At 28.4% G+C, this 288358-nt stretch overlaps 20 protein-coding genes and 2 long non-coding RNA genes across 34 annotated transcripts; 10 read left to right on the forward strand and 12 right to left on the reverse strand.

Moving 5' to 3' along the window:
• The first annotated feature begins 8892 nt into the window (after positions 1–8892).
• LOC114123399 (acetylcholine receptor subunit beta-like 1) lies at positions 8893–83795 on the forward strand. Its single transcript, XM_027986351.2, has 9 exons — positions 8893–9968; positions 50789–50928; positions 53190–53234; positions 57889–57998; positions 58493–58583; positions 69097–69267; positions 71910–72261; positions 77222–77616; positions 81369–83795. Exons 1-9 carry the CDS (start codon positions 9908–9910, stop codon positions 81531–81533), a joined length of 1530 nt encoding a protein of 509 aa, XP_027842152.1. The 5' UTR covers positions 8893–9907; the 3' UTR covers positions 81534–83795.
• Positions 22439–23158, reverse strand: LOC114123401 (receptor expression-enhancing protein 5-like). Its single transcript, XM_027986353.2, has 2 exons — positions 22622–23158; positions 22439–22528 (listed from the first exon to the last, which is right to left on the reverse strand). Exon 1 carries the CDS (start codon positions 23156–23158, stop codon positions 22658–22660), a length of 501 nt encoding a protein of 166 aa, XP_027842154.2. The 3' UTR covers positions 22439–22528; positions 22622–22657.
• A 1653-nt stretch (positions 83796–85448) lies between the features above and the next one.
• LOC114123406 (TIMELESS-interacting protein) lies at positions 85449–88341 on the reverse strand. The gene is made up of 3 exons (XM_027986361.2): positions 87816–88341; positions 87543–87752; positions 85449–86201 (listed from the first exon to the last, which is right to left on the reverse strand). Exons 2-3 carry the CDS (start codon positions 87722–87724, stop codon positions 85700–85702), a joined length of 684 nt encoding a protein of 227 aa, XP_027842162.1. The 5' UTR covers positions 87725–87752; positions 87816–88341; the 3' UTR covers positions 85449–85699.
• Positions 88342–88659: 318 nt separating this feature from the next.
• LOC126550733 (uncharacterized) lies at positions 88660–89313 on the forward strand. The gene is made up of 2 exons (XM_050202815.1): positions 88660–88863; positions 89012–89313. The coding sequence occupies exons 1-2, from the start codon at positions 88660–88662 to the stop codon at positions 89204–89206; spliced, it is 399 nt and encodes a 132-aa protein (XP_050058772.1). The 3' UTR covers positions 89207–89313.
• On the forward strand, positions 89186–95123 carry LOC114123405 (U3 small nucleolar RNA-associated protein 18 homolog). 2 transcript variants are annotated; one of them, XR_007603463.1, is made up of 10 exons: positions 89186–89338; positions 89631–89708; positions 89774–89906; positions 89992–90180; positions 90237–90434; positions 90510–90678; positions 90891–91180; positions 91271–91410; positions 92044–92158; positions 95105–95123. XR_007603463.1 is itself a non-coding variant. In XM_027986360.2 (9 exons), the coding sequence occupies exons 1-9, from the start codon at positions 89319–89321 to the stop codon at positions 92066–92068; spliced, it is 1242 nt and encodes a 413-aa protein (XP_027842161.2). In that variant the 5' UTR covers positions 89186–89318; the 3' UTR covers positions 92069–92204. The 2 variants fall into 2 exon arrangements, 1 of the variants encoding a protein (XP_027842161.2); XM_027986360.2 differs by lacking the exon at positions 95105–95123 and having other exon boundaries at positions 92044–92204.
• LOC114123407 (exonuclease mut-7 homolog) lies at positions 93237–102386 on the reverse strand. Its single transcript, XM_027986362.2, has 15 exons — positions 102185–102386; positions 101623–102000; positions 100662–100802; positions 100376–100593; positions 100100–100296; positions 99852–100030; positions 99604–99793; positions 99187–99542; positions 98862–99005; positions 97416–97550; positions 95977–96131; positions 95657–95890; positions 95468–95596; positions 93939–94229; positions 93237–93860 (listed from the first exon to the last, which is right to left on the reverse strand). The coding sequence occupies exons 2-15, from the start codon at positions 101879–101881 to the stop codon at positions 93726–93728; spliced, it is 2763 nt and encodes a 920-aa protein (XP_027842163.1). The 5' UTR covers positions 101882–102000; positions 102185–102386; the 3' UTR covers positions 93237–93725.
• Positions 102387–105991: 3605 nt separating this feature from the next.
• LOC114123398 (transcriptional repressor CTCFL-like) lies at positions 105992–114142 on the reverse strand. Of its 4 annotated transcripts, none has more exons than XM_027986349.2 (15): positions 113875–114142; positions 112118–112170; positions 111439–111600; positions 111284–111379; positions 111103–111218; positions 110812–111045; positions 110628–110740; positions 110329–110498; positions 110096–110232; positions 109885–110035; positions 109669–109820; positions 109471–109611; positions 109189–109398; positions 107438–107633; positions 105992–107369 (listed from the first exon to the last, which is right to left on the reverse strand). In XM_027986349.2, the coding sequence occupies exons 2-15, from the start codon at positions 112143–112145 to the stop codon at positions 107233–107235; spliced, it is 2043 nt and encodes a 680-aa protein (XP_027842150.1). In that variant the 5' UTR covers positions 112146–112170; positions 113875–114142; the 3' UTR covers positions 105992–107232. The 4 variants fall into 4 exon arrangements, with proteins under 4 accessions (XP_027842150.1, XP_027842151.1, XP_050054094.1 ...); XM_027986350.2 differs by lacking the exon at positions 113875–114142 and adding an exon at positions 113331–113868; XM_050198137.1 differs by lacking the exon at positions 113875–114142 and adding an exon at positions 112243–113292.
• A 3780-nt stretch (positions 114143–117922) lies between these two features.
• Positions 117923–122353, reverse strand: LOC114123416 (motile sperm domain-containing protein 2-like). The gene is given in 12 exon segments (XM_027986375.2): positions 117923–118357; positions 119721–119858; positions 120271–120459; positions 120538–120557; positions 120560–120661; positions 120732–120804; positions 120921–121105; positions 121165–121328; positions 121385–121568; positions 121646–121792; positions 122008–122122; positions 122198–122353. Coding segments are annotated over 11 exon segments (1404 nt in total). The 5' UTR covers positions 122078–122122; positions 122198–122353; the 3' UTR covers positions 117923–118225.
• A 6399-nt stretch (positions 122354–128752) lies between these two features.
• LOC114123414 (transmembrane protein adipocyte-associated 1 homolog) lies at positions 128753–133149 on the reverse strand. Its single transcript, XM_027986373.2, has 9 exons — positions 132669–133149; positions 132387–132549; positions 131700–131832; positions 131434–131596; positions 130707–130903; positions 130584–130644; positions 129645–129828; positions 129432–129561; positions 128753–129231 (listed from the first exon to the last, which is right to left on the reverse strand). The coding sequence occupies exons 2-9, from the start codon at positions 132506–132508 to the stop codon at positions 129082–129084; spliced, it is 1140 nt and encodes a 379-aa protein (XP_027842174.1). The 5' UTR covers positions 132509–132549; positions 132669–133149; the 3' UTR covers positions 128753–129081.
• An 8942-nt stretch (positions 133150–142091) lies between these two features.
• LOC126549317 (uncharacterized) lies at positions 142092–143753 on the forward strand. Its single transcript, XM_050198140.1, has 4 exons — positions 142092–142231; positions 142448–142754; positions 142844–143046; positions 143164–143753. The coding sequence occupies exons 2-4, from the start codon at positions 142624–142626 to the stop codon at positions 143262–143264; spliced, it is 435 nt and encodes a 144-aa protein (XP_050054097.1). The 5' UTR covers positions 142092–142231; positions 142448–142623; the 3' UTR covers positions 143265–143753.
• Positions 143754–144647: 894 nt separating this feature from the next.
• On the forward strand, positions 144648–147203 carry LOC126549318 (uncharacterized). The gene is made up of 4 exons (XM_050198141.1): positions 144648–144934; positions 145116–145300; positions 145414–145690; positions 147112–147203. The coding sequence occupies exons 1-3, from the start codon at positions 144792–144794 to the stop codon at positions 145500–145502; spliced, it is 417 nt and encodes a 138-aa protein (XP_050054098.1). The 5' UTR covers positions 144648–144791; the 3' UTR covers positions 145503–145690; positions 147112–147203.
• A 5590-nt stretch (positions 147204–152793) lies between these two features.
• Positions 152794–156700, forward strand: LOC126549319 (uncharacterized). Of its 4 annotated transcripts, XR_007603466.1 has the most exons (6): positions 152796–153205; positions 154017–154104; positions 154184–154379; positions 154585–155002; positions 155082–155842; positions 156557–156700. It is a non-coding gene; the product is annotated as an uncharacterized LOC126549319 (long non-coding RNA). The 4 variants fall into 4 exon arrangements; XR_007603465.1 differs by having other exon boundaries at positions 152794–153205; positions 154585–155842; XR_007603467.1 differs by having other exon boundaries at positions 154713–155842.
• LOC114126727 (uncharacterized) lies at positions 155856–156956 on the reverse strand. Its single transcript, XM_027990731.2, has 3 exons — positions 156810–156956; positions 156493–156742; positions 155856–156400 (listed from the first exon to the last, which is right to left on the reverse strand). Exons 1-3 carry the CDS (start codon positions 156838–156840, stop codon positions 156136–156138), a joined length of 546 nt encoding a protein of 181 aa, XP_027846532.2. The 5' UTR covers positions 156841–156956; the 3' UTR covers positions 155856–156135.
• A 655-nt stretch (positions 156957–157611) lies between these two features.
• Positions 157612–159043, forward strand: LOC114126723 (uncharacterized). Of its 2 annotated transcripts, XM_027990727.2 has the most exons (5): positions 157612–158004; positions 158082–158207; positions 158303–158494; positions 158576–158740; positions 158841–159043. In XM_027990727.2, exons 2-5 carry the CDS (start codon positions 158109–158111, stop codon positions 158946–158948), a joined length of 564 nt encoding a protein of 187 aa, XP_027846528.1. In that variant the 5' UTR covers positions 157612–158004; positions 158082–158108; the 3' UTR covers positions 158949–159043. The 2 variants fall into 2 exon arrangements, with proteins under 2 accessions (XP_027846528.1, XP_050054096.1); XM_050198139.1 differs by lacking the exon at positions 157612–158004 and having other exon boundaries at positions 158094–158229.
• LOC114126724 (uncharacterized) lies at positions 159023–162599 on the reverse strand. Its single transcript, XM_027990728.2, has 3 exons — positions 162192–162599; positions 160058–160159; positions 159023–159258 (listed from the first exon to the last, which is right to left on the reverse strand). Exons 1-3 carry the CDS (start codon positions 162489–162491, stop codon positions 159118–159120), a joined length of 543 nt encoding a protein of 180 aa, XP_027846529.1. The 5' UTR covers positions 162492–162599; the 3' UTR covers positions 159023–159117.
• Positions 162600–164270: 1671 nt separating this feature from the next.
• On the reverse strand, positions 164271–169911 carry LOC114126720 (transducin beta-like protein 3). 2 transcript variants are annotated; one of them, XM_027990723.2, is made up of 15 exons: positions 169745–169911; positions 168956–169007; positions 168324–168564; positions 167919–168261; positions 167660–167856; positions 167395–167588; positions 167092–167340; positions 166825–167008; positions 166607–166728; positions 166375–166533; positions 166149–166314; positions 165020–165244; positions 164823–164953; positions 164574–164760; positions 164271–164480 (listed from the first exon to the last, which is right to left on the reverse strand). In XM_027990723.2, exons 1-14 carry the CDS (start codon positions 169765–169767, stop codon positions 164578–164580), a joined length of 2469 nt encoding a protein of 822 aa, XP_027846524.2. In that variant the 5' UTR covers positions 169768–169911; the 3' UTR covers positions 164271–164480; positions 164574–164577. The 2 variants fall into 2 exon arrangements, with proteins under 2 accessions (XP_027846524.2, XP_027846523.2); XM_027990722.2 differs by lacking the exon at positions 164271–164480 and having other exon boundaries at positions 164519–164760.
• Positions 169912–178153: 8242 nt separating this feature from the next.
• Positions 178154–184156, forward strand: LOC114126719 (splicing factor U2AF 50 kDa subunit-like). Its single transcript, XM_027990721.2, has 11 exons — positions 178154–178424; positions 178513–178758; positions 180751–180878; positions 181116–181232; positions 181301–181463; positions 181529–181570; positions 181638–181693; positions 183134–183256; positions 183343–183498; positions 183564–183728; positions 183794–184156. Exons 1-11 carry the CDS (start codon positions 178409–178411, stop codon positions 183923–183925), a joined length of 1344 nt encoding a protein of 447 aa, XP_027846522.1. The 5' UTR covers positions 178154–178408; the 3' UTR covers positions 183926–184156.
• A 7953-nt stretch (positions 184157–192109) lies between these two features.
• Positions 192110–201159, forward strand: LOC114126721 (coiled-coil domain-containing protein 170). Of its 3 annotated transcripts, none has more exons than XM_027990724.2 (15): positions 192110–192314; positions 194167–194265; positions 194330–194461; positions 194561–194854; positions 195328–195495; positions 195718–195862; positions 195921–196093; positions 196154–196354; positions 197086–197229; positions 197310–197384; positions 197993–198156; positions 199075–199183; positions 199266–199376; positions 199458–199583; positions 199661–201159. In XM_027990724.2, the coding sequence occupies exons 1-15, from the start codon at positions 192255–192257 to the stop codon at positions 199913–199915; spliced, it is 2256 nt and encodes a 751-aa protein (XP_027846525.1). In that variant the 5' UTR covers positions 192110–192254; the 3' UTR covers positions 199916–201159. The 3 variants fall into 3 exon arrangements, with proteins under 3 accessions (XP_027846525.1, XP_027846527.1, XP_027846526.1); XM_027990725.2 differs by lacking the exon at positions 192110–192314 and adding an exon at positions 193664–193862; XM_027990726.2 differs by lacking the exon at positions 197310–197384 and having other exon boundaries at positions 192112–192314.
• A 2243-nt stretch (positions 201160–203402) lies between these two features.
• Positions 203403–206288, reverse strand: LOC126555882 (uncharacterized). The gene is made up of 2 exons (XM_050210824.1): positions 205557–206288; positions 203403–203551 (listed from the first exon to the last, which is right to left on the reverse strand). Exons 1-2 carry the CDS (start codon positions 205774–205776, stop codon positions 203403–203405), a joined length of 369 nt encoding a protein of 122 aa, XP_050066781.1. The 5' UTR covers positions 205777–206288.
• Positions 206289–207354: 1066 nt separating this feature from the next.
• LOC126555881 (uncharacterized) lies at positions 207355–209817 on the reverse strand. Of its 2 annotated transcripts, none has more exons than XM_050210823.1 (3): positions 209703–209817; positions 208040–208225; positions 207355–207657 (listed from the first exon to the last, which is right to left on the reverse strand). In XM_050210823.1, the coding sequence occupies exons 1-3, from the start codon at positions 209752–209754 to the stop codon at positions 207578–207580; spliced, it is 318 nt and encodes a 105-aa protein (XP_050066780.1). In that variant the 5' UTR covers positions 209755–209817; the 3' UTR covers positions 207355–207577. The 2 variants fall into 2 exon arrangements, with proteins under 2 accessions (XP_050066780.1, XP_050066779.1); XM_050210822.1 differs by lacking the exon at positions 207355–207657 and adding an exon at positions 207716–207975.
• Positions 209818–250287: 40470 nt separating this feature from the next.
• On the forward strand, positions 250288–286180 carry LOC114126718 (uncharacterized). Its single transcript, XM_027990719.2, has 3 exons — positions 250288–250588; positions 281732–282016; positions 284429–286180. Exons 2-3 carry the CDS (start codon positions 281741–281743, stop codon positions 284987–284989), a joined length of 837 nt encoding a protein of 278 aa, XP_027846520.2. The 5' UTR covers positions 250288–250588; positions 281732–281740; the 3' UTR covers positions 284990–286180.
• On the reverse strand, positions 259013–260039 carry LOC126551780 (uncharacterized). Its single transcript, XR_007605666.1, has 3 exons — positions 259958–260039; positions 259604–259759; positions 259013–259209 (listed from the first exon to the last, which is right to left on the reverse strand). It is a non-coding gene; the product is annotated as an uncharacterized LOC126551780 (long non-coding RNA).
• Positions 286181–288358: the final 2178 nt, after the last annotated feature.

A 288358-nucleotide genomic window follows, 5' to 3' on the forward strand; every position in this document is an offset into this window, starting at 1 on the left:
GAAATCGTTCGTTCAAAAGAAAATTTATTGTTTAGACTGTTTAGAGGACAATAACAAAAAGCAATTATATCATCAAACAATAATTAATTACCTTAATCAATAGTATGAGTAGGTACCTAGTTACTTATTTGTAAAATATACTTGGGTATAATGCTTCGATGAAAGGATATACGTAAATAGGACTTCTAATTTAATAATATATTAATATACTGTTTACAATTTTATATACTGTTGGCTCAATATCATTTACTAAATATTTTCATTGAAAATTCAAAATAAAAGAACGTTTATTTATACTAGGAACAAAATGGTAATTTATATGAACTGTCCATATTGATATTTCTAAAGTATTTTATAATATTTTCCTAAGTTTATTTAAAATTAATAGATAATACAAAACTTGGATAATTTTATACTATACGTATAAATAATATTTTACAATATTATATTGTATAATTTGTGTTTATAGAGTTATTTTTCTTAAAGAATAATATTTTATATAGATACAAAAATGAAAAATTATTTTTGAAAATGTACAAGGTTTGTCTCATAATCTTATCAGTTGAAAAAAAAAAGGTAGGCAAGTGAGTATCGTAAAAAGAAAACGATAATAGATACATTTGGTGAACATTTAAATTTTTAAGTATTTACGGTTATTTGTTTTTGAGTTACAAAAAAAAAAATTTATTTTGTTGAAAATTGGATTTGTGTAAAAATTCCCATTTACCCTTAAATATTTTTTCATATTCCCCAATTTATTATAAAAATAAGTACTGGGAATTTTTTAAGTTCTTGAGATCTCTTCAAAGTACAAGCTATATTCAATTTTATATTTATATCCAAAAACTTTCCAAATGTTTGAAAATCGAATCATTTTATTGACAACTTTTCATGTAAACTCATCATAATACAAAAAACACATCATGATAAAATCAATACATTCATCGCTTCGCTCAGAATCTAAAATATAACAATGTTAAAAAAAAAAAATTATTAATATAAAACCATCTTCAGTACCTCACTGCCTCTGTAAATATTATGTATTGCAAAATATTTAAAGATACTATAATCGCTGATTTTTATAGTTTATAACAAAATAAGTATGGTATCCGGTAAATACTAAATAGTACATTTATTATAAATTGGTTTATTAATAGTTTTAGTCGTTTTAGATTTATTTAAAAAGTGATTAAAGATTTAAAGATGTTTAAAATATGCAAAAAGTACCGTTTTTATTAAGTAGGTATATGAAAAATAAATTTAATTGCTTAAAAATATAAAATGTATTAACTATCAAGAGAAATGTAAATGAATAATGCAATAGAGTTTATTTTCATCACTCATAATTTAAAATAAACTGAATAGTAAAACAGGAAAATAAAGAAAAGTACAAAGTATAAACAATATTTACCTCTTTAATTTGATACTCAGATAATACTTATCAAAATTAGAGCTTTTTTGTCATTTAAAATTTTTTTAAGATATTTATTTTATATTATTGAAGAACTTTATCATTCTGGATATATTAACTGGGGTTTTTTTTTAAATTGTTTCATTAAATAAAATATATCAAATGTTAATTGATTTATTTTATTTAAATAACTACATAATTTAATTTATAATGTCCCAAATTTTTAGAACAAGTAGATTTTAAGTTAACCCCAATCGATTCTACAAACAAATTCTTATTATGTATTACAAAATAAATGTTGTATTATCTTTCAAATGTACTTACTTACCCCGGAAATTCTATTAATAATAACTTGGATTTGCTGAATATAACCATTATATACAAGTTATTTAACTGTTTAATAGTGAATTAATGTGTATTATAATTATATTTTAATTTAATATCTTTGTCTTTTACTTTTGTATTATGCATTTGATATTAATATAACACATGTACCGTACCTACTCTTATTTGTAAATACAGCTTACATTTGTAATTAGAATGTAATTCTATTAAATAAACATTATTACTTATATAAATATATATAAATATACCATACAATCTAAATCATTTTTACTAGAAATATATATTTAATTTAAGTTTTTGCGAGGCAACTAAATTCAATATTTTCTTATTTACACGATAAATATAAAAATATATAATTTTTTTATTTTTAAAATATTTTTTTAAGCATACATTTGTATTGTGTATGCCTATTGCATTATGATCAATATTTTACGATGACACAAATTATACTCGCACAATATTAGTCACAATCATTTCAGATAGACATGTCTGTATTATTATTATTATTATTTATTTTAACGCTCTAAATGTGTAAACGTATGAAGTTTATACAAATTCTTAAAATTTGTATGAAACTTGTATGGTAAAATACTGAGGATCGACATTTACTCCTAGCCACCCTCCCACCAAATAACGTACCATAAAACCACTTAATCGTACTAATAATTTACGTAGTGACACGTGTCATAGGTAAACCCCATTTTCAGCGTTTCTGCTTATACGTTACGATAATAAATGAATAACATAATATATGATCTTATACGATTTAAATAAATATGCATATAAGCTTAAAACTTTGTAAGTATCATTTATGTATTTTATTTTTTCTTTGGCTATTAGATTTGTTTTAAAAATATATTTAAGATATTTACCAGTTACCAGAATTATTTTTATAAACGTATCTATTAATCAAACATTAAAACAGTAAAATACATTTTTTTAAGATAATTAAAATAAATTAATTTAAAGAATATTATAATATGATATTGTTTATTAACGATATAAGGTATTCATAAATATTATAAAAAATGGTGTTCAACAATATAATTTGTGATCCACTTTGTATCTATAGAAGTTTTCTAGGTTTTCTAGGTCACAGCACTTCTTTGTAAGGAATATATTATATATTAAGGAATATATTAGGAGCAATTAGTTTTTTAAAAAATGTAACTTTATAATGAACATATTTTTCTAGTAGTTATGTGATAGAAATAGTAAAAGATGTTTTACTAAAGATTAAATAATTTTTGTATTACATGCAACGTAAAGTACGATTGACGATTTGAAAATACCATTATCATTCTTGAAATAAAAATAGGAACTATAATGCAGTATAGAAATTTCGAAAATATTTCATAATATAGAATGTAGAATACATAAATAACATGGTACTATATGGAATAGATATACTTTATTGTACGTTAAAAAGTTAAAACAAATTAAAAAATATTTTACAGTAAATACCACAACATTCATCTTAAGTGTTTATTTCGAAAGAAATGTTAGCACTGCTTATATACTCATGGGCCATTGTACGCTTATGCTTGTTGTGTTTCCTTGTACAACCATTATGTGATTGAAAAATACTTTTGATATAACATGTATAATGTATATGTTTAATTGTGAATATCTATATAATATAAATAAATATCTATCAACAGACGCATAACATAATATTGGTTAACAAGATTATAGCCGTAGAAATAAAAATAAATCAATATATGTTTAATAAAGTATTTAAACAAATTTTTTATTAAATGTTTGTTTATATACTTCTTTATTTGTCTTAAAATACCCTTAAGAAATCCAAAAGACTGCAAATCTTTGTATTATAATTAATTTAGAGGACTACCTTTTAGTATATACATATATAATATATAGTATATATAAGTATAAGTGTATTTACTCATTTAAAATGGTTTAATTTTCTATATTATGTACATGATATACTCTTTATGTAATAATGTTATACATACCCATGTATTATACCAAAGGGAGTATATTCAGTGCTTTTAAAGTTCTAGACGTGTAGGCGGGCCAAAATTTGACCACCAAAAGTGGGTGGAGGAGGTTGCAACTACTTTAACTATAAATAATGACCAACAATAAGACGAAATTCTCCACTTGGCAAAACTTTCTACCGGACGTTAGTAAAAATAATGATCTTTATATTTATATACCTAAACACCCAACATACATGTACAAGTATAACATATAATATATAATATGTATATTCCATATGCGGACTACTTTTACGTTTGTGTAACATACACTATGATATATACTATATAGTAGGTACCTACTGCTGGGTTGATAAAGATTTACGGTCAAAAATAAACCGCAAGATTTTGAATACATAAGTATTATGCTCGGCATGAAACCTCTACATGAGTTGTAAACTCAAAAATGTTTTTAAGCTAGGTTCCCAGTTACTTTTTCATTGACACTCATACAATATAATCGTTAGGTATTTTTATTTGCAATACTTTATCAAACGTTATAAGATAAATAGGTACTATTTTTAAACAATAAACTAACAAATATATTTGTATATATTAATCACAGTTTTATGATAATTATAAATGTATAGTTAATAGGACCTGCATTATATAACTGTGTTAGAAATATAAATATACGATTTGTAAGATACTCAAGGATATTATTGAATGAATAAATTTTATATTATTAATGTCCTCATGCTTTTTTGTGTAATATTCAATAAAGTAATAACAAACTATTGGTCACATTTAAGTAATAGGTTACACGCGTTATATTTGTGCAGTGGTTATTTAAATTTTAAGCCCTAATATAAAATATATTTTTTAAAAGTGTTTGAATTAACATTCCAAAAAAAAGTATTCTATTATCTATTTCGGTAAATCATTACTTCAGTGGTACAAAAACCCATTTTTTTTTTTTTTTAGTGGAAGTGTGTATCGTATAATGTTGTAATAGCGTAGCTGCAATATGCTGCAAGTATATCCGATGCTATTATAGCATTTGGCTCGTTGCGCACCTATCCGATTTTTTCGAACATCAAAAGCATATTATTTGGGTATTATTGTTGCGCAAATAAATCCGTCGACGAGCACGCAACCCAAACAATACCACAATACACTGCTAGATGATGTAACAATAATTCGTAGTAGGTACACAGATATAATATGTATTTATTGAATTATATGTATTTTGGTAAGTATATATACATCGTACAATCAAAACACATATTTCTCCAACTACTAGAAAGTTTATATATAAGATTCATTTTTTCGATCAACCCTAATATACAGTTATCCTTCACCTTGGATTTCATTAAAATTTTTAAAATAATTTTGTTTTAGCCAAAATTTGTATAAAATATAAGTAAAATGCCTACTACGAATTATTATCAACGTTTTTTTCTTTTATTACTTTGATTTGTAACCAAATCACTTCAAGCGATAAGATGTTCTACATCGTTGTTTTGAAGTATGATAATTTATACGTGTAATATCATGTAATATTATTTGGTCTAAATGGATCCTCAAAATTGATTTTGTGGATTGCATTTTTTAAATTTTTTTATGTACAAAATTGATTTAGTTCAGCATTGAAGATATGCTTTTATACTGACCATAATATTATGTGTACCATTCAAGGGTGTACGCTTCATAATCGTTAAAAGTAACTATGGCAATTGGTATGATAAAAGTAATAACTATAATTGCATATTATTTATTTGTGTATAAAATCAATCCTTTTTTATTCAATTTATAACTCAACTTGTGTTGAGAAACAAGGTTTTTTAACTGCATGTTTATTTAATATTTCATATATTATTTAATTGTTAAAAGTGAAAATATCATTTGGAAAATTGTACTTTGCATACCTACATCCAAACAATTAAAATTAATAATATAATGTAATCAACATACAGCTACACTTCACAAAATAAACTGATTAGATCAAATGTAATGTTGATTTATTACTCAATTTTTTGTTTTTTTTTTTTTTTTTAAACAAATATTATAATGTTATGTTGTAGTTGAAAACTTGTAAATCTATTTTTGAAAAAGATAAAGACCGTTACTAAAATAAATTAATTTTTATAAAGTATTAAATAAAGTAAAACTTCACTTATTTTCCAAATTTAAAAAAATATGTATAGGTATATTTGATAAATCTCAAATGTTGGTATTTTTTAAGTTATAAATTATCATCATTGTAATTAACCAAATTTGATCTTTTAAATAAAAACTGCAACTGATAGTATAATAAAATTATCCATCGTCAAGTTAAAACTAAAAGAATTGCTTTAATAGATAAGTTATATTGTTATTGTATTATAAAATTTAATTACGTATTGATAATATTACCAACCTGTCTACTAATATTAGGTATGAATGTGTTAGTATGAATTTTATAATTAGAAAATATTCTTAATGAATCTGATTATTTCTATCAAAATAGATTAAACTTAATTGTCTAACTACTCTTACTGATTGCCTGTATATCTAATATACAAATATGCTTTTATAAATGATTTAATAGTTGAATCAATACTATAGCTAAATAAATAATTATTTGAAGCATACAAGTGTTTTATTAATATTCGCATTCAGTTTGTTGATTCCGTGTGTTCAATATTCAATTGACTGGGATTTCAAGTAGATACCTACCTATAATAGGTAATTAAAAGTTTAAATCATACTTCATACTCTTAGTTTTTTGTTTGCGTATATAAATAAATACATTTATGACGAATTAAATATAATTTGCAGTTAATATTATTATCGAAGAGTACTTATAATACATAATGTGTTGTATCTACTTGGTATAGCTTCGCTATAAATGTATTACGAATAAACGTGTGTTGTATTGAACTTGGTTTAATTTCAACAGAATAAAGGTTCGTGTTGTTATTTTTACGATTAGTATTTGTATTATTATTTTTTATATAGGTATAAGTATGTTTATAAATGCTGTAGATTCTTTTTAAAATGATTTTACTCCTATAACCACATTTCAGCAGTTCTTTTTAAAACGCCATTGTTCACAAGTCGCATAGACAGGGTAAGAGTGAATATTTTTTTTTGTCATTAAGATTGCTACCAAAAGGTCTATTGTTTTATTATTATTATTATTATTATTATTTTTTTTTTAATCAGTTGATTGTAGTACTTATATCATATCTCATTGTATTCTGCACGGTGCACTAGCACTATAACTATACACGTATACGCTACCTATATAATGTTATACAATTCGGTGGCAACAATGATTTTAACTTTTTTTCTTTCGATTTTTTCCGGCGAAACGCTCTGTATTCAAAGGCTATTTACGGTTTATCTATAGAAGGACATTGCGCGCGAGAGGAGCGAAACAAAAATCGTAACGGCGAGGAAAGAAAGCGGATAAAAGTGAGCCGCTTACCGCCACCCGATATAATATCACATATTGTATATGCCTCCTATTTCCTACCGTTGTCGCCGTCGTACAACACAATATAACGTAATCGCTTATGATATCGTATACCGCAGTGTATATTATACAGACGAAGATGGTGCCAACCGATACTATATTGAAATACGATATAAGAGGCCGTGAGAGGTAACGTTTCCGCACACGTCTCGACCGTATTACCTGTTATATTATATATATTAACACACGTTCGAGGATATAGTAAAATTTCTTTTGTAAGAAAAATTATACACATAATATTATACGCACACGGGAAATTCGCTTTAAAATTACTACGAAAAATCGAAAATCAAGAGTATAAACAACGCGGTGTCAGGTGTCGTCGAGTGTCAAAAAGACACGCGGTAAAAGATATTATTATATTTTCTTATAATATATATTATAAAACCGTCGAAAATACCTAACGTTTCTACGACTGACGAGGTGTGTTTTTTGACGATTTACACTCTCACAACTCTGTAACTGATCATATACCTACGAACGGAATTTTTAAATCGACGATTTTCAAATGACGAACGTGTCGACAAACGGACGTGCGGCTGGGCAAAACGCAAATCGCAATCGCACGCGCGTCACAGATCGCCAGCTGCAGGTGTCCTCCGACGACGTATCGCGCGAACTATATTCAATCGCTTTGCGGCCGACGACGGGCCCCGCGTAGGGCAGTCTCGCGCTTTATCGTATATACAATATACGCGATAATACGTTCGCACGCGCCCCCCACCCCGCTTACGGTCGCCTGGCCCGCCATCGACACCGCACAAGTCACGCGGCACGCGATGCGGGCCGGGCGCATCGCGGTATATATACGATGACGCTCTCGACGACGGGGGCTGGCGGGGGAGCGAGCGAGGAGAGTGCCCAAAGCGGACTGGTCTGGTTCGGACGTGCCGAGCGTGCGCTTGCGCGGGCGTGTGGGTATTCGGAGTGCGGGAGACGGCGGCGGCCAGGATACGCGAGCGTACACTCGTGATGTATATATGTATATAAGTGTATACGGGTGGGTTCGTCGATCCATTCATACGGCGGCGTTACATCAAAACGACCGCAAACACGGCGTGTTCATTCCCGGAGCGAAGGACAAAAATGTTGATTCGATTAACCGGCCCCGTTCCTCGCGGCGCGTCCGTCGCCCCGTATGTAGTCGGGGGTAAGCGGGGTATCCTGGGGTGGCGCGTACGAACGGTTCGCGGCGGTGCACCCGCGTTCGACGACGCCCCAAAAAGCCGTGTTGCGGCGGCGGAGGAGACGACGCGCACACTGCCGGGTTGCCCGGTGGCGGCGGCGGCGGCGGCGGTGGCGGTGAGGTGAGCTCCCGTGGCCGCGACGGGCATGGCGTATATAGTGCGCTGCTGCGTACGTCCGAAGAACGTAACGCGCGCGCGACGACGACGGCCGCGGCGGTGGTGGTGGCGGCGGCGTCAACGGTCGATACCGGGGCCGCCGCCCGTTTCGCATGCCCCGAGCGCCGCGCCCCACACACAGACACGTATATCGTACGTACACACATACGCGCGTACACCGGTAACCGGCGTGCAGCGCGCTATACTACGCACCCGCACCCACCCACCCACACGCTGCTGCGCTCGCGCACATCGCATAAGTGGCTGTAATACACACACCCAGCACACACACACGCGTATATACGCGCGCGCACACGTTTGAGGGCCCGCGTATAGTACACGCAGCAGCAGCAGCAGCGGCGGCGGCGGCGGCAGTATTGTGTGTGGTGTGCGCGAAGTTTGTTCCTCGCAAAAACACACAGTGCGAATTGCAAAAAATTTTTTTTTTTGTTTTTGATTGCTTTCGTTTTACCAGTTCGATTTTACTAGTTTTTTTTTTCTCTCTATTACTATCGTATCGTTGCCCCGTCGTCGCTGTCGTCTGTACAATATATTATAATATAATATATTATATTATATAATATAATCGACTGCGCTGCGGTTAGACCGAACGGCACCACCACCACCACCACCACCACCAACACCGTCGCGTCGTAATCGTCTCCTCCTGCTCAGGTAGTATCGTTGTACATCACCACCGGTTTTTCGCGGTGGGTGCAGGTGGCGTCCTCCGACCCGTCATGCCCGCGATCCGCGTTCCCGTCGTCGGAATCGGTGCACGACCACCGCCGCCGCCGTCGCCGGACCGCCGTCCGGAACACGGCCGCTTCTGATCCCCGCGCGTTTCGTAGTCGTCTCGAGATGACGGCAACGGCCACGGCTTCTGCTGCTGTTGCTGCCGGCGCTGCGGTGACCACCACCACCACCACCAACGACACCATCACCACCGTCATCACTACCTGCACCACCGACGTCGCCGACACGATCGCGTCGAGAGGACGTCGTGACGCGTCGCGGCGATAAGAAGAACGCGCGCGTGTTCGATTCTTTTCCGGTCGTCCGCTCCGGTCCCACCCCTCCCGAAATCACCTCCAGCCAAACCGGTGACCGCCGGGGAACCGCGTGTTCGCACCACGGTTTGACGGTGCTGCCGGCGGCGTGCGCGCGACGTATTGTTTTTTAGACGATATGAAGTGCTGCGTTACGCGTGACGCGTGAACGAGAAAATGCGACGTGACGAGGCCATCACAATAGTCTTTTACACTAATACAGCTATTAAAATTACTGCGAGAGCGGCGACGGAGACGATTGCGACCACCGTACGAGTGCCAAAGGCCGCAGTGAAAACATGAACACTCCCGTCGGACTGCTGATGGCCGTGTTCTTCGTCTGTTCACAGTTCATCCGAGGTACACGATTTTCATAAACCTATATACGTTAGACTCAGTTCATAGTATTAGGTATATATTATATTATAAAAGTAGTAGGTAGTAGCGTTGATGTGAAGGAGTGGTAATGACCACGAATACGATACGTATACAATACAGTACAATAATATTAGTATTAGGGTTCGGATTTTAAAGTATATAATATTATGCTTCTCTTATTTTTTATATGAAATTGAAATCTAATTTTTGTGCTTAAATTAATTTTTTCATCTCGTTTTAATTCTAAACAAACCAATTTATTTTTGGTTTTTTTTTTTTTATGAAAATGCTTTTTTTTTTTATCTTTTTTATTATAACGTCGATATCGACTATAAATTAAGATTAAGTGTTGTAATTTGAAATCACTGAATGGAGGAATCAAAAGTCACTTCAGTGCATGTGGAGAGTTTTTTATTATAACGTCGATATCGACTATAAATTAAGATTAAGTGTTGTAAATTGAAATCTCTGGATGAAGGAGGCAAAAGTCACTTCAGTGCATGTGGAGAGTTCGTTTACTGTGTATACAAATATAAAAGTAAATATAATATTATGTTTTTATTACAGGGCTTGAATTTGAAAAAAAAAAATTCGTTTTACGCTATTTTGAATAAAAACGTCATACAAATTTTGAATTTATCGTTATTCAGAATTTAATCGTTATTCAACTTTTGTGTTTATCGTTATTCAAAATTAAAACGCATTTACGTACTTGTTTCAAAGTAACAGGGTAACACTATTAGCTTTTGGCAAAAAATTATTCTATTAGTACCTACACATTAAATTTTAAAATGATATCTAATGCGGGAATTGTCCGGATAGGCCGGATACGGAATAAAATATTAATTCTTGGGTTTAATAAAAATAGATCGCCTAGACTAAATATTTCTCTGAAACCAGTGTCATAATATTTATAACTAAAAAATAATTAGAAATTAATTATTTTTTTTAATGATATCCCAGATAACAATTTCTCAACATAAATATTCTGAGAACTTTATAACTAAGTTTCATCGATAATGTTATTTTTTTTATGTTCTTATAATTTTTTAGAAATATTTAAAATAAAATATTTTAAATACAACTTTTTCAAAATGTTTCAAATGTATTATTTTGAATTTAATTTAGTGACAACATTTAAAAAAAATTTAATTGATAATGTTGAATAACATTATTTTTAATATATTCTTACAAGATGCACATCAAATTAAATTTGTAGGTTAAAAAATAATACATAAAAAATATTTTGAAAATGACATATCAATAAAGTTAAATAATGTTAAAATAAAATATATTCTTTAAATGTTCTCCCGATCCTTTTTTTTAAAGCAAAAAACATAAAATGTAATTTTAAATAAAAATGAATCATGATGTCCCCAGCCTGTCCAGCTAGGTACATGAAAACACGAGGTAAAACAGTTAATTGAATACAAAATATTGTAAAAAATTTACTTATAAATTATAATAGGTCTCGGATTCATATTTATATTTAAAAAATCTATAAATGTGTAAATAAAAAATTTTTGTATGTAAAAAAAAAAAAATGAAAATATGGAAGTTTATAAATAAAAAGTGGGCAAGTGGGTATCGCTCTGCTGTATAGTAAAGATTGAGATTAGGTTACTATAATGGATGTGTTAAATTTGAATGCAATGGTAGGTATCATTTTATACGAATACGAAAAACGATTCTAAATGGAGATGATTAATATTTAATTGTCAGTCTATATAGGATATTATTATATTACCTATATTTAAATTACATAATTTATGTTTTTTTGATAAAAGTAATTAATTTTTAAGTATGATTTCGGACGAGTTGCATATTTCTTTACGGCAAGGATAAAAATATGTCAAAATCACTAACATTTTATGGATTTCTCAATTTATTCATAATCCCAATGCAAATTTTCGCGATGCTTATTAACAAAAATTGTGATTAACGATTTTTGATTTTTTTTAGTACGATAAGTAAAACTCATAATAACCTTGTATTCAATTTTAAAGATTTTTTGGATAGCCAATTTTTTTTATAAGCATTAAAAAAAAAACTTTTATAATTTCTTTTGATAATTTAATCGTAAACAGGTAACGCTTATTATATAAACATTAGATGAAAATATCAAGTATTTCACAATAATTTGTTTTTGAGTTACAGCAAAATAAAAAAATTAATTTTGTCGATACCCTAACAGATAATGCGTAAAAATCCTGTTTTTTCGTTACTTTTTTAAGGTTTTTCCTCACGCTTTTGAAAAAAAAATTGAAATTTTTTACGTTTGACCCCTCCAGAGTACCAGCTAGATAAATTTTCTTTTTAAAGAGGGGCTGAAGTAAAGAATCAAAGCATTATTTCTACTTCAAAACGTAATGATGGCAGACTCAAATAAAAAACATACATTTTTGTAAAACCAATGCATTCCTCAGAATCTAAAATGCAAAAATAGTACGATTATTGCATAGAAGCTGATAAAATTAAATAATAATAAAATGCATACCTAGTACTTAAAAATCAAAGTTTTATTTATTCAGTTTACCTATTATATTTTGACAAGTTTCTTAACTATAAATATATATATATATCATACATTCATACCTAAACAAACATAAGCATAATAATATTATGTTCTACCTTTGCCATATTATTGTAGTGTAGGAGTAGGACCTTAATAAAATATCTTATATCAATATCTATCTATAATTAGGTAAAACATAATATTATAAGCCATATAATGTTTAACCTACCTACCTATTTGTTTAATATTTAGTATTTTATTTACTAAAAACATCACTAAATTATAAATTATATTTATTGAATTCAAGTAAATAATGAACGTATAATTTAAATACATATTTCTGGAGAACATGCATAAAATGTTTAATTTACAATATTCTCAGAAAGAAATATGTATAACATTTCAAAAATAGTTAATTTTATGGTGTTCTTAAAACATTTTAAGCATAATATTTCAAACATGTCATATTCATAACATTCTCAAAACATTAAAAAAGCGGACCATTAATGAAGTGAGAACATTTAAATAACATTTGAATAATCTTATAAAACCTGAGTCAAAATATTGATATTGCTATTAAAATGTTGTGTTAAGATTCTCAGAATATAAATTTGTTATCTGGGATACTATATATAAATAATGATTTACGTTATGTTTTGTTTAATATCGTATATTTTGTTAAACGTTACGTTACGTTTTATTTTATTTATTTATTTATGTTTATCGTTTTCCGTTATAATTACGTTTACAAATTTCAATCGTTTTTTGTCAAAAATTACGTTGTACTCATAACGTTATTATAACGTTTTCAAGCCCTGGTTTTTAATTAATATGAATAATGCAAATTCAGTTTCACTACTGCAAATTTAAATACACGATAATTAATTTAAATTAATTTTTCAAATTTTTATTACTAATTCATGTTCAGTTTTGGACATGCTTTTTTAAAAACAAATATGCTTTTTTAAAAATTAAATATGCTTTTTTTTGCAAACAATTGAGTGCTTTTTGATTTAGAAATTGCTTAGAATCTGAGCCCTAAATATTAATAGTGGAGGTAAGTAGGTTTATCGCATAAACGATAGAATAAGTAATTTTTAATAATGTTACTGCTCGATTGCAGTATTTATCAAAAGAATCATAGGTGAGGATATATAGAGACAAGGCACCTTTTCAGGCGTTTACGTCACGTCAACGGTATTTATAATATTTGTATGTAAAACCGTACATTTATAGCGATTAAACGCTCTCTATATTTTGTGAAATGCCATTTATTATAAATGTCAATTTGAACCGGCGACGACGACATCGAATCAGTTGAATTTAATTACTGAACAGGGTGTCAGGGTGTAACTCATACTCCTTACGACCGCGATACACCGGAAATCTTTACGTCTAGAGAATATTCCGGTGCGCAGTAGGTATGAGCATTAATTAAATTAAATTTCCGCCTTTAAATATTGAAAAGATAAACATAATAAAAAATATAACATCGATATCAAATCTCTCATTTTAATTCCTATGGTGTTATAACAAAATATCCTCATACTTTTAATTTAAATCAATATAAAATACCGTAACAATTATAAATATAAAGATGTTATATGATATCTATGCATAGTTGTATAATTTATGTAATACTAACTACTGATCGATACATTTATTTATACACACACACATAATTGTAAGGCTATTGCCAATACATACCATGTATTAAAAAAATTAGCTCACTGTGTATCTTAGACCTGAATACACTTATACTACTACAGAACTCTGTATGACGACGATATAGTCGTATTGTATAATATTATACAAGTTGTGAGTATAATTATTTGTAAGAGTTTAGTAAATAATGAAACTTAATAATAACTGAAACTGAGTCCTAGTTATTGAAATACATTTAAGATTCTAACATCTACACCTGGCTACGGTAATTTTATTATATCTAAAAGGTCCTATACGACTCTCTCTAGAAGATATATTATATTTAACTGGTCGTTTCTTCGACCATGTTACAATACATTTGGAACATTTATTTGTGTTATTTAAATAATGGTTTACTTTTTAGAGAGCTGTATATCATTATTTATTAGTGTTTTTAAGTATTATTTGTATTTTTCTACTTAAATAATTGTTATTAAACATGGTGAAATATAGGTATAAATATAGCCCATTGATCAAATGCATATAAATTTATGTAAATAAATCTGATAAATAAAAATCTAAAACCTAAAAGAAAAAATTTACACTTATTTAATAAAACTATGATGAATCATAAATGTTATTGAAAATCGAGTGAGCATTATTGTAGTAGTAAGTTATAATGTATTATAAATTATAATGTATATGTAAATGTTGTATAATGTGTTTTATTGTGAAAAGAACGTTTTTAAAAAAACAGTTCTGTATGAAAACCAATTCATAGATATAAATATAAATATTTGGTATATTTATAACCACACCATATCAACATTGAAAAACCGGTGTGGTAATTGTTAGGAAATTTGGTGATTAAATCAAATATACTTGTATATATTTAATAAGTTTAATAGGCTTTAAAAGTATATCAATACAAAATTTCACAATCTATTGTTATTTTTCAAATAAATAGGAATAATTATACAAAGTTTCTAATTGGGTTCAAATTTGTTTTTTGATTGAAATAGTAAGAACTATCAAAATTAATTATATTAATGGTACGCTCAATTCAGTTCTAGCCTATCAAACTTTGTTTATCTACTTAAATAGGCAATATAGTATCATATATTATATTATAATTGTTTAAAAAATAGTTATCGAGGAAAGAACTAACTATACTAGGTGGGTACATAATATTATATTATATAGTTTATTTTTATTTAATATCAAAATTCTACAGTTCAAACAATATAATATAATATGAATTGTACCATAGCCCGTAATCAAGGTTAAAATGTTATTTTATTAGAGATCAATTCTAGTTATTAATAGGCTAAAATAAACATTGTAACTGTTTTTAAGGTTATATATCAATTTTTTTTTCACAACAGTACACGTATACAATGGTGTGGTACATTTTTCAAAATATATGTGACACGCAGTACGCACAATTACAAATACCAGCTCCGCTCTTTGTATTAGAAGTTACTAGCAGATTAAATGCCAAAATGCGTGGAGTAATCATTGTACATCACAAAGTTCAGTCTATGTTACGGATCTTCGTTTTGTACTAATACGGAAACAGACCCTAATAAACTCTTCGTATTACGTTTTATGTAAAAATGGAACGCTACAACGGTTCTAAAAATAAAATTCTATTGAAAATTAAAACTAACTACGTTTTTTTTTCATTTTCATTTAAATAAATAAAAATTGTGTGCAGTATTAATTAACGTAATATTGGAGTATTAGGAGTGCAGTTTTTTATTTGTTCAAATTTAAGTTTGATTATGTTTTTTAAGTTATTCGACTTAACTGCAATATTGTTAGATTTCTTCATAAAGGACAAGTTAAAATTTGTTCAGTTTCAAATAAAACACAAAACATAATAAGATATAGTGTATTATCTGTGTACGTTGCCACGTTGTAATTATTAAATATTAGGGTTATATAACCTGCCAGTACAATAAATAACATGATAACAAATATAGCATTTTTCCATAATAATTAATACGTTTATATTTTTTAGATTATAAATAGAATGAGCGTATTTATTTTACAATGATTTTTAAACATTTTTTATCAATCTATTTTCTTTTTCGGAGTTGAAAAAAAATGTTTTAATTTTTAATATTTTCATTTTCTAACTTCGATATCTGTTTTGGTAGCAAAGTGAAACTAGTTGATGATTTGAAGGATTGATGTTACAAAATTCCCAATATTTTTTTCAATAATTATTAAAAACGGGAACTTTCATCTGTGAAAACTTATTTTTGACATACCTAATCGATTTCATTATAGTAGTATTTTCTATACAAGGTAGAATTTTAAATATATTTTAACACTTTTTGAATTAATTAGGTATGCACATTTGTAATTTAGGTTTTTTTAGTTTATTACTAGATATTTAAGTTTTATGTAATTCCAAATTTATTTAAAAGTATCTGAAGTTTAAATTTGTATAACTTTAAAAATGTTCGCATAAAATGATGAACTAAGGAAATTTATAGGTAATATTCTACTAGATAGTAGGTACTTAAATTATCATTTTTTATATTTAATTTTCAAAATATTTAAACTAATTTTAAATAATATAAATTATAATAAGCGTTCAAACTTAAAATGTTGACACAACACAAAAATGTATAAATTCAATTATTTTTTAGTTAGTATTGTATAAAACGTTCAGTTATTATAATTTAGTAAATTTAATACTAGGTTCCTTATAAGTAGTTTTTGCTATTGTCATCAGTTTTTAATCATATAGAAATTTGAGGTGCACATTTTTATAATAATTGACATCCAAAAAAAGAATAAAGATTTTAATTATTTTCAAAAATATTCGAGGGGACTTTAATTTTTTTCGTATAAATGTATAATGTGTATTATTTTGTTTAACTATACGTACGCAATTGCATTTTCAAAATATTTGGATTATTTTTGAGCTACTGCCTTTTTGTTTTCTATTACAATGGCGATATAAATATAAATATATCATAAAATAAACTTGGTTATACACAATATATGCTGACAGATCGTTTCCACTTAGAATGGTTTTTTCGTAAAAATGCAATGATCTATTTTTAATTCAGGTTTAACATATCCATTATTATAATTGTCTACTCAATAATGAGGTATTCTCGACTTAAAATGTACAGTGTACAATAGAATATTTTTCTACTTATTTGCCCATTTTTTAGTATTTGTTTCTCATATTATTTATATTATAGTTATACGTGTAAGAGTATATTATTTTAGAATGCTTAAATATAATTTTCACTATAAAATTAATGGCATTCTTCGAAGTTTCAAATGGTGTAGCATGGATTAAATTCCTTAAATGTTTGGAGAATCTCTTTCTACGCATTAACTACATGTCTAGTACTCAATTAAAATCAAAATTTAGTACAGTAACATATAGAAATAGAATATAATATAATGACCTGTTTATGTAATTCATGTTTTGTATTATATCAAGCATGTTAGATATTTGGTACGTACAATGTAAATACTATTTAAAATAGCTTTATAAGTTTTAAAATGATATTTAAAGCGCAAGTATATCTATTTTACACGATTTTTAATTTCAACACCTTGACTAAAAAATGAATAATTCTTTATACTAAATTATCTAGAAAAATTAAATTTTTTATTGAGAAATGTATAACTTTAAAATATCAATTGATATAATATATCAATCGTATTGTAATACTTATAAAAATACGTATGTAAAATATATTTGTCAACTATTAATTATTTTTTACACGGATTAATTTATTTATAAATAATTAACAACCTATATTATAAGATTAAATCATATCCATTTTGGAAAAATCGGATAAAAGCGGTCACACATCTTAAGTCTAAAATATATAAAATTATTATAATCAATTATGTATCAATGTTACATAAATTATAATTTTGATTCAAATTTTAACTTTATATTTTACATACGTATGTATAATGAACAACATTTGTGAGTATTTATGGAGCGCAAAAGACCAATGATGCATTTGAATCGTTGAAACAATAGTTTGTAGGTACCTGCGTACGCTTAAACAGCCCAGGTTGACAATCGATTGTGTTTATGAATAATAACGAACACGTAGTCTTTGTACTACCTATTTTGTTCGTGCACCCAACGTGATTGTCTAAAACTATCGTATATTAATGGTAGTTTGGTATTATAAATATTTCATTAAAACACTTCATCCCCAACTATAAATAAACCCATCAATGATTCGTCTCGAATGTTTGTAAGCCGTCATTATTATATCAGTACGTGTTCACTGCCAGTTCCGCAGTACACATAATTTCCAACAAATATCGTGTTCATGGCACGTTTTGGTACCCTATAAACATTGAGCATCTACAACACACGTTTGCATTTATAAAAAAAAAAACATTTTTCATGCCTACCTATTTAACTGGAATCTAATCACTGGCTTAAAACGAATCGATCTAGTGCGACCAACCGGTGTTATATCATAATTTGTCTGAAAACCTACAAGTGCTCGACGAATTATCACATGGCATACATTTCATCCGAAAGACGGAATGTAGTTAAACAAAATTTATTTTATCAGCACCTCCATGTTTGATACATTCGTTATTGTTATTTTTTAACGACACATTTTGTGCGGTAAATGTTTTTCTTGATTTCAATGAGATAATATTATGGAAGATGGTTTCTAAGATGAACATTGAAAATGCAGAACGTTTATGATTATGCTGAATTTTTACGTCTGCCATAAGTATTATAACTAAATGAAAGTTTGAGGAAAAGCGTTGAGTTTATAATGATAATAATTCAGTTAGTAGTTTAATAAACTATATACCCACTGAAATTGTACAGATTAGTATAATTTTGACCACCATTCTAATAATTATATTAGTGTTATGTATTACAGACACTGTACAATGTAAATTGTTTATACAAAAGTTGTTTGTTTCTCCAACACCACCAATGTATAAATACATTTGTTATTTTAACAAACAAAAATTTTCATATACGTATAAAATATTATACAATTTCACATATCCAACTAGTAACTGAATACAAAAAATATAATCATTTTTAATTAATTTTAATTATTACAAATACATATTTAAAATTAAATTTATCAATGTAAACAGTATTTTTTCAGATCGTAGTCCTATCAATAAATTAACGTAGGTAGGTATAACGTTTTTAAAATAATTGTTATAATTAATTTATTAAACCACAATGTAAAAATATTATTTGAAATATTATTCTAGAAATAAGATTTATTTGTTAGTATTAAATGTTAAGTACAACATAATATCTATTAATAAATATAATTGTTTTAGGCTTCAAAATGTATTGTATTTTATATTTGATGATTTAATTTAATTTAATTTATTATGTGTTATGTAAATATCAAATAACTACTGATTCGTAAGCATAAATCGTTATTAGAGATAAAATCAATTAATTGAAATACAATTTTCGTATTGTTCATTTAGAACATTAAAACATTTAGGATGTATTAGTGGACTACGTTCACGATGAAAAACACCACTGAGATCAATATGTAGAGCCAAAACTTTGCGGTGAAACTCTGTAACCACCTAAACTTCATCGCCAACAAACTATAAAGCGATATTAACGGTGTATAGCATGTACTCGACGTTTTAACACAGCGCCAAGTTTAACATTACTGTTATTTCCGTTGCCAACGTTATACGTAGGTACCTATATAAGGTTTTATATTTAACTTGTATTCACCTATAACAAACGTAATGTGTAAACTATCTAAGCATGTTGATGAAAAGATAAATATATTGATAAAAAAAAAAAAAATGAATAATTTATCTTTTATATTTATTAAAGTTTAAGTACAATTATACAGTATACACGTTTTCGTTATCATTTATACGTTTAACGAGCTATATATAAATAGTATTTTATGATACTAATTATAACTGGAGTAATATCTATGAGTTTAAAAAAAAAAAATTATAACTTACTTTTATGCAATAAATTTATTTAAAGTATAAAATATTGTAAATTTCATAAATTCCACTGGTGAACTGTGTCTATTCAAAGTTGTATGAAGTTGTTCTCAAAAGGTATGATATGACCTCGTGACGAGTTTTTTTTATAAATAAAAGCAATTATTAGTTATACATTTTAGTTAAGACTTATCATTTAAATAATATCATTACTTATTATATTTACACAATATAGTTTTCAAAATATTAAGAAAAAATGTTTAATTATTTATACTACTTATCTATTCAACTGTTCTGTGATTCACAGTGAAAACAAAATATCCTTAGAACTAAAGGCTGATACACCCTGTGGCATATTTAAAATGTTTTCTGTTTCAAATTGGGAGGGAGTTTCCCTATAAATATGTATCTATTTATTCAAAAATATTCAAAAAGGGGAGCTTTGCAATTTTGCTATTGGTTCTGTTATTTCAGGAAAATCAAAAATACATTGGTTGAACCATAGTGAATCTAAAACTAGCCCAGCTCATTACTCATTAAAATTATTTTTTAATTATAGTACTTAATTTTACGAGACAAATTACATTTAAAAGTTCGTAATGAATTATTATTGAAATATTTTAATGAACGCTTACAGTTTTAAAAATGATTTTAACACTACTTTACTTAAAAATCAATAGTTAGGTTATTATTGTTTTTTAAATATTTGTAAATAGTAATGTTATTTTAATAGATCTTTCTTTTACTCATTATTTTTTAACTATGATTACATCTTATTGATGTAACAATAATTATAAGTAAAATATAATTCTGGTATCGTTTTATATCGCATCAATATAATACAATACTCAGTACCTAATCGAGAAAAGAAATCTTCATTAGTAGTTTACATAACTTTAAACCATCATAAAATATTGTCCATAGTATACTTTTTGTGTAGACAAATATAGTAATAAGCCAGTTGTGGCAGTTTGTTTTTGGTGTATAGTGGGAGGGGTTAACTCCTGTTTAATTAACACTGCGTTACATTCCGACTTTAATCTTTTTCCAACTTTTCCATTATACGTCCGAAATTGTATTTCTGCGTGTGTGGCAAATTTCTCTGAAGTGCTTTTAGCCAACATAACCATTAATGCGGGTTTGGAAACATGAGCCCGCTAGTGTCTTGGAGTGAACGAGAGACAATGATAAAGATATGGTGGGAGAGAACGGGAGATAAATAGAGACAGAAAGAGAAATGGAGAAAGAGAGAGAAGCCTTTTGCGCGGACCTGGTAAAAGAAGCCCCTTTGTTGCCAGAATTTTATCCATCCCACCACCCACCACCCTATCTTTTGGCATCTCCTCCCGCATACCACCCACTCACTAGTCGGCCGGCTGCCTGAGTCAACCACGCACCAAAATCGATACTAGGATATTAACTATAGTGAAAATATAGTGAAACGCTCTTCCGTTGGCACTCCCCGCCAAAATTGCTTCAGGGTCTTCTTATAAACATTCACACACACAAACACTCAAATGCGTAGAAAATAGAAATGTTTGACTTAACTTAATATATATATATATATATATGCATATAAGTATATAATTCTATTTTAGAGGGCGCGTTTGACCATTATCAGGTTGTACGATTATAGTAGGAAACTACTAAAAACGGGTCTTGGACGGTATAGTGTAAGGTGGCGTAACAACGCTTCTGGCGAGACAATATGACGATAACACGCGAACCAGCCATTTTATCATACAAGAGAAATAGAGTGCGGCGACTGAAAGAGAGAAGAGCGGTAAAGGGTGAAATAAAAAAGCCATCAAAACCTACAATATACACTCGATGAATACGGAGAGAGACACTGATATCAAGTACTTCTACCCTAGGCTCTTCAGAGTTATAACTCGAGACAAAATCAAACGAAAAATATTTGAATGCGGCAAGTAAATTTTAAAATAAAAGATTAAAATAACCAAAGCGTTCGCGAACAGAAAGACAGAATAAACAGAATAAAAAAAAAACGTTTATATTTTTAAACTATAGTACAGCCTTTGATCGTTAAAAATAAAATCGACGCCGTTTTTTCAGCGACATAGTCGAACCGCGAACGCGGTCCTTACCGTACGTATAATGGCCGCGAACGTGTTGACCGTCTTGAACGACATCGACTCCGCGTTGCGCGCCACCTCCAAACCGTGGCACGGCCTGTTCTCCTGGCCGAGGACCGTACCGACGTCGGCCAGAAGCCGTTCTTCGGTTTGCGCCACGCGCGTGTTCTCCCGATACGCGGTGCTGGTCTGCAGCGATCTGCTGGGATTCGCGTATCCCGCTTATGCGCGACCGTCGCGCGCTGATGATGCGCACCGTCCAACAGTCGAGGACGCGGCGTCTTCCCGAAGCGATGATATTATTATCTTGTTATTGTCTTGGATTTGACGTTCGAGTAGAATAACATATTTTGATAGTGAAAACGATAAATGAAAACGATAGATGAAAATTTCGAAAAAAAAATACGTACGTAAAAATCGTTACGTTGAGACCCGGACTCGTGCGGTCAACGCTCGTCGGGGTTGAAATAACGGCGTACGACGACGGCGTACACGTAGGCGGCACCGTTGGCCTCCATCGGCGCGGCGCACCACGCGAAAAACGCGGTCTTGATCAGGCAATAGAACGGCACCGACCGGAGGAGGCCGCCGCACATCTGCTGCACCGTCAACGCGACGGCGAACAGCATCCAATAGGTGAACCATCTGTTGTCCGGCGACACGGACGCGCGGCGGTCGGCGGCCGGCAGCTGTTCGACGGTGCGCATCATCAGCGCGGCGGTCGCGTAAGCGGGATACGCGAATCCCAGCAGGTCGCTGGCCAGCGCCGAGTACAGGCTGCCCGGGATCAGGAACATGCACGTGGCGCAGACCACACCGAAGAACAGCTTCAGGCGGGTGATGCCGGTCCGGGCCTCGGCCCAGGAGAACAGGCCGTTCCACGGTTTGGAGGTGGCGCGCAACGCGGCGTCGATGTCGTTCAAGGCGGACAACACGTTCGCGGCCATTGCAGCGTGCGGTCTTATAGTATTTTGATGAATTTTAAAAAATTATCGTTAAAAACCAATATTATATTGTGTAGGTATGTAATCGATATAATCAATATATCGTTGCTGTTGAGAAATCGATTTTCACGAATGAGATTATTATAATATTATTGTGATCGTAAGCTGTTTTAGTTGTTTGAATAATATTATATTGCGCATAACAACGTTTAGTGATCGCTATAGTGACTGTAATATATATATATGTATACGATAATATAACGACGAGTAAGTGTATCTTACCGGAAATTGCCACGGGAAAAGTTTTGAATATTGCTCTGTGTTGAATGAATAGTTTAATATTAATGATATTTTACGATGAAATAATATATGGTAAATATTAATGCATTAATATTTATCTGCACGTTTCCACAGTACTGTAAATTCTAATAAACTCGTTGTTAATATAACGATAATTAATCGAAAGTAAAAAATGCATTAAAACTAAAAAAAACAACAATTAAACGTATTTTTGTTAATTAAATCAATTACCAACATAATGAATATTTCATTATTTTACCTTTGCCGAGTGATGTTATTTATAATGAAAAAAAATATATATATATATACTCGTATAAAGAGATAACTGTCTGTTTTACCAGTCGTCACGTTTTTTTCTCTTATTTAAATATATATTTAAAATAATCAATATCAGAGAAAATGTTTAATAGATTAAATGATATATTTTTTTTAATTTTAAAATTTTATGCTGACGACGCTATTTGTTTACACAATTCCTTTAAATCTTTTTATCTTTTTTTTTTTTTTTGTAAAATATTTGTGCCCGTCAATGTTGGCAAACATCTATTAATCATGCTTGACGAATGACGATTTTCACACGCACGGCTTAATATATTTATTGTGAATTCCATTCTTCCAATAACTACTAATTATGTGTGTGTACATGCATATTGCATACATCTCATGAATCACAAAACGAATTATTGGTTTTTATTCACAAGCATGATTTAAAATTAAAACATTAAAATAAGGTGTACTTACAACACATTTTTGAAAAAAATGTAATATACCAGACGATACATTTTAATTAGGTAGTAGGTACAATAGGTACATATTATAATTAGGTAGCTTAGTTGCATTTTCAAACTATAAGACAAATATTTCAATAATATATATATACGTAATAAAAATATTGACTGTAGATCTTAAAAACCATCTATGGACCACGATAAAGGTATAGATTTATCCAACGCTGCGTAGGTTATATAAGCCACTAAAAAATAATATGAGAGTATTTCTGTTACAATATTATTATCTTAGTGTTTCCACTAATTAAACTCTTGAGCTCTTGAAGTACATAAGCCCCTGTGCAATTTTCTTTTGAGTAACCTTTTTTTTATACAATTTTTCACATTAAATCCCGCATTATCAGGATAACACAATTTTTTTAAGGAGATATACAAATCATATATATTTCATTATTATTTTTAATGTATTAAATTTGACATAAAATGTAATATTTACATTTTTTGTTTCTTTTACATATTTAATTTGTATAACCTAAATGCAGAGGGCGATGTTACATTCCAACCATCATCTTTTGAATATTGTACTAAAAACTCGAAAGCTTTAAGCTTTAATAATAGAAGCTTGAAATTCTTGTTATCTATGCGGTTTCGGAATTTGTTTTCAATAAAAACAACAGTATATAGAAGGCTTTTTCGATTATCTAATTTGCAGAGAATGGAATTAACATTTTCAAAGCTTTACCCAATAATGCTGAGAACTCCCACATGATACATTCATGACTCCCAAGGGGCTGTGGACAACAGTTTTAGAACAGTTGTATTACTTGTATTACATAATATCGAATGAGGGACAAAATCGGTACTTACAAAAATAAATTCGTGTTAATTGTATTTACGGCGTTCGCTGTATTATTTTTTTAATGCTTAATATAGGTACTACGTAATACTTATACACCATAGTCTGTTGACGTTTGAAAATATTACAAATAAATTCTCAAAGGAAACTGGGGCCTCTCCGGTTCTGTGGGGCACGCACTCGAGAAGGCCGAACTACGTCGTAGTCGTCGTCGTTGTTGTTGTTTTTGTTGTTGCACGACGGGCTCGCGAGGATAAGTACTCATAATATGTCACAGTCATTAAGTATTAAAAAATAATTGTTGTGAGCGGAGTGCAGCGGGTTTGGATATGTGCAAAGGAAGGATGAGGACACGAGGTAATTTAGAAAAGATGATAACTGAAAGTAAAGGGCGTTCGCATGCATAAAATAATATCCTTGCGAAAACGCTGGCAACGGCAGTCACACCCGGGTCAAAGCAGTTCGATCGATCGTCCGCCGCCGTCGTAGTAGTTTTCGTCGACGGCGGCGGCGGCGGTGGTTCTCCGAACGTACTTTGCCAGGGAACCGCCCGCCGCCGCCACCGCCTCCACCACTACACTCAGACTATCCTTTTCCTCCTTCGTCTATTCCTTTACACACTATCAGTCCCTAACCGAGTGCGCTGCTCCACCCTCCAACCCTCTTACCTGTTTTCGAGTCGTGAACCGAAAAGTCGTCAGACCATCACGTATAGTATACCTATAGGTATTTATATACATGTATAGAGTGCTTGTTAGAAGTCTGCTGTATCCATTGACGCGGAGAGATAGACTGATATAGGCTGGCGGGAGGACAGTCGGACAGATTGAAGAAATTAAAGGACGTCGGTATTGTGAACGAGAACAAGGTTTTGCATAACTGCGTATTATGTTATTTTGTGTAAAGGTCATCTAGGAACAGATGCCTACCGATAATCAGAATCATTATTGAACAAAACTAACTTACTCCATATAGATAATACGACGTACAGTCATCGATAAGTGATAACGATGTGTCAAATTTTATAAAATGCATCGTAGTAATTAGATAATCGTTTCAATCCTATCTGCCGTTAAATTTGTTAATACAAATATAACATTTTTGTATTGGGTTTAAAATTGTATGTATACGTATAGGTATATAAATTTAATTGAATAAATGGTTAGGTAAGGTGAATTTATGGGGTCGGTTAAGACTTGAGAATAATAAATTACTCTTAAATTTATCATTATTGTATTAGGTTAATATTTTATTTTATTTGGCGTTCAGTCTTTTTAATTTTTTAGATGACAACATTTATTTACGAGTTTATATTTCATTAATAAAATGCCTAGAATACTTTTTTTTGTGTTATAATTGAATGGAAAGAATAATTATTTAATATTATAATAATTTTAACAAGGTTGACTATAAATAGTAATATATAAATAAAAATTGTTTTCAGCGGGTTTTTATGTAAAATATTATACTATATCATATTTAATTTCATTGATGGAACTTAAAATATTTTTCCATGTTAAAATATACAATAATATACATACGTATTATAATATTTATATTTATTGGTTTTTTAGTTGTAAACTAATAAGAATAATTTATATTTTATAGATTATAGAGTATGTACTTGGCTATTTATAATAACTTTTTAATCAATTTCAACAAACAATATAATAAGTATGGGTATTATATTATTTATAGTAGTAGTTTACCAAATATTTGTTACCTTATTTTAATCTTAATATAAATTTTAAAGAATTTTGATTTTAAGTGAAATCTCTATAGTGATTATCAATATTTATCATATAATTATATGTCGCTGTATAAAAGTTCTTATAATTAATACGTACATATATATATTATATTAAAACAAATATAATTAATCTGGTTCAATAACTTTATTAAATATCGACCATCGATGAATTTACTGGATATAAGCTTAACTTAAAAAAAATATATTTGATCAGCATTTTAAATATTTGAATAATTATAATTCTCTACCAATATCGACAATAATATATCGCAAAAATGATTTTCCTTCCTAGATGAGATAAAATCTTTTATTTATCCGTTAATCTCTCTTTTTAATAATAGTTATTAACAAGTTAATCCTTAAAAATGACTTATAAATATTTAAATCTTTCCCATCCACTTTGCATACATCTTTAGAATGCAAATTGAATTATAAAACATACAATTTAACTGAAAACAACATTATAGGTTAAAATATAAGCACTTTCATTATTCCTGATTATACAAAACACGTATCTAAGTATTAAAACATCCGGGTTGGACAGCTCATGCAGATTTAGCCATACTAATGAAAGCAAATATTATGCACTGTCTTCTCCTACAACATCAATCTGATAGTCTATATGCAAGAAACGTTTGTAATAAAATAAACCATAAATTATCCCCAATATAATATCTTTAGTATACTCATGAATCATGATTTAATAAGAAATTAACCTACCAGGAGTTTTCGTTATTAATTGATTCGTTTACTTATATATATTATATGTTTATTGCTAAATATGCTTAATTGTGAGAGCAAAATGATTTCAATAGTAAAAATCCTTTAGAGGTTCATTTAATACAAGAATCATTATGTTACATAAAATAATTATTGGTTATTGATAAAAAAAATAAAATGATTTTCCTAGATTAGGGATCTTCCAGTGATTGGTCATCTTCAGATAAATATTAACCTTATATAGAGTCTCCTAGAATAATGAAAACTCAATCTGGTAAGTAAAAAAAAAAAAAATGTTTAAAATTATCGTAAAACTATGCCTCCGTCGATAATTCTCTTATTAGTTATTATGTTCAAAAACGAAAAAGCTTATCTAGAAAAAGTTTCAAGCACATACTTAACCACTATAAACTAAAATAAATTTTCTCATACAATGGAATACTTAATAAACCAACTCTTTCCGATATCCTTCTTAACTAAGTATACTGCACATGAAATTCAATTCAAAAATTATCTAACATAAAAATAGTTGGTTATAACTTGATAATTTTATCTTAATAAATATACCAAAAAAAAAATCAATATTATTTTAAGTATATATTCACAACGTTACTTTAGGACAGTGATATTTTCTCTAATTCTAGAAAAAATCTAAACATAATGGCAATTTTAAAGCCAAATAAACTATCTACATTCCATATATTATATCGTATCATAAGCTACGAAACATTACACAAAAAATTTAAATAAATCATTCTAAAAATAATCTACCTTATTCTAATACAACATAATATTATTCCCAATACACAATGTGTTTTCAAATTTAACACTCAACAAAGATAAGGATTTATGAGTGTTATTGCATCAACCATGAAAAAAACACTAATGCTCAGTAGTTTTTAGACTTGGTTCAAACATTTTAAAGTGTTTAGACTACTGATTTACTATTCAAACTGAGATTTCCCCAAATAATATTACAATCGACTTTTTAAAGTTTCCTGTGGAGATATCTATTCTGAATACTATCCTATCTACGCTGAAGTTCCTCAAGAAAGAATTTTTACACACATTTTCTACAAAATATACACTTCATATGTCCCATAAAACGGTGCTATATTTAAATGCTTTTTTACTGATAATATTAGTACAAACACATATGATAAAAATCCTATAACAAACATTTTTAACTATAAAATCATCTAAACCAACTAAAATTTTGATTTATACAATATAGAACACAAACTAAGGAAACGAAATAGTCTTTAATAAAAAAGAACTTTTCAATTACTACGTTTTCGTGACTGTCACTAGTTTATATTTACGACAGACAAATTATTATACATCAACATCAGATAAATACTATCTGTACAATTCCATCCATAAAATATTCTAAGATCTTGTATATTATATTATATATATATAGATGGTGACTTACCTGAATGACTCACATTAAAATAAAAATAAAATCACCAAATCATAGATTTAATCAATATTAAGTTCCTTATTAAAATCCAAACTATCTCTAAAAATAAAGATATTAATGTATTATAAAACTAATACTTCATTTAGCTTCTTAAACAATCTAATTTTAAAAACTTAAATCTATAAAATGTATAGTCTTTTTAGTTTTTAGTTGTCTAATATATCCCCCAAAAGTCAGAACAATAATAAATGCTTTGTGGTACGTATCGAACCCTACATAATGACCATCCCTGACCAAGTATCTAAACTGTACAAACAATTCTATAAAAAAACCACTACATCATAATTCAAATCTTCTCAAATCAAATTAATCTTTTCTCGACCTAGCGCCAATACAATCCATTGGCAGGAAAGGAAATGGTCCGTAAACCTTTTAACTTAATCATAATATACATATAAAAATAAAAAAACAATACTTTCACTTAAATATCTAGATAACTCACTATATATTATTATTATTATTTATTATACTTATGTATAATGTGTATATATATTTAGGGTAATATTTATGAATGATACAGTAAACCCCGTGTGATTATTATTTTAATTAAATTTACTGGTTTTACGACGTATTACTTAAAACAGATTGTAAATAAAAAACAAATAGTTATTATATTTTACTTGAATTACGGTTATTTAAAATAAAAGTGTATTAAACTAAAAACTTTTAAACCGCAAAGTTAAATGATCATAAAAATTATTCAAATTAATAATAAATTATTTTTAAGTTGTTTTAAAATGTATATTTGTATTTGTTTGAATTTTTAATAATCTTAATATTAATAAATTGAATCCATAATAATTATCAATATTTACATAACTATATTTGAAAAAGTTTGACTTTTGGTCATTAAACCACACATTTGAACATCTTTTATAGAAAAAAAATAAATGATTTACTCATTTAGGTGCATCATTTCAGACAAAATTATCAAAATACAAGAAAATCTGCAGTAAATAATAATTCTGCAGTTTTGTTTAGTTTATTGTGTATATTGAGAATATTACACTGTGTAAAATAAATAAATAAAAGTTCAAACGAATAAAAATAAATAACTTATGGTTAATTTTTAATGTTTAGTTTGAATTTATAAATTTATAACAATTGGTATTTAAAACGATAATTTCTTCAGTACCTACGTATATAGTTTTATTAACTGTGGGCAATCCTACATAAAAAAAACCGTTCTAGTGGTTATAAGTATATCACAATGTAATAAAAATTTTTACTTAATAACCCTTATTTTTATTAAAGCATACATTTTTAATTATGTCAATCATTCTGACAATGCTTAATAAATAGGAATTATAACTTTAATAAGTATATGGTTTAAGATAATACATTGAGAAGTTATGAAATAATATAAAAATAAATTAAGATGTTTGTCCAATTGTTCCACAAGATGCTAGTATAATTAAATTATTTTATTATAAAACTTGGATTTATATATTTATGAATAACTATTATTTTGTAATTTAACGCAATAAGACTCAGCTTCTTTATATAAAAAAATAAATAATAGAATTTTTATTCAAGCCATAAACCAAAATAGCTATTATATAGATGATACATATTACAAGGTTGTTTGTTTGGTCCATGCTCACTTTGCCAAACGATTTAAAAATATTACTATCGACAAGAGAAAAGAGAGTTGTAAAACACTCCATGAAAATTGTTAGTTATTATTTTCTTATGTTACACTTGAAACTATTATGGCCATAAAAATGGCGTGTGTATCGTACTAGGCTTACATAATATATATAATAATAATAATGTATGATAATAATATACGATATGGATCTTTACTTGAAATTTCACAAAGCTTATAATATAAACGTTGGATCGACATCAAAGACCGAATGAAAAAAAAAATGACCTATAATAAAATAAAATAAATACCAAAATCAACTACCAATATATATATATATTATATATATATTTGTATACGTGCAATACTCGTGTGTAATATTATATCGCTGCACTTGAGTGGGTATGCTTCTCGGTAAAACATATAATTCGATCGAGTTTGACCGAAATTAAAAAAAAAAAAGAGAGAGAAAATGCATTATAGAATAATACTGCCAATAATATTATTGTTGATGTGATCTCGGGATGCATAATATTACGTGTGCGTACATGCACGTACATTGTGTACGATAATAAACGATAATAAAATAATAGTGCGTCGTATATAATATACAGTACCGGCGGCAAGTGCGCGTGGTCTCGTGACTCGCGACAATCGCATGTGAGAGAAGAGAGCGCGTCTCCCACCCGGGGCTGCTGCTACTGCTGCTGTTCGGCCACACGCGCGTAGCCGTTTTGAAATCAATACCGCCGCCGAGTCCGCCGCATAGTTGTCCGCCCCGTGTGTCCCCGGATCCGTCCATATATTATATTCTCCACTCCTAGTGTTATTCCGGAATTACTCTGGTCCCAAAATGTTAAGCAAGTCGTGCGCGCGCGTGTGTATGTGTGTGTCTGTGCAAACGGTTTGAGATCATATTATGACCCTTTGCATACGCATCTACGTTGCCGCGTGGTATTCATAGCTCGTAAAGGGCGCGGAGCCGAGGACACATTTTTCGAATTTTTTTTTCATTAATACCTCGGGTATAAATGATTTAGATGCGATTTACAGGGAAATTAAATACACTCGAACCGAACTACTGCTGCTCCGTCCATCGCTGTGCTTCCTCGACATCCGTTATTATTATAATCGCTTAACTATACGTACTTTAGCCGGTAAATTAGATTATACTTAAATACCAGTAGGTATACGGCCTTGCAAAACCACGTTAAGGACAGGGTTAACAAATCAAAAACGATAATTACTGCGGTAGAAACACACACGTTTTTTTTTTTTTTTTTTAAATGATACGTTTAAAATTCGTACGATTATCGTATTAATTTATAACGACATTAATTATAAGTTATAGACAATAGGAACGCGATCGAAAATAAATTGTTACGTGCATATGTACCAAATATTATAATAATACAACGTAAATTACGTATATAATATTTATACTGCAGGTTAATAATTTGGGTGAAATCTTAACGCCCTTTATAAATTATATCAAATAACCCCATGTGTCAACGAAAGGCACCGTATATGGGGTACCATATGGCGTCAATAATGGATAGTACTGATACCACTGTAATAATAATTATACCTATAAATTTTAGCGTAGTATTAATTAGTTTATATACTTTATGGTTATTGTTTCTATTGAAATAGTCAGGTGCAGGTTCCTTACAACATGTATCGTACAAAACCTATTAATTTACATGGTTTTTTACAAAAGAAATTAACATATAAACTACATAATATAATGAAACGGTCACACTTTCATTATGTGTTGACACGTCAAAATGAAGAACACAATATTTTATTGTATAGAGTTCTTTTATTGTAATCTACATAAGCTATATATTATTTACCTGCGTCGGTAAGTCTTCGACAGACGTTGAACGTGTAGACAGCCGTCAATAAATAGTTTTAAGCGCCACTTATGGCACAATTTAACTGCTATTGGAACCCTTTACGGTCCGTGGTGAATATTCGGCCGGATTGGTGCATCAATCTTCAGCAGTAATTGTTGTTAGATAGTCTCCGGAACTCTTCGATTTACTGTTGATATGACGGTTGTAAAAGTTAAGACGGAATGATCGCTCGGATGAAATTTACCGGTATATTTATGCAAAATATCTGTTCTTGTATATTTGTTGTGATTGGCGTATTTTATCCGTGTTTGCTACTTGAGAACTACATCAACTATATATGTTTTCCTCTTTATGGATGTGGGTCTCGCTCGTTATAAAATGTTCCACTATATCGGAATATTGCTGAGTTTTTAGATGTTTGTTTTACTGTAATTCGTTACAACTCCCCCTCCCTCCAGATTCATCACTGGGTGAGTGGAATGATCTAGTGGTGAATTTCTTGAATTACAGAGGACAGCAGGACACACCGTTGAATTGATACTTTATACCAGTGGTCTTCAACTTGTTTGGACTCGAGACATAAGCCTACATTTTTCGCGACCCACGTAAGCTTTGTAATTATTTTTTTACCTTCTATAAATTTATAAATTTTATTTTTATTTTAAAAAGAAAACTTATCGTGACCCAATTTTAAAGCTAACGTGACCCAAAAATGGGTAGCGACCCACCGGTTGAAGACCACTGCTTTATATAATGCATGTCTAACTGAGTTTCATGACATATACTAGATCGGATTGTCACTATTTGCTCCCTTGACTATTTTAGACGGTGGATCATATCGTTCTATGTTGTCACAATGTCAGTGAAATGCTGATGTTATTTTTCAAACAGAATGTACCTAACTTAACCTAACCTTGTCTAATGTGTTAACTTTGCTGTATGTTTTAGATCATGGGTGTTTGTGGTTAATCTATCTCAGCAGTCCCCTGTTCTCAGTTTCTTGTCTCCCTGTTGTCTTCATCGCTTACATCTCTATCGTTGTTTGTACTGTCGTCGTTGTAATATAGCTGATCTGTCTAATATTAGATATTTGGTTTTTGAGTATATCATTTTTGCGCGTCTAGTCTTGATGGTTTATCGTAGGTGGTGTTCTATTATAAGACGTTCTATTTTGTCAATAATTTGTCTGTTTTGGTATACTTTGTGTATTTATTCTTTTTGATTTTTGTTATTTTATAATTCACCTAATTTTTCCCATGTCGGTAAGAATTTTTTTCACTTGACATTTGTATGTATGGTTGAATGATAATTTTAAAATGTTTTGTGATTAAGTTTGTCGTCTGTTTTTTAATCATTTTTTAAATGAATCAAGATGTTAACGATTTCGTCACATGCTATAACTAACAATTAGGCCGTATAAAGACTCAAAGTTATTATAATAAAATAGTTAAACTTATATTTATTGATATTTATAATCCGTTACTATTATGGTTATTAAATGTAACCTATACTAAACTTTATAATTTTAATCCATATAATAATATTTTTATTATACTAATTCAATTTTTAATGTATAAAAAAACTAATAAATTAACTCCCATATAATTGAATGATATACAACACTAGAAACTAACAGATTTACCACATAGTATTATATATTGTAAATTTGTAAGATAATACATTTTTCTTAAGACACATAAATTATACAAAGGATGTTACTGTACATTTATATAATATAATTTTATGAATAAAACGGGTATGAGCTGTATACTAAAACTTGATTACTAAAAGATTATAAGATGTCTTTCAAATGCTCAGATAAATTTATTCATATGAGATTATTGACATTTTTTAGAGTTATCGTCTTCCACAAGATTTATTCCAGATGTTTGTATATATAATTTACATATGTAGTATACCACATACTAATTATTTTATAAAAAAAAATATGATGTGTATTTTAACAAATGAACGATATTTTATGACAACTATAGATTACATCGATTAAATACGTATAATATACTGAACATATTATACACATATCATTATACTATTCAATAATATGCAATATATTATAGGCTATGGGATTTGTGAAATAGGATGGTTCAACCCTAATGTCTTTTTCATATCGTCAGGCTAATGCATTTTTAAGTCACTCAGAATCTGAAGGCGATAATGCTTAAGAAATGTGTATCCGCCAGACTTATCAGTTTGGTAGAAGAGCGACGAACTTGAGTGGAGTTATGTATATGTAATGATGTTATACACTGCAGTGTAATTTACACACAAATGTTCGGAAGGTGATCATTATAAAAACTCTTAAATAACACCCAAAAGTTTTAAAAGCATATTTTGAATTGTTCAATATATTATATAAATATGTACATATACTGTAACAATTATTTAACATGACACTACATAACTAACTGCTGACCGATAAAATAACATATACTATATTCACATACAATTAACTGTAAGAAATTTTTGTTAATATACAATATTTAAGAACGATAATTCATTGAACACATTATAGTCATCAAAAATACTACCGGCTACCGAATTCCGTAGTACTACGATACAGCTATTTAGTATAAATTGTAAAATGTTGAAGTTATATTATTTGTAAGTATTAATAAATTATTATAAGTATCTAGTAGGCATTATAATAATAACAATGACTGTCATTGACTCCTGGCTTATTTAAATATATTTTTAGGTCCTTTATTTTGATCTACCCCTAGCTAAGGTAAGTATATCCACGAGGTCTAACGATTCTCCTGTATATCCTTTATTTAACAGGTTGTTCCACCGAAAACGTTACATATTGGCGGAAGCGCCGAAATTTGTTATATAACTTAACCTGTTATTGAGTTATAACTTATAAACAAGATAATTTTTTTTTAAAAATTTATCTAAAAATTAAATTTTAAGAAGAAATTTAAGTTGTAGGTAATTAAAATATTTTCAAACAAGTTAAAAATGTAAAATTTAGTTATGAGCGAAATAAAATTTAAAAAACCAGAATTGTAATTGATTTATAAAGAAAATATGTTTTAAGATAAATTATTAAGTTGTAAACAAGAAAACGATTTTTTCTCTTTAAAAAAAAAAAACAATAATATAAAGTTACAAAAAAAGGTGGAAAAGTTATAATTTATTCGAACTGAGTTTTTATTATTAATATTAGTAGTTAAATAAAGGAAAATGATATTTAAAAAAAAAAAATAATAATAATGTAATTAAAAATTTAAATACAAAAAATAATAAATTGGTGTCTCAAATTTTTAACTTGTTGAAAGCTCATAGAGTAGAATTTCTGAACAATTTGACGTCAGAACAGGTACCTATTTTATTTAATACTAGTAACATAATTTAATTAGACAATTTTAAACTTAACATAGTTAAAAGACAAAAATTGAATATTTTAGAATCTTTTATATCACAAGAAGAATTAGATACTTTTTTCAACAGTAAATTAGGACGATTACTATACATAAAGAGTTTTACATAGATAATTTGGCGTATTAAATGGTCATACTCAGGAACAATTAATAGATTTAGTACATAATGTCACATTGGAAAATATTAAAACTTAAATTAATAATAAATCGATAGAAAACTTAACTGAAAAAATAGAAATTTTATCAAATTTAGAAAACAAACATGATCAAAACATCTTAAAACTCGATGATATAAAATTTATCATAGACGGAACATTAAATAATAACAATTTTGACATGAAACTTAAAAATCATAGAGAACCGACAAACAAAGAAAGCTCAACAAAATCGAAAATAGAATTTAAACCAATGATTTATCAACCACGATTTTTTTTGGGGAAAAAATGGAAGAAGGCATTGATGATTTAGTAGAAAATTATGACTGAATTGCAATAATAAATAACTGGGGTGGACTAAAATAAAATATTGCCAATCTATATGAAAGACACAGGATCATTTTTTTTTAAGTTAATAAAAACTAAACCACTAAATATGGAGTAGGAAGAAGCCAAAAAACAGATCAAAGGATTTACTAATATTATACTTAATTGAAAATAATAAATTACTTAAAAATTAGAATACAGTTATATCAAAAAGTTAAAATACAATGAAACTTTAAACAAATTTATAATAAATATAATGGAACTATGTAATAAAATAAATGCAAATGCAAATCAATTAAACGAAGAAATAAATATTCTTAAGAAATATATTTAAAAGTTAACCATATAGAAATAAAAGAAAAAGCAGTACAAAATTATACACCAAATTAAAATAATGGAGCTAATAATAATGGCGAATGTTTAACTAGCCATTCTCAAGTAAATATTTTAAAATATATCCATCGTATTATAATCTAAACCAGCATAACCCTTAATTTACATACAATCACACTAGCCAAAATATACCAAATCAATTAACACAACAACAAAATTAAAACATTATGAATGCAGAAAGGTTGATTACATTAAGAAAAATTGTCACTACTAAAAAATTGGCTATTTGTGAAGATAAAAATTGAAAAAAACAGTTATAGAAAATAAAAATAAATAAGCTGATAAAATAAACCATGTATAAGATATACGACCAGATATTACAAAATAAACGAACAGATAAAACATAAAACCGAAATATTAGGAAAAATTAATGACAAATCGACATTATTACTATAAAATATTGGTGACAGCTATAGAAAAAAACAACATTATTCGATAATAATATTAAGCCAATTAACGATATATACTTAAAAACAGCTAATAATTCAAAATTAAACATCTTAGGTTCAAAAAAATAATAAAAATAAAAATAGCATCGTTCATAATACACCATTAGACAATGATAGAAGATAACTTGTGCTTCCTGAACCTATTGAGTTTAGATTTTATGATAAAAACACAAACTGTCATGAATTGAATAGATAATATAATATTATTCAGATATGAAAATCAAGAAATAAAATTACCACCTAAAATTCAAAAAATAAAAAAAAAACGATGTATCAGAAACTAAAATAAAATACATAGGTATGTATCACACGAAATATTAAACGAGTTTCGACAATTTTTATTACTTAATGACAATTTGCAACGTTTCAACTGTATACGAAAAAGTCATGGGTGATTTTTTCAGCGATGAACCAAGTTACGTTACTACTCATTGTGTCAGTGAATATTTAACTATGAACAGTGGTATACTGGTATCACATTGCAGTTTCGTGACAAATTTAATAAGATTGATAATTTAATTTTACAAAAAAAAAAAAAAACGTAAAAGAAATTGAAATTCTAAAAAAGGAAAACAATGACTATTATATTTAATAACAAAAAACAACATGATGAAAAACCTACAAAAACATATTAGCAACATTAAAAACCTTATTAGGACATTTTGCTTAGAACAATTAATTAAAAGAATAGCGTTATTTAAAATATGCACTAAACAAGACTAAAAAGAATGGCCTATATTTCTTGTATGCTGAAGTTCTTATTTTAATACATAATATGTATAAAAATATCTATTTATGAAATAAATATAGGTACCAACACTTGATAATAATGAGACAATCAACGAGACCAATACTGATAAAATGGGACAATTTTTACTGACAATATTAAATACACATCGAGAGAAAATATTTTATTAGATACATCATACTTAAAAGAAATCAAAGAACTACCTTGAAATGCAGATGCATTACAAGTTTGCTTAAAAGAAAAGGTGCTGGATATATTCACAAAAGAAATATCAAGAAAAATTAATATACCAAATATAAAATCGGAATATTTTATGACAGAAAAATAATAAAAATGTAACAATTATCAAAAATGACATACTCAGTTGATAATATTGTAACATGAAAAATTCCATAGAACTAAAAAAATAATAACGTAAACAAAACACCGACTACTTTGTACACTCAGTTTTGCTAATATTGTTAACATCTGTCCACATCCAAATCAACATTACTGTCTTAGAAGTATTTAATTCATGGGTTGAGGGCGGAGACGTAATATTTTACGATACGAAGTGTGTGGAACTTATATTATACCATTGTAATAGACTAATGAAAGTGAAGAAAAACTATTGGATAACATAAAAAAACAAAATTTAATCAAATTAATATTCTAAAACTAACTAATCCAAAAATGATAATGAAACATTAAATTAAAATAATGCGCAGTATACACAAACTATTGACAAACAAAGAAAAGGCGAATAAAGTTCGATATAAATCCAAAACTAACACAAACATAACAGACGTAATTAAAACTAATAATTTTAAATATTTATACAGATACATATTGCTTTATTAAACATTCAATGAACTTGTTATGTAATGTGACGACATCGAGAGGTAAGTACCTCTTCGTGTATAGAAAACTCTTGAAACGTTATCGTTTTCCACAAAATTTATTCCAGATGATTTGTCAACAATAAAAATAAGATTTAATCTTATTCTTTTAATAAAAATTATTTTTATGCTTCTTTTGACCATTTTTCTCTCAGATTTTTCCACTAAACACATTAATATAAGAAAATTAACTTCAAGTTCACACACATTTTGTTCAAGTATATTATGTAATTTCTAAGTCAAAGATTATTATCATACATTTAAGAATAAGTACTAATAAGTAAAAAGTACTAAAAGTAATAACTTATACATGTTATTTATATGAAAATATAGCATTTGTTTTTGGGAGTAGTGTGAATTTAAATTTAAAAACAAGATGAATCAATAAAACGTAATAAAAGAGACTTCTGATTGCGCCAACGGGTTGTGTTACTGTAGAAATAATGAGGCTAATGTAATTTGAACAATCAGAACTATAGATAGAAAACAAAGATATACGAACATCATTGCCAATATTCAAACACTAATTATAACCATTAAAGCGTATAGAAGTAGGTATGTTGACTTATAAGTTACAATAAAAACATTAAATGATACAAAATATTTTAATAATTAGGTTATAATAAAACATGTACGATGATTCTTCAAATTTAGTTGAAGTTCAATCTTTAATAACACACTAATAGAAAAATAAACTTCGTATAATTACTCGAAATCTACATTGTACGTTTCGCATAATACCTATAATATTTTTTTAGTAAGCCTCGTATTAATCGTATTATTATAAAACAAAATAATATACATGTAATAATACATAATTATATAGAGTCTATATATGTATTATGCATGTTAGATGAATATCTACATAAATTATGTGCGCATCATAACTATCTGATTTCACAGCATTATGCTTAAGTTATAATAGTAATTGTTTGTATGATAATATTATACTGTCTGAAATTTAAATCCGATTAAAGGCTATGGGATTAAAAATATTTAAAAAAAAATCGAAACAATAATCCGTAATACAAAGGCCGGTGTATAAACGTCCACGATAGTGGACCTGTGAAGCATATTATATTATATTATTATAATATACTCGCGTATACGATATGTCTAACGATTAATAATATATAGTACAAAACGAGTGTGACAAGTCTGACTACCGTCGTTACAATAGGGTGGAAAGTGGTCGCATCGAGTGCGAAGATAGATATAATATTATAACGTGTGTACACTGCAAGGCTTTTAGACTATCAAACATTTCTATGTACACGCACTTTATACATTGTACGTCTGTGTACGTGTTGGTATATTATACACCGCTCGACTGACCTGCCGAGTAGTCAATTTACATTTATTTATAATGTATACAATAATACAATACGGTACCTATACTACGATTTACGGTACATTCGCGTCTCTCCATTTTTTATTCGCCCCCGCGATAATGATCCGTTTTTTGATGCATAAACAGTATACGTGTACCTATACGTATTATAACATAGGTACGATGTCACGTAGGAAGGATGGTCACGACGATAGCTTCGTCAGCACCTGCAGCCACTGTCCTCGCTGTCAAAATAAAATATAACGATTTTGTAAACATCTTGTTTATACTTCACTACGCTATGTTTACGATCCCTACACAATTTAATATTATATAGCCGTATGAGAATAGTTAATATTATGATATAACCCGAGTCCCGTGTATGTGCAGTGGACCGACGGTCGCTTTGGTACTTTTTCCCTCCGTCTACCGGTATCATAATATTATTATAGTTAAGAGACGGTGGATATTATTAGACGTCGGACGATGGTGATTTGTCGACATTTTTGAAACGTTTAACCATTGCGAGTATTTTGCGTGTTCGATTATAAGATTTTTAGACAGGTATATAATGAAAATCGCATAATTTTTCAAAAAAAAAAAGAGTTAAACAGCGTCGTATTATAACATAATTTTAAACTTTGAATGTAGTAAATAAGGTATATATTTTTAGAATATAGCAACGTAATAGTAGTGGCCAGTAGTTATATAGAAGTATCAAGGAGTTTAATAATATGACGGCGGTGTAGCTGGCGTATACGAATAAACGATACATTATAAGTAGTATCTGCAGTTATTCGGTAGAATAGCATTATAATGGCGTTTGTAGTGGTTTCACTCTTTGTACAATCGATTGCTGTACCAATCGAAATAAAATGGCTGCCTCGAGTGGAACTGTTAATAGCGCATGAAGTTTAATTTCCCCTTGCGCTCATTAAAACCACCCCATAACGCGCACACATACACAGATTAGTATATTGTGCCCCAACGACGTTTTGACTGTATAAACATAATGCACATCACACATTTAAAGAAATAATGTATATATTATATTATATGTGTTATAAAATGAATAAACTTACTGTATTATTTTAATGCACATTTTTTTCTATCATTGAAATATTGGGCTAGTACCGGTAAATACTTTGCACTTGTGACAGTAATTAATACGTTATTTCAAAAGAAATACTGTATAAACAATAGTTGATTACAAGTTAAATTATTACAAATCTTGAGTTTATGAAAAGGAAAAATTATTTAAGCTGAAGTATACGGTTTGTAGTATAGAACGAAAAAGTAAGAAGAATTTATTTTTAATGTAGAGAAGGAGTTTAAAAATGATTGACGTTTTAGTGAGAAAAAATGGCAGTCAAGAAGACTATGACATGTGTCAGAACTCAAAAATAGAAGTTAATTAGGTTTGATGCACAACGGGATATTATATAATTACTCGTGACAGAAATCAATGCAATTGGAGTGTCGTTTTGAAAATTCTACGATTTACTGCTCCGTTATAATTGAGTACGCGTGGAATATGGTAGTAAAATAATAATACTATGTGCGTAACGTATTGTTTAAGAAAGTTTTCGTTGGATGATTCCCATTTTCTTATTGTCTAGTTGAATTTATATTTTAAGTTATAGAATTTATCTATTAATTCGTTAACTTGTTGCATTGATTTACTATTATAGAGACACATACTTCGATTATATAGATGATTATAGCCTATAGTTTTAGAAATTTTGCGTAAATACCTATAATATTACAGGTTTAAATTATAATTATAACTATATGTTTAAAACAGTTGAATTCTATTCTCAGGATTTTGTTGGTTTAAAGCTTCTCCGATGACGTTAGATTGTTGTAAAGAGGGCTGTTGAGTATTTTTGATAGTTGGTAATTGTATGTTTAAGTTTAAGGATAGTTTTTTTGGATAACAAATGGTCTGGACACCTTTCTAATCGGGTATAAGTGTGTAAAATTCAAGTATTTTATTCTGGTTCTGTATTTATAACTATTAGCTCTCTCCTATTTGAGTTATCTGGTTATGCCAGTTTGAAAACTGTTTTTTAATGCCTCTCAGCTTGATGACAGGTATTGAGCTCTAGTGGTTCTGCCGTGTATTTATGATTAAAATACTTAAGATTTTTTTTATTGTGTCTTAAGTTGATATTATATTTACAGTAGTATTTCTTGCAAATGTGACACCGCATTGTTATACATGCTTTTTCGATTACTGGAATGACTACGTGAATTATAACCCACGTGCAATTCCTTTTTTTTTTTTATAAAATTAACACTCATTCTTGGTCATGCTGTATCAGTTTGTTCATTATTTTAAAATATTGATCTTTAAGTGAAGTCAAAGCACTTAGCAAGTTTCACATTATTAATATAGTCATCTGTTAAATCTGCTATTTGCACTACCATAATGTATATTGCATAAGTTTTAGCTGTGTAGATTACTGTTGTAGTGATGTACAGATGCTGGAAGGTGGTAAATTTTGAACATGGGGTCTTACGGCACTAATTTATGAATATACGTCCTATATGCAGAGTGATTAACCAAGTATACGAGTAATTACCCTCATTTTTTTTCCTTTAACAACGAATTTATTTAAATTCTAATTTTTTGAATCATTAAATATATTTTTAAATTATTGCAATTTTTGTACTACAATATTCATAATTTATAAAAATGGTCAACTATAAAAAATACTAAATCCAATATTACATCTAGATATTTTATTACATTTGTATTTTTGAGGACTATTGTCCTAGCTTATTATAGACATTTCAATAAATTAAATAAATCTCACACTAGACAGTTTACAGTAAAATTAACCTTATTGACAAGTTTCATTTTAAATACAGAAGTTTATCGTGTCTCCATATACTCGTAGACTATTTTTTAAGTAGGTAGTACAATCAATCTCGACATTTTTGAAATTTCACCTTTGAATATATTCTAAGATTCCAAAAATCAGATTATAAATAAATTCATTGTTAAATAAAAAAAAGAAAAGAAAAAAGAGTTTGAGTACTCTTGGAGAGTTTCCCTGTATATTTATTAGGTATTATATCCGACGTGAATAGACGTTGTCGTCGGGGCAAAATATACGTCTTGAACGATTGCTCTGCCTCGCGCACGCTGTTGTAGGTTATGGTGTGTATATATTATTATTAAACATACACACGTAGACACGCCGCACACACGCAAGCTGCTATTCTAAATTCTAATAATTAATCCGCTTCAGCTGTCCTACCGCCATTCATCACTCTGGGAGCGAAAAAGTTCTCGCGCGTCGGCAAGAGCCGCGCAAACGGCTGTTGTGTGTGTGTGTGTGTGTGTGTGTGTGTGTGTATACGCTTAAGTATTTATTACAATATATTGTATACGGCGCTCGTATACACTGCACTCCTTCTGCTGCTTTTGCTGCTGGTTTGTACACGACGACGGAATAGGAGCAATTTAAAACTCGCTTAATTTATCAAAATGCGATGAACGCACCGTATAATATATATTATTATACACCACTCGCCAATGTAAACGCGGTAAAGTGTTGTATATCGTTATACCGTTTCGCTCGGCCCCCTCATCGTTGTATACATTATATATATATTATTATTATATGAACGCCAGCCGATTATTATATATACGATGGGTTTTTTTATCCGTCATTATTATTATGTTCTTTTTCATCGGCCTCCCTTTCCCGTTTTATACTAGCGCGATTCTCGCGAATGAATCTACTCTCTTTTGAACAACGCACGTTCAATGTTGTGCGGTGGAGCCGACGAGTGTACGGAGAAAATAATATAATTACAATTATAATAATTGACCGCAAACCTCGAGTTTTCTATCCGTCCTATACCAAATTGTGCACATTTAATCGAATCAAAAGAGGACGATTAATAAATAGTTATTACGTGCGGTTAATTGTATGACCGCGGCGGGTGATTGGTAGGGGGAGGGGTCGCCCTTTTTTAAACCCATAAACCAACGAACATAATATCACGCGAAAATTAATTATATAATATTCTATAAAACGGGCTATTTAAATTGTATAGAAGTGGGCCTATTCGTACTACTGCCTGAAAAGTTACACTCTCGTATCTCTATAATATATAATGCGGTGTTAAGTAAAATTTAAACGTATAAATGAAATGCAATTACTACAGCATTACACAGATTTAATGAAATTAACCTGTTTAAGGTTTAACGAAGGTACTTACGGTGGATTCACTTTTTGAGATCATTTTATAAATCATTCGTGAAATCGAGTAGGTATTATCCGTGAATAATATATAGTTGGTACTCTTCGATTTGATATTTACCTATTGTGCTTTATGGTCTTATGGATAACCAGTAACCATCATTGATTTAATTACGCAAAGCAAGATTTTGATCGAAACGTATGACCTACTGGTTTTACAAAGATGTATTTATTCATTTATTTATTTATTAACTTTATCTAGCGTAGTGAAATGTGGTATTTGAAATTTGAACAAAAAATAAATCTTGTTATTATATAATAACTAATATAATTTATTTTATAATTTTCCAATTACGCTAATAATATTGGTGTTTTAAGAAAATATTAAGAAAAGTAGAGTGGCTTTCTTTCTGTTTGTACTCCCTTATTATAATTTCAAAGAACATATTTAACGTAAAGAACGTAATTGTTGCAAAATGTTTATAGATTCGATTATCATCGATAATGAACAATTGAAAATTTAGCATTGTCATCATAATTATGATAAGTACATAAACAATAATATTAGACGACATGAATATAATGAATATCGTTTAATTGTAAGAATAAGTCAAAATAATTAAATTGGAAAGTTATAACTCTTAGATTGACTGCCTTAGAATACTTATTGATTTATCTATTACTTTAAAGTTTATAAATATTGTAGAATATATCGAAATTTTACTTTAAATTTTTATCATGTAATAATATAATATACTACATGTTTTTGTCTGTAATATATATTTTTTTTTATTTGACGTAATTAATTATTTTTAATTGTTATAAAAACAATAGAAATTAAATAAAAGTTATTCCAATTATACATACAAAATTTTACTGAAAAAATACCATGCAGTATGCTATATACAGGATGATACTTAAAACTCATTGTGACAGTCAATGTTTATGTAAACAACATTTTTATAAAAGTACTAGCTAATAAATTTATGATAACTTTGTAAAAAATTGAATATTATCTGACATCTTGTAGAAGATCTTAAAATTAACCATGATATCTTTTATATTAAAAAGAATGTTTTTTTTTTTAATATTGACGTATAAAATATATCATGTACCTAATAAACCAATTTATTTTTATTTATAATCATTAAAAATTTAAATAAGATTTATGAGATTACATGAAATAATCCACAAATTTACTCTGTGTTAAAAAATCTTTAATTGTAATTCATTCATAAAATATAACCAATGGTTCTGTTGTTTAAATTTTCTACAGACAATATAAAAAATGCATTTCATTATAGATCGTTATAAACTTTTTAACTATGAAAATAATGTTGATGTATACTATCAGCATACTGAATATTATACGTTTTATACTATTTATATTGACTGATAAGTGATACGTCTTCTATGAATACCTCTATCGATATCCATTTTAATATATTGTAGTCAATAAAGTAATATCCGTTAAAATTTTAAAATTTAAACCAGTTTACTGTATCTAACTTAAAATATAGATAAGAGCATAAGATTTAATCCATGTATTATAACCAATTACAATTTACCACGGTTATTGTGGATAACGAATTTAATCTTGAGTTTTTAAGCTATCTTGAAAATATACATTGTAGGTATCTCGATGCGGCTACACCTATAGGATAAAATGGTTTAAACTAGAAAGTATGATACGCTAGTTATTATGATACTGCTATGTTTTGTGTTATCTCTATTGAAAAACACTTTGAATAAAAATTACGAAGCTATTATGTACAATATATTATATCACCAAATAATGTCATCACAGAAAACGGATGAATCCGGTTCAACGATACCATGTCTGTAATGATAAAAATGTTTACGAAATTTAAGTATGGTAGCCGGCCATATTAGTGTTTGGAAATATTACGACAGTCGATAATTGTACCCACAAAGTAAGTCGCAACTTCGCACTGCAGAATACTCATAGATCAATACTCCCACGCTATAATATATTATAATATATTATGGTGCTCGCTGCGTATTGGATATTGGCTACCCACATACGATATGTTTACAGGTTAGGTAGGTATTCGCGTGCGGTGCGTTATTGCGCTACGTTATTACAATAAATAGACATAGACGTTTCAAAAGTCTTGTAGTTGGCCGAGCCCCGGGCAAACGACTGCAGCAGGTTGTACGTGAATTTGGAGTGGGATGTCGAGATAATTCGGGAATGACGATAACTGAAAGTAAAGGGCGTTCGCATGCATAAAATAATATCCTCGCGAAAATGCCGGCAACAGCAGTCACACCCGGGTCAAAGCGGTTCGATCGATCGTTCCCACCCATCCGCCGAGGCTGCCGCGCCGTAGTCGTCAGCGGTGCTCCGAACGTACTTTGCCAGGGAACCGCCCGCCGCCGCCGCCGTCGCCGTTGCCACCGCGGACGTCGCGAGCCGCCGTCGTCACCACTCAGCCTAACCTCATCCTTTGTCGTCGACTATTCTTCTACACGCTATCAGCCCCTTACCGCGTAATCTCCCCCCACAACCTTCCCCGATATTATTCGCCGAGTACAGCGAACCCACCCGCCCGTGCAGGACTTTCCCACCCACGCGGAACTTCCCCACACCGTCTTTGGAGTCATCAACCGAAAAGCCGCTAGACCAGCGTGGAAAGTCCTTTTAGCTACACCCGTTTTCGGGAGAGAGTGTGTTAAGAATAGAAAAAGATAGTGCGATAACAATGAGAGGTATGGGAAGCCAGTTTGGAGTGAGTGAAAGTACAATTTAACATGACTTGTTCGTTCAAAGTGATGTACTTAATATAAATGTAAAAAAAAAAAAATCTATTATAAATGACTTCGTTTGTAGATGACAAACCATCGATAACAATGTCAAAATTAAACAGAACGTCGTAGTTGTTGAAAAATATTTTCAATTAATTTCAAGGATAAAAAAAAAATTTTAATTGGATTCGAAATGTAATGAATATACAAATTTAATTGAATATACGTTAAATTAGAAGTGTTTGAAATTCATATATCAATAATTATTATTTATATTAAAGTAGCTATAGGTTAATTTATACGTAATATACATTATTATTATATACTTACATATTTATAATCATTAAAAATTGTTTTTAACTGAAATTTTAGAGTAAATAGAGATAAATATTATTTTTGAGTATTATAAAAAAAAAAAAAAAATAGAATTTTCTAATTGCAGATATTGTGATCCATTGTCAAATTACTTCTAAAATAAAAAATATGAACACGTACAAATTTAAATAATTAATATACAATAAAGATAAACTATTAAAATAAAGCGCATAAAAATATAAATAATATAAAATATATTTAAATATCAGCTGTATATTTCATCACAAAAAATAATGTATACTATATCATTAAATACAGTACTCATTGTATTCAACCTAAACTTTAAAAAAATATAACGTTCTTTTTTTAACTCTTTAAAAATTACTAATTTTTTTCAAAACACCAAGTTGTTTTTTTTTTTATATCAAACATTCAAAAATATATTTTCTAAGTCATTCGTGTGTTATAGGCTCCATAATAATATATATTAATATTTACAAAACTTTTTTCGAAAATATTAAGACGTACAGCCAATATATTGACGTTAATATATTATAATTTACAAAATATATAACTTACAAAACATTACGTGCAAAAACAGTATTATTGTATTGGGCGTGTATCTGTCCTCGTAAAAATCGACCCAGCCACTGCAGCTGCTGCCGACAGGTCAACTCTATATTTATTCATCCAAAAAAAATTCGATAGTCTTCGTAGTACTAGTAACTACAACGTTGACGGTCATGTTCACTGCAGAATTCGTAAAGAATTGAATTGTCTGAAACAGGTGTCAGTGGATTTATGATTTAGTCATAGACTATGAATGTAAAAGTATTCTTTGAAACAAACTCCATTCAATTTTTAATGATTTATGAAAACCTATAAAATTTAGCTTATAACTAAAAACGATATGCCCACACAGTTACATTGTATGATATCTCTAGAACACTTCTTACCAAAACCTAAAGAAATATATTTTAACTAACAATCATTTTTGAATCACAGTAAAATATAGATATTAAATCAAAATATTGTGATTTTATTTTTTATTTAAAAAGTGCACTTCAAAATTAACTAAGACGCAGTAAAATACTAAAATGTATTTATTTGGAGACTTAGGTATATTTTTGATTTTGTGCAATGAGCTTAAAAATGTGTACTTTTTAAAAGATATCTATATTTCGAAATCTATCCTAACCCGGTTTTTATCCAAAAATGATTTTTTTCAGTAAAAATTAGATTTCAACAATAGGTTAATTTTATAAGTACTATCAAAACCATATAATTATTAAATTATATTGAATAAATAATAATTATAGGTACTTGAATTAGATTATTATAATATTTTAAAATTTTTAAAAAAAAATAAAAATTTGAAAACAATATTTTGAAATATAAGCACTTAAAAAAAAAATTAAAAAATATAAAAACATCTTAAAATTTTGTTATTTAAAATACATATACAATTATTCAATAAATACAGTATATAAAAGTATACAGTATACAGTTTCTCTTTACAGTCTCTTTTTCTTGGAACATTTCATGTTTTTCGATAAAATGTATGTTCAAAAAGTTCAACATAGTACCTTTTTAGGTTGAAATGCAACCTATAAATAATAATTTGAGAAGAATTTTTTTTTTACCAATAGTTTCTTGAAACGTATGGAAAATTTACCAACAACCGTTAAGAAAATGTTAAAGAAATATCGGCATATATTTAAAAAAATTTAACATGATGTTAATCAAGAATTTTAAAAAAAAAAATTTTAATTTAATACCATATTAAACCAATATTCCGAGAAACCCCATACCGAAGGTATCGCGATTTAAGAATATTGATTCACCTATATTTTTGTCCTGTTCGGTTCTTTTTTCAAACCATAAACTTGAGGTTTCCATCCACTACTTTTTAGAGTACCGATCGGTCTGAGATAGAAACATATGTGAAACGAAATTGGACATCCATGATAAAACCGTAAAGAATATACCTACTTATTATAGTTTGATTCCGGTGCGTGGGATTTGGTCCAACCAAACAATGTGGCTTTAGATGGATCACGTATAGAGCGTTATTTCGATATGGCCCCATCAATTTTATTCACATCCGTTTTCGATTTAAAATCATTCGAATAATGGAAAAAACACTTTATATTGGATTGCCAATAGAAAAGTCGTGTTTGATTCATTCCTGTCTTATTCATCGATATATTTAACCAGGTTTTAACCCAATATAAGCTACATAAACTACATTAGGACTCAAGTATAAATATGTCTTTAAACAAGACTGATTATGTTGTATACGTCATGAGTAATATAGATACATTAATGTCAGCTATTACTATCAATAATCAATAAAAATCATGATTAATTTGAAAAAATAAAAATCTCTAAATTATAACCATACCACATATTTATATAATATTAAAAAGCGAATCTCCAATATGACGATTACGACTAAAAAAATCATTAAAGTATTAAAATAGAATCAGAGATCATTGGATCATATATTCATATTATAAGAACCTCTTATTTTCTTATTCTTTTAGAAAGTATAAAAACCTATTTTATTTTTCGAAATAGTTAGTTTATTCCTGTCAGTATTATTTTTTTTTCGTGATCTGTTTAAAACCGAATCATACATTCATACCGTGTTAACGGGAAAAATATAAGTCACAATTATTTTTTCGTGATAAATATATTTTTAAACTTATACCTTTAATTATTTTTTTAACAAATAACCTGTATAGTTGATGACATAAATATACCTAACCTAACAAAAAAGTTTAATCACCGGATTATTTTTAATTTAGTGAATTTTAACGGTATATAATAAAATATTGTGTCTATATATATATATAATAATGCCAGTGGTAGGTAAAAAGAACACTGAAAGGGAGAATGACTTTCCAAGCCAATTACTCGTTCTCCATATAAACAAGATTTTTTTTTTTTGTATAATATGTAAGTATTTCCATCATGTACCAAGTTTTTTTTCTTGTGGTTTTTGTTTTCCTATACTTACCAGTAGACAAAGTTCAACAGACCGAATGGATTTTCAACGGTGTTATTATTATTATCTGTTTTTTTTCCGGCCGGTGCATTCGTATCTTTAGACATCCAGGTCGTTCGTTATCCACTTGGCAAGACGTGCTCGCCGGATTAGTTCTTATATTTAAATTTATTTTTTTTTCTACCATTTACTTTTGATAATAATAATAATAATAAACTTAAGTCAAAATAGGAAAAGATTAACATCTCTTGAAAAAACCTAAGTCTCTTTTACTACAGTTAGAGATTATTTGTGTGTGTATACGTCTTAAAAAAACAACATCGTATAACATCTGTGTTTTTTGTTTGTGTTCCCAAGGTTGTTGGTGTTCAGAAGACGAGGAGCGTCTGGTTAGAGATCTTTTCAGGGGCTACAACAAACTAATCAGACCTGTCCAGAACATGACCGAAAAAGTCAATGTACAATTTGGTTTAGCATTCGTTCAACTCATCAACGTGGTATGTAACAATATACGAGTATAATACATTAAAAATATATTTTATACTTCATAAGTTATATACGTTCAATATGTGACTAATTTTAATATTATTGATAAATAGTGTTGAGTTCCTTACCATAATTTGCTATTTGAATTAATATTAAATAATGCATTTATTTTGATTAAAATATATTACAATTCGTAGTACAAAAATTCTAATAAATAAAATTTAATAATGTTAAAATACTAAAATATACAATAATAATAACTTCCAATAATATTTTATTAATTTTAAGTAAGTTACACAATTTGTATATTTTTTTAATTATAATACAGTGGCAATATTACAATATTACTCTAAAAACACTAAAATGTATAATAAATATTAATAAAATTGCATCCATAATTTTTATTTAATAACGAGTAAGACTTAGTAATAAAATTTACAAAATGTAAGAAACAACAATATTATCTTTATAAAGTCATAGAATTATAAAACCTTAACTACTTTCAATTATAATACGCCACACGTTTTTACATCAATCACTTAAATTTATAAATTGTATTATACTATAATATGTACTGATTTAAACATAAAAATTTCAACCGTTTAGGTTATGTCATAGTTTTTATCAAACTTTCAAAACTTCCTTTTAATATATTGTGCATTGCAAGAATTCGTAATGTTTCCCTAATAATTAAAATTCAAAAAAAAAAAAATGCTATTAAAATCAAACAACATTCAAAAATATGAAAACTTAATTACACTATTTAGTTTTATATTATGTAAATTGTTAACCTTATAAACTAAAACTATTGTAAAAACGTGCATTGATGCTATACTTCTATACCCTATCGATAAATAAATAAATAAAATAATCATATATCACTACTAAAGAAGTTATAATCAAAATAAATACTTAAAAATCTGTAAATTAAAATATTTTTTTTTATTAAGACTAAGTATAATATTAAAATATTTATAATTAATTATAGTTTTTTTTTTTTTTTAAACGCTAATTTAATTAATCGTAAGTTCTTCATTCCATAATGAATATTTTTATTGTTCATATGTATTAATTACTGTATACTAAAAATACTGTACTTGAACCACCTCCCCTTAACTTAATAAATAAATATTATGTACACGATGTATAACAATTTATAAGTCATTTATTTAACTGTATATTATAATTTAATAAAAACAGCAGGAGTAAATTACGCATTTTATTTTAGGACATTATAAATATCTTAAAACGACTACAATAAATTTGTGTACCTAAGTTGCATTTTTATTCCACTGATCCAACATCTTGTACGTATAAAAGTTATGTAAAGGTACGCCACTTTGTGACAAATATATACACAAATTTGAAAGTAGGTAACTAATACCAAACAATTACACTTTATAAATTATATACAGTGACACTTCCCTATAACGAACTTACATTTAACGAATTATTTTTGAGAACCGTGATCTTCATCGTTAATTATGCGTTAATTCTATTTAACAAATTCCTCTATAATACGAATTTTTTTCGTTTCCCATGAGACTTCGTTAAATAGAAGTTTCACTGTAATATGATAGTAAATTACTAATTTACCCAACTACTAGCGTAATTTACGCTTGCAACCATTCTATAAAAATGTTCCATGGATGTCTTGTATTACTCAGAGAAAATAGAAAAAATAATAAATAAAATTTGATTATCTAAAGTTTACGTTTTCATATTACCATTTAGATATATGTATAATCTATAAATGAGTTACATTTTATATAGTTATACCTATAAAAAAAAATATCAATCATAAAATACAAACATTCCTCTGCTATGGTGTATATGTTATATGCATTCATGTAATAGAAGTGTCTATAAATAGAAATTATTTTGTCGTTCTATATAGTTACATATAATAATATTAAATATCGAATGAATATATTAATTTTTGGTATAAGAATAAATATATTTAATGTTCATTAATTTAACATTATTTGCATACGTGGTACGTACATAATATTATACATTCTTATTTCATAGGTTTTTTTTAAATATTATTACATAATTTCTTTATACACTGATTAAAAACATACAAATTACACTAGTAAAGAATTAAATTATTCATATAATTGTATGTTTTATTTATATTAAATTTAAGTTAAATAAGTTTAATAATACGATTTGTTGAAAAATAAATAGAATAACAAACTATTAATTATTTATAAATTATTGCTAATTATTAAAATATCTAAATAAAAAATATGTGTTTTACTTGTTACAGAACGAAAAGAGTCAAATAATGAAATCGAACGTTTGGTTGAGACTTGTGAGTACCAACTTAATATATTTATTTTCAGTTTGTAAATCAGAAAATTAAAAAATAAACAGTTTCTTATCAGGCGTATTAGACGTCTTATCCGACTACCGTATTATAAACAACTAATATCGCTTAAAAGGGAGGAAACTTACTTAGCAATTTTTCTCTTTAATATTTGCTTGACTGCAAACCGTTCATTTATTATTTTCTTCAATTAATCAACGTAATTGCCGTCGCTCTATTTCAATATCCGTTATTATTATTTAATATTTTTAAATTATTATTCACTGAATCATTTTGAAAATGTTTACGTAGTTTTAATTTATAAATTGGTCGAGTATCCATTTTAAAGGGTTCTCTTTTCACAAAATGCCACATTTCATTTAAGTGAGTAAAACAAATTAAAAGTGATAGTAATGATAATTATATAAGTATATTTTGTTTCACAGTATTTATTTAACCTGTTTAATGATTTATCTCATTTTAATAACCGTAAATGTGATTTTTAGAATAGCCAAGACAAATATTAGAGCTAATTAAGTACTTATTACGTTCTAAAATTAATTTTAATTTGTAAACTAAACATAATTTGAATGTATTTAATACCCTTACTATTAAACGAAATTACTTAATCTATTTTGAATAGATTAAGATAAATAAAAATGTACTTCGATTAAAAATATTAATTAGGTAGTTTTAATTTAAAAAATTCAATAGAAACTACTGAAGAAATAAAATTGAGTTAAATATCATATACTCATAGTAGGTACTAGGTATTATAAATGGTTCAATTATAATATATAAAATATAACTATTTTAATTAAATTTATTTTTATTACTTGTTAGTTTTTGTATAAAATATTCATTATTCACTACCATTAAACTGAAATTTTTAAATAATTCTACTATAAAAAAGAAAAGAAAATACTGCAAAATCATGCAATTTAATTATTATTAATTATTATGATTATGCAGGTTAATTTAACACTTTTTAATAATTCATAATTCAAAAATTTAAATATATAAAAGTTAAAATATTATCTGTTAATGGTATAAAATAGAATTAAGTATCTAAATTTTGTTTAATATAATGTTTATGAAACCAATAAAAAAACCTCGTCTATTACAATTGCATATTGTATAATGTACATTGTACATACATATATATTTTAAATGAAATTATTAAAAGCATATTATTTTAAATAACTACACTAATTTTATACAAAAATTAATGATAAACATAATTTTAGACTATACATATTATTCATAATTCTATGAACCTATCTATAAAATATATGCTAAAGTAAGCATACATTTTTCTTGAGAGCTTTCTGACCAACAATATGTCACGTTATGTCACGGTTTGCTACTTGATTATTAAAAATATGTTTTTTTAAAAATTATCTACATTTAAAAATAAATCAGGAACCATTATATTTTTAAAAATTGGCAATTATTATTAAAAATCCTTATGATTGCATATTTTTACGAGTGTAAGTTTTAATCTAATTGACTTATTATAAAATGTACAAACATAAATTAATACAATTTTCAATATTACCTCTTAAAATCTTTGAAATTCTTCTTCGGAATTGGTAGTAATTGTAATTCTTTTGATAACGAAATCTATTTTACAAAAAACTTTCGTTACATATTTTATATATAGGTACGACATTGCATATTATTACACATTAATTAGGTACATTAATATCTTAAAAAAAAGTTATCCATACATATTCTAGTTTCTATTCTCATAACTCGTGTTATAATTTTAGACAAAGTGACACTATAAATATTATTCAAGTTCTTACCTTTCAATAGTCTTCTTGTCAAGACTTCGAAAGAGGTAAAACATGGGTTGATGTTTTTAGTTATGATTACTATGATTAATGATGAACGGAAGACCGTTTTGTATTGTCACTACAACCATCATAAATATTCAGATTTTAGACAATACCATGAACATTTGTCATTAGCGTAAGCTAATAGAATTAACTTAAAAAGTAAAGGAAGCACTCTGATTGGCTGCTTTTGTTATAGTGAGACCACAAAATATCACACATAGAGTACCTAGTACCTACAACTATTTGTTTATTTTTAAATAATTTAAAAAAAATTAAAAAAATAATAAGTATTATTATTATTTAAATTTTATTAGAAGTTTATTTAGCATGCCCTAATACTCCAAGATGTTTCGAATTAATTTGTGAAACAAAAATTGTATAATACATTTTTATTAAAGAAATAATGATTTAATTTCTTATTTTTTTGGATTCTCAAATTATAAATTATAATTTTTCCTCTTAATACTAATCACAAGAGTTGTAAAAACCACTTATAATGTAATTTTATTTCTGACATGTGAACTAAAAGAACAGGTTTATTTATTTTAAATAATTTATTCAATTAAATAAAACTATTGTCTCCAAGATATTTTTTATGAGAGAGTTTTCAAAACTCTATTAAGTAATCTGATACAAGCTTAAATGTATAAAAATCGTTAAATAAGTTCAATACATTTATGTGGTTGGTTAATTAAAAATAATATAGGATATATGACTTATGCATTATCTTAAAGTACAATCTTTGACCCTAAGAAATAAAGTGTGTAAAATTTCTTCTCATAATTTTTAATACATATTGAGTTAAATACACTATAAAAATATATTTATATCTTTTTCATATTAGCTTATATCACTAATACTAGATACATATTAAACGTAGGTATATACAAGTACCTATGCAAAGTTGATGTAATTTAACTCAATAATCATCTTAACTCATTAAAAAAACGTATAGAATTTTTTTTAGTACCATAAAATAACCAACGTTTATTGCGTAACTATACAATATTTAAAAAAATATATACTTGTATTATTTAGAAATAAATAAATAAATGTTTGAAAGAAAAATATTTAACACATGATATGGATAAACACATGATCCGTTTTTTTAAATTAAAGAACAATGATAAATATACTCGAAAAATGGCTCTTATTGAAAGTAAATGTACTTTAATTTGTTTATTAAAAAAAAAAAAAAAGATTTGCTTTCAAGTCTTCTAAAGTTCTAACCTTTTCAGTATAATTTTTCATGGTTTTTTCAAAAAAAAAAAAAATTTGATTTTAAAAAACGATTAATTTAACATTAAATCTGTGTTAAATTTTCAATAACTATTAATATAAAAAAATTATTTATCATTATGAAATATTTAATGTGATAAAGTATAATATATTACAACAATATTCGTATACAGCGAAAAATCGAGACATCACGATAATTTTGGAAACCTATTGTACATAATTAACTCTCGTGAGAATACAAGGTTATATAGAGTATGCACCACTGAACACCCAAACAACAATCTCGTGAAATTGAGTAATTCCCATAAGATTACCTACAAGCTACAAACGTTCAAATAAATTACAGACTAAAGGACATAACCATTTTAGCTTTATACTGTCTGATAAGGTGAAATATTGATATCGCATCATACATAACATTTTTCTATCTCTATCGATTTTTTCCAATACTGGTGAAAACTACAATCTATAAATCACATATTTTAATTCTAAGCCCATACATTTAATTAACAAATACTTTTGAAATTTACCAATGCAATAAATGCCGATTTAAATTAAATTTATTTTATCCGCGTAATTTTAATCATACTGCTATGGAGTGATTTGTTTAACTTAGAAAAATTTATGAAGAAATCTAATGAAAATTTTACTTATTAATATAATTATAATATGACAATAACTTAATACATAATGTTTCAAATATATGTAGCATATGTAATATTTATAGTCATATAAATATTTCAATATTTTAAAATAAATGCGAATAGTAAATGAATAATAATATTATGTCAATAAAAATGTTAATTTTTTTTTCAATTCTATTTAACATTAAAAAAAAAAAAAAGATGTATTGCAAATCTATGATGAATTAAAGCTTGTTAAAGGTGTACAAAAAATAAGTTTTCTCAACAACGTTACTACGAACTACGAGTATATCACTATAGTATGTGGAATTCTCTAGGGTACTGAATATTTATTTGCTAATAAAACTAACTTCTGACTCGATCAAATAAGTTTCTAACCTATAATTTTCTAAATCTGTTTTCACAAGAATTTAAAATTAAATTTAAATTTTGAGAGTTTTAAACTAGAATGATTACGAATGATACATTACTCGATCAGTCTCTTGTCGACATAACTTCAAAAGTTCTGTAATAATAGTACAAACAATTATTGTTGACATTAAACCGCATAAACATTGAATCATATATAATAAATTGTATTTTACGTAGAAAATAGTTAGTAAAAAGGTTATTACAAAAAATCACGCGCTTTTGTATGGTCAACGTTTGCTTTACTAATCTCAAAAGTCTGAAATGAAGATTAATAATAAATACAATTTTTACATGTACCACATAATATTTTCTTATTTATTACAATTATGCAGTACACACAAAAATCAACATTTGTAATTGAAATATATACTGTAATAGTGTAATACTATAATTTAATAACTACTAGAATAACTTAAATACACAAAGTTCTCGTTAATATTACACTATTTTTCATTTTATTTATTGTTCGATATGATGGTTAACTATTACTTTATCTAACAGTTTTCTATGTTTCTTTTATTATAGGTATGGAGGGACTATCAATTACAATGGGACGAGGCAGACTACGGTGGTATACAGGTGCTCAGGTTACCACCGGACAAAGTGTGGAAGCCGGATATAGTGTTGTTCAACAAGTGAGTAAAAGTTATTTCGACGTAAGCGGTACGCAGCGAGTATGAACGGATTACAATGGCAATTAAACGGATTAATTTGTATCTAAAAGTTTCAAAACAAATGGCGTGTACTAGCCCAAGAGAACCGACAAGTTTTGTGTTTTGACTACTAGTAACTCCAGTTTAAAACCAATTATGATTAAAATCTAGAAGACTTGAAAAAAACGGTTAAACAACTAGAATTTCTCGAATTTCTCAAATAGAATAAGAAAATTTATTTTCTTAGATTACAACTAAGGTTTCTATAAGGTTATACTTATAACTTTCTTATATTTTTACTCTATTTAGTACCTACTGGCTACTATTTCATTTATACCATCATTTAATTAATACCCAAGTTATTTTTACGATCTATTCTGTTATCAGTATTGTTTTCTCTATGCAGGCGTAATCATCGTTAATGATGAAAATAAATATAAAAATAATAATTAATATTTAATTTAATTTTTTCGTAGTGCTGATGGAAATTATGAAGTTCGTTACAAATCGAACGTGCTCATTCGACCAAATGGAGAACTTCTATGGATACCACCGGCAATTTACCAGGTATGTTATAACTAGATAATAGCTATTAATAATTTTTATAAAGCACGGTTTTTTAAAACAATATGATATTAAATTAAATTAAATCAAATGAAATACATGCAAACATCTGTTAAATACAAATACTTTTAAATATGTAATCCCTGAAGCAATCTGTATTAAACAGTTAAATTTTAAATTTTAAATTATTTTAATTTAAATCTGGTATCATATAATATATATATTATATATATAAGTATGATCATTTTTTAAAAATTACAAAGTTTTAAATACTTTAAATTAATAGAAGAATTTTAAAATTTTACAAAATATTTTTAATGATCTTAACAAACATACCAAAACTATTATTTATAACAACTTGACATAAGTAAATCATTGATATATTGTAAATTATAGAAATAACTTGAAATATTTTTAAGAATTGTTAACTTACAGAATGTATTAAAATAAATGCGATTGTTTTTATTATTCTATTGTATAAAACCTATAAAATCTATACAATATGTCTCGATTCTTCATTGCATTTTGAATACGAGGAAAAATAAATATTTATTTTTAATAATCAATTATGTGTACATTTGAAATTTTCTTGGTTAAATATTGATTATTAATAATTATGTTATATTAAATTAATTACAAGTTAAAAACAATATTATTCGACATTTTTTTTTTTTTAAGGACAACTAATAATACAAATTTTAAATAAAACTAGGATGAAATGATTAAATACAGAATATTCCCTTTTATTTGCTCCCAAATTATAATTAAAAACGTACATAATGTAAATTATACTTTAAATTAATTTTGAAATGTATGAAATGCTCTCTTATTCATTAATGAACACTTCCCAACCCTTTAATGAACACTTAATGTCATGAGTATAACGTAAATGTGTTAGAACAAAACACATAAACAAACATAAAAGGTTTATAATGGCTGTTTGTTAATACATACTCGGCTAACACAAACGATTTCAATACGCTTCCTTTTTTATGTTATTTGATCTTTTTTATTATTATTGTATAAATTGAGTTGTTTAATAATTCTAAAATGTATAGGCATATACATTTAAAATATCTATTTAATAAAAATATTTTAGTATAATCTATATTGGATCTTAACACTATATATATTTTTAAATCAATAAAATCAATACATTTTAATAGTATTAAAAGTATAATACAATTTATTACGTTTTATTATTAAAAGTAACATTATTTTGATAAAAACTCATTTATTATTATTTGTAAAAATTTAAATTGTTTCATTTCTGGTTTTAAAACTAAAAATGTATTGCTAAAATTCTTGCATACATATTTAATATTTAAGTCTGTATATTAATAATTTAAAGTCACTTATACAATAAGTACTTTATAACTATACAGTTTAATATACAAATATTTTTTTTTATTCAACAATAATACTAGAATAATAATACTTTTAAATATTAATTAGACAGAGATTTAATTTCTAGTATGTTAATAGTATAAAATATTTTGTTATACAATAATTAAAAAAATCGCACTTAAAATTAATAACCTTATATACCTACACGATTCGTATAAACGAGATTAAAATTTAAATATTTTAATAAGTAATAAGTAATTCACTCTCTACTCAACTATATTGACATAACGTTTGATCGCTATTGTATATTAATTAAATGTAAAAATCAACCGAGTAGTTGACTAGGTAATTTATTTCTTAAACCTTCTACGGGTCTCACAAATTTTAATAATCAAGCGTTTGACAGTATATTAAAATATGAAATAGGAACTGATAAAACAAAACTTTAGAATTTCACAAATATGACACGAATCAAAGGAAAAGCTATACCAAACTAAAATTCATATAGTCTGATTTCATGATATTTAATATAACGAAATGTTAAAATAAACATGAAAAACTTTTTCAATAAACATGTCATAATTTAATTTAATAATATAATAATACTCGTAAAATTAGTATTTTTTGTTATTTATTAATTTTTGTTTTTATTAAATCTGAATAAATATTATTTTTTGTTACTTATTATAAGTATAAAAATTTGATATTTTATCTGTGTTTTCCAATATACGAGTATTTGATTAAAATTTAAATAAAAACTATGTTAGATACAACCTAAACAATAAACATATCAAATTATTCTGTTATCATATAATATAATGCTTAATATATAAAATTATTAAAGATTTATCACATTTATAACTACAGTAAATCTAATGAATCTTTTTTTCAATTTCTGTATACTCTGTTTATACATAGATAACACAATGTTAACTTTCTATAAATTAATCTATTTCATACGTATTTTCCCAAGTTTACGATATAAGTGTTTCCACCACTACTCAAAGTTCAATTAATCAAACCATCTGGTACCATAAAGGAGTATAATATTCAATACAAAATACCGAATAGGAAATGTTCTGTGCGCATGAATCAAACGAGATATTTCCCCCGGATATGATTATCGACACCTCCGTATCTTATACTAGTATACGATAGGAAATAGGAGAATAAAGGAAGTGGAATCGGATTTCTCCTTACCACACCTTAAAATCTACAACAGGAAATCGAATTTTAACCTACTTATTAACATCTTTCGATCGAGTTTACCATTGCATCCCTTAAAATTTAATAGTTACTCAATTGATTGAATCTACAATACTTATGTTTAATGCCACAAACGATATTTTTTAAAAACAAATTGATATCTAAATAATTTTTTTTTTTAAATATTGTTTCATCTCACATACTGCATGATGAATTATATACAATTTTTATATAAATTAATAGTATATAGTACGTCATCTACAGAACATAAATTAAATAACCTAATCATATTATTTTATCTATGTATATTTTTTAATAGCATAAATAAAACCACAAACGCTTATAACTAAATTACAAAATTACAAATTAATCCTTTACTTAATCTATTAAATACTAATATAAGTCAAAAATTATACATAATATTTTTATTTTTAGTATAGAAAAAATTTAAAATATATAATATACCTAATTTTTATTATTATTATATTGCAATTTCTATTTCAAAATTTATTTTACTGTAAATAATAAATATACATGCATGAAATATAATATCATAAATAAGACGTATAATAAAAAAAAAAAAATGTTATTTAAATTTTCATAAAATCTGTAACAATAATGTAACACACAAATACAAGACCAACTAGATCGTAATGTAAATGGCAAAAAAATTACTAATTAACAGATGATAAAATTATTCTTTCATAAAATATATTTGTATACATTAATAATCTAACTCACAATAATGTAAGATTCACCTGATCTGTTATTATTAATAAGTAATAAATCACGCTATTAAAAGTCGAGGATAATACTGATATTCTTAATAATTTAACTTAGAATGATAAAGTAAACTGAATGAATTTAGGTTTCTGTAAAAGTAATTATGAAATGTGGAGATAATAAAAGTATGAAAATTTAAATGATAAAAATTTAAACATTAAAAAAAAAGAAACTAGACGTCATTTAATGAACTTTTAACATAAAGTGATGGAACCTAACTTTTGGCAGGCTATTTCATCAGTGAAAAGAGAAATATATACATTTTTAAATAATAATGATATTATTGATAACTGTATAGCATAAAAAAAAGTTTTAATTAAAGATTTCAAAAATTAAGTTGATTAAAATCAAATTCTTGTGTTAAATAATTTAAACTTAATTACTGTGAAGATATGACAGTTTTGTATGATTCACTTTAAAATAATAAATAATCTTCTTATTGCCAAACTTTACAGTTATTATTATAAAATTTTAAGTAATTAAATTTGGTTCATAAGATAATGTTTTAATAAAAAATAAATAAACGAATGGTATTTTGATAATTATTTTGAAACAAAAACTTCGTAACTGAATCTCGATTTTAAATTAAATTGTTGATATCTAATATTTTATGCCTAAAAAATTAACATAACATTTTTCATCAGAATATTAAAGTTAAAAACATACTGCAATACTACATAAATATAAGCTAAATGTATCACTAAAAAAATTCAATTAAAAAACAATAAAAATTAAGTTATATAATTATTTTAAAATTAAATACATGTACCTATTATACCTACATAGTTTTACCAAACTAACAATTAATTAAAGGCAAGGGGTTTTATTTTTAATAATATATTAAATTATTAATATTAAATAAGAATATGCAACTTAAAATTGTACCAAAATTTAATTCACATTTCAAATTCTGTATGACGATATTTTAACTTTAAAGCTTATTGAATAATTTATGTTTAAAACTAGAATAAACCATATTTTGAAAAAAAAATCGAAATCAAATAGGATTTAGTAAGCGCATAATATTTAACAAAAGTCAAACAATTTTGTTTTGCAGTATAATTAACAAATTATAAAATGTAATTATTTTCTAACCATATAGTGTAGGCTGTAGGGTATGTTTATTTGTAAAAGAATAATGAATAAAACACTTTCAAAAATCAAAATATAATCTATAACAATGTACTCGATTTCTAGTACTAATTTTTAAATGTGTTATTTGTGTTTGGAAATGGGATAATTTAAAATTAATAGATTACATTTTGTTGACATAGATACTAAAAAAACTTTATTTTTAGTTTATTATATGCTTGTTTATTCGGTGTATGTTAATATGTTATAAGATTATATAATATTATTCTATTAGTTAATAACATTTTCATCTTCATTTTTATCATTACCATCATATAATTCGTCAATAACTCGACGCGTTTGCAATGGGATTAACTCCAAAAGAGTTAAATTTTTATTTATGTTTTATAATATAATTTGTGTATCATTGGTTCTGAGTAATTTACTGTATCACTAAGTATTATTATCTATTTTTATCAATAGGTAAGCCAGGTTAGCTGTCGTATAGAGATTGTGATCAGTTTAATCGTTTATTATCAAATATTATTCATAATTAAACTAATCGATTAAAATGTACCCGAACTCCTAAAGTGAGAAAAAATAATTTACCTACAAGATGAGTGCCAATGTACCACGTCTCTTTAAATCGTGTTCCGATACCACAACGGTGTTATTAGTTTTTAAGTGCGTGCGTCGATTGCAAATAATAACTTTTCTATAGAAAATAAATATCACATAATATATTAAAATATTATTAGCTACATTTGCTTCGGTACTTTTTTCAATAATACGTACATAATATTGCAGGACAATCCAAATAAATTGTGTATTTTATTACTGGATTAAGGTTAAACTCGTCCTACTCTATTTACTTATATGATTTTATTTTTGAGGAGATAAAATAATCATTTCACATTTATATTAACGAACATTATTTGTTTGTTAACTTCAACACTTATTTAAGATATTTTTATATATTATGATTAACATTTTGATCTAATGTCTGTTACAAAACTGTTTAACTCTATAACGTATAATTTCATGTGACGAATGTTATCCCTAATAACACCTAAGGTGATATAATTGTATCACGACTCTGGAAATTCCAACAATTTAAATTATATTAGACATCAAGTTAAATTACAGTTGTACATTATTAAAATAATTATGCAACTAAAATAAAAACACATTTTACAATTTTGATTATTGTATAATATATCAACTGATTGCAGTATTTAATCTCAATCAATCTATTAAACATCCAGTTATACAGGCATAGTAGACATACCTATATTTTACAGTTACGCACTGATTTTGTTCAATTTAACTCACTTTAATACGCCTCATATAACTCTGACGTAGTCAGACAAAGTTAAATTTATTGAATAAAAGGAGAAAGAATAATCAATTTACGAGTATGAAAGAGCATTTTACTAGATTTAAAATATGTGGAAAACTGAAGTCTGTAACATAATAAAATTAATGATGCAATCACGGATAAATGGGTAAATAAGGAGTAAAACTAGGGAAAAGGTAAAAACTCCCGAAATTCGTACATATTGATCTGAAAAATTCTGCCCATTTCTAGAATAATTTTACAAACAGAAACTGTAATATGAAATAAACTGTAAAATCAGTATAAATATTTTCAAGACATCATGTGGTTGTTTAAAAAAATTTAAAAAAAATACACATCATTATTTAAAAACAAGCCGATTACAAGATTGAAATCGAAGTAAACAATTTTTTTTTTCAATTCGTATTGTTAGGTAGTTTTGATGTTAAGAAAAATATGAAAGACGGAGATAGGACTGGTATTTTTTTCTAAAAGTATCCACTACATTACTAGTGTTGAAGTATGGGTGGTATATTGGGAAGAGTAAAATATCGCTTAACCATTAATACAATATAAGTGTCTTAGATGCAGTCAACTGGATAGCTTTGTCTTGCAATTTCTTAAAACCAGAATGTGTGAAAATTCGATTCCGTAAAGCCGATATTTTTTACGATTTAAAGATAAATATCGTCTTCCAGGGGATGAATTTAATGAATTGAACGAATAATACTCCATAGCAAATTATAAACCAGAAGATTTTTTTTTAACTTTGTTAGCGACTTTAAAACATATAAACCTGCGATAGAACCCGAATAAAAGATTTTAATATGATAATATAATATTTGGAAAAACTATAAACAAGTTTTCAGACACTGTTTTAAATGCTAAATTCTTGGAATAAATAATAAAATCTTAAGTATGCATTGAACATGTCACATTAAATAATTAACTACACTGTATGATGTTGTGTGAACCGAATTTAACACTATTAATATTAGGCAGAGTATCATCATTTTATCCGTTTCTAAATTTCTAGCCAAGATGATATTCCGTTTTATTTTAGAACAACAACAATAGGAAAACGTTGAATAATTAATATTCTGGTAGTCATCATCGTTTATTTTAATTAAAAATACAATTTATAATTTATAAATCCTCCCAACCACATCAAAAGGTGAGCTCACAATGCTAACCTGCCATCCCAGAATATAGTGCTAACTTTTCTTATTATAGTCCTGATGTAGAACTATTGACTACTTGACTTTCCATTGAACCATTCTTTTATTATCTAAATTTTAAGAAGTAAGAACAGGTAATAACCTAAAAATTTTCCAGATACTCAAAAGTGAGAATCCAGAAATCGGCTGTCCCTTGTGATTCGCGATCCTTTAATTCCGTTGTTTGCAGCCGACAATGTCCTCCGCTATTTGACAAGGGAATGTCTGCTCGAGACCCAGTCGGTGGTGATTCTGAGAGACTCCTTATGATCAGAAAGGTCATGATGATCATATGGGTCCCTGACCTAACCTTACTAATACAATTACGCCATATACATGTATTATTGTTAATTTTTCGTTTTAAAAACAACAAAAAATGTGACGGCGGTGATGTCGATCAGGCGTGTCATAAATCGTAATAACGTGCGCTGGCGAACGAGAAACAATAACGTGGTTGCGTGATAAAAGAAATGGCACTGTTGGTTGGTCTAAATAGTGGTGGCAGTGTGAGGAAATTAATGTGGTGCTAGCGATTGGCGGGGGAGGGGCGGTGGTCAGAAACACGTCGCAATCAAAAGGGCAGCGGAAGAGTGTCATTAATAATACGCGCACGCAGCTGTCGGAAAGCGTCGGCAATTTTTCGGCGAATTTCTCTGAAACGTCTGTGGATTTTTCACAATTTAATAATAACTACGAAACAACAGCCACCGCTGGAGGAGTTAAACGGCTGCCGAGATAAATGCCGCCCGGAGACAAATGCCCGCGCGGGGCCACTGACGCTACAGCGTGGGCGGGTGGGCAGATGGACGGGAGTGGCGCGCGCGCGCTCATCGTCCCACGCCTTTCGATCATCGCGCTGTATACGCTCCGCAGTCCGAGCGCGCGCTGCCTCACCGTGGATTCTATACTATACCAGAGGTGGCATTATATATATAAACGATTTTTCAGCCTTTCAACTACCGTCCATCCGTCCCGTCAGTGTCTGTTTGACCTTTGATCAATAACACACTATACCTACCTCTCTTACACGCCACGCATACACACACACACACGTGTAGGTGTGTGTGTATGTGTGATGTATGTGTATATACACTTTATACTTACACACTAACACACTTGTTCACACTCCACCGGTACGTATTCGGTCAGTTGCAGGTGCGGTCATAATAATAATGGACGATAAAGACTAGAGAGAGAGGGTGAGTGAGAGAGTGAAGGAGAGAGAAGCGAATACACTGTACATCACTTTTCTCGTCGTCCCCTCTGAGTATTAGCACTCACACAATTTAAGACGCATTTTGAATCATAAGTATCGTCTCTGTATGAAAATAAAAGTAATACCGAGAAGCGACACCACTCACATACGCACAACACTAAAAAAATGTGTGACAATTGTATGGTTGTAAATATTTCGGAACAATGTAATATCGTTAGTCATTTTTTTTTTGCCATCGTCCAATAGTATTAAGTTAAGACGTGATTTTATACTTCTCATTTATTTATATATTTGTACTAATGCAAACAGACCGAACAAAAAACCACACAAAACATTAAAAGCATACAAAAAATAAAAATAAAACGTGTGTAGCTAATGTTAAAATAAGCATAAGTCAAAAGAAGAAGTGAAATAGGTGATAGACTAATGACTAAAATCTATGAATAGTATACAATATATTATAATATAGCTGTCGCAAATTCGTACTCACCTTTCTTGTCATCATTGTCCGTTACTTATGAATTTGATTAATTTCATCGTGAATTAAAAAGAAAAACAATATGAACTGAAATCATATACGTATATCTACACGTTATTTGTACAGATTTTATGATGTCTTTGATAAAATTGTATGTAAAAACAAATAGTAAATACGTATTACTCAAATATTTAATATTTTAATTTACAAACACGATATATTACGCTGAGGTTGAAAAAAAATAAAAATTATTATAGTATTATATGAATTTATGTTTTATTACAACATCAGGGAGACAATATTATTTATTAAACATAGATTACGAAAATTTGACACATGTCTCATATAACTTCGCGAAAATCAATGTATTGACACAAGTCGACAATCATAATACACGACCAACCTTTTCTTAACTTAACCCTTCTTTTTATTAATCTTGGGGTTAGATTTTAAAAGAATAATAGTAGTATTAGAAAATAGGAATGGCCATATCGACCGTTTTCTTGAGCATTTTTAACAAATAATAATACCAGTTTAAAATAAACTCACTTAAGCTTTAAATAAAAATACAATTTAAAATATTAGGCTACAGTATACATTTAAATTTTTTGTTTTTTAATTATTTCTATGATGTCTTTAGAACTACCAGGAAAATAAAATAGAATCAGTCAATAGAGAAGATAACTATTGTCTATACTCTATTTTAAAAAAAAATCTTACAATCATTGTATTATCAATATATTCTAGATTTATTCAAAATCTAATTCATAAATAATTATACTAATAATTTAATGATTCAAGACTTGAAGAATTAAGTACTAATTAAATTAATTAAAAACCTTGATTTAAAATAACTTAAGTTATTACTTGAGTATTTTTATGTATAATTAAATTGTATGAAAACATTGAATGAAAATTAATAGACGAAAACATTGTATTGAACAAAATATCAAGCTATATAATACGTACATGGTATATACTATACGATTAAAAATATTTCGATACTCAGAGATGTTATAAGTTTAATATATAGTTTTATGCGTTTATAAGGATTTTAGAATACATATAATATTATGTGATTACGTAAAATACCTTTATTCTGTCATTAGACATAATTCATAACTCTAAATCTAAATCTATATTAGATCATAAATCTAATATAGCGCTTATAATTGCACAAAACATCGTTATAAATAACATTACATAAATGAAATCTATGTAATTACAACTATAAATATATATTATATTATATTATATTATATGACATGATATATTATGTTTACGAAGATATTAAATCAGAATAATATCTGAATAAATATTAATATTTAGTGTGTAAAATATTACTTTAATATTCGATGAAGCTACAGAATAATACAAGATGTAATCGTATATTATACTCCTATACTAGCTTTATACGATATTATCGTGTTTAAAAACAAAAAAAAAATATTTTCTATACAACCTTATACAATTTATTTCAATTGAATTAATAAATAAAAAAATAAATGTAAAACATGTTTGAATAAAAGCTTAAAAAACTAAGAGGAGATTTAATATCATCACAAACATAAATAAATAACCGCATTAATATGTTCAATATTAAGTTTGTGAACGAATATAATAGAGTAGAAAATATTTTATATTACTACAAACATGTAATACATGGCTAATTTTGGATTAAGCTAGTAATTTTTACTGTGTTCGAGTTAGTGAAATTATCATTATATGTTACGTATAAAAAAAATAATTTATAAATTAAATACTTATTGTATTTTTGTATGCCCATATTATGCTTGTACATATTAAGAATATTTTTTAATTATCTTAAGCTAAATACCTTATGTTTTATTTATGATTTACAGAGCTCCTGCACCATAGACGTTACATATTTTCCTTTTGATCAACAAACTTGCATAATGAAATTCGGCTCTTGGACATTTAATGGCGATCAAGTATCGTTAGCGTTATACAATGACAAACAGTTCGTCGACCTTTCTGACTACTGGAAATCCGGAACTTGGGATATTATAGAGGTATGGACAAATATATTAATTAAAATTTTTATGAATGCAAATTTAGAGAAAACGTGTTTATAAATCTATATATTAAGGTAAATTATTTTTTGTACGACAGTTATTATTTAGAAACTATAAACGTTATTAAAAATATTTTTATACGTAATTTTAATTCGATACAAAATTAAGTTTTTGAAAATATATATAAATTTACTACTTGTTGTAAGGATTTTACTTCTTTGAATAAACCATTATGTATTTGTAATATAAGAAAAAATGTTCTATTACTAAATAAAACTACATAAGAAGTTATAGCTAAACGAAATATAAAATAATATTTTTGACAAAAATTTAGTCTTCAAAATATGTAAAAAAGGAAATATTTTCAAAAATGTTAAGTGGACGTCACATATGCATGTGTTACTTTGTCTTATAAATATATAACAAACAAAAATAAAGGTGAAAACTGAAAAGTTCTAATTTTGTGATGTTAGCTTTAATGTTAAAACAAATATTATTAAATTATTATCAAACTTTTAGATACCTAAAAAATCATTTACATTAACTCGTTGGTTTTTTCAATATTTTAGTATTTTTTAGATCAAACTACATTTTAAATAATATTAAGTATTAATACTATTACATATTATTATCATTATTTTAAATATTATAGCAAAAAATATATAAGTAATAAGTACATTTTTTTAATATTAAAATATACTATTTATTTCATAAGGGGTGAAGTGTAAAACTATTCATACTATATACATATATTGAATATTGGTATAATATTCGTAATACTTATTACGCTAATAGGTACAACTGGAAATAATTTAAAACAAATAAATCAATATCTAATTAAAATAATGACTGTACTTTTTTCCGGTATTTTATTATATAGTGAATGATTATGGAAGTATATGGAAGTAGGCACTTTAAAAATTAATGTTTACTAGTTACTCTGCAAAATAAATTATTTATATTTTTATTCTTGAGATATAATTATTACACTGCACTTTTAATATTACTGAAGTCTGAAATAAAGTAAAATTAAATTTAACCAGAAACGCGTAAAAATGATATGAATTTATGATGTGCCTAATATTACTACGCTTTTCGTGTTGGATCTAAGAATTCTCTTGGTATTTCTATTTGATCTCTCTGGGATAATATTAACTCGATTTACAATAAAACAGCACTGGTAAACCACTTTATTGTATTTTATTGTAGATAGTAAAATATGACTTCTTAAGAACACGTGATTTATGAAAGAATAAGTAGGAAATAGAAAATATCACAAATCCTTACATATAGGACATAGATAGGTACTAAAAACTGTTTTCATGAATTATCTTAAACATTATTCTCTTGCAAGTTGGTAAATATATTATGTACCTACTTAAAAAAAATTCTATCTAAATTCAATAAACAAGCCATTACAAACATTAGGTAGGTACCTATTCAAATTGAATCCATATTTTAACATATTTGCGTGAGTTAAAATAAATCCAGTAGTCAATATAAAATACATTTCAGCATTCAAGTCTAATTTTTACTATACAAAACAATTAAATATACATAATATAAGGTAATATTTATGTACCAGAGATTAAATTCTAAAATTAAAAAATGTAATAAGATTGATATTCATTTGAAATTTCAGTTTTAATATTTTACGTTTTCATATTATCTATGTATGCTCCATTCTAACCGTAATCACGAACCACTTATAAATTATCACCTTATTTCGGTCGATATTGAAACTAATAATGATGAACAAGAATTGAATATTTATTATAATTTAGAATATATAACTAAGAATATAAAAGTAGTATCAAGTAAATACTTTTACTATTTATTCGTAATAACTCAAATAACTTTTTTTTTTTTTTTTTAATGAATGACATCATAAATAACCAAATACATAAAAGATTACTCCCTAGTGCCTTAATTAATTTTTTTATAAATTCGGAAAAATAATGAAGAGAATTAAACTTCTGAATATTATTTAAATTAATAAAAAACAAACCTTTCCGAGAATTATTTCTCTTCGAATAATATTATATACTTTAATATTTCACATTTAGAGTTTTCGAATATTATTATATATTTTAATCATTAAATAAAATATATTACACAATTCCCCTTAAAAATAATTTTTGAAAAAATAACTGCCCAAAAAATATATATCAAGTTTATCTAAAGTTTATTTTTTAACGGAGCACACCGTTCATATTTATTTATATACTTAATGATTATTTTAACAAACAGTAAACATTCATTATTTTGAAAAGTATACATTTTTAAAAAAATATTTTTACATAAATTTAATAAAATTAACTACTCGTTGAAATTTGAGTTTTATGTAACAAGACTCGCGAAAAAAAAGTCTGTTTCAGAATATGGAATTAAAAGTGTACGAGTATGCTATCTTATGAAATATTACAAAGCTTATAATTTTATAACGATAAAATGTACCTAGTAAGAAAAGGTTTTTAAAAAACATTTATACTTTTCATGATAATAAGTGTTTAATGTTAAAATAATGACTCTGTTTAAACATCGACAATGGTACCCATTTGGTACAGTATGTTTTACGTATGAGAAAAATATATTTTTAATCCAATTGTTTTTTAATTTTATTCTATTGTTGCTCAAAGGTGCCTGCGTATCTGAACGTATACCAGGAGTCACCTACCCAGACGGACATTACGTTCTACATAGTGATTCGAAGGAAAACTCTATTCTACACGGTGAACTTGATACTGCCCACGGTCCTCATATCTTTCCTGTGCGTGCTAGTGTTCTACTTGCCAGCCGAAGCCGGTGAAAAGGTCACGCTGGGCATCAGCATTTTACTGTCACTAGTCGTCTTCCTACTGCTCGTTTCCAAAATACTGCCACCCACTTCTTTAGTACTGCCGCTCATCGCCAAATACTTGCTATTCACGTTCATCATGAACACAGTCAGCATATTGGTCACTGTTATCATCATCAACTGGAATTTCCGAGGTTAGTGTTCCAGCTTGAGCACATTTATGGTGTGACACTCAAGACAGTCGTACACCATCATCAGTGCCACGTTAAAAGGGAGGGTAGAACGCAACTACCGCGGATTGGAATTATTTTGAAAAACCATATTCTCTAACAGTATTTAATTAATAACTTTTTGATAAAACTATATTGATATCTATGGCATTATTCGAGTATCGTTGATACTGTGTAATGTATCCTTAATATATTATTTCTTAGCTATTATAATTTATAATATGATATTGTAAAATATCGACAAAAAAAATAAATAACATTAAACGTCGTCGTCGTTAAAACTTAAACGTGGCACTGAATTTCACATTTTCGTAGTATATATATATACACCACTTACATTTAAATAATACTTACCTGCAGCAGTAGATTTGGAGCGTATTAATATTACAGTGAAACCACTCTATAGCGGACACCATTGGGGAATTAAAATATGTTCGCTATTAAGGGGTGTCCGTAAACCGAGGTTTGGCTGTAACTACGTAATGCAGCTTAAATACTGTATGTGCTTTCGCGTGTGTGTTGTTGTTGTTGTTGTAGGTAGCGTTCTTGCAGGGCGCCGCCTATAGATGTATCATATTATTATAATAGTATAATATTTTGTTGTACAGTATAACAAAACAACAATTATTACTGTAGCCCGGGCCGCCGCCGACCGCGCACCGAAACGCCTAAATCGCGCGACGACGAAGACGGCGGCGTGGGGGACGAAAAACCCATTAAACCAATGTGAATGGAAATTGCGCACGTGTGTCTGTGTGTGTGTGTGTGTGTGTGTGTGTGTGTGTGTGTGTGTGTGTGTGTGTGTGTGTGTATCGTTTTAAAACAGTGCGCCGTGTACGGTAATGTTATCTGAACAGTGCCAAAACTATACCCTTTTCCAAAAACAATAGCCATAAAGCCATAATATAACCGACCGTATGACACACAAAACGTTATAATTTGCCAGTATCGTTGTGTGCGTATATATATATATATATAAATAGATAGATAAATAATAATAATAATATAAAAAAGACCATATTACGCTTTGTGAGCCTTAACCGAGGACTCGGGACGACCGGCGATCAAAGGGCTTTGCCACAAAAGTATGTGTGTGCTAGTGTGTGTGTGTACGTCAGGCCAATAATTCCGGGCATTTGGGGATGCCGTCGCCGCCGCTTTTCCGCCACCGAAACATGCGAGCTCACGCGAGTGTGTGTGCGTGCGGCAGATGCTGTGTGGACGCGCTTACCAACGCCCTTATACCGCCGTAACCGCCGCGGTCACCTTCTACCCCACTCGGCGATGCTGCGCCGAGCCACGACGACATACCGACCGAGGACTAGCGAGGCACCAGACTACGCGCTTGTTTTTACCGTATCTTCCGTTGGCCGTTTTTACGGAAATTCCGCGGATGTCACGGGGAATGTCTCGTCGTCGTTCTATAATAATAATAATGTATAAAGCGCTCTCGATTTCCCATTATAATACGCCTACGACGTATAAACGGGTGCAATAATATCATAACAATTGATATGGAAGGAGAGCGACGTACGCGTTTTCCGCGGCAGCACAGCCCCCGCCCGTCACCCGTCAGTTTTAAATCATGAATTATGGTTTTTTTTTTCCTTCACCGACGCCCACCCCGCCGCCCGGACCGTCATCATCCGCACTGCACGCGTGCTCGGCCGAAATGAAATTCATACCGCGAACCAGCAATCAATAATTGGTCAACGGTTCGTGTAATACACGTCAAACATTCGATATTATATGTATACAATATATGATATACACATTATATAATATATATATACATAAGTACTTGTACACACAGATATAATGGGGCTTTATTGTGAAAGTAATAGATAGGCAATAATAACAAGAGGAATACAAAACGTGGGTACTATATACCTTATATTTAAAATATATTGGTTTTTTTTTTTTTTTTTTTTAATAAATATCACATTTTATTTGACAGCTTTTAAAGATTTATAACGAGCATTTACAATGATTGTTGTTATTTCTATACTTATTGCGTATATTTCTAGTAGGTACAATATGTCGAAACGGTTTCGCGAATAATGAACATAATTTGCTTCCTAATCCTATAAACTAAAATTCCAATTTATTGGTACATATTTTACAATATAAATTATTCATTTATTACTTTAAAATAAAATGTTGATTACGTTGTGCTATAACGTTTTAACTTATTTATGATACTATTTGTATACTGCAATATGATGAATTTATGTAAAATCTGAATATAGTTTTGCCTTTTTGTTGCTCGTATTATTTATACTCGAGTAACTCAAATTGAGTTCAGCTAAATGTTACAAAATATAATTTTATTTTAAAAAACCTTTATTTTAAGTTACAGATTAAATGATAGTATTGTTTGTCTAATATAATAAACTTTTATTATGAATAATAAGCATGGTCGTAGTAACCCGTATTCACCCTCTGTTTTCAACATAAAAGTTCTGAAACCTAGAAGATAAACGTATTTTTTGATAAATAACCATTTTCTTTCCAATACAATTAATATCTAATACCTCATATTTTCTTATGCATTGAACCCCTACAGACAAAAGAAAGAAATAATAATATTTATCCAATTTAAATTCTCTCTTCCAAATGATAAAAAATGTAAATAAATTAAATTAAATTATTTTATACAACTCAAACTATTAAAACTTTGATTAAATTGTCACTAGTTAATAAACTTTGTCATATAATACAATTATATTAGATTTTATGAAGTATAAGATAATGAATAATAATATAGGAAATCAAAAGTTTAAGAAGTACTTTTTTAAGAAACATATATATAATATACCTTACATTTTAAGCTTATAAATGGAAAGTGTTTAAAAACGTTTTGATTTATTTTTAGTTATTTTTCTTCGATGTATTTTAAGTTTTAATAAAGCATAATAATTAAAAGTTACTGCAAAGAAAAGCTGACCATAGGACAGTAATGTATCCAAAATGCCTAACCATAACGCCGTGTGATATTAAAGAAAGTGCCATAATAGGTACTATTAAATATTAATATTATATAACAAATTATTTTACCATACGACAAATTTTTATCAAATAAAAATAATTTCAACTTTTCAACACAATTTAAAAAAATATATAATTCTTTTTTTCCTATTTTGTCCATTTAACAAAGCTTTTATAATCCATCAGATTTCCCGTTATTTTTCGTAATATTTTTTTTTTCGAATAACTATCCCACAAGCTTCACAACGTCGTATCCCTGAAATATTAATCTATTTGAAAAACATAGTACACTTTTTCATTCACACTGGCTTACAAACAGTACTCAGGTATGACTGTACGGCGGGAAATAATCTCCCCTGGAGAATATAATACATATTATTAAAATACAGTAATTCAAATTCCATTAACACATAAAAATAATACTCTCAAATATACTAATCCTATTTCTTTTGAAGTCTATCATCGAATATTAAAAATAAATACAAAACATAGCATGCGTAAGAAAATGGATTTTTCAAATTGAAAAATAACTAAAAACGATTGAACTTTTAGTTTCCATAGAAACAAGGAATAAAATAACAACGTATATGTATTTGAATATTTAATTTTAAAAATATCATTATAAAAAACAAAAAACAAATCATTTTAAGTATCGAAATCTTAAAAACAAGAACCAATTTATAAATTAAATACTTCTAGTGTATTCGAAGTACGATAAATTAAATAAAAAAATAATTAATTTCTTTTTAGTGCTTAACAAATATTTGGATACTACTTAAATATTTTCTTCAAACATAATACATTCTTTGTATAATAACTTTTATTTATGAAAAGACTTATAACCATTATTTGAAACAAATATTTTAAAAAATTGAGTTAAATTTTCATTATTACCAAATAAAAATGAAATTCTGATAAAACTTTTAACAATATTATTTTATAGAATATCTATTGTACAATTATTATAAATATTTAATAATCTATGATTTCAAACAAAGAAAAACGTTAAAATGATATTATTCTCGTATGCGAAATATTGCATAGATTCGATAACCATATTTATAAGTTTATAAATACTATTTACTATTTAGTGTATTAACTAAATTTTATGAACTTAATATAATATTTTAGTGTGTGTGTGTGTGTGTGTGTGTGTGTGTGTGTGTGTGTGTGTGTGTGTGTGTGTGTGTGTGTGTGTGTGTGTGTGTGTGTGTGTGTGTGTGTGTGTGTGTGTGTGTGTGTGTGTGTGTGTATGTGTTTGTTGAGGCGGCTCGAGGCGGTACGATAACGATGTAATCTATTTCTGTAGCGCTTAAATACGTAGTTGCATGTTAATCATTAAGTATTTAATTACTATACCTAACGTGTGTTGTAATTATAAGATATATTTTATGTATATTATATAAAAATACGATGTACTTTGTGAATATTAGATCATAAGTTATTTATAGTAGCCATAGTTATTAGTCGTAAGTTTAATTAAAACGAATCTATAATTAAGTTACAGCATGGAAATGTAATACGTTGTTTGAATATATTCCGAAGACGATGCCGGTTGAAATCAATACGCGATGTTACATGGCCATGACTGTAAAGCTACGAAAGTGGTGTCGTTTCACTCAATTTCCGTGGGACTAGGTCTATACTCTATAATAAATATAAGAAAAACCTTACAAATTTATTATAGATCAGTGTTTCTCAACTTATCGATAACGAGCATATGCAAAAAACAAAAATTAAGTTACAAATGTACTGCACGCACTTACGTCCCGCGAATGACACCACTGAAAGCATTGTTTATAAGTATCATAATATTATATTATACTACATGTGACTAATGATTTCATCTTTCGTGGTAACGCAACTATAATTATAGAATCGCACAGTGTTGGTTTTTTGAACCTCCTGTAAGCATTGCGTATCGCTCTGTCCTCAGGACCTCGTACCCATCGTATGCCACCTTGGATTAGGACCGTGTTCCTTTATTACCTACCGGCATGCATGTTCATGAAACGGCCGAAGAAAACGCGACTAAGGTGGATGATGGAAATGCCGGGCATGAGTGGTCCGCCGCATCCGCACCACACGTCGCCGTCGGACCTGCCCGCACCCGCGCCCCCGAGCTCCGCGACGCCGTCCAAACACAAGATGGAGGCAATGGAGCTGGCCGACCTGCATCATCCCAACTGCAAGATCAACCGAAAAGCAAGCGCGGAGCGGAGGGAAAGCGAGAGCTCCGACTCGCTAATCCTATCGCCGGAGGCGTCCAAGGCCACCGAAGCAGTGGAGTTCATCGCCGAACACTTGAGGAACGAGGATCAATACATACAGGTGATTTATTAACCGTATTTAATCGTCCGACGACCAGCGGCGATTCAATGTAGTCATATTATATTGTACTGAGCAGAATATTATAATATTAAACCATTAAGAGACCTCTCGCGACCTCGTTTGACCGTGTAAATCGAAATTATCGCATCATACTATTATATATAGGGTGTTTCAAAAGCCTTCATCCGATTACGAACTGGGATAGTTCGGCAACGGTTTATCGCAGGTTAATGGCCAATGCATTAATGGAAAGGTTAGACAACCAAGTTGATTTTAAGTTATCTAGTTGATAAATTGGGCATGAATTTTTGATTCTGATTTTAAGCTCTTTCAAATTTATAAGAAATTGTGGTACATACACTTTCTCTTTTACGTAACCCCCAAAAAAAAAATCACACACTGTAAGGTCAAAGGAACGTGGTGGCCAGGGATGAATCGCCAAATCGTCGTTTCTTTTACGCCCAATCCGCCGCCACTACAGTGCCAAATTTATCAGCCGTAGCCATTTTCCTTCAAAAACGAGATACTGTTTACCTCCAATGGACATTGGAACAGTGGAACACCAAAAAATAAATAAATAAAAAATATAATTTTTGACATTTTTTTGGAGGAAAATGGATGATAGTGGAGGAAAATGGTATCTTGTTTTTGGAGGAAAATAGCTACGGCCGATAAATTTGGCACCGTAATGGAGGTGGATTGGGCGTAAAGGAAACGACGATTTGGCAATTCATCCCTGGCCACCACGTTCCTTTGACCTCACAGTGTGTGATTTTTTTGGGGGGGTTACGTAAAAGAGAAAGTGTATGTACCACAATTTCTTATAAATTTGAAAGAGCTTAAAATCAGAATCAAAAATTCATGCCCAATTTATCAACTAAATAACTTAAAATCAACTTGGTTATCTAACCTTTCCATTAATGCATTGGCCATCAACCTGCAATGTTTATTTAAAAAAAAATAAAATAATAATAATAATAATAAATAATAATATTTTTTTTTTTTTTTTTTTATTTTTTTTTTTTTTCATTGTCGAACTATCTCAGTTCATAATCGAATGAAAACTTTTAAAACACCATGTACTATATGAACCGTCTGCATAGTTATGTTTACGGGTTGGGCCGGGTAGGCACTGGCCCCCCGGCAGACTGTGCCTCCATTCTCCAACAAAATCATGCAAAGTTAAAAAAAAAAGTCGTGTGGTGTGTACCTACCCTGCAGTACCTATGGATTTTGGTTAATTGTAAAAGTCTGAACACACCTATGACTGTCTGTCTCTTCAGAACTTATATTTTTGTGCAAGTAACACTATTCGATTGTTTTAAGGTGTTAGCGTGTCAAGCCTGATTCGATATTCAAATTCGTTCACGTCGTAATAGCCGAAAAAATAATACTTATCCCTCTCCGGAAAACCTAAAATTAAATGTATGTTAATATTATGTATATTGTTGATTGTAAATGTTTTCCTGTTATGATTTTCAAATTAAGTGAAAAAAATATTTCAAAAATACACATGCATTTTCAAGCTGGGAAAATGACTATCGTGATAAAAGAATCATACTATCCGCATGATTTATAGCGAACAGCAAGTGTTTGAAAATATTGCAATCACGCGCGCTCCATTTTTATTCCACTCTAAATGCGATGTCTGAAAACCATTGTAAAGGGTACATAATATACGTCTGTGGGATTCGATAGACGTATGTAGGCTTACCGCTTACAACGATTTATTTTCTGAAAACATTATCTCGTATTCGCCAAATATTATCAGCACTAAGGCTGATGAAGTTTTCGTTTTTATTGTACACGTAATGCTTTAAATTTAGACAGGTCGATGTGAGATGGAACTACTTTTAATTGTATACTATTTCATACGCTTTTTTAAAATATATATATATTATTAATTCAACTATGAAAAAATATTTAAATATCCCACAGGACTTTATTTATACTATCTACAAATATTTAGTGTACAATCAATAATGACAACTTTGATAAAGCTGATATATACTAACGATAAATATTAACGGATATAGATCTGTTCAAAAACACATACATTATATAATAGATAAATAGCTTTGATTATCTCAGTGTATATTGATGTTTTTTTTTACTTAATTTAAACAATAAGGTTTCTAAAAATATTTTATTTTTGAAACCCATGTTTATTTCCTTAACTTCTCAGCTAATTTTTGTTTACTATTTTTGCAATATTTACAAAAAAACTACTAAGAAACTCAAGAACTGAACTATTAAAGCACAATCTGTGCTCTATTGCCAATCTAAATTGAATTATTGCACTATTGTATGAAACTTTTGGTGCTTTTTACTGCACAAAAATGTTATCCAAAAAGAAAATATAATATATATATATATATAACATATATAACAATAATTCATTGTAAAACCAATATCTCCCTCACACCACTCGACATCAAAAAGGAAACATATGTTCTAGAGATTTTTCAACAATGATATATTTTTGTATTAATATTTATTTTTATTCTCAATTTTTCCTCTCTTAGATGCATTTTAGTTTGCGAATAGAAACGATTTATGATTTGCAAAGAACATTTTATCGTGACAGTTTACTTATTTTTTCTCCAACCCTTTTAAACTTTTTTCATTAAGGATTATTTTCTTTATTGAATCTCATACATTTTCATCGACCACTGACACAAAACTATTGTTAGTAAATACTTTACAAATATCATAAACAAATATACTACTTTACATTTTTTTTCCAAAGATTTAAAAGCATATTATACTATATTATATACTACTTATTACTTTTATACAAATATTATAATTTATTATAATTCAAAACATAAAAAACATCCCAATATAATAAGCATATTAAAATTGTTATGATAATATTACATTAAAGCCCTGGTTTCCTACAACCAGGGCTTAAAATTTCAATTCTATTACTCTTATCTACTTTAAAATACAATAAGTATAGTTTGTATATTTAGGTAGAATAATAAAATAATTTAAATATTAGTAGAGTGTTAATGTCTTTGGAATAAAGTATAAGGTATATATATTAACATCAAATTAAAATTAATCGATAGTCGTGTAGTTATGTGACATTGTGACACTGTTTCACCTATTTCATTAAACCCGGATATATTTGCATAGGTAGATACTATAGACAAACATAGTATTTATAAAGTTTGCGGTTGTTGGTATACAATAATTTGAAAATATTATATTTTATGAGTCAAAATATAACATGAATTATTTGTTATAATAGTTATATTATTTAATAACGGAAATCCAGAATCGTCATATACTCATAAAGTAAATATCTATTCGATTAAAAGTAAACAATTTAAAACAAATCTTTCAAATCAATCTTGAAACATATCATGTATACACTGGGATAGTGGAATACTATCAAAAATATTAGTAAAATATTAGTCACTCTACACTGAATATTATAGTCATGTCAATCAACTCGCTTGCTGGAACATAAAGTAACATATTTTTATTCACAGAAATAAATTATAAAATAATTTTTCATTATTCAATGTATTATAGTTTAAAAATTTTACTATTCGTCCAATAGATTTCTGTGCATAAAATCAACGCACTTATGAAGCAGGTGCTCATTATTTAACAACTCAGTATTGGGTACAATATCCAAATAGTTTAGTGATCATTATATCTATGATGACTGTAAAATACTCACCACGTGGTGGTGGGAGGGGGTCTCTCCATACCACTACCTCCACTTTTTTTGATTGCAGATAAGAGAAGACTGGAAGTACGTGGCGATGGTTATTGATCGACTGCAGTTGTATCTGTTCTTCTTTGTCACCACCGCCGGCACCCTTGGAATACTAATGGATGCCCCTCACATATTCGAGACTGTCGACCAGGACAAAATCATCGAAATCTACGGTGGAAAATAAACATAAAAGAAATAAAAAGATTTATAGATGAAAATGCTCAAGTTAGAACTAATTTGCTTCAGAGGAGTTATTTAAAATAATAATAATAATTAAAATAATAATTCTATTATTTAAAAATTAATGAACAAAAAAAAAACAGTACTGTATAACCATCGTGTTGTTATAATTATTAATATAAAAATACAACTTAGTTAGTTTAAGTGCCAAAAAAAAAAAAAAGAAATGTTATTTATTACTATTGTGTAAAATAATTAATGATGTTTAAGAATAAAACAAATAATATTACTAATATTTTTAGATTAGTGTTAAAGTTGGAATGAACAGCTCGCGAAAATGTCTCGAACGTCCGTACGTATACTGTTTGTATTGCAAAAATATCCTAAGGGGTTTTGAATGTGCTCAAATCGTTCTTTTTCCAAGCACAACACACAGGGGGATGATTCGTCACAGATCCGAACCAAATTTATTTTGTCCTTTAGAATTTCTTGAATTTCCGCTGCGTCCCTTCCAATAACGCACCGGTATGCTGTGAACCGCTCACCCTGTGTAACTCCAATGTGCCAAAAACGTTGACGTGACAGAAGATAAACTGAATTTTTTTTGCTCAAACTCGTCGCGTATAATATGTAAACAAAATAAATGACCCGAAGTTATTATTTTATAGGTTTTTCGAACGACAATAATTAAAAAGAAAAGCCGAAACATATTATTATTACTGCAATGTTTGTTTATAATATTATAATTATAATTTAATTTTTTTTTCATAAATATTTCCTCATCTAAATATATTAAAATCTTCGCTCAAATATATTTCGCTTATGCTGTACTATATAGACGATGACGTCCGGGACATATTCGTCAAATTTTGAACCAACGTTTGGTGTACATAACTATTATTGTTATATTTTTTTAGTTTTTTTTATTTCTCAATATCAGTAGAAGTCATTCCGTGCCCGGTTTGTCTAGAACACTCAATTTATAAACATTATATAAGAATAATTTTGCGCGGTCTACTATTATATTATTATAATGATAATAATATTATACGTGTATGAATGTGCCCAAACGATTGTCCTGAGTGGTGGAGCTAACCGGGCTAATATTACTGTCCATAGGTTAAATCCAACGCTGGTTTCAAAATGGTCGTATATACAAATTAATCGTTAGAAACCGTTTGCAACTTTCTAGCATAACCTATGTTATAATCAAATTTATATTAAATACTAATATCTAATCATTTATTGTTATTATTATTAATTATTATTATAGTGTGCACTAACGGCATACGGCTCACGTTAGTTGTATACTAGAATTTAGTTTATTTTATTGTTTTATTAAAAAAAAAAAAAAACAAATTTATTTGTTTTTGTTTTTGTTTTTTGTGTAGTGTGTGTTGCAAAATTTTGGTGTACGTACAATTTTGTTACTGCGTTTTAATATTATAATAATGTTACAACCCTTGAAAAGGGAATTTTTTTTAAGTATTGTATAAAAATAATAAATATAGTTAAGTCATGGAAGATATACAACACAGCTGTTACAATCATCCGTGTACACAATAATAATTTAATTACAAAAAAAAAAAAAAAATTAAGAAATTCAGACAATCTCATCCAATTGTAAAATGTTTATGTAATTTCTGTTTGTGTTGGCTAGTGTATAAAAAATAACAAATGTTAAGAATAAAAACAGTTTGTTATATGCCATTGCGCAATGTGTGAAACAAATCGAACAATTTAAGAAACAATATTGTTCTTATTATAGTATCTAAGATCTTTTAAGATGTTGGATAATGTTTTGGCTTATTTTTCGTTAATTTATTTTACATTTACTTTGTTCGTAAGTCAAATAATGCAACCAAACTGAAAATAACGAATTATAAAATATGATGTTTTTTTTTTTTTTTGTTTGTTTGTTTATTTCAATCTAGTCGTTTATTTGTTATTTATTATTATTATTATTATATAATTGTTAAAAAAAGAAGTCTGGTATTATTATGAATATTTAGTATCTGCGCAATAAAATTCATAATTAGCGACATTTATCAAATTGAAACTTGAAACAATTTTTTTTTTACATGTATAATTTAAATAGATAGGCTACATTATTCGCATTTTTACAAGTAAAAAAAAAAAAATGTCTGAACAAAATGTGTTGTGAAACAGAATAAAAAATTAAATAACTAAGATATATATAATATAAATTTGTAAACGTTTTAAAATAAATTATAGCCAAATAAATTAAACAAATTTATTGCTTGAAGCATTGTGTTTTTTTTTTTTTGTACGTTATACCTACAGTGATTTATATTAAAATTATTAAAATACATGATTATTTTACCTTCCATATTTTTACAACAATACCATAACAACTGTACAATACTATAACTATACATAACTATTACACCTAGTTTAACAATACTTAGGCAAACCATACACACGGGCCAAACTCGTAAAATGGGGCATCGATGAGGACAATTTAATATGTGACTGCGGAGAACAGCCAGGCGCGGATCCAGAGGGTGGGCTGAGTAGGCCCGGGCTCACCCAAAATTTTCAAAAACAATCATTTTAATTTTGAATATTGACATTTAAGTTGTTATTTTAGAATTTTTTTTTTATAGTTTTAAAATCTATTTTATCGAATTTATTATATTATATATTATATATTATTTAGTAATCGTGCATGGAGACTGGAGAGTAACAAAACAATATTATATTCTACATTCAATCATAATTTTTCTGTATTATCTTTTGTGGTTAAATTCAAGGACCCACCCAAAAAAAATTTACTAGATCCGCGCCTGAGAACAGCAAGACGATAGAGTAGGTATAGAAGTTCATTAAATTTCCCGAATACTCTACATAGCATACAATGCCAAACATCTACACGGTGTTGATATAACGAGAAATATTTAAAGGCGTATACTACTTAAATTATAAATATTTCCAATCAAAAATGCATTTGTATTATTTTTTCCCTTACGTATATTAATTTGTTCAGTACATAATTATGAGGCAAGACATTTTAAATTCAAGTAAATTGTATTCATTACCTACTATAAAACTTAAATAATATGTAAGTACTTGCAAATAATCTGATTCAACATATTAAATGTACAATTGCGTAGGTACTGGTTATATAAATATTGAAAAAAGCTCTTTAACATACTCCTTTTGCAGTAGGTATACCTAATATATATTTTTTTTTACTTTAATGAATAGGAACTTAGTAAAATGCATAAGTGAAAATTACAATAGAATCTATTATATTGTGTCTTGGGTATTGATTGATTTGATTTTAGTTTTCTTGTCCATATAAGTAAATCTTATTGGTTGATGAGAAATTATTATAAATAACAATAATAAGTCATGTAAATGAAGTTGGTTTATTTTACCAACTTTTTATTTTTGTAAAAATAAATAATTTCTACACTAAATAAATTTAGAAAATATTAATTATCACATATTATATTATACACAAAAAAAGTTACAATTAATTTAGCACACCTGATCAAAAATAAAATGCAATGGATATACTTGTGAAACAATGTAAAATTTCAAACACTGTTGTCTAACTAGGGATAATAATTTTGGTTCTAGAGTAAATATACCTATAATAAAATTGAATTGTGACAATATTTCTGAGGGCAAGATGCTGCATTTTTTCCATTATTCCCAATATAACCTTAATTATATCGTTTAAAAATAGCAGAAATGTCAACAATTTTAAATGACCTTTAGCTTTTCCAAATTTAAATTTTTTAAAAAAAAAAACGCAGCGTCATACTCAAGCCTCAAATTGAGCAAATTCTGCTCAGTCTGCTTATACGCGTTTTGTCTATGTCGTACGTGTGTAAGACAGAGTCAACGTGTGCAGGTATGAAGTCCTCTTAATACAAATATAACATTTCAATTAATATAATAATGTATTCCATTTAATAATATAAATTTTATCATTGATTTGAATCTTAATTAATAATTTTAAATATTAATGATTACAATTAAAGAATATATTTTCACAAGACTGAATATTTAAAATTACAATTTCTTAATAATTAATTTTATATGAAAATAAACTTTTCTTAGATTGATAGACATAAATGTGTTTATACAATTGTAAATTATTAATAACATCAATAGATAAAAAAATAGATAATAATAGATTTAACCAATAGATACAGAATCAGTATTTAAGGTGGCTTTTACATCTTGTTCTTGACGAGCTCTAATTTTGGCTTGTCGTCTTTCCTCAGCCAACATTCGGTTACGCATCATCCTTTGTCTTTGTTCTTCAGTTAATCCAGTGCTACTGACACTTGGAGTAGACGTCACAGGGAATATATCTACAGTGTTAGCAATCCTATCAAATGCATCAATCTGAGGGGGTGATGGTTCAACCTCTTCATCCTCAACTTGTGATACATAATCATTACTATCTAAATCCATCCTTATTCGTTTCAACAACACTTTAACTTCATTTTTTTTGCCTAAGTTCTCTAACTTATCAATAGAATCATCAAATGTATACCGAGGAAATAATCTATGAGTCCATTGTTCTAGACGGTTTATGACAGCATTGAGATCTTCTGATTCATGACCTTTGCCTTTCAACTCAATGGTATCGAACCATGTTGGAAGTACAGATAACCCACGAGGACCTCGTAACCTAGAATTAATAATGAACAAAATTATACTTCAACATTGCTTGAAATTAGTAAATACCTTACAAAACAAGACATTTTCCAAATAAATATATAGAAAAAAACTAGTATTAATTGTTTAAAAACGTTTTTTGTATCATGTTTCTTAGTCCTATAATAGTTTATAAAATATTTTAAAATTTATCCTATTTTATAACAATGTTTAATAATTACTCATTTGTTTTTAATTAAGTATAACAAAATATATTTAAACTATTTTTTAAGGATCCAACATGAATCTAATAATACTCTGTCCCATTAAACTCTAATGATTAGAGAATATGTTGAGTCAGGTATGTCAGTCTGAGTATGTAGAATGAAATCCATATTACTGTGTTTGGACCGACGAATTAGTAATTTGATGGGAACACTAAGTAGGTATATTGAGATGTTGCTGGATAAACTTAACAATACAGTTTTTGCATGGCCTGTCCTCTGATGAGACAGCATATAGCACAAAAAATAAATTCTACTAAATACCAAACTAAAATTTTAAAATAACTCAAAGTCTTATAGTATCTAATAATTTATTAATGATTTCAAACTTTTTATTTTAATAGCACAACAAGAGGTAAACTTTGAAATTATTTTATTTTATTTACACCAAACAGCAATTTAAAAAATATAATATGTAAAGTACATAAATTGGAAAGCGTCAACAGTACAATTATAACAGCTTAAAACTGGAATAATTACAAATAAACTGCAACATTAAAAGTATAGTTGTATATAGACAAATAAAAAAGAGCAAATAAATACAGAATGAACTATATGGAATTATTGACACAACGAAACATGCGGTGTAAAAGATGGTTATGAGTTTATGACCATAGGAGGTGGAGTGAGTAGGGATAAAGAAGGGTGTGTGATGTCTTGAAGGGTAGATTGGAAAACGGAAATTAATAGAGGAAAGGAGATCTTGGGCATCTATTAATTCATCGAGTAGACATTGAATAAAATGGAAATCAACATCGATATGTCAAGAAGAAAGTGTAGGGATGTTTAGCTTTAAAAGCACAGATAAATAGTCATACTGTGGATGCTCGATTTTGAGTAAGAAATTGATATATGATAGAAACCTATTCTGATTTCTTTCTAGTCTTACCTAACTGGTCTTAAATTGTAATATTACTATACCACTAAAGGATATTGGGCAACCATGAAAGAACATACATTAGTCACTGCCCACTGGTATGATAAAAATTGAATGTTGAAAAATTACTTGAGATTTTTCGTCCATATTTCCATAAGTACCGTAGACATCTAACCTACCAACATTACCTAGGTAAAGAAAAAAAAATCTTTACCTTTCGGCATTCAATTTGGGTTGTGGATTCCTCACACGTATCTTCACTGGAACAATCCTTTTTTCCTCATTTTGTTCTTGTTCGTCGTCGCGGTCCTGTGGCTCCAAATATTTATCGTCGACATCTTCGTCGAGACGGCCTTCGACCAAATTGTCGAAATCGTTGTCGTCAAAATCGTCCATCGCTGATCAGTAAAACGTCAATGGCGTCCTGCGTGAAACAATAAGGTTAGGTTAGATTAGGTGAAAATAGTCACTTCCATAATAAATTTACAGTCAAATCAGTCAATCAAAAAACGTTTCTTCGGTGTCAGCGTCGACCGAGTCGTCTTCGAGAGCAAATTGTTGACCTCCGCTGTGACTGTCCTCTTCGTTTAGACGGTTCAAATAGGCACACAATAGATATTTATTCAGGCGATCTGTCAGAGTGGGTTGTAGTGGTTGAACAGTATTATCGTTTTCGTGTTCGTCTGAATCTTCGGGTTTTCCGGGCATGACAAATGGAGCGATGAAAAATTCTAGTTTCTACGTACCCAGCGTTCCCGCTAAAATAGCGAAAGACAAGACCAGTATTTTATGACTTGTAGACACGACGTATCAGGTCTACGGTGATTACAGAAAACGTGATAAACATAAAAACTAAAAAGATATGAACAAAAACCACGATCACGATTAAAGATATACAGGTTGAACAACGACCCATACCATATAGTGCTTAATGATGACCGGTGAAACGACTAGACGAAACAGCTGATGCCGTGCATCACTAGCGCTCGTAGTTGTATAAATATGTGATTACAATCACAGTAGTAGGCATATCCATGATAATAGATTAATGATATCTAAATATTACATTTTACATACCCAGATCACGATTTAAGATTAATAGATATTATATTAATTTAATATTTATCTATTCTAATATATTAATATTATGTCTGTACATAGCTAAATACTATGAATTTATGCCTAAATTCATACTTCATAGAAAAGAGATAAGAAATAAGAATTATGGCGGGCATGTATAATTGTGGTGGGCACAAGAGTAAAACAAATGTATGCTCAAAATTCAAATTGACTGAGTTTTATTTATTGTTTTTATCTTTTACAATTTAAAAATGGCTAAATCATGTTGTGTCCCGTTTTGTAATGAACTATTTAAAAGCAAATTTGGTATCCCAAAAGACAATAATTTAAAAATTGTATGGGAAAAATCGTTAAACTTAAAATTAAATCCCAGTTCGAGGGTTTGCGAGAACCATTTTGACAAAAATGATGTTATAAGAACATGGGAATCTGGGAAAGGATTTAGCAAATATACGGTACTGTATTATTACAATATTTTTTAAAATTACAATTACATTTTAGAAAATGTACAGTACTTAACATCATTATTTAAAACAATGTTTTGATTCATCTTAAGCTAAACAACTGTTGATAAACTGACAATGTTTTAAATTTTGCTTAAAGATATGTTTGAAAATACCAAAATTGAAACCGGGTGCTATTCCTAAACTTACAGTGGTAAACGAAATTAAGGAGGTTGTCCCAAATTCAGAAGTCTTAAATACTTCTACGCCTATCTTTAATCGTGGTTTTTGTCGTTGGATATCTTATCTATTTCATGCCTTATCAAATGTAAACAATAGTCTAATCATGGTTTGAACGTCTATCGTCTACCATAAATTTGTATCACAGTGTATAATGCACATGGCATATTCAATATTGGCATTCGGCAACTGAACTTACTACAAAAAAAAAAATAAACTAAATAGCCATGAATAAATCTAAAACGATGTAAGTATTGTTTAATTTATATAATTCATATTATATTTATTATATTATTAAATTTATTTAATTCAATCACTATAATATTATATGCACTATTTTATATTTATATGCAAATAAAAAAGATATATGTATATTTTTACAAAAATTTTGATAGGTATTTAAGATAATTATTACGTTAATTCTTAACTCAACTTTATTACAATGTAAAATATTGTATGTGTTTTAGTTTTTAATAATTATGTTTATGCGTATCTATTTACTCTAATAACTCATGTTTTTATTAATTTTGATTTACCAGTGATTATCTAGAAGAAAACTCAAATAGTGAAAATAAATTGAAACGAGCATGGCGAGATGAGGATGACACAAATTCCAAGTAAGTTGAACTTTTTATTATTATGACAAATTTAAAATTATATTGTTTTATTTTTTCTTATTTAGCAAAGAACAGAGAAAACTGTTAAAACAAAAGTATGTTGGAATTGTTGGTAAACCAAAATGGGCCAAAATCACTAAAGATCAGTCAAAAAAAGTATCACTAGATGATGAAGATGAAGATTTGGATTTGCTCAAAGTAAATATTATTAAAACATAACATATATTTGTATATAACCAATAGGTATTTAATTATAAATGAGCATAATTTAAAACTATTTCAGTACAGTGGTAATTTAGCTCGTACAAAAAAAGGAGTAAATTTGGCTAAAGGTTTGATTGGTATAAAAAAATTACACAATTTAAATTTGTCCACATCATCTTGTGGAAAAATTGTTAAGTCAGTAGAATTCCATCCTACATCCAGTTTAGCATTAATTGCTGGTATATCAGGAAGAGCTTCAATTGTACAGGTATGATTTTAAAATTGATTCTTTTGATTATAAATATATAAGATTTTTGTTTACAGGTTGATGGATTTAAAAATGAAAAATTACAATCTATTAAATTTCAAAAATTTGCTATTGACTGTGCACATTTTACTGTTGATGGAAAACAATTTGTAGCTGGTTCTAGGACACAAAGAAATTTTTATTGCTATGATTTAATGGAAGGAAGGTCAATGTTTGTTCCTGTTCACCATAATATTGGACAAACAAGAATGGATGTGAGTAGTTGATAGTTTTTAGTTATTTTTTATTACCTATCGTTTGATTTCTTACACAAATTAAAATTTTGATAGAACTTTTGTATGTCACCTGATGGAAAATTAATAGCTTCTTGTGGCAAGTTTGGTGAAATTCACTTGTTTACTGCTAAAAGCAAAGAATGGATAACCACATTGAAGATGAATGGTGCAGCAAATGCCCTTACTTTTACCAATGATGGGAAGAGAATGTATTCCTTTGGAGGTAAATAAATTTTAATAATAGTATATTATCTAAGTATGGACAGGAATATTGGATATTAAAAGTGAATAAGTTCTCAGCTCATTAATTCAGACCAAAACATAAGATAGTATCTTTATACTATTGTTACAGGTAGTTATTTAAATTGTTTAGTATTAATAATATATAAATCTAGCTTCCTATCCAAAATAATATTAATATTAAATTATTTATAGAAAATGGTGAAATTTATGAATGGGATATGAATAGTCGAACGTGTATAAAGAAATTTATGGATGATGGCTGTCTCCAAGGAACTAGCTTAGCACTATCAGGAGACAATCAGTATTTGGCAGCTGGCTCATCATCGGGTGTTGTTAATTTATATAAATTACCATGTGATGTAAATCCAAAGCCAGATAAAACCATTTTAAACTTGGTGACGACTGTTTCAAAATTAAGCTTCAACAAAAATTCAGATATTTTAGCTATGGTTTCTAATCAAAAGAACGATGCTATTAAATTGGTAATATTAACAGTTTTTTACATTATTATTTCATGTTCTTTAGACACCTAGTTTCCTAATGTATGATCATGTATAATTACTTTGTTTCAGTTGCATGTTCCATCCAAAACAGTGTTTTCTAATTTCCCTACAACATCCGATAACGTTGGAAAAATTAATTGTGTAGATTTTTCACCCAACAGTGGATACCTTGGTTTAGCAAATAATAAATCAGAAGCTTTACTATATAGGTAATTACAACCATTAGTAATATTGTAAGAGTTTTTATATCATTGATCTGCCTCTATTATTCTATTTTTAAAATATTAACTTAATTAACAAAGGTTTTGCTTTGAAAAACTTACAATTTATAATGTATACACAATGCATTATGACTGTGTATACATTGTATTGAGAAAATATTCTTAAATTAATGAAAAAATCATAATAGCCAACATTAAATTATTATAACCTTAATAATAAATAACTGTTAACATAATAGATATTGTAAACTGCTTTAGATGTTTGGCAAAAAAGAGGTGATCTTTATTATATATGAGGTTGTCTTCCTATAGAATTTATAATCAATATATAATAATATGTGTAAGGGTTGGTTTGAACTCTTTGACTTGGTTAAGTTGACCATACAGTTTGCACTCTTAAATTAGAGTGAATCAACGTTTAGATTATAGTGAACACGTTCAATACAGTGCATGTTTTAAACCTCCTTATTTTGACACATTCCTATCGTCTATGTTGATTACATACAATTTATACTTCACTCAATTGTTTAAAAATGAATAAATTTCATAATTTTTATTTAAATATGTGTGTTTAATATAAATACGACCCATAAACAGATAATATTTATTTTTATGTTACAGATTGACACATTTCGAAAACTACTAGGACCACGTTAAGTAGCTCAGCTGTTACATAAATATACTGAAAGATCAATATTTACAAAATCACAGTTGTTGTTTCCAAGGATTTGATTTTGTATGTTAACATTTTTAAAAATAAATGAAGGAAATAATAATGAAAATGGTGGTTTTTCCTCAAGAATGTGATTATATTATAATATATAAGTGCCATAAGTAGAGTATTTTTGTTTTAAAAACAACCACTACCCATTCAATGTATAATATATGTATATATGTATATATGCACTTTTTCTCTCAGCCTCCAGGAATATAAGTAATGAAACTTAACATAAAAACTTGAAAATCGATACTATTGGTCAACTAATCAAAATCTACTACATCAATTGATTTCATGTAAATGCCCCAACACCATTCTAAAATCCTTTATTCCTCTCATCTATTGTCACATAATATTCCTGTTAACCCTCCAAGTCACCTTAAAAGACTCAAGCAATAACTCAATTAACCGGTATAATAATAAACAAATGCATGTCTGAAAAGTTTTATCAATGGATAGTTTTCCTCATTGTGCATTTTTTCTTTCTTTAAGTTATAGATTATTATAATTTACATGATATAAATTATTCAAAAGTTATTATGTTAAAGTAAAAATTAGAAAAGTTAAATATTTAAAAATGTTTTTCCATTAAAAATAAATAAAAATAAACAATGTTCTCTATATACTATGAAAATATATGTCGGTCTTACAATATTGTTTCAAGACACTGGTTTTTATTTGAGCAAATCTATTTTTCTTCTTTTCAATATAAAACCCTATCATGGGTTCCATATTTAATGCAACATGTTAGGTTGACCATTAAAGTTTTTTCAGTCTGATTAGCGTCCTTTTAATCTCTCAGAACATTTAACAGTTTAATGCCCATAATTATTTTAATGTATTGTTATATTTTATGTCCTATTTGAAAACTTTTTGATAAAAATAAATCATATTTTTCTTTTAGAAACATGCACACATTAATTACTTAATAACAATGTATTGAAAAATATCTAGATTATCGGACATCCTTAATCCTGAATATTATAATATAGAAAAATGAAAACATTTTATAATTAACTAGAAATTATTTTTACAACATTTAATGATTAATTTTAAATTTTTTATCACATAGAAAAATAAATATAAATACCAAATGTAAACACTGACAAAGTACGATAATTTATTATGTTACATAATATATAAGTTTATAGATTTTAAAACTACAAAAATCACATAAAAAGGCTCAATATAAATGAATATACGTATATATACATAAAAAAAACATCTATTATATCAAATGATCACAGTTAATTTTAAAATTTGATTATAAAAGAAAAGTTAGGAAAATTATACTCTGAACGACATAAATTATACTTGGCAGATAACTTATACGCAGGTGTGACTTAACAACTGCTGATGATAATTAGTCCTTATGCAAATACATTTTTATTTTGAAGATATTACTTATGTATTAAACAATTTAATATGTAAATGTAAAACTAAAATCTATTCAAGAAAAAAATGTATGGGACGGTTAAATTAAAAAGATAACAAGTTGAATTTGTTAAAATGTTTTAAAAATACTAAATCTATAATGAAAAAATCTATATTTCATACACATTATCCTTAAACTATGTCTTATTTATTAAAACTTCATTCCTAAGCTACTACCAAGTGCACTCTCCCATTGCAAGTTATCCCACCTAACTGAACCACAACTGTTACATATGTAAAATACACGATTTTGGTCATTAAACATATCGGCTGATAATGGTTTCACCTGAAATGTTACAATTAAAACAATTATTATCACTATTTTTTGTCATATATCTATGTAAATAGTTTATTTAGTATTTACATCAATCATTGAATTTCCATCAGTATAACCACTTATAAGTTTACTATGAGGATCATCAGGCTTAGATGAATTAAATGAATTATTGGTCAAACATTTTGCATTAATTGGAGCACTTGTTCCTTCATCTTCTGAGTCATCTTCGTCCTCATAATAATCATTGTCTTCAAAATCTTCATCAATAGAAGGAGGTCTGTATCTAACAGCTTTTTGATTTTGTATTAATTTAACAGCATCATAAATTTTTTTCATAACCAAGCTGCTAACAATTTCATAACTGTCACTATTACAAATCTAAAACAATACAAATATAAGAAAATAAAAGTTTTGGAAATGAGGGTATAAAGCACATTGTTATTAATTGCGTAATAATAATTTATGTAATTAGTATTAAAAGTTCAATATAAACATAACTACATACAGGTATACAAGTCATAGATAAATGAATTTTAATATATATTACTAAAATTAAAAGCTTAATTTATTTAGATTATTACAATACTGAATAAATATAATTATATCAGTATTAAAAATGATTTTACAATATTTAAATGTAATATTCTGTTATCAGCGGACATACATGGGCAGGAATCATCGACCTGCAGACTACAAACATAATTTTCATAACCATGAACATTTAATCAAGCATTTTAAATTTATAAAACATCCCATTATGTTTTAGTACAACAGTAATTATGAACGTATAACATACTCTGCCACAATTTTTGTTAAGGTTATTAATAATAGTTTTAAATTTGTACATCACTAAAGAATTATTCCAATGTTTTCAATGTACATGGCACCATTACAAAAATTAAAATCATTTTTAATACAATATTGTAGGTTATGCTGGTTATAAAGTGTTGACAACAATAAGCAAACATTTTTATTCATATGATGCTTATTAAAGAATATAATTGTAAATATTAGATATTTGTTAAGAGTTTGAAACTGTTATAAAAACAATGTCAAACAGTAAATTGTAATATTGCATCATGTTAACATGTCCATTAAATAGTAACACAAAGAATTTCAAAATATTATACAATTTTAATGTTACATTAATTTAATTTTTATAATGTTTTATTTGTATTTATTGTATTATATTTGTATCAATGTTAGTTAGATTTTAAACAAAACATTTAATACACTTTTCATGTGTTTTAAAGGGATGGAGTGGCCGAGCATTCTAAGGCGTTGCTTGCGATGCGCACTGTCGCCAGTTTGAACCTCGGTCACGGGCGGCACCACTTTTCGGGTAGTCACGGTATCTGGAGAGAGAGAGGCCACCATCCTACCACATGGCATGGCAGAAACCTACGGGTGCCCACTAGAAATTCTGCTAAATAGACATCTGAACTAGGCCTTAGTACCTACTCCGGAACATTCGCACGAAAAAAATAAAAATAAATGTTTAAAAAATTCTACATTTTTAATTATTATTCTTCTAAAATAAGATCTAACTTCTACCTAAAATGATTGAAAATTTCTATATTTGTTTAAATATTTATACTAATAATTAAAATATTTACTTGACAACGGCTATTCAGATCTTCTTTTTTAACAACAATTTTGAAAAAATTCAATACTTCTTGTACTTGGTCATCCAAATTATGATTTTGAACACAATAACATTGGCCAGCATGTAATTCTTCTGCTACCTAAGAAAAAAAATTAATTCTTAATTATACTCTTTTCATATAAGACATTATTAACTTCACCTTTGAAAATGCATATCCAAAAGCAATGAAATGTAAATTTTTTGTTTTGATTAAGTTAATTATGTAATGGCAATCGTTTATTTTTGATCTTTCAACAATGGACGTATCAATACCACATTTGCGTAAACGTTCAGCTAACTTTTCTAATGTGTACGGTACTAATAATTTGAAATGCTTAACACTAGAAACATGAGTATGAGGAGAGTTAGTTTTCATATTCGTTTTTGGCACTTTCTAAAATTAAAAATATATAAATACAATAGTTAATAAACACAATACATTTTTAATAGTAAAACGTATTTACTATTTTTATTACATACATATTTATGTTTTTTGTGCTTTGGTTTTGGTTTTGTCATATCCGGATGGTCATTATTTGATATTTTTTGACATATTTCGTTAAATGGTATGTTACAGGTTTTACACATTGTTTTGAATAAATTGTAAATTTCTAATAGACAATAAGCATCCAGAGCTGAAAATTAAATTAACTGAATTAAAATATTATACTTAATTTTTACTTATATGACAATTTTTAAATAATATGCTATCTTAATTCTACATTGATATAAAATTCTTGAAGGAGCACAAAAAAATATCTTTACATTTCTTTTAAATGTTAAATTAGTATAGCTATGGTTATACGAAATAATTTGGTGAAAATTCAATGTAAAACATATTATTACTTTAAGAAATATTAAGAAATTTAGAATAGCCGTGTGACGTCATTGTTATTGTCTAACTCATACATGTTAAAGTTCCTCGCTTCACATAACAATTTACGTACCTAAAAATTTTATTTTTGAAATTTATTTTACATATAAATGTGTGATTTTATGTGCTTAAAATGATAAAAGTATCAGAATTTCAATATAAAGTTTAGTTTTTTAAATATTAAAATTCTTAAAAAAGATATTTTACGACGCGTAATGAATTGCCATAAATTGCCATGATGTGTTGCTTGACAGAAATACCTCTTATAATATTTTTAATATTTAAAAAACTAAACATTACATTGACAACATACAATTTTAATCTTATATTCCAAGACAATTAGTTAAAAAAAAAAAATATGTTGTATTAAAGCAGTGCTTCTCAACCTGGGGACCTCGACTAAAGGACTGGGGGGCCTTGAAATATTTATTTCATTTAAAATATTTTTGATTATTTAGTTATTTTCTTTACATTTTAATAATTTATTTGTGTGAAATAGTGCATGTAAATTTAGTATGTTATTAAGAAAAAATAATTAATAATATTGATTGAGGAGGGGCCTTGACAGTTTTATATTAAATTTAGAGGGCTCTATAACAAAAAAGGTTGAGAAACACTGCTATAAAGAACTTCAAATGAGTAATTAGTAGTTAAAGTTTAGATGAGTAAAGTAGTGGCACAAGGATACTAGACTATTAAGTTTTGATTGACCACTTTCCTCACATATAATCTTTATATATTTAGAACTCAAAAGCTAATATCCAATTACATAAAAGATGCATTTGAATATGACAAAATATGCAATTATATGCATATACATTTCAAATTTGTTAAGTAACTGGTTTGTCTTATGAGTATAAATATTAAAAATTAAATATACCTTAAAATGTATTAATTTTTTGTAATAGATAAAATTACAAATAAGTATAATAAAAACATAAAAAAAAAGAAAAAAATTATTTTTATGACTTCAATTTATGTATCTAAATAAATAATAAAGAAATTATGAATATTTTAAGTTTAAAAATCCAATCAGTACACTTACCAGCATATTTAATTTGATTTGATCGTAATGGTATTTTTTCCCAATTTGAAAACTGTTCGGTTTTATTAAGCGGTCTTCCAAAACATAATTTCACTAAATCCGAAAGACTATTATAGGGTGTGTCTTCATTCGGATCTAAAAAATAAATAAAACAATGAAATAAACTAAGTTTTAGTATTTTTTAATCAAATTTAATATAAATGTGTTTACTAAAATGTTAATATACTATTTATTTTTTCTCTCTGATCCATGTGCAACATTTCAAAATTGTTTTCAGGAGAACCATAAACCAACCTTGAGTTTTTACCACCTTTAGTAAGAGTGAATCACCTACTGTCAAACTTAAAAGGACGTCATACCTGCATATGTTATCTTCGTCTTACAACATGTACGACATAATAAATTTTCATTCACCAGTTTCAATAGTATGATTTTAGTTTATGAGCTAATAACCCTAAAAAATCTACTAGGCATATTATGGACAAATATTATGTCTTTAGACCTAAAATATACAAAACCACGTACTATTAAAATGTACATAATTATTACTAGGACTCAGATTTTAAAGCATAATAAGCAATAAAATAAAGCACACAATTGTTTTAAAAAAGCAAGAGGTTTTAAATTATATCACTGAATCTTCAATTTTGAAATGGTCAGTATAGATGTTTGGGGCATAGACATACTGACCGTATAAGTACTGCAGGCTAATATGTAGATTGATAATATAGACGTTACAAATATTTAATAAATAACCCGATAACGAAAACAATAATAATCTAATATAACCATTTAATCTGCATTCTGGGTTTTTCCATTCCTTATTAATTATTTATTATTTATTTTATTACAATAGTATGATAATTAATAAACATTTAAAAAATCAACAGCTGGAATAATTGAAAAAAATGAAAATTCAATTAGTTTATTTAGAATCAGAATGACGTGAAACCAATTAATGTATAAAAATTAAATTTCTATTTCAGGAATAAAAAAAGAAGCATATGCTTAAAAATCCGAGTCCTAATTATTACTATTGTTATGAAATGAATTTTTATCTTAGTTAGCATAAATTTCAGTGAAGCAAAAATTACATGCATATGCATGAACTTATGAGTCTAAGTCATAAGTGTGTAAAACAGAAACAACACATGCATGTGCAACATTCTCTTAAAGTTAAAGTTATATGACCTTTCTAAGAGAAAAATAAAGAATGTTTTAAAATTGAGGTTTTTTTATATGTTCATAACTTACATAAAAATTGAAATAAAATGAAAAAAGCCAATACACATTCACAAATAGTTTTTTTAAGCTCCAATTTTTAGAATTGGAAATTTTCTGAACACAAGTTTCATATAGAGTGGGTGAAACAGAGAAAAAATAGTGAGCTGATATCCTCTTAAAAATATGTATAAAATTGTAGAACTTTAAAAAAGTTATAAATACTTTGAAAAGGAAGCTGAAAATTCCACTTAGTTTCTAGTTCTTTCCATAGCAACTTTATATCAATAAATCCAGGCCCATGAAGTTGTATATTATCAATTGGTAATGAAGATCTAATCATTGATGCATCTCCTTTCCATTCAAAACCTAATTAGTTTGAAACAATAATCAATAAATCAATAATTTATAACTAACAAACATTTAAACTCGTTGAATCTTTAGTCATGAAAATACAAAAATGAATTATATGTATTCATATTCCATCTTGACTTAACAATAATAATAAAAATAATATGAAAATATTTATAATTATTTAATGCATACTTGCCTAATTTTAATATATTTATATTACAGAATATGTTCATGGAAAATTCTTGCCAATGAAGCCTATAATTTTCAGCTGGCTGCAGTTGAGGTAAATGAAATATGTAAACTGAGTCAATAGTGGCTAGCTGAATGGAAGCTAAATCACTTTTATCACTTGTAAATTCTGGTTTCCATTCACAGTCCAAACCCAAAATATCCAAATGAGCATCAAATAACTCAATATTAATTTTATCTAAAAATTCATTAAATTTTGATGCACAATCAATTATATGTATTTGCTTATCAGGTAATGTTAAATCATGATATTCTGTAGTATTGTATTCTTCAGTTGGTATTGGTCTATCAATTCCAGCACTCCTATCAATTAAATATTAATAAATTATTAAAACACACATATTATTGTATAATGTAAACTTACGCGTTTTCACAGAAAAGTAATTCTTGTTGTATAGTTGGTGGCAATAATGAAGGGTCAATAGCGAATAACTGGGCAAAATAAATACATTCTTGAATATCTCCAAAATTTTCTAACATTTTGACAACTTCCAACATCATTGTCTCATCATCACCAATTGATTCTAATGCCATTTCTCTCCATGCATGGATACCTTTAAAATAAAAATTATGATAATTTTGTTTGGACATACACCCGTATTTAAGATTTACCAGTAGCACCAGATTGATAACGACGAAACAAATACACTAAAGCTCCTTTCTTTTTTTGTCTAGTTATATTAGGCGCCAATTCGTTGGAAATGTTATATTTTTTCATTATCCGTGTTAGATTTGTTTTGATTTGATTTTTATTAGAAAAATTATTATTTGATTGTGTAACATTTAAACGACTAAAATGATATTTTACAATTATTAATGATATTAAATATAAATAAACATTAAATAATTAATATTCCTACTTGGCTAAGTAATATAAACAATCGTCATTTTCTACTAATAAATCATCAAGATATTTCACTAAAGCTGTTTGTTGAAATTTTGAAGTGACTAAAAATTCTTCTGTCACACATACCAAATTCATGAAAAACAAGGGTAGTAAAAAATCTTCTACAGTAAATCTGTCTTGTATATTCAAACACATACTAGCATAACATGCCTGTAAATTAAATTTTAAATTTTAAATACTGTTAAAACAAATTAAGTAATATTTTAATTATTAAATATTAATAATTTGCCTCTTTAAATTTTTTTTGTTTAATCGATTCTCTGATTAATTCTTCCATATAATCCAAATGTGTATTACACTTGTAAATTTTAACAATGGTGTTCATTGTGTTAAGGCTTATTTTCTTCTCGAGTACCATTTTAAATGCTCGAATTTTCAATTCATCAGTTAAAAAATGTTCGTATTCACTTTCATTACATTTTATCCATTTATAAAATTCTTCTGTTACTGTAATCCATTAGATTGTTTTAATATAATACACTTGGTAATTTAAAATCAATAGTGAATTTACTTACTCGAAAGAGACATTGTATTAGCTTTACCCTTGAGTCTATCTTCTGATATGACATTTATCAATTGTAATAGGGAGGCGTACGGATTAGGACTGAATTTAAAAAAACTTCTCAACGTATCAGTTAAAACTTTACTTTGTTTCCCTGTAAACAATGGCAATTAAATTAAACATATAAAATTGTGTCAACTAAAGTGTAATTGTACAGAAACACTAGAATTCAGATTTTTATATAAAAACATATTTTTAATATGCATATGATGTTTGATAAGAGTAAAGAAGTGTTTGAGCTTTATAACCTGTAGAATCTATCAAAAAGAGTTTTTTTTGCACATTAGTGTATATTTTAATTTATTACAGAATATTTAAACATATTTCCACTATTTTGGACTATATTATACAAAATATTTTTGAGTTTTTAACATAATGCTACAACTTTGAAAAAAAAATAAAGAAGTTAAATTAATAGTACAAATTTTTAACATTATGTCGTCTGAAGGCAATAACGTAAAATTTCTTCAAGATTTATTTCCTAGTATGGCCACAAACCTGAGCAACGCTCCTATAACATCTATGAATATTAAGAGATCAGTTTAGCATACATAAAACAATAATCACGGACTGCCGTACTAACTTAACTCAAGAAAATTTGAAAATATATAATATATCGTACATTCTTTTAAGAATATTGTAAAATACTAATTTTTTTCTGATATTAATGTATTGCAAATAAGTAATCATAATTATATTGCATGTTTAAATAAAATAGGTAATAAATAATATATTATTAATAATATTACTTTTTTTTTTTTTTGCTTATGAAATTATAAATTATGGATAAATTAATTAATTACAATCAGTTTTTTTTTAGAAAATTTTGAGAAAATTTTATCAATTTTTGCTACATAGACTAGAGATATCAATGAGAAATAAGCCTCTTATAGTATTATGTTGAATGTACTTACAAGTGGCCCAAATACTTTGAATATGCTTAGCAACACGATCTACGTCCGGCTCAGCTTTCTGGACAGGTTCAAAACAGGTGACTGGAGGGACATTAATGTTTGGTGCAGTCGAAGTGCCACTGATGCCGTGATTACTGAAGCTCAATTGCGCGACACTGAGCACCTTTCGTGGAGATTGGTTTGCTGATGACCCAGAGACCCAAGAATTGGCACCGTCAGTCGGCGCATTGAAACCGTTGTCATTCCAGCGCCCGGCCATGATCAGTGCACGTTTTGATGTAAATATGCACCAGTGTCAAGACGAAAGTTTGCACATAACCATTTTTAACGACTTGACGAGTTGACGACGACGACGACGACGACGACTGCAGCTGACAACTGTAACCAAATAACCGTTGGTCATAAACGAAAGGTGTACCGCATTATCTCAACACTATCGGAAATTTTTTATAAAATTCAAACGGGAAGGTAACGTTTTTGCCATATTGGAACGTTCACGACGAACAGACTAATTTAGCAGCAGCTGTAACAGAAAAATCTAGTAACTGCAGCTGGTACATACCGGACAACCGACTCCACAGATCAGAGTGATGAGAAACGACCAAACTATAAAACTATTTAACTATACTGCTGAAGTGCTAACCATTGTTCTGTACGCTGTATGTATCACAGAATAGATTTTGATACAACAGATATTCCAATAAACGAACTCAGCTCTGAGATAATATCGCAAAATAATTATTATTGTTATTATTATTATTATTATGTAGTGATTGTTCGTACCTTATCTAATGTTCGTACATTTTTAGTCTGTGATAGGCACAGATATATTTTTATATATCTATTCTGTGGTGATAGGTATACTGATAATGATATTAATAAATCCATATCAGAAATAATAATTATTTTCGTTCAATTTTTCGGAAATATCAAATATTGTTGTATATTTTATTTTGCTTGTGCAAAATAACTATGTAGATTGTAGACTGCAACAATAATTTTTTTTTATGTTATCCAGGTACATAACGTGTGAATAATTTTTAATCCTAGAAAGGTACCTATTTAATTTAGTTGTTTGTTAATTATCTTCAACAAAATATGTAAAATGTATGTAACCTATGGGCTATATGCCAATATGTAGGTATCTATGTATATAAATTATAAATACCTATGTGATAAAAGACTGAATTTAAATCAAATATTAATTTGGACTTTTTTGTCCGGGGACTTTTTAAAAAAAAAGTTTAATTGAACTTTTACGACCACATATTATATAGTTTCAAAAAACTAGTAAAAATTGTAAATAATATTTTGGTATAATAACTAAAAATAATTCATTATAATAAAAAAAAGCGGGCAAGTGAGTACCGCTCTGCTGTACATTAGGTGCCGTATGGATCATTATTATATATTATAGGAGTGTTAAATTTGAATCCAATGATAGTTATCATTGTATACGAAAAACGATTCTGAACGAAGATGATTTGTCAGCCTAAGATATAATTTCTAGTGGTTGGTGAAAAAGGTGGTTTATGTTTTAATGGCCTGAATACAACAAAATTTAAGTTCTTTTATAATAATTGTAAGCTAAACTTATGAAAAACCTTGTATTAAATTTTCAACTCTTAGCTACTTATACAAAAATTTTTATGAAATATACCTACAAAATAATTTGCAAGTATTCATAGTTTTGACAAATTTTTGTCAATATTTGAACTTCAAATGCTAATAAAAAAAAATTGTGCCTATGTATTCTTATAATTTTTTAATCACTATAATAATAACTTATGAGGAACTTTGTATTAAATTTTCAAGTATTTTGATAGGGCCAAAAAAATTTTATTGACACTTCAAAAATATTTTTTTCAGAAAAATTGAAAATTTCAGTTGTCTATAAATAGCTCAAAAAAAGTCAAAATATTTTGAAATTTAAATCACGTAAAGAAAACGCGAATCTTAATAACTGGTAAAATTTTCATGCATCTACGACTTATACTTTTTGAATAATAACAAATATTTAAAATCGTTTGAGGATAAATCGTTATCGTTACGCAATTTCATAAAAATTTAAAATTCAAACACTCATAAAAATTTTTTGTCTGAATCCGGTAGAGTTTTTTTTACAGATATTTGAAGAAAAATTTATGGAGAACCTTGTACCAAATTTTCAAAACTTAGTTATAAAAGAAAAAAATTTTATGATTTTTCAACTTCAAAATTACTTGCAAATTTTCGCGTTTTCGACAGATTTCGTAAAAATTAGAACTATAAACGCTTATAAAAAAAGATTGTGATTAATGATTTTTAATTTTTTTTAGCTATATTAAAAACAACTCATAAGGAACCTTGTATTAAATTTTCAAAACTTTTTGGTCATCCAACAATTATTTATCGACACTTTAAAAAAAATTTCTCAAAAAAATCGAAAATTTCAGTGGTCTATAAATAACTCAAAAAAAGTCAAATTTTTTTGAAAATTTAACTATATAGGGATATCACTGACATTAACATTTGGTGAAAATTTCAAGTATTTTCAGTGATTAGTTTTTGAATTACAACCATAAAAAAAAATCGATTTGGTCGAAAACTGGTTTTGCGTAAAAATTCCCGTTTTTCCGTCATTTTTTTTTTGGTTTTTCCCGGCGCTTTTGAAAACTATTGGAAATTTTTTACTTTTGACCCCCCTAAGTACAAACTACATTCACTTTCCTATCCGAAACAGGGTCCACTTTTTAAAATCGGAGCACTTTTACTGCTCCAAAACGTGGTGACAGACACAAAAAAAAAAAATAAAAAAAAAAAAAAAAACACACACATCATTGTAAAATCAATACATTCTTCACTCCGTTCAGAATCTAAAAAGGTTACAGATATTTCTAATACAAAATAGTCAAAAGTAAAAATAGTTAAGTACGTGATTTCTTATTGATGTTTAAATAAAATTAATTTAGTGTACTTCGATCTTATTTTTAATTATTCATTATTTTTTTTTTTATTTCGTGAAATATTCTAATGTCAAAGTATTTATATATTATTAAATTTTTTAATTGATCTAATGTGAATTAGAACTATAAATAATATTATTACTATATTAACATTTTAACCTAAATTATTTTATAACTTTCTAACCTTTTTTTTATAAGCACTTCATATTGGAATTTTTATAAAATTCATAAAAATCGCAGAAAATTAATTATTTTGTAGTTAGACGTTTTTAAAAATGTTTTTGGTACTTATATTATTTAAATATATTTTGAATAAAATTTTAATGATAAAAACAATAATTTGGAAATAAAAAGTTTATTATAGTTCCACCAAAACGTCAAAATGTTTTTGGCTTAGTCAAAATACTTGAAAATGTAATACTAAGTTCTTCAGAACTTCATAAGTTAGTCCTAAAGTGATTCAAAAATAATAAAAATACATAGGCACAATTTTTTATTTTATTAGCATTTGAAGTTCAAATATTGACAAAATCCGTCAAAATAAGTAAGATAGGAACCTAATAAGTAAGAGTAGGTAACTAAGATTGGCCAAGTAAAACAATTTTATCTTAAGTTTTAATCTTTACGAAATCAAAAATTCTCGCATAAAATAAAAATTTACCATAAAATAATTTTAGATTTTTATTATACTTAAAAATTACTAGTCATAGAAACTTGAAACATACTCTAGTTATTTAAATTGGTATTTTCTGTACATGATTAAATTTTGGTGTATTTAGGTGTCAGGTCATTAAAAAATAAACCACCTTATATAACCAGTGGAAAATATTTCATGAGCTGACAATCATCACCGTTCAAAATCGTTTTTCGTAAATAATGATATCTATCATTGCATTCAAATTTATCACATCCATAGCAAATTTTTACCCACTTGACCACCCCTTTTTTATGAATTCATATTTTTAAACAAGAGAATTGTAAAATGTAAAAACTACTTCTATTACCAAATGTATAAAGTTTTACCTTGTGTATTAATTATAAATATATCATCAATGCATTAATTGTTTGTTATAAATACAATCTCGATATTTTCTTGTCAAGTGTTATAATTATAAATATTGATATTTAGCTATTATAAACATGCTATATTTCAATAGTTGTACATTTTATTGAACAATCAATGTTTTCAGCAAAATTAATTTAACTTACCGTACTAATAGAAAATTAAATTATTAAAATAACAATAAAAACATAATATCATACAATTTACTTATTAATAATAAAGGCTGACAAATTTAATGATTTACAGTTCATTGAATACAAATTTAACACATTAATTTTAACTAATTATATTCTGCAGGGTGCAAAAGAGAAATGGAAGTAATAATTATCATTTATCAGGTATAAAATAAAATCAACACATATTTCGTAATGCTATATTGTACTTTACTTTATTTATAATCAAAGCTAGGATGCCATTTCGAAACAACTATTACAATAACACTAAAATAGTTAAAACTTAGATTGTAATCTGTTAACATATCTAACAAGAGTATATTAATGTTAACAATATTTTATTTGTTAATTGTATAACAATCAACAACACTCAATATATTTTAGGAATAAAAAGTGCACATGCTTACAATATATATGGACAACTGGCACACAATAATAAAATTAAATAATAGTATATACTTCCACGGTCATACTATAAATGGGACTGGGAATGTAACTACTTAATTTAAAAATACATAATCAAATAGAAACAAAATATAATTACAAATTAAAATTATGTCAATAGTCCTATAAGTAAGAAATATATATTTACAAAATATAATTAGGAATCGTTTAGTGTTTATAAAGTAATACTATATCAATTTCTTTATTCAAGATAAATAAGTGCAGTCTTTAAAATATTTAATATTTTAATAAAGTTCTTTAGGTTATGTCAAAATACACTAAAAAAAAAGTACTACACTTTAAATAAATATTGTATAATTAAAATAAATCAGATTTTAAATATATGAATTTTACAATAAAAAAATCTGTAATCTTATTAATTGAAACGGTCATTTATAAACCCTAGGTAATAGATATCAATCTACTGTTTTCTGTTTCCACACAATAAAAAATGCATTAAAATAGGTCATGTATACAATAAAACACAAATCAGTGATGTTGAATTGACTATTAGTTTTGTTAACAGTTAGTTGGTACATTTGTTTGCAATTATTAAATTCATAAATAATTCGAATAAAAAACAATTTAATATCAATTATAAAATAACTTAAGCCATAATATATGAATATAAATATACTAATTTGTTAATTACTAATGACTTAGTTTAAGTACTTTACAATATTTTCTTGCAAAATACAAAATTAAAATAAAAATAGATTACATACAAACAAATCAATAGTAGCTATAGTAATATAATATGTATTGCAGTTTAAAATTGGACTTATTTCAAAGGGTCAAATCATTTTAATTTAATATAACATAAATCATCAATTATAGGCTTTAATAGAGCAGTTTGTTCAATATATTACACTATACATCAATTATATGACATAAATGCTAAAAACATAAAACTCGGTACACAATTAATAAAGAAGGAAATGTAAAAAGTTTGAGATGAAACTTTACACTTAAAATAAAATTACTTTTAACCACCTGAGTTTGTTGTTTCTTCATCATCTTCGTCATCAAAACCAAAACAATTTTCAACACCATCACCACATTCTTCTTTCACATCTGACAAAGATGCGGTTTTTAAAATTGTAAGGTCTTTTTGACTTGGTGCTGTATGATAAATAATTAAATTTAAAAATTTAATCAAAAGTCAAATTAAGTTTAAAATATCTACTTACAGGAAGATTGGTCAACTTGTTGTATCGATACATTTGAAGATGAGTAACTACCTATCTGATCTTGACCATCAAGTTGAATCACTTCAAGTACGACATATTGCTGTCCATCTTCACCTTCTACTGCAACAACTCCAGTTTCACTTGTTGGAATACTTGTGTCTTCTTCAGATTCATCCTCATTAGCTGAATCTGTATACTGCAATAATTTATCACCAAGAATTATTTTTAAAGTTTGTCCACTTCACTGAATTACTCATTAATGACTTAAACAATATGTTGAAATTTAAACTACAATATAAAATTCAGTTCTCAACCATTATAGTTAAACAGCATACACACATACAATTTATGTGTTCTTAACTTCTTTTTTTCGAGTTAACAATTTCTCTAGTCAGTTACTAATCAAAATATGTAATAATACAACACAACACACAACTAAACCAGTGTCATTATTTAATGTAAACTAAAGACACACCACAATTAATTTGGCAATTTAAAATATTTAAATGCAAATGTATAATTTAAATTTAAAATGTATTATTCAAGTTTATGAAAACAAAGCATTACTAGTGGTAATTTTATATAGCTATTGCAATAATGTCAACAATATATAATTATATAATATTAGAGAAATAGAATCCGCCAAAGTTCACATTAAAACAAAAATGTTGGGGTCAAAGTTAACACACTAAGATCATTTTTTCAGAGAAGTACTAAAATTTAAAATGTGTGATCTCTCAATGTTATTCTTGTAGAAGTTCAATTTCTTGCCCGTTTTTTTGTTTTCATAACTAAACAAACGTAGGCGAATTCATGTTCCAGTATATTTTTATCTATCCCAGAAGAATCAGCATAGTATCACAAAATATGCATAGGTACAGGTATTGATGAGTGATAACAATTTGGCATGATAGTTGCTCTTATCAAAAAACAATAATCAGTATATTAACAGAATTATTGTTGATTTAAAATTGTAATAATTAATAAATTCTAATTAATTTATTACTATTTGTTTTATTATTTTAAAATTTGTTATAGTATAATATTTTCTATTGTTTAATTTACTATTTAAAAATATAAACATGTGATTACTAATTTATGTAATAGTTTATAATTATTTTATTACCTATTATAATTTATAAATATTTATCAATTCTTACTATGAAATTATTTGTGTTAAGTTAAATTTGTGTTACATATATTATATTATAATATATTATATATTATTTCTTAATATCAGCCTATATTTTTTGCCAAAAATGTTATTTTCAATTAAATCGGTGATCATTTTTGTATCATAGTATCAATCCATCCCTAATTATTGTCTTAATGAAACATCATATTATTATTATTATTATTATTATATTATTATATGCACATTATTAACTGATTATAGTACTACATAGATCATTTTAAGTTTCACTAGACTAACTGTTTTTTAACAAACAATATTCCAAAATCAAGCAATAATTGACAAATTAGAATTCGTTGCACATAAAGAATATTATTGCAATATCACTAAAAGCAATTTCAAACATTAAAAAATCATTCTGGGAAAATTAAAAAAAAACCTATTTGAATTTTGCTACAAAATTTAAATTACACAGAATTCATATAATACCAATTTATTAAAAAAAAAAACATGCACTATTTTTAAATTAATTACTTATATATTATTTTATTTTGTATCAATTGGTATTTTTAAGCGCTTTTAAATTAGAAAGTTAAATAATAAATTTAAAAAATAATACCTCAAGTCTTTGTTTTATTGCTGTATTTCGATCATTCCCAGTTGATTCTTGCATATGGACTTCCATATGTCTTAATAAATTTCCTTTATGTCTAAATGATCGTTGACATGTATTACACTGATGAGTTTTGGCATGTGGTGGAGGTGGTATATATGCTGGATTATGATACAAATTATGATGGCGGCGTAATAATTGTTTTTGTCTGAACGACTATTCAAAAATAATAAGTATAGATTGTAGTGTTTTAAAAAACAATTAATTATACAAATTAAAAAAATTTACCTGATCACATTGTTTACAATGGAATGGTTTTTCATCTGTATGTATTAACATATGAGTTTCAAGATGACGCTGAGACATGGAAGCATAAGGGCACAGTTCACATTTATAACATTTTTCCCCTTCGTGTGATTTACAATGAACCTTAAGTAAAATACTTATTAGACAAATAAATTAATGGAGAAATGTATATTTCAATACCTTATACTGGTAACGATCAGGAAATGCATCACCACATCGTTTACACTTAATAGGTTTATCAGAAGTATGAAGCTTTTGTACATGTATACGTAAATCAGTTTTTCGTCCACAAGTCGCTGGACAATGATCACATTTAAATACAGGCTTTTCACCTAGAGTCATAATTTAATTATTTCCGTGCTATTAAATATTAATATTTAAAAATATAAAATTTACCACTATGTATTAATCTGTGTGTTTTTAAACTGTTGGATTGGGTAAATCTAGAAAAACAAATGTCACACTCATATGGTTTCTCACCAGTGTGTATGCGCAAATGGCGCTTTAATTTAAATGTATCTGGACTTGCATAAGTACAATGGGGACACTAAAAAAATTAATATTATTATTAAAATTTAGTTATAAAGGAATATTTAATAGTAAATACTTGGTATGGTCTTTCACCAGTATGACATCTCATATGATTTCTCATTTTGCTAAGTTCTACACTAGCATAATCACATATTGTACATTTATGTGGTTTTTCATGAGTATGCTTATACCGAACATGTCTAACAAGTTCTCCTGTAATATGAATAATTGTAATTATTTTGTAAGCAAAAAATCTGTTTTAAACATGATATAATAATAAATACTTTAAGAATTAATAAATTTGCATACCTGATGTAGTAAAAGCACTTGGACAACTTCGACATTGATATGGTTTTGTTCCAGTATGAGTATTCACATGATTTTGCAATGAAGTAAGAGTTTTGAAACCACGTTCACAAACAGTACACTTATGAGGACGTTCTTTAGAATGAGACTTCATATGACGAGACAACAAATATCTAAGTTATTTTATAATAGAAAAAATTAGTGATATGAGCAAAATAAATATTAATTAATAATTACATTAAAATAGTAATAATTAACTAAGACATTTTAAACCTTAACCAATAAAAGGAAATATAGATTACCTTTTTCCAGTGGTATAATTACAATAGTTACACATATGTGCTTGAGTTACAGTTTGTGACTTTTTAGGTACTAATTTAACTATTTTAGATTTGTCATCTTCTTCACCCGAATCCTAAACAAATATTACATTACTTTCTTTAATAATAATAGTTAAATAAAAATGTTTTATATGTCTTTATATACTTCTATTTCTTGTTTTTTTGGTAAAGTTGGGTCTTCCCCATCATTGAAATCATATACATTGCTAGCATCAGGATCATCTGGATCATGTTCTTGTTGTATGTCCATAACATTTGAAGTTTCATCATTTTTGTCATTTTGTTGTTTTACTACATAAAGTACATAATTGTTGGCTTCAGCATCAGATTGAACAAGAGTTACTGTTTGATATCCACTACCATCTCCTAAAGCAACAATCTAAAATTCCAAACATTATACTACTTGTCTCATTTAATATTTTTTATTTTAATTTACTTGAGGGATATCTTTTTTAATTTTATCTTGAACATTAGGCAGAACAATTTGAGTGACATTATCCATATTATTGTCATTTGTCTCAGCCATCATTTGTGCATCATGTTCTGAAAGTCCTAAAATTAAAATGCATTTTAAAATTATGATGTTTTAAATTTGAATAAATTTAACTATAACTTACCTCCGACCATAACCATCTGGCCATCGCCTGTAGTTGTTTGATAATAATATTGGACATTTTGATCAATAAAATATGCATGTTCTACTGAGTCCCCATCTAAATACATCATTTTTATTAAAATTAAAATTTACTTTATAAGTAAAAATAATACTTACCAGTTTGTACTTGTGTTACTTCATTTCCTTCAATTTCTTTATTAAATGAATCCAGGTAATTTTGTATATCAGTTATATTTTCATTGCCAGAGGTTGAAGCCTCCAACTTTATGTGAGTCCCATCAATAGTCATAGTATTTGCAGATGATCCACCATCTAATACTAATAAAAATGACCAAGTTAAAGGCGGTAAAGGGACCATCTATTTATAGGTTATGTTTGTTGTTTAAAAACAAAATTAATACCTATAATTAAAATTAGAGAATGGTGTGATATCTTATATAAAAAACTGGTTTTTCATGTATGCTAGTAAGTTTATAATTTGGATATTTACTGATATAATTGATTGATTGAAGTACAACAATGTTATAAAAAACCCACATACTCGTAGATACTAATGAAAATATATCGTAAAACAGAATCAGTTTATACAAGAACAGGGTTTTAAAAAAAAATTGTCTGGTATTTATATTTTTACCATATTATATTATATGAACAAATTAATATAAACTATTTTTATATAGTATATAGGATTTAAAGTTACCATGATTACTTTTTGATTTTTTGTTTATGGTGTAAATTAAAAGTTTTTTAACTAATGAGTAAGATTTTAAGAACCTTTTTAACCCATATAAGATTTATAATAGGTATCATACAAAGTAAATATAAATTAAATTACCAATAGTTGTTCCTTCGTTTTCAGACATGGTTGTAGTCTTGTCAATTAAATACCTATAATCAAACATTAAATTAATATTTTGAATCAAAATATTCAATTAATAGAATGTACATAATATACTTAACACTGCTAACACCAACTATATAAATAAATAGTAAATGTTTAGAATCAGAGAACACAAATCAATGTTGGTTACCAAGAATTGACTAAGACATTGTATTCAATGTTTACTTGATAAGAATAAGATATCAGTTCTGATCATAAACAACTGTTTAAATTTCAATAATAAAATGCAGATTTCGTTGGACAAAAACTTTATAAAATCGAGGTCACCATTAATCAGAGTCCTGAAGAAGCGTTAGTAATAATACAATATTGAAACTGTAAAAAAGCAGATAATAAAAAAAAAAAAAAAACCATCAAAATTACATAATTAATTGTCGCAAAGGAATACAAGTGAAAAAACGATTGGAGAAATGATGATAGTTCACACAAACGCGGTAATAAGCATAGTACCTACGGTGGAACAAAGAGAAAAATATGTAGGCATATGATATACCATATTACACTATGGTAATAATAATAATATATAATGCCGTGCTAAAACACAATATTATTATCGATTAAATCCAAAACGACGGTTTGCACCGAGCAGGAGGGCCGCACCGCCGTGATAAGGATTCACGACAACGACGACGCACGAAGCGTCGATTGGATTTGCGTCATACAAATTTTGGTCGTGGAGATCTATTGCGGCAACGGTTACACGGTACGATTAAACCCCCCCGTTAACGATTTTCGATCTACGTTTTAGGGCCCATCGCCGTCAAAAGCCGCGCATAGACACCCACAGCGCAAATCTCTAATCATAGGTCTGAGCAAAACTAAACCCCGTCAATCATTGCACACCACTATATCATGAATAACGCCAATTTTCACACGACACCGCATAAAAAAAATCTATTTCGGACGACGACCGCGTAACGGTGTCGTACGTACACGGCGGTCGGTGGTCACCAGTGGACTAGAGTAGATAGACACGACGATGATATTTTCGAATTGTATATTTGTATACATAATATTACGAATAGATAAGACGCGGAAGAAATCACACGCCAAACGTCAGCAAACGCTGCCTATCGGGAATTAAGAAAAGAGACATTGTCGCACAGTCGTGCACGTACAAACGTATTATTACTATTCTGCTACTTACACGTTTTGTACACGGGGGGCATCATTAACAGCCGTGGCGAGACATATATATTAATCCTATGAAAGCGCCGCCACACGGCAACCGTACACATATTATTTTACGACGCGCCGTTGGCCACCGCCGCGCTGCTCATGAACGACGACGGCACGACGCGCACAATTATTTGACGGCGACGACAACGACAACGATAGTGGACAGTGACGGCTGCTGCTGCGGCGACAAACGCTCACGACGCGAATCCGCGACCGAACAAAACTGCAAACATTACCATATTCGTATGGACTCGTTATCGAGTGGGTAATGTATGCGCGACGACGAAGAACGAGACGATATTCATTAATAACAATATTACAATACACTGGTTTATTACTGTTGTTGGTGTTGATATTATCGTTGTTATTAATTGTTGCTGATATTAATTTGCGAACGAGAAGACTACGACGACGGTGGTGTGGTGTCGTACGCCACGGCACTGGGTCACGGTCGAGATTTTCCGACCCTGTAACGTCGACGAGCGAAATACGGATGAGTGTTCTGTACTTACGCGGTGTTCGCGACGGCGGCTGCGGAGTGGTGTCCGACGTCCGCTGAGATGACGACGGCCTTATATGATTATATATGTTACGGCTCGTCCGTGGTTGTCGGCTTGTCGTCTATGCGATTGCAAAACGGTGTACCGGAATCGGACGGGCGTCGGAAAACGGCGATGGTCGGTGCGCGCAGCGGTTTCGGGGACGGCACGCATACGCCCGATGACGGGGACGGTGGCGGCACGGGTACGGGTGTCAAAAAACGGCCGCCATTTTTTTCCATTCCTGTGTTGTTATTAAACGGTATACTTTGTTTTGCAACACCCGGTGCGTTGACGAGAACCCGCCTTTTTCCGACATGCATGAACCAGTAACCGGTAACCGCCAAAGACGTTCGAAATACAAACGGTTTCCCGCCGTTTATTCAAAACGATAACGTAGAGTAAAAATTTCTTAAAATAATTGATCTCGACGGGAAATCTAGGTCTTATTATGACTATGGAACAAAACCGCTTTGATTTTCACTCGTACTTGTTAGAAAATTATTTCTAATTTCAGCCGAAAAATTTGTCTTAAATTGTAATAACAATGATTACGAATGATTGAGTCTGCGATGGTGGCGGTAGGAATAGTGAGATTGCTGCGGGGTGATGTGCAACTGTTGGGCTACGGGTTTTGAACTATACATTTTCATATTACTCATTTACTCGTGTCCGCATAAAATTCGACAAATATTAAGTTAATGAGTTAAGTTATAACTTATATTTAATTTTGAACAGGAAGTAGAAGTTAAAAAAAAACGTGATCTAAAAATGTACTCATTTTTTTTTTTTTTTGGCTTAATATGGGCCATCTAGGCCTATTACCGCAATGACCACTGCTAAACTTCTTCCCATCGATCTCTATTTTTTGCTATCTCTTCTGGATTCTCTACTATCAAATTTAGGTTATGATGTACACGAACACACAATCGTTGTCTCGATCAACCTATTAGTCTTTTTTTGTCCGATTTCCATGAAGTTATTTTATTTAATAGTTTTCCTTCGGTGAGCCAGACAGCCCAGATATGTCCTGGCCAACCGATTCTTTTGCTCTTCATTACTGCTATTGTGACCTGTAGATTGTATAGTTTAGTTAAGTCATCATAATATCATTAGTTCTGCGCTTATATTCGTTAGTTTCCTCGTTTTTTTGGGTCTTAGTAGGTATTCTCCTTTCAAATATTGCCACCTTTTTTTCATAATTTTTTGTTTAAGGCTATGCCTCACAAGCGTACAGTACAATTGGCCTAATATAAGTACCTTTTAAATTGTTTTTTTTTATTAGATTTTAGATTTAAAGAGTGATTTTAGCATTCCAAAATATACTAATTAATTACCTAATTAATTTTTATTTTATTTACAAATTATATAACTATTAGTTTTCGTTTTGGGGGTTCAACCCCCCTGTATACGAGCCTGTGTACCTATTTATGTATATACCTACCTATAAATATTTTAAACATTTCATTGTGTAATGTGTATAGACTATAGTTTTTTTTTTTGGTTTTTTTCCGTGGTCATTTTTTCCGCGATCAGGTATAATAATTTTAAAATAAATGTTTTGTTGTCAATCAATTAATATTTTGCAATACTCAACTTAATCAATTTTTAAGTTAAAAATTTAAAAATTAACCTTTTAACCTAAATTTTTTTAACCATTTAATGCTCACATATTTGCTTATGGGTGTGTTACACTTGATTATAATCATGATTTATTTATCTGGTGCTATTTGTTTCAAAGTACGAAGTATTCATCACGAAACATAAATTATTGTTTTGGAACAGTTATGTGTGTTACACGAAAGTATGAGACCTATATTGTGTAGATTAGGTAATGTGTTATGTAATATAAATTATAAACTCAAACTTTACATACCTACGTTTATAATTGTTAATATAATGATTAAAGACTATACATTTAATACAATTAACTGCTGATCAGCTGATCTATACAATATATTCACACACTATAAACTGTAAGGCATAATTATGGTTTACTACCACGCAACTACGCAAGTTTGTTTTTTGTAGACTTTATTAAGCCAACACTATTTACATACAGGGTTGATCCACCATGATACAATAATTTACTATTTTAAAACTTTATTTATTTAATTTGTAAGTATAAATAGTATAAGTTATTTATATCATGACTTATAACTATTCGATTTTGATAGATTGACTAATTATTTATTACTTACTAATAAATTACTTAATTGAAGAAGTGATAGGAATCGTATACTAGCATACTGCTATTACAATTACGTCCTAGATTTTATTTAATAGGTACCTATAAGTTGTGTCTACGATATGCACATGGTCGCTCTCCCCCTAGTAAATTTATTCTGGATCCGTGCTTGTGGCATCTCGAAAGTCGATACCTACTAAATTATAAATTATTTGAATGCATAAATATTAAATATAATATGTCTTTTTCCAAAGTATTGACTATGTTGCAGTTACTATGTATTGTAGTCATACAAATAAAAATATAACAAGTACAATCTATAATTTAAAAAAGCACTTTTAAGTTTAATTTGTAAATTAATTAATAGTTTTATGGGTATAGGTACATTGTACATTTGTACGATATATGTACACACATCACATAAGGTAGTAGGTATCTAATTAAATAATATTTTAGTCTAACTACTGTACCTATAGGTACATTTCAGCGATTATAGTACACTATAATGTACAGTAGTGCAGTTTACTGACTATCGATCAATTAAAGTAGGTAACGCGATAACATCCATAATAATGCAAGGTGGTCGTGGATATCCACCTTGTAATAATTGGATAGCCGATTTGCTTACACAAAACAGAACGCAATAGTTACCTGCAATTTTACAACCTGTAAAATAAACCTTTTTTTTATATACAACGATTCAAGTAATATGGGCATCATTATTTTGGGCGAATCACTCTCTGAATTTCTCCGAGTAGAGCATTATACTATTTTGGCTGGCCGGAAAATAAGTTTAAATAAAGCCGTCCAGACTGGTAAAAATGTTATCTAAATTACTTATTGTATTATGTTATACAGATTGTATATTTTTTTCTATTTCAATAAAAAAAAAAAAAAAAAAATAACCAATCGTTTGAGCGAGTTTACAAATTAATGAATAATATAATATTTATAATGAAAAAAATGCGTGTGCCACGAATATGAACTTATAAATACTAAATTATAATATATTATATGTAATCGAAGTTTACATTGCGATGAGGGAAGTAATAATATGCCTATCAAGTTTTTATATATTTACTATATATTTTCAACCATATAGATAATAGGTATATATTTATATTTAATTTAGAGTTCTAAAAATGGGATGGAAAACGTATAAATGTCGATAAAATATCAGTATAAATTTCACCCAAATTATGTATTGGATATATTATTAGAGGGCTACATAAATTTCAGCAACATGCAGCCGAAATGATATGTCCTATTTTTTGGGTAGATCTTGAGGATTAACCATAGGAAGTTGAAAATTGTAACTACACCAGCTCTGAAAGTCAAACACGCAAAAATAAACAATATTAGAATAACATGAATGGCCACTGATCGCTCTCTATATCGCAGGTTCCAGTCCATACCTAAATATGTATAGTTATTCAATGTTATACTCAACAATCAAAATTTGAATTAATGTATAATTTAAGCATGAAAATATGGCTAAAAGATATTTGAAATGTATATAATTTATAATTATAATTATTACAAATTAATAAATTAACAAATATGTTGTTTAAACTAAATCATACATCATGAAACATAATATTATAACATAATTACAGATTATGTAAATCTGTAAAAAGAACAAGTGTAAAACAATAATGAAATATTAATGTACTTTTGTGTCTAAATGAAAAAAATAAGTTGCCTATTGATAAAAAAAAATTTTGTAACTTGAATCTTAAATGTGTTATTTATTTGCATAATAATATGTGTATTGAATAGCGACCTGTGAGAGAATAAAAAGTAATTTTTTGTAAAAAAAAATAAAAATAAATATTCAAATAACATTTTTTTTATTATAATAATATTTAATATACATATTGATTTTTATTGTTTTGAATACATTATTTGTTATTTGTTTTCATTACATATGTATGTATACTAATACATTTATAACTTTATTAATAAAATAACAATTTTAATAGTTTTCTTAGCAAAATAATCAGTCTTTTATTTAAGAATATAAATTATTAAGAAACTAATCAAAATAAAAAACAAATTCAAATTCACAATAATGTATATTTCTAAAAAAAAATTATATAAATTAAACAAGTTTAACAATTAGTTAACTAGAATTCACTATTTATGATAAAATACAGCCCAAAAAAATCCAAATGCAAATAAACACATTAACAGTATAATATATAATGAAAACTTAACATAACGCATATGTTGAGATAGAACACGATTGGACATTTCTAAAGTAGTAACCTGAAATTTTTATTAGATTTAGCAAATTGATTTTTATTTTTCATATTAATAGTAATTATTAATACAATATAATTTTGTATAACACTTATAGTATTAACATGTAGGTGGGATTTTTTAAATTAAATGTATATCGTATATAAATAATATATACTAAGTGATTCTTTTATCAAACAACACTCATTATTTTAAAACACATTTAAGATTTAAAAAATATATTTTTCAAGGTAAAATAAAACATTTTAAAAAAGTATATTTTTAAGTTTGAATTAAGTTTTTTTTTTTGAATGAAAACATACATTTTTTATTTAGAAGCAAAATATTTCAATACATAAAAATCAAAATTTGGACAAGTATTTAATGGCATAGGTATTAAAAGCTTAAATCAGTGGATTAGTATTGATTTGGCTGGGTATCTTCATACCCTACCACTTTGTTTACAAAAACTTTAAATACTTTTTTTTTATTTAACTCATTAACTACTAGTCCAAATTTTTATTTTTATACATAGAAATATTCCAAAAATATTCTTCTTTGAAAAATGAAATGTATGTCATTGTTTAAAAAAGTAAAAACTTAGTCATAATGATGAAAAATACAAAAATTAAAAAAAAAAATGTTTATATTTCAACTGGAAATTATTAAATAAAATGCTTGCTCAAACCCATTATTTTATTTTGAAATAATAAATAATTTTATGAAAGAATCATTGTAAATATCATACTACAGATAAGGTGAATACCACCAGTCAATAAAAATAAAATAAGCAATTAAAATTGATTTTGTTATTACTTATTTTTGTTTCTTAAGTAGATAATGTTAACCTCTATAAGAGTTAATAATAGATGAATACTAATTTTACAAAATCAAATTTTTATAATTTCCAAGAATTTTGTCTATTTAAGCCTGTGAAATCTAGTACAACATTTTTAAGAATTTAGGACCAGCTTAACATTTTTTATTAAAATTTACAAGAAAAAAGTTCAAAATATAATGTATATCTTAACATTTTTTAAATTTTAATTTTAAAAAGGAAATAATAATTTATAATGGAATGCTTTAAATTTCTTTAATGAATATTTTGAAAATTAGATATAACAAAATAACTAAAATTGTTAAAATTTATACGACAGAACATCCAATGTCATGAAAATTTGAACTTCTAAAAAAAATGTTGACTATATATTTTAAAATTGTAAATAATACCTGGATTTACACTTACTAATGGTTACAGGTTAGTTAATATTTATATACAATATACATTATATAAATGTTTAACTATTTTTAATAGAAAAAAATTAATTTAAAGTAGTCCAATGTTAACTGTAATTAAAAAACCAATAAATACTGAAATAAAATACTTTACCACTTTCATTAATCTATCAACTTTTTGCTCAAGATCATTATTATGATTCTGATCATAAGAATTCCAAGTATTTACTGTTTCATTTTCATTAAAAATTTTACATTTCAAAATATGTTGTTCCTTGGTTTCCCATTGTACCTAAGAAACGAATTTAAAATAAATTACTTTTATAAATAATTTTATCCATCATATAATATGGAAAATGTACAAATGTAATATGTTTCAGTATTTGTTTTGACTGTTATACATATTGAGAGTACCAAACTTTTTAAAACTAAAAACATTGAAAAGTCTAAAAATTTTTTTTTGCTTTACTCTGAGCCACAGCACACTGTAATCCAATAGTAATCAAAACTTGGTTTCATATGGCACATCACCTAACATTGATTTCCAGGCAACAACCACAATATGGTAGAACGAATTCTATTAAATAGATGTTTGGACGAATTGCAATCTCTCGTAGTGTGTTTTAAAATTATAAAATTTGAAATATTTGAAATTTAAATTTTGAGTATTTATATTTTTATGAATAAATATAAATTAAAAATACCTTCCACATTTCTGCGATATCTTTGGGATCTCCAACAGGAATTACTAAGACTAAAAATTTATCTCTCATCACATCAGTCTGTTTTATCGACATTCCATTTAGTACAAAAGTGACTTTTATACTTTCTTGAGGCATAAGTGTACCTGTACTTGGACGAACTTTATACTTAACAAGACAAGTGGTTTTTATCTAAAAAAAAGGAATAAAATGTCAACATATATAATACCCAAATATTTTTAAATACCTAAAAACTAATATTTCACTTACTTTGAATGCAATTGGATCTTATAATCATTTATAAATGTAAGGCTTGCCATTAATTCATTATAGCCATTACTATTATCCTTATTGAATGTAAGTACTTCACTAGGATTAATTTTCAGTTTAAGCTCTAAACCATAATAAAAATTAATTATATAATAAATGGTTTTTATTAAAACAATAAAACAACAAATATTTACCTTTTGGCATGCATACTATATCTCGAATATCACCTGAGCAATTTTTTACTTCCATTGTTTCTGCAAAATGAACCTAAAAAGTAAAATATTGATTGTTTTGTAGAATACAGTTGAAATTGCTTTCTCATTGAATTGAAGCCCTAAAACTTAAATAGTTTTAGGATAATATTTAATCAATAAACATTAAACCTTTTTCTTGGTTTCTTCAACTTTTTTAGTTTCCGGCTCAAAATTAAACTTATAATTGTCTTCACCACCCCAACTGACCATTATTGATTCTTTTGATACAAATTCATTTAAATTATGTTTACTTAGGAATTTAATTTTTTTCACAGCTTTGGCTGGTAACCATGTTTTGATTATTTTAAAAGCCGCTAAATAAGATAAATTTCGTAAAATTAAATTATTTAAATGGAAAAAAACAAAAACTTACCATTTAAAACCCATGGCATTTCAAAAATTATAATGTAATTTAAAAAGGCTGGATAATACATTTTAAGTAAATTTATTAAGTAATTAGTAAATTCCATATCAAGATTACTTAAACCAGAACCCATCATATCAAAAAATATTGTTATTTGATCACCATTAGTTAATCTACAAAATATACAGGTATAATACATTATGATTAAAGTAATTTAATAATAAATTACCTTTCCATTCTTTCAAACCAGTATACAGCACACTTTTTACATTCCTCAGAATCTTTAGAAGCTTTAAAATGCAATTTGCATCGGATAATGAACATAAGTTTACCGTCTTTATCTACACCATGGGGAAACATAATTCCCTCCTCTAAGTAATCAATTCTTACTGTACCATTTGATTCACTAATTTCTAAAATTCGAATAAAGATTAAAATATAAAACATTAAAAATAAGATTAAAATCTTGTGATATATTTAATTATATTACCATTAACACCAAACGATTTTCTCCATTCACATACATTCCATAACATGGATAAAGCCTCTTCTTGATTACCTTCAGTATGAATTAAAAACCGTTTAAGCCATGAATCTGAATTATTTATTTTTGCCAGATCCATAGGATGAAACTCTTCTGTTAAGTAAAAAATAACAGAATGTTTGCCATTATGTTTACAATAAAAAAATGTTATGTCAACAATCATTACAATTAGTTGGCTTTAAAAATAAAATGCTCAATTTTGACCAAATTGAATTATGTGAATTATCATAGGAAATAGGAATTATGTAGGTGTCTACTGTCTAATACAGTATTGTTTAGGTATTTAAAATAATATTAAGTAAATTTACCATTTTGTTCGTTGAGTTTATCTTCAAATGATCGTCTTAATTCTGAAATGCTTTCAAGTGAAATATCCATAATGGTGTTACAATAAATTAATATAGAAACATTTATTGTAGTTGGCTAAAAACAAATAAGAAAGGTAATCGATTTAAATCACTTGTACAAAATTAATTCTAATTTCGTAGAAATAGGTACCTTTAATGGGTAATTAAATTAAACAATTAATGTGTACTTGACGAAAAATTGTGTAGAACTGTGTCAATGACCACTAGGTATGAATTATTAAGTGTACTGAATCTTTTTATCTTTTTGTATGCCGTATGGGACGTAGGTCTTGAATTGTTATCATTTATTAATTTATCAATTTATCTAATACCACCACATAGTCTGTGATACTACTACTACTACTACTAGTTACTACTGCTACTATTTTTTTTAGATCAAAATATCAACTACCCACCTACTTTACTATAATAATTATATTATTTATGTATTATGTTACTTAGTTATGGGCATATAAAATAATTTATTAATTATTTATTGGTCCAAATCAAAAACCTATAAAAACAATACCTAAACATATAGTTTACGCTTTAGGCAGAGCCGTTTTTAGGGAGGTGTTACTGGATATTGTTGTCTCAGGTGGCTAATCTTTTTATACTTAAATAACATAAAAATTGTAATCGGCGCAATGAGACTTTTCTTTTTACCCCAGGGTGGCAAATTCATAAATACGGCCCTGACTTTATGGTACTTAATAAAGTTAATAGACAGATGCTAAATAGGAAATTGTAAATATTACAAATGACCAAATTCAAGAGTTCGAGAGACCAGTGGCAATGGCACGGGATTCGAAATACATCTTGAGATTTATAAAAAAAAATTCTTTCAGATCGTTTAAGTGGATACTGAAAAGGTACTTAAATAAACAATACATTAGTACCCAGATATTAAAATTTAAGATAAATACCCATAATAGGTATACCTACCTAGTACCTATATAATATCTTAAATCGTGGTGCTACTGGTGTTAAAGTCAATTAATCGACTTACCTATTCTGTTATAGCGCCCGTATTAGCGAGTGCCGTACTGCTGCCGCCGTGTGATAACTGCAGGTGGTAGTTATGCGTATTATACCTAATATTGACTATTTGACTATTATTGTTATTGGCCGATACGAACGACAAGTATTTTTGTTCCAAAATTATACCGTTCTTAATAATTTGAATAATGTGCTAGATTCGTGTCACATTGCTATTAACCGTGATTTATTGATCATGGCAGTAACCGTCCGGTAATAAGTTCAACGCACCGCACCTTAAATACTTAAACAGTTTTTTTTTATAAAGTCTATACTTAATTCGCATACTGAACTTCCGTGTGTGCGTGTGCGCATTACAATATATAACTATACTACTATAGTAGCTCGGGAAAACGACGAACAGTATAGAATTTGGTTTTGAATGGTTTTGTTAATTTTAACATTTACACACACATACCCATTATGCACGACGTCCAGTGTATATTATTATGTGCCTATAGGTACGTTATAAGTATATTATAATAATTGACATTTACCTTTTACCTAACCCTTATAACGTTTGAACTCTTAACGATTAAATGTCAAACGACTCAACTTTGATGCTATTGTGTTTAAAATTATATAGACACCAGCGACGTGCGCCTATATATAAATTTCAAAACTTTTATAAAGACGACATAACGTCATATTTGATATTGTATAAAATAATAGTATGACTTACTATATATAACTAGGTGGGGGTGGTGGCATTAATTTTTCATTTTAATATACATTGAAGTTATATACCTAAGTCATAAACTCATAAATATTTATAAATATTAAAATTAATGTAGGCACGTCATGAGTTATATTGTATTTATATATCGTGCATTTTACTTTTAATTTCTTCGTAAACATATTCCTATCCATTGGCTATTAGTTCTATTATTGAATAATAATTAATTTAGTGGCAACTACTGCTTTTACCTACAGTCCATGTGTTGCCTAAGTACTTAATACATAATAATAAAATTTGGCAAGTGTATGGGAAGATTGGCCTTTGGTAGTTTAATCATTAATAATTATTTGTTTAAAAATGACTCATTAGTGTAAAATAATTTTTAAAAAAAATATTGACCACAGTCCACAATAAGTGATTTTTTTTATCTAATTAGTTTAATTTTGCATAGGTAGTGTTATTAAATTCCACAGATTTACCTTTTCCTAAATTCCGTTAAGTGTAAACACTGCTGTAAACTACACATATTTTCAACATTCGACACATTCATTTGAGTGGTTTTGATCAAATTTTAAACACAGGTTTAAAATTAGGTATTTTTAAGTATATAGGTAATAATTATATTTTATTTTCTGTAGTCTATGGCTAATTGCGGCAATCCTATACAAATAAAAAAACCATTCAACTCTAAAAATACTTCTGGCAGGGAGAACTGAGTAGGTATACATTAAACAAATGTATTAGCATTGATTATATATATAATCAATGGTATTAGGTATGTCGCAAAACAAACGGTGAAATCGAATTATTTAAAATCAAGAATATCCTTTATCAATTATGTTTACCGAGTTATGATATTCTTTAACAATTTAGATACTTCATCATGCACATTGATTTACTAATAGGTATTAAGTACAGTAATATTATTAAATTTTATAATAGGTATAGATGAAATATTATTTTTGTTTTAGTAGATAACTAGGGTCCGAAAGACTGGGTTATATGTGATAAACGAGCTTGAATATTATTTATATTAGAATTAGAATTTAACTATTAGATAATAGATTCTATTTTATATAATTCTCCTGGGCTTAGAAAAATCCAAATAATATTTGCGATAATGCGATCATTTAAATAGTAAATTGATGAAGACGCTATTTTTCAATTTTTTCCTATACTATTCCTATAGGTCATAGAAAGAGTGATATTACTAGTTAGGCTTAGGATGTAGATGACTTTTGCATTTTTTTTCCTTTGATTCTATACCTACCATAGATTACTGATTAGTATATTATAATGTTTTATACAATCCTATTTTAACTAAACATTTGATTCATGCTCCCTTGATGCAGAATATTTTAATTTTTATTCTATCATTTTTTTATTTTTTAACATCATATTTCAACATTTTTCTCAAAATTTAGATTTTAAAGAAAATTTGCATTGATAAAATAATTGCTCTTTCAGACATACTCCGATCATACACACTTTAATTTTTTTGATTCTGAACGAAATGATGACTGTATTGGTTTTACAATGATGTTTTTTGTCTGTGTACAGCATAACGCCATAACTTGTCAAAATAATGCTTCAATTTCAATCTTCGGGGGTGGTTTCCGATGGAAAAGTGAACATCCTTGATGCATTAGGTATAGATGTAAAATAAACATTTTCTAACAGTTTTCAAAAAAATCGAGAAAACCAAAAAAAAGTGACGGAAAAACGGAAATTTTTACACAAAACCAGTTTTCGACCAAATCGATTTTTTAATATGATAGTAACTCAAAAACTAATCACTGTAAATACTTGACATTTTCAACAAAAGTTTATATTAGTGTTATCTATATATACAGTTAAATTTTCAAAATATTTGACTTTTTTTTATAAACAACAGAAATTTTTGATTTTTCTGAAAATTTTTTTTTGAAGTGTTGATAAAAATATTTTAGATGACCAAAACAACTTGAAAATTTAATACTAGGTTCCTAATGAGTTGTTCTTAATGTAGTTTTATAGCAACCACTGGAAATTATATACTATAGGCTGACAAATCATCTCCGTTCAAATTCGTTTTTCGTATACAATGATACCTATCATTGGATTCAAATTTAATACATAAATTATAGTGACCTACTATACAGCAGAGCGTTACTCACTTGGCCACTCTTTTTTATTTATTTTTAATAATTTTAAATAATGCTTAAAATAATAAAATATAAATGTATACTATTATTTTATAATATTATAATCCATATTTTAAATTATTATTACACCCATATCTCTAAATTATAATAAAAATTGGACCTTTTCCGTTAGTTCACTACCACTACTTTACATTTTTTTCACTCATTTAATTAGATTTTTTAGATCATTTTTTGAAGTTTTTAGGGCATTTTTACATTCTATTTTAGGTCACAACATCCTAACTTAAGTTATTATCAATATAGGATTTAGGAATAAATAATTTTGTTGAGCTATAGAGAATATTATAAAATGTTTCAAGTGTTAAGGAGACATCCAGTTGTCATAAAGAAAAATTTTACTGTAGACCAGTCAATGAAAATTCATGTTCGTTCAATTTTCATAGCGTTATAATTATACCGCAAGAAAAATTAAATTTGTAATTTAACTGCTTTAAATAGACGGTAGAGTTAACACTTAATCCTAATATTTGAAATGGGAAACTGTAGAGAGCAAAATCAATTTTAACTATTGGAAATAAAGTTTTAAAGACAATTAAATTAATATTATTAGATAGAATATTCTTGTCCTAATATTAAAGCATTGGTTTTTACTATTATTATAGTAAATAATTATGTTAAAATAAATTCAAAAGCACAATTAACTCTTCAAGTATGGTTAGGTTAGGTTATCTAATTGTCTTTAAACCAACAAGGATTTGTGTCATTAGTAATAAACCAATAACTATGATAGATAAATTGCAACTTATATCAGAAGAAGGGAAAAGTAGAAGTGAGAACGAAAATGTTTATTGACAGCTTTCAAAACACCACTATATAGGATAAGTACCGCCTTTATTATGATGATTATTATTATTATTATTGATTATTACGATCAACCCTCCCTATAAATATTTTTATCAAATATATTAAGCTATATTATGAGTTGCCTAGCCAAGTTTCAACAACATTAAAATGATCAAAGTGAAGTAAACTGGGACCTGGGTATATTTAAGTAAACAGAAGATAATTTAATTCTTAACCCGCATGTACCTACCTACATTTTAATAAAACTTTATCAAATTTTATTGTTTTACCAGAGTACTTACAAAAATAATTTGATGGATTTTCAGAAATATATGCTTTTAACATTTTGAGTATAGTCTCCATCTTGGCTTGGATTAACAACCCTAGCTGATAGGCGTGTATCTGCAAACAAGGTGTTCCTATATCACCTCATATATGACTCTATATATTCAATATTGTCCTGTATTGTTAATTCAGTTAAATTTTAAAATCCCTACATTCCACCCGTTTTTCATTCCTCTTTGCACCACTTATTACTCTCATAATAAACCTATGTTTAGTATGATGCGTATTGCTAATGAAGACCCATTGTTTCAGTTTTCTTAATAATTTGTAACTTTATCTTTAAGTTAATGTAATTTATAAGTATTTTCTCCTTCTTATTATTATGTATAATATATTTTCTGTACCTATATTACTTATATTTTCTGTTTTGTAATAAAAATAAAAATAAAATAAAATAACTTCTGTATTTTTCGTTAAAATTGTAGGGTTAATAGATTTTTGAATAATGAATATTGTTTGATAACATAATCATTATTCTTGTGTATTTCAATGACTAATATAATTTAACAATTGTTGTTTTAGGTATGGCAATATTGATTTATTATATTTCTGCGATTGGTTACTACCAGTTATTACTATTATTGCAATGCAGTAAAGCAAATATAGTTTAAAAATGTGAAAGTATCACAATGCTAACTAATACATAATAGTTTTCAATTCAAACAATCACAAAAAGGACATTAATTTATATATTGAAGAGCCGGTTATTTAGTTTTATTTTCCATTGAAATAATTTAATAATAATTTGTTTAATATTGATTACAATTGATAAATTTACATCTGTAAAATGTATGATAATAATAAATAAAAAAAAAAATTATAAATGGTGCTATAATTTGTTATTGAATGACTAAATAATAACAACAAAATAAATAAATAAATTGCTGATATTTATAATTAAAGGGTTCTGAACACAACATTTAATCAAAACCATATTTTCATATTTTTTTTAGATTATGTTTATAATTTATTTGACATTTGATTAATTTTATGTAGTGTTATAAATTATAATGCAAATTATAGGAATCAACTAAGTGTAATTCACTTATTAAGTTATAATCATAGGTATGCGCAGGAATTTTGAATGGGGTGTGCCATGAAGAAAATTAGGCCGCTTTTCTTATATGGGCCCAAGTAAAACTAACCCTAACCCTCAACCTAAAAAAAGATAAATTTAAAGCAAAATATCAATTCAAAAAAATTCATATTGATTAAATGTTATGCTTCACAACATTTAGATATATTTTTACAATAAAGTATATACCTATATACCTAGTGGGTAGTAACCTACATTAGAATATTAAAAATAAAATAAAAATGTTTTAATAGACAGTGAATATAAAAATTTAAAATAATATACTTAGTGTTAATCTTCTTTGTGTAGAACTCAAAACTTTACACCTTTTCAATAATACTGTTCATAGTGTTCATACCATCATACATTAGCCTTAGCATATTGCCATTTTTGCTAGATCGCCTAATTTATTTTCTCTAACTTTTACTATTTGTAGCTTAAAATTTAAACAAGGTCCTTAAATGAATAAAAGTTTTAAAAAAAAGCCATGGGCGACAGGGTGTGTCACGGCATACCTGGCACACCCTGTGTGCACGTCTATGGTTATAATTATATATTGGATATTATAATTTAAGCATAAGGTAAACAAAAATAAATCACAAATTTATTGTACTATACAATTATATAATACTCTATAAAAACGTTATAAATCTAGAATTAAATAAAATTATAAAAAACGAAAAATAAAAAAATAAAGAACAGAATATTAAGTAATAAATAAATAATTGAATAGTTTAAAATTGTGATGGTTATTTCACCAATTAATTAAATTAACTACATTTTAATTTAAAAATATATTATACAATTATCTATTACACAACTTAATCATCTAGGTAGTAAAAATATTAAAATAATAAAACAAACACAGGAACACCAGAAAAATATTCTAAAACTATATAGTATATACATTATTACTTTTTTTGTTCTTCAATGTCAATAGTTTGCTCATCCATGCTATAACCAGTAATGCTATCAGGACTTTGCAATGAAGCATTGTACAATGGATTTGCTATTTGTCTATCACTAACAGAAAAACGAGTGTTGTTGTATATATTATCTGTCTGTAAATTAATAAATCAAAAACATTTAGTATGAAAATATTATAATATGATGATGTAAAAGATAATACATAACTACTAATAATAAATATATATATTATTGGTATGTATATAATATTATTTTTAAATAGACTTTAAATAATTATATTAATAATATTTATTTAGTGTTGAAGTTAATTAAGTTATAATTTTACTATATTTACCTGATAAATATAATCGGAATCGGTTTTTAAGGATGAAAATGATGGTTGATGAGGTAATGATACAGTATCTTCTTCAACACGATCATCGTTTTGTGCTTTATATGAAAACATAATACTTGATTGTGAAACACTACAATAAAATAAATAATGAATTATTAATAACATTTATTTTTATAGTGTATATACTTTTTATTTATTTGAAGTGATATTTACCTAAAGAATGAGCTCAAAAATGTAACATAGACTAGAGGTGTAAATAGTGTAAAATATAGAAATGTTGTGACATCGACAATACAAAGCCCTTCTTTAATTGTTAGTAATAAAAATGTACAACCAATAGAGCCAATACCATTTAAATTTGCTAAAAGTGATACATATACATAAAATGACCGGTTAACTGAAAAAAAAAACAAATTTTTATTCATTAATCATTACTTATTATTCATTTTTCTTTAGAAAAAAGTATAAAATAACAAAATACAGAAAATATTTTAACCATTTATTAAGTGTTTTTGTATGATACAAGTCATTAATGATATCCTCCTTTTTGAGAATATATTTCTTTTTTTACTATGTACATTAATGTATGTTATGTAATACCAATTTTTTAGAAAGTTACAGTTTCTAATAACTACAATTCTAAAATACTTAGCATATTTTTTAATACATTTAGGAAAGTAATAAATATTTAGTTTATAGAGCTAAAGTCAATAAATAAAGACAACAAAATTTAAACAGATATAAAAATTAAGTAATGAGAAGTTAGGGATTCTGAATGAAGTAAAGGCTATAAGTTATAAGTTATAACCTATAATCATAACTGAAATTTATTTTTTTGTGTCACTGGCTATTAAGACAAAATACATTTTGTGGCAGAATAAATCCTTCTCTGCTTGTTCAAAGTACACAACTGTCACCTAAGCGTCATCTGTGATTGGAAAGTTAAGTTTTTGTTTATTAATTAAATATAAGTCAATCTACCTTGGATAGATAAAGATTAATAAAGAAAAAATGAAACATAAAAGTATAATTCAAATTTAAAAAAATATATCAGTCAAAACAATAAGTTTTTTGACTACTTAAAGAAACTAAAATCACATAAACTTTAAACTTTTCAGTAATAATAATAATGAAAACAATAAAAGTATTTACCCGGTAATGCAAGTTTCTCCCGAAGTCTAGTCTGAGGCAATACCAGTATGAGCAAATACAGCTATAAGATAAAACAAATCATAAATATTTTATGGACATCAGTTAATTTATTCAATATATTACCATAGTAAAAATGACAGAACTTATTAACCAGAATACAATACCACCATGACCAAATAAATTTAAATCTTTAGAGTTGATTCTAAAAATGGAGTCTGGCATAAAAATTTCCAAGGCTCCTTGACTAGCCGAATAAGCTAATGAAATAAATGACGTGGTGATTAGTACATATCTTATGCTGCTTCTACTTTCCATATGACCTATAATAAACATACAATTATTAATTTATTCTTATTGATAATATTATGCTAATTTTAAAGCTGTTAAGTTGATTAGATGCATTTATAAAATATTTTTGTTTTCATTCGACACCACATTAATTGTATTTTAAATAATTGGATATTCTTGTTGTGTATGGTCTACTATACACTTTTCGTGTACTGTGCATATTATACTGAATCATTCCTATCAACTATCAAGCCCTATTAAACTTAAACTTAATTTTAATCAAAGTTTTTAATAATTATGTTTATTGTTTAAGTTTTTTTGAGAGACATCAAATCATATTGTAATAAATAATAAATATTTTCTATAGATATATATGAATTATTATATACAACCTATTCTATATATAATAATATTTTAATTAAATTTAAATAACACATGGTAGACCACATGAAAAATAGTAATGTGAAGTAGACCGTATACAACAAAAATACCAATAATTGTATTTTATTTAAATAGGAGAAAAATTCAAATTGACAATAATTTTTTTTATTGTTTTACTAACCAAAAGCTAGGGCAAATACTACTACACTCATTTCAGTAGCCAAAAAGAAACATTTGACTATAATCCAAAGCGTTATATTGATGGAATCAGCAGCCAAATTACTAAAATCGAGTGTCATTGAAATTAGGCATCTTAGTATACTTGTAAATACATTGAACAAAACCTAAACATATTGTTAAAAGAGCTTTTAGTAAGATTAAAACTTTTTAAAAGTTAAGATTATTTAAATAAACAAAGGTATTATGATAATAAAAAATATTATTTACCAAACAGTAAAATGTAAAAAAAATAGGACTGTTGGCAGCTCGAAGTTTTAATCTTGCACGACTAAACTTGGTCACTAAGTACATCATGAATATTAGGTTAGGAATAAGTATTGCTACATCCCATACACGAACGCTTTAAAATAACACAAATAAATACATGATATTAAATACTAATAATAATCATATAGTATCCTTAATAAAATTGTAATCATATAATTTAATTATCTTTCAAAATTAAATAAATAATTAAATAAAGTATAAAATAAAACGTTTAAAAATAACATTATAATATTTAAAATATTTAATTATAATTAGGTATCTAAGTTATAAAAATATATCAATGAATATTATTTAAATTAACATTAAAATTTTAAATTGGTTGTATTAGCAAAATGGAAGCTATTATTTGAAAATTAATTTAAGAGTTGTAAATAAGAAAAAAATTAACCCTACTCATCTATGTCACACTAGAGTAGTGTATTTTTTATGTTGTTGAGTCTATCTTATAAAGAAGACAAAAGATCATTCCAAAAAATGTCAATTAAACCTTTAAGGCTTATTTGAACAATTTATTACACGGTTATAACTCTATAAGCTAAATAAGTACAATCATATTATATATAGAATATAGATTATAGATACACATACAATTAGTAGGTAACTTATATTATAACAATGATGTCTTACTTGATACTTGGTATTTCTGTGTAAAGAACCAGTTTACATACATGTTCTTCGTCTACTGAAGTACTATTGTTCATTATATTTGATTGCAATCTATTTGTTTCTAAACTCTGAGGGTCTTCCATAACTAGTTTATTTTATTATCAAATTAAATATCAAATCAGAGCTGAAACAACCAGCTTTAATATTATAAATTGTTTTATAAACAAATATGGTATTACTATAAGACTATAGACTATATTACTATTATAGACACAAAAGCGTATAACAAAGAAAATGACTTACACAAAACAAAATAGGACACAACATGTACTTGATATTAAATAGTTAAATTTTGACGTATCAGCAATTAATAAACTATTGTTTTAAATTTGAATTGTAAATTAATTACAATCAAATGATAATATTTGCTTCATATTCTACCAAAATTAAATAATTTAAACTGCAATTGTTTTATTAAACACACACATTGCGTATCAATGTAGGATACTGGCATATTGTTCAGCGTTCACTTCATATCGTTCACATCATTCACATTCGTCATTCACATTTCACAATATTGAATTTTTATATTATGTTTATTTTACAGGAGAAAAAAATATTATCTTTAAGTGATAAGTAGACAAATTTTTTTTTATTGTTGTTTGAAAATTGATAAAAAAAAAAAAAAATATTGTTATCATAGACATATTATAAAACAACTAGATAGCACTGCGGACGGATGGGTACACGATTCATAGATATTCACTGAGATAGATAAGATATACTGGAGCGCGCACTCGCCATTCCCGCAATGATACAAAAAACGAGCCGTCTCGAATCCCGCTTCCCCCACCATCGAAGGGCAAAACATTTCATTTTTACATACGATATACGTGTATATCTTATCTATCTCAGTGTAGATATTAAAGATTTGAACTAAAATATTGAAAATTTCCGATCATTTAAATCTAAATAGTAATAACAATACTGACTGATACAAAAGAGTAGAATTCATTTATTAGTAGGTGGTCGTTGCTATGCACGTGCGATATTATAATAATAATAAAAACACTACAAACGCTCATTCAGCCAATAAATATTGCCAAACACAATTTTAACTATTAGGCCAGAACATTAAATTTATGTTATTATAAATATTTATAATAGGTCTGTTACTTATCTATTAGGTAGAAATTATAATTATTGTTCATAGACTTGTAAACAAATTTAATGTCCTAAGTTATTTTTCATAAAAAAATGTGAATAGGTACTACTCTATTAAATACATTATATACTCCAATCGCTGTAAGAATAACTTATGAGGAACCTTGTATAAAATTGGAAAACTCAAGCATCATCTGTTAGTTAGACCTATACCTAATAAATAACAATCATATAATTATAAAATCCATTTACAGTGTTTTACAACTATTAGTATCCTACTGGCTTCTAAATTAATACTACTATTATAATATAAATACATCAAAAATATCGTACAGTAAAATATCATGTGGATTATTGCATTTGTTGACAAATTTGTTAAAGGTATGTACTAATATAATATTAATTTAATGAAATATTTATCATTTATACTACATACAATAATATAATATGTAATATTATAATAGTTTAATATAGTATCTTCTTATAAGTTATACATACTATTGACAATACCTAGCTACTATAGCTAGCTTAACTGTTTTATATAGTATAACATTTAGTGGTAATACAATTATTGTATAATCCATTGTATTTTTCAATTTGCTTCAATTGCATTTATCTAACAGTACCTAATTATTCATTTATTTTTAATATTAATTAATAAATGTACCTACTAAAAATAATAATAATATCTAACTAAAATTAAGCTAATTATTGTAGCATTCGGGTGCGATATTCTAAAATGTTCCATTTCCAAAATATTAAAACAAAATTGTCATACTTCCTAGTGTCAAAGTTCAGGTGTTGTTTTTGATATGTAAGAAACTATAAAACATATCAGATTTCATAAAAATTGAAAACATAACAATTCAAAATGTATTCCCTAAACGCGTTATAGTACTACACTTTATAATATATATATATACTTATAATAATAGCGGCCGGTGTGCCTCGGTGTAAGTGTGCCTCGCTCTGCTGTGAAACTCGGTCTAAGTGAATACCCTAACCGGAGTCGGGACTGTAAAGAAAATATCGTAAAAAGTCTAGTAGTCACAATTTTAGTTAATCTAACCTCCGGTGGTTTGGAAGGAGCCGAGGGGGTCCTAACCTAACCTTCGAGGGGGTCGGTGTGCCTCGATTTCTGGGCTGGTGGAAGCCGCCTTCGGCGCCTTCGAGGAGGTCGTGTGAAAATCGTGTTATCAGGAATTCGGTCGGAAATTGTAATCGGGTGTCTAGAAAAGAAATCATACACTAAAAAAGTAAGAAAAGTACTGAAGTCGAGTAAATAAATACGAAAAATGGTAATTGAGCTATCAGTCCTAAACTGGTGTAATACCGTTTCCTATTGCATGCCCTGTTCTTTTTGTATATAAAAAAATGTATTTAGCGAAAATGATAGTCGAGTGTCTAGCTATCAATCATCACATCACGTGATGCCTGCGCCTCCGACGTCGAAAGTCTAATGTTGTATTGTAGAATTATAAGTATAAAGTCGAATAACATATTGTGAGCATTCAAGTAGAGTTGTCAGTTATCATTGGGAAAAATCGAATTAAACGCCATTAAACCCACCCACCACGTAGGCAATCCGACTGCGTCGGATCGCGGACAATGCGTGAATAGTAGGTTTATAATGCCAATATAGTATAATATGAACAATCTGATACCGTGTCCCGTCGCATGCCTGGTTCTTTTTTTCATATTATAAAATTTATTTAGTGAAAATGGTAGTTGAATGTCTAGCTATCAGTCTTCATAATATATGATGTAAATCGATGTCCGAAAGTTAAATCCATAATTTCCATACCTTCTAATGTCAAAGTTCAGAATATATCAGATGTTGTTTTTGATATGTAGGAAACTATATAAAACATATCAAATGTCATAAAAATTGAAAACATAAAAATTCAAAATGTACTCCATTAACGCGTTGTAGTACTACATTTTATATTATACTAATAATAATCGTAATAATATGGTATTAAAAAAAAATCGTAGACGTATGTATTTTATCGTATAAGAGAAAGCAATAGCTTTAATTTTCAAAATTCAAATTAAAAAATCAAAAAATAACTTGAAAAGAATGCAATAAATTTAGAGCGTTCGGGTGGCCGTGTATATCAAATCGCCGCAGTAGGATCGATTATAATATGTATTATGAAGTAAAATTAAAATTGACATTAGTAACAATGAATACAACAATAAGTATTTGAGTTGACTTTTCTACAATTTTAATTTATTTTTTTATTTTTTGTTGTAGGTTAGGAGGTTGATAAAATGTTCCATTTCCAAAATATTAAAACAAAAGTTATGAGTTTATGACGCATCTTAACAATGTGTAGAAATTAAAAGGGAATTTTTTAAAATTGTATTTGTACAAAAACATCCCAAAGTTGGTTTAAACTATTCTACGGAGAATTTCTGAAAATGACTTAGACCAGTGATACTTCCAAAAGTGGTGAGAATGCCACTGTGGCGACACTGTATAATAATAATATAATAATAAATAATAAGATTAAATGTAAATAAGTATATTATATCTAATAAATTTATAAATATATTTATTTTGTACAGTATCGATGCCTGTTATATTGGTAGACTATTTTCTTCTTACTCAGCTTACGGCCCATTAAGGGGCAACGCTGCCTGCCATGCGCCTCTTCATCGTTCTCTGTCTAGACCAGGGGTGGCGAACCTTTTTTGGGTCAAGTGCCAAAATTTAAAATCAAGTTTTTTGGAATATGCTCGCGTGCCAAAAAAAAAAAAAATGAATTTTACTAGGTAAGATGAAAAAAAAAAGCATGCAATAATTACACACATTTTATTAGGTATATAATTTAATAAATAAATAGTATATATGTAAAGTTTTATTACAAACTTATAAATTTGATTCTAAAAATTTCTCATAGGTACTAAACTTTTAAATATAATTTTTTTTTAAGATAAATAATATTTGCGTGCTACTGAAATTTGGTCAACGTGCCACTTCTGGCACGCGTGCCATAGGTTCGCCACCCCTGGTCTAGACTATACTAGACTTATAATAGATTTTTTTTTTTTGTTTAAGAGAATCTGGCGTATTAACAATAGCTTCCAAAAAAGTTTCTCCTGAAACATTACTAACGTTATCAACAGAAAGTTAAGAATATAGTAAATTGACTGAGTCTAGGTTTATTTAAAGTATATTTAACATATTATTTAATAGTTTGATACTATAATATATCAATAATATATTATATTATATATATATATATATATATATATGGCTGAAATAAAACTGTTATCAATCCTTGCTATTAATAATAAATAAACGACTATTTTTGTTATAACAAATCATTTTTTCGTGTTAATAACAATGTTATTAATATTTTAGGCAATCATATTAAAAAAATTATGGAAACTGATACAGGACGACCACTGGCTAAGGATATTGTTAAAATCATCGAGGCCGAGACCACAAAAGTATTAGTTGTATGTATAATAATTTAAAAATTTATAAATAATATATTATTTATAATAATAATTTATTTGTTATTAGGAAAAAGTTGCATCAAAATATGAAGGTAACAACAAGTGCGAACAAGAAATTATTAAATTTATCAAATGTGCTGAAAAACATGATAATAATCTGAACAAATGTATCGAAGAATTTAAAAAATTAAAACATTGTTTTAAAAAATAAGGTATAAGCTAATAACCGTAATGACTATTTATAATAGTTAACTGTGGGATTTACATTAATTGTTATTTTTATTTTCAGATTTATAGCATGAACATAATATATATATATATTGATGTTAAAAAAAAAATGTAGTTATAAGCTAAAATTGTTCATATAAATATTTCTTTCCCTTGTTTTTTATGCGTTTTATCTATTATATACATTTTAATTATAAAAAATTTTTATTATATTTATTATTTTTATATTATTGATATAATATAATAGTTACGCAGTTATGATAGGTAATTATATAGTACTAGTTGTCACCCGCATACTCCGCCTACGCGAGGATAGTTTTTTGCTACTCGAGTCTCAATATTAAGTTTGTCAGTCGTAGTTAGAATGCAGTGATTTAAACTTCAAACCCCGCAGGAGCATTTAAAGCACGGAAACGATGTCAAATCTCATAGACTTTATTTCTACTATATTTTTATTAAATCGCGTGTAATAAAAATTATTAATACTAACAATTTTTAGTTTTCATATTATTTTTTATAATTATGAACTTTCTGTATCATATTCTTATTTTATTTTATTATCTGCATTTTTATAATTGATTCTGAGATTTATTAAGTTATTATAAATAAGAGTGTTTCATTATACTAGAATCGAGTTTATAATTATCAATTTTATCGTTAAAATTTGATTTTGAAATATCAATAAAAATAATTTTTTATACATTTTTCATGATAAATATAACACACAGGTTTTTAATATTAAAAACAGTAAAAAATGAAATTAAAACACCAGTTTGAGCGTTTTTGAATATTTCATTTTCTTCTTGAATAACTTTTCCATCATCGGATATACAAATTCCACCACCTCTACCATCAGATTTTATTTCATTTAAGCGTTGTGTTCGAGTCTGTTTATATCCATACACCAGCCATTGCATTATCAGATATTTCATTTTGTTCCAATACTCCTAATCCACAATTTTCGACTAAGACTCTGCCATTTTTATCATCCTAGATTTTATTACTTTTGATTATTGGATTACTACTAGTTATTATTTGAACACCAGGATATGATAAATGACTAGTCCAGTCATTTAACGATTTTTACTGGAATTAAATCGGAAAGTTTTGAAATTTTGCAGAAAGGTTGGTTGTGGGTTCCTTATTAACCGAAAAAAATTCGCAATCTCTCTGAGGTCCGGAAGTGTCCGCCATCTTGGATTTTATGTGATTTTTTTCAGTTTTTATAAATTATCTTTAAAAAAAAATAATTTTATCACAAAAATACCTCTACATAAAAATGTTGCTGACAAAATTTACAATAAATATGTATATTTATATATCTTTGTAGCTTAAATAGGTAAACGGTGAAATCCACCCGCGCGTTGTAATATTTGATGTGGCGCGCTTTAATAGTCTTTTTTTTTTTTTTTGTATCGAGAGTCAGAGAAGGAACCGCGTTAGCATTACTTCTTCTCTGACTCCCATCGTTTATTGATAACAATTACAACAACAGTTATTAGCGGTGGGACAATCTCCCATTCACTAATATTACAACAAAATTAAACTAATTATAAGTACAATACTGGGAGGATCTGACTCCCTAGTTGCCTTCGACTATAATAAGTTGCTTAGTTAGTATGGTGGCCGGATTCTGCGTCCGGATTCATCGCCGCACTTTAATAGTCTATAATATATTATACAGGTTGCACGTCTCACTCGTATAAGCTAGAAAACGAAACTTTTACGTTTTTTGTATGTACTAACATAGTAACATTTCATAACTTATATTGTATACTATTGATAAATAGATATTACACGTCTTTATGTTTGAAGACAAAGGTACACTATTATAGTCTTTTTTTTTTTCCGTTTGAACCGACGACCGGGAGGGAACCGCTTTCGCATTACTTCCTCCCTAACACTATTATAGTCTATATTTTATTTAGAGTACTTGTATTTAATAATGTATGGTTAATTTTTCAAAATGTTTATTTAGTACACAATTAACAAATATTTTTTAACATAAATTATTTACATTTTTTTAACGATTTTTTTTTAAGTAATATATAATAATAATTATGCATATAATTTATTTACAAATATTACAATGCACTCTACGTTTGCATTTGGGTAAAGGACTGCTTTGACCATATAAAATGTCGTATTCATCTTGAGTATCATCTACAATTTAATTGGTCGCAATTGGATGAATGATATTTCATAGGTCCAAATAAACCAACGTAATATGTTCTCTCACAGTTCTAGAGTATGCAATATGCATGTATCATGTATGCATGACCGCACTGAACATTTTATCGGCAGATATCGGCGTATAAATTGTACTTAAATTTTTTTTGAACCACTTCCTTTCATTATATATCCAACACAACCCCGTGAAAGACATCCTATGTAATTCCTATCCCAACGATAAATTATATAATAATATAATATAATTATGTAAAGGTAATACAATTTGATCTTCTACACCAATATTATTTTTAAGACCATCTTCGTTAGCTGGTTCAAATATTTTGACATTTATTTTCCAAAATTTCTTAAATCTTGCGACGATGGCATTATTTTCAATCGATTTATTCTATTTACTAGACATCTATATGAATACCAATTTTTATTAAGTATCCGATTACCGACCAATTTAAAATAAACTGTTATATATTTTCCGTTATTACTAATGACAATTATATTACTGCCATGTTTGTTTGTTTATAAATTTCATTTGTATTGGCGTTGTTACGTTTATTAGTTTACAATTTAGTCAGACACGTAGCTATACTAGCTACGCCGCACAGTGCAGTACCTGTAATATAAACTATTAACGCGCGCAACATCAAATATCACAACGCGTGGATGGATTAAACATTTCACCTATTTAAGCTACAAAAATATATAAATATACATATTTGTTGTAAATTATGTCAGCAATATTTTTATGTAGAGGTATTTTTGTGATAAAATTAATATTTTTAAAAATAATTTAAAAACACTGAAAAGTTGCACATAAAATCCAAGATGGCGGACACTTCCACGTGGTGGCAGTTTTTCACGTAAGAACATATTAGAATTTAGAATATTACTGGACGTATTTTTTTCGTCTATGGATTTCCTCGTGTTCGATTATTCATTTCGTTTTCGTAGGTCGTAGTGTAATTACATACGATTTAAAACCCGAAGCTAAATTTATTAAAAGGTATGTACTAATATAATATTAATTTAATGAAATATTTATCATTTATACTATATACAATAATATAATATGTAATATTATAATAGTTTAATATAGTATCTTCTTATATATACCGACAACGACGGACACGGAAATCGACGGCGACCCGTATCTCGTACACACCTTGTAGGTTGACGGAACACTACGGGGTGGAGAGGGTACACATGCGGCGGCGTACGCGACTCCGGCGACGCACTAACGCGCTTTAACACGGACGGAACTTGTGAACAGGTCAATGACCACTTATGGGCTCCACTTGCATCACGTGCTGCACAGATAACACCGGGAAGGAGCTACTTGTCCCTAAACAAATCATGAATATACGGCCTTACAAGCTTCGGCGACATTACTGTAGGCCCAAACGCAAGAATCAACTTAGTCAATGGCAACCTAAGAAACAACGAATTACAACCCGACACATTAGATTCACGAATCAATGAATGTTTGACTGGTGTGCGGGATACGGTCGGGGTTGTACCGAACACTGACGTACTGGACGACAACACATTCGAAAAACGTCCACTCGGAACAATAGTACGTTGGCCGTGGACAGTCGTCGATGTACTCGGAATTGACTCACAAGTCGTCGGATGTACTTGAATAATGGTATTCGATGGGGTGGTGAACTTCGCACCCATAGGACGTATTTGTGTCAAAACGCTTTTTGACACGTCAACAAGCTCGCGCATAGAGCACCGTAAGGCAGGCGAATACTCGTCCGCGCGGTTAAGCTCAAACAAACAATTTAATACGATCATATCAAAAGACACAAATTCATGCCACAGAGAGTCTAAGTCAGCAATATGAAAGAGATACACGGAAGCTAGACTATGGTCGGTTCGGACACGTACCCCCATGTCGTATGTACTCTGAATTTGCGCTATCACGGTCGCACGCTTCACGATATTCAATTTTAACACCCTCGTAATACCGCGGAGACGCTCCTCGTCTTCGGCCATGGTGGCGGACGCAACCATACACGTCTTAGGAAGACTATACCTGAATAAAATAATAAATAAATGTCGTTACAAACCAGGGACTGAGACCGGATCGAAAAGAACCGGTTACGGAACCTAAAACCTAGCGTAAATTAAAGGACCGAAAATAACCGTTACCTGTATTTTATATTTTTAATAGACTCTAACCAATACCGAAACCTTTAAATAATACCAAAAGAATACCGGTCTTTTTAAGGTCTTTTACTGTTTTCAAGTTCCTATTAAAGTCGAAAGAAATTACTCTTTAAACTAAAAATATATTATGTAGAAACAATAATTATATTTTTTATTATATATAATATTTACGCAATGTTTTTTCCGGCCGCGACGCCCGTATGTTGGCGGCCGACAATGATGGTCCATCGACCAATGTATATAATAATATTGTCTATGGAATATAAATATACATCATGTATATGTTACACGATAACGGATAATTTCTACGGACACATAAGTTATTTTTACAATTATAAAAATTACACTGGGATTTTGAAGTATTTATTTTTATTACATATCTGATATCTACACGTCAAACACAGTATATTATATCGTGACTTATAAATTATTATCGAATATCGGTGCCCAGTGGATAGTGGTGTATTTGCTTTATTTGCTGTTTAGTCGCAAGAACACGCAGTCTTCTTTTATTTTATTAGTTGAAATTTGAAAAGTATTAAATTAAAATTATGGGACGTCATACCGTGTCATGCGTTTATAAATATTTTGTGTACGATAAGAAATCTAACGAGTCAGTATGTAAAAGTTGCAATGGAAAAATAAAAGTAAGTACTTACACTTACACTTAAACATTTTATGTTCATTTAATTTTAATTTAAGTTTAAAATCATTGACAAAATAATTAAAATAATATTAAAATGGTAGTTAACTATGTAATATTCAAGTTGTTTCTGCACTTGTACGTGTAGCTTTGTAGCAGATTACTTATGAAACGTTTAAATAATATATTTTGATTAATTTAGTTTGTATATTGTTTTAAGGGAAAGCATGGGACAAATTTGAAAAGACACCTGAGTTCCCACCAGGATGTATATGAAGAGATGTTTGTTAAAGATACAGATATAAAAAAATCTTCTACCAAATTAACACATCTGTTATCAAAGCACACGAAAAACTTTTTTATTTTTCTATACCTGAAGTTAAAGTTAACATTAATATGCATACATTAATCAGCGCCTGTGTAGATTTAGTCACTGTAAATGGGCGGCCATATAGTGTACTAAATGATAGTGGTTTCAAAAAAATTATAAATCCAATTTTAGATGGTTTAGATAAAAAAGTGGCTAGGTATAAATTTAAATACTATTAAGTAAGATAATGTTTTACATAAATTTTTGAAAATGTTTTATTTATTAAATATTATTTATAATTCATAGGCAGTATGTACATGAAGAATCATTAGCCATACAAAAAGAAATTCGTACTGAAGCTTTTACCAAAGCAAAACTAATATCATTAAAACTTGATGCTGTGACGAAACTAAATCGATCATTTTTGGGAATTAATATACAATACATTGTGGGTGATTATATCAAGCTCAGAACTCTTGCCTTAATTGAGCTTACTCAATCACATACAGGTATAAATTAAATATTAATATTAATTGTTATGCGTTTCACTTAAGCTTAATGTAAATAATTTTTAACTATACAAATAAATAAATAGATAACATTTATATTACCTATAGGTATTTTAGGTTTTTATTTAAAAGAAATTATTTTAAATGTCTTAAAAAAATACAATATTGAACATGATCAAATTTATACCATAACATCTGACAATGGGGCTAAGTTATAATATTTTTCGTAACCACGGACAATATTATTTATTTATTAATTTATTATTGAAAAAATTAACTATAAGAGTTATTAGTAATTAGTTTTCTTATATTATAAGAGTTATTATCAGTTCATTATAATTTATATACCGATGAGATTTCAAAATTTAAGCCGACGAAGCAATAAATAAAGTTTAATAAAATAAATTGAAGTTCAATTCGAATTAATCTTGAAAACACGTGGCCGTATTCTCTATATAAGATACGATCATAATACCTACCTACTTCGTTAAACTATTCATAACATTTCACCGTACAAGTGAAGACTACCAAATTGGATCGTCGGATCGACCCACCGCCGGAATCAGGTCGTCTTTTTTTTCTTTTTATATATATAAATTGTATACTTTCTGGTAAGTTAAAAAACTGTGTATATTAGATATTATAATTTTGTAGTATTATTATTTGTATTATTTATTTATTTATTTATACTTCATTATTATTATTATTCCGGGGCCCTGTGTTATTATATTATAATTATAACCTCGTGTGACAATGTGACAGTGTCATATTAATATATATATACAGGAACATAATTGATTATTGTAATTATTTTGGTAGCCAAATTTATCTTGTCCACGCGAGTCGCGGCAAACAACTGCCCTATATCGTAAGATTTGCCGCGGCGACAAAACAATAAGTAAAACAGTAAAATTCAATAAGTTAAGCAATAGTTAATTATTCACAGAAATAGGTTAAAATAACAATTGTGCAATTCGGTGCCAGTAAACTTTATATTACAGTTAGCATAGTAAGCAAGATATAATAATAAGAAATGTAAATAAATTTGTTTAATAATTTACTAATCGGGTTAAAATAACAATTACACAATAATCATAGTGTCTATAATTGTAAATTTAACGTAGTAATAGAAAAATGTAGAACAATCGATAGTAATTCGACTGTAAGTGTAATATATAAGTGAGATGGCTAAGACAGCAAAGGGGGTCAGTGGTGGTGATCGTGTGACTCGATCACCACCGGACATCGTGTTTAAATAAAGTTATTTTGCGTTATTTTGTGTTTAACTTTATTTTGGTATACGTCCGAGTAATCGGCGTATACGACAAAGTGGCGCCCAACTCGTGGCTCGTTAATCTACGGCTTTCTGTGTGTGTGTGTGTGGTGTGTGTGTGTGTGTGTTGTGTGTGTGTGTGTTTTGATTATACACGATTTTTCGAGTGATCAGTGTGTGTGTTAAGTACACGCGAAATTTTTTTTGGATTTCTACAGTTGTGTGCGTTGAGTACACGCGAATTTTTTTTCAGTTGTGTGTGTGTTGATTATACACGATTTTTTTCGAGGTACCACAGTAAGTGTGTATTTGTGTGTGTGTGGTGTGTTATACGCGATTTTTTGAGAGAACAGAGAATGTGTATGTGTGTGTTGAGTACACGCGAATTTTATTTTTGGATTTCTCCAGTTATGTGTGTGTGTGCAGATTACACGCAAATTATTGCTGGATTTCTCCAGTTGTGTCGGCTAATATGTTAAAAGCTGTGAGCTTGATTGAAAAAGATATTTCAGAATTACAACAGTTCACAAAAGAATCAGCTAGTACATCAGAAAATAATGGTGAACCAACTTTGTTGGATATTGTCGATATTGATGATAGCAGCTCTGTTTGCAGGTAAATATGTAATATGTATATGGCATATGTGCTATAAATTAAACCTTAAATTTTAATTGTTTACATAAATTAAATGAAGATTAATATTCTTTAATTCCTATTGAATGATTATATATATACATCTGTATATACACATACATGTATTTAAATATAAGTTTATAATTTGTGTTATAATTTAAAGCGTGAACAGTGAAACATGTACAGAAAATAATGTTGATCTTGATGAAGACCAAATCATCGAGTTGCTTGCTGAAAATACAGAAGAAAATACCTATTGTCTAGATTATGATTATGAACAAACTGAAAATATATTGAATGAAATTCAATCATTTCAAAACATTAGAGACAACAGTTCAATATTTACAGGTTGATTTTCTCAAAATACTCTTTTACAAAAAAAACATGAAATTTATATTTAGAAAAATTAAAAACCTTTGAAAAAAATAAATATGTATAAATATGTTAATTTTGATTTTTAGGTGTACGATGTGTGGCTCATACCTTACAGTTGGCTGTGTTGGACAGTTTGAAAGATCATGGAATTGAAAAACTATTAAATAAGTATTAAAAGTTCGGTCATTGGTTAAAAAACTTCGAAACCAAACATACTTATACATAATAAAAAAAGAAAAATTAAAGTCTCCCATACTTGACTGTCTAACTCGTTGGCATTCAACGTTGGATATGTTGGAAAGAGTCAAATATCTTAAATTCTTTATACAGAATATGGCAGCAAATGATTCATCATTTAAAAAAGTATGTTTAAATAATTCAGAATGGAATCAAACTGAAGTTATTTCAAAAGCTTTGTTACCATCAAAAATATGTACCAAAAAGTTCCAAAATGAGCAGTTTACATTATCCGATTTTTATGGAGGCTGGATTTTGTGTAAAATTCAAACTAAAAAATGTAATACTTCATTTTCTGAAAAATTGGTTGAATGTTTAACTAATAGGGAAAAACAAATTTATAATATATATATACAGGGCCGGATTTAGGACTAGGCTACCTAGGCTATAGCCTAGGGGCGCCACTACTTGGGGGGCGCTAAGCTGTGGATGGTGAAATTTTTTTTTTTTTTTGTAGATACTTCAAATGAAGTCATTTTAGAAGGAAAAGAAGCTATGAAAATAAATAAATTTTTCGTGATAATTGACAAACTGGTCCTAGAATTATCAGAAAGATCAAAAGCTTACACTGAACTTGGTAGTCTATTTAATTTTTTATCAGACTTGTTATTTATATGCCCGGAAATATTAAAAGAAAGAACTAAAAGATTAGTTGAAAAATATTCTAATGACCTAGACGATGAGTTGTATGAGGAATGTTTACATTTCAAGCAATTTTTAAATAAGATTGAAATAAAGGAGTCAGATAAAAAAATCTCCCGGCATGTTTTTGAAAATTTTAAGAGAAAAAAAAATTATTCCAACGTTTCCAAATTTAGACACTGCTTTAAAAATGTATCTAACCATCATTCCATCAAATGCAACTGGTGAAAGATCGTTTAGTATTTTAAAGAAAATTAAAAATTATCTAAGTAATTCCATTTCAGATACAAAGGTATCTAGTTTGGCGTCATTTAGTGCGAATTCAGAATTACTAGAATCTATGAACTTTGATGACTTAATAAATACGTTTGCAGCAACTAAGTCAAGAAAGCGTCAAATATAAATATTATTAATTAATAAGTATTATGGATGAAATAAAAATGCATTAATTATTTGTTTATTAATTATTTTGATCATTTTTTTATTTAATAAAATATATTAAGAATAATTTTTTTTCTGTCGTCATAATAAAATGTATTTTTTTTGCCCTTCTGGTCTAGTATCTTACTTAACAAAAATGTAAGACTTATTTTTTTAGGTTGACTTAAATAAAATTATAATTTAATTCATTACATATACATTTTTGTATAACCATAAAATTAGTAAATTAATTAGGAGGGGGCACTCAACTCTTATTGAATAAATCATGTTCCAAGGAGTAGGGGCGTTTGTGTTTTATTAGCCTAGAGGCGCCTTTTAAGTAAATCCGGCCCTGTATATATATATATATATATATGGCTGAAATAAAACTGTTATCAATCGTTGCTATTAATAATAAATAAACGACTATTTTTATTATAAAAAATTATTTTTTCGTGTTAGTAACAATGTTATTAATATTTTAGGCAATCATATTCAAAAAAGATGGACGCGGATTCCTTAAAACCCAAAGACGTAGTGAAAATTATTGTTGAGGAAACCGTCAAGATTTTAGCTGTATGTATAATAATTTAAAAATTTATAAATAATATATTATTTATAATAATAATTTACTTATTATTAGGAAAAAGTTGCATCAAAATATGAAGGTAACAACAAGTGCGAACAAGAAATTATTAAATTTATCAAATGTGCTGAAAAACACAATAATAATCTAAACAAATGTTTAAGAGAATTTAAAAAATTAAAACATTGTTATAAAGAATAATACCTTATTAAGCTAATAACCGTAATGACTATTTATAATAGTTAACTGTGGGATTTACATTAATTGTTATTTTTATTTTCAGATTTATACAGGGCCGGATTTTATTTAGAAAAATATTTACTCAATTTCAAAGTAATGGTATTCAAACTATTTTATTTAAAACGAACTATTGGTTATGTAAATATGTGAAATTATAACTTATGATGGCAAAGAAAAAAATACATTATTTACTGTAGGTAGCTCTTTAAGACTGAAATAGTTTAGACAAATAGACATTTTACTATCAGTTCCATCAACTCAAGTCAGTGTTGAACGTCTATAATTCTCAGGCCTTAAATTCATTTTGTCACCGTATAGAAGTAATATAAATTCCTAAAACCTAGAAGACCAATTGTTAGTACGTAGTACGTACAAACAGATTGTTCGATAAAGTTGAAAATGAATATAATATGAAAAAAAGGTAAAAATATTTGTAGTACCTATAATATGAATTTAATGTTATATTTTTATTTTTATTAATGTTTTAGTACTGAGAAACATGAATCTCCAAACATTAAAGAAGATATTATAGAAGATGACCATAATACAATTGATTCAATGTCAGGTTTAAAACGTAAAAGAAAGTAATTAAGTTCATGTAATATATATTATTAAATTAGTTTTATTTACTGTCAATAAAAATAATGGATTTAAATATTCAAAACCTAAACTATCTACTTTATTTTAAAATGTATATAAATCCTAACAACATTTGATCTTGAATAAATGAACAAGTATTTTACCAGTATTTGTTAATTGTGCCAATTGAATAATTTTGTTAAAATGCAACTATAAATTATTATCAACTGTAAGTGTAAAGTGTGTACTTATATTTAATAATGAAACAGGTTCTCATGGGGTTTCAATATAAACTTTCTCAGTAGTTTGTACCTAAATGAATGTAACATACTGTATACACTAAACAGTAGTATACCTATATTCATGTATTATTGTATTAACAATTTTAGTTTGAAAACATAATGTACCTATGTACCGGTTAAAAACCGGTTGGAACCGAAACCTTTAAAAAAATTCATAAAATTCCGAAATTTAACCTAAACCCCTAAAAAAATATTTTTAAGACCCGAACCCTTACCTAAACCATTAACACCATTAAGGTCTCAGTCCCTGTTACAAACTGATTCACGAGCCACGACAATACGACACAGTAATCAACTGGCGTGATCGGACAATATAAGTTTAATCAGTATACTATAATAATAACTATAATCAAAATGTCATAAAATATACTTATGGAAAAAATATAACAATATAAAACGACCGGCGTGAATAATAATAATAATAATTCGATATATCGGCGATATCAATTCAACGACCGGCACAATTTCGTTATTTGCACAACTGATGTAACTCAGCACCGCGACCGACTCGACTAATTAGTTATAATATAGATATATCGACGATATCAAGAATAGCAGCCGGCGCGTGTACGTACTATCTCACGACACTTGGGATATATCGAAGATATCCAGATAGCGACCAGCGTGATTACCTACATACAAATTATTAAAGTATATAATAAGAGCTGATTGCAACACTGACCGGTGCAGTTAACTAAAACATATAATAAATAATATCAGCTATCCAATTTATAGGCGCGCATTACACAGCAGTAAGTACCTACATACAAAAAAATTGGGCTCTAAATAGTATATTCACCAACGGGAAGACCGGTCAACAAATACACCTGAATACTAAATTGGCAACCTCTGGTGAACCTCCAAGCACCGTACTCGATACCCAAAATATCAGGGCACAACAAATATATAACTCCCAAAACACACCGCTACCGAACCCCCCCAGTGAGGTCGGATAACCACGCTCTGCTACCAAAATGTTTGCGCCGAAGCCGCTCCTACGAATAAAGCGGTTGGCGGCAACAACTCGCGGGGTGATGGGAAAAGGAAGGAGACCCAAGATATTACAATAATAATAATAATAAATGAAATATAATATTTCACTATAATAACAAATACATACAATAGTACAATCAGAGGCGCCCCAGTAAGATAATAATATACAAAAAAAAACAATACGTATATATATATATATATATATATATGCTTAATAAATAAATTACAGCATCACCGTAGTGAATATAATATTCAGTAGATAATATACAACATAAAAAAATAACGTTACTGGCCTGGGAGCTGCACACGTTGGTGGTGTTCCATCCACTCAGATTTTGCAGACGATGAATGGCGGCACACGGGACACGTATTGATGTCCACCACGAAACTTGACAATAACGGCGCCAAGGGATAACACACACTATCCACGTCCGGCGGAGATTGTGATGGGCGCAACAATGCCGCAAACATAGTGGATATAGCCAAAGGCTTAAAACGCGGCAATAAAAGGCCGAGCAAACCACGATGTTTTGTCACCTAGCGGGCGGCACGAGACGGACACCTATCCGGCTCGACCGTAGAACAAAAGACGTACAACACCCACAGTCACGGCAAACTCTACCGTAACGGGCGAACACAGCGCAAGGCGGTGAGCGGACGCGACGATGCGTCAAGCTCGATCGCCTGGAGAAGACACAGTTTTTTGGCCCGCGACAGATAGCCGACGGCCAGCAATCCAGTGATGGATGGCAGAAGGGGGAGGGGGGAAAGCAATTTTATCGCGGAGCTTCCCCGTCCGACACGGCGCTGCGATAAGATACGTCGCGTCCGTGCTCGAACACTAGGTTTATTTAAAGTATATATTTTAACATATTATTTAATAGTTTGATACTATAATATATCAATAATATATTATATATATATATATATGGCTGAAATAAAACTGTTATCAATCGTTGCTATTAATAATAAATAAACGACTATTTTTATTATAAAAAATTATTTTTTCGTGTTAATAACAATGTTATTAATATTTTAGGCAATCATATTAAAAAAATATGGAAACTACTGATACAGGACGACCACTGGCTAAGGATATTGTTAAAATCATCGTGGCCGAGACCACAAAAGTATTAGTTGTATGTATAATAATTTAAAAATTTATAAATAATATATTATTTATAATAATAATTTACTTATTATTAGGAAAAAGTTGCATCAAAATATGAAGGTAACAACAAGTGCGAACAAGAAATTATTAAATTTATCAAATGTGCTGAAAAACACAATAATAATCTAAACAAATGTTTAAGAGAATTTAAAAAATTAAAACATTGTTTTAAAGAATAAGGTATAAGCTAATAACCGTAATGACTATTTATAATAGTTAACTGTGGGATTTACATTAATTGTTATTTTTATTTTCAGATTTATAGCATGAAATTAGTAGTACCCATTAATGTCATATAAATACATCAAAAATGTTGTACAGTTATTTTAGTTTAATATTTAAAGTTAAAGAAGTAAATGTTTGTTTTATATTAAAATTCTGCAGATTAGGCACGCTCTCACTGCTTGCCCCCCCCCCCCTTCACCGGCGTTACTTGACTGGAGGATTTTTCCGTTTCGCAACAACCGCATTGAATCTGCGTTAGAATCCAAATTCACAATATTCATCATATAACTACAACGATACGAGTTGATTTCTTTTCGGAATAAAATTTAGATTTGATGATCACGCACAATACAATAAAATAAAAAGAATCTCACTTCTGAATTTGTAGGGCGATATAGGTTATAATAATTTACTTAATTAATCACAGTAAAATACAAATTATATTAATAGTCAATAAACAAATAATAACACTGCTCGCCGACGCGAAACATAAAATACAAAATATAATAATTATTAAAAGCACAAGTAATAATTTAACTCGACGATGCAACCGCAACGGACGCCGGAGAAAAACTGACTATTCGTCGTCCGTTGATCGTGAAACGACAATCGATGGACGACGAATATTATAACATAGATGATAGATTATAATATATTTATTACTACAAAGCTAATAACCATAATGACTATTTATAATAGTTAACTGTGGGATTTACATTAATTGGTTTTTTTATTTTCAGATTTATAGCATGAACATAATATATATATATATATTGATGTTAAGAAAAAAAATGTAGTTATAAGCTAAAATTGTTCATATAAATATTTCTTTCCTTTGTTTTTTATACTTTAATCTATTATATACATTTTAATTATAAAAATTTTTTATTATATTTATTATTTTTATATTATTGATATAATATAATAGTTACGCAGTTATGATAGGTAATTATATAGTACTAGTTGTCACCCGCATACTCCGCCTACGCGCGGATAGTTTTTTGCTACTCGAGTCTCAATATTAAGTTTGTCAGCCGTAGTTAGAATGCAGTGATTTAAACTTCAAACCCCGCAGGAGCATTTAAAGCACGGAAACGATGTCAAATCTCATAGACTTTATTTCTACTATATTTTTATTAAATCGCGTGTAATAAAAATTATTAATACTAACAATTTTTAGTTTTCATATTATTTTTTATAATTATGAACTTTCTGTATCATATTCTTATTTTATTTTATTATCTGCATTTTTATAATTGATTCTGAGATTTATTAAGTTATTATAAATAAGAGTGTTTCATTATACTAGAATCGAGTTTATAATTATCAATTTTATCGTTAAAATTTGATTTTGAAATATCAATAAAAATAATTTTTTATACATTTTTCATGATAAATATAACACATAGGTTTTTAATATTAAAAACAGTAAAAAATGAAATTAAAACACCAGTTTGAGAGTTTTTGAATATTTCATTTTCTTCTTGAATAACTTTTCCATCATCGGATATACAAATTCCACCACCTCTACCATCAGATTTTATTTCATTTAAGCGTTGTGTTCGAGTCTGTTTATATCCATACACCAGCCATTGCATTATCAGATATTTCATTTTGTTCCAATACTCCTAATCCACAATTTTCGACTAAAACTCTGCCATTTTTATCATCCTAGATTTTATTACTTTTGATTATTGGATTACTACTAGTTATTATTTGAACACCAGGATATGATAAGTGATTAAAAATATCATTGTCTATTCATTTCCATTATCATAGTAATATTATACACCCACTTGTTTACCAGAGTGTATTCAGTTGTGGTGCAAAACCGGAGTACTACAACTACTAGTGATCCACACACTGTTTGTACTTTTACAATGTACGGTTTGGTAAAAACATTAAGATTAATAAAAAAATGCAGTTTGAAAAATCACAAAATTTAAAAGTATTATAATTATGAGATATTTATAATAACTACTTTTAAAACATTAACAATATTAATTATTGTTGATTCAAGTTAATATTTTAACCTTCCACCCTTTCCTACAGATTATAACTTCATTTAATGTAAATGATACTACAAAATTGAATTCATTAATCGTTTGCTATTCTTCTAAAATACTTCTCAATTTGAAAATTCTAATTAATAATTATACAAGAGTTTAGTTCACTAATAATATTAACGCCTGAACACAGTGAAATAGAAAAAAATATTTACACCATAAAAGAAGCTACCTAACTTTTCATATTAGTAAAAACATGTTTGTAATTCATTTACTATGACGTGTTTGATTAGATTATAAAAATATATATATATACATAAACGTAATATTGCATGACTATAATAGTATAATATATTATCAGTACATAATTAGAATTATAAACTAAATGGTTGATAAATACAACTGGGATGAAGTATTTCAAATTATAGTTGAAATTGTAATTTGTTCAAAAACTAAATAGGAACATCACCGTGTCATGTAAGTATAATTTTAATGCATAGTACCTAAATTAAATTATAAGTTCTAAATGTTTCCTAACAAACAATTTATTCAACTCTAGGAGGTTAAATAATAACAAAAAATAATACTAATATTCATACATTAGTATATAATATGAGTTCCATATTGTTCAAAATAAATAATATATTATTGGTTGTATATTTTTGTTAAATTTTTTAATAATTATCCACATATTCTTTGTGAAAGGTTCATTCATGAATAAAAAAAATAATTTACAATTTTATAATATAAATAATATATGGTCAAGTGGGTCAGCTTGTATAAAAAATAGGTAATTCAAATGTTAAAAAATCAACACAACCTCTAAATTTTACAAAATAAATATTAATATATAAAAATACAATGTTGGTTATTGGTGTTGAAAAGTTATTAATTTTGTTAAGTGTGATCGGGGATTCTAGTTTTTGGTTTTATTAACTCATTATTGTAATGATGTAGTCGAATGGTTAAATAATGTTTTGATATTATTTTAATTAATTGCAATAAATGATTGTTGATTGGAGACTGAGTATAAATGTGGTCGGACAAACTTTTAAAATATTCATTTATATTGATATTCGACATCACTTTTACAACTAAAAAGTCAATTGGATTTTTGTGAGAATTCAATGTACTATGAATCCTTGACATGAATACTTTTTCTGCTATTTCACATAATTTTATAACATCTTCTGACGGCTTAGTTAGACCTCCTCTATTTTTTATATCTATTAATGTATAAGTTTTACTATCATTTTTATTAATTACTACTTCTTTGCATTCCATACAGTTAAAAAACTTCATAATTTTTTTTGATACAAATCCAGCGATATGTTCAATCACACTGTGTTTATAGTCTAACCCTGGGGAATAGTCAAGTATGTCATATTCAACTCCAATATTTTCTTCTTCCTCTACACACAGAACATCTAAAAAATTATCTGGTTTTTTTTTTAGGACACTTGATACATACAGAATATTAGTTGAATCTTGTGGTATACAATTTGCTTCCTTTGAAACAGATAAATTAGTGTGTATCAACAGTTTTTTGTATGCCGCTTCAAATTGTGCTGCTGAAGGGTTGTTATTAAAACCACCTTTGGGCCTAATTGCTGAGAATAACATTTCAATGTGGTCCTGTGACATCTTATAAGTAAGAATAAAATCAAGTTGTTTAGTCTGAATTATATCATAAAATAAATTTCTAGTGCTTTTTAAACAAACTATAAGACCTCTAAATCCAGTTTTTCTTCTTGAATCAATAACTGGAGTGTTATTGAAATCTTTTAAAGATTCTATGTATTTAATAGCATCATTAATAAATTCATTAATCTCATTTTCTTGTTCAATATATACAGGTCTTTTATATTTGACTTTCCCAAGAAAATTTCTGGTATTTAAAAAATCGAAAATATTATTCATATATTTACAAAATTCTATTGTTGGCCCACTATTTTCAAAACCAGGATACTTTTTTCCTTCACAGAATGTTAGTGCATCAGCTACACTTGCGCTAAAAGTATGTGCGGCCAAGCTCACCCTCATCTTCTCTTTGTGGTTCATCAGTGGCATATTTACGGGGGGGGGATATGGGGGATAGATCCCCCTCCCCCCCTTGGTATTTTTTTTACTAGTAAGTTTAATAACATTGGTAAGTGTACCCCCCACCACCGTCAAGGAAATTATGTTTTCCAACTTATATCCCCCCCCTGGACAAAATCCTAAATACGCCGCTGTGGTTCATAACATGTCTTCGTCTTATTTTGGTTGCCAAATGTAAGCCACCATTCTCTTGAAGATCAACTAAATTTATGAACAATTTCCAATTTATTAAACCATTGCTTTGATTTTTCAGAACACGCCAGTCTCCTAAAGTGTTCCGGACTAATTTAAGCATATGAGCAGCATCTAAATAAATATGAACATTTTCTAGCGTTGAAGGGTGTTGAAATGTTGGTTCTAAGTTACTACTTAAATCTACGCCTAAGTATTTTGCCATGGATATATTTGATGCTGCTCCATCAAATGTCAGGGTTTTTATAATGACTCCAACATCATTTAAATTTTGTAGGCATGTTGTTACTAAATTTGCTTTTTCTTGGGCAGTTAAACTATTTGTCAAAAAATATCCAACAGGAACTTTCCAATTAGAGTTTAGAGCTACTACTAAAAACACTAATGCCTCTTTAGCCATAGGTAAACTGTCAGAGTCTTCAGATCCTTGACCAAAATTTATATACCCTTGCAATCGAGAGCCATTAAAATGAACATCTTCTCTAATACACATTTCATCTATAATTAGTCCACAAATTAATTTTTAATTTTTTTCTTTCATTTTCTTAACTTTAATTTCAACCGCCTTCAAACATTCATGAGTAAAACCAGGAGTACCATCAACAGTAGTATACCACTTTCGTATGGTGCTGGGATGAGGCAAAGTTTTGTTGAATGAATCTCTAACATAATTATAGGCTGCAGGTGAATAAAAGTGAAGAGTCACTGCAAATGTACGCGATTCTGGTGTAATTTTACTATTGGATGTCATATTAAGCTGTTTCATAACAAGTTCACTCTCAACAACAGGCAAACTCTCCTATTACAATGAAATTAAGACAAGTAAGCTACATATAATTTAAAATAAATCATATATTTTAATTAATAAAATTCACAGGCAATAATAGAACAATTTAATAATTCACAGTCTTAATAAAAAATTAATTCAAATATAATTCACAACTGGTACACTACATTCTTCTAATGTTCAATATTTGTTATAATTGTAAACATACAATTTTGCCATTTTTCTATATTTGCTGAATAATTATTGAAATCCTAACATCCCAATCCATTACTCCGAAACATGAAACATAAACCACACCAACATTGGCAACATTAATATTTTACATAGATTAATTATCAATTAATATTTTACTAACCTTAATAACTGAAAAGCAATTGTCAGAAATAATTTTTTTATCATTTTTTAGATGATCAATTAAATTATTTAGAGTTTTCACCTGTTTCATCAAATTTTCATTTATTTGGCGCAATGATGTAATTGTTTTTTTTTGTTCTGTAATAACATTCTGTGATGCATGCCAGTACTTTAACCTACTATCAGGAGTTTCAATATCGTCCACAGTTTTAAAATCTCCCCAAAAAACTTTTCTTTTTCTGTGAGAAAGTAACACATACAGTTGTACTTATTGTTTCACTACCTGCCTGTTTAATGTATAAAACTGAGTATATTATGGTTATGTGTTTACCTTTTTGAACTTGTTGGTGTAGTTATAAATGAATCGTCATTGTCAATTAAATCATTATTTTTAGGTGATTTTGAAACATCATAATACGCAATACACTGATCTGATGGTTGAGCATGAGAAGTACTTGGTGTACTAAGTTTGTGATCATTTCCTTGTATATTTTCATTATATGAAAAATTATCATCAATGACTTCAACCATATTAAGGGTAGGTGTCGACGGATCAGTACAAGGCAATAATATCAAACTATCTATAATAATGCAATGAAAAATTGAGAATTGTTATTAAAATTAATACCTAGTTTTATTAATTATTACCATTTTTTATTAAAAATAGATGGTACTGCATCTTTTTTTAATTGTACTGTATTACTTATGCTAGTAAAAGGTATATGGTAATCTTCACTTCTAAAATGAAGCTCACAAACAGAAAATGATTTAAGTATCTTAAATCTTAAGTCATGATGACTAATTGCTGCAATCCATTTTGATCGAAGATCTTCATTTTTTGGTAATCTTGATTAAAAAATGTATAATTTTTTATAAAATACTAATATTTATTATTTATAATTCATTTTATTGATATTTAATGTTTTTACATTTAAATATTTAATAAAAAAAATTAAAAATACTTGTGCATCTTAATTCCTTGTCTTGATTTGTATTACAGCCTTTTACATTGCAATATTGCACCATGGTTTTTGTATAAAACAGTGCTTAAAATAACTGTTAAAATGTACAATTCAAAGTTAGAGGTGAACCCTTAAGAAATATTCAAAAGTCGGTTCAAGCTTCAAAGTTTAAAGATTTAAATTTTTAAAACGCCGGTTGTCAGTTATAGATAATAAAGATATGATAACATTGATAACAAAATTTATCATGGAGTAAAAAAATTTTTTTCCATGATTTCCAACGGCTAGCTCTGTCTCTTTTGCTTAATATGATTTCTCTCTCTATGCGCGGTCCATAGTAGTTAATAGGTCTATGGTCCTTTGTATACCGTTAATAATACCGTATTAATAATTATCAACAACCATATACAATATAACCATAGTTACCAAAGTAACCAGTTGAAACTTTTTGAAAACTGTTCGAAGTCAAAATTTTTTGTCATTAAAATATATTCAATATTGTCTTCTATAGTTCTATTATTTATGCACGTACGTGTAAACGTGTTAGTGGAACCCGCCATAATGGCGATATTAGATATGAAATTAAATTAGATTACATTCATGCAACTCTAACGTAAACGTTTCGAAATTTCGAATTTTGTTGATTTGTTTTCAGATTAACATTTAAAACTGTCGCACGGAGATTATAGATATCTCTAAAATTATAATATAGTATATTTAAATAAATAAATTATTTAATTCAATATTTTTAATAATTTATTGTTAAATACTTTGGAATATAATGATTATTTTATATTATGATATGATCAGTTAACTTTATTGATATAACTTAAATTCTTGAATCTATACAATTAATTGTTAGAGTACATCTGAACTCCCAAGTAAGTACAAAAGAAATACATTTATTACAATCTACCTACTACATTTATTTTTACCTTATGGTATTTTGGATTTTCAGTATTGGTTTATTTATAACGATATTATCATGGCAGCAAGTAGCTCATCTTCTTGGTCAGACAAAAACGAACAAAAAGTTTTTAAATGTAGTGCAAAAGCAGCGACTAAACACCCTTTTTCCATACTCGTAAGACTTAAATTTTAATTAAGTAATTTTATTATGATTGTATTTTGGAATATATACGAGTAAAATAAAAATGTAAAACAATTTTTATTGATTAGATGATTGGTAATACCAATTGGAGCACTCAAATAACAGATGCATTAATTGAGTATCATGAAAACAATCATGTTTCAAAGATTCAAGTGCACAAGGCACCAAGTGTAAAATCAGCACTGTCTACACTGTCCAGTGTATATGCTGATCTTGTAATTATTATGTTGGACATAAGTAAAAATGATTGTTTAGTAGATGTAAGTACATACTTATTTTAATGCCTAACAATTAATAATTATTACAATAATAGTATTACTAATGTATATTTATTACTATAGGTAGAAGTTAATTTATTAGCCCTAGAACCAGCATTATTATGTGGCAGAACTATTTTAGTAAACCCGAAAAATAGTATTAAACGTAAAGATATGGGAGTTTCTTATGAAAATATTGACAGTCTTAAAAGAAAATATAATTTACTTATTTTACATGGAAATATAGATGTAAGTAATTTTTTTTAAGTTTTAAAATATATGTGTGTGTACAAAATATTGTGTCATTAATAAAATTTATTGGTAAATGTAATGTACCTATTTGTTTCAGGATTACATTAGTAGAATGTTTTTAGCTAGAAGAATCATGGTTTATTCCTATAAAATAAATAAAAACGGTTTACCAAACATTTTAGAGTTTAATTCTGTTGATATGTAGACTAATAGATAATTTATTTATTTGTTTTTTTTTGTATAATTTATAATTACATTGTAAATAAAACAACATGTAAATACATGTAAATTATTTATTTATATATTTTCTACATTTATATCTCATTTATATAATTAATAAGCAACGAAATAATAAAAACAACTTTATTGTTTTATTATATTGGTGAACTGCTGAATCCTCTGTCGGCATAATGTTTGGGTAGAGTCCGATCTGAAACTTTTGGAAAACCTGGATCTCCTGGTACACATTGAGAACGAGACTCATGTATTCTCCATCCTGACTTCCTCTCCCAATTCTTCAAATAAAAATAAAATTTTAATGGCAATAGTCATTAGGGATATTCACAATTATTAATTATTTATGTATATTTTTTTAATAAAAATATTTTAGGTATTTATTATATTGTATAAGTTAAGGCTAAGCTGGTTTTACAGCTACATTGTCTATTGTGTCTAGAGTGTCCGTTTTACAATCAGTTTAAACTTCGGTTACTGATTTTACTGGCTGAATTAGTGGTTTAACTAATTGTAATATAGGCCCTTAGTGATTCTTATATCACATTCTGATTGGCTGCTGTAATTATCGTATTATTTACTAATCACCATCTACCTTCAAGTTTAGAAGAGTTACAGAGTTGGAATGAGCTCAACTTTAAGACATAACAACCAATCTAGCTGTGAAACTAACTTTATAAAATAATTATGTTAAAAAAAAACATTATATTCAATTGAGAATCAAAACACTTAAAAGAATATTTTCTATGTATAAAAATGGATCCGTGTCTCCCTTGGTCATTGGGAAAATTTGCTTTTCTAAGTGGTGCTTGCACACGTTTTTTGAGAATCAAAATGGTCCATGAAAATGTCTTTTGTTTTAAACACCATTAAACCGTTAAATAACAAACTTAATATTGGGTAAAATTTGAATCATATTAGAGAATTAGCATTTTTAACAAACAACGAAGTGCACGAGGTCGACTAAAGAATATATAAAAATAAAAAAACAATTTACTTGTATTGATATTGGTCAACAAATGTAGTACATGCTATAAAAATTTAAAAACAGAAATTTCTAAAACTTAAAATAAAACTTACATTTGTATTGTAAAGAACGTAGTATGCTCCAATATAAACAATACTGATTCCCATCAATAATTTGCTTGTTAAAAACCGAACATTGAAAGCAGCTCTTTCACCCTAAACAATAAAAATAATAAAATCGATTATTATTAATGTAGTATACATAAAAATTGAATTATTATTTGGCTATTATTATTATTATTATTTAAATTGAATGTTTATTATGCATTAACAAATTGCAACATGTAAATTATTTATCTAAATGTTGAGCTATCATAGTTTTATACTAATAGCTATTATAAAAAAAAAAATTATTTATCTTATATAATATACTTATTGTAACTTATAATAATAGTTTTGTTTAGTTAATTATTAATTATTAATTTTATTTTTTTGAAAATTTTGATTAGTATTGTGTATATTGTAGTCAGTCAGATTTAACTTGTAACTATTTATGATGTCTCTATCTTTTGTTAAAGGGTTAACAACTGTTCATTAAATAAATTAAATTTAGAACACAATTAGGGTCGCATTTAAGATTTTGGCACCCGGTAAAAATTAAATCGTTCACTGCCCCTTTCTCTAGGGCGTATTTTAGGAAGATATACTTGGGTATTTGTCCTCCTCTCCCCGTGAAAATAAAAAATATACACTTTAATATAATTACTTTTAAATTTTATAAAACAGGAATAATTTAATGAAACAAAAAAAAAGTTATGAATTTTAACATTTCATAATTAAACAATAATAATATTAAAACAACTTAAGTACTCCAATATAATATATATTATATTATATACCCTATATAAAGTATAATAACAAACTTATTTACACTTCACAGAAATGATGTAAATCATAACTTATATTATAATAAATTATTTTTTTTAAGAAATTAATATTATTATATCAATATTGATTTTCTTTCCATCATGATTATCAGAATTTATTCAACATTTTGTACTTCTTTACTACTGCTCCTAAAAACTATAGCCGTCCGGTGTAATTGTACGCCCCTAATTGGGGCCCTGGACACAATGTTACAAAAATGTTAAGTATTTAAAATTTAACCCTAGATTACACGCATTAAAAATATTCACAAGATTCTATGAACACGGTTTTTTTGACCGTATATTGAAACATATTAATTAAAACTCGATAAATTGAAATAATCATTATTTTATTGTTTTAAAATAAATAAAAATTTTCAAATGCTTTTATTGATACTTATATAAACAAATTAAACTTTCATAAGAATGTTATTACATAATATAAGGTTATATCATAGTATACGCACACAGTCTTTTAGACGGTTTTTTTGAATAGATAATGAACTTTGAACCCTTCTATAGTACAGACAACAAATTGTATTCAATTGGGAGTTGTATCTAATTTTAGTTTATCATCTTATTAGAAGGTCCCTAGGTTGGGTTAAATTAATATTTCATATTTTTGAAGCAATGAACAAAATTCTAAAAGCCCGGTCGTTTTGACCATAATGTGTGTGCTCTAAGGTTAATAATATTTTGGTAACATATATAGTAGTGCTGATCTGTCACAAATTGAATACCGAGACTATTAAGAATAAATGACCTATTGAAACCAAATTCTGATTGCATTATCATCTTCAGCATTACATATGCACGTATTTAAGATATAAAATTTGATTAATTATACTATGTTTTCTATCTTGCACTTGTATACAGATGTGTGTGTAAGAAATGGTATATTGGTGAAATTTAAATGACTATAAATTTAAAACTTAGGCCAAGCGAAGAATTTTGATTGCACTAATATTTTTGAATCGTCAAGTTCAAAATGGCAAGAAAAGACTAAAATACATTTATGCTAATTATCTTAATGCATATTATGATAAAAACATTGTATTAGTATGGTAATTAAAAAAATTATATAATATATTATTGAAGTGTACATAGTAAACTAATAAGTAATAAACATTTTACTGTCCCCACTAATTGTCTAATTTTAAAAATACTGTCAACTCAATAATAACTGAATTCATGTTGTACACAAATATATGCACATATATACACATATATACGTATATATACACATAAATAAAACATTATAAATAGGTTTTTACCTTTTAGTTTAATTTTTATAGTTAGTGAAAACAGTTTAGTATACTTACAATCCTTGGAGTCAATATATCTTGAAATATATTCATAGGGACTCTGAATGCACGTCTAATTGGATTGTTCAACTCATAGTAGATTTCAGGGACAACAACTGGTTCATCAGGAGACAGGTGTTGATCGTGTAAGAATTTTCTACGGAAAGCTCTTTCTTCATCGGTCATGTTAGTAAGTCGTTGTCTTACAAATCTATGTCTTCCTTCCAAATCTATAGGTAATACACCACCAGTTTCACTAGATTGACCACTGGGGGTATCCACCGATTTGCTACTATAAAATCTTCGAATAACATTCATTTTTTTAATTTTTCAAAAACACCTTATTTAAAAAGAAAAAGTTTTTGGAAAAAAATATTATAGAAATATAGTATTGACTATTGAGTAGGTAGTACTACAATACTAGGTAGGTAGTTGTTGATAAGAATATGCCAGAAAAATCAAAAATTTATATAAGGTTATCAGGAGAAAAATGATCATATGACACTAATGTGACCAACGTTCTTTGAAAATGCAATCAGACTAGGCAACAGAATAAATTTATCATATTATGTATACAAATTAGTGATGTGAGCATTGTAAAATGTAAATTTACCATGTAAAATTTTACCGGTAAAGTAAATTTACAAAAAAATTTACAATTTACATTTTTTTACCGCTCAAACAGTTGAGTGACCACATTATTTGTATGTTTTTGTATTTTTTATCAAGATATTAGGATTATAATAATAATATAATAGGATTAATTTAACAGAAGCTGCTGTTTTCTTTATTCTATAACATGTTTTTTTGAAACATCAAAATTATTTTTATTTTATATTTTAGTAGGTATTTTACTATAATTAATAATTATTATTTTTAATTAAGCGATTAAATACTAATACTTTATTTTATATTTATCTTGCCTTCTTTACATAATATTGTTAAAAAATAACTTGGGTGATAATATCAACATGTTATCCGATTTTACCACTATTTTTAGATGTGGCTACGTATTTTTTATTTATACGTCTGATTTTGCGAGTTTATTTTCAGATTTTACTAGAAAAGAACATGTAGCTTTTTTTGGTGATCAAATTTGGCACCCATAACTATAGGATCTACACGTTGTTCGATTGGAAAAAAAATTCAAGTTAGGTATGTAGACAAATTTGCTAGATATTTATGGATCATTTTAAGATTTTATTGTGCTGAAGGAGTGTGAGTGACATGTACCAAAATGTACTGGCAATGTGGTTAAATTTTCAACCTTATTCGAAAGACATAACTTTCTATCTTAACTCTTAGCTAAATCAGTGTGGTAGCAGAAATATTTGATGTTACAATATATTTTTTTCATAAGCCTATATATATTTTTGTATCTTTCATCATGTCTTGAAACAGATAATTCAACATTGGTTAGTACTTACTTCCTTTAGAAAATTTTAAGTTGAAAATTCACAATATTTTTCTAAATGATACAGTCATACAGAAGAACTGGAATAAGTAAAAAGTTTATAAAACAGAAATATTTTCATAATACTGGTTGAATATGAGATGGTTTTTCAACTCATTAGTTGGTTCCATCACTAATTTTTAAATTTTTTCTGTACTGCAGGACGTCATGAAGATTTTTTAAATACAATATTTATATAGATTTCTATGTATACCTAAATTTTTACTTTGCAATTAACTGAACTGCAAATCCAAGTAATGTTTTTTGGGCATACATTGATTATACTCCCTATTGTATTACTAATAGAAAAATACAAAATATTCTCAGAAATGTATGACAACAGATGGTCTTTGCGTAGAAATTTATCACATTCATTACAGTGACATTAAGAGAAAGTTATATCCATAGTTTTTTCCTGTCTTACAAGTGCATAACAGAAAATTATGTTTAGCAGTTTACATTTAGCTTCTATAATTTAAAAATTAAAAGCAATTGACTTATTATGGAAATCAATTGTAAAAACATTCTGACATTTCTGAGTTTATTTGATAATTCAATTTTTTAGTGAGTCTTACACATATAGCACAATTTAATAAAGCTCACAAAGTTGAACTACGGATAGAACATAAACATACCAAAACAAATTATGATCTAATTGTCAACTTTTATTACAAGTCAATTCATTAAAAGTTTAAACTAATAAAGCTAAATGTGAGTAACTGAACATACATTGGTTGTTACGCACTTTATGACAGTCACAACAAATGTAAAGTGTAGTCATCTTAATGACTAGTACATTTTAAAACTACTAAAATAGTATGCAGCAATGTGTCTCCTTCAGTACTTAATTTAATCTTGAAACAAATATCAAAATAAAAATATTAAACAATAATTATGATTTATGTTATTTTATAGTATAATGTACAGATAAATAATAAAGTTATTACATTATTATTGATTTGACAAATGAGGTGCCATACAATTAGTTGTGTAACGTAAAAGTTGTAAATTTGTCATTAATGTGGTTAGTCGCCTAAAGTGTCGTTCACTGTATGCCATTAATCCTTGTAATTTTTCTTGATTAATAGTTAATTTTCCCAACATAATATCTTCCAGCAGAATATTTAAAACAAGCTAAAATATATTTTAAATTATATAATAAATATTTAACTGCAGATAAAAACATTGTTAAATACTTGTGCCGCAAGACAATATTTTCCATTGCTATTCCAATCAACTATATAATTCAAAAGTCTTTCTTTGTGTTCTTGATTGATATTTTCAAAAACCATTTTTAAATCTTGTCCTTGACCTTGTTTAGATAAAGCTACAAAAATAGAATAGTTTAATATTAATCAATAAAATAAATGATAAATACTTGTAGTAAACTAACTTTGTATTATTTTTAGTGCCGTGTTTGGCCTTTCTAATGTAATAGACATTTTAAGAGCTGGTAATAATTGTTCATTTTGTAATAGGTTTTGTAATTGTTGGTCTTGTAATGCTTTAGTTTGGTTAGCAGCTGCTTCAGAGATTCTTACTTCTTCAGTACGATCATGCCAAACTACTAATCTTGAATCAGTACCTCCAGTTATCATAATTGAACCATCATCCACAACTTATAACAATGATAATAATAATTATTTTATTGCAAAGTTAATTATTAACTTTATTTCAACAATAACAATAACTATATAATATGCAATATAAGTGTAAATGTATATCAATATTGAAGCATCCTCTATGAGTTAAGTTTATGATAGAGGATTTATCAATTAAATCTCAACTCATAAAAATACACTAATATTAAATAAAATGTATTTATGAAATAATAGCATTGCAATAAAATTAAATATATTAGCATACACTGCATTACAACTATAAATTAATTAAATATTAAATAATAGATACATCAAAATTTTTGACATAACTTTTGAAAGATTTTATAAAAGTTTAACGTATTAATATTTAATGTTCAACATAAACTTAAAGCTTTATACAAAACACTTAATTAAGATTTGGCAAGATATATGTTTATATTTATAAAGTTTAATTAGAGCAGATAAATTATAACTCTTTCATATTTACTTATTTTATAAATTAAGATGATAATAGTTTGCGTAGATATTTTTAATAAATATTTGATAATGTGATTAAATATTAGTAGTAACAATAAGTTCAGATAAATATTTATTAAATGTGCTTTCATAAATAGATACTATCCCCTTTAAGTCTATAATCAACAATTAGACCTACATATTTTAAATCTATAACGTTTTCTAGTTGAACATACTGTGATCCATATGTATACAGTAAAACTTCTCTATAATGGACCTTCTATTAGATGGAATCCTCCTTATAACGGAAAATGTCAATAGTCTCGGTTCAAATAATATAATATATTTCTACCTCTCTATAGCGGAAAAAAATTGTTGGTCCCAAGCAATTCCATAATAAAGAGGTTTTCACGTAATTCAAAATAGTATTACAATTAAAAAATGAATATTAATATTAATTCTTACTTGATAAGGCCCAAACTTTAGATGAATGTTTATCAAGTGTAGCTATACATTCACTTGTTTTTAGACACCAAATTTTAACTAGACCATCACCTCCACAACTAGCTACTTGAGTACCATGATTTAAGAAACCACCCTTTAATACTGATGAATCATGACTCTCCAATGTCTAAAATACATCAAATGCATTAATTTTTAAGTTATTTGAATAAATATTTTATCATTTTACTTTAAGACAAGAATAATCAGCCATAGACCATATTTTTAAAGTAGTATCTGCTGACGACGATAACAGTACTTGATCTATAGGAGAAAAGCGTACACACCATACACCTCGTTTATGGCCTCTGCATACTCCAAGAACTGATAAATCGCTTGCAGACCATATCTACTCACACAATAATATATATAATGTTAATTAGCATTTTGTAATAGTTATTTAGAAACAAATTGGTAATTACTTTAATTAATTTGTCTTGAGAGCCAGTAGCAATTGTCTGATAATTAGGCGCTATGCAAATACTATTTATATCTTTTTCATGCCCAACTTCAGTTAACTTGACACTCAAAATATGTTGCTCATCTTTTAAAAGGTATTATTAAAGTGTTATTAAAATGTTTTTTTTTTTTTTTTTTACAAAATTAATAGTTATTATTAATTATTTCTATAAATTTATACCATTTTTGAAAGTTTTGGGGAGTTTCCAAAGTTTTAATGTAGTATCTGTACTGGCAGAGACAATAAAATCTAAAGATTTAGAAATAGCTACTGTATTTATTGCGCCTGTATGCCGGGTTCCAATAGCAACACAATTAGCTGTCCTGCTTACATTACAATACAACCATACTCTAATGCTGTGATCCTAAACATAAGTTGTGTATAATAATATAATTTAGCATTATTTATTTATATATTTATTTATTAATAAATACATTAAAGTCTTACTTTACTGCTAGATATAAGAAAGTTTTTATAAGAAGCTAAACATAACACTGTATCTGTATGGCCCTTTAGTCGTTTACAGCAAACTCCCAGTTCAACTTTATCTATTTCACAATCTCCATCACTTTCAATTTTTTTTTTATGCCATGGAAATAAGTAAATATCACAGCTATTAATAGCGACAGCTAAACTACGACTGCATTCATTACCCAAAAGTGCGACATCAAGAATTTCATCGTTTGAACCAATTAACTGAAAAAAAAAAAATTATAAATTTTTAATTTATTAATATTTTAATTAACAAACCGTTAGTTTAGAATGCTGAGGTCCAAAACTTTGTAATGTAACAGTGTTATCAACATAACAAATTGCTAATGTAGACCGAGTTTCATTAAAAATCATATTTGTTATACTTTTAGTAGATTTTATGGATTGACTATCAGCATTATATTCCTTAGAAATGGGGACATTATTTTTTACATCCCATACGTGTAATTCACCTAAATATTTAATATAATTAGTAAATAGCAAACATTAATTTATATTTTATATGATTAAGAGATGTAGCAACCATTTTCTCCTCCAACAGCAACACAAATACCACTAGGAATGACATGGGTATTTTTTAATTCATTATTCAAATCTTGAAGATAAAAACCTTCCTCAGGTAATACTACCATTGTTTCTAAACAGTCATATAATGCCACCATCTTTAACTGTGATTTTGATTCTAGGTCCCATAAAATAACAACTTTGTCTCTGCCACAACTTTTTAATAAACAATATATTAATACAAAAATTGAAAATTAATTATTATCTTATAATATTACCTTATAAGATATTGTTTTTTGTAGAAAGTTAATTCTGTTACAGTACTAAAATGTCCTTGTAATTTAAATAAATGCTTCCCGTCATCACAATTCCAGACATGGATTTCGCTCTGTAAATCAGCAGCAAAAAGCCAATACTCTGATTTTGATAACTGCAAAAATTTCATGGCACTTATAAGACCTTGTGCTCCATGCAGTGCATATAAACAATGAGCTTTTTCTGATTGCCATAATCTTATAATAGAGTCAGTCCCTCCAGAAGCAATAATTTGATCACTAGTAATAGATAATTTTGTAACAGGACCTTTATGAAGATGACGCCAAGATTTGGTTAATTTTCTTTCTAAAAATAAAAAATTTTTTTAAAAATGTTGCTAAAAATATAATTAACAATTATTTTTTTACCATTAAAATCCCATGTGCATAATAATCCACTCTTGTGAGAAGTTATTAGATTTTTACCAGTTGGATCTAAGGTAAATGCAATTACAGAATCAGTGCTTTCGTCTTCTTCATCTTCTTCATCGCCAGTTTTAACAGATTCAGTACGTTGAGGTATGGTACCAGCTAATGTAGTTGTTTCAATATTTAATATTGATACTCTAGGGCCACATTGGCATAATAAATTATGACCATCTGGTGTCCACTAAAGGATATAAGAAAATATTTTATTAATGAATTATTATGAAATAAATCATTAAAAGTTTCTTTTATGTCAAAAGTTAATACATTTAATAAATAGTTTCAATGTACCTAATTTAATCATAATATTTTTGAGAATGTAAATATAAAAAAACAATTAAAACGAAGATTACAGTATTTCTATATTTGAAATAAATTACAAATGAGTTGAAGATATTATCAAATGTCTTATTTATTATTTTCAAAATATTTAGATTTTGTAATGAAAACATTAATATAATATAATATAAAAATAAATGAAATATATAATGTTAAAATGTTGGAACACAAATAAAATAACATTCTAATAAAAAATAGATAATTATTTATATGAATAAAATAAAAATATAATTTACTTCAATATGACCTCCAGTATAAAATTCTTTTTGCACATATTCAGGTTTAAATCTATAAGATAAAAATAAAAAAGTATATAATATTATAATTTAATAAGTTGTATTCAAGTAATATAAGTTTATTAGGATAAGGTTCCAAACATATTATATTTACATAATTTTGTTAGAATATAGTAGTAGACCTTATTTGAAGTAAGATGATAATTTATTGGGTGAAATCGGGAATTTATATACCCATTATTTTATTTTTTTTTTAAATAATTTTGATGATTGATTATCTGCTATAATATTATTAACTATTAGTTATAGATAATGGATATCATGTAAGTTGTAAGTAGGAAAAATGAATGTATTTATTGATAAAAATATTTGCTAAGCAGAAACGCAAAGAAATAGAGACTATTATATCATACAATGTAACCAATAAATCAAATTGGTATTAAAACTTGTGTAGAAGTTTTGAAAAACAATTATAAAGTAATCTAGATTTAAATCAAATAATAAAAATATTAAAAAAGAATAATAATAGTAAAAGAGTTGTAAAAATTATTTGATATGATTACTAAAATTACAGACTTATTTAAGAGGACTGTTCTAAATACTAAGCTACTTAAACAAATAATTAACTATGAAATGTATATTATCGTTTATAAAAAACGCATAATATAAATTTAAGGGAGCACTAAATTGAAAAAATTCAAACATACAAAACAATGTCATGTAATAAATTAAGTGTGACAAGTGTGCTTGGACTATAGATATCTTTAAATGTAAAATATATCAACTTACATTTCTCTTAACTTAATAGACATGGTCGTAAATATTCAGTAACCGTCAACACAATAAAATAACAAATAGATATAATTGCATTTATTTACTAAATTCATGAAAACAAAAAGATAAACTTTTTTAAATTATAATTTATAGCACGTGTTATGCGGTGTTTATTATCGTATAATAATATAATGATAAGCATTTATCAATTAATCAACAAACGTTCGGTCGTCTTGCTTATATCACAAACTATGGTTCTGTGGTCATAATAAAGTGGTTAGCGATTACTGGTTATTGTGTTTTATCATAGATTAATGTGTGTATTTAATCTATGCCCTATGGTTTTATTAAAAAGTAAAAAATAAAAAGTAAATTAAAATAAACTTAAACTAATGTATAAATATTTAAATTATTTTAAACATACTACCAACCAATCAAAATTAGGTTGAACTATAAAATATACCTAAATTAATAACCAATCATCAAATTAAAAAAAATCATAAACATTAAAACATATATTAGCCCATAATATTAAAAAAAAAAAAAGAGTATAGTTTTATGTACTTAATAGTTAACACTTGTTAAATATACTAAGACATGCATAAAAAAAGAGTAGGTAGGTACATTTACTACATTTTTAGTCGCCATAACTTATAAGGCACTGCGAACCACATTTAGTTGGAATCTTATTTATTCAAAAATTTATTTTTGTGAAAAATATTTCGTTGGAAATGTATATTGTTAGGTTTGGTATGTGGTTGTACAAATTTGTACATTTCTATATTAATACAGAAATACAGTTCTAAATCGAGATAAAAAAAAAAGTTATTGAAATACAAAGTAAGTACATCATTTATTTTTATGGTTACTATCTTTAAAGTCTTCAATTCAATATTGTCAATTAAATCAATTCTTGGTTAACAGCAATCAGTTTAAAACATTTTTAAATTGGATTTACTGAGAAAGTGAGAAAATAAATTATGTTGTACCTACGATTATAATTTGATTATCTGTCCAACAATTACCGTTTAAATTTATTTTTTTATTAAATTCGTATTTAATACGAGTATATATATTATTAAATATATCTACTTCAGACATTTTTAAAATATCTTTCCCCTACAATTTATTTTTGATTAGGTACATTTATTTAAAGGTATTAATTATTTTGTAGAGTAATATAAATCTTGAAATATTTTTTTGATTAAAATAAATCATGTCTTGAAAAACTATCATATGAATTTTACAGTAAAAAATGGTTTGCCACTTTATAATGATCGATATCTAAAGTTATCTAGTTTACTTAGTCCGATTATGCGACAATACAATATTGAATATTTGTATTATAATACAACCATGCTACTATGACGTAACATTTCATATTAAATATGTTTTTATATCCTTAATACTCAATATGCATGTAACCTTAACGATTTTTATTGACCATAATATGTCTAAGGACACCAACCCCAAAAGGGTTTACGTCTTTGTAAATGTAGTTTGTAGCCTTATAAATTATTATTCATATTATTATACCTTTTTCGTGTCTTACACTTATACGGTATAAAAAACACTATTGCTATGTTTACGCGCAACAAAATTCATTTTAAATAAATTATAAAGTTATTTAAGCAATAAAAATTTATTATTGATATTTATAGAAGGTATTCGTGGGGTAAATGAAAATAATATAAATGGAAAATATAATTTTAAAAAAGTGGAAACAATATTCCTATCATATTATATAAATGATAATTAATTATGCGTTCAGTCTGTATTTTCAGAGCAATAAATTCTTAACATTTGAATTATTAAAATGTGTATATGTATAAATAAAAAATGTTATAACATATAAAAAAACCATAACATATTTTCTAACTGTACATTCTAATTAAAGAAATAAAGTTTTCAGAGTAATCTTTGAAGATAGTCATTTTATACATAACTTCACTGTAGTTGTATAACATATAAATAACATATAAATGTTAGATCCTTCATAATTTTTGTGTCTAATTAATTATCCTTTTTAAAACTTCCAACCAGAAGATGATGTTAAATGAGTTATCTATCAGTTTAAAATAAAATGGAATGTAAAAATTATTGTTTAGTAAAGAGATGAAAAATGTATGTATACATATTACATAATACATAACCAAGGGCACATTTGGAAAATTTGCGCCTCTGGGTAACATATTTTACCACCCCACCCTCTCTTTCTCTCTCTCCAAAAAAAAAAAAAAAACAGTTAATCGTATTAAATTTGTAGTCTATATTAATAATTATAAACATAATGTAGATTTTTAGTTAACTGAAAAGTTAAAAAAAGTTATAAGTACGTAATTTTTCTATTGTTCTCATGACTCATTTTGTGAACCAGTGAGATTTTCTTCGATGTTATTATATTTGTATCTTGTCATACCTGAATTATACCATTTTATTTTTAGTTATACCAAGTTATAACTGAAAAGTAAATAGCACTAAACGACTAAACGTCTCAAACCTATCAAAACCGCATCAGCATAAATGCATAAAAAATGAAAAATTAATACAGACAACCTTGTTAATGTGTACACAAATTAATTGATTGAGTATTGAAAAAAAACGTACTTTCGGGTTGAATAAAACTCAAAAATGTTAGTTGAAAAGAAAACTATTGAAATGTAAATCAAGTTGATGATGACCGACGTCAGATCACGCCTCCGGTCGTCTCCACTCCCCCGGTGGCGGTGGAGGCTACTGTGGCGTCTGCGTTTGCGCCCAGCTGCGACTCAGCGTTTTTGCCTCGACGGCCGCGGCGTCTGCGGATAAACGCCAACTCGTTTTACTGTCATCACGGAAGTGACTACGGCCACGGAAGCGACTCCGGCCACCGCCGGGTCGGACGCGGTATATTCGACGATGAAAGTTTGTGTAAACCATTCGGTTGTTGCCACGATAAGCAGCTGACCAGTCGGACACCGGACCGTCACTATCGACTGGACGAACAGCGATCGACAATCACCGTCGTCGTCCTCGATAGTGCCGGTCTCCGGTGCCGCCACCTCATCAAACAGTTTCCGGATTTCGGATAGTCCCGTTGCAACGTACCGCTTACCATCTATAATGTCTAAACTACAGATCGCGTTTTCAGCGTAAAAGCGCCAGACGCTCTGTGGCTCGTTGTACCATTTGGTAAAAAAACTTCCAACCAGCTGGTGGCCGGCCGCGTTGTCCAGTTCGTCGTCCTCGACCGATCCCAAGCCATCGCCGCCGCCGCTAGAATTCAGCTCCTTCACGAAGGCACGATGCTCGCGCCGTTCTTCTAGCGGCGGCGGGTCGGTCTGGACTTGGACGGTACTCGATAAAGCGGGAACGATATCTCCACCGCAACTGTTCGTCCACCAAGATTTTCGAAAAACCGTTTGTCTTAATATATATAGCGTTGCCCATTTTTGTTAGATTTGTATTCGCTGAGTGAATTAAAACGATGTTACCTCCACGCAACGAAACAACAGACAGAGCAGTCGACCGTTGTTATTATTGAAACTATGGGTAACATACTCGTATAATTATTAGAAAATAATATTATATTAGCCAGCAGCGATCTCTCACGAATCAGAAACATTCAGAGCGTTATTTTACCACATATTATTGACATTTTTATTGTTCGCGAGTTTTTCGATCTGATTCGCGGCAGTTTGTTATATGTTTCCGTTGGACAGATGAAAAAAAAATAATTACTTTTTATTCGTGATACTTCATAATTATATTACATAAGTCAACATTTTAATTGATAATTACTCATTGATTAATCGGCATTATGTTTTTGCTTAATGTTTAGTCTAGTTTTTTTTTTTTTGTTTGTGTACAGCACAACACTTGGAAAAGTTATTGGAAAATTTATATTGGAAAAGTCAAATCAATGGTCCAGATCTAGAATGTTAGTTATTAAATAAGTAGGTATACTATGAACGTTGTATGATAGTAATATTATGTGAGTAAAGTCAGTATATGTTTAATTATTACTTATGTGTGTGGGTATAAATTTGTATTTAAATGATTATTTTTTCCTTAAATATTTTATTTTTCAGATAATAAATTCAAAGTGCTGCAGAGAAATTTCATTACTTAGAACTCAAAAACAAACCGTAAAAAAATCAATTCCATTACGAAAACAATACCATTACAAAGTTATAAACGTTCAAGCAAGATCCTATAATTATTATGTATTATACATAAATAGGTTTTAGCTGTATGTGTATATAATCATGAATTACTCGTAAAATACAACTAATTAAACTAAATTTAACCAATTTAAGTTTAATTTTTATATCTTTATAGATGAACATTTCTAAATCGAAAAATAAATAAATTAAAATTATCTACTTATACTATACCCGAAATAATGCGTTAACGGCCAACGCAAGTAGGTACAATGTAATAATTTCGAGGAAATGACCGACATAATAACAGACTTGGGTAGTATTCTGAATACTTTTTTTTTAAGTATTCAAAACGGTGTTTTGAATACTTCTTACAAGTATTCTGATTACAGTATTCGAAATACTTTTTTAACGTCCAATCACATTTAAAAAATAATTGTATTACTTATTTCGTCATTGAAGCTTTTGTGCTTGTATATAACTATATAAATAAAACGAGATTATTATAATATTCATTTATAAACAATGAATTGAAAAAAAATATGTTTTTGTCATTGAAATCTAAATCTACTAAAAAAATTGAAAATGATCTTGGCCAGTTTATTGACAACAGAATTCATAGTAACAACTTTGCTGGTGTTTGGATAGCTTTAGACAGCAATCTAACAATTCGGCACAATGATATATAATTATTATGACGGACACCAATGAGGAATTTATATGTTTGGTAAAGGCAGAGGTATTATCACAGATATATAAAAATACTATTTTTTAGTATTTTTATATATCTGTGGGTATTATTGAACATATTACATAACAATATACGCGGAAACGCATTAGCTGGTATTAAAATTCGCACAAATAGTGATCCTATTGTTAGGCATAACAAAATACATCATGGTCAACATAGTGGAATATACATACATGACAAAGGCGCAGGAATCGTTGAAAAAAATGAAATACATGCAAATACATTATCTGGTGTTTGGATCAGTACTGGTAGTACTCCAGTTTTGCGCCGCAACCAAATACATTCTGGTAAACAAGTGGGTGTATATTACTATGATAATGGACATGAAATACTCGAAGACAACGATATTTTTAGTCACTTATATCCTGGTGTTCAAATAAGAACTGGTAGTAATCCAATAATTAACAAAATGGTGGAGTTTTAGTCGATAATGGTGGATTAGGAGTTTTGGAACAAAACGAGGAACAAAATGAAATATTTGATAATGCAATGGCTGGAGTGTTTATAAAAACAGACTCAAACTCAACACTTAAATGAAATAAGATCTATGATGGTAAAGATGGTGGAATATGTAAATCCAATGTTGGAAAAGGTATTTTAGAAGAAAATGAAATATTCAGAAACACTCAAGCTGGTGTATTAATTTCAACTCAGAGTCATCCCATATTGAAACGAATTTTTGATTGCTTAGCTGCTGGCGTTGAAATCACCAACAACGTATATCAGCCACTTTAGATAGTAATAAAATATTTAATAATCGCTTTGGTTAACCAATGGTGTACAACAACTGAAAAAAATAAATAGGTAAAAATAATGAAAACTTTAGTCAATTTAACAATATCTGTGTTACTCCTGGCTGACAAAGAAATTTTCATTCCTACATCATAAACATTGTTAAATTTACAATAAGGATAAAACTAACAATTCTTCCAATTAAGTACAATAAATACTTTGTTAAATCTACATGAACCATGTTGTTTATAATATGTATTGATAAAACAATACAATTTGTCGATACCAACATTAATAATGTTAAATAAATCATAGACATTTATTAAATTAAATTAATTCGTTTGTTAATACTATAATTTGATTTGTATTTTGAATTTTCTACAAAGTTTTTTGTTGTTATCACTAATGCTCTTGGTAAAAATATTTTTACCTATATATTTTTTTTATTTTTTTTTTTATAGTAATGCATTTATTACTTGTATAAATGTATTTATAATTTTGCATTTTTGCCAAAATTGTCGAAAACTCCTCATAAGTGAAATTAATATGATTATAACGGACTGCCACCTCTCATAATCTACCAAATTGATAGGTACTAGACGGGTTGAAATGCCAGTCACATGTGGCACGTGTATTACCGTTAGCTGCTTGGCCTTCTGTACTATGAATAAGCGACCGCAATTGCTTGCGTCAGCCCCTACAAAATTAATGTCGCAATCCGAATATAAGTGGTTAGGTAAGCATCGCCGTGTGACAAACCGATCGAATGCGGCCAAAAACGCGTCAGTATAGACAAATCTGAAACGACTTCATTGGTGGAAAAACACAAAGACAGCTATGTAAATTTTAAAAATACGAGATTTGCGTAATCGCAACTCACGCATTTGCAATGGTCCGGTGTAGTCCACGCCTACGCATTCGAAAGGGCGCTGCAGCGGGCGCACACATGCACGAAGCAAGTAGTGCCGCGAAGGATATTCACTTTGCTATCGGAAACTACCCTCGAAGTTTGAAATTGAAGCATTTTGACAAGTTATGCTATACACAGACACACACAAAAAAAAACACAAATCATTATATAATCAATACATTTATCACTTCGTTCAGAATCTAGTATAAGTAACCTATAAAATAAAAAACAAAATATTTTTTTTAAATAATAAAGTTTATTTTTTATAAATAGGCATAGATAATGGTAATATGTATGAAATAGGTAGTAGAGCCAATTGCGTATTTTCTAATGGCCAAAAAAGACCTGAAATCATTCAAAAATAGTATTAAATGAACAACATTTACATACAGGAATAAATGTCTAACCAACGTATTCAATAAACTTGAAGCATTAGTAAAACCCTTCAAAATTAATATCAGATTAATCTGATATTAATAATTTACCATAATTTTAAGATTTTGTTATAAAATAAATGCTGAGTAGGTAACTATCTATAATGGGTGTGTTCAATTTAAATTCATCATTGGTGTTATACAAAAAATAATTCTGAGTAGAAACGGCTTGTTAGCCTAAATCACTAAGTATATATTTCAATATTTTGTGATATGTTTTTTTTGTTGTATAGTTATTACCTATAGGCTATAAGTAATTTATTTTACTTTTACTATTACGGTAGGTTTTTATGCCTTTATGGTGACATGTTGTTGTATTTATAACTTTATAATTTAATTCGTAAATTTGTGATTTAGATAAAAAAATAGTGTGACGTAGTATTCACGTAACTTAGGGCAACTTTTAGGAGCGCAACTTTGATGGGGTTACTGGAGCCCTCTTTTTTTTTATGATGTAATCTTTTGGTATGATTGTTATGAATATCTGTTGCTATTTAAATCTAAATTAATATGAAACAATTTGACTGAATACTAATTTTAAAACTGGGGGTATTAAACACTCTCGAGTCCTTCCCCCACATTGTATCTATATGCACGCAGTAACTCCTCATTCCTTCATACGTGGTTCGTATATATGTATAATATATATTATATATTATTATAATACCTATCCATATAGGTATTATCCATTAGATATACAGTATACAAATTAAACTTATAGGAACCATTTAGGTAGGTAGGTACTCATTACTTTTTAGATAGACTGATAGACACTAGATATAATTTATCTAAATTATGAATGTTGGACAATTTTGAATCGGATATTCATAAATTTTTTTGAAGGAGTAAGACTTTTTCCTACGGTATAAATTATTAAGACCAGTAGACATTTTCGGAAAGTTATAAAATAAAAGTAAAATGTATTATAATTTATAATAGGTAGTGATGAAATATAATGTTTAAACAAATATAGCACAAAAATGTGTAAAGGGATTACAATACATTCACAAATCAAGGGCTTTTCACAAAATGCTATAACTATATTGCCATTTTTTTTTTTAACAGTTATTAAATTTTTTTTTAGTTTGGTTTAAATATTTATGATATTACACATTACTATTATAATAGTATTTATAATTGTATCAATTAGGCATTAACATATATTAATAGTACATACCTAAATAGTTATATATTTTATAAAAGAATATTTGAAGATATATTTGTTTTATTTTATTACAAAATTAGGCATTAGACAAAACATTTTAAACTCAAATAAATTTTTAAAAATATGGAGGGAAAAAAAGTTAATCGAGGAAAGATTTTAAGGTTAGACCACTACCAAAGTGTATCAAATGTACATGATTTGTGAACTCTTTGGCACATTAAATAGATGAGACAATAATAATTATAAAAAAAAATAGTGAGTACGTGCTATAAAGATATTTGATATGATAAAACTGTAAACAATATTACCAAAGTCGATCTCCAGTCTCCACTCTCTACTCTCTTGTACTTTTTATTTGTTTCTCATATTATTTAGAATTAAATATTTATCTACCGTTAGGGATTCAGTTTAATTTTGTATTAATTTCTGATTATTTACCTATTTGCTTGTTTAATTTAATTTTAAACTTTAACTGTTGGACGTGAAAATCAGAAGTAGTCGTTGCCGCTGAGTTTAATATTATTACAAGGCACAAACATAGTATAATGGGTGAAGACAAAGGTAGTGCTTGAATGATTATAATATGCGATGAGTTTAATATGTTTAATTTAATATTGTATTCTAATGTTCTTTTGTTTTTGTATCTTAGAAAGAGAACGTGGTGACAGGGACCGAGGAGAACGTGATAGAGAGCGCGGTGAGAGACGTCGACGTTCACGATCTAGAGAACGTGAACGTCATCGCAGACATCGATCAAGAAGTCGCGAAGGTCGTAAACGCAGTAGATCTAAATCGCCTAAAAATAAGTCTAGACGTAGAAAGCCATCTAACTATTGGGATGTTCCACCACCGGGTTTTGAACATATTGCACCTCTTCAATATAAAGCCATGCAAGGTAACATATAATATTTAATTAAATTGGTATACCTATTACATAACTAAAAAAATTAGATTTCTTTTCAAGTGACTTATTGTTAGTGAGGACATTACTTAGATAAATACTTTTTTGTACTTTTTAAAATTAGATGAACCTACTGTCTAAAATTAATTGTTATAAAATTGATAAGTTGAAATTGTCAAAAAAATATTGTAATATTTATATTATTTTATAAATATTTTTTTTTGTGGAAATTGTATCCATATTTTAGGATTTTTTAAATCGAAATGGAGTAAGTACTCACATAATTTTAATATTTCAATAATATATCTAACCTATTTTTATGTTTTGTATTTAAGAAATCATGTTTTGATTATTTATGTTATATTATGCAGTTATCTCACAGGTATAACCAACCATTAATTTTTCAAATTATAAAATTTTTTTTTAAAAATCATAAAAATGTTGAGTAAAAATTATTAACTACTTATATGAAATTAAAATTATTAAAATTAGTTAACTAATTTCTAATTATGTATTAAAAAATAAAAGTTTTTATATTGTTAATAGTTTTTAAATAATATATAGATATAACAACCAATTTATCATGGCTCAGAAACCGTTAGGTTAAAGCAATCTGAAATGCATTTAATCCCATAATAATATTATCTAGTATCTACTAATTCAAAACTAGTTTTTACAAGTTTTGTGACTACATTGATTAGTGATAGTCAGGGCTCGGGACTTTGTGCACTTAAAATCATAAAAATATGTGCAAACATATGCATAATAAAATAATCAAAATATACTCTTGAATATGTGTTTATTTAAAAAAAATTTTAATTTATTATACATATTTATATATATTAGTCCTACTTACTAAGACGAATAAAACCTTATAAAATTTGTATTAAAAAAATAGGGCTAATTGTTGATCTCTGTATTATTTTAACTTTCAGCATCTTCTACTATACCTAGTAATTAAAATTAATTAAATTAACACTCAGGTATATTTTTCTGCATAAAATAATAATTATTATTTTATAATTCTAATATTGTATAATATACAATATTGTTTTCAGAGCTAAAAATAAAATGGATTCCCTGATGAAATATAAAGTCACGCTATCAATTATTGCTTTATCGTCTTAATTACAAACAAAATCATATAGATAACGTTTTCTAGGTAAATAACATATTTATAATGTGTTAAAAATGAAAATTTTACATTAGTATTTTTAATTTTTCTTATTAAATGTTAATGAAATTTAAAAAATATATAGAATATGCAATAAACACGAATAAATCTTTACAATATGCATGTGATGAAAAAAAAACCTAAAATATGCACATATATGCAAAAGCATAAAATCCTGAACCCTGGTGATAGTCTATGTTAGGGTGACCATACGTCTTGTTTTAAACAGGATTGTCCCGTTTTTTATAGTATTTATAACACATATATTATATAAATATTGCATATTGTTTCATGTTTTGACAATCAATATACCTATATTTTACTCATTGCAAAAAATCTGTTTTTTTTTTTTGAAATATGGTCACCCTAGTCTATGTACAAACAGATTGTTTTTACATACATAATAAATTAATAATGTACCATTGATGAGATCAAATTTATTAAATTTGTTGTGTATTGTAATAGACTAAACATAAACGTTTAAATCTGAATTGTTTTTATATTTATATTACCTAATTGTTAATAGTTGTGAGAAGTACATTACATTTAAATAAACAGATTGAATATAATTCTGAATATAATTTATAATTAGACTTAAAATATTATATATGTATTTACCTTTATTGAGCCTTAAAAACTAAGACCCCAAAAATGAACTATTTTAGCATGTATTATTGTTTATAAATTTATAATATACACTTTGATTCTAATAATAACTGTATATGGTCATTTGTTTAGAATGGTATTTATTAATGTTTTAATGTTAAGTAAAATATTCAATTTTAAATTATTTGAGTTTTTTTTTTGTTTAGCTGCTGGACAAATTCCGGCGAATACAATGCCTGATACCCCTCAAACAGCTGTCCCTGTTGTTGGATCAACTATTACACGCCAGGCGAGACGGTTATATGTTGGAAACATACCATTTGGTGTAACTGAGGTATTATTGTCATTACTTATTAATATAATGTACTACAGTGGCGGATCTAGGATTTTCTCATAGGGGTGATATAAAATATTTTCATACATTACATGTATAGGTATTTAAGCTTTATTCTACTAAATTTACAAAATAAGATTTAATTTCCACGACCACAGGGGGATCTATCCCCCCATATCCTCCCTGTAGATCCGCCACTGATGTACTACAAATTAACATATTTTTAATGTATTTTAGGATGAAATGATGGAGTTCTTTAATCAGCAGATGCATTTGTCTGGATTAGCTCAAGCTGCTGGTAATCCTGTGCTTGCATGCCAAATTAATTTAGATAAAAATTTTGCTTTTTTGGAGGTATGTACATATGTTGTATTTAATGTAATATAAAATTGAACAAAAATGTAAATGCTATTCAAATATAGTTTAGATCTATTGACGAAACTACTCAAGCAATGGCTTTTGATGGTATTAATTTCAAAGGTCAGAGTTTAAAAATAAGACGTCCACATGATTATCAGCCAACACCTGGAATGACTGAAAGTAATCCGGTGACAAACTATAATTCTGGAATGACATTAGACATGAGTATGTAAACATTTATTTTATTAACTATCAAAATATAATTTTTATTGTAATTTAATTTGTTATAGTGAAATATGATTCCAGTTCATTTGGTGTTGGAACAGTTCCAGGTTTGTTTTATACCTAATATATAAATTGATATTTTTACTCATTAATAATAATTTTTATGTGTTGTAGATTCACCACACAAAATATTTATTGGAGGATTACCGGCATACCTTAATGACGAACAGGTAATTTATTTTCTTATTAAAATATCCAGCCCTTTATTTTTAGCATAATAGTTCATGATTAGCAGAGGTACATTAGGTCAATACCATACCAAAACATGGAACAAGAAGAAGCAAAAATAGTGCTAATTTTTTTTTTAATTTTCAGCACATAAATTTCAGGTTTTATTTTTGTTTTTTTCAGAAAATATGTTCTTGTTTTGTGTATTAAAATATAGAAGTTTAGATTTACAGGGACCTGGGGTATTTATTTAGGGTTGCCGTAAGAACATGGATTCTCCTTGCCAGCCTTTTATTGACTTTTCATTATGCTTGCGATACATTTACTTTTCTTTCTGTCTGAAAACAAATGTAAGTAAAAAGTGTAAAAAAAAAAAATTTTAGAAATTTCAATGAAACAGTCTAAAGTTAATAATTGTTCCTCTGCTATACCCCTTGCCCCTAGCTAGGGTACTTGGTTGAAAATGAAACTCTGATACAACTGCTTCCTCGGTCGCCTTGTCCAAATCGACATACAGGCAAGTGGTGTTTCGGAATATTACATTGGTAATTATTGTTTATGTTTCATAGGAACTAAACCGTTCTATATGTTTTCTTGAATTTTATAAATGCCTAACAAGAATAAATCAAAACTATTATCTTTATGTACTATTAAGTATAAATGTATATTCTTATTAACCAGTTAATAACTTTAGATAATATTAAATATTAAATAATACCTAAATAATTAATTTTCTCGAAGAAACTATAGGGGAATTAAATTTTAAATAGAAATATTTAAAAGTGAATAAAAATGGTAAAATTGGTTTTTAGTATGTATGAATTCTGTGATTGATGGATTTTTGATTATAATAAAATATATTTTATGTATTTTATCTTTATAAATAATTAAAAGTAAATAATACCATCGATTAAATATACTGACTATGAACTATCCAAATGTTTCATCAATTTGTAATATTTATATAAACTAAATTATTAATTGTATTAAGTGTTTATCTTAAAAAATAATTAGTATTAAGTCTGTTTTATTAATATATATATATATATATCAATTTTATGATAAAGCATAAAGAACGGTTGTATAACAGGTAAATTAAATGAATATAAAACTTAAATTGTGTTATATTTTATAAGTTCAGTGTTTTACAAATAAAATGGTTAACTTTAATTTTGGTTTATCTTAAATTATATTAAGATATTTGGAATGTATACACTATACGTGTTAAACAAAAATGTATAACATTTCTAATATTTTATTTATTTTTTAAATTTTAAATAAATTGATCCTTTTGTTATTAAATTGCTTACAGTTAATTTAATACAGTTTTTTTTAAAATTAAGTCGATAACAGTATGTGAGCCCTAAACAAATACTACTAAAGGTTAATTAGTATTTAACAGAATATAATAGGTATGAAATTAATTATGTGCATGATGATAGGTGAAAGAACTACTTACATCATTTGGTCAGTTAAAAGCATTCAATTTGGTCAAGGATGCTGCTACTGGTTTAAGTAAAGGTTATGCATTCTGCGAGTATGCTGATGTTGTGATGACCGATCAGGTAAAATGCTTAGCTTAATATTCAAATAGTAGCTTTTTAGACAATGTTTGAAACAAAAATAAATTATAGAACTTTTGTAAGTTTAGGCCATTGCTGGTTTGAATGGTATGCAATTAGGAGAAAAGAAATTAATTGTCCAAAGGGCCAGTATTGGAGCTAAAAATCCTGGTCTTGGACAAGTACCTGTTACAATTCAAGTTCCTGGACTTACAGTTGTTGGAACTGCTGGACCTCCTACTGAGGTAATTTTTTTTTTTAAATATACAAAATAAATATTATTTTTGAAAATATTGATGATTATTTGCAGGTTTTATGTTTATTGAATATGGTAACTCCTGATGAACTTAAAGATGAAGAAGAATATGAAGATATTCTGGAAGATATTCGTGAAGAGTGTAGTAAATATGGAGTTGTTCGATCATTAGAAATTCCACGACCTATTGAAGGAATTGATGTGCCTGGATGTGGAAAAGTATTATTTAAAAATAAAATTTAGTAAAATACAATACAATTTCATTGAAAAATGTTGTCTTTCAGGTGTTTATAGAGTTTAATACAATTCCTGATTGTCAGAAAGCACAACAAGCTTTGGCTGGCAGAAAGTTCAATAACAGAGTTGTGGTTACTTCTTTTATGGAACCAGACAAATATCATAGAAGAGAATTTTGATTACAATAAATTTAATCCAATATTGAAAATATTTGAATTTTAATTAATTTTTTATGTTATAGAACATCCTCAATACTGAATTATGACTTTTAAACTAGTTCCATTAATAGCAAGTCTTATTTTGCTGTATGTTTGAAAATAAATTGATTGTATTTATTTTATCTTATAATTTAGATATAAAACTATTTGTCCAAAATAGATAATAAATAATAATAATAAATAAAAATATAATTGCAGTTTTTATTTTTAATAAGCGGTGGCCGTGGTTGGCTATATTGGGCTAATGATCTACCTTATCAGTGAGTGACAATTTCATAAGCGAGTAAAAGGGACCATTGTAATGATCTGATTGAGAAATGAGAATATTGAGAATAATTAAATACTCGTAAGTTCGTAAGTACGTTATTTCGCATCGCTGTTTATTGCGACTTTTAAATTAGTTAAGTATTCATAATGCGACGTGAGTGTTAATGTGTAAACAACTATTCATTAATTAATTCTTTTTAATCTCGTTCGTTTCGAAGTATCTAATATTACAATGGAGACCAGAATGACTGATGCGGACGTCGAGAATATGGTTTTACCTACCGCACTACTACTGACTTAAATATTACGAAAACAATGAAAACATATTAGCTCGTGCGGGAATTTGAATGTAAATAAAAATGACGAACTTCATCAGCGAAATAAAATCGGCGTGACCTCGGATTAGGAATAAAATTTCGTTTGGCCTGTGACAAAATAGTCTGGTCTTCCGATCTGACGCCAACCAGCACAAATATTTACCTATTTAATACCTCGTTTCTTAAAATTATGTTATCCTGGCCTGTAGTTGCTGTTTGTGTAATTTCCATGTGAATATGCCACTTATTCTCTTAGAACAGTGGCGTAACAAAAAAACTTGGGCTCCCCCGCAAAAATAAAAATGTTAAGAATGGGCCCCTAACATATTGTTATATCAAAGAATTCAAATACCTATAACCCTATAACCAAAGGCCCCAAATTACCATGGGCCCCCCCGCAACGTGGGGTCTGCGGGCCCTCAGTTACGCCACTGTCTTAGAATGTGAATTATTCGCCTACAACGTCGTATTGTAATATTGAATAAAATTCGGAAGTTTTTTAACCTAACCTAACCCATCATTTTCGGATTGATCGATTATTTTCAAGTGATTTTGATGGATCAACTTGTTTTTAAACTCAACATTGGCTAAATTTATAATTGAAGTATAATTTAAAAAAAAATCTTATTAAATTTAAGTATATATATATTATATATATTTTTTTAATTGTACGTATTATTTTTTTCTAAACACCGTGATGTTATCAAAATTATTATTATTAAAGTAATAAATTAATTATTTACTATACATGAAATAACATAATTTAAACATGTGTTTTTAAGAAACAAAATTCTAAATTTATCTATTTTATTTTATTCAACAATACTATGCATTTTTACTTCAAATTTAATTTACAGAAATTACATCGGCTAGAGCAGAGCTCACAAAATATTTCAGCTATGATTTTGAATTTATTTTTTGTGAATTGTACGGGAAAAGTATAATATACTTCTAATAATTTGATAATATTCATACTTTTTGGAATGTTAATTTTTTAAATAACACCCTTAATATGCTACAATTTAAGTTTAGATAATAATAACTATTTTAATTCCGGCTTTAGTACATCAGTTTGATGGGTCACGTAATGTTTGGCTAAAAACTAAATGTGTGAAAAACTTAAGAAATGTTCATTGACAGGATTTAAATGTGAGATAGCACTTAAAATATCTTTATTATTGGAAAATCGATTTTTAATTTCTACCAAAATTTAATCAATAACTTTGTAATAAAGTTAGACTTTTAAATTTAGTTTAATGTCGGCAATTCTACTTTTAATGAATTTTTTTGTGTAAGTATAAATTGTTAAAAGTGTTTCGGATTTTTAATAAATTTTTTTTATATATTTTTTTTAGTATCTTCAATTTTGTGAAGGTATGTATTGTTATTTTTATCACATATAGAAATAGTTTTAGCATATATATGTTTTAAAAAGTTGTATCTGTGTCTTTTAACTTCATATCATCATATCTTGAAGAATTAATTCTAAAGATGATACAGAGTCAGATATAATTGATCATAGAGTCTATAATGAGCATATTATTATTGATAGATTTAAATCTATATTATAACTGTATTCTACTCTTACTATAATTATATATAACTGAATTGATAAGAGTTTACCAGTGCAATTAGGTGATAGGAGTTTAACAGCTTTCCTAATCCCATTCAAAGGGTTTTGTAACAAATCCAATTGATTGATATAATATCTCGATTCATCATTCATGGTACTATGTATTAGCGATTTACTTTGGAATTTAATCAGTATTAATATTGTTTCTAATTTGAAAAAAATTATTTTGTAAAAGTATTTCCAATACATATCTATTTAATAAATATTTGAATGAAAAAGTATTTAAATACTATATTATTGTATTTGTCTACATAATTTTTTATTTTGAAATCTGTATTTTAATATAGATTATATGTATATTAAAGAATATTATTCGATAATTTTTATCATTATTAATATTTCGAATTTAATATATTTATTATTGTTATAAACTTTTAAGTTATATTAGGTATAAGTTATAACTTAGGTATGTGGTTATAAGAAATGCCGGTGTGATATCGAAATAATGGACTCATTGCAGTAGTGTAGCTAAATAGCCTATTTAAGACGCCGTGTTATCTTGATTCAATAACAGAACAAAAAACTAGTTAAATTATTATTTATTATTCATTAGATGCAGGAAAAATGAACCAATCTGTGACACCATCATGCCGGTGGGAGAAGTGAAAAAGTGTTCTCCAAATTAAAGTAAGTTTCTTTATTTACTATGTATCTATAATACCTATAGCCTAAATAAAAAAATATATTAATTAATTTATAAAAAATGTATTCATTACTAATGCGCGCTGTGGAAATATTATTAAAAACAATAGACATTCATCAAGACAAAAGTAAAAAAAAAAAAAATGAGCTCGTGAATACCGCTTTGATGTACAATATGAGTTGAGTGGGTCACTATGATGGGTGTGTTAAATTTGAATTCAATGCTATTGTAATGATGTAAAAATAAAAGAATATGTAATATAAAATTAAAATAACTAAAAAAATGCTAAAACTTGAATAATAGGTCTAAGGTCTAAGGGATTCTTCCTTACACTTATAAGTGCTAGAGAATATAATTACCTACCAAAACAAATGCTAAATTCATAGTATTATACTTTCCTACTCATTTTCGGAGGGCTCTCGAGGTCGTATATTCGAGAATTTGATTAATTACACCGTATAATAAAAACTGTATATAAATTTTAATAAAAATATGAAGTATGTTATAATCATGCACCTTACACGGTTCGTAGCTGTAGGTACGTATATTGTGTTGTAATATAAAAGCTGATAGGATAACACAAATTAAAAACTCAAAGCACGCGAGTCTAACTGAATAAAACACTTATTTAGCTCGTTAAAAAAAGGCCATGCCGTTATCATTTACATGATTAGGTGTTGGTTATGTGACTTAGGCCCATGTACTGGTGAAAAAAACACGGTCATATTGAACAGAGTGGCTGGTGGCTTTATCAAAGACCTCTGAGTTTTCGAGAAACTAACTTTTTCCTTAGTGGTAGAAACCCCTGGTTCGACCATGTCTGAAGGCAGTGCGGCACATGAAATAGTCATACGTCTTGCGTTTTATTATCATAAATACATGTCATTTTCTACGTGATCTTACAATTCGAAATGTCCCTTTCATCAGTGATGAAGATTCATATTGGGAGTAATCATTATCTGTGCATGACAACCTGACCGTTATTTATTTATTATTTTTAAGCGCAGTTAAAACATTATTATTGTATACAAAAAATCGTTCTGAACGGAGACGGTTTATTAGACTATATCAGGATTCCCAACCTTTTTATCATCAAGTACCACCAGACATTTTTACAAACAATACGCGTACCACTTCAATTCTAAAAACTAAATTAGGAGTCAATTATTTTTAACGTATATTTTTATGATTCATTAATTTCTTAACATTTTTTATTATTTGATATTTATGAAAGTAAAAAATTTTAATTTTTAGTTAAATCTTTAAGTTAAAATTTCTTTACGTATCACTTGCGAGCCTTCCGCGTACAACGAATTGGGAACTCCTGGACTATATTATTATAAGTACATAAGTATATTATATGATATTGTTTTTTAATATCACTATTAAAGTATTATAATTTACTATTATTATTACAATAGGCTGATTTGATTTTTTTGTCGAAAACATTAAATTTATTAAATTATTATTATACTATCATATTACCATAAAACAGCTAGTGTGAATAGATGTTAGGTACTAAATATATTATACATATAACACATATATATTAATCAATATACTTTGAAAATTTTACTGCGTAAAGTAAAATTTGTAATTTACATAAAAACACCTCACGAATAGTATTTTTAAGTTATAACAAAATAGTTAACACCATTATTCATTGTTTTTATATTATAATCATTTTGCCCAAATTTGAATATTTTATAAAAGTGTTTACTACAAAATACTTGTAGTTTGTAAATTTTTGTGATTTTGTTGAATTTTGTAAGAACTTGAACTTGAACTTCAAATACAAATAAAAATTAAATTATGCCTATGCAGGTATTTTGAATATTTTTATTAGAACAATGTATATAATTTTGTTTTTAAGAATTTTAAATCAGTGAATATTTTTTTATTGGCATTTATAAAACAAAATCAAGAATTTTCCACGCCAGTAATAATCTCTTACAGAGTCAAAATATTTTAAAATTTTTTTTATGTTTTGAAAATGATAATATCAACATTTGGTGTAAATTTCAAGTATCTAAGATTATTTATTTTTGAATTACAACAAAATAACAAAAATCATTTGAGAAGACAATTATTTTACGGGTCAATACTTATGCGATATTGCAAAAATTTGAATTTTAGACGATCAAAAAAATTAATCTGACTTGAAGGTAGGTCAAAAACTTATAAATAACCTTGCATTAAAATTTCAAATTTTAGGTATGAATATTAAACATTTTATGAATTTATCACTATAAAATAAATAATTTTTTAATTTTCGTGATTTTAATAAAAAATTGTATATCTTTTTGTGAATTACGTTCAAATTCTTTTTTAATTACTGTTAATAACAACTTAAAAAGAATGTCGTAGTAATTTTTCAAAATTTTGATTGAGTTTTTGTTAAAAAAAAAAATTCATTGTAACATTAATACATCCATCACTCCATTTAGAATCTAAAATATAAAAAAAATAAAAAATAAAATAACAAAATTACAAATATTTATTATATTGGTACTTTCAAGTTAAAAAAATTTTGGGCCTTTAAATTTAATTTCCGGTAACATAAAATAGCTCTATCCACCCATGCATTAAATACAATACATTTAAAAATCTACAATACTGTGTGTACAATAAAATTACCATAAGATAATCTTATATGATTTATGACACTCACATTACGGTACTGTGAGGAAAATAGTTCATTATAGAGTGCTAGTTGATCTAAATGTAAGTTAAATTATTTTTCGTTGGTAGTTTAGGTTTGTATGAAATTCAAAATTATTATAGATAAAAGGTCTAAAACGTCAAAAACTTTGCGTATAATAATTTGTGCCCGGAAATCCTATATATCCCAGTAACTAGGTCTCCGAGAATTAAATACATCATTTTCATAATATTATTATAAACCTAATTTTAAACTTGGGAAAACTCGACGGGTAAGTTTGAAAACTATAGTGATGAGTACAGTTCGTAAATACACGATATACAATATACGTATTGTTATACACGTCGTGGTATTCATCGAGCGACAAGCCCGAAGCAGGTATAGGATGTAATAAAACATTATAATGTTATAGACCGGCAGACAACTTAGGAACACATTACATTGACAATAATATGCTTCCGTAACCATAGTTATATCATTGATGTTTGTTTTCCCTCTCGGTGCTTCGACTGCTTCGTGTAAATGCGTGATGTGTAAAAATTACATAATATACGCAGTAGGTATATAAAACCGCCGACGTATAAAGCACGTCTAAATTATAATTATTATCTCTAAGTTAATACTTATGAGTTAACGAGTCCATATAGATGCAGATTCGGAGAAAGGCCCCGAAGAATGGGCTCAAGGGATGAAGCACTACAATGTCAGTCATTAGATTATACCTTAAAGTATTTTCAAAGCCCCTGTATTATAGATCATTATCATATCGAATGCAAAAATGATCATAAACGTTTCGTTATACTTAAAAACGGATCCTGCAGATATTGAAATTTATATCACGCTTAGGCGCTTATCACGTGATCACGCGCAGCGGTCGCTACTGTGGCAAAATTTGCGTGATCACGGATGCGTATGGTTGTAGGAAACCAGGGCTCAAACATTTACGGGTAAATATATAGTAAGGAAAGCATTGAAAATCAAAACAAATAGTATTACGTATTATTCGTGTACCTTTACATAGTAGGTACATATATACCATAGACGTCTGTTTGATGACGTGTTTTATATCACCTACGAATATTGTTCTTTTGTTCGTCTATATACTCTATACTATAGCTCGCTCGAGAAAATCGTATACAATATAATACAGCAGATGAGTCGGTTGATATTTCCTGCTATTGTTCGCGATCACGAATATATTTATACTCTGCGGTTTGCCGTCGACTTGACAATTCTTATTCATATCACTGTTTTGCGTTCACTGTTGTTATTCACTATAATACACACTTATACGTTTTATACTCTTATCAGCTATCGTTTATTATTATATTATATGCACATAATAAATCCACAACAGCAACGTATAGTGTGGAGACATACTTATAGTTACATCTTAAATTCAGAGGTTTTCAAATTTTTCCCACTGCACACGGACTCACGAAGAATTTGATTCCGATTGAAGTACCTATAGTAACATTGAAATATTTTTCGTCGTGTTAACGCGTAGGTGTATTATCACCATTATGTGTACCACATAGATACATTGGAAAAGTACAATTTATTGTATTATGTAAACTATTTGTGAGAAATGTTGTACTCAATTGGCAATTACATATTTTGTTTGGATTTGTAAATACTCAAAAATTCAACAGTTTGTTACGCGTATTTTTAACGAAATCTTTGTAATTTTGGTTTTTGTTTGAAAAATGTGTTGTAGTTATTTATGAACCACTGTCGTTTTAAACGTTGTCTTCTGTAGTGTAAACCCGTTTTATGTTACTTAAACATCTCAAACAATACGCGCATATTCCTGTGTATTTGTATTTTGTATATTGTATTATTAGTTGCATATTCAAACAGTCTTATCGTATGTTGGGAATATTGTCGTAGATAATATTTCTAATATGTATCAATATGTATCAGGTAATATAATTAAGTGAAATAGAGAATCTGATAAATAAACATATATTAGTCGAGTACTGATAGACAGAAGTAAAATATATATTAATTATCATAGTACATAAATTATTTTAATGTTAATGTAGATGGATTTTTACGTGTACGCCTACCTATTGTAAAATGTATACCTATTTAATACTTGCATTCAGATATTCTTCAATTTTAGAAGTGAAACCTGAAATTTTCACAAGTCAAAATAACTATATTATAACAACCACATTGTATAACGTTATAACACTTATAACATATAATAATACAAGACAGACGATGGTGCGTTTATGATTATTTTATTTCACAGAATAACCATATAGGTAGTTTTGTTGTTATATGTATTTGGTAGGTTATCTCATAAATTGGAGCCGTGTAAAAGATAGTTTTATCAATTGTCGGTATCAGAGTTCGTATTATTTTTTGTAGATCATTTATATGATAAAAATGTTTTTTTTACCGGTGGGAGGGTCCGACTGGGCCGGGGGGCATTGCCGACTACGCGTTTATCCCTTTCCACGGGCAAATTCTTAACTACGGCACTAGAGTAAAGGCGTCACGAAGCGTGTCGGTGGCGGGGGGTCAACAATTCAACACCGTACGTCATTATAGCTTTTATTTTAGCGCGTGGCTCTTGCAACAAAGGAATCGATATATAGACGGGCGCCGACGGCCGCGACCACGTCCGCGTCTAATGCTCGCTAGTTTTTTATGCCGGTCGGTTCGGGTCGGTATAACATTTCGTGTGACGGGGTGCGCCGCCGTTGTGCACCCACCTACAAAATACAGTATTTATGATATAATCGAAAAGGCTCGTCGGAATGGCGCAACCGCTGAGTGACGAAGACTGGAGAGTTTTCGACATCCTTTGCGGCCAAAAAGTAAATGAGGACTATACATACGATTTATACGCGTGTCGTCATTTATACAGATAGCACTGCAGCGGCTGCTGTAGAAAGGGAAATTATTTTATTACACGGTCATGAAATAAGTATTGCAGGTTTTTTACACTGTCGTGTTTTTCTTTTTGTACTCTCGGAAAAAAACTTTTGGTAGAGTGACGAAGCGTCAGTAATTTTCAATTCTGTCGTTCTGGCAATAAATAAAAATAAATTAATCGAAAATTGTCTAGCGGGGTTTGGTGTCTAAAAACTGAAAATATAAATCGACTTAATTATAGCGAACCATAAAAACCTGTATTTCCACGCAATGCCGTCCGTTTAAATCCGTAAAACGGTGAAACACTGCACCCACGCATAAATGTACCATTAAAATATTTTGTCCAGCTATCTGTTTACCAACCACACCATTAGTACGCCATATAATATGATTTATTTTCAAAACACCACATTATTATAATGATATGGGTAAGATATATACGCGCGTATAAATATAGGTGTTGAGATAAAGGCATCGCACATAAATCGCGTTTATTAGGTGAGATTTTATATTGTTATATACCTATTTATACGTTATCGTATACGTATAATATGATAAAATGTATTATGGTTAAGTTGTACATCAGTATACATAGATCGACGCATGATGGTACGCTGTGACATTCGATTAAATTATGACAGTAAATACGTATATGGTAAATTGTTATATGCGTACTACGCGGCTGGTGTCGTGCTAAAAAAAATTAACATCATGTCACGATGATTGATTTTTTTTAAGTACGCCGAGGACACATTCGCGAAATGTATAAAGAGATACACACGCACAATAATGTGCACTGGCCCGAGGTGATCCACTGGGTACCAGGCAAGCAATAGCGCTGAATATTTGCAATGTTGTCTGTATATTCGAATAAATCATAAAACATTTACATATATCGTATACCTATTATGTATTATTGTCATAGTTATTGTTATTATTATTATTATTATTATTATACCTAATCGGTGACTTAATATTCATATACATCCTAATATTTATTAAAATTGTATTCGACGTAGAATTATTATTATATTATGTGTACAGGACAACATAATATCTATGTGCGGGCATATGTCTTTTACAATATTATTATTAAATGGTATCCTTTTAGAAACGGAGTTTTTTATGCACCAAAAATAAACTCCAAACTCACAGGTTTAACCTACTTAAGGACACGGTTCTATGTAAATGTTGCCATACAATATATCGTGTGACATGCAAATCGATAAATTCCATTCGTTCATGACACACGCACTATTGTTATACTGTACGCACTCGGCGCCGACGGTTTGATTTAGTATTCGGCTGGCCGACTAACATATCAGAAGTCGGTATATAACTGCAATGTATAATATTATAATTAGTGTTTGCCGTTTGAGGTTGTTTTCCATAAAATAAATAAAATAATAATGACAATAACGAAACTCTACCTAGTAAAAACCATTAACAAATAATTGAAGGTTCAATAGAGTTGGATAAACAAAAAACAGGTATTGCCATGGATGAAAAAAATTATACATACGATGTCTAATAATATTTTCTGGTATTCCTTAATAACGTTGTGATTTCGACGTCGACGCGTGAAAAGGGTTTAGTAACTAGAGTATATATAATGTGCGTGACTCCAGATAATATATTAGATCGAGTTTTACAATTTGTACGTGGTACCGGTGAAAAAAGTTCTGTTTTTCGCCCCGTAGAAAACCACTTTTTATTAACGTTATTTGCGCGTTAATACCAGATCATTTGGTATATTTTTATTATTTTTGTACTCACGTTATTCTGCTTTTGCAGATGGATTCTGAAGATACTATTAGTAATCACGAGATGATATCCACGTTGAAAAGCGAGTTGGCTGCATTGCAGTTCAAAAGAGATCGCCTTATGTCCGAGGTTAGTAACTGTTGTTCAGACAAATTTTGATAAAAAACTACAACTCGATTATCTCATTGTATAGCTGCAAGACACCAAAGGACAGCTTCGGAATAGAGACCAAAGGACAGTAGAGCTCGAAGCTGAGACGGAAATGTTGAAAGAACAGCAAGTTAGACAAAATTCAATCATCGCCAGCCTGAGAAATAGAATAAAGGTATATCTGTATACAAAATACTGTTATTATTATATATTTATATATTGATGTTTGTATAATGTATATATGTTATTTTTACATATTTAAAATTTATATTAGGAATTGGAAGATCAAGAGAGATCGTTGACTACGTCATTGGGAAGGGCAGATATGTCATCCGAATCTTTAGCTAGAGAAAATCGTCATCAGGCAGAAAAGTGTTCTGAATTGGAGCGGAAAATTGATTTATTGGAATTAAACTGTACTAAAGCTGAAAACGCGAGAGACTCGGCAAGAAGATCAATGTCAGAGTTTGTAAGTAGGACTTCGATGGCGTTAGGGTACGAGTCTTTGAATTCAGATTCTCCAGCCGCTGTTGATGTAGTCTTATCTAAAGCGTCGGAAATGCATCAGGTGAGTATCAGGAAAATAATTTATACTTAAGCGTACAAAATATAATCACTGGATAGTATTATTTATAAATATACAAATTAATATAGGTTTTATAAAATTAATGAAATTAAAATAATTATATATTATGTCTAATAATTTCAGTTAGTGTTTAGTTTGGTTTTGAACCATTTAGTATTAATGCTTAGGTTTGTAATTAGTTACTAATTTAATTAGTTTAGTATTTTTAAATATATTATAATTTTAAATTAATCAATTATGACACTGTATATGTATATATTATGTATATAGGTTGAAAAAAGTCTAAGCATATAGTTGCTTAAAAAATTTATATAATAAAAATATTATATTTTTACAACTTTTGGCCCTCGAAATTCTAAATGTTTAACTTTATTTTATTTACTGTAAATGGCGGTTTGCTCAATTGATTGAACACAATGTAATAATATTATTATTAATTATTATTATATCTGCAGGAATTAAATAGATTGCGTCGTAAAAATATTTCCGCCAGTGAAAATTTAACCTCGATAGAAGTAGAATTGAGGAACTGTAGAGAGCAATTAGAAAGAGCCTTGGCTGATAAAGAAAATCTTCAAAGACAGGCTGCTGGTCATATTCTTGAAATAGATAAGTTAAAACAAGTATGATAATATTTATTAGTACATTCTCCAATTTATATGTTAAATATTTAATTTGTTTTTTTTTAATGTATATTGTTTATTATTGTAATCACACAATTTTATATAAATGTTGTACCTATTAATATGATGCATACATGTGATGGCGGTTGAAAGGAAATAAACAAAATTAATAATAATAAATTATTTAATGTGTTCATTATAAAAAAAAATATTTAATTAAAGGAGAAAGAACATTTGGAAATGCAACAAAGAGTAATGGAACGTGATTTATCTGAACTCAGAGATAAACTAATGGCAACCAACAGGAGTTTGGGTGTTGCGTCTAGCAATATTGCCAGTCAGGAGGCTACTATATTCACTCTTCGAAGTAAATTAAGTCATAGTTTCAATTGAAAGTAACCAATTAAATTATTTGTACATTATAGATGACTTACGTGGACACGACGAGAGATGTCAAAAAATGCAGGTTGACATGCAACACTTTTTGGAGTCATTGGCTGTATGTCTGACGTCGGCGGATGGATACGTTCAGTCGACAGAGAGTGGTGTCAAAGATGCAGTGAAGAGGCTAGTCAACGACTTGGCTACTAAGAGCACAGTAAATCGATGGCGACCCTGGGGTCAGGATCGTTGAAAATCGTTTTTGTAAAATGCTTAGTTGCACGGGGAATCCAAGGACAGGATAATCAGTTTGACCGACCGGGTCGAACGGCTGCAGATCGATCAGGACAGATTGGCGTCGGAAAACCGAGTATTGACGGACGAAAAACGCAACTTGGAGACTCGATTAAACCACGCCGAAAGCGAACTTAATGTGTGTGAAATGACTAAAGAACATTTACGTAATGACAAGACAATTGTGAGTATGCAGCCCGTAACATTTTTTTTGAAAATGATTTCTACATTGAAAAATTAATACATTATAAAGATTGATTTGATTTTTAAAGCATGAAATCGAACGGAGAACATGAAATTAAAATAATATAGCTGTTGATTTTAGTAGTATGATTTTCTTATATTAAAAAAAAATTCATTAGCAACACATGACAAGTAGGTTAGTCTTACCTACTATTTTTTTTTAAAATTTTTTTCTGTAACCCGCAATATTTCGGTTTTTATGAACTAACGAAATTCACACGTAAATTACCCTATACCACCATATATGGGTTGGAAGGATAAGTTTAAAACACTCTACGGTCCCTACGAGTTTTTAAATAATCTATGTTAATATAACATACTACTTTTATTGAAATCGGTCTTGTAGTTTCTGAGATTTGCGAGTTAAGACATACAATATTTATGTTTTATAATGTTCGTATAGATATTATGTATACTGTATAATTTTTATGATTAACTGAGTTTAATTAATATGACTCACTGTTTCCAATTAGGTCGGAATAGATATCAAAATATATAAACTGAAGAACCGTGACTAATATTAAAATGTATATTTAGTGGGAATGGGCCCGGGTACTTCATGACTGGTGATTTAAATGAATTGAACGGAGACACTAAATGTTGGCATTTTTATTTTTATTTTTTTTTGGTTTTTGATTGAACAAACGAATTTCAAAATATGTTTCGCCGTAGTTCGTTACATTCCTCGACAAACTGTCAAGAGCCATGCACATGGACCAGATAGCAAAAGACGTTGGCGTTGACTTACACACGGAATCGTTGCTGCTACGTGCCGAACAGCTTGCCAAATTGGAATACGATAAAAACATCGACAAGGTAAGACCATTGCTGTTTTTACTAAAAATTCGTCATCGCCGCCGATCATTTGATATTTTTCTTCTTTTCCGTGGTGATAGTTACTGCTCGGTTATCCTTATACGTCGTCGTCGTTATCCAGACATCGTTTATATTGCGATTTTCCTTACAGAGAAGTATAATATTTGAACCGTCATTTTATCTTTATAACAATATTGTATTTTATACTTTGGTATTTGTTAATTGCCGTTCACATTTTTACTATTGTAGTCTTGGCGATTATATTGTATTTGTAAGACTTTGATGAATAAAAGTAACCGCAATATTATGTAAGTTTAGATTTATTACTGTAATACGTTTTGAAACGTACGTAAAAATATATTTATATATTATATTATTCGTAGCTATCAGCGCTTTGAAATCTTTATCGCTGAGTACCTTTTCGCATATTTTATAACCATTTCGTCTCATAATATATACGTATAGTACTATATTGTTGTATACCGTCCTATATAATAATAATTATTTAATCTTCACCGTAACATTAGGGTAATATAAGCTCAGGATATTGTACAAGTCTTATTTATATTATGTAATATTATTGTAGAACAATACGCGTAAACATATTTTATCGTCAATATTTTAAAGATCAATATTATTTTATATCACTTAATATTATATTGTATCTATTTGCTTTATTACTCGATATTCATTAATATGTTTTACACTTTAAACTACAAACGATTTCGTCGTTTAAACGTTTTTGTTTTTTTTTTTTGTTTAGAGTGCTTTAGTTTATCAACTGCAAAGACGCGTACGCACGCTAAGGGACCAGCTGCAAAGACGTGATCTCCATCTCGATTTGTTACGTAAGAAAATCAGTGTTCAAGATGAGAGTACAAAAATACGCTCACTCTTAGAAACAGAAAGAGATGAAGCTAACATACGGTACCATCACCTTCACTTAAACATATAGCAATACATAATAATTCACAATTTATAGTATTTGAAGGGTTTGACAGTATTGCTCATTAAAATTGTTAGATCTTCCAGATAGTATTGAATAAAAATGTCTTCAACTAAAATATAAAAATCAAAATATTCAACGGATAGGACAAAAATTCAAATTAACAACAAATTAAAATGGCCAATTCAAAAAAAAAAAACTCATAATAATATTATTTTTATTAATATACTAAATAAAAATGAATATAGATACGTTTAGATGAGGCTTATAAACTTGGAAATTATTGAACAAAAATTTTTTTGCACATATTCTCTTTAAGATTAAGAGAGGTGTATAGCTTCGTTTTTCAACTTATATAGGTGGCACACTCATAAATTCTGTTTTAGTTCACAAATATCGTAACAATTTTTTGCACATATTAACATTGTTTACCAGGTAGAGCCTAGTTATATAGCTAGTAGATTGTAAATAATTATGAAAGTAATTATATTACATTACTTATTCAAGTTTAAAATATATTGTACTTAAAAACAAATCTAATTTTTTAATGATTGAGACTCGTGTGCTCCAATAACAAATTTAATTATAAATTATAATAAAGTATATTATAGTAAATAATTATATTACATTTAATTAATTAAAAAATATAAATATATTATAATTATACTAATCACGCTCAAATAATCTAATTACCATTATTTATTTTGTTTTAAGCAGTCTTGGAAACTTGTTTTTTTATTTTTATTTTGACCTATCCGTTTATTTCATTACCTTTGGGATTGTTACCCATTGGATATTTTAGTTGTAGATACTTTTTTGAATTAGATGTCTTACAGGTATAGGTACTTTGGGTACATTTATAATTGAATAATTAAATCTTTTGCATACGTGTTGCGTAGGGCTAAAAAGTTACAAAAGCAATTGGACAAAGCACAATTACAGTTGACCGAATGCAGAGCGCAGATTCGAGACTTGAAACTACAACTATCCGATGCTGGAGATTGTAAGGTTAGTATAACACAATGCTACGAGTTGTGTATCATAAGATTAAATTAAATTTAAAATGTGTACACGTGTACACGTTTAATAGTTGACTTCGTTGGAAAGAGCGAAGAAAATCGATGATCTCGAGAAACGTCTCGTCGAATCGGAGATGTTGCGGATGCGGTTTTCACGAAAAGTTACTGTGCTCAAAGAACAAGTATGATCGATTTCTAATTTGAAGTTGCATTTAGCCAACGGAATTTTTTGTAAACATAAAACGCCTCGTTTTGCTTTCTAGTTGAAATCGACTTCCGATTGTCATAACCAAGACAAAACTCTAAACGAGCACACGATGCGAGTGTTACAGGACGACCTATCGTCGATTAAATTCCAATTGAGCGAAGTGAAGCGTCGAGAATGTTCCGTAAGTCAACGTTTAATTTTCTCGCGAGCAAACACGTATCATTATTATATATTTATATTGTGTTTCTGTTCGTAAAGCTCGAAGATCTCCGACGGACGGTGATAAGCTTGCTGGCGCTGGACTCGTCATGTACCGATTACGAGATCACGTCGAAAATAACCAAATTGGTGGCCGCTCACCGAGAGTTTTCCATCCTGTCAAAGAGATACGACGACCCATTGCCATCTTATGTTCACCTGCCACCGCCCTCTGAGTCGTCAGACCCGTTGACAGTTGACGACTTTGAGATCCTGAACAACTCGTACAACAAACGTCCACCGAGGAAGACTTGATCGACGACTTCGACGCCTCACCCGGTTCAAATATTTTAGTCTTCAATGAGTGGATTTTATCTTGAAGTTCTCCTCACACCTATTCGACATGTGCATGATAAAATAATATATTCGCGTTAATGTATAATATATATGCAGGGAAAGACGTGCGAACAATCATAAAATCATAATAAATAATATATTATATTCGGTTAAATTGTTCGCTAATACGTATCCAAAACAATGTTGTGGGTAAATTTTTCACACATTTTTTGACTTAAAACAATATTTTACCTATTTTATCCATATTTTTAACGTCTTCTATGAAATGATAGAATATAGGCATAGATTTATATTTTTAAATCAACCCGTGCTAAAACTTTATTGGATGTTTTGAATTTTCCACCATTCTGTATAATCATACACTTTGACATTATGCATAATATTTTTGATCTACAGCCGAGAATAGGATTACTATTTATAATTTATATTATTTAATTTTTATTAGAGCAGCCTTTAATACATCCGCAACCGTTCTACATGAGTTATTTGTGTGAATTTGTTCGAATCATCTTTTCGATTAATGTTTATCGTGCGTTGTGCAAGTATAAAAATATTTTATAGCTACATAGGTATTTAAATATTATGTAAATAGCGTTTAAAAATTAAAAATATTTAAATAAATGTGTCATATGAATTTCGGATTCCTGTTATCGATATAACGAAGTGTTTTCAGTGTAGATTTAATTTTTGCTAGACAAATAAAGATGAATTTTACGAGAGGTCTATAGGTACACGTAAATTTTAGTTTATTGTCAATTTAATACGCTAGTTTTGGAATTATTTTATACTTCATTGTTACGAGTTAACGACACTTGATAAAGTAGATTCTGAGCTATTAAAAGGCGGACGTTTAAAAATGTAATTTATAATAATGTAATATATTTTATCGCTTTTATTGTGTCATACTAATATAGGTACTGTGATACATCAAAGCAGATCGTTTGTTTGTGTTCAATCTCTAAATCATTAATTTAATATTTATAAATTTTAATGCATATCGTTGAAACTATGTGTTCATACTTTAAAGTTTATGCTATAATAATATATACAATAAATAAATTGTTAAAATATATCTATAAAGATTGGTATTAACTGTTTTGTTTTATAATGTAAGTACACTGTTATGACTTATTATTATTATTTTTGTAAATATATTTTTGCCTGACGTCCATTAATAATTAACTCATTTATTTCTGTGGTGATACCATTGGTTGGTTTTTATTAGCATAGTTTGTTATAAAATAAGATAAGAGTAGTAAGATCATTGAATATTGTGGGATAAACCTCAACTAGTGGTGGTGGCGAAAATGGTAGCTATAGTACTGGTGCAGGTTATTAGTGGTATTTGATGCTGGTGATGATCGTGTGGTGTTTATTAGACGTCCTGCACGTACGACATCCTCCAGTAGGCTTTCGACTTTGGGGGCTTGTGGTGGGCATCTTGTAACCTGGACTGAGTGCACTGAATCGAAGTCAATGAGGGTTCGTACGCGTAGTCAACCTTGGTAGATCTACCGGGGTTTGGTGACGATTTTGTGATCCCGTGATCATGGTAGGTATCTCCAAACTTTTCAAAATCTCAATAGTTTTTTTTCAAAAATAGTGGTAAATACCCAAAAAACTTATTGAAACAGTAAATATGCTAATAAAATCTATAGGTAAGCTGAATTTTCAAGCTAGAAACTTACAATGTTTAATATTTTATAATACAAAATTTTTTCTTGTTAAATTTCACAATTATAATTAATGAACTATAATTTTTAGAACTTTCTAATTGTTATGCCTGTAATGTAATTCAAACATTAAAAAAATAGCATCTTAAAATTTATTTAGAAATAAAAAATGGTTTTACAGACAGAACATTATTTATATATATTTTTTTTTTTTTATTTTTTTTATTAAGATTAGATAAGATGTTCCCTAGCCTTGGCTATCTACATCAATTCTATTGATATTTACAATGGTACATTTTTAACGATTTGAACATGATTACTAATTTATATAAATTTAAATAATAAAATGAGTTTACTAACTAGTATATTATGTACATTAGTGATCGTTAACGTTAGAGATAGTTACGCCGAGACGTAACTGACTATATTAGTAACAGGTAACTGATATAATTATATTAACAATATAAAGGTATTAACAGATATAATATATATACAAGTCGTAAAACTTAATATTAGACGCTACAAGTAACAACCAGCTACTGTGTATTGTGAGGAGTTTTTAAACCAGAAGGTCAAGCGGACGTCCACGTTTTAATCTACGTTGAGGTGGATGTACGTGGAGTTTATAGTAAAGTGAGTCAGAAGAGTTGAGCAGTGAGGTATGGAAGTTTTTTGATGAGGTTTTTATATGGTCTATGATTTCCTGGATTATTATTTATATTATACAATAATATATAATGGTTCACAGCAATACAATTTGGCTGTAAATATATACGATGTGTGAAATACATCATTATGTGTTTAATTTGTTATATATTACAATATATAAATAAAAGTTACAATTTATAAGAATAATTTTAAAGTTTAATTAAGATACTGAACTAAGTTAATTTAGTTATATTTATTATAATTTTACTTTATTTAATGCATTTATTATGCTTTTAGTTGATCAGAGTGTAACCAGTGAAAATTCTAAATTACTGAGCAATGTTGAAGTAAAAGAAAAAACAGGTAATTTATTTATTATTCGTGTGAACTAATAAATTGGATTTTTATATTATATAATTATTTTAATTATACGTTTATACACAATTATATATTATTTAGGGTATTTTATACTATATAGGTACTACGTACTAATGCTAGCAATTAGTTTTTGTTTCAACTATTTCGATAAAATCATAAAATTGCTGTATGAATTTATGTTTATTTTACAAAAATCTGTATCTAATATAAAAATATTTTATAATAAATTAAAATATTTATATTTTAATTCCACGGCATTCTTTTAAAAAAGCCCTGTAAAAATTATCAACAACAGCTTCATGACACCAAGGGCGCCGCCACTGGCTCCCGAGGGTGACTCCTCGCCCACCGGTGAAGGTGATGACGGAGCAGGAGTAGGCGAGAAACCGTAAATAGTTCCACAGCTAGCTGGGGGAGAAGAATAGGCCCAGGGAGTAATCGGCAAGCCAACAACACCTGCTAGTCAAGCAACCTGCGCCTGCTTCGGATCCGGAGGCCGCCAGCAGTGGTCCGTCGAACCCGACACCGACGGAAACGATGGAGGTGGACGGACCAGCGCCCAAGAGTTTAAAACTCGATAATCTTGTACCGTCAACCAGCCAGGAGCAGCCCCGCCAAAACGCGGACTCGTGCGACACGATCGAATCGCCGGCCAAAGCCCCAAGGCTAGGCGGGACAGGAAGAGATGTCGCTTTGGACGAGTATCGGCCGCCGGCGATCGGTCTTTCTTGCCTTGACCGTCAAGGTTAGGTTAGTTCTGCTATATCGTTTCTTTCGCACGTCCCGACGTCATCGCACTTTACGCAAACACCATTTTCGTTGGTCACCATTGTCGCACTTTTACTCTTGTTCGTCATTACATACCTAGTACCAGACGGGCATGGACCAATTGCGCCTAAAACAAAATTTTTATACTAGGGTCAATATACCAATTGCGCTGCATATATTTTACGGTTAGTGTACCAATTGCGCTCTTTTTATTTTACGGTCAATATAGTATATACCAATTGCGCTTGAATTTAAATTATATTATTCTAAATTGCCATGCTCAAATTATTATTATTGTTAAAACATGCAAAATACAAATATTATGATTACCATAAACTCAAAATCTTATTACTTTATGTCTTATGTTTTAATATATTTTTTAACAGTGTATTATTATATATATTAATATAGGGAATTTTATGAAACGTTATTATTATTACGCACATATTTTGATTACGGAAGTACGCATTTGAGTGATGGACGAAAACAAGTTTTCATTATCATCGGATATATTTTATCAGCCTAATTGTTTCGTTGCACACAATATACTGTAGATAGAAGAACACATTGATGATACCCATTATAAATATAAATCATATTGATAGATACCCAATACTTATGTCTTGTTAATCATCGTTTAGTATACGTTTTAGTTGTTTGACGTTACAATATGGATCGTTTTACAAAAGCTTTTAGTGAAAAAGTTAAACCGTTATTAGTTCTTGAAGAGTTTAAGTTCCGAAAATGTACTATTTCAAAAAATGGAATAAAATAGAGATGTACAATTAAATCGTGTACTTCGAATTTTTTATGTGATGTGAGTGAAACGGTGCTTTTAAAATCGAATTTTGATCATAACCATCACGAAGCAAGTTCAACTATTAATAGACAAATTGTTGCTAATTCATTAAAAAGAAAAGCAACAGACCAAGTTACAACACGACCACTAAAACTAATTCGGAATGAAGTGCAATCAAGTGCGTTAGATTTAACATAAAACGATGTGCATTCTATACGACGAAGCGTTTATCGTACTCGTAGAAAAACGCTACCACCTATACCAAAAAATGTAACTGAAGTGCATACAGCTTTAAATAATTTGGATACAAATACATACAAGGGTGAGAATTTATTGCTTATAAACGACAATATGTTGAATATAATATGTTTTTCCACCAAATCAAACTTAGAATTTTTATGTAGTTGTGACAAAATATTTGTCGATGGAACATTTGAATTTTGTTCTAAATATTTTTACCAACTTTTTACAATACATGGTTCAAAAAATACCATCTAATATAGAAGTATAAAAACATGATAAATAATAACAGCGTGGAGAATAAAAATAAGATATAAAATAAATGAACAAATAAAAACATTTCTAACTTCCCATAATATGGTAAACTTTTTGTAAGTTAATTTAAATGGTATAACACTTTTAATTTATTGTACTTAGTTGAGTAATGTTGACCCCACAAAGCTATGTTTACCCAGACAAATTCTTATTATTTTATTTTGTTGTAACTGAAATGGTTTGATTACATTTTCAAGTGTGCTACCCCAGATCCTAATGTCTTATTGGAACACTGCCTGATAAAAAGACACAATTCTCATGCGGTATTGTGGTAAAATGAAATGCAGTTTATAAAAATTATGAACTGATATGCGCGGGCGATTTATTAAATAATTTATACGTAGAGTTAACCTCAAATGATTATTGAAAGTAACATCCATGGTTGAAGTATATTGTATATTTCACCATGGTAACACCTAAATATCTAATAGGTATACTTTGTATTCTTAGAATTGTATGACTAATATTTAAGTTATTACATATATTTTCATCGTTTTCAAAAAAGAAAATTGTTAATTCGTTTAAAGGAATATTTGCGCTATTAATAATGAAAGTCAAATAAAAAGTCTTAAATATTCAGTGACAATTGCATGTGTGTAAGTAAATGTTTAACTTTATTTAGTTCATATATTGTTTTAGCATGAACAGATTTCCATGTCTTGAATGAAGATAGACGACACATTGTATCATCTGCAGGGTATGTTCCCTGTGAACTTGCCTAACCAAATTATAGACTTTTGTTTATTATTTCATAATTAGGTAAAATGTATAATACTACATATGCATTTTTTGTAGCTCCAGTCGGACGCTAGCCACACTTTGACCACGTCCTGCGCATTGACGCACAGCAAGTTCAAGTCAACGTCGACGTGCGCGCGATACTCCCGGGCCATCGTGGCCTTCCAGGACGCGTTGCCGTCCTTTTGATCGATCGTCATCAGCGTCCTCCTGGACGACTGTATCGTGTCCAACAAGTGCTTGTACGCCGCTTCCAGCATCTTTGGTCATGGCCCATAGACTCACCGCACACGGCAAACTTGTGTAAATAATGAACCACGTCCGAGGACCAGTCTAATTTTTAAACTCTGACCTTTGAAATTAATACCATCAAAAGCCATTGCTTGAGTAGTTTCGTCAATAGATCTAAACTATATTTGAATAGCATTTACATTTTTGTTCAATTTTATAGTAACATTAAATACAACACATGTTCTGTGCTTTATACAATTGATTTTTCACGTGTTTTTTTTTGTGCTTTACATAAAAACCTTAAAAAATTAACTTTTTAACAAATTAACGGTTACCGTTTTATTTTCCAATACCACTATTCTATAATGCATTTCCTCCATTTCTCTTTCCATTTTTCCTAGTCTTTCAATTGCCTCATTTCTTTCGTTTATTAAAATATACCTTTCTCTTTCCAATGCTCCTATTCTATTTTCCGTATTTAACTGGAATATAAAAAAGAATATATTACTAGAGCATACATTACCATCGTACGGCATGGTAGTATATAGTACCAGAGCTTAAAACTATAAAAAAAGTCTGTTCAGAATAAGAATCGACCGTCCAAAACTTGTCTCGTACGCGCACGTCTGTACTGAGTACTCAGCTGTTGCTACGGTAAGCGCTGTACCGGTCATCGCCGAGCTTCAACGTCAATGGAATCAAATTTACTAAATTATTTCATATGTTTAATTGCTTCTGTAAATTAAAACAAACCCAAATTAGCAGATTATTGTATTGTAACTTATAAAACAGATCAAATTTGTAATTCAAGATGAATAAGAGCTTACCAAATATAATAGAACATATTGATAATGTATAAAACACTTTCTTTATTTTTAAACCTTTGTAGCTATATTTTTCAAGTATACTATCTTTGAAAATATATCTCATTATTGAACGTGTGGTGCTAGGCAAAGAATTACGAGAGAACTGTATAAGCTCTGAAATCTATAGACACATAAAATTATATTGAAAATCAAACTTTATACATACTTAATAATTTTTGAAAATGGTGTATGCAGATAGAATTATTAGGATTATTCAAATTATAGTGTTTAAAATGTGACTATAAATTACCATTTTCGTTTTGAAGTAAGTATTTAAAAGATTTTTTCAAATGCATCCAATTGTTCTTCAGTTTCAAGAGGTAAATTTAAAAATTAATTTTGTAATTTATCAATTTTATCCATGAATTGTCTATCTATATTCTACACAACCATCTTGTTTTAGAAGTATATTTTCTAAGTTACTAACTTTGTCATTCAAGTATTGTAAGTCATTCTTTAAAATACAAGTAGTACGATTAATTTTTTGTAATAATTCTGAAACAAATATAAATAATATTACAATAAAACACAATAAATATTTTCCAAAAAAACTAAATTACCAACTTGTGAATTAGATGATGTAGTTAATAGACTGGATTTATATCAGCTGATGAATTTATCAGGGATGGTTGAACATCACTTGGTTCAACTGTGAGCACTTTAAAGTTTAAATGGTGAAGATTATGTATGTATTAAATCCAGATATGGTTCATTTATCTTTTTTGATATGATCCCTTGTTTTTTCAAAAAAAAAAAAAAAAATATATGGATATATATTAAAAGAAAAGAATTACTATATTATTAGTTTCCAAAAAAATATAATTAGAATATATTCTGTAAATGATTAAAAAATTAACTTGTTTACTATTAGTTTTTAACATTTTCACTCCTAATATACTAGGACTTAAATAACAGTGGCACTTATCATTATTATTGAAGTTAAGAACTTTTTTAACATCTGAAGTTATATCAGGACAAGTGGACAACTATAAGTTATATTTTCTTTGTTTTTTAACATAACATTTTCAGTTGACTCTGGTGTTCCTATAAATTCATAAGAAAATATAACTAATAAATACAGTAGTAGAAATATAAACAAGTAAATGTATTGATATTCAGATAATTTAGATGTATTTATTCAATGATCTATTCAACAAAGAAGTTTTTATATAATCAAGTTATTAGACACAAATATAAAAACACTAATTCAGGCATATTAATTTTCTTAAAGTGTGAAATAATAAATACAGTTAATTTGTATAAACCTACTATCAACTATAAAAGCATTAGGATTGTAATTTGGATCTTTATCACTATCGTAATTGTTAGTTTCACTGTTGTCACTTTCAACATTTTTACTACCTAAAACAAAAAAATAGAAAACTAGAAAAATGTATACATTAAATTAAAACAATATATAACTTACCTGAATTATCAAGGGCTGCAGGACTCCACATTCCACGAGTAACTGAAGTTTGTTTTTGCTTTGGCAATATCTTTTTACCTTTTCTTGATTTCATATTAGATTCAACTTGGGAAGAAGAATCATTTGTAGATAAATCTGAAGTATGTTCAGATTTTTTGGCTTTTGCTCTAGCTGAAATATAATTGCCTAAAAAATTACAATATAATAATATAATATAATATCGTTTATATTAAATATTTAAATCATAGTAAAAAAATCATAATACCTAAATAATCTTTGTACCTCTAATAATATAAAACCATATTTTTCATAATAATAATTAATAATCGTCTACATTAAATATTTAAATTATAGTAAAAATCATAATAAATATAAATAATCGTTATACCAAAAAATCCAAAAATATATAGTTAGGTATGTCATACATGTAAACTAAAATGATATGATATAATTTGTAAATATTTTAAGTCTTGTATTACTCCATTGACTATTGGTGTACCTATTTATAGCATCCTGTAACACTGTCATTTTTTTTTTTTATTTCGAATTTTGAAACTGGCGGAGTTTACATTAGACCTTTTAATACCTCTTTATCTTGACCGAAATTCTGGCGAAGTTTACAATCGCCCGCTAGAATACCTGGCTCTCACCTAGGAGGCTCGGGTTCAATTCCTGGTACCGGAATAATTTTTTGCCATTTTTATAATAATTATGCTTTATGTATATAATATAAAATTACCCGTTGACAATAATTATTATCCATTAAACAACTTGTTAACTTTATGGTTAATCAGCATGTACTGCTTATTTAAAAATATTTGGTTAGATGTTCAGCGTAAATAAAAAATAACTTCACCTCAATAATAAATAATTTACTTATCGTAGACTATCTAGATTCTAGGTACTTAAATATGATGCATTGTTTTGTTTTTAATGCTTATACTGCATGCAGTTATAGATATAAAATGGTAGCTCAAAACTTACTGAGTTTTAAATTTATATAATTTATTTACGTAAACGTGTGTGATATGTTTGTGTATATTACCTATATATAGTAGACAAGTATAATACACTCAAAATGAGTTATTGAAAAAAAATTAATTTCATTATTAATTATTATTAACCTACTGATTGTTATCCACCGGCACGTTTTAGTTAAAATTACTAATTGAAGATAAAATAACAATATAAGTACTCGTACTAACATTTGATCAGAATGTGATTTATCAATACAATTTTAAATGAATACTTACTTATAATGTTCCCTGACTACAGTCTACAATACGAAATAATTTAAAGCTTAATTTTTAAACAATTAGTTACGATTGCACAAGTTGTAATTATTAAATAATTATTAGTGTGCACAACTGCAGAATAATATAATAGTATGTTTAAATGGTAATAGTTAAAACCTATATAAGGTATAGACTTTGTACACAGAAAAGACTATTTGCATGAAAAATAGGCCACAGAGATAAAATATGACTAATCATCACATTCTATGCGAGAATCGAATTCCAAACATAAAATGTTACTATATGAAATAATTTAATTAATAATCATATGCATAATGTAAAAATTATGTGTAATTGACTTGTTTTTTAATTCATTATTTTAAATTTCTATTTTTATTATAATAAATTAAAAAGAAAACTATACTTACCACAGTTAGAACTTGATTCACGAATTAAAACTACTAAATTCCACGTATACATATTTTATAGAATAGCATGTCCCGATCACATTCAAATTATAATATACTGGTTGATTTTTTTTATCGAACAAGACATCATTTCAAAATCTATCAACACTTGTAAAAATATTTGTTTTTTACATAATTTTCAGTCGAAATAAAACAAAATTTAAAAAAAATATATATATTATACATTTTTAAGTGTTTTACGTTTTTGAAAAACAACATACATTTTTAAATTCATATTCTGAATCAGTTTATTTTTTGGCGAAATATTATGCATACAAATCTAAATTCGAATGTTCGGATTAATATTTATTGCTGTTATAGTATTAAAAGTTTAATTGAGAGGAGTACCTAATATTTGGCGGGCTATCCCGGTACCATTTCACGCTACACAAATTAAACTTTAAATAGTTATAAATTATAATTTATAACTCATAAACATTTTGTTCGAATTTCGATTTTTAAAAATATTCTATTTTAGAACATGATTTTCAAAAATGTGTATTGTCATTCAAAAAAAAAAAAAACAATTTTAAAATTATAACCATAAAAAATATTTTTAAAAACATTATTAGTTTTAGAAATAATGAGTATTGTTCGATAAAAGAATGTAGAGTATCGACATATACTTATCTTTATTTATCATGTTAATAGTTTATTTAAATAAGTTCATATTATTGAAAGCTGATTGCTGTGTATGACAACTACCAACAGGTATAAAAAACAAAAGATGCAATTTCTTGAGTCTTGAGATATTTTAAGAGGTCCTTAAAACTTAAATGTATGCAATTCCTAATTTAACAATAATGGATAACTATTTATAATTTTATCTTATTTTTATAGCTAGTTAATTATTATAATACTTATATTATCACTCGTGAGTCATGATATTATATTATGTACATATCTACTAAACTTTAGGTTTTATTATTAGGGAACATAAAACACATATTAATTTTATACGCAAATAGAATAGAATTATAATATGTAAGGCAAATTTATAGTTTTGATGGACTATGTACAAATTTTGTCATCAATTGTAACATCGATGTAACTATTGTAATCGAAAACAATAGGGAATGGTTCATAATATTTTTTTTCATTCAAACATTTTAAAGTTTCAAAAATAACATGTATAGGGTACAGTAATGTTGTCGTCAATAAAAAAATTGTATGGCTTTTTTACTCTAAACATAAAAATATAAGCAAAATAAATAACTGTCATCTAAATTTCAAGGGCCTAAAATTAAATAAATAATATATAATGCAATAAACATATTATGCTACAGAACAAATACATCATAATTCACAAGAATTTTTATTTGTTTATAGGTAATCTTATTTATATTTTTTTTTCCATCTAAATACATAGAGTAAATACTTGCTATATTATTGAGAGCGCTCCTCATAGCTATATATTTTAAAGTTATTTAAATATATATATTAAGATATCATTTATTAGGTAGGTAAAAATTAAAAATTATGAAAATGTAAGTAAATATTTTGTAATTATTGAATATTATATGATATAGTGTCCTTTTACGATAAATTATATCGAATTTAAAGCATACTACCGTCATATGTCCGTCAAATTGGCACCGGCTATAGCGTAATGTACGCTAGGGCCAAGTAAAAGGTATCAACAATTTAAGAATTAAAAAAGTTTGCTAGATTAAAAAATTAAAGTATCATCATTAGTCCAATAGCTTTTGCATAAAACCGCTCAGTGATTTTCATTTGGATTTAAAAAACTAACCAGTGCATGTCGGCTTTGAATCTGCCCATCAAAGTTAATTGTATAGTTAATAGTTGACCTCCTATATTATTTCGGTCAAGACTCTTAAATTCGTGTATATTCCTTACAATTATTATTGTATAGTGATCAAACGGCTTTGTATCCTTCAATCTAAAGCTGGAGATTATATTAAGTTAAAACAGGTCTTTAATAATATGTACCTATGTTACATACATATTATAAACGACGCGTATCATTCAATATACCTAAAAATGAATAATAAAAATGAAAGAAAAAAATTTTTCTCGCAAAAATATAATATTAAATAATATAAATAAAATAATAATAATTGATTATAATAATTTCTAATTTAATAAATTAAATAATAATTGTTTTGCATTATATACTTGTAGGTAACAATGATAATTTATCGAGAGAAAAAAATTGTAATACCTACGTTAAATTATAGATTACGATGTCGTTCGTCGTATAGGCGTACCTATTATATACTATATAATGGTTAATAATATATACACGACTCTATGAGGTATATATATTATATCTTGTACAGTTATACATAAAAAACGACCATACCTATATATTATTATTACTATATTAAACGGAATAATTGAAATTATACGTCGAACAATGGGGTGGCCCTGGTCCTGAACTGCTCGCGATGTATGAATTTTGTCTGTAAGTATGCAGAACTGACACCGTTGGCCTCTCTATTGTTGTTACACGGCCCGCGTGGACCTATTTTAAGTTATTTTTCACATTGTGTTTACATTCGGTTCTACTTTTTTCTTTTTCTTTATACAACAACACGAATTTGGTTATCGCCGGTCACGTTCTATCGAGACGAACTGCGTTACCTACATATTATTATGTTATACATTTATGAATATTATAATTTAACACAACAATAATAATAAATACATTTAATAGATTCGGTTATATTGTGTGTACGTTCGTGGATGACATCACGCACCGGTCCTTGAGGCCAAAGCTCACACAAGTAAAGTTTAACCGTGGTTATCGCGCGCACGACGTATACACGTCGGAGGCGGAGGAGTATGTATGCAATATTATGTGTATTATGCGTTTATTTATTATTTACAGCCTCTCGACTCTAAATGAAACAAAAATGTATTACAATATTACACACACTGCACACACGAGCATATCATTTAATATATTATTATTTCGTGTACAAGCATATACGTTTGATAATATTCGGGTCGTATATACGAGTCGATAACTCGAAAATCTGAATAACTCGAATTTTTTTTTTACTCTAAGGAATTCCTAGTTCCTATACACTCAATGTAACATTTATGTAACTCATAAAATACACAAGTCGAAATAATTTTTTCCTCCCTTGAAATTTGAATAATCGAGACTCGACTGTGTATAAAATAGATTTAATATTGGATTTAGTGTTTACTTCGTACTATATACTTGGACCATCTTTACAAGTTAATAGAATAAAATGTTTGTGTGTTACCAGTACGCGAGCGGGAAGTGAAACTTCTTTTGAACGGTACACGTGAGTGAGTGAAAAAGAAAAAAAGGCATGGTTAGACTGGAGTAATGAGGATAATAAAGAAAGAAAAGAAACAGTGTAAATTAGAATTTTTTATTCTAATGATTGATTATCCTTTTGCTCAATCGGTATAGTAGTTATGATTGGCATATGATAACTGAAATACGAAACGTACATTTGCGACAGAACATTATCGATATATCGCGTAAAAATTGCATCGATAGTTGGGCCTGATTTGGTAGTCGATATTGTTGGATCATTATTCAATTCCAAACTGAATTTGTCTTGCAATAAAGTTACGAGGGTGCTGAATCAGAATACTAGTTCTGTAAAATCTAGTCTTATAATCTTCAGTTGACACACATAAAACGATGAAAACGGACTTAACAGATCCGAGATCAATTATGAAAATTGCAAATAAATAATAATAATAATAATAAAAATTTTACTATATAGTTACTATAGTAACACATGTACGCGTTCGCTTTTTTTCCTCACTACCTTGCGTAAAGAAGTTTCACTTCAATAACAATAATATTAATAACTAAAATTATTTTTTGAGATCCTAAACATAGTTTTTTATAATCATTTTAATAAATCATACCTATTAAACAATGAATTATTTTTTTTTAAAAAAGTCATTTAAGCCACGATTTGGAGACTCTCAGATCTTACATCTTTGAAACACACGGAAATAAGCATGCCTGAGGGGTGGTTACTGATACAGACGAGAGAGACGACCGCGCAAATAACATACATATTTTTTTAAATATAGTTTAATAAATTTTTAATGTTGAAGGTTTAGTGATGAGGATTATGTTGATTCTTACAAGATCTCCAACATTTTTGTCACGCACAATTTGAAAGACACTATATGGTATATATGTATGGCAGAAAGTAGAAACCCTGTATTTGTTGTGTTTGCACTATTTTTTCCAACACGAAACCGTTTGTAGACATGTTGTTATCAACGATGTTTTTACTTAAACTTTACAAAGGTCAAGACTCTTGCAGACGTACACACAAAATATGCATGAGAATGCTTATTCGAGTGTCTCGGGAATCTGACAAACTAAACAGATTTCTTTACGCGGTCTTTCGTCGCATTGGACATATTTGGTGGTTTGGTTTTTCGTCGAACGTTAATGGAAGCGGAAAACAATAAATTATACTATTATTGTTGTTTGAGTTTGAGAACGCATCGCGTCGATTATCGGCGAGGTAAAAGCCAACATTGTTGTTTTCGGGCGTATATTAAATAATATTGCTACTTATGCGATGCGGACGACGCGGTCGTAATATTTATGGGTTATGGTACTTCTGACGGCGATGATTCATCACAACGATATGCCTATAACACGAGGTGTTTTAAATTTTTTTATTTAACCTCAAGAATATAATGTGGATTTTGTTAGTGTTCCACAAATATTACAGAGAGTGATAAACTATGCACAGGAAGGTACAATACTCGTATAATATTAGGTATATAACAATGGGGTTTAAATATCGAACGCAGTGCCATAAAATATTCAGTGATTCTCAATCCGTATTATTTTGTAGAAATTTAAATTTTTGTTTCAACAAGTGTATGGGCTGTACACATAGTATAGACCATAGGGTCGGTATTTAATTACTACGTAACCTAACCTATTCGTAGTGAAATAATTAAATTGCTGTGTTAACTCCGTGAAATGCAGTGACAATCGTATAGAATAATGAGTCATTGTGACTCACGATAATATACTTATTTTTACTTGTGATTATAATATTTGCGCAATGCGACATGTCAGTGCACATACAATTTCTTAGCTAAAACTTAGTGATCGATGATTTATAGTGAATTTATATATGCTCTACTTTTTCATCGGCGATTGTTTTACAACCACATTGTTTAATATATTATTGTAAAAAATAAATATCTCGCCGGTAATTATCAACGCATATGTTCACTACGATATAATGAAAAGTTACACTCTTATACAATATACGAGTATATATGATATACTGTACATAACTACACCCTAAACTGTATAATATTACGCTCATCTCCGCAAATCGCTAAAATTCAAAACCGAAACACGAGACATGGCTAAATAATAACATCGAAACCGTTATGTTGCGGTCATTACTGTATGTTATTAATATAAATAATACGAGTACGATATAACGTACGTCTGAGTTTGCTATAAAACCATGGGATGTAAACAATACATGCCTTTATAATAAAAGCTTTATACTTTGGTAGGTTCAAATTTCAGAAAAATCAAAAATGCATTGTAGTCGTATGAAGTCGAAATAACAACGATATTATTTAAATAATGTATTATAATTTATAACGTATAATACACGTTATGGAATTATTATTTTTGAGTGACAAAAACGTTTGTGCTAAAATCAAAAACCGCGTAAGTGCAAAAATCGTATGATGTATGTATTATAAAACCAAAACGTAGGCTTAAAATCGTTGTATACTCCAATTATTACCTATGTATACAAATATTTTATGAGCACAATAACATAATATTGTACCTCATAAACGCAATGTCATCACCGCATAATCTCTGCTATAAATAGTTTACGATTGAAACTTTAAAATATGAGTTAGGTATTTAAACCATCGATTAAATTTAACTGTATTTAATCAATGTTTATACACTGTAATAATCTACAGTACGTATAAACCATTGAAAAAGTTCATCTAACAAGTTATGAGAAGTCAAGACACTTATACAACTATTACAATCTCTATTGTACGTAATAAATAAATAAATGAAAAATGATGTAATCGTTTTCTTCTACTGTCGATTGGTAAAAACAAGACAAGTACTTTTATCACATACATTCCACATTTCGTCGTACCTACCTGAACTAATGTGAGTAATTGTTATTGTCAGTCGGAGTAATTTTGTTTTATGTTTTTTGACGATAGTTTAGTTATCTATACCTGCCCGTTGCGTAACATTACAAAGTATCCAATATAAACGTAAATAATTTAAATGACGTAAAAGTAAAAAAAAAAATATCTAATAATTATTGAAATGATACAAACAATACAAACTTATAAACCTATTATAGGTATGGCCTGAGAGAAGTTTTGTAAAACTAATATGATTATAGGTGATAGGTAGCTAACCTTAATTTATAGAATTACAAATTCAAAATGGCCCATGTTGTGTAAAAATTTTTTTGACTTCGTGCATAATATGAAATTAAATATAATTCTCTACGGCAACATCATTATTTCTCTCATATGTAATACTGCTGCAGTGTATTTTACAAATAATTTAATTTATGTTTATCCAATAATACTCAAATATGGGTTTTCACTTTTTCGGAAGTCATAATATCATCACATTAAAAAAAAAACAATAAATATAGATAATTTTCACGTTGGGTAGGCCACTAGTATGAGTGCTATTGCGATTTGTGTTAAATTTCAAAGTAATATAGTAATAATTTGATTTTAAAAATAATTCTATGCGCGAAACTTATTTTTGTGGTTTATTTATTTGATTTTTTTCTTGAAATAATGGAAATAATGTAATTTTTATAATATATGTCCGCGATTTCACATCTAAAATGTACTGTTCAAGTGGTCATTTAACCACATACGTAAAAGGATGCGTATTGGTGAAAAGCCATTTCTGATAAGTATGGTGTTTGTAAGAGATATAATTTTACAGTCAACGATGGATAATTGAACATTTCCGGGAGGCATGGTGATAAAAAGCTAGATTTCTTTGGATGTCTATATATACGAGTATAGATGTATACTTGTATGTATAAAAAGATAAAGATACTTTCACTCGATGTATTATTATATATCGATCCGAGAAGACGAACGAAGACGAAAAAGGCTATTTTTAATAGTGAGATTCATTAGAAAAACATGTGTCCTGCAAAATAATACACATACCAAAACATGCGGATGATTTTTATACAATATATATTTTTACCTACATGTATTTTATGTAATTTTATATATAATATACATATAATGTTGAAAATATGTGTTATTGACATGGTCGTATTATATGACTGTCATATCTTATGCACTTGTTAATATCTTACGCAACACCCTGGGTTTACTTAAGTCACATCATTGATATAGATAATATACTTCGATATTTTAATAATTTTGTTTGACATTCTTAAACTCAAATTTGTAATTTGTGTTGCTTAATAAATGATAGTAACAGTTGATAATAGGGGCTAGTGCCTGTACTTATCAAAAATAAATAAAATAAAATAATATATTACATTAGTATTTGGACATTCAGTACCTATTCACAGAATATAATATAATATGGTATTAATTGAACATAATTTAGTGTTCGTAATTTTTTTAACGGTTTTCATATTGACATGTTTTTTATAAATATCATAAAAACGCCACACTTATCGCCATTGACTATCTATATAAGTATCTATTTCCCGATTAATAAAAATGTCGTAAACAATTTTTAGCTAAATTCTCCATAAAATTGAAAAAAATGTACGGTGGAATAACAACATTATTGAAAAAAGATCACTTCCTTGTCATTACAGCGGTAGATTCAAAACCACAAGACGTGTCCTTCAAGTATACGTGACAAATATGGCGAAATCTAACATCTGAAACCTTTTAACTGAATTCTTCTTAATCATATTTTCAGAACTATCATAATGTATAATATGATCGTCGTGGTTGTTGGTGGGGTATTATATATACATATATATAATATATATATTTCAATTCCATTTTTTTATTTTATATTTTTACGGATTGTGATTTTTATAAGGGTTCTGAAGGGTCTGAAGGTCAGAAGTAAAATTTACAGTAAAATTTGATAAAAAAAAAATGTTACAATGTATATAAGATCTTTTAATCACGAGTTCATTATACTTTAAAATTATTAAAATATACTTTTTATAAATATATTTTAAACTTGAAGGCTTTAGTGCTTTACTTAAAATTTTAAAAGTCATTAACGATTTTGTTTAGCGGTAGAAATGTTTACAATCATACACAAATAACAAATAGCATTTATACCATTTATCTTAAAAGAAACAAAATAAATTCTAAGCATTACTCCATTATGATAATATATTATTATTTTTAACACAAAAATTTTTTTTAGAAAACTATCAAAATAAAATAAACATAATGTCCATAGTTTTTTTAGTAAAAACACTAAATTAAAGATTATTATTATAGAATATCTTACCTACTTGTATTTTAAATTAAAAGCATTTTTTTATTATTTTAAACTTCTAAAGATAATTAAGTTTATGACTCGTTAATAATCAGTTAGAAACAAATTCCGTCAAATTATTTGATTACATAAGCATTAAATGCAGCATATTATTTGGAGTAAAATGTGTTCACACTAAATTATACATTATAATATGACTATAATGACTGTCTTACTCCGTGTATTTGAATATTCACAATTTTTTTTTTACTCTAACCTTGAATTTTTATATGATACTTATAATTTGTTGTACTTAGAGAAACCTGCAAATGTGTTCGAACAATATCAAAATATTGTGTGTGAATTGTACTTTAAGAAATTAAGAATTATAATCCAAAAAAAGAATGTTTGGTTCAAGGTATAGTTTTAACATATTTTTTAAATGAGACGGATCTTAATGTATAGTTTTAGTATTTTACTTTTAATTTTGCAAGGATTGTCTAATTGAAATGAAAAAAAAACGACGTTTTCTATTGAAATCCCAAAAATAAATTACTTATAATAAAAATGTTTTTTTAATATAATGGTATCTATGTATGGATTTTTTTTATTATTGCCTTCTTGTTACCGATCAAACGCTCGTATTTTGAGATAACAGATATAATAAACTGATCACTAGTGACCTTATACGCACGATCATCGTCACATTAAAATGTATATACCTACGTGTTATGTATATTTTATAAAAATATTTACAATAATTATTCAGAGAAACTAAAATATTTTAAAATATGTAGATACGAGTATAACGATAAAAATATAAAAATAAATAATAAAAATGAAAAGTATAAAATCTAAATAATGTAGATATACCTACATATAATATAATTTTGTCAAACATTGTATTTAATTGTTCTTCTTAATTTAACTGAGAATAATTAACAAGTTAGAAGACATAAAAAGGCATTATATTGGGAAACAATACAATTATTCCCAATTCAAGAAATGTATTTCTTAAAAAAGTATAGCTTACTGTCCGTCAATTCAAAGTCATGTATCGAAATTCTTTTATATAATTGAAATTATAGTTTGTTTATTTAATATAAAACAAATTAATTTTAAAATGTCTACAAAAATGTGAAGACATTGTAAACTCAACGACAATAATACATCTGGCAATACTGTGCTACCGACTTCTTTATATGTGACATACAAACCTACCAGTTTCTTTTTTCCTATACCTGAGGTTCAAAATTTGGCCATGGTCGCTCACTGTTACATTTCTAGAAAAAATCGTTGTATATTTACGGAATACAATCAACGGATATAATAAATTAATATAGTCAACGGATGCGGTGAACTATTATATCCATAACTGATTCTAATTTACTGCAGGTTTACCACTTACCATGTTGGATAGGTCGAATACGATGATCTCAATTGTTATTCGTATTTCGTACATTAAAATATTTGCCAACACTTTGGGGAATATTCTTGTAAAGTGTATCGTACGTTTGTATATAAGCTCCTTGAAAATCATAAATCTGTTACAGTTTTAAATATATATATATGTATATTTTATTACAAAATGTATTTTAAAATTTAAATAAATGCGTATTGAAATATTTGGTTTCATTTGTATATCGTTTAATGTAAGTAAGCAATTTAAATTTTTTTTTTTTAGCATTTATACATTTATATTACGTCAACATTTTATTACCTAGAATTTTTAAATAAATATATAACCTTAGGTGTCGACGAAATGGTGTTTGTATGCATTAATTTAAAAGATAACAACAAAATTAATGCGCCTTCAAATGGTTTCTTCATAGGTATTTTATTATCATTAATTTAATTTAATTTTTTATTTTTATTTAGCTACAAAATTCTTAGGTACTCTAAAGATATACACTATCTTCATAGTGCAACATATGTGGTATAATGTATTTAAATATGTATACATAATATAATATATACCCGATGGTGCTGATGCACATTATACGCAGTTCCGATGAAATGTCATCAGTGCCGATGCAGTTTGAACGCGGTCGTTGAACGCATACACAAGTCGGCATAATTATTGGGGTCGTTGATCAATCTGATCAGGCGAAGAATGTTCGAAATTTCGTTATTCTCTTCTACATTTTAAAAACCGGCCTATGCAACTGATATCGTGTATGCACGTGACAACGGACAAACTGGTTCGGGGATGTGGTGCGCTGCTGTGCAGGTTCACATTATTTATTAAGTGTACCTACCTACACAACGGGTGATTGTCGAATGCCATCGTATGTTCATGAATGTATTGCAACATGCAACAGTGTAAAAAGTCTGTATAAAAAAAATATATATATAAAAAATATGAACAATAAAGATTACAACTAAGAACCGGGATTCGTAAATTGGGTTCTGAATAATTTTTCTCGGTTAATTGGATCCCGGAAAAAAACAGGTCGCAGATAAAATTGAGCCCTAGTAAAAATAAATTATACATTTTTCAATATACAATAATCTTTATTTGAAGTCCAATTAGTAATAGACATATTTTAAAATTATGGTATAAATTATTAATTAAAAAATAAAATATTGTTATTATTGTTAAATAAAAACATGTTTTTTTTCTAATACCTATATCTATTTATTATAAATAAAATTATAATCTCGGTAGTTAACTTAAATGATATAAATTTTCAAACTAAATTCGGGTTATTATTTTATTCATAATGTACTTTGTCATATTTTGTTCCTTGATGTTTTGTTCGTTATACAGAGTACTTTTATTTTTTGGTTTGTGCTTCGTAATTTTACACGTTTCTCTGACTGTAATTATTAGCCATAAACTGTTTGTCAACATAGTTAAAAATATTAAGACGGACCAGTAAAATTCTTTAGGAATAATCATAAAGAGAGAAAAATGATTTAATATAACCCGCGGGTGCAGATTTCCATTCTCTTTCGGTGAAAATCGCGTCGGTGCATTTAGTTTACAGACTAATAGATTTTACTTTCGTCACTCGTTATGATACAGTCACACGTATTTATATATAGGCGCGTACCTATGCATAAATTAATATCGACGAAACAGGTGACGTTTTGCAGACTATTATACTATTATTATTAGTAGTAGTACCTAATACTACTAGTATGCGCTGCAGGCTATACTCACGGGAGATGTGTCAAATGTAAATACGCGTTTTGCTCGCTTTCGCAATAAGTACGATAATAATTTAAAAACAATTTGCGCCACCTAAAGCCAGCAGAGTTCGATTCGGTTAGGTTAGCAATATTCATAGTTAATAAATAATAATATAGAATTTGTACCTGTAATATGTTGTTTTGTAATAAGTCATCATTATTGTTATAATGTGTTTATTCAATAACAAATACAACGTTGACGTTTTAATACATTAGTAGGTGGATACATATTACTAGATAGGTATAATAAACTCACTTCTGCAGTCGTATTGAATGCACAGAGTGTTGAAAAATAATAACGTAATCCACTGCGGTCCGTTCTCTTATGATTATAGTGACGACCGACTAGATTGAATTTGAGGCACAAACAACTATACATTAAAATATTAAATTATATATAGATACCTTATACATGCACGGTAATTAGCATTTGATATCCGAGTGATGGCATTCGATAGTGTATAGTGTGAATTGTATGATAGATTTGGCCATTTGTCGTCACTGAGCCGTTCTTTCAGTATTCGGTGAAAATAAAATTATTTGAACAGACTATAACTACAAACGGCATGCATGTGACGTGACAGTAAACAATAATATGTCAACGAAGCGGCCATCTGGATTACCTATACCTAACAGGAGTATTTCAGATGACATTTTTAACAGTTTTACTGGATGTTCTTTTCGTGTGTTTTGGATATTTGTTGGCCACATAAGTATGTCAAAAAATATCCGGCTATCAAATTGTTCAACGAGATGATTATACCCCGACAAGTCTCTGTGAACATTATATCGAACACTATGCGTTGCAAATATATAATGTTTAAATCGACAATAATTTAATAAATAATTTCAAGGATTTTTTTTTTTTGATAATATATTAATAATAAGTTATAAAAATTAAAATGTATAATATATTTATGTGTTTTATCACCTTTAAAATATTTTATTAACAATATACAAATAAATGACGTTCTTTATTATATCAAATGGTGAAAAACTAAGCTAATATGATTTATGATAGAAAGAAAGCTTACTTTACACATTATAAGTCCTATGATAATATACTCCAAAAGAGTAATTACATGGTAGAATACTAGAATGATAGTTTAAATAGTGATCACTGCCAAATAATACTCGTTTAGTTAACTGTAATAACTATAATAAATATGAAGAGGGTCTTCCTCACGTACTAAGGTTAAATTTTAGTTCTTATTTCATATAATACGCCATTTCATTTTATCTATTTTTTCATTTTTTTTTTTTTTATTCTACACTTATATAACAGTATTATAAGTATAATAAACTGTAAAATCATATAAAATTAATTGAAAAAAATGATAAAATACATATACGAGTAAATAGCTTAAAATTAGTCTACATGTTTTGAAAATAATTTTATAAATAACAGTAAAATATGTTTCATAGGCTCTGTGATTATATAATAGGTACTCTTTAAACAATGTGCCTACATTAAAAAAATAAAATATAAAATCTTGTGAAAAGAAATTGTAATTTTAAGTGTGGATATCCAAGTCCATAGACGTTTAAACTTCAGATGATCATAATAAATATTTATAGAATTAGACTGAAAATTGTTTTATAATTCTAATAATATTATGGAACATTGTATATTACATTTTTAAATTTTAATGTATAGATAGTTAACATTTTGTGTATTTATTTATATTCTACATATTTTATAGAAAACAATTTTGAAAAATATTTAGCTAATCTAAAAGCAGATAATCAGGTTTACTTAACTTGATCTAATTACCTATACAGATACTCATTTGATAACGATGGAATAATCATCTATAGTGTACTTTTCGGAGTTCATCTTTAAATGCTCTTACACACACGACTATTCTTTATAAATTTACATATTATTAACTCATAGATACTGAATAATTATGGTCGTAATAATCTGATATATATATATACACATTACACATAGATAGATAGATAGATAGATAGATAGATTAGCATAATATAATATGTATTTATACCTATATAGTTCATGACACATATTTTATTTAGAAGTATATATCGTTCTAAATTCCTATACTGGCATATAATATGATAAACATGTTAGTATTGTATAATATTAATTTTTGATAGTAAATATCTTATCAAATCCACCGAGACACCGAATCAATAATTTTTAAAATGCATGCCTAATAATGAAAAGAAAACATGACTTAATCATTATTTTCTTACCGGAGTACGCATTTTTTCGTCACTTCTATAACCATTAAAATTATATTATTTAAACTTAAATGTTAAATACATGATAATATAATAAATATATAAGACAAAAGGTCTTAAACAACATTTTTTGCTGCTCGTCCCGAGTAATAGATACGCTATATTATAAATAAATATTATTACATGTATCTGCAGTGGTGATAAATATAGGTCAGAATGGGCATACGAAAATATTATATATACAAAGAGAAACAAGTATATATGTATAACGAAGAATTCGGTGGGCCCAACAGTGCATTGACTTTCAGCTCCACTCGTTAGGTACTCGTTACTCGTTAGCCACTTTACTGATCAATGATTCTGTTCTTAAACATAGACGATCGCGTACGATATAATTACGATTTAAGACCACCATATGCAATGTGCATATGTATATTACAGTACAACCTGATTATTTTGAATCTAATTGAGACAAAAAAAAAAATGTTTCTGCTGTCAATATTGTTTCTACTTATATTTTGTTTGTGTGTATATTATAAGAGGTAGCTACCCCCTTGTGTTTTTTTTATAGGTACCTTGTAATTAGTACATCGTATATATACCAATATAATACGTAAACAAGTTTTAAGTACATTTAAACCGACTAATAGAACTATAGAAGACATAAATACAATTTCATGGGCTCTCTAATTCAAATTCTTCCTTGTAGAATCGAGTGAAAAACGAGTCAAGCTGAGGATAGCCATACAGATACCATCTAATTTATTTAATAATTATTAGAATAAGTATATGTACCTAATACGACGCAGGTAATACATGTCTTGTAAAAGAATATGAGTTAATGTGTTTGTTATTTTATTGTATAATTTAATGTACTGATTAGATATACGAGTAATTTGTAAATTTGTTTATAAAACTGTATAAAATCAAAAAATAGTTTTTACTTGACACTTAAGATATAGATGTTTATTAAAATGACATGAAAAAATGAAAGCAATATATTACGTTTCTAATAACCAGGCAGTAATTAGTAATTACCTACTAATAACTATAATTTTAATAGTAGGTACGTATACGATGAAGAATACGGGTGAAACTAAAAGTTTGATAAAATAAAAATGGGTCATGTTCTTCAACAACTCTAAACCGTATATTTTTATTCATTCACAACCAAAGTCATTATGCATCATAAAAGAAATTTTTGTTAAAGATCTTAACAATTTGTTTTTAATATTCAGAGCATTTTATAAAAGTTTTAATGTCTTAATATTCCTTAATTTTAACTTTGAACTAATTAATAGCATTTATAAATATGAATATTTTTAAATAATAATAATAATGATAATTCGATTTTATATAGCTAGAATTGAATTAGGTACATATTAGTTTTTAATATAGTTTAATTTATAAGAGAGATATATAAGCAAAATGCAAATTTATATGGGACTTGGGGTAATTTATAAAGAATGATCGATTTTCCTACCTTGGTTAATATTTTAATTTTTAGCTTGAGTAATTCCAAACTATAAAAGAATTGTGGTGAGTTTGATAATAGACTATTAATGGTTATCATAGGGTTTTTGCAGGTTTATTTCTAAGCTGAGTTCGGATTTTTGGCTTCGTTGCGTAATTTGGCTCATTTTTTTCTGTTAAAGAAATTGGTTTTGTCGAAGTTTGTCATAAGAGGATTACATCAAAACAATCTAATACACTGATGAAAATGGGATTTATTGGTAAACTTTCTCGTATATAAATATATTTTTACAATATATTTGTCGTCATATACGTAGTATAGGAAATTCTATTGCAGTTATTGTACCAAGATCAATATGAAGATCGAATGACAGAACCATATTCTGGTGTTCAATGCGTCATCAAACACAATACATAATGTTTTAAAATGACTATACACGTGAAAAAAGTCTCCGAACCAGGCCCATCATCCACGACTTCCCGAGGTTACAATGATTTCTGTTGTAATACGACGATAACATAGTGAATTGTGAAATCGGTGTGGACCTTACCCGTATATAATATTATTATATTCTTTGCGCCGCACAAAATAGTACGTGCGATTATTCTTCAATCTGTTACTGCGCACCTAATAATAATAATTATTTTATGTGCTCAATATAAACAGTATATTAGACTGTGCAACCGCTATGACTCGTTATGGTCGTCGTAGTTGTCGTTTCTAGTTTTTATATAAAATAAATTATCTTTGTCCGATTATATACATACACATACATTAATATTATATATTGCAGTAAGCACACAGTCATGTTTAGATTATCGTAAATATTTTCACCGACAATCATTTTGATTTTCGGTGAATATTACACATTATGAAATTATGTTCATGTACCTACCACGGGTAACAATATTAGTCTTTGTTATAATTAAATTTTTCAAGCGCGCATCGTTGCCATCATACAATATTATACACTTCTGCTCACTGACTATTATCGTCTTTTTTATACGTATGTGCCCGTTCCCGACTTATCGTACGAGCGGCTCAATAATTTTAAGCCTCGTCTGACGATATAATAATAACATCATCACCATTTGACCTACTGACTAGGTGCCATTAGTCTAACGTGTCATATACTTATGTATAATGTATAATAACATTTACCTACTACATAAGATGCACACTGCACACGCTTTATAATAATACTACAGGCGTGTGTATATGTATACAATATTGGTGTAACGTTAGAAATGTTATTGAATACACTCAAAGCTCAGTCCGACAACGAATTTCAATTTCTTTTTTATTTCCAAGTTTTTGGGTCAGAAAACATAATGGTCGATGGTTATAATAATATAATACATAAAATGTGCGTGTTTTTATAATTATATTCTCATCCCATGGTGTTGTTAAGTATATTATATACTTATTATGTATGTAGATAGGTACACACAATATTATATCCGTACCTAATTAATTAGTTTTTACACGGATACTTAATTTACACTGACGATTATAATAGTACGCCCGTTTGTTTTAATACATTTCACATTTAGATGCGGGTTTTCTAAGTTATTCCGGTTAGACGTGGACACACACACACATATTATATATATTATATTTTAAATGTACGACATTGTTGATTAGTGATCGCCGACTGAATTAAAATAATTTGTTGTGAATTTTCCGGCAGACAATGAACAAACAGTCGGAAACTATACGCGTATACGTGCCGGGGAATTTTTTTTTACCTTGTGGACTTTCTCTCCACGTTAATTCGATATCCGCACATACAGTATTATATTCTACAGCGCGTAACGTGCGAGTGGCTGTGACCATAATATATATCTCGACCTTTAACCACTGTGTCATTTCTGTTGTAGTTGTGAGCTACGACTTATTTATAAATATCTTATTTCGGTAACACGTTAATTCGGGTAGAAAGACAGAGTATATCGGCCGCAGTACGTTGATCGAACGAAAGAGCTAAAAAAATAATGTCTAGGGAGGTTGATGTGAAGTACAAAAATAATTAAATGCACGATAATATTTACTATAGATAATTTTTGATTCGAAAACATCCCAAAATTGATGTGGCAAACAAGAAGCACCAGCTATGTTTGCTTCGATGTTTTCCACAATTTTTCTCAGGGTCTGATTAATCAATAGGCTGAGTAGGCTACAACCTAGGGCGCCAATCGGTCAATGGTTAAATTGGGGACGCCACAAAGTAATTTTTTTTACGAATGTAGAATGTAGGTTAGCCAAATCAACTCTAGCCTACTGGCTACCAACTCCTTAATCAGGCCCTGATTTTGCTTTAATCTTATTGCGACAAATTTTTACTAGTGTACGTTGGCGCGAGTATTGAGTGCAGTGAGTATTCAGTATTAAGAATATATATAAAATGAACCATTTTTTTTTTCAAAGCATAACAAATGTATGAAAGTGAGTTCTAAACAAATTTTATTTTTATAGTTATTAACTATATTGATTATTGTCTAGAAAGAAACTTTTTATTTATATTTTTCATTAAATGTGAGATTTAATAATGAAATAAAAATATTTTCGCGTGCCTTAACAATTTGGCAAGGATTTGATATCCTTTGCTAAATAACAAAATAAGCATTTCAAAAATGTAAGGAGAAGTTATGAATCCATTATTAGTCCATACTTATTACAGATCTACTACATTATAGCATTCTACTGCGTTTATATTAAATTATAAAAAAAAATTGTATTACTATAAGTATATTAGTTGATTATAACAAATATATGCAGAATATTAACTGCTCTAAGTTACATTAACCGATATTACTCTACATGAGTATATCTAATAGGCAATTACTCTATATTATATAAAATTTAATAACATTTGATATAAAGCCTATAACAATATAATCTTAACTTTATATTTAAATCTTATTATATTGTATTTGTGATGGGATTAAAAAAATATATAAAACTATGATTACAATGATGACGAATAAATGAATTATGGACAAATTTTTAGTGCGTCAAACAAAAAATAATAAACACTGCAGTATCAATCTCGTGTAACTATATAAAACATTAAAACCAAACAAAATACTATTAAAACATTAGAGTATTAAACAATAGTATTACAACCTGCAACCGTAACTTTTAAATAGGTAACGTACTGCACCGGCTACTGATAGTTTTCAAAAATCATTTTTATAGAAAATAAGTTATTGACGATTACCGGTTACAGGTTACCGTATATAGTTCGGAAACAAAACGGCGGCGTTGCATTTCTAACATATACTAATACGCCTATTTTGCTCGATGGCCGCGTTGTATTACGGGTGTATGGATGTAAAAGGGACCGGTGCCGAGCAGACTTTTCGAAACGGGTACGCAGCGGCGACGAAGGCGTTATTATAGAAAACAAAATCGACCGCCAACAATATCACAACTCACAAGCGGCGGATAACGCTATAATATTATAGCGCTACACAGCTGTCGGAATGTCGTATCCGAAAGTGGACGGGCAACAATAATGCGCGAATGTATATGATATCTCCACCATCGGCTTTATACGGAACACACACGCGCACATACATATATAGCTGTTTGTTGTGAATGGGACATGATATATTATTAAACAGACGCGACGTATGTAGAGGTGTAGAAGGGGGTAGATGGAATTTTGGATCTATATAGTTATAATTTTCGTTTGATCGTCTGTAATAAAGTATACCTGAGTATAAGTGCACACTGCAGCACATTGATATCAACGGTAAACGGCATTATTATTTTTTTTTTTTTTTTACAAACGAACGGTGGTGGTAAATTTAACGATTCTAAACTCTTCTCGCTAAAACTGCAAATCATATATGATACATAGCGTACCTGCAGATAACAACAAATTGTATGGTAATGTACCGAACACATAGGTAGTACACTCAATGGCTGCCACGTCCTACGGTCCGGAATCATGATATTGTGATGTTTCAGCATTATACCTACGTACAGCATTTGGTGGTAGGCGGGTGCTGACTGACGGCTGGGTGATTAATAAATTATTTATTTATACGTTTGAAAATCCGTGAGAGACTCTGCAGCTGTATAGTAGGAGTCAAAAGTACTTCGTAATTGAATGTGATATCCGCTACTGTTAAATAGACGCGTGTTAAAAATTAAACTTAAATTTCACGACACAACTCGTTATGCGTATGAAGAACTATATATACTGAGTGAAAGATGGTCTGGATAGATATACTCGTATTATTTTAATGACGCATCCAACAATTAACGAATTTGTTTTAGATAAATGTGACATTCTGATTTAATATTTTTTGTCATATTGCCTGCGAACGAATTTGAATTCCGATTTCGAGCTAAGTAATTTTTTTAGGTAAATTATTTTTTTTTTTTTTTTTGTTCTATTCTGTGGTAATAGCACTATAGCAGGTATACCTGTAACAGTATTATTCTAGATGCCAAGATCTCATCCATACACATCCGTCAAGTAATTTCTTCTGTAGAGCGTACGTGTGAAAAATAATGTAGCAATGTAATCTATACGACCTAACCCCATGTGCAACGTAAGATAGGTCTTGTTGACTTGGTGTGCGATACACACACACAACAGCAGTAAACTTGTATGTATGCGATAGTGCGATATATATTGTGCGGTAATAGTATGACAGAGCGTCTGCTGAAAATGAAAACCGCAAACTCGCTGAAAACATTTACCAGCAGGTTGTAGCGTTTAAGATCTATTACACTCCTACATCAACATTTCCATTTTAAAATCATACCATTTAATTGTGTAGGTAACAATTTGTAGTTGATAAAAATAAATTAGTGCCAATATCCAACAAAACGTTTTTAGATAGAAACACTTTTTGTTATTTATGTTGCTTATACTATACTCGTACACGATTACACTACGACCGTACTGCCACTTGTAGAGTTATCTATTTTTTTTTTTTTTTTAATTATTAAGCTGAATAATAACTTTTTTATATTATTCCTATAATATCATATAACTCAAAAATAATAGTCTACCACACCACATTTTGTTATTTATGTTTGATAAGCGTTGAAAGTTAATTAATTACTGCTGTGCAGCAGTCTGTATAATTTATATAAATATGAATTATCTGACGATAATCTCCGCATTGGAATTCCGATAAAAATTGATCGTCATAAGATATTGTTCACACGCACTGTCGCAGTCAAATCGTCATTTAATTGTACTTTTGCAACTATTTGCAAACATCAAATCATCAAATATTAATCTAACTCTATACAGTCACTCAGCCGTGCTATTTGTACTCATATATTATAATATATAGTATAATACTGCAGTAATATCACTTCGTGTAAAGTACATGTACGAAAACCAATGTACAATATACATAATTTATAGACGACGACACAAATGTTGCAAGCGATTAAGCTCCGTTTGTGGCGGTTCACTCGTGGCAATCAAGTCGAGTGATGACAATATTATTATTATACCTAACGACTATTTTGACGATGCTGTAAACATAAACATTTTCCAATCAGTGCTACACCACCCTTTTTGGTTTGATTTTTATTCTTATCAAATGATTGAATGTAACGCTAAAATTGTAACAATGCAAAACGCTGTACGTAAATTTCAACGATATTATACTTTGATAGAAATCAAATTATAAAGTATGATACAAAATCGGACAATCGATCGCGGCCGTCTCGCACGTTATATCGAAAACTCAATAATGATATTAATGATATTATACTCGCGTATACTCAGTCTACGATTCAACGGCGAGAGTGTAATATTATTATAATGTACTGCAGGTAATAATAACGATAATCCGCTGCCACGAGCCTCGTGGGCGCCGGCGTCGCACACCGTCGTCGTCGTTGTCGTCGGAGCACTTGCGTTTTTCACGGTCATAATATTGTGTTTGTGTTCATGTATTATATACTTTCACTAATGCGTGTGACTGGCATTTTTGGCTGATATATCGAAAGCCATTTATTCGATCGAATTAATAAAAAAATAATCATTATAATATACGCCGTGCGAAGAAAGTGGCCGCGGTTTAACGGGTCAAACCAGTGTACCTACTATGCATACCGTGTGCAGGACGAGACCCGTTGGCACCCATTTACGTCGCGACTGCGACGAACAAGAGTAAAAGTTCTCCACTAAATGAATAGTATAATACACACACATATATATATATGTATTATATATTATAATAAAATACCGTAGTAATATATGCGCATAAATTAACGTATATAGACGAGTACTCGCGATTTGAATTATAAAATATTTATAACGGTGTAAATGATCATCGACGTTAAATACGTAAATTGATAATAATAATAATAAAACCGGAGCTGTACATTTAATAAACCAAAACACTGACAAAAAGCAACGAAACTTATGCAATAAAAATCACAACATACCACAAAAACATGAGATTTAAAATTGAAAAAGTCATAGTTCTGTTTTGATTTTGTTTACAGTTTACAAATTATTATTTAAAATAAACGTTCATTTAAAAATACGTCTTTAATAAGAATTAATGATTGTTTAAATCTTGCTGTCTATATAGTGTTAACTATTAAAATATGAAAAATATGATCGTAGATCAAAATGGTTTATGAAAACATGCACTTATAATCGTACAATATCCAAAAACACAAACCACGCAAAATATTATTTCGTGTACCTGTAGCACTTTAAGGTTAGGTATAGAACAGAATAACATCATGATGAACGTACTCGATTTCTTCTACAATACTTGGCGTACCTGGTACCTATTGAATTCACAGTACCGAAATATTAACAAATGACCATTTATAGATAGATATTATAATTTATTAAAATGATAATCGTCACGCGATCAGACCGACCAAAGGGCACACGAGAGGGGGAGGGGGATGGCCGGTGTAGTCGACGTGACCTGAATATTTCATTACTTTCACTGTATATAAACATATATTATAGCACCGTAAATAACACGCGTATATATACACATCTATACGTCGTATACATATATATATGTGCATTACTGCACGGTATATGACGCGCTGGTAACCTAACCTTATAGTGCCTACATAATTATTATTACTATTATTGTATGGTCGGCGATCGACTTGCAGGCCGTCGGACTTGACCGAGTCGGAGCGAGTGTGAGTAATTTTTTTCCGAAATCTATACGACGATCGTTGAAATTCGAAACTCGTCGGTGATGTAGCTAAGTCGCGCGGGCCGTGCGAAACTCATCGTTGCAGCACCAGCGACTACAGTGTTGTTATGAACGCCCCGAGCTGTCGGTCGGTGCCCGGGTCGCGGCGATCCGTTGCGGGCGCGAACTGACGTAATATCGAAACCTTGGGATCGGTGACAGGGACACTAAAATACGATATAATATGAAATGATACTTACGAGTTACGATACATATATATATAGCTATATGCACGTGTCTGTTATTATTAAAATGCATGTACTATAATGTGTATATAGCCAACGAGATTAACTGTACAGTGGCGAGATTCATATTATTATGTTTCTACGACCGTTTATGCCGATAAAAAGTAAATTGCGTCCCCGAAAAAAGGCCATCACAGTCACTTCGCATAAATTGCGATCCGAATAATTTTAAAACGTTTATAACCTATAGGTTACCCACCTATACGTAATGTACGTCTCGGCTCTCGGGATAATAATATTCTGTTTATTTCTAATTGGCAAAACAGTTTATAATATTAATGTATGTATCATGTACTTATATGTACATTCGTTTTATGTAAAGTGATACTTATATCTGTCTGGAAAAAGTCAAGGGGTATCTATAAAAAATAAATTATTGAAAAGAAACGTAATATTATATTATATACGTACAAGAAAAAAAATGTACGAATTGAAAACAAAAATATAAGCACTCATTTGGACTCTGCGTGGGAGTTAATATGCATATTTTTTACAAGTTACTTATAAATTACTAATTTCTGTTAAAACATTCTTTAATCATAGACTATAAATTTCAAAATTTTAAATCCATTGTTTTTAATCATATACCAATAATACTAATACAATTATACTGGCAGTCCTGAATCTAGAAAATGGAAGACAACATTTTGATTTTGTTAAAATATTTGTAGACGTGATTTACGTATGGATAAAATTATTTGATTTACATATTATGAATAAAAATATACCTGGCCATAATTTACACGAAAATTAAAAACGAGACGCAATTTACGCTGCAGTGACAATAAAAACAATACACGAAAGTCAGGGCGCGAGGACGCGATGATCGGACAGATAACACCGTATTATACAACACATACTCGTATATGTGTGTTATGTATATGTATATTGTAATTTGTAGGTACCAAAGTGCAGTGCTCACACTAACAATTTGTAATATTATTATCGTGTACCTACATGTACCTGCATATACGTGTGTGCATTCAAATGTGTGGCGAAACGAATCGTTACTAATCGAAAATACCGAATGCAGTTTTTTTGCCTCTATTGTAATTATTATACGAAATATGTTGTCCTTCAACTTAAATAAATATATTGTATACGAATTACGAGTACGCTTATTTTGAAATATTTTTATAAGATGTACGGTGAGCATGTACCTATAGGCAATAGGCATAGGTATATATAATGTGTGTAGACGTATTCATATAATATTATATATAATATACATATATACACTCATTAAAATACGTACGTGGTCTGACATTCTACAACGATATTATATTTTCTTTTTCGTCGCCCATCGGACGTGCTGTACCTATGTATAACAGTAGCGATACAACAATAAATCGTTTGAACACCTGACTTCTACTCGTACGCATCGCGTATTGAGGCGATATTTTTTTTTTACATTTTTAATGTTGTGATTTTCCCAACAATGTACGAAATTCAAAAACATTTTTCAATTCATATATTATTATATTATATATAAATAGCTATTAATAGCAATCATATAATACTATATATGTACGTATTTAAAAGTATCGCATTGCAACTGACGAGGAAATCCGTTAAAAAACTAATTTATATTTATACAACGATATCGGTCACTGTAAAGTTGTTTTAAAAGTCAACATAGCTGTTTGATATTATGCATAAGCAGTAAGATTGATATTGGATGAGAAATTAAAATTATCCATAATTTTACTAAATCGTTTCTTATTTGAACTAATTGGCAGTATCTAATGTCACACTTAACGAAGGCGTGGAGGTCAAGTTCATTTCGAGACGCCCTATAAACCGAATTAATTGACTGGAACATATTTGACATTCAAAAAAAATATTGATAGCCGAACAATATCAATTAGTTAGAAAAAAAACTATACTTCAGAGTACTACCATACGTTGAAGAGCATAATGTCCAATCGTTTAAAAATGAAAGCATCTAATAGTTTATGAAAATATTAAAATTTATCTAAAAAAAATACCATTAAAAACATACAGTTTTTAGAAATCTATAATTTTTTTAATTTTTTCATGTTAAAAATACGGCAAAGATTTCTAATTTATACATTTTAAAAGCACGTCTTATTGTCAAATGAGTGGCACACGCCCATGTTTGTCAAACATTTATACGCATGCAAAATTCACAAACTCGAGTTGAATCATAGCATAAACACACATTTAAAATCATTTATTTACAGGCACCTAATTCAAAATAATTGCTCAACTACAGAATAGAACTTAGGGTTTTTAAGATATTTGCATTAAATAAAACATCAGTCGTTATAGTTGTAAATGGAATAAGTTCTTTATCTTTATCAAGTACTTAAAAATCAACCAAAGGATATAAAATAATAAATATGTATATTTTAACGTTAATAATAATTGTTGTTGTAAAATACTAAAATAGTATACATGTATGGTTATTATAGTTATTAATCTTTTACTTATACTGATAAGTTTTTCATTTATATGTATAAACAAGCTTTTAAGATTACTTATAATTTACTCCATTTACAATACCGCACTTAACAGTTTATTTTATTTCAATTAACCATTGGGTGATAAATAATTTTATAATTTTGTTAACTCACGGAAAATGAGTAAACAAATAAAATAGGAATGTTTAAATTAATATAAAACATCCATTAAAGTATAGTTAGTGTTTAAATTGTACAAATTATTCACGTGCTAACTTGTTATATTATGATAAGAATACCTATCATATAAATCAATATAATTTTTTTAATTGTATTAATGTTGATCGTTAATAAGTCGTTAATGCTATTTTATTTTATAATGTATCTGATCCCAACAATATTTACACAATACATATTATTTTATGCATGTTATTTCTTCATTATTTGAAACAAAAAAAATAGAGATAATACTATAATAATTTACCTTTTACCTACCTATATATCATATTTTATTGACACCAAAGAGTAAATGTTAGAGACGCATTATACTATGTTATCTAATTATACTGTTTTAGGTGCTGCTCGAATGATCCTTCTCAGCACAAGTTCATTGTCATGGGACGTAAATAATTATATACTTTTACATTTTTTAGTCATTAATAGGTCAAATATAATTTTCTCGAAATGAATTATAATGAAAGAAAAATGTGAGATCAGTACAATAGCATTTATTACATAGATATATATTAAGTGTATGTGTGTGTATGGTACGACGATCCGGATTTTCACGGATGGGTAATCCTGCAATAGCAACGACTTTCGTGCTTTTTCTGAACAATGATAATTATTATACATTTTTTTCTTTTCCAAATTTTTAAAACGTATATGATACGATGATAAGATAACTAATGGACTTTTCCCGGAGGATTTGGGTCACCAGAACACAGTGAAGGTTTGGATTATTTTAACGACGGGAGACTATACTAAAAATGCGGGCAAATAATAAATAATAATTCACAGCCACGAGATAATTTCAGTCAACCATGTCCAATTGAGGTCTTATTATCTCATTAAAAAATGAGGAGCTGAAAAAAAATTACCGTCAGAAAAATCATTGCGCCATTATAGAAATTCGATACAGTCGCCAGGACATGGCTGAGACACATTGAGGCGACACTATAGGTTCAGTGTTATAATATATACCTATAAGTTGTTTTGCGTACCAAAAATCACGTTCCAATAGCTTTATAGAAAAATAAAAAAAATATATTAAACTAATATTTGACAATTAATTACCACTAATTGAATACGTTGCACTTTTTAAACACTCATGTTTGAATTGTATCTTCTTTTCTTCATTTGAAGATAAATTGTATAACCGTCAAGGTGTAATCGCTAATAGGTTATAACTGTTTTAACGTTTTAGTAAACGTACGAGGATAATACCAAAGAATATTATTATAATTTTTATTTATATAATATTCTATGTTAATACTAAATTTATTATAGTTCATAAAGGCTCTGAACGTATTTTTTTTTTTTTTTAATGCATACCACCAGTTACATAACTCATTTTTCGTAGAATTATCATAAATTTAAACTATATTATTGTTCATAAGATGTGACTCTTTACGGTTGGCATACAAATTGCATTACTACAGCGTTCTCCTCGAAACAATAAATAATATTTGAGTGACAATGTTACAGGTGGTCGTGAATTTTGTTTGTCGAAGGTCAACACAAGATGTAAAAAAAAATAAAATCAAACGATCGCGAAAATAACAGCAATAATATAAATTACTACCTACTGGTTTAAAACTATATTTTTATGGGAAAGTTTTTATAATGTGCGTGCAAGTGTGTGTACAGTATATTATATTACTTTTTTGACGAGCGAAACGCATATAGCGAGTTATTTAATTTTAAAATAGTTTCTGTACAAATACCAAATACTTTTACGTACAGAACGACAAAAAATCTAAGTCGAAATATTAATTGAAATAAAAGTAATAATAATTTATTATACATTTACTGAACATCAGAACATAATATATATCTATTGAATCTAATTTTTTGTGTGCATTATATAATATCATTTATGTCTGTATATTATAATGCAGAGGTGAGGTGCCTGTATGGTTCTGTAGTAGTGAGTAATGTGCTGAACGAATAATGAAATAATATTGTTATGTTTGACAGTATAAATTTTTAAAATTTTTAAAACTATCTTGGTTATATAGGTATATTTTATATTCATATTGTGTAAAAATCAATTCCACTGATTATACTTTGATTGTGTACCATACAAATATGTCTGATTAACGACATCAAACGTATATTGTTTATAATTCTAACTTATTTCACAGCATTAAAGAAACTACTAGTCAGCACTGGTACTACGAATAACACATTACACATGAACAATAAATATAAAATGTAATTCGAAATCAATTCTAAACAAATACAGTTAATTTGTTTTTTTCTTCTGTTGTCAAAACAACTTTTTTAGTACACGCAATATAATGTTGTTAGTAGTTTTAATAATTAAATGAAAACATAATAATAAATAAGAGTAGTGAGTACTAAATGTAAAAATGTTTACTATTTTCTGTCAAGTAAAAATCACATTAGTAAAATTATGTACCCTACGAGATTATAAAAATTGATTATTTTTGTACGAATATAATCATTGCTACAATACATTAACATTATGTTGAAAAAAAAGAACGACATATTATCATGTACTCGTATTATTCACTAATAATGTGTATTTTTATTTTTGAACATGGAAAAACTTTGAATAATTTTTTTTTAGTGATACTAGTATAATTATTATTATAATAATTTAAGTAGCCACAACACTAAAAACTATCAACCAGTAGGAGGTATTTACCATTTATCTATTTTAAATTTGTAAATTTAAAAAAATCTGTAAAATTATAGTCCTACTTTATAAACACTTGATAATTTGAATTTAACCTTATTGATAAAATAGTACAACAATAAAATTGTTTTAATCACTGTAAACATTGTGAAATTTTTTAAAAATCTTAAAAGTCCGTGCCATTTTGTTCCAAATACTGATACAAATATTATTCACTATAACAATATAACTTTTAACTTAAAATAAAACAATAAACAACACGAAATACGCAGGTATTATACGACGTACGTGTCTTATTAGGAATGTATTTTTTTTAAGAAAAACATAATATAAATTATAACCTATCTATATAGGTGTAGCTGGAATCTAAAAAGTATTAAAATATATATATTATCGTTATATTATAGTTAGTTATAAAGTCGCATATATAGTTGTATATGAATATGAGATATAAACCCTAACACTTAATTATTATCGACAATGAAATATTTCATAATGTCTATGTACATGACATAGTATATAATATACAATATATTTTACTATATAAAGTCAATATTTATATAATATTATTCTATATAGGTAAAAAAAATGTTGGCACACACAAACTTCACCGTATAGTGTTTCACTGCACGAGCACCTTAATGATATTACAATTTTGCTCAAAATTCAAGGACATGTACACCTACACAAATTATTAAGGTGACAAATGGTCGATTTTTGTTACACCATTACAGTCGACGTAATTTAAAAAAAAATGTGTTGTTCCGAAATGTTACTTCCAACTTTAGACATACCATCTAAACGTTGATGCTTTTTCGCTGTACCTACGACAGTTTACGTCTGTCAATAATATTACCATAACACATAATACGTACGGAAATAATACACGCACTGCACCGTCTGCGTTTCTGTACAGTAATCAATGGACAAGCGATGGTGGGCCGACGTCCGACGATAATGATTTTAGGTTTTGCATATCATATAATTAAGATTTGCATGTGTGTACTGTGTACCTAAAAATATAATATTGTTAATAATATTATTATTGTACATATCTGCCTGTACAGACGGAGTGACAAATAGTTGTTGTTCGAAAGTGGTATGTCCGTGATTAGTATATAATACAATTCGTTGTGGTGTGCAGTTATAAGTAGGTAGGTATATTATATTATACTAAGTACTTATACTTACTATATGGCAGTGTCATTACAAAAACGCTTTACTGCGCCGTATATATTATAGCCGACGTCAGATTATAATAAATAAAAACGAAAAACACGCATATACATAATATTAGGTACATTTATTCATACATACATAGACGAAACTAGAAATGCCAAAAATAATGTTCATAACACGGGGTGGAGGCCGTCAGTATATCATACTATCGTATTATAATAAATAAAATATGTGCGACATTTTCTTGTTATTATTATTATTTTATACGCGTTATGTGGCCCGTGGGCCGAGGGTTAATAATATTTTATATAGGAGATACTATATAATATTAATAATAATATACGTGTAGACTGTATAGTGTATATTATATAGAAACACCATTGTACCGCAATTGTATTCATCGTGTATGCCACGTGTGAGCTCAAGAGAAATTCGAATTTCGAATACTGCCGTACGATAGTACACGAACAATATGACAAAAAAATTAAAAATAAAATACACAATTTAATAATCGAATCGTTTGTGATTTAAAAATGTACACATACATGCGTCGAATGTTTATGAATATGAAAAAATAAAATCCATAAATTATATTGCACTGCACCCGCGACGGTGGCGACGTTATCGACAATATTCTCACGAACAAACTTGATAATACATACAATATAATAGTAAAATAAATAATTTAATGAAACTTACTGAGTGGCGGTTAGTACAAAGAACAATAATAAACGTTACCCTTTAGATAACTGGAAAACGTCTGCCCGGAACACCAGTGGGTCTAATGCCGTCAGTTGTCAATATTGGGTACTTGGTTTATAATAAAAAATATAATATTATTAACAATATATAGTATGATATTTAGAAACTGGTTTCCTTCGTTTTAATGTGATGATAAAAAGTTAAAGGGCATTTCATGTAAGCTTGTTTTTAAATACAACATAGGAATTATATGGGGCCGATCTCGAGTGGCTGTGTTTAAAACCACAATGTAGACATTCTCCTATAATATGATGCCAGTTTTTGATTGAATTTTCATAGTGGTAGGTAACTATGTAGTATCAATATACACTGGTGAAGGGACAGATGGTATATTATTAATCATCAGGGCTCTTATTTATTAACAATTATTATTTATTATACTGGTTGGGTAATGCACATATTCCAATGATGGGTGATGAATTGATGACCAAAATTGATGAAAGAGGGTCAACTGACTCCGGCTATAATAAGTGTCGGAACTAAATGCCCAAACATTTTATAGTAATTATAAATACTTTTGATAAATATAATATTGTATTAATTAAACCACCTATTTATAAATAAATTTCAAATTTGCCTTATGTTTGACTTAAAAAAATAATACATTTTCAGTAAGTAAGTATATTTCTATAGAAAGTATAGACTATCAGTCAACGATGTTGTTTAATCAAAAACACCAGTCATAAATCAATTATGCATAGTGTACAAAATATTATCAAATTAAATATTTGTATATAATATATTGTAGTAGTCACCGTGACCGTTGTGATTTAAAGTAGTTTGATATAAAAGCATACACTGTAGGGTGATTCGCCAAACTTGCTACATTCTCTTACCTATTAATAACTAATAAGACATTTATTCTAATTTTGATGCTTGAAATTTTTATACTAAAAACTACGTTTTCAAGTACAAATATATATAATAGGTATATATAGATTTTGAAAACTGTATATATCAATTAATAGTGTTCTGTATAACTGTGTAGCACTGTAGCTGTGTGATATACAATTTATATTTTCAAACCAGCATCACTCTTTTTACTGCAAGTTACAAGTAAACTCTAATAGTTAATATTAATCTACTTATTAACATATTTTTATAATTTATAAAAATTTGATGATTATAACAATTAGTATGCTAGACCAAGTATTACGCTACATAACATTAAGCAGAATAACAACAGATCCTTGAGCAGCATAATTTGATACACCCGTGTTATTGTTTCGAGCATTACGATGCACGGAATATTATTATTATTGTTATTTTGATTTATGATCATTGACAAAAATCCGCGTCAAAGCATTGTTTTAAACGCGTTTAGAAGGCGCAGCATTATTATTTTTTGACTAATAACAATAATAAAAACTTCATGTGTATACACTGGTATATTCAAAAATCTAATAACGTCACTACGTAGGATTGTATTGCGTTAGAGGAGTCGTCGTACCGCATTATCCTTGTTTTCTAGTAATAATTGTTTTATGCTATAATAATATTTTCATTATTTACCAGCCTTGCAGGTCCATTGACATTTAGGTCTTTTGCCGGACAAATAATAATAAATATTAACATTTATAGCCAATAACAATATTTTCGGCGAAACACATACGTTTCTTCTCCTACCAGTCGTTGGCTATCAAATCTCTGTAGTGCCCGGTGTACGACAGGAGTGAATCCAAGGGGGGCAAGGGACCATGCCCCCCTCGTAAACTCTGGTGAATTGAAAAAATATCTATTTTCGTCAGCTGATTAAATGCATTGTTTTGTCGATAGTGTTTTTAGCAAAATTTTATTCAACATATTTTTTTTTTTAATTATTTTATTTTTTTGTTATAATTAAAAGTACCTATACCTATTTATCAAATATATGACTATAAAATACATAAATATAACATGGTTCTGTATTATTATTTACTATTGGTATATTACAAACTAAGTTTGGTGCGTATGAACTATGGAGTATTATTATCTCAAACAAAAAAGGGACATTTACATAAAATATGGGACGTCCTTATATCCTGGCATGTATATTGTATATGTCTAAGAAAAATGTTTTTAATAGAAGTGAAAAATTTGAACATTTCATTTGGGGATCTCTTTCGTCTCATCGTGTACACAACTCTACAACACACGTATAGTATTGAATATGCAATATTGCTGATGAAAAAAATGAATATAATTGTCAAAATAAATCATTGATATGAGTATTGGACCGACTTTGACGATGAAGTGTATAAAACGCGTATTCGACATCGCGATAGAATTAGTATCCCCTTCGACGTGGATAAATAATAATTACTAGGTACCGTTGGCAGTCGATTCAGTTGCACGACACGAATACCGCTATTATCGAAAAATATTTACACAGTACATAAGATACAGCTATAGGATATACGTATATAATATTTATATTTTATGTTATACGCACTGCGTGTATATAGCCTGTGTACTAACTACTCGGTGGGCAGGTTGTAGGTATAAGATTATTATTATATATGGCGAAACGTATTTGAACGAATTTCTCGCACCCGAGACGCATTCCCGACATCGCGGTTTCACTCTTTTCGCTTTCCGTTACGATAACTATAATAATAATAATAATACAATGCACGTTTACGTATACTGTTGCACTACATAGGACCGGTGGCGAAACGCGAATTATGTCGATCGTATACGTATCTAATGTACGAAAATGGTAATAAACTAATAAATGTATATACGTATATAATATGATGGCGGGTGACCGCTAACCGCAGTATGCGTAATAGGTGTGCTCCGGGCCTGCGACCTACGGGCGATGAGTACGTATTATTATAACGTATAATAATATATAATATATTCTAATTCGTGATATACATAGTAATATTATAAACGGCGATGATGTTTTGAACATATTTTCGATTTGTGGTCCCCGCAAGGTTAAATGGTGTGCGGCGATGTTCGTTTTCGCAGCGTATATCAAGGTCTGCGTATTTGGATGTAATCCGAGTTAAACTGTGCCGCCGTCTATATTATATATAATAACATACTCCTCATCTGTATACGTTCAAGGCTAGGTGAGTATTTATATTTTGTATTCTATAAGTAGTCAAAGTCAACCAATTAGCTTCGCCTTATTAAATGTCCCTTATTTTTATGTTAAGTGTTTTGAAAATATGTGATGTACTGACTTCAATTATTGCAGCATAAAAATTGCAATTTTCATTCACAAAATCACATGTCAATTTTCACAAATACATTTATCAATGGTCCGTGACTTCAACTATAAATGGTTCCGTAGACGAGGAAAACATAACCAACACTAATTTTTTTGAATACTCTTTTTTGTATACTTATACATTTTTTTTATCAATTTAAAGAAAGATGAAATACTAATTTAAAAAATATGTGTAAAATCATATGAAATAATAATGAGAATATAACAAAATATGTACTAACACATAAAAAAATGTAAAACATGCAAAATATGCAATAAAAATTACTGTAGACTCCTGATATTAAAAAATAAATTTATCTATCTCAAAGCTATGTTTTTGAAAATCTTTAGAAAACACACAAACTTCTATAAGTTCCTAGCCCTAGTTGTGGGCTATGGCTCATATGGCCATAAGGGAACATGAAGAAACGGAAAATTTTGATGACATTCATTGAATATGCACATCATTATTGAAAAATAATTATGGAAATGGAATAATTTAAAACTTTGAAAAATACAGTATATTATTATGTATAATGATAAAACCATATAACTTATTAATATTTGTTTTCAAACCTACAAATTATATACCCAATACCCATCTACTAAACATACTCAATACTTTTCTACCCACTCTTGATTATATCTATTTTAAAACTTCCATACAATTATACTTACTATTTGAATACTTAATGAAAACTTAATGCTAATAGTACAACTTTTGAAATATTTACATAAATTATAGTCAATGGCAATATTAGATTTTTAAGTAACGAGCACCAGATAAATTGGAATATATATATTTTTTACTTTATTGAGTTCAGGTACCTGAATCAAAAATCGCTTAAAACTATAATAATAATTATTATTGAATAAGATTACCTATATTAATTTTAAAATCACATTTTAATTGAATGTATGGCATGATAAAATACTTTTGTAGTAAACGAGTAAGTTAGTATAATATAGACTACAGGCTATAACGTGTACTTTATACATGTGCTAATAAAACTATTAAAAGTTACTCTTTATAATGTACTCTAAGTTTATTTATTTAATCAGTTCGTTGGAAATTTTCATAGATTTCAAATTTAACTGTACTAATTTCTGTCAAATTAAAAAAAAAAAAGTTGTATGGAAAAATAAATCCTAATATCTACTTAAAATTTTAAAACTTTCAACTTTTAAATGGTGGAAACCTGTCAGCGACTAACCTTGATAATGATGATAATAATAATAATAATAATCAGCTCCCTACGTAACAGTCAAGGTGAATATTTTGCCGTCCCCCTGCATAAACGCGATTTCCGTTTGCCACGAATTGCTACAGTCGCTTTCGTTTGCGATGAATAGGTACGATCATAACTTTACTGATATAGAAACATATGAGTGATTATCATTACTGGTAAGAGTCTGTTTTTTTGCAAACATACCGTGCACGTGTAATGACCATGCCAACCTCGAGTCGTCGTATTTTCACATGTGTACATGTACCTATATATTAATTTATTGTTATATTTCAGCGGGTTGAACGAGGTTTTATCTGTCCGACGGCATTATAGAACAGGTTAACGATTTATTATAGTGAATCGTGATGTACATTTGGGACCCATCAAAGACGCCGAGAACAAATAATTAAAATTCATCACACTACACCGTATGCCGTTTATAATACGTAATGGTTAATGAGGGATTTATTCCTACAAAGCGTATACCCATAATATTATCTTCTATGCGGAGACTCAAAGTAAAAGCACAGACTATAATAATGGTAAAAGCATGAAATGAATCCATATTGAAATTTGAAAATATTATATCCCCAAAATGGCTGAAATAAAGAAAAAATATTATAAAATTATGAATGCATTTAGGAAAAGAATAGGAAACATAAATACATGATTTTTAAGTTGGTAACTGATATAAGTAAATAAATAAAACAATACAATTTAACATTAATTGCAATAAATAAATATAGCTCGTATTTTTTAAATTGCTGTAATTAGTAATATCTGAGGCAAACTTATTATTTTATAAATTGTTTTTCATACGTACAATTATCAAGATGCAGTATATAATTATGTATTGTATTGTATTTTTTTATTTTTTTAAAAAATACGTAATTTAACAACCGGACAAAAACTGGTCCAGTTACAATCATTGACGCAGGATATAATATGCTATGTATTATGGTAATAATTTTAAATACAATAATAAAATATTGCATTAAAAAAATATTAAGTATAGAGCTTGGTACTAAAACCATATTTCTAATGTGTTCATATACGATTTTTGTGATTTTCAAAGAACATTTTTAGACTCGGAGAATCCATATTAAAAATAAGTATAATAACTAATGAGAAGTGTTACAAAAAACATTTGATTTAATTATCTATAATGACGAAATCAAGAAAACGATTAAGTTGAAACTAATACATTACTGATTACTCAGAATTTATAGTGTCGAAAACATTGATTAATATTTATGTATAAAAAAAATAAGAATTCTTTTAAATAAATTGCCGGTTCTATTGTCTATACAGTATATTACAATAGTATAGGCAGTATAATTTTTTGTAAATAGTATTAAGCAAATTCAATATTATATAAACTTTATTTGTTAACATTTTTGAATATTTTATTTGTTTTTAGGTGTTTTTTCCGGGTATTTTACTGCGTTAGTAGTATACGTCATAAAATTATCTATTATACTACGGTACACACTATATTATACGTTTCGCGTTATAAGTCTTGTCAAATATTTACTTCTACTTGTTTGGGCGATGATTTTCTCGTACATTATTCACGGTTAAACGTCCATTTATCTCGCTTATACATTTGGCATGTTTTAAATAAAAAATTATCTTCCACTCGGCGGCCGCCATATTTTTATTTCGTAAATAGCCGCATTTTAGAGACTATCATTTTGCGCCATAGGTAAAACTATACATATAGCTGTAATAATAATAATATAAAATAGTAAGTAAAAAACGTTTATTTTTCCCTCAGTGTACTTTGCAACTGCTGTTATCGACTATACTTATCTCGATGTTTTGTCACCGTTATAATGTGTTGTTATGTAGTCGGAAGAAAAGAAAAACGGATCGTCAAACATTTTTATTTTTTTTCTTCATGACGGGAAATGAAAACTAAGAGATGATGGTATTTTTTACTTAATCACGAGAATTCCACGAAAACGATTTCTCAAAACTCATAAATGATTGCTCACAGTGTTAAGACAATAGAAAAAAACAACACGAATGTACAGTTATTTTGCGATATCGTCTTCGTTGTGTAATAATATATGGTGGTAGGTACCAACTCGATAAATATTCATCATTAATTAAATTTAATTGGCTTTCTTTTGTCGTACGATTTTCCTCCTCTGCGGGGGTCAAGTGTCAACTCATGTACATACCTACTCGTTCATGTTGAATATTAACCCTAAATTAGCGAGCATTCCGAGTTAGCTCATAGTTCAGTTCAAACGAGTTTTGTTTTTGTCTTATTCTGTTGTTTACATTATTAAGTCTTAATCTTAAACTCTTAACAGTAAAAGATAGGTATGATAAAATTCTTAAAAACTGAATATGACTGTAAACGCTGAACTCTATATAATTATTCCGATCTTGAAATTGTGTGACTTCATGAAATATTGTTGAAATATTGTTATAAAAATTCACGTCGATTCACAAAAAAAAAATAAATATTATTTTTAAATACACTGTAGGATTTTTTATTATACAAATTAAATTTATTTCAACTATGAAGATACATATTGTTGTGTTCAAAAATTTCGCTATTTTTAGTTTTTTATCTTGTTGAAATCATTTCTGAGTTTCTGACAAGTATACTTTTAAAATTTAGAAATTTTTATTTAATAAATGATTTACATTTACAGCCGGCGTGTCACAGTGTCATCATCGCCATCGTCTGTACAAGAATATATACATTAAGTACGTCTGTATAATACAATAATACCTAGGTATTAATATAAATATATAATATACATGCACAATGCACTTTATCGCAAATATTTGTCTCAGAAAACTTTCACTTTAACCTCTACGACCTTATACATATCTTGATACGTCAAAAGACTATTTGAATCCCTATAGTGTAGATTCACAATACAAAGTGAACTACAATGTTTTTTTTTCAGTTTCTGTGTTAGCTATTTTATGGAAAAACGAGAAAACACGATGGTTCACTCTGTATTATGCACTCCGAAATGAATACTTATCACAATAATAGATGGAAAAAATATTATGTACGAGTCGCGTGTGTCGAATGTGTATGTCTTGTTGATCTCACTTTTCGCTCGGTATATCCTTACGAAGACGATTTAATTTATTGCATATTTATATATTATATAATTTTATATCTTGAGTAGCCGAGTAGGAGACGTTTTATACAAGGAATGATTTGACGGCAAATTCTGACGTAGCTACACAATCTGCTTATGCTTATGCGCTATTATCATTTATAATGACGTAGAGACATGCGGTGTATAATCGTGGATAACGTTGTATAGGTACTTATTAACCTATTAAGCACATATTATTGTATTATTATACTATACTATTAATAGTAAATTACTATTTTTATTTTATGTCATCCCGTCGTCAAACCACCGTTATGATCTCAATCCAACGTCGATAAAAAAATAATAAAAATAAAACATATTAAACCACGTCCCCCTGCCGTTATCCGGGTTTAGTTTTCTTTGTGTTTCTACACATATAAGACAAGAATACATTATTATAACAATATTAATATTGCACGATACCTATGAGATTATATTACTACCACACACAATAAACCTTTGTCGCAACATTGTGTTTATATAGCTGTGTGTGTGTGTATGTGTGTGTATTCGTTATGTTATTGTCCGAGAAATATTATTTAATATTATTTGTTTCTTCTGAGATTAAAAATGTGTTTTTTTTTTTTTTTTAGATTGTATTTCGTCACACATACTAACGGTTCAACTATTTTAAATTCTAGAATAGTATTCGTTAATTCCATTAAAAATGTTAGGATATTATGTAGTTTTGTAGTATACTAATATACATTATACGCGTTTTAACGTCCATGTGTATAAGTTATAATATGAAGCCTAAAATATAAATTATAATGTTCCATCTTCTATAGTGAAATTCAAATTTTCATGTCGCACCGTTAATTCTCGTTATGACCATGACGTGTGAAATAAATCTATGACTACAGCCTTTATTATAATAATAGTATTATATAATACATTTAAAATTGAAATATTTATAACTCGATTATCGTTTTCACGTGTCACTAATAATAAGTAATTTAAAGGATATACATATATTTAGATATTATCTAAACTAAATGTGTAGATATGTCATAAGGAATATGTAAAAAAACATGATTCAAAATAAATAATAAATAATTCAATTCACATGAAAATAAGATAATGTCTAACGACTTCATGAGAAATGAACATTGAACAGTTAACGGATAATAGATAATAATATGGTATTAAGTAAAGACTTATATCTTCATGAAATGTTTGTTTAAATTTTGGCTAAATAACATTGAAAAATTCGCAAGTAGGTTTATATTGATTATTTTTCCTAATACTAAACATTTGAAATATTTAAAATAACTTATTTTTCACTATTTTTATAAAATATAATAAAATTAATATTGTTTAATAATATAGACGAATTGATTGTTATATGGAATTTCTACTTTCCAATTGTCTACACAGATGAATTAAACCATTAAAAACCTAGTATTAAAGTTATAGGGAAAAACAAAAAATAAATAAATAAAAAATAACCAGCATAATATTAAAAACTTAAGACGTTAAACTCATATGTGTTGTCTCCGTCTTACTATAATGCAAACCATACATACGTTCAGCAATTCGAATTTTGTATGTTTGGCTATTGGCTTAAATATTAGAGTGAGATTATTTATTATCAAACTTCAAGGTAAGAACAATATCTGTGTTCTCTCGTCGGGTTTTATTACTCATTTTAAGCGAATTATGAGTATGTGAAATAATAATATTATTAATATTTAAATATAATTCACTTAAAAATTCAAAAATCGTAAAACACTGAGTAGAGAACACAGATTATGGTAGATATTCTTAACTTAAAATCGCGATAGTAAGACGGAGATAACAAGTGTGGGTACGACGTCCTCAACAGCAATAGCGCCATACTTGGTATGGCGTTATTACGGATATTATTACCCGTATATGCATAAATATTGTAGACGTTGTCCCATATATTAAAAACGTTCAAACACGACTTCATTACAGCTCGTGCCGTCGTTATAATTATATTATTACGTTTGTGGTCTGGCCGTCGTTGAAATCACAAGCGACACAAGCAGCACACTACAGGTGAAGATATTATATCAGCCAGACAAAATGCGATTTTTTCGCACGCATTTATATTTCTGTGCGGAATTATATTGTAACAACGATAAAACACACACACACGGCGCGCTTGACATGACTTTCACGACGAAGAGATAATAATCGTCGTTTTGTTATTCATATTATATATATATATATTATATTGTTGGTACGTACATTTATTTTTTCACGTCGACGAGAATTCTATAGTGTACCCATAACCTTTAAGATTTTGTTCGTAAGCCCGATATAGGTATTAATGTGTTGTAGGCAGTCAGGTACCATATAGGTACTTATGCTCGCAACGCACACGGCCGACCTCGTGAAATCGAGGAAGTGAATATTTGAGACGGCACCGTTTGTCGATTCCATATAATATAATCGTTTTTCGCGGCGCACACCAGCAAGCTGACCAAGCGTGATGTATAATAGTATTTTATTAATAATAACAATATACGTCGCCGTCGTCGTCGTCGTCATCATTCATAATCCACTAGACGGTACCGGGTACCTATACCTAAATTATTAAACCTAATATCTGTGAGCGGTGATTTTAAAACGACGACCGGAAACGACAACAGCAACCCGCTACCGCGTTCGAATGTAAAATGTCAACGGCCACCGGTAACCGGGTTACGAGCGGTTCATATCGTAATGCCCACCTATAACATAAAGGTCTTTTATTATTATTGTTGTTGTTGTTATTGTTTTTATAAACGTTTAATTGACTTTCACCGAATGCACCGACGGACGGAATAATTACACGTTCTTGATGCTACAACTGCACGTCTCACATATCGTTGTCGTTTTTGTTGTTGTCGTTCGTCATCCGGCGATGTAGGCTTTTGGCCTGCAGATGGCGTTGCAATCGTCAGCAGTGGAACGCATCCGCGGTGGTGTACGCGTGTCTGACGCACCGTCCCGTCGCCGTTCGCTGTACTCGGCGGGCAGTTTGAATTCGTTACCGGCACGCGCGTGTTCGATACCCCTCACACCGTTTCTCGATAATAATATTATACATGTGATGTTTGTGTACAACGATTTATGATCTTTGGTTTGTATTCTCGATCCTCGTACGATATAACCCGTCTAATTAGTTCAGTTTTACTGTCAGATTTGGTGCGATTGTGCGTAATTTTTTTTTCCAATTCTATATTCAAAGCTGCCGAGACTACTCAACGAGTCCGCTTCGCACGCGTTTGATTCGCTAATCAGGTAAGATTTAAATTTTTTTAATAAAATATTCATAATATGTAAATCATTATTGTTTATGCTCGTATGCTCAAATATATGTTATATATATAATATGACATATTATATATATATTACATATTATTGTAGTCGGTGCTAACAAATTAACACCATATACATTTAGTTTCTCGGTAACCGTTTAAAAAATTATTACAGTACTTAAAAGACAAGTTATCCAATACTCACATAAAATCAGAAGTTGACTTTTTAATTAATAATTATTTCGGGTAGAAAAACGTAAATACAAAAATATTTAATATTGGTAGTAGAATTTAATTTATACCTATATTAGTTAGGTATTCAAAAATATAAAATAAAAAAAAAATACAGTCATTATAAAATATTATTGATTGGTTGTCAGTATAATAATTTGGTTGTAAATATAATATGTTGTTTTATGCTAAGAAAAAGTATAGTTTATGATTTGCTTCAGAAGAAGTATAGACTGGTACATTACTATTAGTTTCACCGACGCTTTTTATTGCGCGGACTATACATCATACATTTGACATTTAAATAAACTTTTAATTTTATTAACGTACTTAATATTTAAACAAATACTGTTTAGTTATTCTTGTTAATGAAACAATAAATAAATCTATAAAATACAGTCGTAAAATTTCAAGTTATTATTAAAATAACAGCAGCAACAAGTATTATCTTAAGCTTTTTATTAGAAAAAAGCTAAATAAATCACCACTTATAAGTTATAATCATTCCTATAATGTAGTCACTCTCCATAATATTTTTTTATCGTTACTACAATATTTTTATAAAAATAGGCTAGTATAACTTGTACATTAATAGTGATAAATAATAATAAAATCATAATTTATTAACGCCAATACATTTATCAAATGATATATAGTTTATAGATTAAAGTATATTCTATTCGTAAATAGATAATGAAGTCTGTACTTACCGCTTACCTACTGTTATTTATTGTTTACTCAATTATAATATTTCTCCATTAATCATCCACTTATTACAAAATACATATTTCACAAGTTTTAACTAATTCATCTAGATATCGATTTGTAAAAATTACTATATTATATGTAATGTTAAAAACCATGCATTTTAAACATTATCGGATTATTTAAAAGTTTAAAAATGTAATCGTAGTAACAATATGTATATTATAAATTATAATATAGTTGTTTTTACTATATTATGAGTACCAATTCAATAGCGCTTTTAATTTATAATATATTACTCAATAATAAAATTTTCTTCACTTCGCTGTCTACTTTAATAAAATACCTTAAATAAGTACCTATTTATTGTTTATATTAATTAATGATTACAATTTATAACCCCAATCAATAATTGGTCTGCATTAAATAAATATTAAATATATTCACTAAACAAATAATAAGTAAGTATAAGTTAGATAGAATTAGCCGTAAAAGAGCCGTCATTAATAATTGAATCCCTCATTTAGTCCCTTTAAGAATTTTTAAATTAATTAATGATATATGTATGTTATTTTTAATTAATTGGAATTAATTTGATAATTTAAAAAAGATTATTTTGTTTTATCAATTAGGTGGCTTAATTTTTTTACTCATAAAATAAATGCCAAGTCAACCTAATAGATTTAAAATAAAATGCTCTAAGTATCTTACAAATTACAGATAATATATTAAAGCTTTTATAATTTTATGTTATAAACTTATAACATAATAATATTTAATTTCGCTGGCTGCCTAAAATTGAAAATATAATTTATTGAACTTTACTATACTTGAAAATATATTTATAATAATTATTTTATTTTATTTGAACGTGCTTAGTGATATTACAATAAATAACGTATAATTGTATTGAAAAACTTACTAAATTTCGTATTATAGTTGCGTTGAAATAAATAATAATTTTGCATACCTATAGTAGATAAATGAATATATTAGTGTGCATGCATGTATGAGATTTTACTATTTTATCAGTATACCCAATAAATTATTTTAGGTATTTATACATGAATTAAAAATAAAAAAAATAAATTCAGTTTTAACTTTTTCTTTTCTTTAAAATATTTTATAGATTTGCCATCTGTAAATTTAACTATATGGTAAAACATTGTAATGAATAAAAAACCGGTTTCTTTCTCGACTTCCATTCATTTTTGGGAAATATGTAGAGTAGCTATTTTTTTTATCATGTATCCATGTTAAATTGATAACAGATTTAAAAGAAATAGTTTCGCCTTATTCGTAAATCGGTCTTAAAATTAATATTTTTGTGGTCTTATTTAAGGTTAATATTTAGTACACAATATATTATATAATACAATACGTATATTATATTTATGCGCGTGAATAATGAGCTTTTCTAAGTTCATTGTGTAAAACTCTTTTTTAATTAAGTATATATTATTTTTATGACAGGACTAACTAATATATTTTTTTTTAAATTAAAATTGTTTTTTTTTTTTTTACTGGCAATTGGCTATCTATTAAGTTTATAACAAACTGTTGCCAGACAATTAAAAATTACTCAAGTATAGAGAAATTAGTATTGTAAAAACCTACGGTTGTTTTTTTAAGCGCGGCAATACTTCCGTCTATACAATAACTAAAAAAGAAAAAAATAATGACAGTCAATCATTTTAATGGTCTATATTAATAATAATAATAATTATTTTTAAACTTAATGAAGTAATAATACATTGTATACAACGATACTGACGATTGACGAATTTATATTGTATAATATTAAATACCTATATAAATATATATTAATTGACAAAATATTAACTTACATACACGAAACATTAATTTATTATGAATAGGAATATCATTCTTATTTAAAAGGTAGTAAACAAGCTAAGACATCAACGATTTTTATTATTATACTATTATTTATTATATTATCATTTTAAGAGTTATGAAACACGTTTAGAACTTAATTTTAGAATATATTATTATATAATAATATATTATGTGTATTAAAACTCTTCTTTAAGTTGTAATAAGTATACCTATACCTGTTTAAGTTTTATTCATTTAAGCTCAAATCGTCTAATTCTTTTTTCTTAACCTATTCATAACAGTCGAGTCGTGAGAGATTGTATTTAAAAAAACTATACTTAATGTTTTTAAAGTCTTCTTGCAATATATCAGCGTAAACAGTACATTAAAGGAATGTTATTTAATACACAATAGGAATTATTACATAGTGTACACAATATAATATTATGTATACGTATTAAATATTAATTATACTCTACGAAAGATTCAAGGATGAGACTTTCGCAAGTTTGAGGAAGACTATAATTTATTGTAATATTATTATTGTTTGTTGATATTGCAGTCCTCATCTTCGTAGACATCTGTGTAAAATATATTTATCTATATTATGATAATTCTATCGTAAAAATAATAAAATTAATATTATTATATTAATACACAGACGACTTCAATCGCCAGTCGCGGCGTGACTCACTAACCGCTGTGATATTGTCGCCATGGGGCTACGTGCAAACTAAACAACAAAGCGCTGTAACCTTCTTTGGTCTATTATAGGTACAGAATGTATAATGTATATGTTTTATCGGGAATATTATAATATGTGTTATGAGATGAGTACTATGTGATGATTCATATATTTACAGTATTTATACTATTATTACCTGAATAAACACTTTCCGGTTCCCATCGCATCTATATATTATGAATTATGAGTGAATTAATAAACGAGTGGATCATACCAGTGGTTATAATGTTATAAATATTATTCGTATGAAATGATTATGGCCACTAATGCCAAACGGACACAGACTAATAAAGTATAAAAATTTCTAAAATATTCAAAATATACAATTTGCTAATATTATAATACCTTTTATTCTACCATACACATAGAACGTGAGTGCCGCTGTATTAGAGATTTAAGTATATTTTCAAATTTAGGACATTATTATTAGTAGATATATTTATATCATGGTTTTAATGCCATCATTCAATTTTGGATATTTTACACCACTGTATAATAATATTAATACATAATAATACATTATGTACATTGTACATATTATAGGTTCAGAATAGTTAACCAATTATTTGTGAGCTTTTCTATTGCAGACTTATAAAAAGCTTTTTTATTACAAGTGTTTCATGCATGTGTCGAGAACATTCATTGCGCATTATATTCAATTGAAAATATTTCAATAATTTTGATAAACCTTCCCTTGATAGATTCCACAACCACATATTAGCCACCATTGTTCATATTGTGATTTATAATAACAAAAATGTGTAACTTGACTCCATCGAAATCCCTTCTCATAATAATATAGGTATATAGGTATATATAGGTATATATAGGTATAGTGTATACGCGATATACAGGGGGATTCTCTTATCGTGAATCAGACAATATCCTAAAGAAATATGTTATTTTTAAATTTAAAAAACAAAAACTAACAATTATGGAAAGTGTAATATAGTATGTTTTTAAACCGTATAAAAAAATATTTGAACAACAATTCCTTGCATATTTCCTTGAAGTATTGTCTGTAGGTTTACGATATGAGAATCGTTCTGTACTCGAGTATAGTACTCGGAGAACCTGTCTTCATTGCATTCCTCGCCACCGTTCCAACACCCCGATGAACAGGTATACTAATACATAATAATAATATATATTATTATTGTTATACTACTATACTAGTACCATAAGTACCTTTATAATATGTATTTGTACCAATGCATCTCGGGACACGTTGGAAATGTTGATTTTAATCTCGTTGCCCCGACAACGACAGCTTATACTATAGTTATATCCCACTGTGTTATAGATATACGGATAAAATAATTTTATTTTAAGAAAAAATGAAAAATCCTAACATTGGTAAACATCATTTGGATTATTTTATGCTATCCCTGTATAGAAATATAAGAATATCACGTATACATTAATGTGATGTATCATCAATGCACGATGAATGCAGTAAAAATATTTTAATGCATTTAAGTCTCCGAAAATTTTATTGTTTGATTGTGCTTATAGGTCCTTTGTAACCGCTTTTAAAAATGATATTCCGCGATGACAGTGTATGGAATTAAATTTTATAGATTTTTTCCAATCATCCAAAATGCTTTTAGTTAGGTAGTTTTAAAATGACAACTCGACCACTGCAATGAAGTGATAGAAACACGAATAAACACGATAGTGATGTACTGATGTGATTGTAAATTAATAATTGCTTTATTCTGAAATATACACGCAATTTTTAATTTTATTATTAATACTTGATATAATTTTAGCAAATAGTAATTTCATTAGCTTAAAGTGTTTTGCAATGAATCCATTAATCTACCTATGTATAAGTATAACAATTGAAAATTAAAATGGAATATAAACTTATTAATCCGTCAGTCGAATAATTACAATAACGTATAACTTTAATAAAACCTCATCCATTATGATTCTATTTATTGTTATCGTAGTAAAGTACACTAACAACCATACTCTGTAAAATATGGTGATTTTTTCATATTTAGTATGATTAGTTTTGAGCGTATTTATATCTCGATCTGTCTCATAGGTTATTATTATTATTATTATTATATATTATTGATTAATAACAAGGCTTTTGGAAATATAATTTACTAAAACATTTAAAATTGCAATTAAGTATATTTTAATAAGAATAATGAACTTTTTAATTATATTTTGGTAAACCCGGAATATTGTTTGAAATTATGGCACTCCAACGACCTACACTATGGTCTATGACTAATAATATTGTTGTGGTACGAAACGGATCATCGATTTTGTACGTATAGGTTGGTAAAACAGTTTTGGTACCAATATAGGATATAAACACGCAATAGAAATATTCTAATTAAAATGTGTGGTGATCATACGATTAAACAACGTTAGATAAATATAGGTATATTTGTTTGTCACACAAATATGACTTATGACTTAAAACTTTATGATTATCTTTATACTATATGAAAATAATATTATTGTTTTATTGTGTTTTCCAAGTGGAATACCAAGTATTTGTAATTACAATAACTAAATATTTTGAAAAACCGTTCAAAATATACAAAATAAAATTAATAACGTATATAATTAATTATGTCTATATAATTTATTGAATTACCGTTTTCCAGTAAATCGTCGGACATTCTAAAATGATATTATTAGTTTTTAAAGCGAATTATATAATTATAATATAATATATTTATTGTAATCTTAAGCGTATGGTATATTTATTAGTGCAATTCTAGTTATTTGACATTGCAGTGTCGATCGTTTTACTCAAAATTTGTTATCTTCAATATTCTTCGTTTCCACAGTCCACACGCCTGCAATATTATGCACGAAAGATTAGTTGTTATTGTGATAATAAAACATTATTATCAGAAACACACACATTTCACAGAAACTGCATTTCTTGGTATGATATTATTATTATAATACATCCATTGTTACATCGACTTATTGAAATAAATATTTAATGACAATTTATTATAAGTCAGTAATAATGATTACGTAATGTCATAGGTATTTACTATGTGCTATATAATTAGTTATGAGCTTATGATCATTAATTTTTAATCTGCAAATAAATTGCAATGGTCCAATTGTAACATTTAACTACTTTTTTTTTGATAAATAAATTGATTGAAAATTAAAGTTGTTTTATAACAGTCATAAAAATGACATGGTATAGAGTTATAAATATGAGAAATAAAACGCCGCGCCACCCGTCAAATTAAGGAACTAGGAAATATTACATGATTCAAACACGATAGTAGTAGGGCTTATTACACGCACTTGCACCTTCCTATATAACGTAATAGTGTGTACGCGGAACATCTACACTTCACAAAATTGTATTTTGTCAAAAGAAACTCGGGTGATAAAGAGTGAAATGACGAAACCATATAACCATCGCAAGAGCGCTGTATAATAATATACAACACGGAAATACGTTTACAAAGAGCCTATACCAAACTACACGTCATACAAACTAAACGTGTCAAATAGAAAAAGTCTTAAATATCGTAAAGGTGTTTGCCGTGTCTACATACACCAGACAATGGAGATAGACAAATATTTCGTGAACAAATAATGTTTATCAAAACATCGACCTGGTGTAAATGGTATATTATTTGGTCGCTGTACACCGATCAGCTCAGTCTGTTATCGAATTAGACTACGAAATAAATATATTGTACAGTTCGATATTATATTAAAATTATTGTTGTGGCATCCGTCTGTGACCGGCCGGACAAAATCTACTACTCGTGGTGGGGTGCGTATTCCAGACTGGAAACCGCCCGAGTGACCATAATCGGGTAGCACCAAGCGGGAGACATCGGAACCTGTTTCTCAGAACGCCCGAAATAATGCGATATGATAGATCGTTCAAATCTTTCCATCCGTACGTGCGCGCCCTGCGCAATGAATATAATATATTATTATACATCGTGCTCAATCTATTCTGCATAATAATGTTATTAGATGCACAGCTGCGTGCCAGTATCGGAAAGTGTATAGTTTTTGTACTGTCATATATCTACGTAATAATGAAATGAATTTACCCACTATTAAACCATTAGAGATACCTTACTACGTAACAAAAGTTTTTGTAGTCTATTGAAGGTGTTTTTTTTTTTTGAGATATTTTAATTTTGATTATTTTTTAATTGTAATACTTTACTCACTTATAAATTATAATTAGCTTCAAAATTTAAATATTGAAAAAAAAAACATTAAATATTGTAACTTTCAAGTTTAATGATAGGTAAATTTACTCTAATATTTAAACAAACGAAGGTAAACGATAACTATTGAGTACATACATTTGCCGTGTTACACACACGTAGGATAGTAAGACAATAAGTGGCAACACATGTTGATAAGACACCGATATCTCTTCTTAACAATTAACGAGTAAAAGTAGGTGGTGAAGACGATGGAAAGGTATAGTGCTTAGATTGAATATTCAGAATTTAATTGGCATATCGTAAATTTTTGTTTCCGTAGTTTTATATTGACCAATAGTTTTTGGATTACATTATTTTATTTATTTAGCTTTAAATAAAAATGTATAGTAACTCGACATTACATATTACATACTAAATATTATAATTTTCAATTTTCATAAAAATGTATTGTATTAAAATATTAGATGACACTGTTCGCACCTATTGAATATAGTAGGCATATACATGACCGAAACTAAATTTTTATTTCTATTAATAATTATTTTTGAATATTGTAAAAATTTAATACAGATACCTATAAATAAGGCTTCCTAGCTGATGACATATTTTGCAATAAAAAAAATATTGCAGATATGGGTTTTTCATTTTTTTTTATTAAGATAAAAACGATACATTTGGTCTTAAATTAAGAGCAGGGAGAAATAGTTATGATTAGTTATGAATAATCGTAAGATTTTGTTACATTTTTAGTATCAACAGTATATTGGTTTTAAATGATTTCTGTTTGAATTATTTCGGTTTATTCGTGTGTATTAATACTGCGCAGTTAAGTTTCGTAATGGTTTCAAGCCCCTCCCCGCAACACGATCTTAATCTTGTTTTCTCGATTTGAGTCTAAAGGAAAATAAAATAATAGGTACATTAATATTATGTTCCAGCTCATTTCAGTTGCGTATGCAGTGCGACGATGACATGTAGTAAGTCATAACGGTTTTTAAGTATTTAAATCTGTTTGAAATACGAAAATTCAAAAATTCAAAAATCGTTTAACTCAAAAAACTGGTTAATCACATGGTGAATTTGTCAAACAATGTTCATTATTATTGAAATTATTGATAAAAAATGTAAATCTACATTCATAATTTATTGGTGATCGCAGTGATCACTATATCTAGTTCGCATGCTGCAAAATATATTATGTTATATTATATCACTCGCTAGCACGCCCTATAACGGGATTAGCAATATTATTATCATTTATCATCATATAATTGTGTTGTATATATACTTATGCTTGGCACAGCCGTGTCTAAATAGCAGCATTTGAGGGAAGTATTATTATTGGCATACGACTGCAATCTTGGAAATTTTTTTGTTCACGCCCTTTGTGATCGAGCGTTTCGATAACTTTCCAGCTTGATACGAGATTATAAACGACCTAGACCTGCATTATTCTTAAATGTTAATCTCTTTTTTATGCGATCATATTAATTAAATTTTTAAACTTTAAAGTGTTCGATTTGTATGGACACGGTATTGAATGCTTGTATAATGAAATCGAAAATTATTTTTTCTATATTATGAACGCTGATTACGACAACGCTGAAGTTTGCCGTGTTTTAGATATCTATTTAATAATTACCTATCAAAAAAGTAGACATAATATGGCGTAGACGGAAAATTGAAAAATGAATATGTCGCAAACATCAACTCAAGTCTCAAACTAATATAAATGTAAAACTGTCAGCTGTTGAAACTGACTGTTGTGTTTATGCTTTGATATTTTAAAGAATTGATAAAAAAAAAATACTAAAAATACTCTATAAAAATAATATATATTTATGTAACATCTACCTATATTGAGTATATTGTTTATACATATGTTGCACGCTGACAATAAAATATATTAGTGGCCATATAGTTATATTTTTTGCAAGCATCGATTAAAAAGAGATACGACAAAAACACTGCTGTGTTAAATAATTACAGTAACAAATACTTCAATATTATTATAATATAATTACCCACTTATATTTATGATTTATAATTTATGAACGTTGATAAAAGTACAAATCATCTACAACAACGCAACATTTAAAATAAAATATTATTACACAACAAATCGTTATAATATATTGGAACATGTCTTATAAATCACATGTTCATGTTGTTAAAAAATAAAAAAAATCTCACAAATATATTAACTTTTTTTTGTTTTTCTAAAATGAAATATATTATAAGCACATACTTCACAGCACATGATTAAATTAATTTTACAACAATATTTAACGATTCTGGTTACTTTTTGCGATCTTTCATAGTTTATTAAAAAAAAAAATTGTTACCACATTTTATAAATATTATATTCGTTTATAAAAAATGCTATGATCAAATCGAATGATATACCTATGTAAAAGGAATAATATATGTTTTGTATTAATAAGCACGTTGTCTTCACAACCACAAGATCTTTTATCATAAAAACTTAGGAATTAAATGTGTAATATTTAAATTAAATCTAAATGTGTGGAGTATTTTAAATTTTAAGTGCGTGTTTGTAGGTTTATTAGTGCATAAACACTACGATTGTTAAGTGTACACCCGCTCATACGTATATTAAACGGGATTTGTATTTTATGATATACTCTGTTTGAATAGTAAATATATATTTTAGTTTCAATTGTTGGTTATTTGTTTTGGCCGTCACACGTGGTGGCCGGTGGGTTCAATATTGTGGAACGATGTTTTACAAATGAAATTAAATGAACCTCAAAGCCGATCGTAATGGAAAAATCTAAAATTGTCATAAGGAAAATTATTTTTAATACGGTTTGTTAAATTGACAATAGGTATATAAAACTTAAACATTTCCCTCCGATTCCATTGTTACCGTATAATACATATTGTTTTGATATATTATAAATACAAAAGTTAAAAATGTCATTTGTATAATATGTTTATGTGTAAATGGTAAATCGTATACTATTTGTATAATGCGATAACTGATAATACGTTTTATGATTCGCTAGTCATTTTGAAAATACACACACACTTACTACTCTATATAAAAATAATGACGATTTAATTTATGCCAATTGTGGTATATTTAGTGTGATAAATGCATACACATTATATAGTATAGAGCTGAGTCGATTTAATAATTATTGCGGTCGTGTCTGCACGTAATAACATAATATAATGACGGCCGTTCAGCAGTCGTTGCGCCTAAACGTCACCACGAAACGTGCGTTTAAAATATTAACTATCCTCAACGATGTAACTGTGCTGTACTGGGTCGTTAGAAGATTTTTACGACCAGGTTCGTTCAGGAGTGTATACGAAACGGTTCCTGTATAATATGCGTGTTATAACTATTAAAATTATTTACACTGAGCAAAACGACTTTTCTTATTAGAAGCCGCGCTGCGCCGCCAACGACGTCGTCGAAAAGTGAGAGCTCTGGGGTCAAACCACTCGGTCGCCGGCGTATAATGTATAGTATGTTGTAGTGTGTGACAAGCCTTAACTTGAATTTATACTATTATAATATTGTGTGCACATTGGAGAATCGTTTCTCGTCGGTCGAGTGCGCAAAGTGCCCAGGGAAATAATAATAACGCACTAACTATATATAATGCCTATTCTCTCGTGTATACACACTATATGGGACATGGGTATTATGGGTATGTTGTATCAAATATACATACACAACACATATTATGTATTTGTTAGACGAAATCGGATGCGATTGTTGATAAAAATCAAACTGCTAGACTCCGATAAAACACAATGCGCCGCATAATACCGCGGATAATCACGCAGAAGACACGAATACCTCGAGCAAAAAGTATTCATCATCGTCAGCTTCATAGCTGGATTGCCGTGATCTAGCTCGACTTCCTTTGTACTACGCATATATATATATATTATATATAATAACCCCAGACTATACGTCTAGTCTATTGTATAGAAACCTGTGATGCTATCATAATTGATATAGGTATTTAATATGTGCGCGTAATCGTTTATCATGACGTATACGTATTATCATATTACAATATCACTATACGAACCGTATAGTTGTCCACGATACGACACTAAAATCAAATAAATCGTCGAAATTGAAATAAAAAAAATAAAAATCCTTTACCTAATGGATGGTACCTATATAGATTTTAAATTGCGAGTCGGCTAGATAGAGTCGTTCGTATGTGTGTCGTTGATCATACATTTTGCTATAATATACATAGATAATATAATATATTAATATGAAAATGTAATTGTCCACAATCATATTTGACGAGAGTAAACAGTAGTAAACTAGACCACCCGAATGTATTTTATTATGTCGGTCAGATTTCTGAATGTGTATAATACACTTTTTTAATTGTTCGTCTACAATATAATATGCGGGTTTAAAAGTTTTTATACTATAATATGATTCGCGTGATGCTACTTCCGCTCGAAAATAATAATTATTGCTGATTGTGTTATGTGGATCGGATTTCTTCAACTATATACGACCAAATATGTTGGCATGATATGGCGGACTAACGAGGAAGTGCGCAGTTTCGCAACAGTAGTGGCGAATAATTTGTTGCGGCGCCGTGAAAATGGGCTAATAGGCTAAGGCTTACATACTATTATTATTTCTGAATTTGTAGTTGCAGTCACACGCACGATTGCAGACGTATAATATTAATATTATACTGTGAAAAAGATCATCAGAGGTGAATTTCTAGGAAAACAGAATTCCGACGTTATTATTCTATATATGCGCGTTCGTCGTGTACTCCCGTATAGCTCCGTCTTCCTATTATTTTTCTTGAAGGCCATTCAATTTTATTTTCAAAATATAATATCATAACGATTATTAATTAGTCGTTCAGGTATATCCCCGTTCTTCTGTCCGTGTTCATGTTTGATATGACTATGACTTAACGAATTGTAGCGCCGCTCGCTTTGTCGACCTTCTACGCATCGTATTCAATTATGAAATATAAAATAATAACATATATTATAAAGTTCTTAATCCTTAGTATATAGGCTTTGCAGGCGTGATCGCTTATATTATAATAATAATGTTTTCTTGACCCGGCGATTATTATCATATAATAATATACGAGCATAAATATATTATATGAAACAAAATGTCCATGTACGATCTCGTTTTATGACTGCGATATTATACTGATTTTAGAAACAAATTTATTTCGTTCAAAATATAATAATATGTACGCACGTGTTCTATTATTAACATATTGGCAATTTACGTTATCGTTTTAATTATATCGTGCTTTAATACGTTTCAATTTTTTAATCACATATATAATTATAACAATAGATAAAGCTAAAGCAGAAATCGTGTAGTCTGCGCCTCTATGTTATAATACGTATAATCTGATGGAAAAATCCAAAATGTAGAAGAAAGATGAAGAGAACGCGCGTTCATTTTACTCTATAACACCAACCCCGTTAACGCCAAATCGTGTGATAACATAATATGTATATACTCTACAGGGACACTGCAAGTTGAGTCTAAGCCACAGCTATATTGTTATATATACATACCTGTTCGTGTAAAATAATGATAAATATGGTATACCTATTAAATAAAATATAATATAGTTATACTCGCCTATCGTAAATTCCACGCAAATTGCAATAGAAAACGATAAGTAAAAAAAAAATTTTTTTTACAAAAAAACGAGGTAGGTATTTATTACTAATGATTACGTGTTCCCGTCGTCGGTTTTATATATTTATATTATTATACTCACACGCGCGTCGTACGCAGAGATACTCGCACATAGATAACACGTGTTTACCGCACTACCTCTCACGACGACAAACCTCTTTTGTTCGTCGCACGATTTTTTTTTTCGGCATTCCGTTTCACACGCATATACAAACACATAGTCCTAATATTACTTTTCTCTTGCGTATGTGTTACACTTGTACGCGTTTCTTTACGCCCACACTCCGACACTAACGAAAATGCGACCGGAAAAGGCGGCGAGTTTCCGTGCTATTGTGGGAACGATTTCCCGACAGAGTGGTTGGTGCCGACTGCAAGCGGTATTATGTAGTATGTAGTATGTACCCTACAATAGTCTGTATACGTGTTACCATTAGCCACATCTGTCGCCGAACTAAACAAGTGTCCTGCAGAATAACTGTAGCCTTGAAAGTGGTTTTGGGTCCTCATCGGAGTATATTTAGTATTATACACTATATTGTTGGTAGGTATATAACATAGCTATCGGCCGTCGTTGCGACGTCTTTTTAAAGTATTATAAGAGGTCCCAGGTCCCTATATACCAATAGTCCCATAATATTTATGACACGCACATTGCATAATACATAACTATAGGCATAAGTACCCGGGGTACCTAAATAACACTTAAAATTAAATGAATATTATAAATATTATATTAGGGGTGGCCAACGTGATTGTGTTCGTGAGCCAATGGACGAATACAATATTATGCCAAGAGCCAAAATGTTTATTATAAAAACATTTTATACATTTTTTTGATAAATTTTTACCAAAATTAAATTAAATTCATAACAATAATACAAGTAAATTTTGATTTTATAAATAAGACACGAGCCGCAAGTTGGCCACCCTGTATATCATGAGTTATGACCAATATTATTGGGGTATAGGCGTACTATATACATGGTATGTCAAATGTTACCAATCTATGGAATATAAAAAATTAAATACATTCTATAACGTAAGCTAAATACAGATAATATGAAATTTATTATTTTAAAAAATTTGTTGATTGTATCTATTATACAACATATTAATACACGCATGATCGCGATTTACTATAGGTACACACCTATACGAGTATTATCCGTCATCATTTTCTTCAATAATTAATTTATTCAAATACTAATGAATTTTTAAATATATTTAAAGACCATACTTTCAAATTATTGAGATTTCATGAACTATCTACTTGAATTCTGTTTTCAAAAGATATGAACTTCTACTTTTCAAATAAGAGTTCCCATTATTTTCTACTGCAATAATTTATTTCACACGTTATTTTTCTAAAAATTTTGAAATAAGCATCAAATTCAAAATTTAAAGTAGGTATATACCTAGTAGTTTCTAAGTTATTAATATGTTTATAAAATAGATGAAATGTCCAGTACTTTATTATACTTGGACCATTTATTACAACTTATATATGTTGATAAATTAATATTAATTACTAACTGTACATGTATATAAATATATATTAATGGTATACTATACATAGTATCACTTCTCATATTATATAGGTATCCTCTACAATTTCAAAAATGATTAACTGAACCTTCAAAATTCCCTATATTTTAATACGTATTAAATTTCACTATATTAATGTAACATATTATAATATGGAACTCTTGTCGAATAACAACAAAATATAATAAATACCTACTACAGACGATATAGCAACGCTCTGGAACGACGGTCTATATTGAAAAAAAACAACCGGAGAGATCTCGCGCTCATAATATGGTTGTTATGGAGCCTACACAACGCCTGTGTGTGGGCTACTGTTGCTGTATAATGTAATAATAATATAATATTATGTGCGTTTAGTAATTGATGTATATTATTATTATAATGGACGGAGGATATCTGAACCGCGCGTGTAGGTGCCCGCCCGAATTTTCTACATCCCGCACACCGCCGAGACACGCAATATGCGACGTCGCCGTACACCGATATCTCGATATTATTGTTATTATATTATGCCGAGTAGTCGAACGAATAATATTATTATGGTGCCACACAGCGCTCCGGCAAAATAGTATTCTCCCTCTGGCGATATCGCTGCCGAATAAAACGAGGAAGCCGGGTAAAAATAAATACAATAAAATAATAAAATATACGACGTAGGTATACTCGTATAGGTATATTCTCGTACAATAATTGGAGCTGCGGGCTACAGCGGTATAACGTCGAGAAACGATCGAGAGAGAATATAAAAAAATGCGCACACACATACTTATTGTATTCGAAATGTGTGTGTAGGTATAATACGATGTGTAAGGCGTGAGTTGTGCAAGAACGGACGAACATTATTTTCATGTTGTTTTTCCTGCTACGCGCGCGCGTATGTGTGTGAGTGATTTCCGCGTATTAATTTTTACATAAAACCGCGTGAGATTTCCTGTTGCAATGGTGTTCTTCTGGTGCACAACATTATTATGTTATAATATTTAAGCATATTTTGTTATAACGCTTTCGTGTGAATATTCAACTGTATAGTTTTTTATACACTCGGAAACGGCGAAACTTATTCGAAGCGGTTAGGTATGTTATAATATATTCAACAACGTTTTCACTTTGCCTGCTTTTCGCCTTTTCCGCCATTGTGTATTTGTAATCTTACAATTATAAATAAACTATACATTTTTCTTTGAAAATTCAAGACGCTATGTGGACATCAGGTACCGATCGCTCTGCAGCGCTACAGATATTGCGATACCTGTACATAACAGCTGTAGAGGCGCACACAATAATATTCAATCTCGCATGCACTAAATCAAAACGATAAATAATTGTTGGTATTATCGTTGATAATCGTAATGGTTGTCTTTATTATGTTCTTTGGCTAATTATTGTACGACGACGGTTTACGCGCGTACATTATACACACAAATGTCTGTGCACAATGTTTTTGATTATGATTGTAATGGCTACCTATATACTATAGTAGTATTATATGTGTACAGTATACCTATGCATAAACAATAAACGTATGTTCATCGTTCATGTAACGCGCAATTATACGATAAGTGATGAAGATGATTTGACAAAAAGGAAGCTTATGCAATATGCGCGTACAGACATAATACCAAACAAAGCGGGTAATATTTTAAAGTATTTATTTTTGTGCAGTAAAAATTAAAATTTGTTTGAAAATATAATTTAATCTCGTGATTATAATTTACAACATTAAAACCGTAAACTGTATAATGATTATTCAAAATATTATACAATTCGATTATATTATGCAAATAAAAATAATAACAACAAATATTTAATAATATTATACCATTTATAATATATTTGCAATTTATATTCGACGTTTTTAAACTGAGAGTATGCAATTAACGTTATCGTGAATGATCTATAGCAAAAACAGCGACATAATAACTCTTCAAGTATCCTCGATTATGAATGGCGTACATATTTAAATAAGCTTTCGTGGGAACGTTCATAATTAAAATTCGAGGTTCGATAAAAAAAAACCACTACACTCAAATTAGGATGTAATAATAGAATCAAATAATATTTCATAGCTGATACATTCGACGTACAGATACATTTTTTACGTAACTTTTATAAACGATTGAAATTCAGGACGACCTCATGACAAACTTGTTCAAATAAAATGCATGTCAAGGATTTATAGTTGTTGACAGCAATACCAAATAAATAATAGGTAAATAATAATATTATACATAGTTAAAAAATGAATAATAATAATAAATGATACCCGAATGATGAGTCCTGTTTTGAAGTGGTGTTACTGCGGACACTCCCTCCATACAAGCGTCAAACATAACTATGAATACTATACTCTTTAACACAACTTTTACTTATTGTATGTTATACGTAGTAAACAGTTAATAAACATGACCTTTTATTATAAAAACTTCATTGAATTAAAAAAATACTAGCTATAAAATGTGTATGTAAGACCCTTATAGATTCTAAAATATGTATAGGTACTATAACAACCCCTGACCATTTTTTTATTTTAGACTTTCTTCCGTTTATCGTATAGAAATATACACCATTAATCGATAATGTAATCTTGTAGGTTTTAAAAATTTATTGAAGTTATAGGTATGTATAGGTTTTTTTTTTTTAAACATACATTTAAAATCCACAATTATTTAGTTGCGGTTAATGCGATGAGAATGTACGACGGGAAAGCAAATAATCGACAATTTATCGACAGCTGAACGTGTGTGAGTTTACCGGAAATCGGAAAATTAGAAAACAAATCAACACACGCTTTATCCTTATTTATATAATATTATATTTGTCGATAGTCTATACAATGATACATAGTTGTTGTTCATATACACACGGTTCGTACGACGAGATGAATCACTGCAGTTTCATCGAAATCGTATGTGTGCTAAAAAAAAAAAAATTACGTGCCGGTTTCTCGTCTGCAATATTATTTTTATACACTTAAGCTACACCGGCAACCGCGCTCGTCATCGGAAGACTTTTTTGTTTTCTGTTTCTTTTTTTTTTGCGGTCACGTGAAAGTCGATAAAACGGCTTATAATAATAACATCATTGTAAGACGTCATAATAATAATTGTTCCGTACGCCATCTTCGGCTACCCCGTCAATCGCGGGTATACAACTATCAAGTTATGGGTGTCTACATCCGCCGTTTGCGACATCACTCGTCGTTAAAAATTGCGCCTAACCTATAAACTTTGACACTGTGTGTGTTAAGACACCTAGAAAAATGTATATGTTTATATTCTACCGAATCCAACCGTTTTGCAGTGCTCGACTTATCGGCGCCAACTATACACACGCAAGAGCTCGGCGTGTGCATGCGATAGTAAGTAATTAATAATAATGTGCGCAAAATGTACGTCATCGTCGTCGTCAATTGGACCTCCGAAGTCCGAGCAGAAAACGTTTTTAACTAGCAAATGAAATGGACGACGTCGTCGCGTGTGACAATTGACGTACCGCGGGAAAGACAGACATCTTCCACTTTTCGCTACTCAGCGAATAATGATCATAATAAAAAAAAACCCGCGATGTACGTTTCGTCCGAATACAAAATACCTAATAACAATAATATTATGGAATTTTTACTCGCTTGCTCCGCATATACACGCTGCAATACAATAGAGAATAACAATAAAACGATCGCGTCCGCCGGCCAATAAATACCTTATTATTATAATATACAACTGTTGTAGGAATCATGATGATATCGTGTATAATATTACGTACATTTTTATGATAAGAAAAAAAAAACTACAATAAAAAGCGTTCGGACGGGTCGTCATCGTCAGTCGGTCGGTCTTCGTTCGATGTGGTTTTACCGGTGCGTAATATTGTTGTACCTATATAATAATTTTATACGATATTGGATATGAGACTGGAGAGGAAAAAAATTTCCGTGTTTTCCGGAGCGGCCGCACGCGTAACGACTAACGGGTCGCAGAGACGTTTTTCCAACGGTTATTCTCGTCGTTTACGTTTCGCACACTGAGTAATGACTAATGAGTACGGCGATATTATTGTGATAAATCTGTGCGTAGACTGTCCACACGCCCCGCCCGTTCTGAAGATTTATAATAATTATAATATAATGTATCATTATTATATTTTGTATTACTATATTTACTAACCAAAAAATACGGTCGAAAATTCAGACCATTGTTTGCCGATTTATTTGACAATTGTTGACACGACTCAACTACGGCAGACGATGGCAATTCAGTGATAGCACTATCTGTAGTATATCATGTCTTTTTGGGAGAAATGAGGACAAAACGTACTCTTAATTCTTATACAAGATTTCCAAAATATATATTATAACAATTATTCGTGTGAGAAAATAACATTTTTAATAAAAAACACGAATAAAACAATTGGAATCAATAATATTGTACGACTCGAGAGTTTGAAAATACCGGCATAAATACCAATTATAGTATTATTATTTATTACTGTTGCCGTAAAAAAACCATTAAATTGAAAATAACAACTAACTTAAATGACTTATGATCACCAAACACAAGTAGTAACAAGTAATGATTGATAATTATAAAGCTAAAAATACTTAATATATTTTAAATTTAAAATAATTGTTTTTGTAAATAATATACTGATGGCCCAAACAATCATCACGATATTTATATTACATTGCTAACTACTAAATTAACAACTGCTAGCCTATAGTAATTAATAAACAATATTTTTAAGTGGTTTCAGAAATAGGTACTAAATATTTGGATGTATATAAAAATTAATTATCTATTAATTATTTTTAAAATTAAAAGTTATAAATATTTTTAATACTTTTAAAAATGTTAGAAAATAAATTTTATAACCAACTTAAAAATTTAATGGGTATAATATTATTACGAGGAGTTAATTTAATTTTTAGGTAAAATAATGATTGAAATCGATATTGTTTTTACTTTCTATAACATCTTTTAAATTCAATCGTTTAATTATAATATTCCATATGGCATAAAATAATTATGAGTTAAATTAGGTACTAAATACCTAGGTACTAAATACCTAGGCACCAAATATTGTATCTATTCACAAATATTAATCGTGTAAAATTAGTATTTATTTAAACAATAATACTATTTTACATTGTAATTTTTTTCAAATAAAAAATTAATTGTAAAGTATTCCGTACTTATCTTTTTAGCAAGACTAGTGCATTGCTGTTTTAAATAATTATTGTTTATGAAAGATTTTTGTACACATTATAATATTTAAGAATATATGTTAAGAACTTAGAAAAACAATTTCGTTTTAAGTAAAAATCAAATCAAAGGTTCTTTAAGTAAATTTCAATTTAATATTACAAAAAATTAAATATTCAACTATTGAAGAGTTTGAAAATAAAATGACACTTTATTTTTAACAGCATAATAATATTATGATGAGTAAAACCCTAATAATCTGTGGTTGTCCTTGGCTCTTGTCATTAATAAATAATTTTTATTATAATAAAATACAATTAAATAAATAATTACATTAATGACTAATTTACCAATTAAAACAAAAATAGCTTCTGTTTTACTGGAAATCGATTCGATCGTTTAATAAATAATAAATATTATCTAGTTAAGGTTGTCAAAGTGATGGACGTTTCAATCGTCTTTCGGCATTTTTCAAGGTAAAGCACAACAATAAGCAAATATAATGAACCATTACATTTTAGACGTTTCCTATATTTTAATAATTTATATATATACATAGGTACCTACCTACCTATAATTGGCGTACCTGGTAAAAAATCGATTTTCATAAAACAAATATCGTTAATGTACATTACTAGCTATAATGCGTATTGGATATTGATGGTGTCATCGTGACGCGTTTATGTTTTAGCGAGTCTATACTGTACTCTATATCTGTGTATACTAATGATTTTAAAAAGCGTTGCGAATCGTTATAAATATCTATGATGTGCAGAGTTTGGGTGTGAATCATCTAATCGACGGTGATCAACAGTTCTAAATAATGTATTTGACCATTTAAGTATAACGAAGACGACGAACGTGGTCTATTTAATTATTCGCGTAACGATAACAAGTTATTTTACAAAAGGTTGTCGTAAATAAGATACATCACAAATAAAAACTCTTTTTACTCATCGGTAGATTTGAAGCTGTCCGAATTCCGTCTTCACCCAAGTCCATATGCCTGTCAAATGAAAATCTTTTCGGCTATTATTGTACGTGCTAAAAACGTCCAGATCGTTGAATTCATCTCAAAATAATAATAAATAAATAAACAAAAATGTAACTCGAAATTGCAGAATTTCGCTGTGAAATTTAAATAATGTCGGTACGTCAATCTCTTTAACATTATTATCTCGGAAAACACAAGTCTTTCGACTTTCGAGTACGTGCCGCAAGGATTTCGCATCACCGGATGGGTCTCAAGCGGATCACAGTAAACAGTGATAACGATTCGTCATTTTTATCGGAAAAAAATTTAAATAAAATACTACGCAGCGGCAGTTGTACGTCGTACACAGTGCCATCGCTATATTACAAGTTACCCATTAATTACAGAAGCACAATAATATAGACACGAGTCGTTTCCGCCGTACACAGCAACCGTGTCGAAATTCCACAGAATTATAGGTGCCCTGCCCTTTTCATAAGTATTATATACTATTATTATGTACACCACGCGCGCCCGCGACCGGTTTGAACATTTCGGGTGGCTGCAAAAGAGACAATGCGTACAGAGTCGGTACCTATAAAGTATACACACTAAGTCACTAATACCTTCATAATATTATTATAATATTATATACGTAGTGGTGCTGCACACGTCGAAAAATAAACCAGAAAAATAATAATAATGGAAAAGGTGATGATGACCTCATACCTTATTATATATGTGTATATACATCTTTACACACGTATATAATATTATATATACGTAAGTATATGGGCAGACGTATAGATATCCATAACTATTTATACATACATAAGTAGCAGACACCCGCGTGTCCTGGAGGGGCGAGCATTCTTGATTATAAAACAACCATCCGACGACGGGGTTCACCGAACTCATCAATTTCTTTCTTTTCTATCACGTGATTATTATTATTACTATGTGTTTTAACTTCTTTTAGTTAGGTACCGCCACTGCCACCGAACAATATTATTATTGTTCGACGATAATTATTATTGTATCTGTGTATACAATAAATATAATATGATATTATATTATATTATGTCGGTATAAAAATTCGGTGGTGTTGCTACTTATTATTGCTGCTGCTGCTGCTGCATTGTCTATCCTCCACCGTGCGCCGAGCTCACGTATCGTAAAATAAGTAAATCATTACTCGTAATATAATTAGTTACGCTTCCCTCTATACCTACCTGTAGGTCGACCTACAAATTACAATACTATTATAGTATAGTATACACCTGTTATACATTAAGCTCGTACCCTAAGTAATAATAAGCTCTATACTTCAACAGTAGATGTAGATAAATACATTTTAAGGGTTGTTCATAAGACAAAGTCCCAAATTTTGTGTTAGATATTGCTTCTTTACTTATACGTATTATAACTGGGTAATCGTATTCTAAAATAAAGCTGCAATTGCAACAAATGGACGATTTTGAACTCTTGTCAATTCGGGGTGGTATAAGACCGACGAACGATCGGCGCGTGTTTCCGCCGACGGGTTCGTAAAATATACTTTACATAATTATTTTATAATAATGACGTGTTCCACGCAGTATGTCACATAGATAGGTATTATTGCGGTAATTGAACCGACCGTAATTCACGGCTACCGCACCTTTTCCCGTAAGTCATTGTCGCGGAATCTTCATAATGTATAAGCATTTCCACGCCGAGGCACCGACAGTTTTCGTTCTCATCATTTACCAGTCAATAACCGCAGACGATTTTTAATTATTCACAACCCGGCGGTCCATTAGTCGGCCATAAATAAAGAGAAAAAGAATCTCAAATAAATCGTCTCGTCACTCAAGTCGCAAACGACTATAGTAAACGAAGTCCATTTTGGAATAAACACGTGGTTTTGTAATTTACACCGAAACAATAAAACAAACTCCGGCTTAACTCAATACTAATATCAAAAATATTGTAAGTATAGGTACTTATAGTCATACACTTTGTGTCGAAAAAAAAATCTGATCATATAACATTACGCGCCCACACTTATTAGTGTATATTAACTACAGCTCTTATAGTAATGTATACAATTTCTCGTACCCACAATAATTACGAATAATGATTCTATGCGCAAAAAATGTATCCGTACTCATTCGTACACACAAAATGTCTATTATTATTATCTGCAGGAGAACAATTGTTTTTCTCACGGATTATAATTTTAGGCGCAACATTTACGACGTTATCGCTATTTTATATTTTTTATACGCTGCAACGAAACAATATTATACCGCGACTGTCTTCCTCTGCCCTTGGGCCGTTTAATGTCCTATAATAGATTCATAATAATAATTGAATACCATTATTATTAATGATGCAAATAACAAAAATTCGGTGGAACATATTGCTCAATAATAATGTAAGTATACTGGAAGAGTTGTTTTGGTTCAAATACTACCTTGAAAAACATTTTATTCGACTACTGCAGTTGCAGGCGCTTATGAGAAAAAACTTTCCAATAATTTGTATATGCGTATAGTATCCATGTGTACGATAAGACAAAAAAAACTAAATCAATTTTGCACACCAATTTTTAATCCGTCGTTTTTTACCTTGTACATTGTTTAAAACACCTTTTCGAGGTATATAGGTATGTATAGAATAATATAATGTTCATCGTCCGGTCTTGGGCTTTTAGTTAAATTGATTTAAACTTCGCTTCCTCCGCAATCCAGTGGACACGACAAGAGCCAAAAATCGGTTTTCGAAAGAAAAAACACATCCCGACCTTGGTCCATGAACTCCGCGAAAACCTGTTTCGACTGTTTTTTATTTCTAACGTATTACGTGGGATACGTTTCGAACCAGTCGTCTGCCCGGCGGTTGTCGGCCGATACATTTTTAAAGCCTTACAACCTACCTATCTACCTACCTACCTACCTAACCATACTTAGTTGGCATGCGTGTTTTACGAATGTTTTAGCTGAGAGCTAAATATCTAATACAAAATAACTTTGGGTTCAGTGGACGACGATCGCGTCCTCTAGCTCTCTATTTTTTCTGATTTATTCTGCTATACCAGGTTTTTGATAAGTAATAAATATTATACACCGAGAATTATCTTACCTAAGGGCTAACTTGTATAACTCGTGAATCGAAGTGTTGATCTTGTCAATTAGAAATCATTTTCCCGAAAAGATAATAAAAATGATTTCTAAAAGTACAACCATCACTCGGAATCCAGTGTCAGGTGGATAATACAACAACGCATGGATGTCGTATATAATACGATTTATTAGCTGAACATCGCAATTCAAGAGCATAATATACAATGATACACAGATATGAGATGATAATAAATAAATAAAATAATAAAATATACAATTTTTTCGTTGAAATAAGACACCCATTTGACACATAAGAAGTGACAAAATTTTTTTAATATTTTGAATATACGAATAAATTTAGAAGTCCGGTAATGCATTTAAATAAAACCAGGGAAAAAGAATTATAAACGTTAATTAGAAATTGATCGTATGAAATTATTGTTCTTGTCAACTTGAGCAAACGCTATGAATAGTTAATAATTTTTTGTAATTTACAGCGCATATAAACACATAATTACTCGTAAAAATACATAATTAAAAATATAATATACCAAGTACTGAGTACAGACTAAGTTATTTTAAGTTGTTTTGATAGTTATTTTTAATCTACAATTTACAATTAGCATTGTTATCAAAAACCATTATAATAATAATTTATTAACCGAGAAACGATTTCATTTTAGTTTTCTGGAAATTGGAATACATAATACATGATAAATAGATAATAGTTAAAGTTTATTGACATTTCATCAAATGAATATGAAAACGATTAATATTATAATCTCACTTTTATAGTTTAATGTGTAACTTTCTAACGTCATTAAAAATATTAATTTACAGAGTTTCCCTATATGACAGGCAACTATTTTATACTTTTTATCAATATTGTACCTTTAATGCTTTACAAATATAAATATAAATGAATTTCGAATAGTAAACTTTATTTACTACATTTTCGTACAGAAAAAAGACATAGCTACTTGACATAATATATATATTTTGTACATTGTGCTTGCACACGGCACGCCACCCACCACCCACGTAATACACGTTAATCCGTATTAATACATATATATATATATTATATAATAGGTATATGTCACAATTGTATTTTAATACTTATACATGGGTTCTCGTTATTGTCCTTTAAAATGTTTAACCGAAAACTCTTACTTATACCAACGCCTTTCGAACATCGAATTTTAACCTACAACACGTCTTATGTTTAATAAATATTTCTGACGCCACCGTTGAAAGAGATTATATAGGAACTGCGCAGTTGTGCGTTCACAACATTTCTGATACACGTTATCGGGTTTCATGTCTCTGGGAACGCGACAAATAATAATACGTCGTTAAAAACCTTATTTCACCAGCAATGGCAATAAGTACCTATTATATTTTATAAATTACAGTTTAGACGTGTGTATACCGCGATATAAAAGACCGAAGAAACGAATGAAATGTAATAAAATGAAAAATCCGTCGCCAACGGACAGACGATCGGTGCAGGTTGTATGTACTTCTTACTCGGTTTTCAGTATACAATAAAATATATCGTGTTATTATATATATATATATTATATTAATATTATGACCGACCGTGCACCTGACAATGGGAGATTTTTCTTTCGTTTCTTTTATATACTTATTTCCACTGCCGCCGTCGCCGTCTTGTCCGAGTGACACACATCATGCGACATAATGTTATGTAGGTAGAATTGGTGGGTACTATCCAACAAACGACGTGTTATATGTGGTAGGTGCTCACTCGCTATACGTACAGCAATATACGCTCGCAGACAATATTATATTATCGTCTCCCATTGGTCACGTACGTGCGGTTTTTTTTTTCGCGTATACTTTCCACGGCTCGCCGAGTTTTTTTTCGCTGCACGGTCAATTATTACATATAATAATGTAGGTAGTTAATATCGCATTATAGTGCCTATAAATAGGTACAACACCGCGCATTGTTATCATACCGCATGTATCTGTTGGGAGCCGCGTTGATAGCGTATATATATGCGTATAATATATACGGTCCGCGCTGGACGACGATTTTCGCGTACCGAATTGAAAATGCATCTCTCGTCGTCGTCCAAATCGATCGTTCCGCTAAACGGGATCGACTGCAACGTATGGGTACAATGCAGTGTAAAATAATATAATATTATACGTATTTATATATACACACACACGCGCGCACGCACACGTACATACGACAATCATAAAATAATAGTAAAATAATATCGGTCACAGATTCTCGGAACGTTATACATATTTATCGTCGCTGTAAACGTTTATTTATTTATTTTTTTTTTTTATATAATATGCTTTATTTACAATACAATAATAATATATTATATTATACGCAGCAGTTTTATTGTCTCAACGCGCGTTCGTCCGTCGTCAGGAAAAGAAAATTCGACGAATTTTTTTTTATTATCATTTTAGGACGTTGAGAGAATAATAAAAATAATAAAAACGGTAAACGCGCCCGCGGTGGCTGTTGAAGTGCGCATACGCATTACGCATATACGAATAACTGCAATTATCGAACCGAAACCCGTCCGAACTGTTTTCGAAATTATATCATAATGATAATAATTATCATAGTCGTCGACCATAAATGATTTATTCAAATTTACGAGATAAAAATTTTAACAGGAATCGGCCTAGTTTTTGGTCGGCCGCACGTGACAACGCGTACTGTTGCGCTTCGTAAATAAACGCAAAAACCGTTAATTGACGGTCAAGTTTGTAATGATTGTAATCGTCTCGTTTGTCGTTTTTATTTATTTTTTTTTTAACACTAATATCACCAAATTTAATTATACTAGTTCGATGTGGTTACATTTCACGACCATTACATCCGGGGCTCGTCGGTGATGCCCTGCAAATAAACACCCATCGAAGCCAATTCACACGTGCCAATAATTAAAGTTTTACAACATAGTTGATTTTGCGGTCTGAATTAACTTCTCACACGAATGTCACGATGACTCCAATAGGCGTTTACGTAATTTCAATAAATCGCGATACGGCAATAACGATAATAATATTATATAAGTACTATATTGCACTGTGTACGAGAATAATATCTCGATAATATTATAATGGCACGTTATGTCGATCATTACTCTGCAGCCGTTGGAATACGTTAAATCGGTTCATGTCATATTCACGCTCCCGCGATGTGCACTGCTTTTACGTATATATTGAACCATTATTGTATTTCTCGTTAAATTCCGCCACAGAAATTGGTTCACGTGGTATATTATAACGTAGAGGTCGAAACGTTAATGATGCACCTCCCGTCAAACTGTTTTATCGTTGAAACGAATTCGAGTATTGCAATTACCTATATATTAGTATACCGTAGTAGATTTAAGTACCTACAGTGATTCGGTGGACATTTCACCGATGATTTATTATAATAATAATAAAAAAAAAAAAACAAACGTAGTCGGTGTACACTAGTGACGCGTGTATCAAAACCGCAACTGTACTCTCATCGCCGCGACGGACTAGAAGAGAAAAAACTATTTGAACCAGTATGATGGACGTTGACGACGTTTAAGTAGCGGAAAAACGTATTTACCATATGATTTCTCTTACCACCAACGGCGCTACAAAAAATAAACATAAACATTCCAATAAATGTAAAAAAATTTCGCTCTGAGTCACTATATAGCCCAGCTCGAGCACATCTGAATGATATTATTCTTTTATTCTCTTTCGCACTAGTACATTGTTATACAAAAGTTATATTTTTAACTCGGACGGTCTCTAAACGAGAAGAAAACTATTTTTTTTTTATCGATAATAAGTAGGTGTCAATTGTTTAGAAAAGTAGACCTGCATAAATCGGAATTGGTCGCCGGATTGTGTCAAGTTGTTATTATAAATGTTTTTATATTTTAATAGTTATTTACAGTTATGATATAAAATACCATTTTTATCATCGTAACTGTTAAATAAAATTCCGTTCCCTCTTTGAAAAACCCTAAATACATATTAATAATTATATTACGAATAAGTTGTTTTTTTAAAAAAAAAACTTTATTACTAATAATTGGCTTTTATTAATGCTAATAAATGCTATTATTGCTATTGCCTATAACTGTATTTTATGTTTACCCGTGATTAGTCACTTTTAAAAAATAATCAATACTTTCCTCTTATTATATTTATTTAAATGACTATTATAATAGGTATATTACTATTATGTTGTGTTTGTGATCTGTGTCATAAATATAGTAAAATATATAGTGTAAAAATACACTCGGCAAGGCGGGAACAATAATATTCTGTTTTATCAAAACAATAATGCTGCAGCATTTACAGTGTTTTAAATATGGACCGGGTCCTCTCAAAAGCTTAACGATCCATTTAAAACGATACATGAGAGATGTACAGTATATAATATTTATATTTATTTAATATTATACTTATTCAGTTCATCACAGGATTGTAAGTTGTAAACTTGTAACTTGGTACGTAAGCGAACGAATATACCTTTGGTCGGAAATACAGTTATTATAAGTTGAATATTTCTAGTTGAATGCAGTTTTTGAAGATGCATATAAGTTACGTTTTGTAACATTAATACTAATGATTTATAATGTATATAATAAGGGTAGTTTTCGAAAAGGGTCCAAACATTATAATTATTATGTAAGGAGCCAAGAGCTAAAAGAAAAACGATTCTAAACAATCGTAGTAAAATTGCACAAATTGCCCCTACTCCCCACTGATTGTTTTTTACTAACAGCTATAGATTGGATAATATCCAATGTAATAAAATGTATAAAATATGAAACAACATAATAACATTAATAAAATTGTAGTCATTATACAATTTTTTTTATATTATAGGTAGCAATAGATATTTTGTTTAGTATACGATCTTACGGTATTTTAACGAGCCACAGTTTAACCCTGGTATATAGTATTCGTGTATTTGTGTTATATATACATATATGCATTATAATCACGCAGTACCGGTATTAAAGTAGGTACGACCCGGTCCCGGGAAATAAATTGTAAAATTTGTTTATTTTTGTGTGTTATAAAAACACACGCAATTCAAGTAATATTTTTATAAACTGCAGTCGGACATGCTTCCCGAGTCGGGACACCGTTATTATACGATATCAGTTAGCGGCTTTATCGTCGTATTGAAATCGAGTTTGTCGCACTAGAAGAAACGATATCATTATTTCCTCGATTATTTCCTATTACACACACGCTGCGCAATTGATATAGATTTTGACGAGCGGCGGCAACACGTTTGGTTTGTTACGTACGTAAGTCGAGAAAAAACATATGACGCACAAGCACGCACTAAATTCTGTGCGTGTAGTCCGGCGAAATTCTCTGTTATTGTGATCCGCGCGAGCGTATACGCATAACCGTCGTTGTCCACTTATCGAGACGCTCTAAATTTTGAATAAAGTTCGTACGTCCAATTTCACGCCGAATCGGTTCGCTCGTTCGATCTTTGTCGATTTCGGTATACACTGCAACTTATACGCTATACGATGTTATAATGTGGCACTGTAGCCGCAGTTGTAGTTATAAAACGTACAAATATCATATTATATTATACAGTATTAACGAATGACTACGATGTTCCTAGACGTCGCCGACACAATAAAATAATAACCGATTTTATATTTACACGAACGACTATAATTTAGGTAAATATTTTGCCTGAATATTTTTCTACCTCGTTTCATTTCCATATTTTTCCGTCTGTTTTTCGCGAGCCATTCCTGGGATTATTATACATTACATATTACATATTAATTATTATTTTTTATGCAAGCGATAAAAAAAATGATTCCGTTACTGTTTTTACATAAAATACATATTATATACTTACCGTTATGGCGTTATGCGCTAGAAATTATTAACCATCGACCAGTCGACTTGTAATCGTGGGTTGATATTTCATAAAAATAAGTATATCGTAAATCGCATAATAAAATATAATTATATATAGGCTATCAAACATTTCCGATTTAAATAAATCTTCCGCTCTAGCCTATAAAATATATTGCATAATATTTATAATACGCCTTTGTCATTTGTGTACGTTTGTTCACACGTCGCGCACACATATTACAAAATATGTATAATATATTTGACTTACTATTATGGCCTATGACATTGCAATATCTAACGTCGCAGTACTCATTTACCGCCGTTACTTATGTTATATAAAATGCCCATTAGATTCTCATCATAATAATTCCGTTCCAACACATATAATACATCTTCATACCGTTATTATATGAACGTTGTGCATTTGGTCGGCTGTAATTTTTATAATTTTATTTACTTGAATGACTGCATTCTTTTGAGTTTGTGACCAGTTCACTTGAGCGAGATAGAGGAGAATAAGCCGCCTTAATTGCACTTGTTTTTTTATTTGTTCTATATATCTATATATTTAATTCCCACTGCATTTCTCGCTAATTGAAAATTCATTTTTTGTATACCTATCATATAATCACGTCGGAAATATATATAGTCTCTAAATGTCTTGACCGATATCATTATCGTAATTTATAGAAGTGTAAAAAAAGGGTGTTGATACAAAGTGTAATACATTGAACACCTGCAAGTGATTGTGTAACGAAAGCAAAAACGATCCTAATTAGAAAGATTGTCAAAAATGTATAATTACTATCTATTTACTACGCTTAATTTATTCGTATACTAATATAATAGTAGTTACTATTATTGTCTCTTAAGAAGATAAAAATGTCTTATCGTTTTACTATATTACAGCGTTAAAGAATAACTTGTTACACTGATTAAATGGACGTTTGGTGTGAGAATTTAATGTGTATTTCTAATAACTCGTATTTTTCTATAGGATCTAAACATGCCACCTGGCGTTGCAGTGGCTCAGAGTTCGATTTCGTCGGGCTATGCAGCTTGTTCATTGATCAACGTGGACAGACAAGATCAACAGCAGACTCTCCGTGGTAATTTTTCGGAAAATATGGATTCACACATGGGAATTAGCAGCAGCAGTAGTAGCAGTAGCAGCAGCAGCAGTAGTAGCAGCAGCAGCAGTGCTAGCAGCGTAGAGAGTGCTGAACTTTCAGATAAAGATCAACTTCAAGTGCAATCCTGTTACAAAGGCTTAAAAACACAGGTATAACTATTAGCCTTAATATAATACACATTAAGTGTCTTGCAATACTCTAGGTAAAAAATAATTTCAGTTGAGTTTATAGGATTTTTAAAATTTATATATAGGATTTTATATTGATAATAAAGACCAGAATAAATTTTTTAGAAATCAATTTCAACTAAAAATATAATAATTACTGTTGAATTTTTTCCTTTTTCAATTGGAAGACACATAATTAATAATTTATTACAACATTGAAAATTTTAGTAATAACTAATAACCAAGTTGCTTACAACCACACATGTGACTATAATGCGGTAGATGATTGTATGAAATACCAACTTCAGCATACTTAAATATTCATCTTATTGTAATCAAATACACATTTTTGATTAAGCTATATTACAATAACGGTCATAAATCCATTAAAAAATCATTTTTTTAATGATAGTTGTCACGTATCATAAGACTAAAGGCTATAATAGTAACTAATATTTTTAGTCAAACATTAAAAAATATATGTATGTTAACAAATTACTCGTGTTACACATGTTTTGCTATATAATAATACATCGTTTAAAAATAATATCGTTGCGAACTTGTAAGTTGTTAAACAAGATTTTGTAGTTAACTTATAATAATTTTTATTCATAAAACATGTATGCAGTTTGCACTCTAACTGGACTTTTTATCAAACTATTCTATGCGAATATATTTTAAAATAAGTATTTAAACGAAACGGACAAGATTGTACGAGTATATTATAATCGGATATAATTTAGCGTGTAATAGTTGTGTCGAGTATGTTTATGCAAGCTATTCAATGTCGGGTTGAGATTAACTATGAAAAACTCGATACGTCTGGATTATACGTGTCAAATGTTTAAAGAATTAATTTCGAAGGATAATGACTCAAGAGCATATCGTTATTTATCTTAGCGTGTTACAATATGTAATCGAACGAAATCCCCTAATAATACCATAAATGCATAAAATAATAGGTATTATCTGCTAAATTTTTATTATTACACGAGTACAATTATAGTATACGGTTACAAGCATACGACAGATAACGTGTCGCACGATGCGTGTGGTAACTGGTAAAGTCGCGTAGGTACTGTTGATACGAAAAGTTGTAATGCTATATTTCACATGATATTCAAAAAAATGTATGTTTAATTGTATGTACTGTCAATTATCATAATAACCGAGTGTCTACGTGGTCTATTATCTGATTAATTAGAAAATACCGAGACAAAGTTGTCATTAAAATATAAAGTATAGAGTATAAACTATAATCGATTAATTATTATATACAGCCATACAAATTCAAATGAACAGTATTGTTAATCGTGACATTTTATTTTAGCCATTAATTAACAAAGAAAAGACTAATGACACTCAAATTAATAACCTGATATACCTACTATTTTTTTATAATTTATGGTATCACTTTATTACTGATTAGTGATAAATGTCTCGGTAACATAAAAATCGTAAATTACTTCTAAACTATTATTATAACGAATAGTTATAATTTATTAATATTATATTATAAAGGTTTAATTGTGTTAATGAATAAAAAATAATATGTAATTATATAAATACTTATATAATTGTTAGTTTATTACAGTATTCTTTGAGCATGATAAATTATAAGCAGGAAAATTTAAAGTAAATAACTTCTCCAGTTATCCGATTTCATTGAAACGGCAGTATGAATACGTCTTATAATAATGCAATATTTTTTAAGAGTAGGTAATAGACTAATAACTAATATGCTAAAGTGAACGCAATAATTCAAATTCGTAATTTCATTAACCTAAATAAACAATCCATTAATTAAATCCAAATAAACTTAATTCGTACATGATTGCCTAAGAATAATGCATAAGAAGAGAGAGGAATCGCGATATGCTCTTAAGAATGCAATAATGACGTGGTTACACTAATTCACTATTACTACGATGTGTTCAATTACCAAAAATGTAAATATACGTAACAGTGATTCATGACTACACTAACAAGCCAGTTTATATATGAATACATATGCATTCATTTCACATTACACATTCATGATATTATTATGATTGATGTCGAATAATTTACAATGACATAAAATATTAAGAATTATTACATCTGCGATACGGGCGGTCCATATAGGCAACACAAATTACACAACGGCAATCGTCTATAATATAATAGTATGACGTATAGTTATTGACACTTAGGCTTTGCAACCGCGTTCCCCAAAATTCTAAACCTTTGCCGATATAATAGTGTAAACGACCGAAGTCCCATAAGTATAATATATATTACCGCTTTCCCCACGTCCCATTCATAACCTACAAACGTCACCCAATTATGCCAAAATCGTAAAATCACATAGTGTATTTTATATACAGATCATAATGTCGTCGAAAATCGTTACAGGTGTACGTGTGCGGATCGATGGCCAACTTGTACGTGCACAACTCGTCTCCGGAAAACAGCTGGGACCTGAAGTTCACCGGAATCCCGGTCGTGCTGTACGACAGCGGAGAGACCCGGTCCAGGGACAAGCCCCGGATCCAGATACTTCTCGTGGAGCGCGGCACGTGCTTCGCCCTGTGGCGGGACACGATCGACAACTTGACTTCGTACAAGGTGTCCAGCCAGGGGTTCCACACCATGTGCTTGTCGACCGACCACACCCAGCTGATCGGGTTGAGCTTCGACTGTTCGGAAGCCGCCCAGCAGCTGTGGTCGCACATCGACCGGCTCACTTCCGACCCGGAGAACATCCGGCTGTCGGGCCCCGGCAACCGGTCGAAGAGCTCCCGGAAACAGAAACACAGACCGGCCCCGGTCCGCCGGCTCCCCGACAAGTCGCACATATCGCAACCGTGCTGTTTCGAGCACATCACCAACGTCGAGGTGTCCGACCGGTCCAGATACTTGTCCCTGCAGAGTCTCGTGCCGACTCCGGGCATGGTGTCGCTCGACGCTCCGTGACCGGGCAACGCGACATGAGGACTCGCGGGACGGTTCCGGGAGACGAAGACGGCGGCAGCGGCGCACGTCATAATATATAATTGTTATTAATATAATATATAATAATATAGAATAGAAGATGGGATCTCTGTACATATATAGGTATAGTCAGTTTATTATTTGTCGTTGTCGCGAAATCCGGAAAACGTGTAATGTAACGATGAAGAGTCGACTGTAATATTATAAAAACACAAACACTCGACGGGTGTGTGTCGTTCCAATCGAATCCTTTTACACTTAATATTCTTTATCCTATATAGACCCTATTAAAGTCCGCACTGGAAAACGTATTACTCTGTAGATAATGTTATGATAATACAAGGTATTAACGATTGTGAGTATAGTATTGTCGTAGTAGTTGTAGGATGTCATCGTTCGTGTCGAACGAACGGGAGAGTAAAACGTTATAATATACCCACTACACGATCCCGTATACTATATATATATATACATAAATAATGCTAATAATATTATAATATTTAAAGATATATATATATATATAGAAATTCAAATCGTGATATTATGTTAAGCTTGAGAATAGTTATGTCGCCGACGGTAAATTATGCATGTTTATTGTTCAGTGATTGTAAAACTGATTGATAGAAATGTATGTTTATGGCATAAACTACCTAGTTGTTGTAAATAGCGATGTTAAGATAATATACTTGAACGAAATTATTTAATTATTATGTATTACGCCCAAATATAATATATAATGGATGGTCATTAAATAAGACATTTTACAAGCTTACAAATTCTTGTACGCTCGTATCCTTTATTATTATTGCCTATATACATAATCATATTAATATCCCATAACCACGTCGTATAAGCTTGTGTAAACTCTCTAAGCAATGTTTATATTATGTTATTACCTGTTATGTAATTGTATTGAATTTATGACAATATTTTTCCTTATACACTTCATGCTTTTACTTTTAATTTTAATAGAATAAGCATTAAGTATATATCCATGTAAAATTATTACAATGAAATATTGTTTTTTTTTTTTTTTAATTTATTAATAAATATTAAGACTAAAATATGTAACTATGATTAATACTTATTACTTTTTAGTATTTAAATATAAGTAATATAATATAATCTGTTGTTATACCTAATAATATAAATTTATTTATACTCACTATGAAATTACATTTTTAATTTATGTTTATTTACCTATCCTAAATTTACTGTAAAGAAACAAATTGGTAAAATCAAAATACTTTTAATAATATTTGTGCGATACTAATAAATTTAATTTAAAATAAACTAAAACCATGATGGCATATTTAAAAATAAAATTACAAAAAAAGTATATTAGGAATTTTGAAAAAAAAAAATTTTTAAATATCAATTTTAATAGCTCAAAAATAGTCAAAATATTTAAAATATTAAAATATGTGTAGGAAATTCAAACTTAACTTATTGTGTAAAATTCAAATATTGAAGATTATTCATTATTAAGTTATACATAAAAAAAAATAATAATGATTGTGTTAAAAAATGTTTTTGCACAAAAATTTCCGTTTTTCGTAATTATTTTGATAATACTGGGAATTATTATTTTGACCACTTAAAAGTACAAACTAGATCTAATTTACTACTTAAAACTACCACCTGCAAAGCTTAAAATTGAACCATTTTATCGAGTACTTATCGTTGAAACCCGGATTTAGCATTAATAGATTAAATGCATGTTGCTATATTTTTAACATCAAAACATGCATTTAACGAGTATCCATAAATCATAAACTGATTGATTATAAATATCAAAATTTTATACTGCATATTTTTGCATATTTCATCAGATTTGTCCCACGGTTTAAAAAAGTGTTGAGCAAAACCAAATAATTATGTTTACATTTATTTATCAAATATTTTAAGTTTCAAAAAATATTGAACCCTGAAAATAAGTCACTAAATGAGTGAAATTCCATAAATATTGATTGTACACGTTTCATAATGTAGACGAAATGTGGCTCTACCTATTTTGTTTAATCTTTTTGATACAATTTCTAAAGAAATTTCTAAAAGACTTCAAGGCAGCAGTGCTACTTTCAACAATTTCTTCCAAATTATTCACCATTTATATGAGCCAATTTTAAATATGCTCCAATAATCAGTGTTGACATTAAACATAGTTTTTCATCCTACAAGTATATTTTTACAGATCGTTGTTATAATTTCATAGAAACTAATATGTAACACACTTACTTATTGTTTTTCAAATTAATATACGCTACTACATTATATATGTTGTACTTTTTTCTATTATGTACCAATATGCAGTATTTGATTTTACTGAAATTGCATTTACTTAGTTTGCAATGTATTTAGTTACAATATAACAATTATCACTGCAAAACTAAAACAAAATATTAAATTACACAAAAATTTGAAATTTTATTATGCGTGTTTTGCCTTTTTTTCTTGCATATTTTGACTTTTTAGTGTATATTAGGATGGATATTTTACAATTTTAAAAGCATATAAATTTGGTTTTGACTTATCGTGTATACACACTAACAAAAAATCACTTACATAATTATAAAACTAATACATTCACGTTTCGTTTTGAATCTAAAACAGACGTATTATAATAATCATTAATATTTAATAGCACTGTTATAACTGTAATAATTAAATAACCTTATTTGAAAATTTCTTAGAAATTAAACTATTATACTTATACATTCTCATTAAAAATACCAAGCATAAAATATTAATCACATATTCATATACCAATTTTAGACTTAAATCATTTAAATTTTATACAGTAGTAAATGACTAAGAAATCGTAAATATTTTACAGTTATTTTTATTTATTCAAAATCATTCTGAACATTAGTATTTACTATTAGCTATGTGTTCAAACTTTAAAGTATATATTATAAATATTTTATTTTATTATTATTTAGTAAATATAATTTGGGTCTACTGTTTTTAATACCGTTATGATTATTTAATAATTTAGAATAATAAACCTATTTTAGTATTGTTATCATATAACTTTGAGTATTCTACAACTATTGATTTATTATTGTATTTATTAGAAGTGTGTAGTAGATTATTACAGTCTTCATGTTTGCATCTTTAGTAAATAGAACTTAGAAAAAAAAAATTATGTAATAATATAGTAACTAATCTGTGAGCATATGACTATTTCATCAGAGGTAATTTTTTTACAGAAATTAATGTTTCATTTAGAAAAAATACTAAATAAAAAAATTATAAAAATTAATTTTTAAACACGTGTAACAATATAGCAGTCATGTTATTAAATTGCCTATCTCTCTTAATAGAAGGCATTATACAAAAACCTGACTA

This window comes from Aphis gossypii, chromosome 1, assembly GCF_020184175.1.
Source record: "Aphis gossypii isolate Hap1 chromosome 1, ASM2018417v2, whole genome shotgun sequence".
Classification (NCBI taxonomy): domain Eukaryota; kingdom Metazoa; phylum Arthropoda; class Insecta; order Hemiptera; family Aphididae; genus Aphis; species Aphis gossypii.

Excerpts from the sequence above, each read along its gene's own strand:
- LOC114126721 (XM_027990724.2), top strand. The coding sequence starts at position 192,255 with ATGGCGCAACCGCTGAGTGACGAAGACTGGAGAGTTTTCGACATCCTT. Across the intron at positions 195,496-195,717 it reads AAATAGATAAGTTAAAACAA|GAGAAAGAACATTTGGAAAT; the intron begins GTATGATAATAT and ends ATTTAATTAAAG. Across the intron at positions 196,355-197,085 it reads TACGTAATGACAAGACAATT|TTCGTTACATTCCTCGACAA; the intron begins GTGAGTATGCAG and ends GTTTCGCCGTAG.
- LOC114126723 (XM_027990727.2), top strand. The coding sequence starts at position 158,109 with ATGGCAGCAAGTAGCTCATCTTCTTGGTCAGACAAAAACGAACAAAAA. Across the intron at positions 158,495-158,575 it reads AAAATGATTGTTTAGTAGAT|GTAGAAGTTAATTTATTAGC; the intron begins GTAAGTACATAC and ends TTATTACTATAG. Across the intron at positions 158,741-158,840 it reads TTTTACATGGAAATATAGAT|GATTACATTAGTAGAATGTT; the intron begins GTAAGTAATTTT and ends TATTTGTTTCAG.
- LOC114126719 (XM_027990721.2), top strand. Across the intron at positions 181,464-181,528 it reads TGGAATGACATTAGACATGA|TGAAATATGATTCCAGTTCA; the intron begins GTATGTAAACAT and ends AATTTGTTATAG. Across the intron at positions 181,571-181,637 it reads TGGTGTTGGAACAGTTCCAG|ATTCACCACACAAAATATTT; the intron begins GTTTGTTTTATA and ends TATGTGTTGTAG.
- LOC114123399 (XM_027986351.2), top strand. The coding sequence starts at position 9,908 with ATGAACACTCCCGTCGGACTGCTGATGGCCGTGTTCTTCGTCTGTTCA. Across the intron at positions 9,969-50,788 it reads CTGTTCACAGTTCATCCGAG|GTTGTTGGTGTTCAGAAGAC; the intron begins GTACACGATTTT and ends TGTGTTCCCAAG. Across the intron at positions 72,262-77,221 it reads CATCAACTGGAATTTCCGAG|GACCTCGTACCCATCGTATG; the intron begins GTTAGTGTTCCA and ends CTCTGTCCTCAG.
- LOC114123407 (XM_027986362.2), bottom strand. The coding sequence starts at position 101,881 with ATGGCCGGGCGCTGGAATGACAACGGTTTCAATGCGCCGACTGACGGT. Across the intron at positions 96,132-97,415 it reads AAATCAAATTAAATATGCTG|CTCTGGATGCTTATTGTCTA; the intron begins GTAAGTGTACTG and ends TTTAATTTTCAG. Across the intron at positions 95,891-95,976 it reads AGCACAAAAAACATAAATAT|AAAGTGCCAAAAACGAATAT; the intron begins GTATGTAATAAA and ends TTTTAATTTTAG.
- LOC126555882 (XM_050210824.1), bottom strand. The coding sequence starts at position 205,776 with ATGCTGGAAGCGGCGTACAAGCACTTGTTGGACACGATACAGTCGTCC. Across the intron at positions 203,552-205,556 it reads GAGCTACAAAAAATGCATAT|GCGCAATTGGTCCATGCCCG; the intron begins GTAGTATTATAC and ends ATTTTGTTTTAG.
- LOC114126724 (XM_027990728.2), bottom strand. The coding sequence starts at position 162,491 with ATGAATGTTATTCGAAGATTTTATAGTAGCAAATCGGTGGATACCCCC. Across the intron at positions 160,160-162,191 it reads ATATATTGACTCCAAGGATT|GGTGAAAGAGCTGCTTTCAA; the intron begins GTAAGTATACTA and ends TTTATTGTTTAG. Across the intron at positions 159,259-160,057 it reads ACGTTCTTTACAATACAAAT|AATTGGGAGAGGAAGTCAGG; the intron begins GTAAGTTTTATT and ends TTTTATTTGAAG.
- LOC114126718 (XM_027990719.2), top strand. The coding sequence starts at position 281,741 with ATGCCACCTGGCGTTGCAGTGGCTCAGAGTTCGATTTCGTCGGGCTAT. Across the intron at positions 282,017-284,428 it reads ACAAAGGCTTAAAAACACAG|GTGTACGTGTGCGGATCGAT; the intron begins GTATAACTATTA and ends AAATCGTTACAG.
- LOC126549318 (XM_050198141.1), top strand. The coding sequence starts at position 144,792 with ATGTTAAAAGCTGTGAGCTTGATTGAAAAAGATATTTCAGAATTACAA. Across the intron at positions 144,935-145,115 it reads GATAGCAGCTCTGTTTGCAG|CGTGAACAGTGAAACATGTA; the intron begins GTAAATATGTAA and ends TATAATTTAAAG. Across the intron at positions 145,301-145,413 it reads CAACAGTTCAATATTTACAG|GTGTACGATGTGTGGCTCAT; the intron begins GTTGATTTTCTC and ends TTTGATTTTTAG.
- LOC114123414 (XM_027986373.2), bottom strand. The coding sequence starts at position 132,508 with ATGGAAGACCCTCAGAGTTTAGAAACAAATAGATTGCAATCAAATATA. Across the intron at positions 131,833-132,386 it reads ACAGAAATACCAAGTATCAA|CGTTCGTGTATGGGATGTAG; the intron begins GTAAGACATCAT and ends GTTATTTTAAAG. Across the intron at positions 131,597-131,699 it reads TTTTTACATTTTACTGTTTG|GTTTTGTTCAATGTATTTAC; the intron begins GTAAATAATATT and ends CAATATGTTTAG.
- LOC114123405 (XM_027986360.2), top strand. The coding sequence starts at position 89,319 with ATGAATAAATCTAAAACGAT. Across the intron at positions 89,339-89,630 it reads ATGAATAAATCTAAAACGAT|TGATTATCTAGAAGAAAACT; the intron begins GTAAGTATTGTT and ends TTGATTTACCAG. Across the intron at positions 89,709-89,773 it reads GAGGATGACACAAATTCCAA|CAAAGAACAGAGAAAACTGT; the intron begins GTAAGTTGAACT and ends TTTCTTATTTAG.
- LOC114126720 (XM_027990723.2), bottom strand. The coding sequence starts at position 169,767 with ATGTCTATTAAGTTAAGAGAAAT. Across the intron at positions 167,009-167,091 it reads TTCTTATATCTAGCAGTAAA|GATCACAGCATTAGAGTATG; the intron begins GTAAGACTTTAA and ends ACTTATGTTTAG. Across the intron at positions 166,315-166,374 it reads CTGATTATTCTTGTCTTAAA|ACATTGGAGAGTCATGATTC; the intron begins GTAAAATGATAA and ends GATGTATTTTAG.
- LOC114123401 (XM_027986353.2), bottom strand. The coding sequence starts at position 23,158 with ATGGCCGCGAACGTGTTGTCCGCCTTGAACGACATCGACGCCGCGTTG.
- LOC126550733 (XM_050202815.1), top strand. The coding sequence starts at position 88,660 with ATGGCTAAATCATGTTGTGTCCCGTTTTGTAATGAACTATTTAAAAGC. Across the intron at positions 88,864-89,011 it reads AAGGATTTAGCAAATATACG|ATATGTTTGAAAATACCAAA; the intron begins GTACTGTATTAT and ends TTTTGCTTAAAG.
- LOC114123398 (XM_027986348.2), bottom strand. Across the intron at positions 110,036-110,095 it reads CTGGTGAAAGACCATACCAA|TGTCCCCATTGTACTTATGC; the intron begins GTATTTACTATT and ends TAATTTTTTTAG. Across the intron at positions 107,634-109,188 it reads CAATAAAACAAAGACTTGAG|TATACAGATTCAGCTAATGA; the intron begins GTATTATTTTTT and ends AAATTATTGCAG.
- LOC114126727 (XM_027990731.2), bottom strand. The coding sequence starts at position 156,840 with ATGCAGTACCATCTATTTTTAATAAAAAATG. Across the intron at positions 156,743-156,809 it reads TCTATTTTTAATAAAAAATG|ATAGTTTGATATTATTGCCT; the intron begins GTAATAATTAAT and ends GCATTATTATAG. Across the intron at positions 156,401-156,492 it reads ACACCAACAAGTTCAAAAAG|AAAAAGAAAAGTTTTTTGGG; the intron begins GTAAACACATAA and ends ACTTTCTCACAG.
- LOC126549317 (XM_050198140.1), top strand. The coding sequence starts at position 142,624 with ATGCATACATTAATCAGCGCCTGTGTAGATTTAGTCACTGTAAATGGG. Across the intron at positions 142,755-142,843 it reads TTAGATAAAAAAGTGGCTAG|GCAGTATGTACATGAAGAAT; the intron begins GTATAAATTTAA and ends TATAATTCATAG. Across the intron at positions 143,047-143,163 it reads GCTTACTCAATCACATACAG|GTTTTTATTTAAAAGAAATT; the intron begins GTATAAATTAAA and ends TAGGTATTTTAG.
- LOC114123406 (XM_027986361.2), bottom strand. The coding sequence starts at position 87,724 with ATGGACGATTTTGACGACAACGATTTCGACAATTTGGTCGAAGGCCGT. Across the intron at positions 86,202-87,542 it reads CCCAAATTGAATGCCGAAAG|GTTACGAGGTCCTCGTGGGT; the intron begins GTAAAGATTTTT and ends TATTAATTCTAG.
- LOC126555881 (XM_050210822.1), bottom strand. The coding sequence starts at position 209,754 with ATGTATACGTGGAATTTAGTAGTTTTAATTCGTGAATCAAGTTCTAAC. Across the intron at positions 208,226-209,702 it reads TGAATCAAGTTCTAACTGTG|GCAATTATATTTCAGCTAGA; the intron begins GTAAGTATAGTT and ends GTAATTTTTTAG. Across the intron at positions 207,976-208,039 it reads TGCAGCCCTTGATAATTCAG|GTAGTAAAAATGTTGAAAGT; the intron begins GTAAGTTATATA and ends TTTTTGTTTTAG.